Source organism: Oxyura jamaicensis, chromosome 4 (genome assembly GCF_011077185.1).
Source record: "Oxyura jamaicensis isolate SHBP4307 breed ruddy duck chromosome 4, BPBGC_Ojam_1.0, whole genome shotgun sequence".
Lineage (NCBI taxonomy): Eukaryota > Metazoa > Chordata > Aves > Anseriformes > Anatidae > Oxyura > Oxyura jamaicensis.
In genome coordinates, this window is record NC_048896.1 from 13,558,098 (window position 1) to 13,769,890 (window position 211,793).

The window sequence follows — 211,793 nt, forward strand, 5'->3', positions numbered from 1 at the left end:
CGTTGTGGAGTTTTTTCCTTTTTTCTATACCTCAACCCCACCATTTTTGTTTTCCGGGAGATTGGATAATGCTGCTAATTTACATAACACCACTTTTGCCTGAATTTCTTACTGTTGTTATACCAGCTCACATCACAACTAGTAAGATATTTGTCATATTTTACTTTGGTTAACAAGTGCAGATAAATTTATATGGTTTTTACTCCCTGTAGCCAAATATTTTTCAGGTTACAGACAAAGAATCCTTACTCTTTCTTTTCTGTTGTTTTGTTTTGTTCCAAGTGGATGTTGTTGTGTATGTTTCTTTACATGAAAACAAGCAAACAACACACAGACCATCATGTGACAGCAAACTTTGTGGTTTTGCTAGGTCATATTTCAATTTGACAACCCTGAAACATATACTCACAATGACACAGGCACTGTTACAAGCCTGTAGGGTCAGCAATAAATTGTATTTTTGTAAATTGTCACTTTTTAACTATATGTTTATATTTATGAATTGAAAACCAGTTTATTCCTCAGTGGGTGTATAGTTAAGTGTCCCTACTGTTTGTGTCTTTCCAAAGGAAAAATGAAAATGTACATTTTTTGAGGCATTAGTAGCTGAGTACTAACCGTGGGCACTGTTCCAGCCCAAGCGCAGAAGATGGTTTAGGCCATTATTTAAGCTGTGCAGGATGGTGGTTAGTTAGGAGCTGGATGATCCCCTCATCCAGCAGGGATGCACCAGCGTGCAGCCAGAGCACTGTTTGGGGACAGGTTCGTTCATAACCGCTGTCACATCCAGTCAAAGCTTTGAGGGGGGGGTTGGTTGGGCTTTTTATTATTTTGTCTTTGTTGTTTCCCTGGCTCTCTGCACCACCCCAGCAGCTGCACAGCAGTGCTGACCCTGCAGCCTCTGGCACAAGCAGCCCTGGCTTCAGGAAAACAGGGAGCGGGCAAGGTGGTGTACAGGCGGGGGTACAGCTGTACCTGGAGACAGCGGGCGCTGCAGGGCCACCTGCATCTACAGCTCACATGCGAACAAGAGCTGTGAGAGCCCGGCCTTCCATGGGGCCTTGGTTTCTTGGTGCTGGGGGTGGTAGGCGCGTACCCCGGGGATGCCGGCGGTGAAGAATTGGGTGTCGCAGAGCAGGTGGAGGGGAGGCGCAGCCATGGCCTCCAGCAGTGTGAGGACAAAAACACGCACAGAGGCTCACATGTGTGCTAAGGACACACTGCTGTACACATCTGATGGCTCAGTGCCGCTGGTGGAAGGCAAAGGCCATGCATTTCCCTGCCTTGCCCACTAAACCTGCAGCACAGCAGCTGGGCTGCAGTGTGCCAGCCCTGCGCATCAGCGCAGGCGTGGCGGCTGTCAGTGAACCCTTCCTTGGTGGTGGTGGTGCTTGGGGTTGGGGTCTGGGGGGGACAGGGGATTGTTGGCAGGGCTTGCTAGGGAGGAGGCAGGAGCTTGCTGGCTTTCAAAGCAAGTTCAAGGAGCGGTTGGAGGGGGTTGCAGGGCAGTGGGTGTGCCGGACGGGGCTGTGCCACCGCACAGCCCTTCTGATGGCAGCCTCTCAGCAGGGAGTGTAGATTTGCAAGGATGTTTACATGTTCAATTGGCCTTGCTAAGAACAAGAGACCTATAACGCACTTTATCAGAACCTCTCCCCTGCACACGCTTTAGTTCCAGCGCCCACCCCAGCCACTAGCGCAGCTGCTTGTGGTGCCAGGCCCAGGCACCCAGCACAGCAGAGGCATGGGAACTGGCACAGGCAGAACTGGGCTCCCGAGGGCAAAGTCCCCCAGCCCCATGGTGGGGCTGGCTCTGTCCCTGCTCAGCCTGCCTCCAGGCAGGGGCGAGGCTGGCTCAGCACCCCAGACTTTTTGCCTTCTGTCACCACTCACACTCAAAAGATAAATGACTAAATAAATCTCTTTATTCAGGTTGAGTTGTATTTGTTTACCTCGGTACTAGCTACAAGCTGTGTTTTTGGGATCTGTTTGGAATTGAGGGTTGCTGGTGGGTTTGGTTCACCCTCGGGGTACTTACGAGACCCCAAACGTGAGGTGGTCACATTGGCAGGTGGAAACATGACCAGTGCTGCCTGTGCCAGGGGCTGGGCTCCAGCGTCAGTGCTCACTCATGTCCTGAGGCTTTCTAGCACACAAGCACCTATTTACTATCTCTCTCTACATATATAGATACACAGGTATGTTTTTAACATGCATATATATGTATATCTATATATATATAGGCCACACCATTCCAGACCTCTGAAACACAGGCAGCTTTAATTAATAAAGTCTTGCACTTTTAGCATATTTGTACATATAAGCTAAAGCCTGGTGGGTACTATCAGGCTGGTTTGACAAACCCAGTGAAAAGTTATTGTACATATTGTAAGATAGTCCCTGTAAAAAAAAAAAAAAAAGAGGAAGAAAAAAATATGAAAAATCTTAGAACTGACTATAAATCTTGGTTTATTTTATATGATGTCAAATATAGATATGTTTATAAATGTTACTATTCTTTAAAGTATTTTGTAATGGGAAAAGGAAGTGTCTTATGAAGATGAAAAGTAAAGATTTTATTCTCGTCTTGAATCTATGTCCCTGCACAGCTCCATTGGATGGCAGCCTGTGCATTTTGACAAGCTTTAAAGAGATTGTACATAGTATTTTCAAAAAAAAAAAAAAAGAAAAAGAAAAACAAAAAAGAAAAAGAAGAAATAAAAGCATACTTGCAAGACCTCTTACACAACTTGTGCTGTTGTTATTCCCTTAGTGGTGTGGGTCAGGCAGATGATCAGACCGCTCCTTGCTCTCTAGGCGGTGCAAGAGCTGCAGCCATGGCACACACATACACATGTAGAAACAGCTGAACAGAGGGAGCTCAAGAGACTGGGATTTTCATGACCAGTGCCAGAAGCAGTAAGGGCAACAGGTGAATTTGAAAGAACAAGGTATCAGTGTCGTGTATCTGCACACAGTAAGTGTTTTAATGTGGATGCAAAAACAAATGCTGCTGCTCTTCCTGGCTTTACTCACCAGCCAGCCATCTCAGCCCTGAAGCAAGCACAGGCTTCATGCATTGCTAAACTAGACCCAGCCTTCAAAACTGCCTTCAAAACCTGGGTCTCCTCTCTCATTCACTTTTGGAGGGTCTGGAGTTCTAGTGTGGTTCAATCCTTGCTTCAGAATGGACTGATTAAAAATGGTTTTAACGTGACTGATGTTTTTGAACAAACTTCAGGCGCAGCTCATCGTTAGAAAGAATAGTGCCTCAAACTTTTTTTTTTTTTTTAAGTGAAACATTTTTTATTTAACACCCCATTTGTCTTACAGTATTCTTCATACAATATATAATATAAAAAGCCAACCTGCCAACACCAACGTGTTGCCTTCTTGGTAAAGTGACAAAGCTATAGCAAAAAGACAAAATAGCCTATGTTTCTGGAGACAAATTAGAGTATTTCACTTTTTAGTTCAGGTAGTAACTGCAATCACAATCAAGAACCCTGTATAGTAGAACTGGATGAGAAATCTCTAATAGAATCAACACACAGCTATTTCTTAGTTGTTATATTAGCAAACTCTTCTAAAAAATATATTACTATATAGCCATTAGAGTGAGGAACAAGTGGCTTGTCTTAGGAATGGACTGAAACAGAGTGCTTATTCTGAATCACATAGCAGTGACCATTTCTAAGTCCCTGGAAATGCCCCTGTTCTAGTTATAAAGGGAAAGGGCTCATATTTTTATTACCATCAGTGGAGCTATTCCCTCACCTCATGTGTTCAAGCCCTTTGGGGTGACTGTGCAGAGACAGTGCCACACTTGTACACAAAGGGGTTGAGCAGTCACGGAGCAGCATGCGCCGTATTGAAAGGCTGAGGGAACACTACAGCTCTGCTGGCCATCCCCATGGGCAGGTGATTGCATTTGACAAAAGGCATTTTATGTGCATTATCAACAATAACAATGGCCCAGCCAAAAGAAAGGGCTGTGCAGTGCACACCAACAGCCTCTGAGAATGTTTCAGGACAAATAACCGTGGCATAGCTGCCAGGTCCCGCTGGTGACACTGCAGAAGGTAGTGCAATTTAAGGACTGTATAAACAGCATCACTAGTGTTAGCGATCTATATGTGAGCTACAATCATCTACTTTGCACTGAATGTTGTACATTCATTTATTTCCTATGACAGAACCAAAAATAAAAAATAATCAGATTAACTTACTGAAAACTGTGACAGATAAAAAATAAAACAGACGTGACGTGACGTATCCGTACTCATTTAACCACACCGCTTCCTATTGATGAGTAAGCTGCTTAAAAACACTTCTAAAAACTTCCAAGTTGCAATTTGAATGGAAAGTCCCCCCACTGGGAAGTAGCTGAGTAGTGCTGGGTCAGACACTGTGCAACCAGCAGGCTCCCTGCTAGCGCTTCTGCTTAACTCCCGGCTACATGTCGCAGCTGACCTCTTGCAACAGAAATGTGCTCACCCACTGAGTCCTAACGCAATACGATGTGAAACAGCATTCATCTTTGCAACACCAAATATATTTTAAATATATATTTTTTTAAATTGTATGCTGGTAATCTCGCTTTATACATAGATACGATATAGCTGACAAGGATTACTACATCACTGGTTAATGGCTCTATGGTTTCTTGGACTGACACCAATAGAAACTGGTATTTCAAAAAAGGTGCTCAGTTTTGCATAACCAAACCGTGTAATAACATGAGGCCATTCTTATTTTGCAGGTTTCTTCCATACAGTCTTTTGTACTTCAATTTTAACTTGCATTTTTTTTTCTTTTTTTTCTTTTTTTTTTTTTAAATATATATATATATTGGCTCTCCAACTGAAAATGTCTGAGTTTCAAGAATTTCATGTCACTATGCTATGTTGCTTAGCAAACAGTTTATAGCTTTGACTACCTATTGAAATTGGGAATATCCATCACGGACCTACAAAAGTTTTTTGTCTGGGTAGCTGTCTCTCTTTTCATGGGGCTACGTTAACTTCAGCACAGCTGCTTGCGTAAGAATTACTCACTGAGCAAAGCTTATCTGAGTACGTCCTGGACTAGAACATCAGTATCATCTGCTTTATATTTCTAAAACAACATTAGGAAAACAGTGAGCAAAGACATTTACTAACACAGTGTTGCCCTACTTTGCCTCAGAAACATGCATATGAATAAATTAGTTTGTATGTTTTATGCATAAATATACAAATCAGATTTATATTGTGTCAACTATGACTACTTTATGAAGGCTTCTAAAACAAGCTTCCCCATTTTTCGCAAATATATTTTTTTTGGAGTTACTTTTCATTCAGTAAAACTTTACATTAATACCTGAGAGTGCAGAGAAGAGGAGAGGAAATAATACGTACATTCATTGCTCCTGATCAAAACTGTATTCTTTAAAAGCAGCATGGAAACTTTAACCCCAATTGCAATTATGGCATTTCAGCAAATCCTCGTAACACAAGTCAAAATTTCATGTTATTCCCACCAACAGTGAATGGTTCCATCCCCATTCTGCTTCTTTACAAAAAACATGCACAGTATAAAATAATGCTGCCCTGAAGAAAATGTTTGTCATACAGGCTTTAAAAGCAGCCATTTTTAACCAGTTTAACAAATCCCCAGTTTACTTTGTTGTTGTTGTTAAAATACAGGCTCTTCCCCTCCTTCTCTAAACCCATTCTAACACAAGCTACCTAAGGTTCAAGGTCAACATCCATGAGCATAAACGCTGGCAGAGCTTACCTCCCCAAAATCTTTATTTATTTATTAAAAACTCCAATTGGATTCTAGAGGGTTTGCTGTTGCCATCAGTCCTGGCAGATGGAAAATAATTACAACAGCAATAATCCGAAGAGCCATAAAAAAAGAAATAATAATCACTAGTTTAAGGTGTGGACTCAGGGTAGACAAAGGCGCAACTGCAATCTGTCTGTAGCGGTTCCACAGTCACATTCAGCTAACTAGGAAGCAGCTAAGGATGGTCTGTCCTTGGGCATTCCAAACACAAACAAAACTATACATTTCATCAACGTGCTCCTAAAATGTCAACAATGGTTCCTCTTGGAAGATGAATGACAACCACCACATGGTCAGGCAGATTTAGCCACTGTTCTCCCTCAACGTCAAGGACCTATACTAGGCTTTGGATTGCATCCTGGATGACCAAGAATCTTACATCCTTTCATCTGTATTGATGGACGATTGACAGGAGAATGGGGAAGAAATCTCAAATACAGGCTGAGCTAGGAAATCAGTTTTAAGAGCCACACTGCAAAAACTGAGACAAGGGCTATGAGAATGCTGTCTGAAAACTGGCAATGAGGGACTGGAATCTGCAACAGTCAGGACCATAACTGACACCAAAGCAGGGGAACGGTAAGCAGGACAACTTTATTTCCTAACCTCAGGCTCTTGTGCCCACCACAGCTACCAGTTCACACCTCTGTTCTTAGTCTTCACCCTGCTTTTGATCCCAGTCCACATGCAGATTTGGAAATTACTCAACCAGCCTGGAAGTCAATCTCTTAGCTGTTGATAACTCATATTAAGTGGAAAATGTCTGGAAGTCATTGCATTTATCCCAGTAATAGAAATGAACCTGCAGAGCACGCACTGTAACAGCTGTCATTCAGAAAGTTTTGTCATAGGTCACGCCTAGTGTTTTCTAGCAATGTTGCATATTTTCATAACATGGTAAAGACAGTTTATCCTTCAGCCCCTGCTTGGGCTGAAACTTATGAACAATGCAAGAAAGTGATTGTGCTTCAACTATTTTTATTTACATCAAAGCATACCAGTAATCTGATATTTAAAGCTAAATCTTCAGACCCCGTTCCCTATGTAAACACCGTACTCAATTTCCATAGAAACAACCTTCATTTGCAAGTGCTTTATGTGGTTAGTTCAGAGTCAAAGATAAAGCGAATTACACTCTGGTTCTTGCTTTAAGTTGCAAATGTTTAGCACTCTCTATTTTAGCTTTTATCTCATGAGGTTTCTCAAAAAATCTCACAAAGGCTGGCTCATTTAATAAGGATGCCAGAATCTGTTCAAAGGCGAAAGACCATTCATGGTTCCCTTTCAAACTCTGTGCCCTACCGCCTTCAGTCTGCTCAGAGCTGCCTTCCTCAGTCCCTTTTTGGAGGCCTTCAGCAGAAACTTCTGTAATGGCAACTGGACTTTTGACTGGTGACATGGGACCTTGCAGTCTTCTCCCAACTTCTTCCATCTTCAGCAGGAGGCTGGTAACCACTGCTATAGCCCGGTACAACAGCTCCTCCTCAGGATCCCCGTGGAATAGATTGTAAAGGGTTTTTGAGAACTGGATGAACTGAGACTACACAGATAACAGAGACTATTTAGAGAACAGCACACTCATTCCTCACACCACATTGTGATCTCAATCCAGCACTTGCTGCTGCTAGGCACCCGATAATAACTGCTCTACTAACAGTACGGGCCTGGACCAGCCCTGATAAAACTGTGTGTGTCTGGAAGCCCCTCTCTTACAGCTTACAGTAAGCTTACGTTACAGTAGTTTAGAAAAACACAGTCTAATGATTAACGTGAAGGCCTGAAATTTAAGGGATCCCAAGAAAAATACTAACAGAACTTAAAGAGATACAGCAATCAAAACCAGACGTCTGTAATTCTCTTGACATAGATTGTTTTACCTGGTTCATTCTTGGCAGATCCTTGATGTTTTCTTCTTTTTTAAGAAGTTCATCTTGCCATTGCTTCAGATATGCCTGAATATCAACCTTCCCCTTCCCTATTTGACAAAAGGGAAAAGAAGAAAAGAGTGAGCAAACAAGAATTAAGACCTTAAAGGAGGGATGAAGAGCAAAACAACCGTATCCTTCATGTCATTTTTTCCTCAACAGAGCAGCAGGGCCAAGAACTAAACAGGGTCAGGGTTTACGTTATGCCTCCCTCACCCCCAGGACTACACTTTAAAAAGTGGATATAACATTAGCACTATGCTAAGATCAGTATACTTTGTCAGTAAACACTTTCTCAGCTATGCTCCCACTTTATCAGGTTATTAGCAAGTGTCTCCAGGATTCTCTACCTTTTTCCAGGCTGCTCTTCAAAGCATTACTTTCAAGATCATCCCCAGCTGATGAAACTAGAGTTTCAGATAAGAAAAGAAAAGTTACTGCTTCGAGAAAGGCGGACCAATGTTTCACTTCCTTTTATAAAAAAAAAAAATCTTTCTTTAAGGAGCAAGACCCCCAAAAGACCACCCATGTTTTCAACACAGATTAGGCCAAAAAAGCACATGGTAAGATATGCATACTTTCTAAAAAATAAAAATAAAAGACACCATGAGATTGGAGATCACAGAAAAGCTAAAACCAGCTGTATCAAGTGGATAATATTTTGTGGTCCATCTCTTGAACAATAGTGAGAACAGTGCCACCATACTACATATAAAGTACTTTTAGATAGTTTCTAAAAACCAGAAAGGATCTCTCCTCCAAAGATGTAAAAACAAACAGCTTTCCAAATGTAGTATTTTGTTAACTCCATAAATTTAAACCCCACAATTAAAAAACAAACACCACCACAATTAAAAAAAAAACAACAAAAAACACACACACCTTAGTGGATTTAATATGACAGCAAAAGATTTTGAAACCCTTAAGTGCCTCAAAATAATTGAGGACATGGATATTACATTAATAAATTTCTTGAGGCATGAAATATACCTTTTTGCCTTGAATACAAAACTGCAATGGTCATCATTTTAATAACTATTGCAACAGAAAGGCTGCCTACTATGCTGAGAAATGCTGACCAAATATACTCCTCTATTTCCATGTAAACATTTGGGGCCTTTGAGTTCAATCATCAGACCTAAACAATTCAGGGCAGGGAACATCTCTGTTCTTTATATGGCTGCCAGTGAAATGGCCTGTTACTGATGCCTGGATGCACTACCACACACAGCTGGTTGTGATAATTAACCCACGTGCTGCTACAGAAAAAAACTGCTGTGAAGAAAGATGGCTATCCTCAAATTCTACACTGCTTCATATGGCAATGTAACTGTCTCCAGAAGATCTTCAAAGAGGATTCTTGTTAACAAGGACATGATTTGCCAGAATTCAAAGCAGCTTTTGGAGAAAGCTTTCAGAAGAAAGATCCCCATTATCCACTACAGGAAAATTAATAGAGTCCTTCCCAAATTCTGCAGGCAAAGCCACACATTCTGATGCTTACCACTGAGTTGACTGAAGTGGATCAGTTCTTCTTTTGAAAGATCACCACCTTTGGAAGGGCTTAGAGATTCTACTTCAGTAAAAGCTGAAATAAATGAATGAAGTGTTTTTGGGGCTCCCAAGCATTAACAAAGCAGGGAGAAAAAGCAAAAGCTTTGTACACATTGTACCTATGGACAAACAGAAAGTGTGTTTGAGCATATTTAGTCCTTCCCAAAGAATGTATCACTCTGGAAAAAATACACATCTGTATTACAGCTATGGGACTGTACTGTAACCAGAACTAGTGAGAACAGGAAGGAAAGTGAAGCTTAAATTAAAATCATGCAAAGATGACAAAAGCCAGGAACTCCCCAAATCCTACCATCTCTCACTCACCTGGAGGAATGTGCAACTTAAAAAGAAACTTGAGTTTGTCTGTGAAACTTCCATTGTACATGGTATCTATTGGAGGAAAGAGGCAAGCTAGATTATTCAACCGGACCCAGCTTTAGAATACCCTCTTAACCTAAAGAATTACAACCCAAGGATGTTGGAACAGGACATGTATTCTGTCTTACATGGAGTATGATTAGAGATGACGCTTAAGGAAGTATAGGCTACAGCTAAGCCTGAGGTTTGCCTACACTGAGGCAAGAACTCCAAGACATTTTAGCACACTATCCCACATACTGAGGCCCTGCTTCACAGGACATGTCTGAACATCACTCATTGATAGGAAGTAAAGAATAATTGTATTTTTTCCCTCTTTGCTTCCTCACAGAATTTGCTTGTTTTTACCTTCTTTCTTTTCCCCTTAAATTATCCTCACCTCAGCCTCTGAGCCTTTTTATTTCCATCATATTTTCTTCTCCCCCCTCTTCTTTTGAGGAGGCGGAGTGAGAGAGCTGTTGTGGTGAACTTTAGCTGCCCAGCACAGTAAAAACACCACGTAAAAAACAGCACTTTAAAAAACAAGATGAAAGGAATAAAGCACTAACTCCAGAAAACTTTCAGTTCCCCAGGGACATAAGGCACTGGTTATCTTACATGATCTGTGTATGAGAAGGCTTACAGTGTGAGGAAGCATTTATCATCAACCAAAAAGATTGGGCAATGAGGTCATGCCCTCTCCTAATTTTCTGTTATCTTGCTGGTAAAGCTATATTTAAATTTCATCTCAAACAGGAGATTACTCTCCATGGGATTAACATTTCAGAGAAGTTACTAACTTGTAAAGCTTTGTGTTAGCTATTTCACAGTGAAATACAGACAAGAAAATGAGCGCACAGTTCTGCAATTTAAAGCCTTTTTTCATTCGTCTAAAGAACGTAGCTCCCACTCTCAGTTTATAAATGTACTTTGAGCATTTGACTTGCCATTTCATGCCTTTGCATTTAATGCCACACGATAAAGGCAAGACAATTTGACCCTACATTAAGAGGCTAGTCTCCTTAGGCTCCTTATCTTGTGTATGGAAGACGATAAGACCAAGGACTATTTCCAAGATGGAGTTCCCTTGTGAACGTGCCACATATGTATTATTCTCTTACCAAGAACACAGGCAAATTGCTTGAAGTTTATAAGGCCATCGGAGCTCTCATCCATCAGTCTGAACGTCCACAATGCAAGTGAGTCTCTGTTTGCACAGTGTGACCAGGGGCTTAAAAGATGACAGAGAACCCTGAACTGCTGGCAATCAATTCGATACTGTTCAAGATAAGGTAGGCTGGCATCATGGTGTCGCAAAACAGGACTATTTACATTCCAGTAACAGGAAAGAAAGTGCTCCTTCTGCAAAGGAAAGGTAAAAACATTAAACTGGATGAAACAACAACTATTTCTCTGGGTAAAAGATGTGGGGAGTTAGCTACTTAATTTGCTTTAAAACTGACGTGTAAGAAATATGCTGAATCTATCTTTCTCCTCAATTTGTTAAAACTGTTTCACAGCCATCATACAGTTCACTGTTAACATATATGTTTGTATGGCACACTAGGAAGGTGGCACACTACCTTGAATAAGTCGTAAAGCTCATCAAGATCACTAGGACTGAATTTTACATCCTGGGACACAACACGTAGCTGAAACAAAATAAAGAAAATTAATTGAGTCTTTTATTTTTCGAATAAACCCGTATAATATCCACAAGACTTAACCTTACATTAAAAAATACAGTTTGAATATTCCAGGTTTTGGCATGTAACCAATTAGGAGTAAGAATAGCATTATTTCTTAAAAACAATCAGAAGATGATTGGAAGGAGATGACTGGAAGAAACTATTTCTCTTTGAAAAGGGACCTTGAAGCTACTCAATTCATTTGCATATATTGAGCCTGCACTATGAAACTCATGGGATAAAACCTGAATATAATAAAGATATAATTATATCCTCAAGTAACATTGACCTTCTGTTACAATGGACAAATGCACATTCAACCCTTACCAGTGAAGCTGAATCCCCATTTTTTTTAAAGGAAGAAAACAAAATCAGCATTTTCAAACAAAACCTATATCCATCTTCACAAGATGTATGTTTTGTAAAATGAAATACAACAGCTATCATCTTAGCTCAATAAACAGCACTTAGTATCAGTTGGTACAAGCCACCTCTACTAGAGAAAAAAGCACTGCTTGTTTAAGTAGACTAGTCTTATCACCAGCTATTGCAAATATGCCACTGAAGAAAACAAAACAGGCAAACAAAGGAAGCACCCTGCAACCTCTACCTTCATTCAAGGCTCTGTGCTGAAAGGATGACTTCACTTAACAGATACCCTTCAGACCAGAGGGATTTCAGCCTACAAAATGATTTATTTGGCCTTAAAAAGTGTAGCTTTTTTCAAAATTTTCCAAGAGAGAAGGAATTTTAGCAGAGGTTTAGTTCTTTAAGTCACTCACCACATTCTGCTTAGTTGTAGCTTCTAACGTCTGGATCACATAAAGCCTGTTTCTGCAGCGCATACTCTCAACGTCCTCATATCGAATATCGCCATATCTCTATGAAGAAAAGTATAGTTCTATGAAATCAACCGTTGCTAGACAAATCTAAGCAGTTATTTTTGTCTTTTCTGCATCTAAATAGAATACAGGTAGGGACACAAAGACTGCAGGAGCCCTGAGCAAAGAATCATTTATCGCACCAAGATTCTCCCCGAACAGTGTAACTTTCAAAAGGGCAGGTGTTTAAAAGAGTGATGAGGAAAGAAGAAGCTGTGGCTTAGTTCACTGTAAGGGAAGACACAGGAAAGGATTTTACTGTGTGTTGGCTCTATATCCAACTTTGTTATCACATGGTGACTAGCAGTGCAGGGTATAAAAGAAAAATACGTGTATGTCGTCAGGCTTGAAGTAATTTCTGAACTATACCTAGCTAACTCTGCAATGTCTAAAGGACAGGGAAGGTGTCTAAGAACTGGAGTAGAATAAATACATTTACCTTTAAAAAGGGTAGGAAAGTAAGCAAAAACTAGAATTCTAAAAAAAAAACTAGCAAATTCCCAGAGAAATCCTAGAACAAATTATCAAACAATTAAAATCTAAAGAGAAACAGATAAGATAATCAAAATTGGCCAATACTCTTAACAAAAATCACATCAAATCAATTTTTTCTCCTATGAGAAAATTCAGCTTAGTATGTAGAACTGAAACAGCAGGTATGATGCATCTTTACTTCTGTAAGGTTTTTGACACTCTTCAGCAACACATGGAGCCAGGAAGACATAGCCTAACCATGATCACCAGGAACCAACTGGTTCTAAGACCAGACTTGGAGAACAAATCATTGATAAACTACCAAACTGGGCAGGACTTTCAGAAGTTTGGCCAGTGTTTTACTGCCATTTTTGGCAGTGCACTTTAAACAAGGTATGAAAGACTTCAGCAGTCATAAAAAGAATCTGAGTGCATGCACTTTGAGGAAAGGTTGAAGGAACTGTTTATGTTGAATCTAGAAAAATAAGAAACCAGAGTTGAAGTGGTAAGAGATGAATAACAACAACCTAATAGCAATGAGCACTTGCAGAGAAAGATGCAATTGATTTTCCTCAATAGCTCTTTATGAGCACCCAAGATGAATTATAATGGATTTTAGGATATTTTGCGGTTAAAGGTACAGAAAAACTACAATGGGCTGAAGTTGTTGCAGGTTTTCTTTTGTCAATGAGTTTTAGCATTAGACATTTTTCAAGGATGATCTGGGTGTACCCTGGAGAGGAAGCTGAACTGGATGAACTCTGCAGTTCTTTTCCAGAACTGTAGTTCTGTATGTGAAGACCACTAGCAGCATATTTCTGTTGTGAAAACAAAAGGGAAACAGAGGAATTGTATCTGAGTCATAATGCATTCACTAGTCTGACATCCAGACACTGACATTGTGCAATAGCCTCACTAAGAATATAAACAAGATGTATAATTTAACTCTGGATTAGTGTGATAAATTCACACTTCCATTCACCAGTTAAGCATGACTTCTTCATACCTGATTAGACTGGAAAAGAATAAATCTTGTGTTTGTACCTGAGTCATAATGGCATAAAGCTGAACATAATTTTAAGATTCGACTCCATATCTTTCCATTTAGTCTCATCTGTTTCTGAATACCTATGTGAAGCAACAGTACCACAAAGAACATCTCTGGTCACTTATTCACGACTAGTAACTAGACCTGTCTGCAGAGGGACAACTCTCTGTTGCAGCAATCTTCCCATTTCAAAATTTGTTCAATGTTAATTCAACGTATATGAAAATAAAACCCTACACCAGAACTGAATGAACTGTGTTGAAATGAACTGTCTGGTCTAAAAGGGAAGTGAGAAATTGACTCTCACTTTGTATCAGCAATTCTCAGACAAAGGGTTACGACACTTACCAGCACTGACAAAATTCAGTTTCATCTGAAGATCCAGATTTACAGACAAAAAGGGGCCATGAGATAAAAACAGGGATAAAGGCCTAGGAGCAGGACTGTCAGCTTGGAACCGGGAGATTCACATTCAAGCATCTGCCCAAACCAATTTTCAAAAGCCATACCAAATCAAGACACTACTACCATTTTGGTCCAGCCACCTGACTAAAGCAGCACGAGAAAAAGAAAGCAAGTTCCTTTTGCTTTCTCTGTCAGTAATGACTCTCTCACCATGAAAACTTCAGCTTACACTTCAGAACCTAACATCCAGCACTTCATTATTTACCATGTCTATTCTTTATTCTGCAAGTATTCATGCTCATACTATGAGACCTCAGCATGGCAAGAAAGACCTGTAATAGTTTGCACTACTTCTTATAAGAGTCTTGAAGTGATTCTTCATATAACAGTCTTGTTAAACAACAGTGACAGCAGAAACACTGACATTTTGTATGATTACCCTAATGCTATAAAGACACTCCAAGAGATCTTGAATTTCTGATTCTTGGCTTTGTTCACCCCACTAAAAGCAAAGCCCTTTTCTCAGTTAAAAAAAAAAAAAAAAAAAAAAGAGAGAGAGAGAGACTGTTCCTTAATTATAGAAATAATGGCTAGCTAATCGTTTTGAGTGAATGCTACAACATTTTTCCGAAAGAGATGCACTGTGGCTCTTTCACTGGAAACATATGAATTAGAGTCAGAAAAATAAAAAAGGAACATACAGATAAAAGAAGCCAGCTAATAAAAAAAAAAAAAAATCTAACCATGAAAACCTCTTCTCTCAGCTTGCTTTTCATTTTGCATTGGCTAAGGAGAAACCTATCTACAATGGATTAATGCCCTGATCTAAATCATGCCAAGGAAGGAACTGCCTGATGAAAATCTGAGGACAAAATACAAATGAGAAGCTACTTCCTCCCCATTAGAGAACTGGGAAGCTAGAACACTGCAGAAATCAAAACTGGCAAACTCGAAGTGCTAAAAGATCAATTTGTCTTCCTCACCCAACACAACTCAAAACACGGTTTCACCAGTACAATAAACTACCCAAGCACACCGTTTCCTGCACTGGCCATTATGACAAATGTTACCACCATCTGCAATGTAAAGTAACCAGTCTCAAATCAGCAAATGCAAGGGTTGTTTCTCCCATGCTCTCTTTGTCGTTTACCTGACAGAGTGGACAGCAATATGTGCCCTATGATGAAACCAGGGAACTCCACTCAGGACAGCCTAGCAAACACACTCCAGACAGTTAAATAAATAAATAAATAAAAACCTATCCCATAACCTACAAGGTTTTCAGTGAGACTCAGGAAAACACAGAGCCTCTGGAGAGGTTTTGTACTGTGGTTTGTACAATGTAACCCACCCAATTAATTATGTAAACACTGCAAGGGATGCAAAACCTTACCCACAAAAACACATACTTCATTTGACTCTCGGATCAAATCAGTAATGTCCACTTTTGGGTGGTCACTCTTTGTATCGCTGATGTTGGCGCCCTGCTGCACAGCTGGAGGCAAAGGACTGTCTTTGTTGGTGACACTGTCAAAAAACCTGCGTGAAGCAAACACATGAAATATCAGCAGGAAGCAGATTATCACAACACAAGGATAACATCAGCATCTACTGAAGAAAAAGCAAGCAGAGAGTGGGAAATAGCAAAGAGTATCAGCATGAATAGCACAAATATGCTGTAACAGTAGCACAGATATACAAACACAGGAACTGGCTACCCAAAGAAGGTTGCAGAGCCTCTAGCCTTGGAGCTTTTAAGACCCAGCTAGGCAGTAACATGGCTGACATGACCTAGTGCTAGCAGTAGTCTTTTCTGGGGTGAGAAGTTAGACTAGAGACTTCCCGAGCTCCCTTTCACTTGGCTTTCCCCTGGTTCTATAATCCAACTAGCAGCAATGTACTGCATAACCGGGAGAGAGGAATGGAGGCTTATGCTGAACTGCAACTGAGGCAATTTTAATTCCCTCAGATACATAAACCAGGACGTGCCTGATCTGCACTATTCATCGCACCTACAAAACCAGACTGAACAGTCCCATCACAGAGGTTAGCTGGTTCCTTTGCCAACACTGAGAAAACAGAGAAAAACATCTATGGAGTGATAGCTTCTTTTTTCTTGAGGCAAGGCAAACCACCGTCATCATTTTTTACAACTACCAGAATGCTGCAGGCTGGATTTACTGTACAATGGAAGTGTTGCAGCCGGATAAAGTGTTGAAAGCCAGAGTTCACAAGGAGTTCACAATAATCATCAAAAGCTTGAGTGTCAAGTGGAAGTAGCAGCTTGTTTGGTTCAAGTGAAAATTAAAATTTCACTCCTATTTTAAATGTTAATAAATTAGAAACTGGCTGAATGTGCTCTTATTGCTATTAAGTGCTAAAAATTTTAATGAGTACAGTTAGGTTTTACAATAAATACCAAGCTGCATGGCATCTTAAAGTAAAAATTACATTTTCTTCATGAATTCCCATTAATTCCTCATTTTCCTCATTAGTTCCTACCCCATTCAAACATGCAACATATGAAAAACAAAAAGGGAAGACGGGATTTTCAGAGGAAATGACATATCTGTTTGAAATTACAGCAGCTGCTACACTGCCTGTAAGAACAGCGGTTACACCAATACCTGTTGAGCACAGTCACTGCTTCTGCATCATCCTTACAAGTCAGCAACTTCTCCATGTTGTATTCCAGCACTGCGAGACCCAGCTGCAAGATTGCCTTTATTCCATCATAGAAGAAACAGTCCACCACATTGACTGCACTTTCAATAGGCAGCACACTGATAAAAAGGGTAAGGAACCAGGAGAGAGAGACCGAGGAGAAAAAAGTCATGTCCGTCATGTGGTCTGTCAACTGAGGCAGATGAACCCTGATGAGCTCCTCAAACACTGCCTGATCTACCAAGGCACCTGCAGGGAGAGGATAACAAAACCACCACCCAAATCTTAGTACACAGAAGCATTGTTTTCTCAGAGCACTGGCCAGAAACCTAGCCCCTATCCTACTGCGACTTGTTGTAAAAGCGAGCACAGACCCAGCTGCATGGCACCACTGACTCTGCTCCCTGTGCTGGAAGCTATGCACTCTGTACCTGGATCCAGAGGCTTGCATGTTGTAAAGTACATTAGCACCTTTGTGGGTGCATGTTTACTGCAAGTGATTCTCCTGTCAGTCGAAACACTCTCTCTGCAATGATGGAGAAACTTTACATGCAATTTTCTTCTAGCATTTAGAGCTGCACACATTGAGTGCCAGATCAAAGACTAAGTCTGCTCCTGAAGTAACTCTATTCCTTTTATTTAAGCTGGGTAAATTCCAATAAGTAGTATGAACTGCAGTTACAATTCCAAAAGAACTAAGTGACTACTTCCTGAGTAGTTATCCCTAGAATAATGACAATATTTGAAAATCACATCCACACTCTCTTAAGGAGGATCTTGGGATGTTCTGTGTTACTTCCATTTTTTACTTTACAGTACTGAACCAAATACCACAGTTTCTCTGCACTGTTCAGGCTTCAGCTCATTCCTTAGACTTGTTCTCACAGAATGATCGCTTATATTCACTTCTAGACAGACCAAAAGATAGACTGATGTTACCAATGATTCGACGATTGAAATAATCGGGTAGCATCCTTTCACACACGGCAACCAACAGCCAGAATGCTTCTTCCTCTTTAGCATACAGCAGAAGTACTGATGTCAAAATGTTCATTGCCTGCAAATTTTAACAGGGAAGGAAACATTCACGTGGCAAAATCCTAAAAACACAACTCTTCTATCATTTGTTGAAGTTTATACTTCTGATGACATTTTACAGCATGCATTTAGAGTGTTGCGATAATCTACAGCCTTATCAAGTGTAAGATTTTTACCTCCACGTTATCAAATACAGAGCATAGTATTTAAACTACATAAAAATATTGTTAAGTTTTAAAAGTCTAGTAGAAATTCAGGCATAAACGCAATGGACATGACAACATTTAACAACAAATTAAAGCACAGCATAAAAGCTCATGTCACACAGTGGGATGAAATAAGCAATGCAGGTGAACTACTGAGAAGGAAACCTTTACATGTTCCTGTGATTTATTTTATGAGGTGTCACGATACTGATACGGTTAACGAATGTTCAGACAACCAATATTAAGATTCTCAAAACTGCTGTACCTGACAATATCCAATTTGGGGATTCCTGTAGGCATAAGCTGTCAGAACTCTCCTGAGTGCAGAAATTCCTGTGTCGCTTTGAAAAGCAGGATGTTCAGGCAAGGAACGACGTAAATCTCGTTCGATTTCATCAGTAGCTAACGTGCATGTTCCTAAGGACTTTTCCACCAACTCAGTGTAATAACCAGGGTTGGATGCCATATCATTTACAGCACCTGCCAATAAATGTTATTGCACAGCATTAGAGGGTAACAATAAAGTATGTAGATAATTCTCTGCAATTTGTACAAACATTTTTGATGACTACTAAGGTATCTCCAGCTGCTATTACAGTGATGTAACAGAGTAATTCTACTGATATTAACACAATCACTCTGAAATAAATACAGAAAAGCAAAATAAAATAAGACTTGGAAGAAATCTCTTTCCATATTCCAGTCACTATCCATTATAAAGTCGATTTTGACTTGTTTTTTTTCCTGTTTCATTGTGGGGGAAAAAGAAGCTTCCTTTCACCTACAATTTTGCTTAAGTTTTCAGGCAAACACTTTTTCTTTTGTAGAACTGGCAACAGAATAGAAAAAACTTGGCAACGGATTGATATTTACCTAATTCATTCCATAACTTTTATGTCAACACAATCCAAGATAGAGATATCTGGTAACAGAAGCATAAATGTCTACATAAACACTCAAAGAAAACTAGCAAAGAAATCCACATTCACATGTCCTCAAAAACAACTACCATACAGCAGTAGGCTGAATGAATAGGTTAAAACATATTTGTTAAAAAAAATAGACTCTCTAGAACAGCAGAATGCTCTGCCCAGGGGAACACCATGAGTACAGGTAGTGGGTAAGGTCCCGGGTGTCTCCTCAGAACCTGCAGCTTATTTTCTGAATCTACACAGCCTACCTGTAAGACTCTGATCAAGTCAGTGGCTACCACTTTTGTAAGTGTTTAAGTGAATGGGAATCAAAAGTGCACAGAGGTGCCTTTTAAGCACCTTTTAAAGCAATGCCTTAATTCCCCAGGCCTCCACTTCCTCACGTTAAGTGCTCCAACACAGGTGTGTTCTACGGCAGAAAGCCACAAAAGTATACTTAGAGTTTTGGCAAGAGATCCCATATGTGTATCAAAGTCCACAATTCCTGTACAATTCTCACTCTGAACCAAGCAACAGTGTATAACAAAGAACTAACGATACTAGAGACAAATTCCCTGCCAGAAAACATTTTTTTTTTGTCTAGGAACACTATCATCTCAGAAAGCTTAAACCAAAACAATTGAAAAATGGTCCCGCAAACTTGCTTTTCTTTTTAGCAAGTAAAGAGACACTGCTGAAACTGATTGTCCCCTTGAACTTTAAGAATACAGCACATTCTTACTATTTTTAGTTGAGTTTATTCTGAATCAATGCAGAACAGAATAACTTTGACTATTCTTTTGAAGTCTTTTGAAACCTTTCTTCAGAAAGATTTAGATAAGTTGCCACAGGAAAGAAGTTTTTTGTGTGTTTTTTTTTTTTGTTTGTTTGTTTGGTTGGTTGTTTGGTTTTTTGGCAGACTATGGTCAGTAAGTAACTAGAACATCTATACAGCAGAGTCTACAAAATGACTCAATTATACTTGCTAGGCAATACCTGAGAACAGTAGCCAGAGCTCTCCTCTTAAGGCCTCTGGAATCCCTCTTACCACCAAGTCTCGAGTCTTCTTTGTTCGAAACATACTGACACCGTGTCCCCGTTCAACAAAGAGGATGTTCCAGGACTGTTCTTTCATTTTTTCTTTCAACTGTGAAAAGCAAAAAAAAAAAGAAGACTATTAAGTAAACTGGAAGATTCTCTCATGTTTCAGACAAAAGAACTATTTTGCTCCTAGTTATATTCACGTAAACTAAAAGCGGCAGCACTGGTATTGGTGTTGATATCTGAAATGAAGGCTGATGCAGATCAGAGCAAAAATGTAACCTGTGCATAGTTTAAGTCTGAGATACAATAGGATTTCCTACATAACCATTTTTTAAAGTATTCTCACAAAAGTATTTTACATTCTTAATTCTTACAAGAATTTCTATACCAGACTGGACAAAAGGTAAATCTAATCCAGTACCCATCTGACAAGAACCAACAATGAGTGCCAAAGGACAGCGAAGTCAAGCAAAGTATCTGCAAAATCCTCCTCCATTCTGCAACAAACTGAAGTAGAGGCACCTCCTCAGCACAGACACTATCTCTGAAATTAACAACACAAAAACACACAGTAGTTTTTATCCCTGCAAATTGCTTTCTGAACTCAGACATATCTGTTGTCTTCTAACTTCAATTGAGGACTCCCTGCTAAACTGATTTTTTTTTTTTTTTTTTTTTTTTTAAATCAACGGGTAGGCAGTGCTATTTGTTACCTTGGGTTGAACCATTCGCAGCTTTGACACCACATCAACAAAAAATACAGAATTATCAAAGGACCATGAAGTATTTTATGGGAGTCAGTGAACAGTGATAAACCAGTAAGACAGCTAACCAGTGTATGGTGCAAATGTGCAGACAAATTCTGCCATCATAGTTCTCCTGATGCATTCCAAAAACAGATTGCCAGCATAACAAATAAGCAAATTTAATGGCAGAAAAACAGAGGTACTTGTAAGATCCTTTGTCAGCTCTTTACATATAAATATAGATATGTTCATATGATATACAAACACACACACCAATCTGATTATAACTTGGGCCAATTTTTAAATACCCTTATACTCCATTTTTTATTCCTGCTTTGTCATAAACAGCATAAAATTTTCTTGGTAAAGAGCAAATTGATAGAATAAGGACAAAAAGACGGAACAGAGAAAGCAGTAGAAAAGACAACCAAGAAAAATAGGGAGAAGGTTCAGATCATTTGTGTGGTTCCCATTTTCTCTGTGCTAATTTGTGAGCTCTAACAAACAAGCTATGAGAAAAGCATCTGGCCATGATGGCACAAGGTAGTTAAGCATATTATTATTTTCAAGATGAAAACATACTGCCACAGATACCTGCTTAGTTATTCAGATAAAGTAACATACCGTGGCTTCAATGTGTCTATGAATTGTTCTTGCTAACAGCAATAAAAATGCAGTAACACTGACACAGATGAGATAACATGCCATAGAAACTCAACAGGCAAAACAGGTTACTCTCCTTTTGTCTGATTCATCATGCTTTGTTGCATTACATCAGTTAACAGATTTGGAACAGAGTGCATACAAATGGTGGAAAGCAGAGAGGGATTACATGGCATCAGTGTCATTGTTTTACCACAGTTTCTAAATCTCTCCTCAGTCTATCTACATGAACTCCACATAGCAATGGAAGAGAATCAGTGATCAGGGAAAACTGCAGGAGAATGAAGTCTAGTTGGATTAAGGAGGGGAACTAATAGCTGAAAACACTTAAGCCCCTATCAGTTTAACATTTAATCAGATATTTATCAACTACAGAGAACATTTTACAAAATAGCAATTACTGTCAAAATACAAAACAACTGTGTATGCATCTGAACTTCAGTAGGACCAGCCACGTATGTAAAACCTGCTTCAGAGGGAAAACTATTCAAACATAACTGAAGTAAGAGGCTTTTACCTGCAGAGTACAGGGAGGTGGGAGGAGTGGCTGGCAGCAGTGAAATAGGTCCTTTGTGAGGTATAAGACTTCTAATAAACTATTGATTATGCACCTAAAAAGCAATTCAATTTCTCTGAAGTAAAGCAACTGACAATCTGGTGTTGCATCTCACGAGAGGCTCCAGTCCTGAGACAGGGTGAACACTGCCACTACATTTTCTACACATGCAGCAGTAAGATTTAATATTGTTAAAGCAATTCAAGGTGATCTGCAGAAAGGTAAAGTAGATTTTTCCCACTTCTGTTCATTGTGCTATAAAAATCAGAACTTAAAAACCTGTTTTGCTTTCATTCCTGCCAAAGGGGCTTTTATTTTCTGGTATCATACATTCCATACCTGAATTTACCCTATTTTGCTGAAAGACTAATTTTAAAATAAAAATTGTGTCTTACTGCACACATTTTGGAGAATCAAAATGAGTACAACTTACTGAAAAAAATAATAATTAAAAATATATATCCAAAGCATAACTTTGTTACAATGAAGTACAAAAAGAATGAAGCAATGAAGAAATGAAGTCAATTTCCTGATACCATTCTCCTTGTTCCCCAAGCATCTGTAGTGACTTTCTACCTTGACAATTCAGATAGATATGAAATATGTTAGCTATCACAAAACAAACAGCCAACCCTTCCCTGAGGGGCTGGAAGAGCAAGAGGAATTAGCTCCATGAAGATAAGGCGTATCATTATTAAACAAGACGAGCAGAAAATTGAATGGAGCCATGAAGAAGCACCCTGTGGACTCAAAATACAGAACATGCAGATGAAAGAAGATTGGCAAAGCCCCAGAGGAAATCAGAAGCCTTGCTGGAATACATTTGGAATATACTTAACTCCTTTCCAATTAGATTCCAAAGCCTGTTGGCCATTTTTATCCCTTACCATTTTAGAGTCTAGATTCTCAGCATCCTGAGGATGGTAGACAGTCATTAGGGCTTCTGTACTGACGGTTTTGCTGTTATCTCTCTGACCCATCTTTGCTGGTAACTTATCAAAATCCTTTGGACTGTCAGAGGCAGAACTAGTTGCAACCTTCATAAATAAATAAAAATTAACAAATGGTAGTTTATAAATGCCAAACAATCCTTCAAGAAGCAGCACTGATAGCAGAAACTGTTTTTGTTTCAAGACTACCCTTGTTTATGATATTAATTTACCAGTACCAGATACAGTATTAAAATTTAGACTTGCATACAATTCATATATGCATGAACAAACTTCCAAAATAAATGAAAACCAGCAGTCCCTGTTCTGCACAGCCAGGCTATCAGGAGGCTGCACTTGAAAAATCCACCTCTACAGCCAAGAACTTAATTATAAAAGGCCAAAACTCATTATGAAAATTATAATAGACAGGGAGGCCAGACCATCAATCACAGAAGTAAAAAAATAATAATAATAATAATTTAAATGGAGCCATACAGAACTATACAGAAATGCTAAGAGCATTTCAGAAACAGCAATAGAACCTGGATTGCTTTTCAAAACCTAATAGAAAGTAAAGCCAAAGAATCCAAAACATAATGCATTCAACAGTAACGTTATTATTCAAAACATTCACATGGGCATTAACTGAGTTATTTATTTTTCCACACCTTAAAACCAAAGCAATACAATTTATCACACTATGCCAAAGCAATGCAGATATTACCCAAAAGAAGGTGATCTGAAGGGGAACGCCCTTGAGAAGCAGACCTTACCACTCAGGTTTCTCAAGGTTGTGCTGTTGTACCCTTACTAGCTGAACATTCCTGCTGCTATCAAGCTATTTTGCTTTTATTACTCCACTTGCACCTAGTAACTCTTAAGAAGCAAAATCTCAATGTAGAGACTTTGCTGAGACGCTGATTATTTTCTTACAGCTGTCATTTTAGAGACTACTCCAGCTGATTACATTTTTCAAGAGAAAACCTTCATGGAAGAGATACAGAAACTGTAATGAGTAATGCTTGCTAGGGCTGTTTTGTCATTTTCTTATTTCTTATGCGTGAAACTACACACAGCTTTCTTCACATCCAGAAGCACGCTTACAATTATTCCATCATCTTTCTGACTCAACGAGTCAGCTGACAAAAACACAGTTAAACATGTTTTTATATCACTCTGTATGTCAGACTTTTTTTTTTATATCAGACTTTAATGTGAACGGTCTGAAGGCAAGAAATGGGAATATTATTTTAAAAAAACAGAAAAAGACATAACCTGTAATATAGAGGTGAAGCAGACATTGTTGTTCCTTTTGTGTCTAGATTCAGACTAAAAATGTATGGCATTACACTGCAAAACACTGACAACAATATGTAAACTATTTGTAAGACTGGAAAACCTAATTCCTAGGAACAGGTAATAAGAAATTAGAATTAGCTGAACAGTTACCTCTGTACTTATGATATGTTGTGGATTTGAAGTTGCATTGCATTTGATTTGGAGCTTTGTGACAAGCTGTTCGAAATCTTTAACCTCAGTGAAACGAAAAGCTCTTTTTCCTTTGGTACTAATGCTGACTCCTCTGTTGGCTGGATCAGCCTTATCCACCCCTATGACCTACGGAGGCAAGGATATATTAATTATGCATCTCATCTCAACAAATTGCTTCTAAAAGAAAAAAATTAAAAACATAGACATACATGAAACAGTTGTATGAAAACAGTAGCACCACACAAACAGAATTAGTCATGCAAGTAACTTACTGCTTTACAGCTCAGTGGTTTAGAGCTATTTTAATACAAGGCAATAGGATTTGTGATAGTTTTTCTACAGAGTACCCAAAAAAAATTTTGAAAAGGTTTTCTCAGCTCCAAGTATGCAAATCTGAATATCTTTCCTCCTTCTATCTGCTGGAGCTGTTATTTTTTTTTTTACCATCCAAAAACAGACAAAACCTGGCTCTTGAGTAATCAAACGAATCAAGTTTCACAAGAATGAATTTCCACTGAGAATACCATTTCAATGACAGCTGTCATAACATGACAGTTAGAGCTGCTTTTAATTGCCACGATGGAACAGTTACAGATTAGAGCAGTTAATACACTTTAATAATGCACATTCTTACAAGACAATAGTGAATAGCTGGAGTGGCTGTCATTGCTGATGCTTTTACATTCTTGAAAGCAAAGAATGAAAGACTGCTGAAACAAAACAACTCTGCAGTACCTGACAGTCTGCATGAGAGCATTTAGAGTCAGCTCCTTTAACACAGTCTCTTCTGTTTTTTCACAGCTTATAGAAATCAGTATTGTTTGCAAGACTATTTACAGAAGATCAAATGAAGTCCCTTGTCTGGGGGGGAACACCAAATGCACTGCTGAAATCAGCTCAGTTCACTGCACTGTCAGGTGTCTTACATTGGCAGTATGTACAGAGTATACAGAGCAATTACAGAGCCTGGTTAATTTTTAAGCTATTGTATTACAAGTCCAGGTGCTGCTGAAAAGCTTCTAACACCGAAAGACTGAAATGTGGCAATCACATGAAATGTCCCAGATCACATGAAGTTAGCACAGGAATGAAGAAGGTTTTTTTTCTCCCAGATTTTATTTCAGTCTAGCTACAGTACTCTACATAACTTTGTGCCCTTGGCAATATGGTCCTTATTCAGTCTGCCAAGACTACCAGCTGTAATGGCATTGATATTTGCTCGCTGAAGACTGTCAATGGATTTTCCTATAGACGAATGAATAGATGGCACTGCTCAACTACTGCAAAGAGATGAATGGCACAACGGAGCTAAGAAAGTAACATGGCAGAACAATTGTCTTCAAGATCCTCTACCCTCTACAATTCTTTACTTTTTATCTTCACAATCTCCCCTTAACTCAACCTCAAGAATTAAGCATGAGCTTTTATTTTACAAAAAAAAAAAGTATTTAAAAATTCGGATTCTGTATCCTGCTACAGAAATCATAGTAATAAGGCAAAAAAGACACAAGGGACAAAGCTGGGACATGAAAGCAGTTCTGTAACCAGTATTAGTACATGCACTACCCAAGGAAAGGAGAAATTATGACATCACATAAACTAAACAGATTCTAACGAAAATCTGCTAAATTGGCATTAAACTATGCAAATGCAAATTGTCTGGTAAAGCAGGCTCTGACTGTAGTTTCCATTACCTCTCTTAATGGAATGATTACACTGCACAGGCTGCCATCCTGGCTAGCAAAGCAGATGTAGTTTTCTGAAATGCACATTTTCCCATGGGTGTTGTAATGAGTGAAAGGAACCCATAAGAAGCATTCATGAACTTCCTTCAAAGTTTCTTCTTTGGGTAGCCTGAAGAATGCACTAAACTGCTCACTGTGGGCTCGGCTCTCTAGGCCTCTAGATTACAAAGAAAACAAACAAAAAAAAAGAGGAAAAAAAAAGAAATATATTTAAATGACCTTACAAATAAGAAAGTTAAAATACCTTGGGAAAAGGCTATGTAAGCATCATGCTCTCCCATAATCTGCGGTGTCCATCTGGAGGGCTAAGCGTTTTGCCTAAAGAGGCAACAGAGTGTAGGACCAAACCTGTATACACCCACTTAACAAAATACTTAAATGCTTCACTAAATAGGAATAGATTCAAGCATGCTCTTACACAGTGAAGCACTTTGCTGAATCAGGGCCTAAAGATGGTAGAGAAAATGAAAGAAAACAACGTATTATTAGCCTAATCCTGCTCTGTTTCCCAACCCATCAAAATAATCTATTTAAACCTAAAACAAGTTTTTGCTTGACAGAGGGCCAATTAGCTAGAAATGTAGCACATGTTGTAGACATCTGCCATGGAAAAATTCTTCACAGATAACTGCAACCACAATCAACGTTTTGGTGACAGAGCACTCTCTCTCTCCAGCATTGCTACCAAATTGAGGTATCAATTACCCAGGAAATACAACCAAGAACAGGTTTTATTTACTATACAATTACTATACAAAGACTTGGCTTTTTTTCATTTCCCTTTTACATCACAGTTGCAAGGGGTTTTAACTAGGAACATGTAAAATAGAGTTACTGGAAATCAGGTTAAGACTGAAATTTATTAGAAAAATGCTTTATCATATTTTCTATAGATAATATCATATTTTGTATAGATAATATTTTCAAAGTCCCCTTATGTGAATTTAAATTACATAACAATAGACTTGCTTATCCTGGTTGCTTTTCACAGTAACTAGCAGATCAACACTTCAACATCTGAGTGAGAATATGAATTGAGGAGAAGACAACATTTGCATCTACAGAAGCTAGAACTCAAATCTTACAACATGAAATAACCACACATCTTCTTCAAGAAGGAAGGACTCTAACCATCTGGTTATTGACATACGCATCTTTTCCGTTGCCTAAAACACTGCCATAAACAAGTAAAGCTATATACCCATCTGTAACTCATTGATTTTATCACCTATATCCTGTAGCAGAAAAGCCATGCAGTTATTATCTGCATAAGTGCATTTAATCATTTATTCTCCACCTTTTCCTTCCTCGTCAGGATTCTTGGTAGAAAATCAAGAATGGAACTGCAGTGTCTATTTCTAGATGCTGTTAAAATACCTTTTAAAAACATCAACTACTGTAAACCATATAGAAGGAGCCCATTTCTGAAGGTTTGATCAGTTCCTGCCTTCACATAGACTTTTGATACTGCAAAGTAATAAGTTACAATGCCTCACATTACTTTGATGCCAATTTTTAACAAGACACTTAAGAGCTTCGCCGAAATTTACTTATTTCCCTGAGGCAAGGATTCTCCTCCCGTTTGTCTTAAAAAGCACTGGGCCCCGAGCAGACAGGCTACAAGCAATTACGCTACCTCTTGGTGATCTGCAGGGGGTCATGAAGGACGAGGTCATTTTCAAATGTCTCTTTGTCAAAAAGTCTCCTAACAGCATAGTTTGCCAGCTGCTCCATGAGAAGGAATGTTTCATTAATGTGCAAAAACATGGAAAAATAGTGATCTTCCCCACGGGAGCAGACATGAATACTCTCTGTCAGGATAACATTGGAAGTCTTCTCAAGCTTTGATATTTCATCCCAGGAGATAATAAGTTTTACTGAAAATACAAATATAGGCAGATCTGAGTAACTTCTCTTTAGCTCCTATCTTTCTATTAAACAAAGAAAAGTGGTAGTCAACAGCACTAATAAAGTATAATTAAGCAACACAGTTAAATCATAACCTATTTAGAAAGAGCTACAAATTCATAAGGCCAAAAAATAAAGATTCCCTTCACAATTCCTATAAAACAATATAACTAGGAAGACTTTCACAGAAATAAAAACATTAAAGACACACCACTCTTTGGTGTGAACCATTCTTTGGTGCCTTCTTTCTGAATCTAACAGAGGGGAGGAAAAAAGGCATCTTAAAGTATGTTTCATAAATGTATTTATTTCCCTACAGTATTTAGGTTTGTGGTTTTTTATTTTGTGATGACATCTACTCACATTGCAAAACAGTTCACTCAGAATATAAGAAAGATTACTCCAAATCTGAAAGATATACAGCAAAACATAAAGGGACTAAGCGTAGCATCCAAGCTTACTTACTTTCTGCTCCCAGCAAAAATGAGTAAAAACTAAGGAAGTTGGTACTAAGATAAAGCCATCCTTGACAAGGCACTCTGCCCTTCCAGTAGCTGCATGAGTAATAGGTAACCAACTTCTCCTGCTCTGGTAATCCAAAACACCTTTCAAACTTCATAAGACCCTCACGAAACTTCTCAGGATCTTCTTCTTTTACAAAAGAACCTTTTCCCTCTTCAGCAATCAAGCCCTAAAACAAAAGAACCAGTTACTTTATATGTGTCCACATGGGTGAGTGTCATATGTGCACCTGCATACATACAATGGAGCATTCTCTCATTATACTAAATTTAAGAACTGCAAAAACAGTCTGAGTCAAAACACAGGTTATAAATCAAATGTGCTATTTCAGACATATGCAATGGGTTTTTCCACACAACTTAGGTACAACATACACAATCTGAAAAAAATGTGTTTTCTTTAATCACAAGAATTCCTGAGCTAAACATTTAGTATATGCAAGGTGAAGCACTGCACCTTCTCAAAACAAACCACCCATATACTTCCTAGGCATTATGAAAATTATTGTGAAATAATGTATCATCAGTTTCAGACCACTATCTAAAGGCATATATCATTTACCAAAAAGAAATAATCTAAGTCCAATAACTCTTAACTGTGGGGCAGATAAACAGTAACAAAGGAGCATGTTGCAGTTAACAGCCACATACTTCCCACTCAGAAGTATGCAACATTATGGTGCTGTCCTTTGACATTTTATAGGGAACATATTATTTGTGTACATTTAGAGGAAAAAAATACTTAGCCTTTCCCAATCGTGGTGTGTGCCTGTTACTTACTCTTATCTTTCCCTGGACAAAGCTTGTAATATCTTCATTTGAATCAAATACTGATAAAGTGTTCATAACATTGTTTTCTAACCAGTCCCAGTGTTCTGTTATCTCTTCTCTGCTGGCTCCTGAAAATTAGTATTAACAAAAATTAGAAGAGACTTTAATAAGTTTATTCACAATAATAATCAACAGAATACTCAGTGTATTCCAGGTTCACGGAGTAATGCAGATAAGAGTTCAAATCCTAAATTACAGACCTATAGCTGAACTCTTTTGTACAGCAAAAATGTATATGGTGTACATTAAAAATGCACAGACATGTTTTTATTTTTCAAGCTCTTTATACAGCTATACTTCTAGCCTTGACATCCCGAGGCATCTCAGCTTTGTCAACATTTTGTGGCTCTGTGCTGAAGCCTTACTTGGACTGAGAGTTCCCTCAGCTCGGCAGTACCTCTGAGCATCATTAGCAGACTCCCAGTTCAGTAAGGACACTCCCCTAGAAGGTGGGAAACACGAGACCAAATTCATGAGAAAATAAAAATGTGAGCCTCAGCTTCAATCATGAAGCCACACCGGTTCCCAGAGAACTTCAAGACTTGGTCTTACTGTGGTGCAAAAACCCTTCTGACACATGTGAGGATGTAAAGCCTATAGCACTGTGACCAGGATGGTAGCAGAGATTTCTCTTTGGATACATGAAACAACCATTTAAGCTGCCTACCACAAACAATTACTAGTTAGTTGTTCTCAGTTGTTCTCACGGTTTTATCTCATTCTCTATCAAGTCACATTTTAATTATATTTCTATCACACTAAAATATAAGCAACCATCATTCAGAAAACACTTGTCATTCTATCTACAGCAAAGTTCTACTTGTGTTGTAATTCCAAATAATGTGACGTTTTCATGCAGTTAAAGGGTTCTACAAGAGGACAGAAGCACAGATACATCCCAGATGGAAGATCCTGTATCAGGAAGCAGGAAAAAAAAAAAAAAGACTCATCAATTCATACAAGCTGAATAATCCTTGAAATGTTTTTTTGCACCTCCAAAATTAGCAGTGTTTTTCTTCTGAACCCTCTGTGACTCCAACACACAGGAATAAGGAATGTTTTCTTCCTTGTCATTACATACATGCAAGGGGAGCAGTATCATAAAAAATCTGTCATCACTAACCATAAGGAATGTACAAACCACAGCCAAGATAAAATTCAGTGTTCCAAGAATATAAATACCGCGTTATCAAACATCTTAGAGAGAAGCCAACTTTATTACGTTACTTTATTCACTTTACAGTGCTTTTAATCTAGGTTTCAGATAGCAATCGCTTACCATATGTCACTGCAATTTCATAGCAAAGAAAACCTATCTCACCCGAACTTCCCAGAAATAGATTAGTGGTTTGCTTCAAATACAAAAGGAAACTCTTACCTACCAGATACTTTTATGATCTGTGAAATATTTATGATAATTCATCTTACTCTTTTCATTTACTCAGATACAAGGTATGGAAGTGGTAACAGGCAATAAAGCAGAGCTTATACTAGTGAAACAATATTTGAGGTCCTGCAAATTCAACACTGTGTCAATTCTTTAGAGACAGGAGACTCTTTCCACCCCATCAGATGGTGGGAGACAGGGAGAAGAACAGGGACGGAAAGAATTTATATAGGATTGAATAAAGGGACTCTAGCATATAAGTTAGTTGGCTGTTTTATCCTTCACAGGAATGCTCACAAATAAAGCCAGTAAAATCTCACACTATCAATACCCCTAAGTAAGAAGACAGAATTAAGTATTTCTATTTTCACAATTTACTGTGTAAAGACTAATTGAACAATTTTCAGTGGACTCCACAGAATTAAGGCTGCTACGGGAATGAACAGAAATTGTTCTAAATACATTTAATAGACTGTGCTACATATGCTGGATTTGCAATCACAAAGAAATGATATAAAGAGTAATTAACACAGCAATGAATTCAAAAGCTAATTCTTTTTTCTCAGACTACACATGTGGAGCAATTATTTGAGTATGAACAAGAATCAGAGGAACAGATGTGCCACAATAAAGATTTTTTTAATAAACATTTAAATGCTTTAGGAGCACTATTTCATACCCTTTACATGTAAAAGCAGAAAAGAAATGTAATCTCTTCAACTTACTTCACAGAAGGAATAACCTGCTTTCTAACACAAAGTACAATTACATTATGTAGCCTTTTGTTCTAAAGTATACTTATGTAATATAGAATTTATATAAATTCAGTCCTAAAGCGAAGGCTACACTTAATATTTTCCCAGGGGCTTACATGATGCTGTTAGAATTCCCCACGGTATATTTCCAATGTGCTTATCAAAGTAGTTTTCTTAACAGCCTGTCACCATTAGTTCTGACTTCAGAGGAAGTAGACCTAAAATTTTATTTACAATTCACAAACTTTAAAATGCTGTCCCTTTTAAGTGACATGTAACAAATGATATGAAATTGTTATTAAGCAGTTCTTTCGCCAACTACTGCCCTTCAGAGAAGTCTTTGCAGAACATGAACAAGAACAGATTAGCATTACAGTATGAAGTGTGCAAACTATTTGGCTAAACATCTAAAAGGAGAAACCTGTATTTTGAAAGTAGATAACTTTATCAAAAAGATAGGAAAAGGCACAGTTTCTCATTTAAGGTGAAGCAATGAAGATTTATAATAAAATGATAGCAGCAAAATCCCATGTGAAAATAGCTTTGCACTTACTAGTAGAATTATATATGCATGTATGTGTTTGCAGAATGGCACCTCTAATCTTTCACCACAGGCAACTAGAAGAAAGGCCTGGAGACCACTGAAGTCGAGATGGAGACTTGTTTTTTTAAAGAACACAACTAACTAAAAAAATGAAAACTAAAAATGAACTAAAATATATACATATAATAACTCTATATATTTTTTCAGAGTTTTTATAAGCCTAAGAAATAGATTAATTCCACTACAGTGACATTTAACATTAGATCATATGACTGTCTTACTTTCAATGTAAAGACAAGGCCGTGCTGAGGAAGAAAAAACAATGATGCATGCAAAGAATTAGAGTCCTCTCAGCTTCTGGAATGAAAGTTTGTCTGAACGCTCACTACTTAAGCAGCATGTATAAAGAATTAAGACTTTATTCTCAAGGGAAGCTGCAATATTAAAATAAAAAATACACACACTAGCAATAAGGATGCTTTATGAAAAATCACATGCTCCGCACTCAAGGTCAATTTTCTTTTCCGTTTCCTACTGCTTAACAATATAACATAAAGAGGAAGAACCTCTTGCACTGAGAGCAGCAGATATGAGGAAGAATTCAGCTGCTACCATGACTGGGAACCCAGTTCATTTTTACAAACAAAGATAAAGTAGAAAAAAAGTCCAGATAAGCTATTCCTGTTATTCATACCTACAGCACACTTTGTACTCCCAAGCGTCAACTTATCCATATCATCCTGAACTGTGCCAAGTTACAGAGCTCCATCGCAGCTTACAAGCTAAAAGATTGTGCCTCTGTTATTCTAAGAGAGCACCAAAGCAGTTTCTCTGTACTTCACGGACTGCTGCAGAAAATAGGCAATCTGACATTATAATACGAAGACACATTCTGAAAAACTGGAACCCTAAACTGCTGCCAATCTCTCGTTTCCAATCTCCTGAGCAACACTCTATCATTAACAAATACTTTTAAACCATTTAGATGCCCTTGGAATTAATAATAATGTGAGGGAATTAACCCAACACAAAAATTGAGACCATTCTTTGTACCTTGATTTTTCACTTTATAAACTCACTTCTAAATAATAATACATACCACATGCAATGGACCAGTAGACTTGCGAGTCTGGTGTCTGATGCAGGATGCGAAACGGGGCCACTTTTGATGTAGAATCCAGCACTGCATCTAGCGTTCCCACAAGAAGACCTGAAACATTTAACAAAACATATACAGCCTGGTGAAACTAGGACTTGAAATGCACACTCACCTTCCGTCTCCTTTCTTAGTGAATAGCAGTGCTACTCAAATGAAGAGTTATTCCCTAATAAACGCTGAGAAATTAAGAAACACAAATGAGTTAAGCCAAAGTGCTCCTAAAAGAACCTCGTTGAGAAGTGGTAATACTTTCATCTAGCAAAAGCCATTATAAACACGACCTGAGGATGAAGAAGATCTTGAGATGACACCCATAGAAGTAATAGCCATGCAGTATGGTAAACCAGAGAGTAACCTGAAAAGGAACGTGGTAGTTTCTAACCTTTAATAAGCACAGGCAGTAATTGAACTACCTCATAATTAGTCATTTATTGTTGTTCTGGTTTACAGAGAAAGGAAACAGTTCTCAGGAAACCGCAATTCCATTTTGTCTAATTTATAAAAATCCCATCCATTGTTTTTACACGAGAAAAACCTATCACACTTTCTGTACCTACAGAGGTTTTGCTGCTCATTCCATACTCTAAGTACTGCACTATAAAATGCCTGCCGTTCTTTATCAACACTCTGTCAGAGGACTCCTACACTCAGTACAGAACACTAAGATTTCATCCTACCATCCCATGCATGAGTATATTTCATAAGGTACATTATTCCATTATACATTATAATGACAGATATAATGGCCATGTCACCTCCTTTCCACTAGAGACTGAATTAGCTCTCATTAAGCCCAGTTCAGATCAAAATATAGTAATTCCATTAATGAGACACACTTCAACTCTCACAACAAATGAGATACTCTCTTTCAAAAAAATTCCTGCGAAAATGAGTATGCATTTTAGCTTGGCAGCCAGTATCATTCTTTCTGCACAGTAATATAATTAGGCAGCTCAGAGACCTTAAAAGTTGATTTTAAATCTAAGGATCAGAGAATTCTAAGAGGAGAAAAAAATCCATACAGAAAAAATATAAGCTTTTGGATCCTTATGCTCAAGTAAACCTCTTTTTATGAAAATACAGGTGACAAAAAGACAGACAACATAATCTTGTGCTTCCTTCCTGTATTTTCCATGCTTGGCAGGCATCCTTCTAGCATCGCCGCCTAAATGGAAGGTTCAAATAAAGCAATGCTGCCAAAGCAATCACACACAGCCTTTAATCTCCTGCAGAAAAACTGAAACATAAGGCCTGCAAGTGAGGCAGCTACCCAAAGAGATGCTGTAAAGTACATCATGGATGCAGAACCTTTCATCAAGAGTTGCTATTAGGGTAGAGAGCTTGTATGCAAAGTTAGTACATCCCTTTATGGTTCCTCTAGGTACCCTTCCATGGGAACTGAAAGTTGTCTTTTGATTCAGGCTTTAATATGCTATGGAAGCATTAGATTTATATTATTTCAACTGTATCTCTCTAAAGTTATTTCAGAATTTTTAGGCTGGCTTCTCGTACCTTTCATTCCACTTTCCTGTCACTAATCCCGTCTCAAGTCATGGGGAGGGTATTAAGGTATATAAGGGAGGGAGGGTATATAAGGTATTAACTGTGGGAATACAAGGAAGCAAAGTAAGACAAAATTGAGAAATCTAGGTGGTCATCCTCAGAACATGTTTCCTAAGGAAGCACTTTCAGCACAGAGCCTGTGACCTATCTCACTGTGGCTGTTCAAGTTTCAGAATGATTTTCCTTCTCTTAAAAAAAAAAAAAAAAGTGAGTAATAATAAAAGGCACAAAGAAAACCCAAAAGCGTGTAAATTTCATCAAAAATACCCCCTTGTACTTTCTGCAGTTCATAGCCTGTAACTTACTGTTCAAAAGAGCATTTTTTTGTAGTTTCAAACTGAAGTCAGACGTTGAATAGATAACATTCAGATCTGTATAAAGAGGTCTGGCTTTCTGAATGAGTCAGAACACTGAGCTCATCTCAAAGACGGCGGTGCTTTAGCAGCTATTTTATCATCTTTTACAATTTCCCTCATTTAATTTTTGTACCAGGACATTAGTCACCATTTATAAGGTCGATGCAAGTGCTGAGCTTGAGTGAATGCTTGACAGCACCCGACCAGTTCCCGTCTGTTGGAAGGAAGGTCATTAGATTTGGACACAAACAGCTGCACCAGGCTGGGACGGGTCATTTCAACAGGTACGCTAGTCAATGCTGTTTTGCCCATGATACAGACCACAGGTTTGTGCTTCAGCTGATAACTACTTGGTACATTATGAGCTAATTTCACAGCTATGGTCACTGGCATAAATGCAAGGCATTGGCAGTTCCATCTTCTTACCCTAGCCCTGAATGTGTTCTAAGAGCTTTGAACTTCTCTGAATACTGTATTGTCAGTCAGGGTTTCCATAACTGCAAGTTGTTGGGTAGTAAGCATCATAGGAAGCATTCTCTTTGCTATTTCCCATGGGAAATCAGGAACCATGTCCACACAGGCAAGCATGACCAATGCTGAGAGGTTTGCTGGCACTCTGCTGACCCCATTCTCACCAGCTTGCTGAAAAATGATTCATTTCCAGGGTTGCAGACAAGGAAAGATTTAAAAGTCACCTGTACAACGACAAGGATATTAATTGTAACATAAAGGAACAGAGAACAACAGAATCAGCAACTGCTCAGACCTGATACTAGCATCATCTCCATGAGGGATGCAAGGGGAAAAATCAGGCCCTATTAGCCAATTCCTTGCTAATGAAATGCAACACACATTGTTTTCAAATGGTTTAAGGGACAACCTTCAGAAGGTCATCTACTCCCACCTCTGCTCTAAGCTAGACCCACAGTGTCCACTGGTGATTTCACTCAAATCATCCCGTAGCCTCACGCAGGGAATGACGTCAGCTATAGATATTAGAGGTGATGCACATTCACAAGGAGAAAAGGTTCTGCTTTCAGAAAACATTTTCAATTTCAAAGTTACTTGTATAAAGCCATTACGAAATACCCTGGATACTTAAATAAATGGGGTAAAACACCCTACAAAATAATAAAAAAGGGCAAAGAGAATAGAATAGCTTTGAAATATGGAAGTATTCCTTTCAAAAGTTTCTCTAAGACTCAGTTGACACCATAAGAACATTAGCTGATAGAATATCAGCAAATAGAAAGAGTCTCGGTACTCCAAAGCAAACCTTCAGAGCTGAGTGCAGATGGTTCAGTGGTACAATGAAGCATCGTACCAGAGCAGCAGCTCATGCAGCCTGCTTCCTATTATTTTCCTGCAGAGACATGCACCAAAACATATTAGCAATGAATTCTGCTCTCAGTTGTACCAATTTATGGCAATAAAGCTGATATACATGAGAATAACTGGCTGGCATTTTGCAGTCTGGGAACAACACTGTCTTGTTCTTCTGTATTTATTCCACCAAGTACATCAAGAGAGTACTACTGCTTGCTTTTCCTAAAAAGAGTGCTATTGTTCTGAAGCAAAGTTAGCACAAGCCTGTTTTCTCCTCTGCTGCCTAACAGCACCTCTGAGGTCAATAATTAATGATATTAAAAGTGGATCAGCCTGTCTCCTGATTTACTACATTACTAGTGTTACTGGACATAAAATATTTATATGAGCAGGAGCTCCTTACAGAGATACTCTGTTAGCACATGGCCAGCCCCATATCCCTAAGGACTTGGAACAGCAGACACTTCCACCTACTGCCAAGTACTCACTCTTAGTTTATTTACATCAACATAGAAAGGAGAAATGCTAGAAGTTGAGGAGGATATCTGTATGATTCTGAGGTACCCAAACAGACTTGGTAGATCCCTGCAAGGGCACCTCATGGCAAGGAAGCCTGGAGCAACCTTAGCAGGGTTTTAAACAGCCATCTCCTGAAAACTAAAATCTGTGTGTTTGGAAGAAATACAAACACAAATAAAAATCAATGAACTTTACAGGATTTTTTATGTTGTTTTGGTATCACAAAGTCAACCTGTTAATAACCTGTGAATTAAATAGGAAAATAAAACTTGAAGGCAATGCAATACCTAGACACAGCTGCAAGAAGTAGTATCAACAGGAAATATACAAAGTATGTGAAATATACAGATTTACTACGAAACTGATATCCACTGACCAAATAGGTGGCGATGAATTCAAGTATGCCAACTACAATTTTAGTGGACTATATTCTTCAAGAAATCCCTCTTAAAAAACAGAAAGTGCAGGTCTGTAGAAACCAAAGCTTTCACAGCAGCACAGCACACCTTCTGGAAAACTGCCAGGGAGAGTATGGGGGAGAAATACACATCAGGAGTGAGCTATTGCCAAATCACAGCACAGGAGACCCAAACTACAAAGCCCTACTACTAGGGCCCTACTAAACTATTTGTTTACAAAAGAAGGATGAAGCTTCATTCCAGGGTGGCAAATAGAGGACTTTGGCTCAGAAAATAGATAAGTAAAGGCCCAGCTTTCGCTAAACAAACTACGACACAAATATAAGCCATGAAAAGCCATTGGCTTGATATATTTGATTTAAAACACATGAATGCCAACTTGATAGTAAGGCCCTCTTTCCCATTTCTTCAAATTAAGCACAGAATTCTCTTTTTTTATTTTATTTCCCAAAGGAACTTGGTCTCATGACCAAGAAACCTCATCTTAATGCAATACTGAGCATGGGCTGAGATACAAATATTCTTAGGTAATTGAGATGTAAAACAGGTTAGTTTAAGCCTGCAGTGAAAAAGATTTCATCCCTGTTTACAAAAACTCACGTATATTATGGTCAGTGGATGGCTCAGGTAAGACAATGGTAACTCATTAAACTAAGGTGTGTATTCAAGATCATATGTGAAAGTACTTGTGGCAATGGATGTCCCTGAGAGCAGGGAAACTAGAAGCACAACTCCAATAAAAGTAAGCATCAGTCTCCTTGCAGGGTACAGAGAAAAGCCTGACAGATACCACCGCTCCTCTTCTTTGCTTCTGTACAGCTAAAAAGCTGGATAACATGGATATTAATACAATACACAACCAGAGCTAAATACAGAGCTGAGAAATTCTCCTGCAATGTTCAAGCAGCGCAGCACAGTCTGCAGGGGCCTAGCAGAGGAGATGAACTTCAGCAACAGCCCTTTCCTCTTGGGCCCAGTGGGGAGCACCAGTTTTGCCCCTCCAGGCTCAGAGCCAACCCCTCCTGCAGCAAGCCACAGCACCTCCCGTAATTGCTGGTAGTCTGACTTGACACTTCCAAGGGTGTTTACTCCTGTGGCCCCAGGGTGCACTTGCTCCTCTAATTTGGAAAGTGAAAGTATTCAGGAAGTGACCAGAGTAGGTGCTGATCATTTTGCCACCTGCCATCCCCAGATGTAAAAATGCTTCATGACAGAGTGGTATTATTTGTCTTGCAAAATATACGCACTGAAAAATAATCATTGCTACAGCTGCTGAAAGAAAAACGCAGCATAGATCATTCCAGATCTTTATTCATCTAGCAAGTTTTCCTTTCAATTCCTATCAGAGTGGAAAACCCACAGCAAGCTAAACCAAAAGCTCCAGTCTGCTAAAACACCAGCAGGTATAAATGATTTCTACCATTTATTCTACTACTGTATACTTAGTGATTCCACAGCACAGAGCTTCAAGTTCTGAAAAGCAAACACCTTTGCCGCAGACCAAGTCTGCTTACAGTGCAAGTTTCCTCTCCCATCCTGCTGGTATTTCTGAAATGAATTTCTGTAAGATCACCAAGCACTTTTTTTCATTTGTCCAAGAGGAAATTCTGCTGGAGACGAGGTCCTTGCCACTAATACCTACTACTCGTAACACTTTCACGTAACTCCTTTTGACAGATACCAGATAATTTCCCCAGAACACATACACAAGTCTAGCTCTGTCTCCCCTTTCTCCAAACTCCTACACCTGCAAATTAGCTAGCAATGATGCAGACAACAAACTACATCCTTTAAAAAGCAAGAATATCAGCAGGGTCATTCTACAGATTCAGGATGGCAATAAGTGTTCCAGGAAAACTAGGATTCGAAGAGTCAGGACCTTTTCCCACACTTGGGATCCCCCTTTCTTCAAGCACAGCACAAACAGCAAGCAGGGAAGATCAGTTCCAGACACGTACTTTATTGACAGGTGTCTTCCCTTTCACAGCTGTGTTTTACTCTGAAGCAGAAAGAGGAAAGTTAAAACAATGTAAGCAGAAAACAAATCATTTGTTTCCTGACATTTCAGTGAAAGATCAGTACTTTGTGACATCAAGTACCCATTTATATAATTCCTCCAGGAATGCCTGTCTTCTAATTAAGGTCCTGTTTAAGCTATAACCAAAATAATGTCTTTATGACCAACATGGTTAATCTCTCTAGACTTTGCATACTGCATGTGCATTCACAACACGATTTTTTTTTTTTCTCTTAACTGTGCTTCAGCACACAAACCATTTTGTCTAACTGCATTCTTTCCAATACACTCCAGCAAACCTGAGCAGATCTCCCATGGAGGCTCTGCAGAAAACAGAAGGAGCAGAGGACAAGGCCACTCGGCTGCGCTGCCAGACACACAGCAACAGATTTCGTGACAGTCTGCAGGCTGAGCTATCAGGAAATAGAACCAGCCAAACAGGTTACAATATCTGTATCCTTAGGTGAGGCCTATGAAAGAAAAGAGAATGAAATGGAAAACTGGGCAGGTGCATAACAGCAGAGAGACAAGGCTAAGAAAAAGCAGCACAAAGCACTTGCATTCATTTCTATCCACGCTAGTCCACTAGTAACTATGTTGTGTGTAGAGACGAGCCTCAGAGCTCTGTCACCAAGGGATTACAAATTGGCCCTGCTGTCAGTGCGGAAGGGTCATACAAAAACATCCACGTCTGGTTTCCTTTATAAACCTAGGCCAGCACAGCAAATCCCAGCCTTCCTTCAGGTGTCTCTGCTGCTGTCTTTCTCTGTTTTGTCAGCACCTGCTTTTGGTTGCTTCCTCGATACTCACTCCTTCCCTCCTCAAAGCCCTCCCCACCAAGCATACTCCTGTATCGCTGGGAACCCTTTCAGCTGCCTCCTCAGCCAGTCTCATTACTGCTGCTCAAACCTTGCAGCAGGTCTCACCTTTCTTCCCACCCCAGGGTTCAGGCACTGCCCCTCCACTCCTGAAAGACTTCTACCTGCACTGCCGCTGCCTCCTTCACTGGGAACCCCCTGCCCCTCCTGCTGCTGGGCACCTCCACTCTTCCATCACACCTGCTGGAAAACGCTGCTTGGGAGAGCCAGAAAAAGGCTTCACTTGGCACATCTGAGATGATCTCATGAGATAATAGCTGTTCATTGGTGTTTTCCTGCTAAAGCAAGTGCTAGTTTTCTTGAGTAACATACAGCAGTATAAAATTAAAACCTGACATAGCAAGTTGTGCTAGTTTATACCTAGAAGGCTTGAATATTTTTATACCTGCAAACACAAATCTAGCTACGTTGTTTTCCAGTTCTCTTGTTAGTCTTTCTTATTTATAAATTTTAATTCAGTAACATCTTTGTTTTTGTCCACTGAAAAAAACGTGTACAGATGAAATCTGAATGAACCTCAAAAAAATGAGAAGAGTTATAGAAATACAACGTGCAACACCACATAGGAAGGCACCCTACAGGAACTCTCATTCAAGCGTTTTTCCATGCCGTCAAATGCCATCAAGGACAGAAAATAAGCAGAAGTCTCACCTTCAACAAAAGTAGAAGGGCAATAGGAGGCCCCAGCTGTTTGCCAGCTGCAAGTCTACAAGGATGCTTTTAAATGAACACCTGATTCTAGGTCTCACTTCATTTCCATCAGTTCTTACATGAATTTTACCACGCAGCCAGATAACCTTTGTACTGACTCAGCTGGCTTTGGTTTCCAGACACCAGGACAGAGAATGGCCGATCTAGCCTGATGACCACAAGTCTTCCAAGGCTGAAAATAAATGACCCCTAGTTCTAAGTTGAAGCCCGACGTTATCTAGAACATCCTGATATCCCTAGAAGGGAACCTGGGATTTTGCAGTGATTTCTTTTTACATTTTCCCTGTTCCCTGCAAGCGGTTCAGATGCCAACAAGGAATGCCCTTCCTCCAGCCAGTAGTGCTATTTCTACATAGGAAATTCCATCAGCCAGACAATCTGATGTTGTTTTTTTTTTTTTTCTGTTGGGCAGAATAAACAAATGTTTCAACAAGACAGCTATGCCTCATGTGTAAAGCACCTTACACTATGAGGACACAGTTAGAGAGAGCCTAGAAAACCCAGAGATGCAACTCACGCAAAACATTCAAGAACCATACCCAGACTTTACCCTGCTCCCTGGGGCATTTCTCCTTGAAGGGGCGATGACCGACGCCACCAGACTAGGCAGGAGTCAGTTCTAGCCTGAACAGCTCCCTCACAGCAGGGGGCTCAGTGACGGCCGGGGTCCCTGCAACACCTTGAGCCACACGGATGGATGATAATTAAAAACAGAAACTCTAGTCCATACCTTCAGTTCTCATGAAATAAAGTTTATTACACTGGGGCCAGCGCCCTGTCAGTTTCTGGATCAGCTGCTCCTGAGCCGTTCCATCACGTTGCACGCTTATTTAAAAAAAAAAAAATGTTTTAAATGCGAGCTCAGAAGCACCCAAGCAGGAGCTTGCTTCCAGCAGCCCCAGAGGCGGATCTATCGGCCCCTCTGCAAAGCTGCCAGCACAGGGGGCACCCAGCAGGCCCCACACCGAGCCCCAGGCACCTCGCCCCCACTTCCCTTCCCTTTTTCCCCTTCCCCTCCCCACAGGACGCCCCCCAGCCGCCCCCCGTTGCAGGGCAGTACCTGCCAGCCCGCCGCCGCCCTCCTCGCCGTAGCCCCGCCGCCTCTGCAGCACGAAGTACTGGTTGGAGCGCTCCAGCACCCACAGCTTGAGGGCGTTTTTCAGCAGCACCTCCTCGGGCTTCAACCACATCTCGGCGGCCCCTCACTGCAACCCCCCGTCGCCGCCGCCGCCCATGCCCGCCGCCGCCCCGGCCTCCCGCTCCCACGTCCACAGCCCGGCTGCCAAGTGCCGCCGCCGCGCCCGAGGCATGCTGGGAGTTGTAGTCCTCGCGGAAGCCCCGCCGCGGAGAGCCGGAGGCTAAGGGACTACAACTCCCGTCGGGCCTTGCGTGGCCGCCCTCCTCCTCGGCTGCTGTGGCGGCAGCCTGACGGGCCGTTAGGGAGGGCGGCGGCGACTCGCCTCGGGGGACCGGGGCTCGTCCCCTTGCGGTCTTCACAAGGGGATTTTTCTTTTTATTTCCCTTACACCACCCAAAGACGCCCATTTGAAATGTTGGCCAAACATTCATCACCAAAGAACATGGGTTTTTATTTTTTTATTTTTTTTGAACGTAAGCTTGTTTTCCAGTCAGCACCACAAGGAAGGCACGGCCAGCCTGCCATGCAGCCCTGACCCCTGCCCTCCACACGCCCTGTCACACCACCCACAGGTGTCACCTCCCAGCTGGCGTGTCACGCCAGCCACAGACATACGGCCAATGTTGCCTATTTAAATACCACGTTATAAAAAAAAAAGGACGGTCTGCCTCCTTGCTTCTATCACCCAACAAGATTAAGAGCTGATGTGGAACGGTGTTGACGTTTTGGTTGCCTTAACAACAGTTTGACTCAGGTTTTGTATTTTTGTGATTTGTCTGAAACAACTTTATCATTCATTCTCGTGGAGTAGTTCTTCAGGTCATCTGTACACTGACTTTACCCATTGTTCTGGGCTAGAATAAATCAATCTAGCCTGTTAGCGAGTGAAACAACAGCTTTCATACTCTTACAGACTGCAGTTGACTACCTGCTCATATTACTGCTCATATATATATATTGTGCTGCTGTCTCCCTGATTTAAGGAGCACATCTCTCACAGGCAGCTTTCCAGTGGGAAAGCTAGTAAGAGCAAAATTAGAAAAATCATGTTCTGGAACTATTCTACTCTCTGTACGTGAGAGCTGAGGTTATCCCAAGGCTGTGGGATGAGCACAGGACTTGTTTCCAGCGAGCACTGGTCAACATAACATGACTCCCAGCTCCCCAGGAAGCCACGATCACAGCTACTCAAGTCCTCTCGTTAGTTAGCTCTCTCTCTTGGTATTTCTTCACCAGTCTCTTTGCAACCTTGTCAGAAGCACCATAGCTCTTTCCCTGTGGCATTACACGTGATAACACTCTGCTTCCTAAATGGTATCTTCTGGTGCTGGCCATAAACAATGTTTAGGGGAGTGGAAGGCTGTTGCCTCTGCTCCAGGTTGCTGGTGCTGAGAAATTTTCAGAGGCTTCTGCTAAAGATAACTCAAAGTGTGAAAGATTCACTCCTGCTCTTTATTCCTGACAGATTCTATCACTCAGTGCAAAGTAGGTCGTTCCTGTTTCCCAGAAACTTCTCTGCAGTTTGCTGCCCTGTCAGATCCTTCCTTTAGCACTCGTTCTAGCATTATTGACCTTCCTAAGATTTTCCAAGAGTAGTGCTTTATTGATTCTGTATCATGTGAAACATCCAGTATGTATTTGTTTAAACTCAACCTCTACTTTGAACTCTTCTAAAAAAAGAAATTATGCACATCATGCACTAACAACAGATTTCAGACGTGGCACTTCTCTTTATCCTTTGTTTCCTTCAGCCTCTTCAGCAGCCCCAAATGTACTCTATGTCCCATAGAGCTTCTGCTAGCCCACTGGTCTATCTGTGAGCACAGGCAGAGCAAGATTTTGCCAAGTGCTCACAGAAAGATGTTTCGCAATGCCTGGCCACTTTCAAACAGATAAGGAATTACTGAGCCAGCAGCACCAAGGTGAAAGCAGCACCAAGCATGCAGTCACAATTAATTCACTATAAGTTTTCAAAACTGGATGAATTGCACTGGTATAAGACTTTTCTTCCAATCACTCATTACACCATAGCAAACCAACTCCAGCGTTAAGCAGATTTACCTTTGGGACTGAATATAGATTGAACTAATACTACTATATTATCTTACCTATTTTTATAATAGAGTAGGAAGCAACAAATTTCTGCTGCTCTACATTTACTACACTGGAAAAATGAATTAAAAGTCATCAGCCAACATGTGGTAACTAATGTAGATAAAACATTAATGAAACAAGGCAAAAAACTAAGATATACCAGCATATTGTTCTCCGTGAGGCAGACTCCTAAATCCCCCCATCTGAAGTAACAGACATGAGTGGGTTCCTGTGGGTGAGCTGTTGCTGTGGCAGCTCCTGGAGATTTACCAAAACTGACAGCGATTCCTACACAGATGCTGCTTTTCTAAGAGCATTCCCTGAGGGATTATTTACCATTTAATTTTCCCCAATTAGCCAAGCCCTTGGATAGGAAATACTTATTTAGAATCTGACACAGGTCTTCTAATGCTGATGCTAATTTTAAGGGGAGAAGCCCTTGGCGTTTCCTACCTAGAACTTGGCTGTTGGCATCCTGCATAGGCTAGACATGTTAGGACATATGCTGCTTTCTTAAGTAAAATTCAAACTTTTTATTCAGATTAAAAAGTTAACAATAAAGCTGCTGCTTGGAAAACGCTTTGTTTTCCTCTCCATTGGTTCAAGGTCCTGAATATCTTCCTTTTTTTCAATTCCCACAGGCACTGGATTCTTAACCAAATACTATTAAGATGCAAAGAGTGATGAATTTATTTATAGACACTTAAATTCTGTCTTAATCAGTGCACAATCATCCTACAGTCTAATCAATGCATTCCACAGCAAGAGAGATCCATTTAGTGCTGCGGAATTTTTCTTTCACTGCATTAAAGACCTCCTGAAAATGGCAAATGATTTCCCTTCAGTAACTGCAGCCAAGAGTATATAAATAGATAAATAGCTACATAAATAGATTTTGGCTTCACTTTGTATAACCACCAGTTTAACAAACAGTGTAGAGAACTACATAGCTGTTAATTCACTGTGGGTGAACTTCGCTATTTGGTTTCAAGTTTCCCTTAGAGCCAAAATGAAATTGCCAAAACCAAAAAAAAATCCTTTCATCTACTCCAAAATGCTGACCATTACAACTCTGAAAGAGTTCAACGCTATCCAGATCTACACAGGAAAGACGTTGATCTTGGGTGAAAAGGCAGGACTAGCTTCTGACCTGGTATAGATTAAACACTGAATAAAATTTCATTAAATCAAACAGCCAAGGTAGATGCATGTATTTGTTCTGTCCAACTGTTAAGACAAGCACAAATCTCTCAATTTTGGGAAACTGAAATTATGGGAAATCCAACCGCTCTCTTGACTCACATTGAATGTATATACCTCTTGTCCCTCAACACAAGGCCTTCTTTTCCCTTAAGCAAAAACTCACTTAGAACTACATTTCTATAGCGACATCTGATTTTTTTTTTCCGTGATATGAGAAAATTCTTTAAAATTTTGTATTTACAATAAAATCCCACTGTTGTGAAGTCTGGTTTACAAGAAAGCATGGTAATACAGCATCTGGTGACAAGACTTTCTCTCCTACAGGGATGAGAAATATTGCCCAATCTCGCTTTAAGAACCTGAGACATTTATGTGTCTAGATCAGAGCCTTCCTGGGGGAGAAAGATAAGTGACAGCAGTGAGTAAACACGCTAGATGATGCTTGAACCTGTTCTGCTTTCTCTTTGGGGACAGAACAATTGAGATGTCTGTGACTCAATGGAAACAGAGTCAAAAGAGGCATTCACTTTAACAACTGTTACCCCTTGTGGGCACATCATTTTTAGCATTGTACATGCAAACGTTAGTATGTGGAGCAAAACATCAAAACTACTGCAGAATAACAACAAGCTTACATTGCTTTTCAGGAACAACCCTACTCTCAGGCGCACTCCTGTTTGCGTCTTGCTTAAAGAAGTCTATTATGTCTCGACACACATATATATACGTACACAGAACCAAACAAGCCCATAGCATCACAAAAAAATAAGTGTGTTGCACGGTGCTCTAAGCAAAGCCAAAGACAGGTCCTATCTGTAGAAACTTGAAAATACAAAGTGCAACTTCAGAATTTCTTTCAAGCAGCAATAACTGTAGCAACATTCTCAAGGGGAAAACCTTTGCAGAATTGAGTGAAATAAGAAAAAGTTTTCCCAAAATGAGACAGCAACAGACCTGAGCTCACTATAATGGAGTGCACAGTTTGCACACTTCTATTTTAAAACAAACTCTTGCATGGAGAATATTTACAAACAGAATCTGTATATTGCAGGCTCTCAAGGTTAAGATGCAAAACCAGAAAAGCATTTAATTCTTTTGCCTAGCAGCTCAAATACTGTCTAGCTACACATGCTGCTCTTACTCCCTTGCTGGTACTTCACATTTGATACAACTATCTTCAAAATTTTTCTAAAAAGTAGCGTAGATGCCTTCAGCTCTGAGTAAATTCGCATCTTTACAGAATACGTTTACAGCATCTGACCCTATCTGAGCCTGAGCTGAGTTCACTGGTGTTCTTCTGCTGCATCCCTCCTTACTCTACTAGTGCCCTCCTTGAGCAAATGATGTGCATCCACCTTACCCTTGGATTTACCATTAGAAACACCAGGACTGGAAGAAATGCAGGTTTATTGCTTTACAGACAGCAAATAGAAAAGCTGGAATTCTACCAGAAAAGCAACCCATATGCATAGGATCAATAGGATCCGAACAACAACAACAACAACAACAACAAGCCAAAGCACCTCTCAACAAGTTGAGTTGCTCTGAATTCCCTTCCTCACCTTTTTGATAGCGATGGTTTGTTTGAAGGTTGAATCTTGTTCCCATTAAACCCAAGACTGGCAGATGATTTCATAACAGCTTATTATCATGAGACTATTACAGCTTACACACCATAAATTTATAAAAGCTTTTTGAAATGAAAATGAAATTAAGCATTCAGGGGGTGTATTCACATCTTGCCAGCTCCCTTCTCTGTCCTACATTTCAGAGGCAGAATAGGAAGATCACCATAGCTATCAGCAAGATACAGTTTCAGCATGAAGTCAGATTATACTGAGGCTTACTGTTCGAGTCCATAACCAGTCAATGCTTCCACTTGATGTGGAAGTCTGCAAAATAGAGTGGTGGTCAACTTGGTTGGGCAGCATTTCAGTACTTATGTGTAGTCACACCATTACCTTAACCCTGAACTGAGAAGTACTATGCTGTACCTACTACTAAATTAGACAGGGAAATTGACAAATATTTACTACATCTGGCTTCCTAGTACAGAACAAAGGGCACTTTATTTCTAAAATGCTTTGTAAGAGAAAGAGTGATAACTTAAGGGTGGGAATGCTGATCAACCAGACAGGAAAGTGCGATGCAAGTGATCTGAAGAATTTGAGTAAGACTGCCTTGTGCTGATCTGCGCACAAACAAGTAGCTCAGAACTACATCAAGCAGCTCAGCAAACAGATCTGTGGCATGCATATGGAGCCTCTAATATAAGAAGAGGATAGAATTTGAGACAACATGCCCTTAGTGTCACTCCCACCCCGCCAGGACACCCACCTCCTGGCTATTTAACTTCAAGAGCCTGTCCTAACATGCTTGTTTCTCTTGTATACAGAGTACAGCTATTGGGCTTGAGCAAAACTTCAATCCACATAATGGAAGCATCCTGCACATAATTAGCACTCCTTATTTCAATTAGTTTGAGCAAGCATTGGTGCTTTTTGGCCTTGCAACAGCAAGTGAGTTTCAGGGTTGTGGGATGGGGTAGAACTGAGAATAGCATCTGCTTCCACACGAGCTGGTAAGCACCATTCAGTGTCAGACAAAGAGGTCATCAGAATATAGTTTTATTTACATTTTCATATTCAAATTCAATACAAATCATGAAATATTTACAACATTCTTAATTATACTATAGATAAGAAAAGGCATTGCTTTTCCCCTGCAGATTTAATAGTACCTTATTGCGGGCTTTAAGACAAAGCTCTGCTAACATTAGAAACAAACCATAGTTACAGAGATAAAAAAATAAAGTGCATCTGTAAGATGTCCTCAGTTACCTTTGATGGGCAAGGCCCTAATCTTAATATTGAAGTATCCAGTGTTCCTCCCCAACCCCCATTCAACTCCCCACAGATGGCAGAAAACTTTTCCAATCATGTTACACTCACAGGACATCAGCATTAGCACACATGCAAGCCACCACAGAGCAACAGTCCACCATTTTTCAGAGACTGGGTTCTTTCCTAGGTGTCACCTGAACAAGACATAGCAGATCCTTTGAGGAGGATCTACCGTTTCATCTTTAGTTCAAGTCTTCCAGAAGTCATCCCAGACTTCCATAAAGCCAGGACTCTTGCATATTGCTGCTGCTAGAGATGGTTATAACTCCAAAAGTCATATAGGATCTTTCAGACACATATCAACAGGTTTGAAAAGTTCCTGCATTTGTTCCCTTTACAGTATTGTGCAAGTCAGATTTGGCCCGTCAGCCTGAAGCCCTCTTTTTCCCTTTAGGAAATGTGTGGTAGGTGGATTGGAGTGGAGAGGTCAAGAGTCAATCTCTTTACCAGATAACCAAAGACACTGTGGGAAAAATCCGGTTTGACAGACATTACTTTGTACTTTCTCCTACCAAATTAGTGCACTGAAATATTAAATACAGTGTTGTTTTAAACTGAAAAACTGTCTGGTAAATAAGAATTAGACCAGATCAAAATCTATTTGTTTACAATGAGAATCCACTTGAATTAAAAACAACAAACAACAAAAAACAAGTCAAAACAATTACCAGTAGACAGCTACTACAATAAAGAATCTTCTCCTTATAAAAGCAACTCAAATGCTGAAGAGAAGCTTTGCTGAAGATGGAACTTCTGTTTTAGTGTTATAATCTGATGTTTTCTTTATGTTTAATACAGCTTTATCTGAAGAGTGCTAAAACTAAATTCCACATGGGAGATGCAGTTTTAAGAATTGCAAACCATATAATCATGATTTAAATCTATTTGATCTCAGCATTTCCAAGGCAACATCGCTGCTACAGTCATCCACTGGATTCTTACAATGTTTGGTATATACGTGATGGCAGTAGGCAGCTCCTTGCAGAAGGCTTACACCATGTTGCTGGGCATGTTCTTAGGACTTGACTTCATGAACTTGCGTTTCATCTGCCTCAAAACTTGGGTTGTCAAGGGGTGGAACATTCACAGCTGAAGGTTGGGATTCATTATTTACAAGATGTGTGTTATCATCTATCCAGAACAAAAACAGGAAAAGACAAGTTAAAAAGCATTATAGGCGAGCTTCACTAACTTGAAGCAAAATATGCTTGCTTTATTTCCACAAGCTCACTGCAGTTGTCTTTTCTAGGCTTTGGAGTTCAGTTCTCACTAGTGTTGAGCAAGCATAGGTTGTGTGTGCAAGTGCCAGAAGGCAGCAACGACAAAAAAAAACAAAACAAAACAAAACAAACAAACAAACAAAAAAAAACCACAGAAAATAAGGAGACAGGCATCAGGAGTGACTCCAAGATACTTGGTTGAGGATAAACAGTGGAAGACATGGCAATTCAGAGAGGATGGCCTCCCTACACGGTATTTTTGTTAGGCTGACATTAGTATTTGTCCTTGCCACTCAAGGTGAGAATACACGAAGGCCTGAGCTATCTAGCTAGTACAGCACCACTTCATTTTCTTATAGGGATGCAATTTCAGCCTCTGATGTTTAGCTTATAGGAAGTGCCCTTTGTTCAGCTGGGGTGCCTGAACGGGGCACTTCCATTCACACTTCACTTGCTGGGGCATGATGTCCTACAGGTGGCAGCAAATCCCACACTTTCCTATTGTATCAGCTAGGCATCCAGCAGGAGAGCTACTCAGCCACATCCCTTTCACCTCTGAAAGCCTCCACACTTATTCTTCTCTCCAAGGCAATTCCACAATCCAGGATAATTACACTAATTTGTATATCTGGAATCTCCTTCAATTAAAACAAGAAACCAGAAGCACTCAGAGTGTTGGCAGAGTTGAGTATTAAAAGGCATTTTCAATACATATGCTCTTGTTCAAAAAGATAAGAAAAGATGCTAAAATATTAGCATTTGGAAATGCTAATCATCTTTTGCAATTAAAACTCTCTGAAAAGTGTTCAAGGATGACTCAGCCTTGGCAAAATCTGAAATTCAACAGGAAGCATGTCATTTCTGGTTTTGCATCATTTATGCTAAAGCTGGACAGACTTCCTAAAGATTTTCTGAGTATTTAATTAAAGTGGACAGATGCGGTGGCAAAGCAATGCTCACTCATCCAAAATGTAATCTCCAAAGAGACAACAAGAGAAGGAACATCTTCAGAAATTCCCTTTGGCCTGCAAGTATTAAGCCTGTGATTTTCAACTACTCTTTTCCTAAGCTTCTGTTTTTAAATCAAGTTTAGATTGTATCTCATTTGAAAAAAGTGTCAGAGTCAAGTGCTGAAACAACAGTGAAGATGAACACCTTGTTTTGCAGACAAGTCTTAAAGCACTGCTCTGTTATAAAGGCAAAAACACCCTAATTCATAGCACAATCAATGGAACGGCACTGCAATCCAGTAAAACAGATGAAGCAATATACTTACTTTCTGATGGCGCATGTTCCTCCAGAACAGATTCATCTGCTCCTTGTACAGAAGCATATCCAGATGACGCAGTTTCACTACGACTATCCTCTTCATTAATTGAAGTGACATTTGATGTCCCACTGGATACTGTAGCTTGCACAGACTCTGTCCCATCTTCTACATCCACCTTTGCAAAAAAGAGAAAATGCTTAAGTTACAGCTTTGAAGGAGTATACATCTTTCCAGAAAAACAGTGTCCGCAGGGAATGAAGTCTTGAGGGCTTCTACTCTAAGATTTCAAATAAATAAAAAGCTTTGCTGTTAACCTTCAGCATCATCAGTGAAAGCCAACTACTGCCTATTTAGAGTGGGAAGTTCAGATGCAGCTTCCGCATTCTTCAACTAGCTCTTCCCTTTTATTGCCCAGCATTAGGAAAATAGATTTTTCTTCCACTCAGTGCAGGTGTCTACCCCCCAGGCAAACTCTGACGTACATTTTAGCTGCTCCAGGCAGCGTCAGGTACTGGCAACAGCATCTTCCTCTGGCATTTGCCCAGATCAGAGGCAGAACACATGAGCAATTTATGTATCCTAGCATAATAGCAATAGTGGCATCCACCACCAGGAAAGACTGACTTACCTCAACACCCAGAACTTTGAGTATGTCACACTTGCACATTGGGCATGTCCTGTGCTCCAGAAGCCAGGGGTCAATACAGTTCTTGTGGAAGAGATGGCTGGTGGAAGAAGGTAACCAACAAGCTACGTTTCACATCAGTAAAGATGTTTACGTAGCAGCAACGAGACTTATTTACAAATACTGAAAGCTCATTCATTCTAGAATTAATTGCCTTATTTTGCCAGAAGTTGCAGTTGAAAGTTACAGCTAGCTGGTTAGTCTCTCAACCTATAGCTGTTTCATGGTTATTGGTTTCTCTACCCAGCTTGCTAAAATTCAGTATTATCTCTGCTACATCAGTCTTACGCTTTTTTTTTTTAATCATTGTACAATGGATTCCCAGCTGATACGTTAATGCAAATATTGACACCAACATTAGTTTCAAGGTCAACTTTTGTCATGCAGATGCATGACTAAATAGCACTTCTGTTAACTACATAGTAAAAAACTCACCAGGTTACGTCCTCAACATAAACTATACTCCCACACATTTACTTTGCCTATACAGTCATTGTGTATTCCAAGTGGATATTTGTCAGGCTGCATACACAATAAATTAAATATAGTTCAGCCATTACAGATGCAAATGTTTGCTTCTATGAAGATATTCAGTTCCACAATGGGTCTGAATTGGGACACAGATTCAGACAGACTACTCAAAATCCTGTAATTTGCCCATTCCTTCTGCCTGAATAGAAACAGTAAGGCAGACAGACACTGTTCAATGTTAATCAGGTCTCTATTATGAAAGAAGTGAAGAGTTCACCACATTTGGTGTTTATTGGTGTTTAGTGTCCTGCACCTAAGCATGATACAAAATTCTCCAATTCAGCTTACATAAATATCACTTCCTTCCACCCATACCAACGTAATGTCTGTAGTACAGCCTAAAACTTCCTTGATGCGTGACAGTTTTGGTAACTTGTGCTTAGGTCTGGTGTACCTCTCCTGCTATAAATGCCTACAGTTTGACTATCTGGACAAGAATGCCTTCTGCAAACACATACGCCCCAGATACTCAGATACCACTGATGTGACTCACAGGAGCATTCAATTGCTTGTTTTGCTTGTTTCATTTATAGATACAGTTAAATGCTTTTAACAAGGAGGGTCTCATCACTGTGGCTGACCACTAACATCAAGTACGTTCTTGCAGTAAATATCAGTTTATAGAGAGTTTAATATGGTTGATATTGGCAGAGATCATCAAGCAAACATGGTCATCTTAAGCTAGTCTCATTTAGAGCCACACTTGGGCCAAAGAGGAATGAAACACATATTTAAAAGCAGCCTCAGAGCAAAACACGGTATAACAATTTCATCTATAAACAATAGATTTGAAAGAAGTCACTCTCCTCTTAAGTCATGCTTTCTTTTACAAATTCATATCAAGATCAGGAGGCTTTATAGGGAACTAACATGACAGGCTTTAGATACTTAGAACTGACTTCTCTAAATGCCTCTGTGCTTACAGCACTTCATTGATTACTACACAGGACTACGCACTAGCACAAATGTGACAAGACAACCTAATAACCATTAAGACATTCCTGAAAGCTTATTCAGTTTTGTTTTATTCTAAACTACTATGCATTACATCAAGGAAGTTTGTTGATAACACCTTACCAGCCCAGCCCCTGGATATCAAACCAACTGAGAAATCCTATTACTTGTAAACAGAGAGATTTTAGAAGCTCTGATTTTAGAAGCTTTGATTTTAGAAGCTTTGCCACAGCAGTCCCATTCAGCAGGCACACAGAGAACTCACACAGAACAAACTTCCTTAGACCTTGAAAAGGCTTCATTACTGATCTTAGGAACTATCAAATTAAAACAGTAGTATACCAGCCTTTCACAGGAGCACAATGAGATACAATAATAGAAAATTCTAGAAGAATAAACTGCTATAGCTCTATTTTGGCCTTTATTTCAGAAGAGGCATGCAAGAATCAAGAAGTGTTTTCTTCTAAACTATACAAGTTAGCATGGTTTAACAAGTTTAGGTTACCAGACTGATATCCATGACCCTCTCAGTAAACAGGAAGTTGAGTGACAAGAAATGAGCATAGTTTCACCAGTTATCTCCAATTTAGAGTTATCATTTTCATACACCAGTGTGGTGGTTTACTCAGCTGGGCAGCTGAGTTTCACCATAACCGCTCTCACTCCCTTTCCTCAAAGGGAAAGAGGGAGAAAATATGATTAAAAGGGCTCGAGGGTTGGATATTAGGAAGAACTTCTTTACTGAATGGGTTGTTAGTCACTGGAATAGGCTGCCCAGGGAAGTGGTTGAGTCACCATCCCTGGAGGTCTTTAAAAGACGTTTAGATGTAGAGCTTAGGGATATGGTTTAGTGGAGGACTTGTTAGTGTTAGATCAGAGGTTGGACTCGGTGATCTTGGAGGTCTCTTCCAACCTAGACTATTCTGTGATTCTGTGATAAGGACAGGGAGATCATTCTACAGTTATTGTCATGGGCAAAACAGACTCAGAGTAGGAAGATTAATAAAATTTATTACTTATTACTAACAAGCTAGAGCAGTGAGGAATGTAAAACAAACTAAGAACACCCCCCCCACCCCCAATCCACCCTCTTCTACGTAGTCCTCCCCCTGAGCAGTGCAGAGGAATGGAGGCTGCAGTCAGTCAGTGTCGCTTTGTCTCTGCTGCTCCTTCACGGTCACTCTCTGCCCCTGCTCCATGCGGGGTCCCTCCCACGGGATGCCATCCTTCCCAAACTGATCCAGCATGGTCTTCCCACAGGCAGCAGCTCTTCAAGAACTGTTCCCACATGGCTCAATACCACAGGGTCCATCCACCAGGAGCAAACTGCTCCAGCATGGGTCTCCCACAGGTGGCAGCTCCCCACGGAGCCCCTCCTCCTGCGTGGGCTCCTCTCCACAGGCTGCAGCTCCAGCCCGGGGCCTGCTCCTGCGGGGGCTCTCCATGGGCCGCAGCCTCCTCCAGGCCACGTCCACCTGCTCCACCAGGGGCTCCTCCACAGGCTGCAGCATGGAGATCTGCTCCATGCAGGACCCATGGGCTGCAGGGGGACAGCCTGCTCCACCAGGGGCCTCTCCACAGGCCACAGGGGAACTTCTGCTCTTTGCCTGGAGCATCTCCTGCCCTCCTTCTGTGCTGACCTTCATCTCTGCAGGGCTGGTTCTCAACCCTCGCTCTCCCAGCTGCTGTTATGCTGTAATTTTTCTTTCCCCTTTCTTAAATCTGCTCTCAGAGGCACAAACAACATCATTTATTAGCTTGGCTCTGGGCAAAAGTAGGTCCCTTTGGAGCCAGCTAAAAGTGGCCATTATCTAACAGCAACTTCTGGAATCTTCTCACAGAAGCCACCAACCACCGCAGCCTCCCACGACCAAAACCTTGCCACATAAACCCAATACAATCAGCAGAGGAAGAAATCTTTAAAAAGCCATAGAATCTTTTGGAGAAGCAATGTGTTCATCCAAGCTGTACAATGGAAGGTAGTGTGCCCCTACAACCTGCCTTCATTCAACTGTGCAGTTACATAGTTCCTGTAATTTGAAACACTTTGACAGATTTAAAAATTCATGCTCTGCAACAGCTTGATTGAAGCTTGATCAGCTTTGTTAACACTGCAGAAGGAACAACCAGTAGAGGCACGTTTCATTATTTTGGATTAAGGGCCAGTTTGGAAGACGACTTACTTGCAAGTCAGGATACGCACTACTTCATTTGGCTTGTACGGCTCAATGCACACAGCACAGCTATCTCCATCAGGACCCGTTTCCTAAAGCGGCAAAATGAATTTACAGCATTAATCAACTGTGAAAGCTTCTGAACTAGTCAGATTTACTGTGGACAGAGGGGTCTAACTAAAGTAATCTAAAATAGCTTCCATATGTAATCTTATATAAACACATTTTAATGGATTACTCATAGTAAAGCTGATGTTTGAACAGAAGCATTCAAAGTTTAATCCCATGGTTTAGAAATACAGCTGCAAACCATCACTGGGTTATTTCAGGCACTACTGCAGAGGTTTGGAAATTACTACCACCAATGTTAACCACAACAAGAATAGCCAGTGAAGCTGGGGAGAGGTACTAGTTTACCTTTAAGCATCCATGCCACAAAGTTAGGAACTCTCAACTCAACAAGAATACAAGCAAGCAGCTAAAAAAATTATTAGAAAGTGCAGATTTGGAAGTCTTGCACCCCGAAAAGGACTTGGTCTGAAAGAGGAACCACCTCTGCAACACACAGTTACAGGTTCCAAGAGGCTTCTGCACTCTTTTCCAGTGTGAAGGACCAGGCTTTACATTCTGTGCAAAGCATGCACCAGAAGGCTCAGGAGATGGCAGATGAGTTATACCTTGTCTCCTTGCTTCAGGGTGCGCAGCTGTAACTGTCCAATGGCCTTCTTAGCTTCGGCCTTCAGTTGTCGCTGTAACAGAAAGCAGTCCTCATTAAACATGGTTATTTTTCTCGTAAGTGATGGTTACTAATACTTACTGGTGCTTACTTGCATTTAACATCTAGGTTATAAAACCAAGGTGTTTTCGAAACAAGCTAAGTAAGCATGAACACGCTATTTAGACAAAACATGAAACAAGCTTCAGGACATACTCATATGGTTATTGTCTCTGGATGACACACCAAAGCATTTGCACATGCTTTGTTTTTACCTAACCTTCTCATAAGGCACAGGAATTTCAAAGGTTTCTTCTTTTAGAAGATGTAAGATAACACCTTGATCAGATTAGACCTAACCAAAATAAATAGAAACCTTCAAATTAACTTGGAACAGAAGACTGAACACCAAGTCCAACAATCAATAATTTTAACTACTTGCTTTATGACATCCTGGCAGAGACTCACACCACGATGAAAGGTGAGGCTCTTTGCCCATCAGCTCAGTAACTGCATACCCTGAACTACTCCACTGCCATGACTGTTTCACAGAGCACAGGTTGCTTAGCAGCCTCCTAGCACCAGCCACACCTGTCAGGTGGAAGAATGCAGTTTTATCTCAGTTTTGGTTCAAAGTAACACAGACAAAAAAAAATTTTCCCCTACTATTTTTCCCCTACTAACACCACCTTGTGAAATAAATCAAATGACTAGCCCCAGGTGGTTTACGAGGCAGCTTTAATGAAAGCAGAGGAGGAAGCTGAATTGCATTCCCCTCCACACCATTTGCTTGGTGCTGTCAGGACACCCGAGCAGAGACGAGCAGGAGCAGAAGCCCAGCTTGCCTGGCAACTGTTGCTGTCCAGCTGTCACTGCAAAGCATTTAATTAGCACAGGAGCCAACATCTCTGTTTAAAGGTCACAAGTTGGTGCTGTTCCACCACCATCAAGAATTGACTGTCCTCTCCCTCCCAATGCTCTTATTGCCTCAGGACACGGGGGTGGATCAAGCAGCTCTGGCACTGCTGCCCCAGTCAAAACTCCTTTTCTAGATTCAGCTGCTCCACGCAGGAACACTGTACTGTTAACTTTCCAGCTTTACTTCCCCAAACAAATTTTATTTATTTTACAAGAATCTTTTTTGGGATGAAGGTGCAGGGCTGTTAGCAGAAGCAGAGAGGGAACAAGTTGGTGATGAGCTCCTGATGACACCTAAAACTCAGCAAAGCTTGGTAATTCAAGACTGCATAAAGTTTCCTGTGCTGAAGCAGTTAATGGCAAACAAGTTAATTTATACGGTCTGCTGCGATCCTATCACATAGCTTTGGTGAAGCCAAACTTACTGGTATACTATGTTGTTTTGGGCTTCTAGCATATGGCATCAATGTGCATCCTTTCAGAAGCTTCACAGTTAATATCTATAGCAATTATCAAGAAAGATATGCACACAATCCTAAGGTGAAGGATGCAAGCAGGTTTTCAGGTGTATTTTTACCTATTAGCAACAAGAAATGGTCAAATTTTCTTCAGAGCTTATAAGGATCTGTTGAAGACACCGGTGTAAGTTTCTGTATGCCACTTTAGAATCATGTTCCCCTTGTCAATGTTTCAGACAGAAGCCACAGCGAAGTAGCCACATACTTGTGTCAGAAAAACTGAGCAGCCCCTAGGAGTTTCAGTAGCAAATGTAGCTTCATCAACAGACCAGGAATGCAGCAATATTAGTACCTGTGTTACAGCTACTTGTTATAAATCGAGAACTAAACTACCTAGGAGCGTACTCCCCCCTACAGTACCTAATCTACACATCTAATGTCAGGCCAAACATATTGACAGGACCCAACTGGCTGCAGAAACTGTTGGCAAACAGCAAAGTTTAAGTGTACTCAAATGGCTGTATGATTAATAATTTACTGAAACGATATTTTAGGTTTTGCCTGGGCACAAGTTTAATTGCTGTTCTTGAAATGCACCGATGGCAAAGTCACCTTTAACATTGATTTTGGTAAGTACAGCAGAACGCACTTCCAGGGGGATGGCAAAAGGCTGCAAGAGGAAGCTTTTATTGAGTAGCCTACCAGGAGATCCAGGATACTCAAGCCTGGAATGTCAAAGCATTTTGTGAAGCCAGGTTTTTGGAGCAACCATTCGGTGTTAATGACTTTAAAAGCCTTAACCCAGCAGCTCTGGAAAAAACAAAACGCTGACTAGGCCAAGGCAAGAAAAAAGAATCAAGATATTGTAAGACAGGTCAGGGCCTGGCTGCTATCCATGCTGCAGCATGTTGAAGTAGATAGGCTCCTAATGGGAAAGGTGGGTTTGCTGTCATATTTGCTGTACCTCATTACCAACTTAATCTCCAGCCCATTCTGTACAAGGGTGCCTTCTGGGCCTCCTGCAAGTACAGTCACAGCAATGCACACCAGCAAGCTCTAAGGAGGTGAGGAACTCCTGCCACAAAAATATCTCTGAATTGCAGCAAGGTGAGCGACTCACCTCCTTCAAAGCCATTAATTAGGTCAGTGCTTAGCTGCAACACCTAATTCTTATGAAATCACTGGAAGTGAAGACTTGAGCACAAATCAGAAACCAGGCCACAGATTAACATCCCTGGCCATTCTATGTTAAGAAAAGCTAATATTTTGAAGAACTGAATTTGTCATTTCACTGACTAGAAAGGTAGAAAGGCATATCTTACTTCCCTTCCCATTTTTTCACCTTTTCACCCAGAGACCTCACTAACAGACTGCAGAGGTGGACACTTGAATTTCAAGCCCAGAAAAAAAAAACCACAGATAAATAGCTGGTTGTAAACAGCTTAACTAGTTGGTTCATGAGGAAAATACAACTCCATTTCAATTCACAATTAGGATAGATGTATTATTTAACTCACTTGGACTTCAAGATAACATGACTCCTCAGTAGTCACTCAGCATTAAATAAGGTTTGCACAGTTTAACATTCCTGACTTGTATACAATTCCTGCTCAAGCTGAGTGAGAGAGCTGCTGCCTTCAAGAAAATTCTGCAGCAAAGAACGCATTCAGACCTTATGTGGGTTATATGTGATCAAACCAAGGTGAAAGAGTTCCTTCACCAGAAAATGCAGATAGTTGTACCAAAAAGTACAGAAACTGTTGGTAAATGGTGAAGATTAAATGTACTCAACAGCCTGACTATATATAAAACAAGAGATTGCTTCTGACTTTTGAAAGCACTGCAGTCTGAAGACTTCTCCCAAGTCAAAGAAAATGGAAAGCATACTGCTAATACGGTAAATACCTTGAGACCATGCAGTTCAAACAGGGGTTACCCCTGTTTCTGCTCTGACCCCTAGCAAGCAAGTGGGATTCAAGAATCAGAAGATACTAGATACAGGCCATAGAGCATTATCATCATTTATCATAAGCTTATCACAGCATTCTGTAAAGCAATCAGGAAGTGTTTCTTTTGGTTCGAGCAATATACAGACATTTTAAAAAGACTAATGCTCGGTTGTACTATCAGACTTCACGGAATAGCAATATAATCCCACAGGGAAGGTAAAAAGTGCACAGATGCTATAAAAGATTATAGCACTGGTAAAGGGATACATTCAGATACTTGAAAAATTGTATTAATTACTATGAGAACACAACTGTTTCTTAAAGATACTTCCCAGAAGACTGTATAACCCTTAGACAACTGTGTGATGGAGGAGAAAATACTCCACCAAATAACAGACTAAAGTCCAGACAGTCAGAGTCTCTAAAGGGCTGAATGATGACAGGCAAGTTCCACATGTAGCATGCACACTGATAAGTTGATTGACTAATATTCAGTGTTTCAAAGTCTGTTTTGAGACTTTGGAAATACTCTGAAAATCCAGTCAGCTAATTAACAGAGAACACTGTGGAGCCACCTTTTTACTAGTTCACCTTCACTAACAAGAACTTTTGTTATTCTTTGCTTATCTTATCCCTGTGAGGTCAATTTTTAGATGCCTTGGTACAAAAACAATTGAAAAAACAATTCTGGATTGTCTTGGGTTTCACTTCTACAAAGCAGTAGATTTTTTTTCATGATGGCAGAGCAGCTTTCTTCGATTCTTGTACTTTATAAAGCACTTTAAGGCTCCTTAATTTCAGTTTGGCTGAAATCATGTGGAACTGGCACGTCATTTGTCAATGTTATTTTTCAATCTAAAGTAAACTCTTTGTGCACACGGAGCCCAAGATAGAAACAGTTTGTGAAGTTGCAAGCCAAGGCAACTGGATTTTCCCAGTACCATCTACCAAAGGCATTAATAACACCTGTAGCTCTTTGAAAGCCTGAAAGATCAGAAAAGAGCAGAACTTCAACTATTCTGTTAAATACCTTTGCAGGAGGAAAGATTTTTGTATGATTTCATTAAAAGTATCTTTTTCAGACCAGCTTCTAGGGCACCCAAGCCTGTTTAGCGTTGGAACTGAGTTCTCACTATGGGGTAGTTCACACAGAATGAAAGAGGAAATTCAACAGCAGGAGACAGTATGCTTCCCTGTCCACAGACATTAGCAAATGGACAGCATCAGGATACAGGATGCCATCCCTCATGAAAGGTACTACAGAGACAACCCAGCACAACTTCCAGGAGTGGCAGTGCTACATCTCTCAGTCAGATGAGGCCTTCCAATACTGCTTTTCCTGCTATTCCCTTATTGTATTCTCATGTCACTTCCAGGTGTTGCATAACATCAGAACACAGTCTAAAATGAAGCACTAAAAGGATGCCTAGTCCCCAAGATGTGGCAGACAGCTTAGACAAGGCACAAATAGAGGTTTCAGTCCACTGTTAAATGTCTAGCCTGTAAACATATTGCCAGCTGACTGTTCCTCATCCACAACATTACACTTAAACAACAGGATTCCAGAACATCAACTCGACTGAGTTAGGAGCTGTTGTTATGAGCAAGAACCCGGCATTCAGCTCTGGCCAAGTTCCCTGTGAACATTGCTGTCATTCACCCCAGTCTCTTCCTGCCAAGGACAATGATTCTACAAGTTAGCATTTTAGAGAAGGCAGTCCCAAAATGTTACAGATGCCCAAAACTGGCCTAAATTACAACACCTGTGTCCAATTTCTAGCTTCAGATTAGTTCAGGAAGATCTTACTCAAGGGGCCTGAAATCTCCACAACAACACAGAAACTCATCAGGGCACATGTTCCTTAAAGGCAGAATGTCTCTAAGTATCTAACCCGACCCTGACATAATTCCCAAACCAAGCTAGAGTAAGATGCTTATGCTACTTTATGCTACTACCACCTGTAGGAGAGGACTCTAGTAACAACTCTGAAGGAAGAGTTCAGGTACCTCCTGCAAGAAGCTTGCAAAGAAGCACTGCAAATACCCATAGTCTTTGCAACACAGCTGCAAGGGAAGTTCTTGTATCCAAACCACTCAAATCCTGTTCCTCCTGTTGCCCATCACCTTTGACAGATGCCACACTAGTACTTAATTCTCACCTTTAAGGCTTTTGCTCAAGCCCTGAAGTAGCAGGTGTAAGGTGGGTCTGATCAGACTGAAGACAAAGCTGTGTGCATTAGTTGTATCAGCTGATCAGATAATTGCACAGAGGAGAGTTACTTGGAAACTTAACTCATTAACAATTGCCTGCCTGGGGGTTAAAAAGAACACAGTGCCTTTTTTCACTTCCTAATTGAGGCTGTCACTGCAACTCTGAGAAAGCTTTCAGTTAGAAAGAAGCTTTCAACAAGAGGCAGTTTCCTAACTTGTGGTCTACAAAATATGACAGGAGTCATGCACCATTTTGCAGACACATTTGTAGTCGTGTCTCACGTTGCAGCTAGCACATAGGCAGCGCTATGTGGGAAGTGTGAGGGTCAGCTAAAAGCAGGTTAGCTCTCTCACCTCCTCCTATACATCAGCATTATGTCTGCACCATAGTGCAGGGAGTAAAATAATAGGAAAAAGTTAGCAAAGCATCATCAGCTGCACTCTCTAGATACAATTAGATAGGTAACATTTAGCCATTTCTTTGAGAAGGAAGATTTTAGCTGTTCACACATATCTCCCTTAGTTTAAAGACTACACACTCTCCTTCCTGTGGAAGGAAGTAATTCAGTGATTTTAGTGCTCAGGCACTATTTCAGCCTTAAGATCCACAGCACAGTGGCTCAGGGAGGGATAATAAGTGATAGCACACACAGAGACAACACACTCACCTGTTTCCTGGACTGGGCCCTCGTGATCCTGAATCTCCGAGCAGAATAAAAAATAAAGTAACCCACAGTTGCTGCTGTGACAATGAAAAATGACACCGAGACAAAGAAGATGGAGTAGTGATTCATCCAAGGACCGTGCTTCTTCCCCACTTCAATAACCATTGTCACTTTCATGCCACTCTCAATCCGGCGCAAGATCTCCATGCCTTTCAGGTTGCCAATCATAATTGCAACAATGTTTCCTGCACCTGAAAAAGAGAAGAGAAATCCATGCTCAGTTCCCAGGTGCTGCATTACAGTCATCATCTTAGAGGCTCTGGTTCAAGTGCCAAAGAACACAGTAGAGAGTTTCTAAGTGGCATTAACAGATTTAATACAACTGGAGAAATAAGCGTCATCTCCTTGTACTTTTTCAGCTCAACAGTATAGCAAGCCATATTTAGAATTCATTCCTCTCCATAAAGCTCCTCACTCCCATATGGGACACTCATCATCATTATTTTCGACAACACTTTGGCAATTTATATTTTAACATGCCTTCGAGCTGCATGAAATTAAGAAGAAATCCTACAGACACAGCAAGGTCACTAGGGATTGAGCTCCTGGAGATAGCACCCAGATGCCAGGCACAGAGCTGGTGGCTTAGGGATGCTTCCTGTAACGTATCTGCCTCCCTCCCTGCTCTGCTGCTAGTTCTTAACTAAATTTAACAGCACTGTTGAGTACTTTATCCAGACACCGAACGATCAAAGCCTAGATCAGGCTTTGCGCCTGCACTTTCAGAAGGAACTGAAAGACATTTGAGCGAAATTTGGTGCTGACCATAGATGCTGCAGGTTTCTAAGGCAAGTTCAGAGGGATGCCAATATTGAAGTGTGCTTGGCTTTAAAACTATCAGTGACAGACTAAGCCCCATCCAGATTTTAACATCAGGGTTCATTTCCTTTCTTATACATCATGGAAAAATGTCAGAGGCTGGAAGAAACTTCGAGCAACTCTGGTCACCAAATACTGACTTGAACAAAGCTGTTTTCATTTCAAGTGGCAAGTGCTGAGGACCCTTCATACTATTTGTAGGAACTTTAGACAGTCCCAATACTGCAAAGTTCTTAAAGGAAAAAAAGGAGAAAGGAAGATGTGTAAGCAGTCCCTGGTCTCTCTAAACCAAATACAAGATTCAAAGACTAGCCAATAAGGAGTCCCACTGAATGAAATCATCAGCTGCACAACATTCATAATATATTACATGACGAAGGAATAAAAGCTGTTACAGAAGTGCTATTTTTAGCTAACCTCCCAGCCAAACCAGTTTTATTGGTGAGACCATTTTTTGTTCCTCCATTAAGAGAAACCTCATCCAACTTTCAGCTATCAAAACTAGAAGTGGTGTTAAACCACAAAGGTTCTCATTTTAAAAAGCGCTTATTAATTTTCCTTGCCTGCTCATATAATGCCTTTGATCCGAGATGTCTAAGCATGATGTCTAGCAATTCTCCCCAGTGAGAACTCATCTTTTATTCAGAAAGCTCCCTGTAATGAGAAGTACATCTCAGAGCAAGGAGGGGGTAGGGAAATAAGTCAGACTGCACCTACCATCCTTTATGATGAGCTAGGATTTATAAGCCAGTTATAAAATGAGCTGGAAGGAGGTGGTAGGAACAAGCAAAGAATTAAGCATGGGTCAGGTCAGGAGCTGAGACCTTTTACTTTCATAAGTGTAGAGAAAAAGCGTGGGAGAACAGGTTGTGACAACAAGAAAATAAAAAGCTTGCCAAAAGGCTTGTTCTGCCTTATTCCCCTCCACTTCTACATGTCTCACCAGTCAAATATAGCTTGTGGTTGAGTGCAATACAACATACAGTAAAGGCATTTGTGTTAATGAAATGTCACCAACAACGTGCAAAACCATTTTGACTACTATGCTGGCCATTGTGATGAAGTTTTACACCCTTGAAAAAAATAATCTTAATTCCATTGAAGTTTCAGGCTAATCAGTTCACCAGGATGTTATTAGAAGACATTAAGTTCTGTCCTGGTACCTTTCACACACCCCCAGAGATTTCTCACAACTTCAGCTGCTTCGGATCTAAACACGTGCGCTCATCCGGTCGGATTAGAATCACTAACTGCAGCTATTGAAGAAAGGAAGTTCAGGTGGGTGTTTTCTGCTCCTCCTCCTCATTCAAGCACCCTCACAGGGAGCCACAAGCTGCTGGCCCGTTTTCCTCCTGTCCCTGAAACACTTTAATGCATACTCACACCCATTGGGAGGGCGGAGGAGGGAAGACATTGTTTCTTGAAGGAGCAGACTGGTGGTGTGTTGGGGTCAGGCTTTAGGCATGGCCAGCTTGGCAATAATTAGAATTTTTTCACCAGCAATGAAAAAACCACAGCTTTTAAGAGCTTTGACACTGCAGGAACTAGAGCAGAATTGAGAGGGTGGTCACGTCCATCAGCATCTGCATTGCTGCCCCTCAGAACAAGCCCCTGCTGACATACATCAGCACCCATCTTCAACATTCTGTACTGCAGGTACAAGCTTTTAGGACCAACAATTCATTTCTAAAGGCACTCACAGGTGAGCTAACCTGACAGCACATAGTTAACCAAACACCTCGTGCCAGCAGTCAGTGCTGTTCCTGGATTCCTTTCCCATTTTTCAGAGCATGGTTGACCTGGGCCACTAGTAGCACAGGCATTTGGTCACTTTAGAAGCTCCTTTTGGACAAAACAAGGCTCTAGCACCAATATAGAGGGACTGTCAGGGGAGTGCCTGAAGCTCCTTTTGGCAGGTGGAGGCCTTATATGACCCTGTGTTGGCCTGAAGCTAAGCTAGAAGCCCAGAAGCTGTGTTTAGGCACGCTGCTGTGCTGCTCAAATGAAAACAGCTAGGCCAACTCCTACTCAGTGCTTCCTGAGCTGCTGGAAGGATCCCATCACGGCAAGTACTGAAACATGCCTGTGGCCAGGAAGCCACCAACGTGGACAGAGGCTTCTGGCAGTGCTTGGGCATCTCAGTAGAAGTGAGCTATTTGAGGGGACACATTAAGAGGTGTCTCAAACAGCTGCTGCCCTGAACTGTCAGCAGCTCTAGACTAGAGATCAAAGTTTTACTCTTCCTGTATCAGGTTTACTTAGATGCAGAGTGGAGTTTCATCTATTTATACCAATATAAATATCTATATTAAACCCTGCCCTGCAAAGGCCCTCCTTGTTCTGCCATTACACTTCTGCTTCACGCTACTCTGTTAATTTTTAGCCCGTTTCCAGTGAGTAGCCACTGGCTCTCACTTCATGAGAACATCAGACCAAGCACAGGGTTCCACCAAAACTTGTCCCATTGCTGCTGTCACAACAACCATCCCTTCCAAGACAGCTTTGGTAAGCAAACCTTCCCCTTCAGAGAAGGGGATGCTATTACAGCAATGTGTTCTCCAGGGTAAAACCCTGCCTCCTGGACGCTCTGGTACAGGCTCCTACAAGTTTAAACCACTCCACACACAGCAGCTCAAGAGGAGGAAATGCCTTTTTTGCATGCCATTCCTCCTCACGGAGCCACAGCAAGGTTGAAGTCAAACTTTGTTATTGCACTTTCAGATCTTTGCTTTTTCTTCCAGACCATAAGGGAAGAAAAGAGAACCTTGCTGTCCTTGTGTTACTCAATCTAGCTTTTGCCTTGTGCAGTTAATAGAAGTGAAGCACAACATGGGATGGGGAGGAAAGAGACTCTGGTAATTTAAATCTTTGCTGTGTTATCAAGACCCTTCTAATTAAGGCCATATTTAAGCTCCCAGCTAATCAACTGCCTGAAAACAAATTCACTTTTAAAGAAAAATTTTTAAGCACTGAAATTTAAGGAACCTCTGTTTCATTCCCACATTTTCTCATTCACCACTTGAGTTCCATAACCAAGAAAACAGAACTGGCGACACCTGCTTTATGACTGTACGCTCCTTTTGGGTACGGCACGTTTTAACATCTAGCATGCCAGTCACTAACAAAACATCACATGGCTCTGAATCTTTGGTAAGAGCTTCAGTTATGAAAGCTGCCATCATTACACATCTACTCTACAACTGACTTTAACACACAGGTGCTGTTACTCTCCAGTACCTAATGCCATAGAGAACACAATTCAGTCTAATGTTTTCACTGCACAATACTCCAGGTAACATTGACAAATGCAGACTTAAGAGACCCTGACAAAGCTTATTGAAGTGAATAATTAGCTTCCAGTTTATGACAGGTTTGCATATCAGAGCTAACTCAGGAACTCTGACTCTGCCCTAGCTCTTCTAGTCTCACTTAAAATTGGTTTCTCAGCTTGTTCAGTTAAAACTAGGCATTGGAACTGGTCTGCATTGTTTAAACTTGCTCTAAATTCAGTTCAGGTCAACTTATGAAAGCCCCTTTCATTTGAGTTTGAAAGCATATTAATAATCTGGGGTAAATTCAATAGATCTTTAAGTGCAGCTTTTCCTGGACAGCAAAGGCCTAACCCCTGCCATGCCTCTGGCGGCACTCGCTACAAACAGGCCATAAGACAGCCTGAGGGGAGCCCTTCCCCTCTGGGAGCAAACCTAGCTACATCATCATTTGGCAAAAGCATTTGAAGGCAATAGTTTTGTAGCCATTCTGAAGAAACAGAATTAGGAAAGTTACTTCAGAAAAGTAACTTCAGAAAAAGGAAAAAAAAGCTAGGATACCACACACACGAACAACAAAATTTCAGATTCAGTCCCATTTCCCCCCCTTGACAAATGTCTGAAGTTTTGCATCATGCTTGAGGGCAGTGAAATTAAATGTCAATGCTTTCGACAGTATTACTTCACTCTGTCCAGAGAGCGCCTTGTGCAACCAACAAACCCCCGCAGCACCGCTTCAGCTTCCTCACACCCAGAAGCAGCCCCACGCACCCCACAGCCAGCAACCCACACCAGCCCGCGCTTGCAGTGTGGGTGATATCAACAATATTTAACCCAGGACTCAACCAATGCTATGTTTTCCTCACCATTTGACTTTTTTAATATTCAAGGGAAAACATTTCATGGAAGTGACTGAAGGAGAATGAAAGCAAGCAGTGCAGTACAGCTATCTGAAAGTTAAACATTATCCTCCCCTGTGTAGAAAGCTTTCTGACAGGCTAACTGCAAGTTGTTTAATATTGCAATGGCAGAGCGAGTCTAGATGAATTAAGAATTTAAAAATATAAGAATAAAAATGGAGTATCCCATTTTTGTCTAACAAAGAAATTAAGCAGCAGTTCAGTATAGCAATGAACTGTTTTCTCTCATTGCGTTAGGAGGACTGAGAAATGAAGATGCAATTATTAACGGATTAAAGGCTGCAGGCATTCTGCTACAGCTGAGTAAGTTCTGCCGGAGAACTCCTCGAGGATGAAAGATTTCATTTTTAAAGAGCGTGCATGATCTTGCAGAGAAGTCTTCAGAGAATGCAGTCACACAAGAACTGTTCGAAGCACCATGGCAATAACCCATCACCCCCTTCCCCAGCGCTATAAAAACCCCAGCTGAACACCACGTAAGCCACATGCTCGGAAAAAGCAGAATGGAAAAAATTCATTTTTCATTTCACTTGCTTCACATACAAAAAAAAAAAAAAAAGAGCGGTTAAAAAAGCAGACTTCTGAGTTTAATTTCTCAAGGAAAGGAAAGGCTCTGCTTCACCAAAGCAGAATCGCTATCTGGAGACTAAGGAGATGAAATACAAATCCTAGTTTTGGTCAGGTGGTGGCTAGATCTTTGCTTTTATCTACGTGATATGGTGCCTGCAACACAGAAGATCAGAACTGACTGTGCCTTCAGCCTCAGAGGAGCTAGCACTCCCCAGGCTTTCTTGAGCCACCCAGACATCCCTCACACCCACATGATCAAAAAGGCATTAGGCAATGAAGCCATCTCCTGCACTGTAACATGAAAGGCAGTGTCAGTTGACTCTCCAAGCAGCTTCCTACCACCTCAGCACACCTGCCTGTTCAGGCAGGTGAGAAGAGTGTTTATTACTCTGCCTTTCAGGTTTTAGAAGTGTAACATTTTGCATACTGCTTACCTCATTGTATTGAAATAGTAAGAAACAGGGGATTTCTGGCAGTTGTCAAACAAGCTGGTACAAGTTCACCATTATATTATAGCAGAAGGGAACATTAACAGTGTAAGCACACTGAGCCCATATTCTGGACATGATGTAATTCCCCTTGGGTGTAAGATCAGCACTGCACACAAAACCTATTGTGTCCAGCATCATATCATGCTATGGGCATGAGCTTCATACCTCGCCCCAGACAAGCACAGTGAAGCCACGAAGCCTGCATCCAAGCTCTTTGCTAATAAATGGTACAAGGCTTACAAAGAAATATTGCTTTCCACCACATGCACAAATCCAAGTCTTTATCAGGAATGCCGATCTGACCAAACACCACCTGTCCCAGCACTTATCTTCATTTGTAGATACTCTTAGAGGAAATTTCATCTTCACAGCTTTATTGCAATGTGATAAGCTCTCCCCTTTGCAGGAGGGAAGGATGACTGAACTCTTTCCAGGAGCAATTTAAGCCTGGATAAACTGACACATACATAGTCCTATCCCTGCCCTTCCACTCCTCCTTTGCTCTCTCCACCCCAAACATTACCTGGTCCAAGATAAAAGAATCGCTCACTTCCAGGCTACTTCTCAGTTATTTAAAGCAACAGCCCCTTATGTCTCCCCCTTTTTGACTGGGGTCTTACTCACACTATCACATAAGCTTAATGAAATCCACTTGCAGCTTGCTTTACTTGGCAGCTGGCACTACTCTGGATCTCTTTCTCAAAGTCTTTCAAACTACACAGGTAAACCCAAAAGAGCAAGACACTCAAAGTTGCAAAAAAATAAATCAGCCAGAGTAGGCAGCAATAGCCAGAGGTTTAAGAAGAGTAAGTTAGGGAGCAGGAGCAACACGGAGAAATTTAAAGCTGAGGAAGAACCTTAGAAGATCCTGAGCATGGTGAGGACAAAAGTGGGGAGAAGAGAAACCCCTGCTCACTGGTGGTTGTGCCCACAGCACAGGCTTGGCATGGAAGCACAGGTCTCGTTTGGCCTGAGCAGCTTATGGTCCTCATGGATGCTACATTTACTTGTGGGACCACACTGCTTGGGAAGAGCCATCCATGTTTGCCCTTGGAGGCTGTTCGGTGAGGCTGGCCTCCAAACTAGACACAACCGTTACCGTGGATAAGGAAGAAGATTTCCACACTAGGAAGTGTGGAAACATTTAACCAAACAGGCTGAGTGTCTAAAAGGAACACACGCAGACCAAACAGTTTTAAATAACATGAGTTTCCAGAGCTTCCCAATGGGTACTGGAGCTGGAAACCAGCATGCACCCTATTTGGCTTAAATAGTGTTAAATGTGATAATTTGCCAAGTGAATCTGATCACCAGCCTTCCTTCCACCCCTTCTGAGCCTTTAAGACTTGTATAAATGCTGCCAGGCCCTAAATCTTAGAACATGAAATCATCCTTTAAAGCAGCAGCCAAGACAGTACACTTGTTAAGGGCACCGCAATGTGAGGAGAGCTGTCATGCAGATCTCATTCATGCCTTTTGGTCTGTGGCACTGACAAGATTGAAATATCACCTCTCAATCCCACAAACAGCGTTTAAAGCCCTCTGAAGAAACAGCAATCAACACTCCTTAGTGAGAATTCTTCAGCAACTATATTCAGCAACGTTCAGCAGTTTTGATTTAGTAAATACATTGTTCCTCCTACTCAAATGAATCACAGAAGGGTTTGGGATGGAAGGGACCTTAAAGTCCATCTGGTTCCATCCCCCTGCCATGGGCAGGGACACTTCCCACCAGCCCAGGTTGCCCACAACCCCATTCAGCCTGGCCTTGAACACTTCCATGGATGGGGCATCCACAGCTTCTCTGGGCAGCCCATTCAGTGCCTCACCACTCTCTGAGCAAAGGATTTCTTCCTTATATCTAATCTAAGCCTACTCATTGCTTCTTGTCCTCTTCACTACACTCCCTGATAAAAAGTCCCTCCTCAGCCTGCTGCTAACATCCCCTGCTTTATCGTACTTGTAGCAGGTAAGTACCACTGGAAATCAGCAAGTTTGAGGCAGCTGACGATAACATAAATCAGCACAACGTAAGCCAGAAGGCATCTGTCTGCAGAAAGACAGGGCACATTTGATACAGTTGAAAAAAGCACTGAGCCCGACCGCTGTTTGCTCAGTGGCATATTCAGGGCTGGAGGCAAACAAGCAGCGTCATTGTTTCAGGGCCGCGTGCCCCACACAATGAAGCCTCTGCTGCCACAGTTGTCACTTAGGATTTTAATTCATCCTTGCACATTTCAGCAGCCCAGGAAACCCAAAGAGCAAGGGTACTTAACAGACCTGTTCAAGGCTATTTAAGGAGTTGGTGCCTACCTGGTATATTTTTCTGTGGTACAAAGGTACCTAAATCGGATGAGAGAGAGCAAGGTCAGAGTGAGAAGCTGTCAGCAGCAGCAGACAACCTGCTCTCAGATCCTCTCCCAGTTGCTCACAGACCTCTGCCCCACGGGAAACCCTAACTATCGCACCCCACATACCCCGCAGATGTGAGATTAGGCCCATCAGCCCAACCCAGCAAACCATGTTCAGTTATCTGAATGCCCCTATAGCTGCAATATTAATATACTCTGAACCAGGTAGCCAGAAGAACTAAACTGAGCCTGCAAAGACAAAATTGCAGTACATACACATTGAACAGCTATTCTTAGATTCAGAGCTGTGAACTCCAGGCACTGCAGTCTGCAAACACCACCTCAGATGTGCTCAGTGCAAACCCCCACTCACTGCAAAGGAGAGCTGAGCTATTTGTTTAGACAACATTTACAAAACCTCAGCACTGCCTTGGGATTACCATTCTGCCTCAACCCTTTGCTTCAGCAGGACCAGTTTTACAGGTCGCATCAGCCTTTCAATATTGTGGCAAAGTTTTAGTTTCTTTCTAAAGATCATGCTTCATACAGAGTTCCACCAGAGCACAACTGTTTTTTTTTTTTTTTTTTTCCCCTGTATGCTATTTCCTCTACACATATGGTTGATAGCCTTAATCTTTGCTGAATTCCTGCAGAGCAAGTCAAGTGGCAGTGCTATGTATATGACCTTCCCTTCCCCTTTCACCCATGGACGCAAGTTTAGACTTGAACCAGATCTCATCAGCCTGCAGCACGCTGTTACTGCTTCAGCCAGAATTATTTAGTGGTGTTCTCCCTGAATAAGCCCTCTGCAGATCAGGTGATGTGCTCCTCAAGGCTAGAGCTACAGGACAGAGAAACCAAAGTTATCCCAATAGCTTTCTGACCAGCAGACAGTTCTTCTTCACCAAGCGCAGGGACATACCACCCAAAAACACTTTCGTCCTTCCTAACGTACCCTGATACCCAAACCACCCAACAGCCCACTTCTATCTTAAGTCAAGGTCCACCTTTAAAACAAACCAACTCTTACCACGCACTTTTTTCCCCCCTCGCATGCTGTGTTTTTTCCTCCAATCAAATGTCTTTTTCAGAAGGTCAATATAGATTACAGAGAGGTGCAATTATAAGCACACAGAACTGTACTTTGAAACCCTGCTCAGCCTGCCACTGAGAGGTACCATCTTCTTAAAATGAGCACAATTAAAACTCAAGTTTGCTAATTGATAAGGTTCTCTGCTTATAAAAGTCCAAAGTAAATATTACTTTGGACTCCGTTAAATCCTTAGCATTCTACGTGTTGGAGAGTATTAAGCAGGATTTGATCATATCTGATCTGGCCATTTATTGTGTTCTGCTGTTTTTATTGGCAGTTTTGTTTTGTTTTTTAACTAAGTTGGCATACCAGCAAGTTTCCACACAGAGCACTGATATAAGCAATAAAGAATTCCTCAGCCTAAACATGTTGGTTATAAAAAAGAAGTCTCTCAGAGCAGGATGATAAGGTCACTGCAATCAAGTACAGGCAGAATGAAGTCTCTGAAGGGGGAAGTTGCTGCAAAAACCCAGTTTGTCAGCCACAGAAGGCAGCACACTGTACTTTTTGGTAAGCTTTACTAACAAATTGGTGCTCTGCTGCTACAGAAACCCTGAAAGAGAATTTGTGCTGCACAGTTCAAAGCACACCCACAGGGCAATTCCCTCCTGGTGAGGAAGAGGAGAGCCCCCACATCTCACTGCAGCACATGCAGGAGATATCACCCCAGACAAACCCTATGGCTGGGACCCCATCCCAGTGAAGCTGCCTGAGCTACTTCCCGCTGCCTCGGCTGGAGGAAGTGCTTGCCCTCATTTAGTTTCACTGGATAGCATACGATGACAGCAAAAGCAGAAATGAAGGCAATTAGGAAACCCAGGCTGTGAATTCACCATTAGCACAGCTACGGCCGTTACAGAAATGGCAGGAGTCATAGTTGCACAAAAACTGTTCCTTAACTAGCAGGCTACCATCACCTCTACTTCCAGAGGATCATACAGAGCCACCACAGGAGGCCAGAAGGAAACAGAGCCCAAAACAGGGTTCGAATGGCAATGCGACCAGCTCGTCTCCTGTTTGAGCCCAGACTGTAGCACCGGTCAGAACAAGACAAGGAATACCCAATACTTTGCAACACCACCAAAGTCAACTACTAGCAGGTCGCTCCCTTTGGGCCATGCCATGCTGAGAGCCTGCAATGCTGGTCAGGTGAGCGTGGGGCTGCTGGCACTCCTGTGCCCAGGCGGAGGCAAAGCCCCACAGGGACAGGAATGAGAGAATGGACTGGCAGCCAACTGAGACAATAAAGAAAGATCTCAAGTGCAAATAGAAAAAGAGAGGGTGTAACAGGAGAGAAAGTAAGGGGCTAAAACAAAGGGCAAGGAGTAAAGGCAACAGCAGCAACAAGCTCAGCCCTGTAATTGTGCTAGAACACGTCGAGGAGTCACACAGCTGCAACAAGCAGCCCAACAAAAGCTGTCTTCTCCAGAATGCCACTGTCCTGGTTGTCAACCGTTTGGCTGGGAAGTTTCAACATGCCCTGGGGCCCGTAACCTGTCATATGGGATAATGAGGACAGCGAGAGCCACTCCAACATAAATCCCTCAGCAGAAAGCTGAGGGCAGCATGAAATGGAGGGAGCTCCTCTTGGAGCAGATGGCTTGTTTCAGGAGGCAGCTGCCAGTGGCATTAAGATCCTGTAGGGCTCCCAGCAGCCATGGTGGTGGAAGGGACAGGGGCACAGGGACCTTCCCTTCAGGAACAGCTCCAACAGTGCAAGAGGAGTTCCTCAGAGTTTCTGGGTTACACAAGCATGTAGCAAGCAGTGTTCAGGGCAGGGATGCTGCTGTCAGGTCAGCGGGAGAAACTTGCCCAGCAGTAGCCAGATCCCGACAGCATTTGTCAGCAGATGATTTCATTACACCAGAAAGCTCTGCCTCAGAGGCCAAAGCCCATCCACATTCTGGGTTTTAAATTCTTGAAGGGGAGCACGGAGTCACACAGCTCATTAAGACTGCACACAATGAGCCTCCAGAGGCAGCCGCCGATTCCTCATCTCACCACTCACCTCCACTGCTAACTGACAGAAACCCTCCCCACCCCTTGTAAGAGGTGCAGCTGCATGTACACTATTGTTTTCCCAGCCAGCCTTAGCTCTAATACTCGCTATTCATTTTCACTGCTGTGTTTCTCTCAAGATGGGGCTGCTCAAAGCGCTACCACCTGGCAGAGGACAAGCACAGTGGTGAGGCATCGTACGTGGATCCGAAAGCTTGAGGTACAGCAACCAGAGAATGCTCACCCCTAGCCCTTGCGGACACGGCAGCTGTTCTCGCTGCTGCCAGAAGCCAGACAGCCCAGGGCTGTGTCTCAGGAAACAGTGGCTTGAAATACAGCCAAAACTCATTCTTCATTTGAAAGATGGGCAGCCCGGGGAGGGAACACGCTGCTGGCAAGCAGGAGGCTCTCTACAAGCAGGAGGGAGGCTCTGCCACTAGCCTCTGCAAAATGGAAACGACCTTTAACAGGGCTTTAGCCTAACAGCATTTTGCTGGTGAAAAACGGAAAATCAGCCCCGTCTCGGGCTTGCCGGCTTCAGAGCCGGTCAGCACGCAGCATATGGGATGAAAACAGGGAAAAGAGCCCAAATCCGCTCCGCGGGCAAAGCCGGGAGGCGGTAGCCCCGGTCCCCGCCCGGCGCCCACCCCGGCGACCCTCAGCGACCCGCGTCGCCCCCGGCCGGCTCTCACCGACGTGGGACATGGGCAGCACGTCGTTGCCGGTGCCTCGGTAGTTGTAGATGACAGCGGCGGCGGCGCCGCGCTGCGTGGCCACGCGGATCTTATCGGCGAAGCTGCAGCCGCCCCCTCGCTGGATCAGGGCGAGCCAGCCGGGGCCAGACCCGCCGGCCGGGGGAGCCCCGCTGAAGTTGGTGAGGGCGCTGCAAGCGTTGAAGCCGTCGTGGCCGTCGGGCAACACCAGCAGCCCCGCGGCCGCCTGCAGCGGCGAGTCCTGCCCGTACAGGCCGCCCTCGCCTGCCTCCCAGCCGCTCCGGTTGCCGGCCGTGCCGTCCTCCCACGACACGTTGAGCCACGCCGTCCACACCGCCGCCACCCCCCAGGCCCCCGGCGCGGCGCCCAGCAGCGCGCCCAGCACCAGCAGCGCGGCCCCCGCCGCCATCTCCCGGCACAGCCCGGCCCGGCCCGGCCCCGCCGCCTAAATCGGCGCGGCCCCGCCGCCGCCTCCGCCCACGGGGGAGGAGCGGGGCCGCCCCGCCGAGAGGTCCCCGGGCGGCCGGGCCGTGAGGGGAGGTTCGAGATCCTCTTCTCTTCAGAGCCGCTTGCGAGGTTGAGAGGGTCCGCTCCTACGGGCTGCTGTGTAGGGATTGCCCCCAGAACCAGGAGCCACTCTCCAAATGGCCTCGTGTCACTCGACGCAGGCTGGGTCTCTGGGGAAGCCTATTGTTTAGAAAGGATTATTTCTTGTGCAGTGACAGGACCTGCTGCTGCCTCTGCAGTCATGACCAAAGTTCACAGAATCACAGAGTGTTAGGGGTTGGAAGGGACCTTGAAAGATCACCCAGTCCAAAATTGTAAGCACAGAGTCAAACCCTTTGTGGTACAAGCTGGCACCGCTTGGTTTTTCACACACAGCCTTCTGGCTGATCCCAAACCCATGCGGCTGATAACCAGTAACTCAGCACAGATCTACGGCACCCATTTTCCTTCACTTACACCTGTGCTGAATGCAGGACAACCAGTGTTTGGCAACCAAGCCCAGCCCTGGGGACACCACGAGAGTTGGGCCAGGTGTGAATAACAATTGGGGGCAAGGGACTCAAATCCAGTCCCCACACCAGTGACTATCCTGCTGAGTATGCTGCTTGCCAGCACAGCACCTAGCAAGGCTTTTGTAGCTCCGGAGCACAGGGAGATCAAAGTTTGGTTTTCCTGCTGAAATAGAAGCGCAGAGCGAGTAGATGAAGCAATTTGCTAAAGATCAATATTGCTAAATATGCAGAGCTCACTGAGCTCTGTCCAAGCCTAAACAAGCCTCTCATTTTCTCATTCCACATGTAAGCAGACAACTTATTGCAACAGTATCTCTAGCTATGATAAGAAATATATCTTTAAGATATCAAGTATATGTTTTTGTTTTGAAATCTGCTCCATATAGGCACAGGGAACAATTTAACAACACCCCAAAAGCATAGCCAAGCTTTATAGGATGGACAGGAGCCAAAACACTCCGCTTCCAATGCCTTTAGAGCTTTAGGGATGTTTAGCTCTGGCATTTTCACCAAGACAAAATTGGACCAAAGACAAAAACTGGAATCTCCTCAGAATACAAAGCTTGCTACTATCCCGGGGATTTTAAGTGTGAGGCTTTGGCTCAGCAGCAGCGTCTTCTCCATACATTTTGTAGCAGTATCATAATAAAGTGACATCAGGACAGATGTGAGGGCTGCAGCCTCATGTGTGGAAGTGTGTTTTTTTGCAGTGGGAAGGATGCAGGGAGCAGCCCTGGAGGGTATCGCAGCAGTGCTGGGGGACAGCTTCTTGTCCACTCCAGGCTTTGGCTGGTAATAAATAACTTCCCTGCTCTCTGGCAGCTGTTGTGCAACACGCACGCTATCCAGGCTAGCGTCTGATGGCAAAATATCCTCAACATACTTGGTTAATCTCACCAAAATGAACACAGAGACTAAACTTGAACTTCTTACCATGCAGTGCAGTGTAGTAACAAGCAACAAGCCCTCTAAATGTGATAGCAGATGCTGCCATGGCATTATTTCATTGCCAAGTTTCTGACTCCTTGCTCAGGCAATGCTTCCACTTGCTTGAAAATAACCAAGTGAGCAAACAGCTGGCACAAACACCGAGGTTGTTCACTGTGTTTGGGGAATTTCTCAAGTTAGAAAAGCAAAGGAAGTCAAATGTTTGTACTGGGAAAAGAAGTAGATGCTTGTGTTGATTACGTTCAGTCCTTCAGAGTAAACACTGGTAGCTCAGGCCTACTTCACTGAGCAGAGACCACCTGCAGCTGGTCAGTGGCAATCAAGCATCCCAGCATAGTTAGTGTCTGCTCCCTGCCCACACAGCCAAGAAGAGCTGGGCGACAGCACTGGTATTGTGTCAGAGCACGCAGGGTCACACTAGCAGCAACCTGAAGGGAGAATATTTTAAAAACAGCAGGCAAATGATATGCATTTTAAGCTACGTGTCTAACATTACCAACTTTCTGGGCTGTCATTGTTAATTAAATCTTCTTCCAGGATGGTAATTAATAAACAGGTCTGCAGACTCACTGAAGTGTATCCTTTACTCATGTTCAAAAAATATAGTTTGTCTGAAGGCTTTCAGTTCAGTTGCTCATAATTCCCAAGGGAAAAGGGGCATATAGAATAGCATGCAACAACAATAACTGTCACTAGAAATCCTGGTGGGATCAGGCAAGAGGAGGCTTGATAGTTTGTTGTTGTTGCTGTTGTTGGTTGGTTGGTTGTTTTGCCCTGGATTTTTTTCCTTGACATAAAAATCTGAAATTTTGTAGTTTGGAGAAAACACATTTTGTGCTGGAGAAAGAGGCCAGACTTTGCAGCGGCTGTGACAAGTCATATAACACATTTTCAAGTTGTACAATATACCTCTGCTGCACTTGTTTGCTAGAGCTTTCTAAAAGTTTCTGAAAATAAAGCAGCATAGCCCATGATGACCTAGCTCAAAATGATAAGAAACACTAATGAGCTCCCACAAAATTAGAAGCAAAATTACATCTAAGATAGGTTCAGCATGAAGGGATTTCTAGCACAGATCTGATTTTGTTTAACCTTAGAAGGTTTTATTGTTTAAAAACTTAGGCTGCTGCCTAATTTTGCTTACAAATATATATTTTTTTCCCATGGCTACTATAGAGGAGTCTCTGAGTTCAAAAAATAGGGCAGCACTTTCAGACATAGTGAAAAGTTGAGAATGCTTTCCTTGACTTCTATGGGTCTGGACCCTATCATCACCTGGAGCTTTATCTTACTTGAATAAATATTTAAGCATCTTTTCTTTTTTTCCGGAGGTTAAAAAAAAAAAAAAAAAAGTATGCTAAATATTGCTTTTTAACGTCAAGCCAGATCATTCAGGTCATATTGCTGATGAAAGACCTGTATGGTCATGACCTTCAAAACTAAATTTGTTTCTCATTCAAATACCCAGCAACATGTCTTTGGAGGAAAGCTCACAAGGACACAAGAATTCTCTTCTGAGGCTAAGTGTTACAGCAGTTGGCACCAAATGCTCCAGGCACTGTGTATGGAACTGAAAGCATCTCTGAGCTTTGTCCACTGAATAACCAAGTGGAAAGGAGAAGCATTTGCAAAAATGGAAAAAAAAAAAAAAAAAAGGAAAAAGAAAACACCCTAAAATGTAAACAAGGACTCAATGACATGGGACATAAATCCATGAACAAACGTTACCCTGAATCACAAGTTAAAGGCAAGAGATGTTGCATTTCCTTACCCCAAACCAGCTGATGACCACAGCCAGCAATGGAAGGGACTTGGGTAGGTGATTTGCTCCAGAGTAGGGAACTGTGTGGGTAAAGCACCCCAAGTTTTTAACCCAAATAAAAATAAATAAAAAAAAAAAGTGTAGGAATGGAGCTTGTGGTCCTTTGTCCCTTTACAGAGAGGGCAGGCTTGGGCTGGAGGAGGTGTAGAGGCTGGAAACCTGTCCACTTCCGACCTGTAGGCTTTAGGGGATTTCAGAAGGATCTGTGGTTATTCTTCTAACTGGCTATGGAAGACACAGCTTGCCAGCTCCAGTTAAGTTTCACTATGAATCTAGGAGCTTTTTTGGCTCTAACACAGCTTGGAAACTCCAGTGTACACCTCTCCATTCACTGCAAGTGGGGAAAAAAATGTTCATCACATTGCCCTGTTTGCTGGAACTGAAGTCATCCACTTGGCTAGTGAGATGTGCACAAGAGTCTCCCGTGCCAGAGAAGCAAATATTGTTTTTCAATAGTTCTTGCAGAGTGGGACCAATTGTTGTGACAGTGCTACATGTGCCCTCCACTACCCTAGGGAATATGGGTAAAACATTGTCTACAGAGGCAGAAGATACGTAAGACAGATTCTCACGCAGTGACCAAAGCTTACATGCGTTCTTTCTACCATGAAATAAACTCATGATTTCATGAAATTACATTTTCCACCTATCATTTCAATGGAAATTGGTTGATAAATAGAAATAAGCAATACCTGGGAAATGCCAGAAAATTAAACTGAAGATAAAGACATTCCCCAGAGCTGACTACAAGGAGCCTTGAGCAAGCAAAGCATCTAGAATTCCTCTGACAAATTAAAACAAACAAACAAACAAAAATTCAAGAAAGGCAGAACTTGCTTTCATTCTGTTTCAGTTTCAGATGGAGCTAAGCATGACGAGACTCAGGCCTGTTGATTCAATGGTGGTCTTTATTCAGCGATGGTGGAGTTTCCAAGCAGGGGGCTGAATCAGTGGTTCCCTTCCCCAAAGGCACATTGGGTAACCTCCATCCAGCCTGGGGACCAAGATTTTCCATACCATGCACATAATGCAGTTGACCAAATGAGAAGCATCAGATGACTGGAAGGCTGAACACATCCACAAGAACACGTTAAACACGTTGACATTTGGCCCTCTGAGGAAGATAACAGTACAATTTAAAATATTTGCCCTTCCTGGGTTGGTTTGTGCTTTGATGCACAGACTGTTAGGCCACAGGTTGCAGCTACTCACAGGAATCAGTGGCACATCCCTGAGGAGCTTTGGCATCCAAGGCCAACCTGTGGCTGACTTCAGTTCTGACTTCACCTTCATCAAACCTCCATAGACCTCTGAAAAGCCTTCACAAAGTCCTACAGGGAAAGGTTAGCAGTGACTCCAGCTAGTCCTGAATCCTTGTTTACGGGACAGAGCCAAACACAGGAATGCTCTGAATGGGAGCTTTTAAGATCACACAACTGCAGAAGCTCATCTGTCAGCATAATTAGGACAGAAGTTGTGACACACTTCAGTGACCACAGCAATGGCAGTGGGGACTTTTCCAACAGCTTCAACAGGCCAGGGATGTGCCAGGCTCACTCATGCCTTCCATCTACCCCCAAAGTTGCTGACAAGATGCCAGGGTGCATACCACCCACCAGAAACCACCCCCAGAGAGAGACCTGGGAAGAGAAAACAGCATTAAAATGGAAAAAAAAAAAAAAAAAATGAGGAAGGAGAAAACCATCCCTGTCAGGGTGCATAAGATTCAGGCTGCCAGTGCTTTGAGCTGGCTCCAGCTCAGGGCTTTGGGCCTTCTCTGAGAAGGCTGTGGCATCGTCTAAACCAAAGACTGGCTCCACACTAAATGATTTGTGCCTGTACATTTTTTTGTATTATTATTTTATTATTATTATTATTATTTTTCCTGAGGTTTATTCTGGCTTGTGACTTCAAAACATGACAGGCCTGAACCGCATCTGGCGCTAGAGGCAGTGCTCCTTTCAGCCTGAGAGAGGGGAGGCCTCGCACCTGGGTTTAGGCTCAATGATGCCTCCCAGTGTGTGCTTCTTTCAACATCTCCTCCTTTAGATGGAAGAAACTGTAAGCCACGGGTATTTTTTTGTCTGTGCCTTTTTGCACCTTTGTTTAGACAAGTTCTGAGTTGAACCAGCCCAGCTGCAGCTTGAGAGAATGCTACAGGGTGAAGGCCAAGTGTGAACACAGCGTGTGTATAAAGGTACCAGAAATTGTATTTCAGTTGTATATATGTCATAATTATGTACAAATAAGGCTTGTATTTTGTGTTTTTCTCACTCTTTGTGGAATGCATGTGGTACTGCACTTTCACCTAGGTGAATTTTTATGGCTGTATCAACCCAGCTGGAGATCTTCACTGAAAACAGCAGCAGATTTTCACTGAAAACAGTGGTTGCTACAAACAAATTGATGGGCCAAGTAGCCTGAGAACACCTGACAATATTTAGGATTAATTTTAAAATGAGGTAGTAATAAAAACATCTACAAAAAAATGGTGCACCTTATCACACCCTTGCTGACCCAGAGTTTCCATGTGCAAATGGCATAGTCTACAGTCCACCAGAATCAACAGAAATACTTCTACCAGTTTTGTAAGGCTTAAGATTCTTTTTCCTCTGTAAAACCCTGTATAAATCCTTAGTTAGATAGTCAGATGGACTAGAATATAGGCAGGCAGGGCAGTAAATTTCAGTAGGAATTTTAAAAGAAAGAAGGCTGGTCTCAAAAGAGATTTAGTGAAATTTGGGCCCAAAATGTGTTCTAAAAACCCCTGATCAGCTGCTGCTTAGATCAGCTCCAAAATTTGCCAGCGATTCTTCTTTTTTTTTTTTTTTTTTTTTTTTCCCCAAAGGAGTCATGCTTGTCAATTGTATAGTTTTCCTTTCTTTGCTTATCCTTCTTCCCCTCAGACAACTTCCCTGCTTGTCTACACTAACAACCAATTTCAGAAAAATTGAGCTAAAAGCTTGGCAAATTCAAGAAGTTTCCCACAAGGTTTTTTTTACCTCAGCAGCTGGTGAGAAGACAGAATGCCTAGCTGGCTCCCACAGATAGAGGCTGAAAACCCAGGTTTAGCAACCACACATAGCCTTTGGAGAGCCAGCTCCTTGCTGCCTCTGCCCAGTGAGAGGCCCACTTATGAGAAAGTTAGTTTTATTGTTTCAAGGAACAAGGAAGCAAAAAGGACTCCTCAGCTTGTGCTGGGAACAGAAGTGAAGTCATAAGGATGGGAAAGGGGAAAAGCGGAAAGCTTTACCCATGTGGAGTCAGGGTACAGGGACGCAGGGGACTGTTGTTAGGACAAAACCACACTTTGTTAGTTGTGTTACTCACATCACAATTTATTTGCTTCAAGCTCCCACTGTCCTGCTTCTAGATGTGCTTGCCCCTACCCAGATGGATGCAATTGACTGCTTTCCTGCAGTACCACAGACACAAGAGGAGCATTGCACACCAGCACAGTTTGGAGCTTGGGGGTTTTCAAGGAAGCAAGAAAATATATTTGAATTGTCTCAGCTGATAAAAGGAACCAAGTCCAACTCTTCTGTAGTGTGAGTCAGTGCACTGAGCACCTGGATAAAAAGGTCTCAGTGCTTCACCAGGAGGGATTGTCCTACAGCATGCTGAGAGAAAATGTATGAAATGCTTAAATCCAGGCTCTGAGTCTTAGCCTGACCAAGGCCCCCAAACCACAGGAGCCTTAAGAGGAGATCAAAATTTAAACTAAATCTGCCTTGATCAGTTTCCGCTTAGCTGGTGATGCCCGGCTTCTTGCTCAGGCAGTTACACTCAGGCAATTAACAGCCTCGATGCCTTTTATTGATTCTTCTAAGGTGTTTCCACTCTGGAGAAGAGGTACCAGGAGCTGACTCTCACCGGTGTACTGACTCACACTACAGAAGAGCTGGGCTTGGTTTCTTTTATTAGCTGAGACAATTCAACTCTCACCCGGCAATGTCCCTAAGGGATGGTGACTACCAGGTTTGCATCATTATGGTTTTTTGGAGCTGTAACAACTTACCCAACTTCAACCGCAATGGCACGACTGATAAGAGGTTACACAGATAAGTGGCTAATGAGAGCTGCATATGTTCTATAATATACTAAATGCTTGTAATTAGACACGAGAGTGATTAACTTGATTATATGCAAATACATCTTTTGGTGTTTCTGTCAGATTATTGTGCATCATGAAACAGAGGATGACAACTTTCATTTTTTAGGGGAAACAGCCAGTAGGTTGGTTTCTTTTGGTGGTTGTGGCAGTTAAGGTTTTTCAAAACTTTTCATGAGCTTTGCCAGCAGAGGAAGCCCACTAGAGAGCCATGCTGTGGTACCAGTACAAACCTTCCTTTTTCTAAAAAGCAGAATTTGGGCTCCCTGTATGTATTTATCATCAAGTCAAACAAGTACACAATATGTCGTCAGCTGAAATAAACCCAGTGCTCATCACATTGATTATCTTGGAAGCTAAAGGAACAGCAATAAATACCAATGAGGTGAGGGACTGGGCTTTGTTGGCTACAAGTCATGGGAGACCTGGAAAATCCAGACCTGAATGCAGCTTGCTGGCAGCATGTGCTCTGTGGAGGTGGGCACAGCCTGCATGGATTTTCCTGGTTGCCTGGAGAGAAATAGGGAGTCCTTCTGGAAGGAAAAGGCTGGCCACTCTGGAAATTGACCAGTCCAACCCTGCTCTGAGCAGGTGCAGCTAGAGACAGATGCCCAGGGCTCTGTCCCATCAGGTTTTGAGTATCTCCAAGGATGGAGACTCCACAGTCTCCCTGTGTTCAGCCACCCTCACAGTGAAAAAGTGTTTTTCTTGTATGGCAGTTTCTGCCTGTTGCCTCTTGTTCTTTCACTGGGAATTACTGAGAGTCTGTCTCTGTCATTCCTTGGCCCATCAGGAATTTGTTCACATGGATAAAGTCTCCCTGAGCCATCTCTTCTCCACACTGACCAGCCTGGGGCTCTCAGTCTCTTTGTATTGACTGGTTCAGCTGGTGAAGGACCAGATACTTCTACTTCCCAGCCACTGCACTCACTGCAGAGAAGCATAGAGTTACTGAGACAATTTTCCCTGGCAATAACAGATGGAGGAATTTAGTCCACACAACGAGTACACTGACTTCATGGAGGCACTTGGGCTGCTGTTAGCAGAGCCATTTACTTTAGAAGGACTTAATGAAAAGGGAAGTACATGGCATCTGCTCTGTGGCAGTTCATTTGTTTTCACCTGCAGGTCCCACAGGCTGCTCCGAGCTTGGACAGAGTACATGGCTTTTTCTATACCAAACAGAGGGGATCACTGAAAATGTGTTGTAAAACAGAGATTACTCTAAAGTTCAAATTAGCAATGATATTTTAGAGAGTTAAGATGTGGAATCTGAGCAGGATTTTATACCAGTTTTCAAAACAAAAGCTAAAACCAAATTCCATTTTCAGGCATTTATCCCACAAGTTTTTGATAGCTATTGCATCAGTAGCTAGTAAGATCCTATCTCAAAGTACTTCTGAGATAAGAAAAGTAATATCTGGAGTCTATAGAACATCCTGGAAAGAAGTTGGAAGGAAGTACAGATCCACAACAACTCTTTTCAGTTAGCGTATTATTCAGAATTGCCAATTACGTCTGGTGTATGAATAAGCTGATATATCTACTTTGTCCTGTTATACAACGGTTCTGCCAGGTTAATGATCTTCATGAGGCTTTAACCAGCAGATTTCCCTTTCACCAAGTCTTATCAAAACCAATGGAGAAAACACGTCAGAACTCAGCTGATATTGTAGCTTAGTTGCTATATGGGAATAGCATCCACGTGTCAGCAGTAATGATATATATACATATATTCTGTACCCCTGTATCCTGCCTCCTATCTTCTCTTGTAAATGAACAGGGAAAAAAATGTTATAAGACCATACAGCCCTCTACCGACCCATGCCAGTACTGCTTAAAGACAGGGACCAAACTAGCTGTTCAGTGACTTTGCAGAACACAGCTACTCTGCTCCCATCCGTGGTCTGATACTTCTTATTAAAAAAGAAGCTCCAAAATATTTTGTTTATATTTGATTATGGCTTAAAAAAGTTGATAATTCCTTTAATTAAGGAATTACAACTTAAATGTTGAAGCACTGCGCTGGAAAAATGCTGTTCCAGGTTCATATTCCATTGCCTTTCCAGAGAAAATCATACAAGTGCTGGAACTCCTAAAAAGAGATATTTTAATTGTTTATGTTTGTGTGTTTTCCTAGCAAGAGCTTAGTCTCTGTATCATTGAATCAACCTAACTTTATGCAAATAAGACACAACCACCTACAGAAAAATCTTCTAGATTAAACAAGAGCATTTTCCCATCAATGATTCGTGTAATCAGCGAGGGAACAGGAAGGATGTTACCAACATCTTGACCTCTGAAATTTTCTAGTAAAAGCTAGTACTGTATCAGTTTTATCTTACATAAAGATATGTATAATGATAAACCAATACCCACAATCATGTCAAACTGACAGCAGGCAGAAAGAATTGCCAGAAACGATGAGGAAGGAGTCACCAAGAATGGATTTTTTTTTTTTCCTCTTTGTCCCTTCCCAGCAACTTGAAATTACTAACATTTCCTGGACACCCACACTTTGCCCAGAACTAACTAGTTAATTGCTGTAAAACTGAGCAGGTGTTTTTTGATGTGAAATAAATACGTAACATTGTACTGTTGTAATGGAAAGCAAGGCTGGTTAGAAAGCTCTATTGATTTCATGTTAGTCAGAAGGAAGGAGGAAGAAAAAGTGAAGGAGAAACTGTGACCAAGGCCCAGAGTCCTAACAAATAACCTAGGTGTCAGAATTCCTGTAGACTTATTTACCTGTTACTATATTCCTGTATAGATGCATGGTTGGCAATGTCAGGGCTGGCCCAAGCGAGAGCTGAGCAATGATACTGCTGTTCCTTTTTTAATCAGGAGCTCAGATCACGGGCAGCAGCAGGGTAGATTTTCTCTCACTGCCCTGCCAACAGGGCATTTTACCTCTAAAGGCTCCAACCCAAGGAAGAGAGAGCATTCATCACTGAGCCCCATAGATCTCTCTGTAGGATGCCATCATTGGCAGATTCCATCCATATGCCACATTTCCTTCCCCAGCTCTGAGAACAATTCTACTACAGAAAGATAAATCACTTCTAAGCACACTCTTGTTCCAAGTGCTGCACAGCAATGATCACTCCTCTCCCAGGCATTTTCTGTTTGACCCAAAACGTACAGCTCCACATTTTGCAGGCAGGGAAACAAACACAGGGAGAAGGTGCACCTCTATTTATTAGACAAAGTCAAGAACTCATCTCACTGAAGTAATTTACCCTCACTGGGTTTAACACGTGAGTACTGCACTGGTTTAATAACTTTCTTTGACATGAAGTAGATCCTAATATTAGATTTTGAAGGAAGGGGATATATCTTACCATAAAAACCCTATAAAAGTCACTAGTCTTTGAGAAAACTAAATTAATTTAGGGACTTATCATATTATAATATGAAGTTAATTAATATTAAGGGACTACATGTCTCATGAAATACACTTTTGGGTATGTGATACTTCTGTTGCTTTCAAGATTTTTATTTTTTTTTTAAAGAAATGCATCAGCAATGTTAGGATCTGCTTTCAGAGCCCATTCTAAACAAGCACCTTGTTGCTGGAGCCTAGTCTAACCACCCCGGTTGTGACACCCGAGGGAACCTCAGTGTCCAGGCAAGGCTCCCACCCGCTCCCTTCATGGTACCCTACAGAGACCCTTGTGCAGGGCACCGGGTGGTGTGGGGCCGCCCTGCTCCTGGACAGCTCCAGTCCCCAGGCCTGGCAGGTACCCATTGTGCAGCCCTGGGAAGCCAGTACGTTCCTTTTTGTTTGTACAGCAATAGTGTGAGCTGACAAGCTCCACAAGCAACCCCCCAGAAATCAAGGTAATTCAAATCGTTCTGTGCTGGCCACTAAAAGCTAAATTGCTTTCTCCAGTTAGAACAAAATATTTGGTTTATTGGCCACGACACATTTAAACTCCATTTGCAAACACTAGCTCAGCTCTATCATGATATCTGATAATAGATATCAGCCAGTTGACTGGGCATTACAACAAGGCACGGCACTTTCAGTGCCATACAGCGTGTGCGTTGTGCAATCTCTTGCTTAGAATGCATTTTGCTGGAGCTGGACTCCTACACCTCACATGATGGTTAGGCTTGTAACACACCTGCTACAGCATGGGAGGTGCTCACTGAGACTCTGAACCAGCCTGCTTGAAAGCCATGTTGGCTGAATCCTGCAAACCGCACAGCTGTGGGCATCATACCTAGAAACCTCCTCAAGAGGCAACCCAAAACAGCACCGGAGAGGTGATAAAATGCTGGACCACCTCCGCATGTAAAGCTTCTCAGTTTGTTCACAAAACCAGCCAAACTTCGACTTCAGCCAAAGGATTCCTAGTGCAGCAGCACCGAAGTGTATTTCAGGGAAGCAGCTACGTATATATATGTTTTTCACTAAAATTTTTACTATGCAGCTTGACCTAGAGAAGCACAGAAATAAAAGCTAAGCAATACAGTGTCACAGTTGGCTTCTTTTCCCTTGTGATAGATTCATAGGTACTAGGGCCAGAAGGTGTGATTAGAATAATTTTGTCTAACCTTTGGTTAAGGAATCTCAGAAGAGGCTGAGATCAGCTACTATTCAGGAAGGATTAAAAAAAAAGATTAGGGAAAAAAAAAAAAAAGCAAGCTCTTCAAAGCATGTGCCTGTGCTGCAGATACTTGTAGGCTCATTTGTTTGTATGCTCCAACCCTGAAACATAAACTATTGCCTTCACGGCAGACACTACATGCTTCTCTACATTACTGTCCAAAACAATTTATGTGCTGTGAAAGTATAAAATGGGTATATAATAATATAATAATAATGTAAGTACATAATCATAACTCCAGAGTCACGGTTGGGCTACGCCTTCCCAAGCTCACAACATAACAAAAGAGTATTTCTCAACGAGTCAGGTCTCAGATTTCATAATGCATTCTTTTTCCCATTGAATATCTCAATTAAAGCAAGAATCACCCACAAACACCAATGCTTCCCTACAGTCCCACTGTGCGGTCCTGGACCAAACGTAAGAGAAACGATCACGTCCCGGTGCTTTACACGGCGGTACTCACCGATATGCGACATCGGAATGGGGTAACTGCCTTTGTCCGGTGCATTGTAGATCACAGCTGCTGTCGCACCCCTTTTGGCAGCCACCTTGATTTTTTCAGCAAAAGTGCAATTGCCTCTTTCAATCAGCGCTATCCACGGCGGTTCCGTGATGGTGAACTGAGTGTTTGAGTCACAGGCTTGAAGGTTAGCAGCTCTAGGAATTGCCACAGACCCCTGAGCGCTGAGCAGGGGGGAGCTTAACCCGTACAGGCCACATTCACACTGCTCAGACACAGACCTGTTACTGGTGCTGTTGAAATAGAACAAACTTACAAAGGCGTTCACAGGAACTGTCTCTGCAGGCTTGAATAAAATACTAATAATCACCAGGAGGCAGGAAGAACTGAACTTACTCTCCTGCCTCATTGCTTATTCATATAAGAGTAAAATTTAGATGCCTACAGATATTTTCAGCTAGCAGTGGCCATTGTCAGCCCTCACCCTGCCGATCAGTTTGAAATTTCAGTTCCACCAGGAACCTGACACCACCTACATAAGTCCTTGATGCGTCAGCCTGCTTATCTGGAGTGGGGGCTGGGAGGGAACCCAAGCGACACACCTGTGTACTGTTAGGCAGACGTGCAGAAAAAAAGGAACCTCTAAGGAACTTTTGGCTCTAACTTTCTGCTCCTCCACTGCCAGATGCCATTCCCTCCCTAGCCCCCCCCCCCCATTTCTGGCCAAATTCTGGCCTTATGCTGTTTCCTAAGCCCCCTGCCCCAGGAAGTCTCCAGTTTCAACCTGAATGTCACTCCTGAAGGACCAGATCATCTTTCGTTCAGTGATGCAAGCTCTTGCTTCACAATACCATCTGGGATGCAGATGACCTTGTAAAAAAAGGTCAAAAGTAGAGGGAAATATTATTAAAAACAAACAAAACAAACCTCAGCTTACACACTGAAACAACCAAGTAATTTTTCCTCCTCTTCTTCTTCCTGATCCTTTCAGTCACCTACTCTGTCAGATCCAGCTTATTCTGGTGTTTGTAAGTAACCAATTTTAACGTTGATTCATACCAATGCAAGAGATATAGAATCACATAAACTGATCAAAGAAGCAAATGACCTCTTTCAGCCTTTTTTTTCCTACCTTAGCTCACTTTTAAGATTCTTGCTGAGATGTCTGAATGACACTCACACTCCATTTTGGACGTAAACTCTATAGATGCTTTCCCTAATTTCAGAACCATATTCCGTAGCAATTAGTAGTATCAACTCCTATCTTTCTATGTAAGTTAGGTTTTCATTTTTTTTTTCTATTGCAGTGTCACAGTTCTGTAGGTCAGAATGAAAATTAAAGACAAATCAAAAACTCAAGGCCTTTTTTCAGTTTCTCTGCAAGTCATGCTGAGTGGTGTTGAAAGCCACGAGCAGCTACAATAGGTTGCACGTATTTTGACGGAAGCTTGACCTAATTCTCCTGTAAAGATTCTTTGAAAGTGCAAACAAGACTCTAGAGGGGATTCTTGGAATACGGAAACAGCTTTCAGAAGGAAAATTGCAAGTTTGAAAGAAAGAATCCAAGACATTTACAGATATTAACTTATTTATTTATATTCTCCAGTTTTCAGCATTACACTATTTCTACATCACATTAAGTTGAAACTGATCTTACCTCTAAGATCTATAACTTACAAACTTTTATACATACAAAAGTACCATTAATTTCACGCTCAGTTTACTTTCCTTTGTTTTACTTTGATATTAATGCTGGAAACATATGAAACATGGAAATACAGGATTTCAGAATACGGTTCTTTGGTTGAACATGCATTTTACAGTTCAGGAATGTGATTTTATTAAATGTTGCTCTCAGCAGAGACAATACACAGCAGCAAGAAAGATGATTCCTATGACATAATTTGCAGGAGTAAAGATGCTATGTCGGTTTCACATGGCAAAATTAACACAATTTGACAGACTCAGGAACAAAAATACTTTGGTTTAATGTTGTGTCAATAAACCCCAAATAAAACAGCCAGTAGTTTTTTTCAGACTGGACTTTCTCCTCAGTTACACAGTGCTCTTTTGACACTGAGACAGACTGGTAGAATCATGTAACAACACAAAAAATACTTCAAAACCTGAAGTTGGCATGCCAAGTTCAATGTAACATGAGGATGGGGTAGGTTTCCTCCTAAGAATTACCCTGAGTATTCAAATTCCAAGTCTACTATAGGCACTGAATATTCTCTACTTATACAAAGATAGCGTAAGCTTCTAACGTTGGCACTTCATTCTACGGGAGCAAATGTCTCCATCTCTGGTTTTGCCATGAAAAATTTCAACCGCTATTTCTGTAAAATGAAGGTAGGCACTTGAGACTTAAGTGCATATTACAAATAGTCTACATCATTCTGATACGTTTTGTAGAGTTAGGAAACCTCCTAACATGGAGGATCAAATGATTAATGCTACATATTTAAAGTATAGTAAGCAGTGCAATGCAGCAAACAATCTTTGCTGGATTTTTATTGCAGGGGATGGATTAAGTGGCTAGAACAACCGAATACAGTGACTCTGTTCGCCACATCAGTTCTTTCATACAAAGATAACTATTTAAAAAATGCTTTTAGAATACTTTTATTAAAATTAGACTTCGACCTGAAGTATATCTAAATTTAAAAAATGCTGACACAGTCAGCATGGCTCAGTTTGGTACATGAAGTGCTGGTACTAATTTCCTCACTCTAAAGCAATGGCTTCTATCTTCATATACCCATGAGCAACAAAATTACACAAGTAATTGCAAGTAACACCCTGCTCTTCTGGGGTTGTCCTGTGTTCATTTTGCCTTCTGTGGCAAGGTTACAAAGTACTCTGAAAGCCATGGGTTGACAAACATTGCTCTAGAGTTAATACTATTATGATCCATATAAAATATAAACATAAACAACACAAAGTCACATTTTATTCACTTTTAGTCTGTGCAATTTAAGTTAAACTTTTCTCATTAATACATGTTTAAATTGTAAACTATGGCAGAAACTCTGAATAATTATAACCTTTTTATTCCTAAACATTAGACATTTACTTTTTATATGAAGTTGCATTGAAACTCTACTGTAATAAAGAGCTTTCTCCTTCAATTACCATTAACTGAAGTTAGGATAGAGAGCTGAAGGACCTGAAGACAAAGTCCACTGTCCCCAGAGCAAACAAGTAAGCCACTACTTGAAAAAGATCCTCCCTAATTAGCAACAGGCAGCTAAAGGAAACCTAGAAAGTTTTTCAAAAAAGAACAAATCTGTTCCTATAAATTAATTCTGTGGGCTTTAGTCAATAATGGTACAATTTAGGTGGCAAGCTTCCACAATGCAATCATTTCTTCTCAAACAACTGAAATGAGACCAGCGTTGCACGTGGACAAGTTGTCAAGCAGCAATGTGTTTTAGGATCCTGCTTGAGAATAATTTCCCAAAGATCCAGTTGCGTAAGTGATTTGAGGCCAACGGGAGGAAAAATCAGGACTTGGTTCGGAACTCAGCAGGAGTCAGCAGCTACTAGCTTGTATAGACTTAAGATGTTGACAGTATTCTTGAGCCTTTTGCTCTCCTGGAAGCAGCAGCTTCTTGGAGCTGCTGAGTTTCCTCATGCATTTGGATTACAGCTATCATCAAAAAGAAAAAAAGATAGTGCTAGTGGTGACCAACAGGAAAGAAAAAGTAATGGTATGACAAACTATATCCAGCCATGCTAAATGTTACTTAGAAATATTTTTTTCTCTTGCAAAGCTAGAAAAAAGTTTCACTAACTTCCTTTTTTTAATATTTTGTTTTCTAAATTAATAAATAAAACATGTTATAAGTCGTAGGTGCTATACTCATTATCCAACACTATATATACAAAAGCAGACATACGGAAACATAGCAATTGACCTTGGTCAAGTAAAAAGAACTGAAAGTGACTTCTTGGATCACTGAGTCCAGCCCCCAGTACTAAGGCACCACAATATGTAATCCCTTTCACAAACACAGTAAGGTTCAAGCCTAAAGAGGCTGTCTATAGTACCTCCCACTGACAGATCACTTTGGGACATAATAGTTCACATCCTCAAAATGAATTTAATTTTCAGCCTAAATTATTTTCAGTTAATTCTTCTGCAAACACTGCCTTTAATATTGGAAAAGCCTGCCTCTTTTCAGTTATCACCCTGATGCATACTTTTCCTCTGTATGCACACAGGCAGAGAAAGAGATCACAGTTGTACCCGTTGGTTTCCTATCAAAAGAATCTCACTGCATTGCCTGTTCACCTTTCTTGAACATAAGTGACCAAGACATCATGTAAAAAATTGTTCCCAGGTTGCCAAAAATAAAGGTAACAATTGTCCTTCACATTCATGTGAATGACAATTGCTCTGCTATAAGAGTCATAATTTTTGTCTGCTAGTTCTAGAAAAGTGCAGTGTAGAGGGTGTATTCAAATTACAGCAAATTTATTTCCCTCCTTTTCAACACTAGATGAGTTTCAAAAATAAGTTATTAAATTACACTAGGTCCAGCACATCTGGTTCCACCGTCTTGTAGATTTTGCTCAGAAAGACTTCCACCTTATCATCACCCAAGTGACAGATGTCCAAGATACAGACAACATGCTTGCCGTCTAGATCCATCGCTGCTTTTACAGTTTCATCTAGAAATTAAGAAAACTAGTTTTAATATATGTACAGTAAAAATGTAAAGCAAATTGATGTTATTTTCCACAAATTTGTGTGTGTATGTTCAAGTTTCTTTCATTGAAAAATATGCTTGAACTATTATGTGCCGGTCTACTATGAATCAATTTTTTCTAGGGGGGGTGGTGGGGTGTAGAATCTCATTACTAAATTCATCCACCAGAAATGACAGCATCAGAAACAGAAATACTGAAATACGCACTTCTTAAACATTAGTAATTCTCAGATTCCATAATATTAATCAAGGAAAAGTAAACGCATTTGAATAAAATCAGATCTGTCTGTACAAACATGCAGGAAAACACTATGTCTACATAGCACTTTGCAGCACGACATGCATTAATAGCATTCAGCACAAGTGCTGTAAGGTGCCAGTAACTAGAAGTGTAATAGGCAAATACTTCAGTTTATAGGCACTGTAGGTTGCATTAAAGCTGCTGTTCCAAGTGACATCAGCAAAATGAGTTGATTGACTGTTATTCCACTCTATTTCAAAGCAAATCAAGGCAAATATCCACATGCTCAGGCACAAGTACTGACTCCTATGTCAGTATATTATTGCAAATAACTGCAAATACTATCTAGGTCACTTAGGAGTTCGTATTTTGGATATTAAAATATTATCTTCAGAGTACAAAACAGCTCCAATAAAAACTGCCTTGAAAATTCAGTATTATATCTATTAAAGGTAGCCACGCAAAATTCACGTATGTGTCACGGAAGAAGTGAGCAATGCCTGATCTACAACATTAATTTCTACAGAGGATTATCTCTTGTACTGGGATACAGAATAAGAAAAGATAAATGAGTAATGCCAGTGAAAGTCAGTCTCACTTGAAAGTGGAAAGGTGTCATGAAGAGTTCCATAGCTGGTGGTCTTCTGCTGACAAGCAGAGATGCAACTCATGCAAGACAATAATGTATCATTTTCAATGTCCTCTATTTGAAGTAAGTGTGGGTCTTCAGGACAGAACAGTGGGAGAAATGCGACATCTACTGCTACATCGTGGTTTATACCTGTTGAAAAGATATTTATTAGCAGAAATCTTCATCTCCAGCCCATTTGCAACTTCACGTTGCATTTCTTCATTAAGAAAAATCAGACTATTGCAGGCTGAACACTGATATATATATAACCAGAAAATTTTTACATACTTGCTCTTTGTTCATTAATTAATAACTGATGTCTAGAACTACATTTCAATAGAAATCTACATAAGTATACACACACATTGGAATTGATAGTTACAATGCTATTATGATTTAAGGTCATCAATGCTATTAGCTCAGAAAATACTGAATCAATACTGGAAGCCATTTCACACTCCTTTTTAATTTCATCACTGCTATGAGGGCAAAAAAAACCATTTTACATCCACTGTATCTATGCAGCATGTGGTACAGTACTTGTGCTACCTTTGTCTTGAACATTTTATTGCATGTTCCAGGATTCTTATGACTGTATATGTTTAAACACCTCCTCTGAAAATCTCCCTTAGCAAATAATGGAAACTTTAAAATTAATTACCTAAACTTAACATGAGCACTGTTAATCTAGTCAATTTCCTTCTCCTTTTAATGGGAGAATAAACCAAACATTAATATCCCAAAGTAATGCTAATAAATAGATCTTGTTGCATATTTGTCATCACCTTGCATATTTATATTTTAACAAATAAAGGTCAATCAATTGATGTTTTGTGGTAACCAGAAGCAGCAGAGAACGGTTGATGAGTATGGCTAAAATACAAGCCCTTCATTTTCTAGTATGGAAGAAAGGCACTTTATGAGCAACAGTACCGAGAACAACACAAATAAGATAATACAAAAAAGATTTAAAAACAAAAAACAAGAACAACAAAAAAGAAAAACAACTCAGTGAGGACAAAGCTCAAAGGAAGCATTTCAAAGTTTCCTTTTCCCTTAAGAACACTACCTTGCTCCTGATGGGTACCACTCAAACAGAAAGATCAGCTGACAATAAAGTGCAATTGATTAATTTACCTAATTATGTCAGACTGGTTCACTTACTGAACCAAACCTCTCTCTCTAAATGTAATAACGAATAGCTTAAGGACTATACACAACTTTCTAATAATACACATACTCCTATACACAAAATTGCAATTATATGGAAAGTGACAATAGAAATAAGATATTCAGTTATCTCAATTAATGACATGATGATAATTTTAAAAGTATTACTACTTTCTGGTTAAATATTCTAATTCCTTCTTCTAATAGAGATCTGAAATGTCTTTAAAATGTCTTTTTTTTAAAAAAAAAAAAAAAAAAAAAAAAAAAAAAACATCCAAATTTGAATGCCTAAGCCAAAGAAATCTGTTCAGCTTCTGGCTAACCTTAAGTCATTCCCAGCATAGCTAACAGCCAAGCTACCAAATACTTACCCAGAACTGTCACTTCATAATACCCAAGGCTACTAGCGCTTTTAAACTCATTGATATTTTTATCTGTTCTGTTTTTTTTTGGCTGGTACACAGCTGCCTGAAGGTTGTACTTTTGCATAAGTAAGTCTTTGTGTACATAATCAAATTTACGTGGGATGCTTTCTGGGAAAACTGTGCTGTGATGCAAATATGTCAGCAGCTTGTCTTTTACTTGTGCCCACAGGTCACTCTGCCACGAATCACAAGCTCCTCCAGTCTCTTCAGTTTCAGGTATACCACTTACTCCTTCTTGGTCTAGTATGAACATAGCAAAAAGTTAGTTGCTTATGTACTAACAGAATCCTGTCACTTCGTTGCTAGATGAGAAGTATTTTCACTAGAACATCTCAGTTAAGAAAACAACAGAATGCTCAAAACAAAGAAACTAGAGCTGGAATGGGAATATATGACTAACCTTAGAGGCTAGACTTGTAGTTAAACCACTTATTTCAAAACACTAAGTTGAACATTGTGGCTTGTTTTTTGGAGAGGATATAATTTGCCTAATGAACATCCAGAAACCATGAAAGCAAATTTAAAATATGTACAAGAAATTTTTCATTAAAAAAAAAATTAAACCATCCTAATTGAAACCACACACATACATTTATTTTAAGGTATCTACATGACATCCCAGCAATTCCAGAGACAATAAGAGCACAGCACAATAAACACTACTGCTCCCAGGAATTCCTGTAAAAAAATAATTTCAGGAGAGAACACCCAATCTGATTTCTCATTTTTAAAAGTCACGAGAAATTTCACCGTAGACTAAGAACCAATTAACTCATTAATTATCAAATTTACTTATGGATATGTTTTCTTAATTTTGAAGAACAGATCTCTACATAATACCTAATGCTGTTCTTTCACTTGAAAAAAAATATCACTTTAAACAGCTACTGTATAAATTTTATTCCAATTTAAAACTTTACTCAAAATTTCAATCTACAATATATTAATCATTTGGGAAAGTTCACTGTAAATTCTATTGTTTTAAAGAAACACAATGGAGTAGATAATCATCAGTAGACTAGAAGCAAACCATCATTTTAAAATTAAGATGAACTGCAGCATTTCTAAATAAAAGGATGGACAACACTATCCATTCTACAGCTATATGTGGAAGTAAATTGACAAATGTTGATGTTGGGACAGATGCAAGCAGAAGACTTTCAGATAAAATTATATTACATCTAGACAGCTTTGAAAAGAGGAAAATGTGACAAAATATTTGCACAAAATAAAAAACAGACTAAGCTACACAAAATGATGACTGATAAATTAAGACTTCTTCCTTCATCCAAAAATAGATATCAAGAAAGTAACAACTTAAAATATGAGTTTATATTTCAATCGCAAAGGAAGAAAGAAATATTTAATAATATTAAATGATAAAAAATCCAAAACCCAACCATCACTCTCATTACTGGCCTGTATATTGCATCCATTTCCTCCCACAGTTGTATTTTTCTTTTTAATTAGGTATTCATGTAGCTTTGGAGCTATCTTCCCGGAGATGGACAGTTTTATTACATGTAGATCAGTATAGTAAGAAAACCATCAAAAAAAGATACGAAGGCTTCTGCTACTAAGCCTACTGCACTACACTCCTGAGGTACAAAACTGACCTGCAGTTTGTATAAACACTGAGAATTTATTTCTTGTACTGGCAAACAGCCTAATAGAGTCCTTTCAGCTATCCTTTATAACACATCAGGGACATGATGGAGCACAATGACTTTAACAAATTCATACATTGGCTCCCTAGAGGCTGATACAGCCAGATGCATAGAAAAGCTGTCTTGACGAACAATGGTTTTAAGGGTATCTTTGTTGCCTGTTTTGTACCTGAAGGGTAGAAGCAGGTTTAAACTTAACATTACAACCGCTTGAGACATACCTGGGTAGTACTGTGAACTGTCTGATGCAGGCTGCTCATTTTTGTCTTGAACAAAATCTTCATGTTGAAATTTGTCCAAGCTATAAAAGGAAGGTTAGAGTGTGTGTATATGTATATATTTATATATTAAAATCTGTTTAATCTCAAACACTATGCAGCAAAAGTTCAAATCTTGACAAATGAAACAAGCTTGAACGACTGAGCATTGGTAGCTAGTTTCACATCACAGGATGTGAAATTCACATACAGCAGCTTGACATAATGAGACCTACTATGCTCTGTAAATCAATTTTTCAAGAGCTCAAGATAAGAACTGCTTTATTTCATTGCTTTATGGAGTAGATAGGGAAGTATTTTATACTCAAAAGCCAGGGTTTGTTGCCCTCTACTGAGCACCTACTGGAAACAGCATGCATGACACTAAAAGCTGAGTATCTCAGACTATCAACAGGTTTATGACTTAATTCTAAAAGAAAATACTGCACAGCATGCTACTGTGATTTCATATTAGCACGCTTCAGCAGTCAAACACAAAGCAAGAATACAGCTGACTCATCATTCCAAATGATAAATTCCAAATATTTATTTTCTTTTGCACATACTACCCTGTCATAACAATCAGGTAAATCAAGCAAACCAGATTTTTAAATTTTAGAAATTTTATTTAAAATAAAAATATTTAAATAAAAATTAAAATAAAATAAAAACTAAAATAAAATCTAAAATAAAAGAGTAAATAAGTAAAATTAGAAAGTTATACTTTTATTTTTAATCATGAATTCTTTAATGGTTAGCAACTATTCTCTACAATCTCTAATCAATTATCTTGGACATTATGTTGGAGAAAAACACACTCTTCAGCCACAACAGAGAAAGATATGCTCTTAAGCTCATTTATTCCTTTCTTATTTGCTATATTCCTCTTATAATAAACTTTCCAAGAGGTGCGAATAGACTCAAGAAAAAGACTATTTTGCATCACAAACTACTGAGACACAGGCAAGACTTTGTTCAGGTACCACTGAAATTCTGGCCTACCAAAGTAGTTACTAATAAAGTATTATAACTGCAAATACACAGAAACAGTACACAGACAGTGAAAAAGGACATGAAGCAGTGTATGCTGTTTAGTGGGATATTTTGTATTTCAGTTGTAATTATTGTAGTTTTTTTCCAAATTTTCCCTATTTCATATTATGGATAAATACTGAAAATTCTTTCTCGGTGTTTCATAACAAATGGAAAATATCTAAGATGAAGTGATACTGTGAAAAGATAAAAGGAAATACACTGTGGTTTTTTTGAGTATGAAAGTACATTCTACGAAATGCACTATTATTGTTGTGTGAGCTAAGTACTGGAGTGACTATCTTGTGATCTCTACCTCTAGGCACAACATAATCCTTGTTCAAACAGCACAAACTACACCAATAAGGTTTCAGCTACTAAATTTTGAAACCAAAAGCTGCCATAGAGAAGCATGACCCCACTTGCTCCCCAAAACCCAACCAGGCTTCAGAGCAGAGCTGTGCTAAACATAAGAGTAAATAGAAAGTCGGATGTGCTTCAATGCCACTGTAGGGTATAAGATGTTTTTCAAATTTTGAGGTCCATTGCAACCTCAGAAAGATACATTCAATATATCTAATTTAATGCAGTGCTATTTGTATATCTTCTGATGCAATGTAGCAGGAAAGTTTTTATCTTTCTAAGAATAATTCAGTAATTACATCATGACTCCTATGGTATTATTTTGAGATAAAACAATGTTTCATTTTATGAAGAATTAATTCCTTTTACCTTAACTAACCTGGAAAGCAGTTACTGTGTATGCATAGTAATAAACTAAATATTTACGTATCAGCCATATTAACGGATTTTCAAGTCACTAAAGACATTATCAAAAGCTATTAACAAAACATGTCTAATTAAAAATGAATGCCCACAAAACTTAATTCTCAGTTTCAAGACTTTCTCAACAACAGACATGGTATGCTGTGGCTGTTTTAAACCAAAACATCCACGTTCCTATTTTGCCCATGCCAGCTTTATGAAAACTTGTGCCATGACAAATTTGCTGTTCCCAACCTGCAGTCTGCAGACTCTCCTGTCCATTAGTTCTCATTGGAAGGGATAGAAAATGGAGAAAATGAGAAAAGGGATAAGTTACACTAAACATTTAGAAGTGAAACTGCAAGGACAGAAACATACAAACAAGGTACTTTTAAGCAGTCTGGAATGTGAACATGTAATACACCAGCAACTCTGTGGTACCTGCAGTGCTAAGCTTCTAGAGATTAAAAAGTTAAGAAAGCTATTGTGGTTTTTTTTGTTTGTTTGTTTTCCATTTCTGTTGAAAAAATAAGCTTGTCTAAAATTCCTGATCTTTCCCCCTTCATAAAAAAAATACCAATTGAACTACTTTACATTAAAAGCTTAAAAGTACATTTCTGTTAAATGTCTCCACTAGCAAGGATATAAATATTAATGGTAGTGTTAAATTAATCGGTTTCCTCTTACCTCGTTCTTTCTGAAACCCTTAATAATCATACCATTTCACATGCATTCTGCTAATACTACGTGACATCCTACACGAGTTACCTCAGAAATGTAGGAACTGAGGCCGTCAAATAAAGAGCCTAAAATAAGCTATTACTATCTAAAAACATAAAGCCTTCAACAACGCAACCAGATTCTGAAATATTGCACAAAATACTCAACACAAAATAATCTAAGCTATAATGCATACTTCAAAATATCTACCGTTATTTCATAAATGCATTAAAATATTCCAGTGAGAGATGCTATTCTGCTACTTTGAAGCAACAGAACAGAAAACAATGCAAGCTTAAAGTACTTCAGGCTAACCTTCTGTTTTTCTCCTGTAATTAGGAGAATTCAGAACAACTGTATATGTAATTACAGAAATACACGAGTTACCTTTTAATTATATAGAGTGAAACAGCTTCCCATAATCCAACACAGATTTTCTCCTCCTTTACTAATGGCATAGAGTACAGGACACACAGGTAGCGAGGACAGTAGTAGATTGAGAAAAGCAAAGAACAAAGAAAACATGCCTTAACTTTTTCCCCACTTTCAAGAAACGGGGAGAATACATTCTTTCCCATCCTCCCCCCACCCCTGAAGAAATTGAGTATTTCTCAGCAAGCAAAAGAAAAAAAGTGATTCCTCCCATTCAAAAAACCATCCTGATTTTCTAATGTATTCATGCCACACGTTCCTGCAAACTCCTGCACCACAATACCCCCAAACTCATCCTTACACCTGCTGGCTATACAGCCTCTTGTCCCTGAAGGCAGCAAGTGCCAAGTCCAGCTGAAAGATGTGTCTGCTGACTCTCCAGGTAAGTTGGGTGCTGTTAAACAGAAACCCTAGCAGCTGAGGTCTGCCCAGGTTCCCCCCAGGGCTATGTAACTTGCTGTTTGCAGGTGCATGATATTAAAGCCAGGTGTCAGGCTAAGTGAGTGAGTTGCAGAGCCAGACAACCATTTCCCCTAGAAAACGCAGTGTCTACCAAAAGGATCAGAATAAACAGACACGGGGGCTCAGAAGAACCTAGTTTGTCCAACAAAAAAGCTTTTTCCAATTAGCTTCCAAGAACTGGTTTTCATGAGAACAGGTATGCTTATAAGGCAGTAACACTGGAAGAATGGTCAGTAACTTGTATAACCTCCATCACTATAATTGTCACTACATCCCTAGCACCATCGATTCTTTTTAGTGAGGAGTGAAGAGGTGCTGAAAGTAAACTAAGAAGGCAGGCAAGGGCACAGAGAATCACAGAACGATTAATGTTGGCAGGGACCTCTGGAAGCCATCTGGTCCAACGTCCTGCTTAAGCAGGGACACCCAGAGCTGGCTGCCCAGGACGATGTTGAGACACCCTTTGAACATCTCCAAGGAGGGAGACTCCACAGCTTCTCTTGGCAACCTGTGCCAGTGCTCAGTCACCCTGACAGCACAAAAAGTGCTTCCTGATGTTCAGACAGAACCTCCAGTGTTTAAGTTTGCTCTCACTCCCTCTTGTCCTAACCCTGGGCATCAAAGAAAAGAGCCTGGTACCATTCTCTTTGCATGATCCCTTCACATATTTATATACATTGATATAAATGTATCAACGTTTAAACATATCAAACATATACACCCCTGAGCCTTTACTTCTCTAGACTGAACAGTCCCAACTGTCTCAGCCTTTCCTCATATGCTAGTTGCTTCAGTCCCTTCATCATCTTAATGGACCTCACTGTACACACATATCATGTACTCATGATACAAACCCCGGTTGCCATCACCAAAACACCAGACATTCGAAATTACTGTCATCACAGAGTTCATAAATTCAAGTTACTCAAGCTTTGTTTGAAACAAATGACAAGAATTTACAACCCTTAAACAAAATTGCATGAAGGACGGAAGTTTTCTAACCCAGACTAGCAAATAACATTCATTCTGCTTTCTTAATAATTTCCCACGTGTAGTCATCTCTCTAGGTTCCAGTTTTGTCAGAGCTATGGATCTGAAACTTCTACCTGGATTTTTTTTTTATCGTTTTCTGGATCCAAAGCAATAAAGATTGAGTTTTGGGCAGTGGAAGGAGTAAAGCGACTTCTCAGAGACAACTACAGCTCTGTGAGCTTGCACCTCTGTAGCACCAGGGATGATTTATATAGCTTAATTACCACTAGCTAATCCATTAATGCAATCACATTGTTCGCTCTGCTTGCTAATTAAGCATTCCTCCTACCTTTGACTCTCCTATTTAAACTATAATCTCTCTGAAACAAAAACTACATATATTGCTCTATTTATCATGATGGACCCCTGTATTCCTTAAGTAGCACATGTAGCACTATAAAATTTGTTTAATAACATACTCAAGATTTTGTTTCAGAATAAAATAATCCAATATATTTGACCTAGAATCAATGTGGAGGAAATTAATAGAAAATATTAAATTCCACTCTGTTGTGTTCTTTCACTTCCATGCAGATTCTTGACCTATAAGAGTTTAATTTCAAACCTATAAGAATTTCATTTCAAGTGTCTTTGCTTCATCATTGCAATTATTTAACATAATTAACTTCACATGACTTACCTTAATTTCTTTCTTGCAGACCGTGTGAAATAGTGGTAAGATGGTACAGGAATAACAGATGTGCTTCCCCTTAAGATAGGAAATTCACCATTATTTTACATTGGCATTTTTCTTATAGAATGGAAAGCCGCTAACATGCTTGCTGTAACATTACCAACATAGAACTTTTATTCCCCACTTCTTTGTTGTAAGCTTTTGTTCAATCCTAATTATATTTCACTTCATTTCCCTGCAAAATATTTGAAACACCTGCACTCTTCCCACTGTTATGACTTCTGGATGTGAAAAGTCAGGAAAAAACAAATATAGCTTTTCTAGCATAAGAAATCCACTAAAACACAAAACGTGACTTCCTAGATTTTTGCAACATTAAATCTCTCAGTATACAAATGAGACTTGTAAGACTTGGTACAATTACATCAGAACTTGCACAAGCATTACAATAAAGGATATACTTATACAAGCAAATATTTTACTCTTAAAACTAAAAAAGTTGTACCAGTTTTTTTCTTATCCCATTTTCTTACATTGGAAAGATATCCTTTGTCTGTGTCTAACTAGGTTACCTTTATTGAAAATCCCTGAGAATAACAAAGTAGCATAAATTTTAAAAAGAAGAGAGCATTATCAATCAGATGCCTCTGTTTTAATCAATCCTCCATTAGCCTGAATGGTGTAACTGTCATCACCTGATGCTAGGAAAAGCACATAAATACCTTTTAAACATTAAACTACATATCCTTTTAAAGCCTTCTTATGTGCTTTTCTATGACCTAGCTTTGGAATTATTTGAGAAGATACACTACATACTTATGAAAAGAGCTTACTGTTCTGCTTCTGTCTTTCTCTTGACTCTGCTCTTTTTCGATCGTAGCATTTGATGCCCTTGTTGTTCCCCAGGAGCACACTGTGGCCCCAGAGAAGACGTGAACTCTTTAGTTTGAAGGTTTTCCTTCTGAACACCATCATCTTTGGACACAGTACAACTTGCAAGAGACTGAGAAGTATCTTTCTGCAACAACAATTAATTAAGAGTTTCAAAGCACCCAGAACTACTTCTTCCAACTCAAAACCCTGGAAGTATTAAAGTACATTTTAGAGCAAGTAAGATAAATTCTGTCTAGAAAGTGACAATGCGCAAATTGCAGTAGTCAGCTCTCCCACATTCTAATTTACATTAATTAAATTATCTAGCTAGTTAAATTAGTAGCTTCTAAACAGATACGCAGTTTTACAGAGGACTGCTACAATGAACTCAGAGAAACACTGAATCACTGCTTTTTAAAATTTTAAACTATGATTTGCAAAACTATTTTGTTCTCAAAACAGCAAGTACAGTTACTCAAGAGACAATGTAGCCAAGTTGTGGATTCAAATGCAATATTCTTCATTCTAATTATGATCATAGCTGCTTAAGTGCTATAGCATTAATTTTCAAGCTCTGTACCTGAACAGGTTCTACTCCTGAGGGATCTTCAGCTACATTGCTACAGTTGATGTACCTTACGGCGCTAATTATTCCTTGAATAGCAATGCGCTTGCGTTCCCTGTAGTGCAAATCTTCAATTTCTTTCCCCATTTCACCTATGGCTTTCAAAACTGATTCAACTGCAAAAGAGTAATTCCCATAAACAAGTTTTAAAGAAATGCACTATCAAAAAGTCTGAATGCAAGGCTCAAAGAAAATGGGAAAAAATGTTACTAAGTATTAAATTGATTTTAAGATAAGTTTTTGAAGGATTTTAAATCCTCTTGTTTACATCACATGAAAAAAATTAATATGCCCTTTTCCTCCTCTTAAGCATTATCAGGTATCACAATTTGTGTTTTCAGGTGAAATTTCTAACTAATTATATTCTTCCAAATAACTGTCTTTAATGCTGATTTACTAGAGCAGTCAGAGTAAAACTTCTGGGAAGACTTGCAGCTCATGTAAGTTGCTACAGTTCTCCTGCAACTACACGCACAAAGCGCAAAATCTGACTTTCTGTAAGATGAGGATTTGGCCTATGATACATTATGAGTCATGAAAGGGATTTTTTCTTAGAAGACATTACACATCTGCATAATCACTATTAATAACTGTATTACTTTTTAGCTAATGTTTCAATGCTTGGAGTAAGACTGAACTGAAAAAGGCTACAGATCTTGAAGATACTTGACAATACGATACCTTTATTACTTTTACAATACTTCAGAAAGCTACTTGGAGGTCGTGGAAGAGGATAATAGCCACCAATGACAGTTTTCTTCATTTGATCAGCTTCACTCTGTGTTTTAGTCCAGTGAATGAAGTTTTTCACTTTTGTATCTCTGGTGTATGGCTGACCCTTGTGACACCCTTTTAAAACAAAAATAATCAGGTATCAAAAATAAAGCAGGTTATAGTCACTAGCTTTTATTTTGAAATGAGTATTTTGAATTCCTCAGCTAACACTTGCATCTGATACTGAAAGTTAGCTGAATGTTAAATAATAAAACAATTGGCAATACTACTGGAACACTTTTTCACATGAGCATATGCAACAATAAAACGATCAGAAATCATTTCATTACATTGCCTTTGCTGAAGTCCTACACATTCTACATTCTTCTGTAACCTCAGGAAAGACCAGGTAGATCCTCTTCACAGGGTTCAGCAAATATCTGGACAGTTAATTGGTAAGGTACGTATTCACTGGTGTCTGGCTTAAAACCAACATACTGACTAAATCCCAGTTATATCAAATTGTCTACTTGAAATAAACAGGTCTACTTCTAAGCTATGAATTGAAATAGATCTCATCCAATGGTTTGTCATCTCCAGCTGTAGTTCTCATTTAGGAGGCAAACAGACATAAAATGAAGTAAAACTAGTCTGAAGAAAAGCTTGAGAGAAACATTTAATTAGAAAACTAAGCACAAAATATATTGAAGGAAAACAAGTAAAAAAAGACTCACAAACCTTTCGTTTAGGTGTAATATAAATCACCTGTTAAGAAAAAAGACTAGCTTATTTTGCTAGACCAATTAAGCACAAAACTCCCTACCCAGCTTGTTATAAGAGACCACGTGTGTATATATGACTACGTTCAGATAATTCTTTTTCACATATTACTCCGTATTCCTCCTTGTCAGCAGCAAGATTCAGGCCGGGTGAGTTAGTTGTATGTTAGGAAATCTTAATAAACACAGGAAAAGAGGCATCTACTTTATTTCCTACTCGCTTGCAATTAGTCCATTACACCACTCATCTACAACGCTGTGCTGTATCTGCCTCCTGATCAAAAAGCACAAGTACTACAACGAGCTATGCCTGATCCTGGCTGTGACATGCTGACTGATGCTATCTAGTGCACAGTATCGCAGAGCCATAACGAGGATTGTACTGCAGATCCGAGTTTGAAAACTAAGACTTTCTATTTTGAAAATAAGACTTTCTAGAAGGAATGCTCCTTCAGTGAAACCCAGTACAACAAAGCTTTCCAGGCCACATGTTCTGCACAAGGGCCTCTGTGTTGGGAAATATGGAACATAACAGCTCTCTAGTATTTGTGAAAATATTAACTAAGATAAATTTACCATACTGATATTTTTTTTATCGTGATAAGGAAATTTGTAACCCAGAAAAGCTGCAAATAATATTTCATTTTTAAAGAAATTGGCAATATTCACTGCAACACTATCTAATAATAAAAACAATCCAAAAGATTTCGTAAACATATGGCTTAACCTAATACTTGTACTTTTCATAAGATACATCAATTAGTGCCTCACCTGAATGCATTATTTTGCCTTCTTTTTGTAATAGTCCAACCAATTACAATTAGAACCACATAGAGCTAAAACTACTTTAAGTTACCTGTAATGAATATTTGACTTTCATTCGAAGTCGTAAGATAAATTGTGCTGGAAGAATTGTCAGTGAGGTCCCGTACCACTCTCATCTGTGTACACACCAAGTATGTCACTAGAAAAACAAACAAACTTTTTTTCTGGGTATTTAGTTGATTTTAGAATTTCAAGACTGACTCACAGTGGATTAATTTTAACTAAGTGGTCTAAACACGTTATTTTAATTCTCGACCGTTAGCATGTATTGAACCTTTGTTATAAATTAGAATATGGAGGTGTCATTAGATTTTCAACTTAAGAAATGTGCAAGAAAATTTCAGCATACCTATTAGCACTGAAACATATGACAATGTATCAGGTAGGATGTCAATAAAATAAATAATAAGTGTTAAAAGAAGGGTGAGTAGCTTGGAGGAAAAGAAAGAGAAGGCAAGGAGAAATATTTAAAGCCCTTTAAAAAATCTGTGAGAATTCCCCAGTTTGAAATGTAACATTACAAACTCACAGAAAATAACTAACACAGCTCACAGATGATTTATATATTGCCAAAAATTTTTTTTTCAAAGAAACAAAGCTTTTCCACATTCACCTCTCCCTTCGTCCAATCATCTTACATTATTCCTGTCTATAAAAAAATATTTATTTATGGACAAAGAGAGTAAGAGATTTAAAGAGCTGCCTTCTTTCTTCAGTTGCTTCTGATGAAAGAGATGTTGCCATGGGTGCTTCGCTAAATTTTCCGTTTGAAATTAACCACATCAGATGAACCCCAGGTCGTGCTGCCTCTATCTGCCTAGATTAACTGGCAGGTTGCAGTATGACAAGAATTTCAAATACTTGAACTATTTTTATTTTTTTATTTTTTTTTTAGTTTTTAATTCCTGATCAGCTATTTTCTGTTTGAGTAGATAAACCGAGGCACGTTAAAAAAATTCAATGGCAATTATATTCAGAATTTGAAATTAGCGACCAACTAGAAAAACATTATAAAGTTATTAATAAGTACTGTAAAGAGATAAATACTTGGATGTATACGCTCAAACACATCCGGCTGAGAAGTTGCAAATATTTCCAGTATAAATGGTTGCTTTGAGGTCCCATCAATGGCATGTGCCCAACGATAGAGCCAGAAGTCTTCACTGCGTTCTATATAAACAAATATTCAAAAAAACACATGTAATTGTTTCTTCAAAAGTCAAAAAAAGGTTTGATAAATTCTGAAAGCTGTATTCATAGAAAAACCTCTCTTTCTTGCTCGTTCAATCCTTCCTACAAACGTCACAAGACCAATAACATCACAGGAATGATTGTTTGGCAAGTTATCCAGCTCTGACCTAAAAACAGAACAGAACAAAAATGTTGGTATTAATGAATGACAAAACGTAAAGCTTTCTTAAGAGATTTCTTAAATCACATTTCCAATTAACAGTCAGTGTAATTTAATGAAATTTGAGTTCCAGCTTGACAAACAACTAATTTCCATTTTACCTTGTGATAAAGCGGTATTTAACTTCAGGTAATCCCCACTCTGGCTTAACCATTTCTTCTGGAATTATACTTATTTTGGTAGGTGGGTCACGTACATTAAGGCTGATTTCTGACAAGCAAAAAAAAAGACAGGAGCGTGTAAAGCATGAAAACAAATTGAAGAAAACACTTTTCAAATAAAAACAAAACTTGAAACAAAACTGGGCAAAGTTTCATAAAAGATGCATTTCAACCATATCTCACTGCTTGTGAAATCATCCATGAAGTCCTCTAACTCTGTATTTCTATTGAGATACAGAAATGCAGGTACAGCATTCCACAATGCAACTTTTGAATATGAGCAATGCTAAACTTTCCAATGCTCTCCATGAGCCAATTAGTCTGTTCCAGATAGGTATTAAAAAAAAAATAACAGCAAAAGAAATTAATACGATACTGCTTAGCTATGAAATATTTGTTTATCTTTGTTCTCAAGTGTCACTACAATCTAAAATTGATTTGCAGACAACGAAGAAAGAAGACAGAACCAGCAGATGAGAACTTCCATGTATGACACCAGTTCAGGCAGTTATAAATAAGATAGGAACGATGATGTGGCCATGCAAGAAGACAGAAAGTCTGCATTTCTGTATCATAACTCTTGAAAAATTTAATTTATTAAGCAAAGTGTTTAGATGCTAAATAACAAACATGGTAGAGCACTGGGGGGCAGGGGGTTGCAGTCAGCTAAGAATACAGAAGGAATGGCTTCAGCATATAGAATACTCTATTTATTACTCTGTTTATAGTGGTACTCTATTGTCTCTCTCACAACAGGACAAAACTTGCTGTTATGAAACAGACTGTTCTGATCCAGTTTTTACAAGATACTTGGGCTCAGGTAAGGGATTATTTGAATAACGCACTCAGAAAAGTAATTGCTAAGACTAAATAACCTATACATTTGTTTACCTATCAGCCCTTTCCCCCTCGCGGCGACACCAGGAAGGCGTTACACGTAAAACCAGACCTGCCTAAAAATTTTCTTCAGGCTGCTACTTGCTAGAAATGTACTTAGAGGACTACTGTGGTTTTGCATGTGGTGTTTTCAGGCAGTATTTTCAAGAAAAATTCTGAAAGCAAACCACTCCTTTCTATCCATCAAAACTATTCATCAAATTTTAAAAATTTTTGGTCATTTTGAGATTAGATGAAAGCCATATACTCAGGCAAAGATTATACACTGGGATTACTCAGAACTGAAAGTCAGTCCGGGCTATTTGAAACAGCTGTCTTCATCAGTACTACATAAATTCAGTGATGTGTGAGATATACACATTGCCCAGAGGTGGAATTTAAGATGATGGTACTAAGTATTTAAGCTTTAGGAGTTTTAGGTTATAGAAGAACTTCTTCGCATGTCGTACAATGCTGCAAATGAAACAAGTTGGCGACACAGAACTTGCTTCGCAGAAAATCAGGCGTATGCCAGAATCATACACTCATAGAATATCCCGAGTTGGAAGGGACCCAGAAGGATCATCAAATCCAACTCCTGGCACCGCACAGGTCTACCCAAAATTTTAGACCATGTGACTAATTGCACAGTCCAATTGCTTCTTAAATTCAGACAAGCTTGGTGCAGTGACTACAAAGCATGGTGTAGTCATACCAGAAGCATGCCATCTTGTAGAACTCTTAATTTTCAAAGCCCCTTCCTTTGTAGACTAACAAACTCTAGCTTTGTTAACCCCCTAGATACATTTTAAAACATTTACAGGTGAATGGTCATAAGGAACACTGGAAAGGTGGTATGTGATCAAATTACAAATTGGAACTGATTATGAAAACAAAGTACTTGTTACTTCAGCAATCCAGTGTAACTAAATCCTTTAACTAGCTATCTGAAGAATTTTTGAATGCCCATGCTTTAAAAATTGAAATACAAAGATTTTTATGTTGAGTAGTTAGTGAGGCACTACATTTCACCTAGGCTGACATCTGAACAACAGAAGATCACACTCCTAGAGCTGCATAAAATCAACTGTAACTGCTCTAGGAAATTTTCTAGATGTTATTCTTTTCAGACTCTCCTCTTGTAGGATATATGGACTCAAGATCTACCACCACATGGCTCAATATGCTTTTTAAGTGCCTATTGAGACAAAATTCTGAGCTTTGAGCTAAGAAATAAGATACTGCACATACATGTTACTATGAACCAAAGATTTATCTGTGGTCTGAAAGTACTCTGTGGCACTTTACTACAGACTGATTGTTTTAAGTTTCCCATTAGATACTATCATTTATGGCCCATTGGTCTCATTTTCTATTTTGATCTCTCCATCAACATTTCTACACCACTAATACTTGCAGAAATCCGTAGTGTGGTGTGAATGAAGCCATTAGGATTGAAATCGTTTGCCCATACGGAAAGTCACCTGAGGGCATATCTTACTCTGTTCTCTTCCCATAGAAAGGTTTTGCAGCAAATTATGATTGCCTGAGGGCTTGTTTATAAACATCATCAGCTGCCCTCCCAAACTTCCCTTCCCAGCTAAATGTTTCTCTCTCCTGTCAACTCATCACAAACACTCCAAACATTAAGATCTGATTTTAAGGTGAAGATATATTAGACAGAGAATACACTGCTTCTAGCAGTGAAAATATTGTTTATTTTCATGAACTGTAGCAACTGCATTAGGAAACTGTCATTGTTAATAAGTTATACATACATCTTCCATCACAAACACATATTTGCTTGTTTCAAGGCAGTTGTTTGTATTTTCTGAATGTTGGCTGTTGTTTTGTTCTGCGTATAAGCACAGAAGGGGAAAAAATTCACGTTCAGTGAAGTAGGAGAGAAAAAAAAAAAACACCTGTAGACCAAATCTAGTTTGAAAAGGCTATTACTGTTATATTCCACCACTTGTATTTCTGTGGCACAGCTACCTTTAATATCTGTCAAACAACAGCAAGTAAGAAAATGCTTTCTCACAGTCAAGGAATATTCTTCAAATACGAACTCCCATGGTGCTCCTGTTTCAGTACAGACAGCAGTCACCAACGCAAGTTTTTACTCAGTGGAGTTTTGCAGATACGCCAGGGCCTGACCACACTGAAGCCTACAGTCAGAGCAGGTCACTGTGTGTTTCAATGACCTGGAAGTATGTGCAAACAGTGCACAAAGGGTATCTGTTTTACTTATCAGGAAGAAGCAGAATCAGATTAAAATTCAGTACCAGAGGCCCAGCATTATGAACTCAATACTTGAAATCAGGGATTTTTATCTTTATTTTTTTTTTTAAATAAAGGTTTTATCTAATTGTGGCAAAAAACTTCATAAATGTGATTCAAATATAAACAGGGAAGAATAAGTTATTACAGATATATATCACATCAATCAGTCTTGGCAATGGATCACTTGCTGTTTTACTTTCTATTTCCCATTTTTACAGCTCTATTTCACTGAATCAAAACAGATTTCTGCAATACTTAACCAATTGTAGCAAATCTCTTCATCTGTGAATCTCCTGGGGTCGGCTGTGTTTTAAATGGATAACTGTTTTTGATAGCATACTGTTCAAGTAGTAGTACCGTGCCAACTTTCATACTGTTATACCATTCAGGACATAATGAATTCCACAAAACCATCGACATCATGCCCGAGCTATCAGCAACTTCGAAGTAAGCCTAAAGAAAAAGAGACAAAAATACATTCATCTTTTATCACCATCATTTTATTTATTTTTTTAATAACGCATCAGCTACTTGACTCCTGAATGACTTCACTTATTACAAATGGATCCAGAGTATGTTCCAAAACTTGCACTGAATACTGGCGTTGAGGAAATCCCCAGTTTCCAGAGAAAAATTCATCCACAACTACGGCAGCCCAAAGTACTATCTTTCCAGTGCTCAGTAGCAGTAGGTGATGCCAGTTTCACTCTATGCTTTTCTGGAGGCGGTTTGGAAAATATTGTGCAAAAGAATCAACAGAGAAAGATTCTTCAGTATTTAGAATAATGTCTCCATGGATAAGAAAATGGATTTTCAAAGTTGAGAAGTTGCAGTATCATTGGGTAAACGTTCTTGACAAAAACATGATACAAGACTATTTTCAAGCTGAAAAAATACACAAAGATCTGCATTGCAAACCACCATCTTTTCACTGAAATTGTGCTTATGACAAAGACTTCTACCTACTTTTCTTAAATGGGAAAGCTTTGAATCCGTAACAGATCACTGAGCTGTAAGAAGTTGTTTTTTTTTTTTTTAAACTGTCTGATAATGAACAGTCTTACAAGGTAGAAATCCACTAAAACAAATATCAGTCAGTAGACTGTCTACTAAAAATCATCTCCAGTAAAAGACCCAGATTCATCTTTGTGTGAAAGGGAATGGAAACGTGGAACAAGAGGTGAACACGGCCTTTCGTTAACAAGTTCCATACAGCTCTGTCCTCATGGAAAAAACAGGAGTTATCTGACCTGTTTGTGAGGTGTCGCTCTCCAGTAAGCGGTCTGACTGGGATGGAGTTGATCTTCTTCAGAGCAGCCTGCATGGTGCTGTGTTTTAGGTCTGTGACTAAAACAGCGCTGATAACACACTAGTGTTTCAGCTACTGCTGGCCTTTCTGCGTTTCCCTCTGCCCGTACAGCAAGTAAGCAAGGGGTGGCCAGAAGGCCGGCAGGTGGTACCACCAAGACAGTTGACCTGGTCTGACCTTCAGGATGTTCCACGCCACGTAATATCATGCTCAGCAGTGAAACTGGGGACAGTCTTTCCCAAGTACCTGCTGCTCTGAGACTGGTCAGACATCAGTCTGCCTTAGCATCACTTTTTTGGTTTTCCCCCTTCTTCCCTTCACTTTTAATTAAACTGTTTTTATCTCAACACACGAGTTTTTCCTTGCTTTTGCTCTTGCAATTTTCTCCACAACACCCCTCTAAGGGCAGAAGAAATAAGTGAGCAGCTGATGGATGCAGCTGTGGACAATTGAGCACACCTGCAGCATCCATTTCCAAGAAGCACTACATAAAATATTGCAAGAAGCTCAATGTATTAGGAAGACCAGCAAGAGTTTTACAAAAAAAAAAAAAAAAAAAAAAAAAAAAAAAAAAAAAAAGACTTATCCAGAAGTCATCTGGTGCAAGAATTAAGGTACAAAAAATTAATATTATTATTTTTTGGGGGGTACAAGACAGACTAACTCCAACTTCCAAAGCATACAGACCAGAAAACAGTCTTTTAAGCAAATATTCTGTCTTTTCATAGAGAAATCTTAACTGGACTATAGTAACTGAAACAGATCTACTGAAGTTTGTACATACTACCAGCAACTCCACCATTCCCATACTTGGAAGGGCCTAGCATTTTTATGAAGCGTTTTTAATATAATGGTATCCACAACATGAGCATTAATGTTATATGTTTGCTATGTGGGAACAGTAACTTCCAAATATCCTATAACAATTGTTCAAGAGCACTAACTTACATCCTTACACCTCCTTACCTGATACGGCACATCCGTTTTTTTCTCCGGCTTCCCGTAGTACCTTAGCCTAGACTTGTGCAGCACTCTGACAAGCAGCGGATGGAAGTGAACTCGGCTTCTCCACGTCATTTCCAGCTGACCAAGAGAAGTCAGCTTAGAGACTGACGTTGAAGAGGAAAGAAAGGAAGAGCGTTCACGACTGGGCATTTCAAGGGTTTTCAATAGTGTAGTGCACAAAGTAAGATTTCACACATTTCACAAGGCTTATTTGCTAATGTCATGAAACCCAGTCCTGAGCCACCTGTGTGTAACTGGGTCATCGATATGTAACTGTAAGGAGAGGCACACGTGCAGGACGACGCGGAGCGCTGTCCGTCAGCCGGAAACCCACCTCGAGAGCGGCTGGCGCTCCGGGGGCACCCCCCTGAGGGGCAGGCCCCTCAAATCCCCCACCCGACCGCACACCCCCTCAGCACCCCACCCAGAGGAGCTCCGCACCCACCACCCCGTCCCCCCCGTCGCCCATTTACCGTCAACGTCCACCTTCTCCGGCGGCTTCTCGGCCTCCCAGGCGTCCCCGTAGGGATCCTCGTTGTTCCAGAGCGGCAGGTAGTGCTTCCTCTCGCCGCGCAGGGGCGGGAGGCGCGGCGCTGAGGCGACGGGCACGGGGTCGGCGGGCGGCTCCCCGGCCAGCCGCTCGACGCCCTCCAGGCAGGGGAAGCCGTAGCGGAGGCGCCGCTCGTCGTAGAGGTAGGAGCAGCGCGTGAGGCGCAGGCGGTCGCCGGCTCGCAGGTGGCCGCGCTGCACCAGGCCGTTGAGGCTCGGCGCCAGGTGGCAGCGCTCCTGCCGGGAGTCGTCCGCCAGGGTCACGTCGTACCAGTACTGCGGGGGCACGGCGGCGGGGCACGGAGGCGACGGGGGGGACGGCGGAGCCTCGGCCAGGTACCGCTCCACCGCCACCACCGTCAGCGGCGGCGTCTCGGCGGGCGAGGCGCTGAGGAGGGAGGCGCCCCGCGCCGCCTCGAAAACCCTGAGCAGCCACGAAACCTCCCCGCCGCCGCCTGGGGAGGTGGGAGCGCTGTTGTCGTTAGGGTCGGGCGGATCCGGGCCGGGTTCCTGCATGACAGCTTCCTCGCGGCTCCTCCCGCCGGGGAGAGCGGCGGGAGGAGGCGGCGAAGGCGGCGGTAAAGGACGGCGGCGATGGCGGGCGGCCTCCTCCTGCTGCTGCTGTCAGGGGCTGAGCCGCGGCGCCGCCATGGCGCGGCCGGGGGCGGGGCTGCTGCGCGCGCGCGTTCCAGTCAGAGCGCCCAACGGTCGCGGTAACGGGGGGGGGGGGGGGACGGTGACAGGAAGGCGGCCCGTCCGGACCCGCCCGGACCCGCGGGGCTGTCCCCCCGGCTCCTGCAGCCTCCCCCCGGTGACAAACGGGGTGGCTGCTCGGCCCCGGCACGCCGAGGGGGCTCCCTGAGGCACCTGCTCCTCCGCCCGGTATTTCTTTGAGGGTTTGACCGCGCGCCTAACGGTGCCCCCGTGCCCTCAGGGCGATAACCCCGGAATGGTATTTGTCTTCTTGGTCGTTGTGGCGTGTTGGCAGTCATAGCCCCCGATGCTTTAAGCTGCTCGTATCTGCCTCCTCTGCTGTTCCCAGCAGCGGTGGATGAGTTAACATCCAGCTGGAGGAGCTGCTCCTGGTGGTCCCCAAACATGAACTTTTTATTACTGACTTTCATCCCTCTGCCACCATCAAGGAGATTCTATTCCCCTTTATGATCCCATGATCACTTCAAATATTAATTGAACTTCTGGGGCTAAGGATTTTGTATTTAAAACTTTATTAAATTACTATTATTATATTACTTTATAAATTAGCACTTGCTAATATATAAATACATATAGCAATATATATATATTAGCACTTGAACCTATTATATTAGAACCTATATATTATAACCTAACAGGCTATAAAGCCTACATAAAGCTGAGCTCCCCTGCTCAGCAGGACAGAGCAGGAAGGCAAGGTAAGTAAGGATAAAAGGGCCAGAAGAGAATCACAGAATCGTTAAGGTTGGAAAAGCCCTCCAAGATCATCTGGTCCAACCGTCCCCCTTCCACCACCGTCACCCACTAAAAGAGAAGCCGTGCCCAGTACTTACCGTGGCACCAGTCCAGGTTACTTTTAGAAATCCAGAAGACCAAAGTGGGGCTACAGCCTAGGCCAAATGCTGGGCCAAAAGCATTTCTCGGTGAAGGACTGTATTCTCAGGCTGCTGCCTTTGCAGCTGGAGCTTTGGCCATAGGGAAACTGGAAAAGCTGTTGCTTGAACCATTTAAAACAGACTAAAATTCAGACATTGGGGTATAAAATCTTTACTGGCCTTTGTACTACCCTAGTAGTTGGATGAATTTATGGATTTTATGTAATAGTGCACTCCTTATTGAGGAAAATTGATATTAGTCATTCTTGCTGTCTATGTTGAAGCCAGAGTATTGACTAAAACTTTAACGGTTGTTGTTTTTTTGTTTCATTTTCCACCATAAACACACATTCTTTGTGTGGACTGATAAAGTGGCGTTTGTGATTTAAGAAGTGAACGCAACCCAAACACCTTTTTAGTGAGATCACACAGGATATGATTTCACATCACATGCAAACCGTACCCAGGGAGCCAATGGTGTAGAATTTTTCGACTGTTAAGTGAGTCACTAGGCAGTATGAGGGAAACCTGTGGACTGTTCCCAGCTGCTCTGCACTGTGCTTGTGCTGTAATTTGCAGAAGAAATGTATTTTATTTAGAGCAGTACTAATTGGTATGTGTACCACCACCGTCTTCAGGATTTATTATTGTGAGTCACTGGGCTTTGACTCAGGAAAACGATGAAGCTGTAGCTTTTATGGAGTGATAAGGGACTAATATGGATGGATAGCAGAGTTAATACTTTATAAATTTTTGATAAATTTGTATGCATTGGAGTTTCAGATACAAGATAGCTCCTTTCCCAGAGACTTGGTCCTGCTGCCTTCTTTCTCACCAGCAGGTGTCTAGCTAACATACCAATTTAGAAACTGAAGCAGGGCAAATCTCTCTCTGACTGCACGTCAACAGTGGGCTTCAATGACCAGTTACATCTTTAGTTCCTCTAGATGTCACCCTGCCATACCTGACCAGTGGGATGGGATGGATGGAGTCTGAGATTGTATTAGAAACCAGGAAAGTTCAGAAAGACTTGGAGAAACAGTAAGGAATGGTGACAAGCCGTCAAATGGCCGCATCAGAATTTAAAAAGTTAAGAGCCAAGGATCTCAGTTATGGACAACACACCTTCAGAAAACCAGCAGTCAGCCTCTATAGCAGTGAGGAGCAGGCTATGCTGAATAGGAGAACCGTACTACATTCTGTAAAATACTGTTTCATACATATTAGCAAAATGAAAAGCATAAAAGTATACGATGTGATGCTGTAGATTTAAAAAGAAATGCGTTACCGTGCAAGATCATAAAGCAGTTGTTTGCCACAAGGTGTTCTGAGGACAAAAAATAAAATAGCCTTCCCAGTACGTTTCATCCTCATCTCTTAGGTGCTTTTGTTAACTCAACCTTGAAAATAACAGGATATGATTAAATAAATCTAAAATAACATTTGAGGTGCCTGCCCAGACAACATGCTCTTGCCCTTTAATCAGCTCTCTGCATTCTGAAGAACAGTTTAAGAAAGCAATGGGCTATCAGCAGGAGGATCTCTTACACTTTTGTTCTGTGGTGTTGGAGTCTACGAGAAAACCTTGAATACAGATTGCAGTTTGCCCGTGTTTCATTTAACTTAAATGCAGCTGTCTAAAAAGGGCGCTGAAGTTGTAAGATAGCTTTTATGATGGTCTTTGGAGAACCAATTTAATTCCAGAGCAATTCGGTACCATGGAACAAACCACTTTTTAATATAAAACAACGATAAAATTAAAATGTCACTTCATTCGAGCTCCAGCAGCAGTAGGTAATACAGAACTACTTACAGTTTGTTTGATATACTCTGTAGCTTGCATTGTGGGCATGCGTATAGCTGTATCTTGCTGCCTACCTGTACTCTTTTACAAATTACATTATTTGTAATACTTGGCGCTTTTTTTTTAGCAAATATTTGGCAAATTACAAAGTATACAAAGATATTTTAGTTTCAGGTATGATAGGAGATAACCCCAAAACCACAGACTTGCATTGCTTTCTTTGCAGAAGTGTATTTTTGTCATAGAGACAATAGAAATTTTTGTTTATGCCGTTAGGTGCAGCACGGATACAACTTAGAACAGGGCAGTTCTAATGAGTCACAGTAGGTTTGAAGGGCTCTTAAGGTAGGGTGGTTTTTTTCCAGGGAGAGAGGAATTTTTATGTCTCTTATTAGTGCCTGCTAATGCCTTCCCTTCCTGGCTATTTTTAGCAGCCCTATAGGTTCTCAATAAACAGTTGTTTAATTACGTTGGATAGAATCTAACAACCATCTCACTGCTGCTTTTTGGCACTGACGTGCTTCTTTTGTGCAGCACATTACAGAACATACGGCATAAAAAAAATGCAAGTGTGTAGGGCTAGAATGAAGTGTGTGTGTGGAGGAGGACTAGGCAAGTCACGTATTAGTGTGACTGTGGCTGCTGCCTTAAGAAGGGTCATGGAGAGGCCTGGTCTTACTTGTTGATGTCATAAAGCTGTCCCGGAGTCCAGTGTGCACCTCTTCCGTGATTTGCGTTTATGCCAGCAGCTGTAGCACATGAACCAGTGCAACGGCACATGGATGGAGCCTGGAACTTGCTCCTGCATGTCCAAGTGCATTCACTTTCTAGCAATTTGCAACTTTCTGTTTTCATAATAGCATTTCAGTTGAACAGCTCGGGATGGGAGCAGGAGAGGATCATGAACAAGGATGAGCAGAGAAAGACTAGTTCTATTTTGTTGCTAGACAGTTGAATTTTACTTACCGGTTATGCAAACAAGTGCCTTAGTTGAGCCAGTTTGCTTTTTGTTTAGTCATTATTTGCCACATCATCTTACTACAGTGAAGGGTAGGATGAGAACACAGAATCACAGAGCAGCTCGGGGTGGAAGGGCCCTCAAAGCCCACCCAGTTCCACCCCCTGCCATGGGCAGGGACACCTCCCACCAGCACAGGCTGCCCAAAGCCCCATCCAGCCTGGCCTTGAACACCTCCAGGGATGGGGCATCCACAGCTTCTCTGGACACCCTGTTCAGTGCCTCACCACCCTCTGAGTGAAGAATTTATTCCTAACATCTAATCTAAATCTCCCCTTTTTTAGTTTAAAACCATTCCCCCTTGTCTCCCCGAGCAGAATGTTGCTCTCTATCTTTTTTATAAGCTTTCCTTCATATTAAGTTGCCTTCTTATGACCATGCCGTTCAGGCTGGAGCAAAACACCTGCTGGGACTTTGGGAGATAGGCTTTTGCAGGAGATTATACTGAGCACACGTGAACGTTTATTTTTCTATCTATAACTTGGCCAAAAATGGAGAAGCATTACTGGGAATGGCAAATGGGTTTCTATTTTCACAGGAGTACACCTTTTGTAAAAGGTACAAAGGTGGGTTTGCTGGTTACTTTCTAAGTTCTGCTTCCTGAAACTTTTGTAGAGAAAAGCCTGCCAGTTTGTTTATCTGTCTGGTTTTTATGAAGGGAGAAATTTGCTTCTGTCTTTTTGTAAAAACAAACATGGACAAATATTTGCCTTAGATTTTTTCCTGGCAACAGCAGAACCATCTTAGTGGAGTTAAAAAAATAAAAAAATAAAAAAAAATGATGGGGAAGATGGAACCCATAGCCACGCCTCTGAAAAATCTGACAGTATTAAAAGCAAAGAGAAAAATAGGGCTTAAGAAGACTGGGACTTCTCACTGCGTGTTACCAACCTTTGCCAAGGTAACACTTACCTACAGTCAGAAAACAAAGGGTCACCTCAAGAGAGTAAACCCTGGGGTCCTCACCTGCAAGTCTTGACCCATAGCTGGAGCTGGGTACAAGGTATTTCACTCTGGTTCTAGAAAACATACTCTTTATTTCAATATATATTTTTTAAATTAAAAAAAAATCATCATATATGTATATTTTTTAAAAGTATCCTTTCCAACTCCAGTACTGGCATAAATGACAAATTTCCTAATTCTCACCCTTAAATGCTACAGCTACAACGCGCCATCACTTCTCACATCAGGTAAATTTCATATGCAGCAACAAAGGTGACATGAGCATACCTGAGAAGAAGCGAATGGGCTACACTGGCATTCAGGTTGATATTCATAAAACCAGTTCTTGCTGTGTCAGTGCCTGCAAGCTGTTGCTTCTCTCCAGGTCCACTGGGGGTGTGTGCAAGGAAAAGGCGGACGCACGGAAACTCGGGTGTAAAGCTCGTTAGCAGCACAGCACACACAGCGCAGCGCTGGCTGTCACCGTTACGTGCATTCTGTGGAGCCTGAACTCTTGCTGTCACCTCAACATCTTTATCCGCTGCAGGGAAATACGTTATTTCATCTCTGCAGGCAGAAAGAGCCAGGCATTTCCGTAGGTGTGCTGACTGGGTTTCGAAAAGAAACAAAGCTTTATACGACTTTTACAATAGTTTATGCCAAGACAACAAAATTTTACAAGGACAGCATTAATTTTCATTTTCAGGGTTTTTTTATTAGTTTCAGTTGTACAAGTTGAACATTAGGGAACGATAAAAAAACACATACATGACGTACAGTACACAGCTTGCATCGTTCCCTGGTTTTGGAGACACGCGTCAAGGGTCAGGCTGCAGAATAGAGTTCACCTGTTCTTAAATGAAAGCAGGCACATAAAAAGCGATCTCGCTGCAGTGTTAGTGCACACTTGGTCAGGCAAATGCAATGTTAGGAGCACCACCTGCCGTTAGGCAACTGCATGTACCAAAGGAACAGGGGTGTGGAACCGTAACGTTCTGCCCTGCTGCCCCTATCGCGTTTGTTCGCATCAAAGTGAAATGAGAGGAAAACCAAACTGCTCGGCAGTTCACCCCGTGGTCCTAAGAGTTAGAGAGAGGGTACATACAGCCAGAGAAACTCCTCACAGAATGAAACCACAGAGCTGATACACATTTTGCATAGTTAAATTTATGTTAGGAAAACCTCGGGTCTCCATTTTTTTTTTCTTCCAGCCTTTGAGCTTTTGCTTTAATAACCATTGAGAACACCCTCACTCAGAGTACTGACCACCCAGTCACTCCAGATACCTTTCTATCTCTTTGGTTACTTTCCTTAATGTTTCTTAACTTTTATTTTTTATTATTCCTCGTACAGCAATACACCCGTTCCAGACATCCACTGCCTCCCTTTGGCTACTCTTGTTTATTTTCTTCAGCTTTCCCCTCCTTTTCAGTTACTTCTACTCTCTTCAATTACTCTTCTCAACATCTCTGCGCTCTTTCTCATCTTCACCCCTTCTGATTTTCTCCTGATAGAGAGAAAATGACACATTCTTCTCCTTGTTACACCTCATTGCCTTACTATTTGGAATACCACTTCTAAATCCTTTAAAAGCTTTCACCTCCAAGGTCCTGATTCTTTCCATATTTACACACGGATGTTAATCCCAATAATTCCAATGGTTTACATGCAAAGTGAAAATCCAATCACTGACTTGAATCATAGCTCAATAGAAAAGAGAACTAATAGAAGGAAGCAGAACGAGAGTTTAACATCTTAATGCAGTAGCACACATCCCCTCTCTCAAACCCAATTTGTTTTTCTTGGTAGAGAGCTAAACATCTTTACGGAGCGTCAATTTACTGTCAAACTTCTCTGTTGCAGTAATATTAAACAAGTTTGATGACATTTTGCTTTAATCTCTTGGCATGCGCTGATCTGAATATCCACTGTACTCTGTTAAATCCGTTTAAACTAGTGTCTAGCATCAGGAAAAACCTGCCTCCTACCTGTCGTTGCCAAAATGGGAGAAGGGAAAATTTCACCTGCTGTCCATGTTATGCAGAGGCTGCTGTGATAAGCACATTAAAAATACTGTAGAGCAGCCTGGGTCACTGATTGCTTATAGTAAGAGCGGTTTTGCAAGCAAGTTTTGCACACCCACTGGGTACAAAATGAAAGGTGTTCTTTCTTCACAGCCTCTTAGACTTTTATTTGAAGTAAAAGCAAGTAAATTGTAATTCTGATTGTAATTTCTTTTGCTTGTAGTTTTAACATCTCTGTTTTTGTTGTTTTTTGTTTGTTTTTGGTGACAGATGAACAAAATAAGCCCAGTGCTCAGTGGCACAGGGAGCCAAGCCAGGCTAAAACATGTTTGTTTTGCTCATTTGTCCCAGCCCTAGCATGGACAACAGGTAGGAACATTACTACAAATAGCTGGAGACCTGATTTCACACAGCTCTGCCCGAGCAGTACACACCACTCGGATTCTAAAATTTTACACACAAGCTGATCACTTGCATACATTTAAATTTACTTTGAGTATGTAACTGCATATCTTTTTTAGTATGGCTTAGGCTTATTTTTTTTCCTGTAAGTTTAACCATTTAAGAGGAAAATACTTCATAAAAAACACTATACATTTTGAGATAAGCTAGTGCTCATGAAAAGTGCTAGGTTAATATCTTTGGAAAGTGCAGTCCTCCACATAGCCAAAGAACACAGAGAAACAGTGTTGGCATCTCTATCTTCCTGCAGCAGTTGAGGTGCCACCATGGGGAAGAGGCAATTAGTCCCTAGTTTGATTCTCTGCTGATATTATATGGAAAAATACCAATTCTGGAGCTGATGGTTGCAGGCAGAGCACCCATCAGTCACAAAATGATGGCTAACACTACCTTAATTTGACATGCTGTACAAAACAGCTACCAGTTTTAACAGCTTTATTTCTCCTCTTCTTAGCAAATTTTGAATCATCATCCTTGAGGTAGACAACCAGATATTCCAATACACTTTCCCTGCACCTTCCAGTATCACATATTTCAAGTAAAAACAAAACCATTTTCAAACACTGTAGCTATCAATTTCACTTTTGCCTACAGTGTCATCCATACTATATCATGTCTGGAATAAGCTCTTTTGTGTTACACTTGATGCTTTACATTTTCAAAGCACATCTAAATATCAGCTAAATGCCGACTGCATTAAACCCTACAATTTAGTCACAGAATGTCTGTTTAATTTTATGGCCAAGTTACATGCCCCTGAGAACAGAGTTTATGCAGAAACACTGGCACCAATAACACTAGTAGATGCAGCTTTATTTAGATGCAGTTAGCATAGAAAGCACCTGAAATTATTTATATTTTCTTATTTATAATAGAATAACTCTGGATATTTTCATAACTATATTAAGAATACATTTGTTAATACCCATTTTGGAAAGATTATATTTACACACAAATACATGAAGACTTGTTGCTGAAAGAGCAAGAAGGAGAGAAAAGAAGGTGCCTGATCCTGTGCCCTTATATACATGGGTAGTGCCATTAAATCAACTCACATGAGTATAGGTCCCTTGTTTGAGTGAAAATTACAGGTTCAGGTCCCTAACACTTTATGCATACATGATTTTGACAAACTACTATTTAAACTGTTTTTACAAATACATTCTACAGTAACTGTGTCTATGGGCTCAGGCGTCCGGCCCTGAGAGAAACACCAAGTCTGTCCCCTGCATTTTGTAAAACCTACCACGTGGGGCATGTCCCGAAGTAGCTGCTTTTACAGCTCTGCAGTGAAATGCGCACATTCTCCCTACCGCAGGACACGATCCCTCAGCGTCTGCGTCTGAGGTAGGCCCCTTTGTGAAAAGTCACTCTTCCACCGATTGTAAGACTCACACTAGTGAGTCCTGTTGCAACAGTAAAACTTGCTCAAAATAAAATAAAAAACAACCAAAACCCAAAATAGATTCCAATTTGCCATCCAACTTGTTTGTTTTTATATCTACCTATAGATGTTGCTGTCCAAAAAAAGAAAGAGACTTCAGTTCAAGGTGACAATATTACATTGTCTGTAAAAAAGGAAATTGTAAACTCTTCTGAGTACAGGGACTTTACATTCTTCATTAAAGTTGCTCTAACACTGTGAATACAGTCTTGGTTTGCAACATGTTTGAGAAGACAAACTAAACATGTTTGCAGTAATTTGATAGGAAAATTGAATTCTTTCCTAACAGAAAGAATATGAATTCTATATGACAATATTTTTGTAGGTAAAAAGTGCAAATTTGCATATATTACCTCCAAGCATTTTACACTGCTAACTACAGGGAATTTCAAAGCATCCTTCATTCTGATGTGATTTACCAGTTAAATAGTACATTTTGACCAAGAGTCATAAAGTAAATTTGACTGCTGCCTCCTGACTGTACAGATGCAAAGAACACCTAGAAAGGGGGAGAAAGAAAAAGAAAAAGAAAACATAAATTACTGTCAGTGTACATTTATGAGAATATTTTTATACATGAAATACGAGAGAACATTACAGTCCAAAGTACAAGGATATATAAATCACACCTCAATTTTGATTCCATAAGAAACTTTTTAAAGGGAAACAGTGCTTGTACTACAACTGGGGTGTATTTTTTGGTATCTGTATTTTTCTATTTAGAAATTCACATGAACATACTTTAAAATAATTAATCTAAACAGTTTAGGGGACCCAGTTTTCTAAATAAATCAGTGGGACTAAACAGGTTTCAGAGAACATTTATGCAGCACTGCTGGGCCATATGCAAGAAATCATACTTGATTATCCATTCTCCAGGTGCCTTCAGTATGTGAAATCTTAGTGCCTTTTTTTTTTTCTTGTTTGTTTTGACCTTGATGGCTGCTCTGAATTACATGTAATTTTGGCAGCCCAGGAGAAGCAGTCCTGTATTCAGGCATTATCAGAGCTGGCTCACCAGTCCTCCCCACTGCATGTGCTGTGCTGGAGTCTGCCCAGTCATCAATATCTGTATTTTTTATCACCACTGAAATCAGTTAGGGCTAGGTGGAATAGGAGTTGTAACATCACTGGGTAAAGTAGGGCTGTGTCAAGGTGTGGAATATCCACTGCTTTGTGGGTTCACTGACAACATTTGCTTTGGTGGGGAAAATTATACTAAGGTAAGAAAAAAACAGTGTAAATACATAGTTAAAGAAATTAAATGGTCTTAGTCTTGTAGATGAAAATTACTTGGTTTTGCTCAATCAACACACTGTACTCATCTCCGTACCTTGTCATTTCTTTCACATAGAAATTTTAGCTTCTGCGCTTTCTTGTGCATAAATACTCCTTCCAGATTTCCTGTTTCCACAGAGCGCAATTCAATTGCCTTCTCTCCCCAGCCCATGACCTGATTAGATTGAAGGTAAGCTAAAAGAAGAAGAAAAAAAAAAGATCTAAGTTAAAAAACGCCACCAGTACACTTGCCTGTTACTATTTGTACACAAGTAATTAATCTCATGCAAGAATGTTTTACAGAACTGAGCCCCACATGCAGGTACAGGCAGTCATTTGGGGGAGTCCAATATATAGCTGGAATACAGTGCTAGTTTCAAAAAAAGGGATTCACACACAAAACCTTTGCTGATACATTTTTAAAGGCTTAATTCTTAGCTTCTTATGCAGAGTTTGAAAAAAGAGACCATGTAGAGACAATTTTAAAGCAAAAAAGAGAGTGTTGAGAGTGTTTTATGTTTCTAAGCATTTTTTTCCTATTTTTCTTTAATTCTGTTCCTTACTATTTCTAGTGACTCCATTCTAGTTGCACTATTGTTTTAACTCCTCTATAGAAGAATGAGGGTAACCAGAACAAGATTCATTCACCTCTTCTTTAGTTCACTCAAGAGCCTGGGACCTTTCTTTCTTTGTTTTTCCTATAATAGTTAGTATTTTTTGTTGTATGGATATAGGCTGTGAAAATTAGCCGTGTGGGCTGCTGCTATTTAACAGCTGAAAGATTGATTCTTGCCTTATGTCAACACAGACTGAAGCATTTCTGTTTGATAACAACGTATTCTGAATGACTCAAGTTTACACAAGAAGTCTTGGGAACAGAAACTGAATTTCAGTTTCTCACTTATTTTGGACTCCACACTTACCTAAAGTACGCTATCAAATGTGCAACTTGTGCCTGTTTGGTGTCTCATCCTTTGTTCACTCTATGTGTCCAAGAAAAATCTTGACTGTCTTCTCCATAGCCATCTATTAGGAAGTTAGGTATGTATTTGCTGCTAAGTTTGAGTTAGTCTGAAACCTAAATGCTTTGGAATCTGAGACTAAGGCATGATTAATTTGCTGTCCTTAGCTATTGTCTTCCCATAATTTGTTTTTGGATATAAGCAAAGAAGACAGGTCTTTTCCAACCTGAATGATTCTAAGATACTCCAGCACTGTGGAAGCCTGCTGTGTTACTCCCTTCAAATCTGGCAACCAGATGAGAAGTCAGGATAGTGATGAAGGAGTTAACACCACAGACTTCAAATTAGGCACAGTTTCAATGAAAATCCTCTGATTACTGTATGTATTGGCTTCCAAGGTAAAAAACACATTATTTATGCTCTAGATAGCCAATGCTCAGAAATTATTATTCTTGCTCAACTATGAGTTGCTTTTTCATTAGTCCGAGAACTGTGGTGCTCTGAAATATTCTAGAGGAAACATGTGCGTTTGACTGGTTTTTAGCTTCAGAGGACAGTGCTTGCCTGTCCTACTTTTTAATGCAAACTTCTGTTCCTTAAAACCTTCCACGTTGATTCAGATTTTGTCTAAAAACTAAGCTTTCAATACACACTGATAACACAAAGCAAAAGCCTGTGATCCCACTTTACAAGGACAGGAGAAAATAAAGGAAATATGTTCCAGTGGCTGTATATTCTTCTTGTAGCAGTTGTTGATTTAATATTAACTTGGAATCCTTGTTTTATAATCCTTGTTCAGATGTGTGAAAACTATACCTCCTTGGAAACATGTCTGCTTTGGGTACAGCGCTGACATTTTAGTCTCCCCCAAAGTCTATTAACTTTCCCCAAATCTGCTTAAGTAGGCTTCTCTTGCAGTTATTCTTTACACACCGAAGGCTTCCCTGCCACTAGAGCTGAAAGCAAGAAAATCACTTCCCAGTGTCCCAGTCACATGGAAAGAGGAATAAACCACTCTACGAAGAGCAAAACAGCATTGAGGAGCTGAGGATAAGTGAGAGAAGAGGGTGGAGAGCAGGGGGGATATTTTTTGAAATCAAACACCTGAAATCGGTATTTTTTAATTCTTATTCTTTATGCTTAATTTCCTAGCCTGTATGACAGACTGCTGTAGGCAGCAAGGAAGGCTCATTCTGGCTTGCTGCATGATGAGCATCAGGGCAGCACCCATCCAACATGCAGTCACCTAATAAAGCAGGCCTAGACCACACAAAGTAAAGCTAAAGATATGATACTCAGACATCTGCTAATTTGGTAACATCTGACACCACATTAACATTTGCAAACACACCAGACACGCAGGTAGGCTACGATTCTGGGGGGTGGGACAGCAAGGCAGGTGTGTGTACGTAAACGATAGAATGATGACATTCTGTGGCTACAGTTTAGTATAGGGCATGTAGGTCCACCATCAAACACCCAATCCACTCAAATTCTTCTTATCTTTTCCACTTTGTGAAATGTACTCTCAAGTTGTCAATACCCTATGTCTGTATCGGCTGTATCCATGTCTTTGGCAGATTTCAATTTGATAGCATCCTTGCAGGTCCTTGCATCCTTGAAAGCCCTGGATGACTGAGCTACTACTGCAATGTTCAGATGAGAACTGATCTCCCAAGCAGTATTACAATCGGAACGTAATAAAACAGATATTCCAACTTCAGCCACTGATGTTCTGCCGGCTGGCAAAATATACTGAGAACTCGTCAACTGACAGTGGCAAATGTCAGAGTACAACTAGCACAAAACTCATTCCTGCAGCAGAATCAAGAAGTTTTTTCTCTATCTGAAGATGTACATGCTAACAGAAAGACCCCATTATACCATTTGTGGGGTTGTCCACACATAACAATTTATACATGGAAATTAATTTGGAGGGTAGCAGGCTGTGAATTCAAAGTCCAGTACTGAGTTTTTATAACCTTCCTGTGAGAACACTTACTCTAGAATACAAATGTGCCATGTACAGTGAACTACAAGTGGATTAGATACTCAATAAATTCTACTCACTCTGGAACAAAAGCTCCTACACTATGTGCAATTTAGGAATAGTTCATTTGAGCCCACTTTTCACTTCATAAAGCTTTAGATAAAAATATTCCATGCTTCCAGCTGGCAACACTTAAGTATGTTTATATTACAATGCAAGATTGTACTGGTTTCTAGCAATCCTAGACACAGAGAGCTAGCTGCTCTCGTCTTTGGACAGCAGCTCAGCAGAAAAAACATATTGGCTCAGACTGATGTGCCAAAATTGCTTAAAGTTCTGGAGCGAAGTCATTCAGAGTTACCTGAGGCTCCTCTGCCTCACCTAGACTACCAGGTATTTAGAAGATGTACAGCTGTGCACGAGCTGTGGTTTTTGTTACACCAATTATACCAGCTGTATGCCCTGGAGATTACAGAATACACACCATAAACTCAGTAGAGGGAAGTGGGATCAAAATCAGCGTCTTAACATCATGAAAGCATTAGGAACGCTCTAAAATTGGGTCGAGACCACCTACTTGGTGTTTCCTGTTCACAGCGTGTATTAGCATCAGGTTGAGGAGAGCCCCCATTCACAGAACTGACTGCTTCAAGGGGAAATGGTTGAGAGGCAGAAAAGGTGAAAGAAATTACTGAGCCATACTGAAACCATTAGCTTTCTATGAAGTGCCACTGACATGAGCTAATGATCTCTTAGTCTCACATCAGTAGCATACTCAGTCTGAGAGAAGTGCACTTGGTGTCACAGAGCCCAGGTACCACTACAGTCTCACTTCCCTTCTTCAGTTTTCTTTTTGTCTTTAAATTCTTTCTCTTCAAAAATGCCTTTTCTGATCTCGTGTGCTGCATTTGGCTCATTGCCCTAAGCAGTTATTCCCAACTTATCTCTACATGAAAGCAGAATCAGATCAGCTTTTTGCGAAATAACATAAAATCAGGCTTTTCTGATTAGTGTTACAGAAGTAGGGCAGGACAGGACCTTAATGCACCTTCTCCTCCATCCGTATCTCTGTGCCACACCAGTATCACTTCTGACAGTTGTTCGTCTAATCTGACCTTAAAGGCCTCTAGCCCTTGAGACTCCGGAAATTCCCCGGGGCAACTGATTCCATGCAAACCAAGAGGCTGAAACGACCAAACCAAACATGAATTAAAAGATTCTGACCCACTTTTGCATGCGTGAGTCATGATACCAGACTCCATTTTATGAGGAACAAGGGAGCGTACACTGCTTTACTGAATTCCTTTTAGGAGAGGGTGAAATTCAACACAAAAATAAGTACTAAATTTTGCTTTTCTGGACACGTTTGAGAAAACTGCCTCAGGCCAGTACGCAGCTGGGCAAGAACTTTAAAAGAATAGCCAGTGACTTTACTGGCAGTAAAAGATAGCAACTATGAGAGACCATACAGATCTTAAAACTGACTACACTTCTACTGGACCCTTCTTTGGCCCTTCAGTCCAACCCAGGTGCTCTATGAAATCATGACTTCTATTGATTCCTGCCCTCTTTGGGAAAAGCATGTGGTGGTTTTTTTTCTACTTTTTATTTTGGGCAGAGCAAGATAACATTTTTTGTTGGTTTTAGACAAGTGAAAGGGAGATGTGTGTGTTGAGGGCTTGAATGAAGATAACCCACAGAGATACCAACAGCAGTCTGTGATGTTGCAAAGCTCAAACCCTGCCTCAAGCTCTCCCGTGATGCTGCTGACCTCTGATTCAGGACTGATTAGCTACTTGCGTGTACTTCTGTCTGCTGCCCATGCTTCAGAAGTCACTGCCCAGAGGTTAAACAATTTGGGGGAGGAAGACGGGAAGGAGACAGAAATTTCTCTTGTGCAATTCCATTAAATTGTTTTACTGCTATTACTTACATTACTTGAATATAAGTTTTCCTTTTTTATTTATTTCCCCCCGGACAAAGACCTAACACATACAGTTCCCTAACCACCCAAAGAAGAGCTACGACTAAATTTTTTGACTAGGAATCTTATTGTTTACTAAATACATCTTTATATGCATTTTTGTTCCAAAGCACGCCTGCTCTCAGCTGTTGCTTGCTCACTTCTGCAATTACTATTCCAGTGTAACTAATAACCTAAGTGAGAATTGTGTTTAGGGTGAGAGGTGGCTTGTTTGTTTGCTGGGGAAAACACTGCACAGGAGATCTGACCAACAAGAATCATTCAGATATAAGCAGGAGTTTCCTGTACATGAGTTGGCCAGCTAGTAACCCACTGGTAAGTGCATTGAAAGAGCACCACTGCAGGAATACAACCAGCTTTTGGTAACCCTATCTGTTTTTCCACATATCATGTTGATTTTAATACGTACACAGCAAAGGAAATCAGGACTTTTATTGGTTCCCTACTCTTTGGGAATATCCAGTTTTGTGCCAACTCTCCAAGCAGACATACTGTAAATAATTCATTACTCGCACAAAAGGGCAAAAGTGCTCTCAAATTGTATTAACTTGATGTTTCTTAAACCCTTTTTAAATCTTGTTTTATAGAAAGAAAACATAACAGCTCTATTTATATTTAGCCTTACATATATGAAATATCTTCCAGATTAAACAGGGATAGAGTACTTCAGCAATTTTAATTTCCCATTGGATTTGAGTTTCCTCTCTCCAATTTCTTATTAACAGATAGGTCACAGAGGTTCCAATTTAGAGACTGGGAGAGTAAGCTATATTTAGTTTCCCTGCCCTAAATCTATCAATTATCAGGCACTTTTTTTTTTTTTTTTTTTTAAGTCAAGAAACTCTTTATCAACTACAAGTTTTCTTTCAAAATAATTATTTAAAGAAACTAAGAACTGGGCAAAAGGTGGCTAGAGAGCACCCTGAGGTTAATACAAGACCCTCCTGTCTGAAGCACAGAGTGAAAAGTTTTGAGATAAACTCAGGCAGACTCCTGTCAGACCTTGTGAAGTCTGGAAATTCCAGAACAGGATCTCCTGTGAAACTTGCAAGTTCTCCCTACATTTGGCCACATAAATAACACAGTCGGACTTCTCTCCTAAGAGCTCATGTTTCTGTCTGGAGACTAGAATCTCAGAGGAACAAGAAGATGAATAGGAGCTGGTGGGAAACAAAATAACAGCTAACAGAACTGTTTAAAATTTGAGTTGTGTGTTGAGTAATAGGTTGGGTTAATTTGTTTTTAGCTGTAATGTGAATGTCAAATTGATCTTGTACCACACCACAACGACTGAAAATTTCTGTTTCAAAGAAATCCAGCTCTGAGACCTCAGTGCTGTGGCAGCAGTGATAATGCAAGAGTTCTCCAGTTAACATATTGGAAAATTTTCAGATGACAACTGAGAGGGGGTGTTTGAAGACTGCCTCCCTTCAGCTTTGGAATCTGCAGAATTATGAACAATGAAAGAGTGACACCTTTCCTTCCAGAGAAAACCTACGGTCTTGCTTTTTGAGCACTTGGGGAAGCTTTGCAAAGCTTTCTTAAGCTTACCATCATACAAATTTCATCTCACTCACTCTCTGCTACCTCAGTAGCATGCTTCATTGGACCTGCCTTAGCTACCTGTCCCCAAATGGGATGCCTCCCCTCTGGTGGTGCCCATCTCTCTAAATTGACCACAGAGAAAATCCCACAATTCACACGGACAAGACTGCTGTACAGTAAAATTCTTTAGACAGGATACCACCCTCAGAGGTGTGTCTGACTGCTTCCTATCTACCTGCCCTAAAACACTAACAAAAATGCCTAGGTCATTTTGTGCTGATGGCTTTCCATGCAAATCATTATCGTGGTTGCATACTGAAGAACAAGAGGAATGGCTATGTGAGCATGTGGAAAGGAGAATGTCCAAATGGCATTCTTTCTATTAAGATGTAATCAACCTTGAGAATTGAGAATATCACATCTAACCAGATGTAGGCAGAAAGAGGTTTTAAATGAGAGTAATTAGCTGGCACAGAGGATTGTATACTCAGCTGGCCCAAAGTGGTGAAGCTTTATTCACTTCAGTGCCAGCAGGGTATATGCAAGGAAATTTTTACTGAAGTTAAGGAATTATGATTCCCAGGCACAAGAACGCTTTACAAACCTATCTCACGTTTCTGTAGGTTTGATGATTCAGTACTTTCAGCAAGGTTAGGAAAAAGGACTTAAGCTCCCTCTGGTACACTTCAGAGGCATTCCTGCAAACTCTGTCCAGATGAAGTGAAAAAAGCTTTGAGGGCAATCAGGACCCAGTGTCACAAACTGCACATTTCCAAGCAGCAGTCATAAATATATGCAATCATTCTTGCCATAGCTCCCTTTATAAAGTGAGATGTAATAAAGCCTTTTGTTCCTTATGTATCAACGTTTGAAACACACAGTCTAATTATCTAATATCAGTGAATCTCTAGGCCATAGCATACAGTAAAAGCAGTATAACTAGAAAAGCCTGTAATAGCTACAAATAACATATATGCTTTAGCAAGTATTAAACATGAGATTAACCCCAATCTCAAGCAGGACAGTTACATAAATGCAGCTCATTTTAAAATTCTGTCTCTTCCCAAGGCAGGAAAAGGAATTCTAACCCACAAAGTACATGTGAAAAAAAAAAAAGTTTAAATATTTATGAAAATCCGATATCATATATGCACACAAGGTGTATAAGACATGACAGTTTTTTAAAAAAATGGTTCATGTTAAATAAGCTTGCTGCGTTTTTTAAGGCCTAAGGAAGTACTTCCCATAATGAAATGGGTCTTGAAAGCTGTCTCCTTGAGATAACATTCTTCAGTGCAGCTTCCAATTACATTCAGTGCTTCTTGTTAGAACTCTTCCTACCCTTCCCGAGTAATTGCTCTTTGATTATTGATTATTTCTTAGAGCATTTCTAACATTAATTCAGAGGGGATATAAAATTTCAACATATGAAGGATTATTAGATTTTCATATGAAAAACGGAGAATTGACTTGATAGATATTAATTGCGCCCTGCAGCTCTGAGCAGGGGCTGAAAAGCAGGGACAGGTGTATTTAGTGGAGGGAAGGAAATACTACACAGTCGGGTTATAACCTCACACCTGATTCTTGGAACTGAAGTACTTCTGTTGCTGAATTTTATAGTAACAGTGCAAAAAATACAAGTTCCCTTATAGCAATGTGTGTTCCAGAGGTGGGTTTCTTGCTCTCAGTACTTTTGAAAACCCTCTACAAACGATAGACTTGGTATTTCCTCAAGGGTGTTACTCTACTGATTTTAATGGACTTTTCCTAAAGCTACCCAACTAGAAGTGCAAGGAGAAAGGCGAACATGCTTCATTTTTCACTGTGGCATCCAGTTTCTGCCAAGCTAATAATTTGCTTTTGCACTATCTAAATGTCTTGGGCTTTTGCTGTTTGTTTGTATGTTTTAAGATCTGGAAGAACAGGAGTGAGACAAAAAAGAAATTAAAAGCAACTAATAATAAAAACAAAAATCTGCCTGTTATGTTCTTGGTTTTCCCCACACTTAACATGAAGCCCTCTGAGAAGGTGAAACAAGCAGATGTCCTGTGCAATACAATGAGAATCTCCTCCTACAAACCCACTGCAAACATGGAGAGACTGAGAATGTTGGAAATACCCTGTATTGTGAATTTGAAGTGATAAAATTAAGGGGCCATTTGACAGCAGTTACAGACCTTTTCAATAACCTGCCTTGCTATAGTTGTGAATTTTTACATAAAAATGCTATGGGCTATGAACAATCAAAGCAGAAAACAGGCACCTTTGTGTCTCTAATTCATGTAATTGTCTCTGTGAAAACTCTCTGGAGGCTGCACCCCCAGGGAAGCTTGGCTGTATAGTAAGGGAATGATGCAATAAACGGTACGACAAGAATACAAACCCCGTGATCCAAACTTGAAGACCCTGTTGCAATCGTTGGCTGTTTTCACATAAACATACGTAAATCTCTTTACTCGCCAGATATCTGTTTTGCTCAGAAGTTGCTTTATGTGCCATACAACCACTTTCACATAGATACAAACCTCATAAAGATGTCAGGTTTCATGCAGCAGAACCTTACATTTAATAAAACGCAGTTTTTCATACATACCTACAGATGCTGGCATTTCTCCCCACTGTAAAACAGTTTCCTTTGTGAAATGCCCATATATATCAATGTAGATGCCTTCATCTTCGTAGGCGAGTAACAGTTCCATTCCGCTGGTGTTTGGGAGGATGATAATGGCATGTGGGCGAATAGTTCCTTGGATCTAGAATCATATTTTGCTAAGATTTATATCAGAAAATGGACTGCAATTTTAGTGACGACATCAATCTAACTAGCTTGACAGAGCAATAAAAAGAACTAGCTCATGGAAAGTGAAAGAAACGCCTGTTTTCAGAAAAGCTGTACAGTTAGCCCCTGAAATGGGTTTTCTCCTCTCCTCTCCCCTTTAGATGTTACAGTAGGTTTGCAAACAAGGCAATGTTCAGTATTTCACTTTCTATTTGCTAGTATTAACGGGTGTCAAGAAGCCACGGAGCCACTGAGACACAATAATACTGACTTATTTATGAAACACCTGCATTATATAAATAGAAGACAGGTGAAATAAATTTGGATTCACAGTTATTTCAGAAGATGGAGGAAGAACAAAAGCTTCCACCTTCCAGGAAACCAGTGCTTTCACTTTCCATGGTATTTCCCTATCCCCACGCAAGCCAAAAACCCTGTAAATTTAACAGTATTTACAGCAAGCTGAACGTTGTACCTGGACCTTTCAAACACAAGCCACTCTATGTCCTTCCCTTCCCACATTCTTCCCTACAAATAGTTCCCCTTCTCAATGTTGCTCAGCATATGTCTTCTGCATGCCACAAGAAACAGTGCATTTCACTCACAGTAATTATTTTAACAGCTGGTCGATGCACTAGAATCTCTCCCGGAAGCCAACACATGTCCCAAGTGGAAAAAAAAGTCAAAGTATACAACTATGGAGGTGGGGTTTTATGAAAGCACTTGTGAACGAAAACAAGGAAAGCCTTAAAATCATTAAGAAAGTATTTCTTTTAGTTTTGTTTGTTAAAAGCACTACTCAAAACAGGATAACGAAACAGTCAATTAAACCACTACAATAAATCTTTCTAGGAAGCACAGGACTGGAGGTTCTGCATCACTTTCACAAGCCAGCAACACACAGATCTCTTTTCTTCAAGCACATACATTACACATGCCGGAAGGGCAGAATGAACAGTTAAAGAAGCACTGAAGCTGTACTTGCCCAACTGAATACACCCAGGCCAACCACTTGACTCCATGCCTCCGCAACAACTATCCGTAACACTAGAACGGGTATCCAGAGCCGCAGAGCAATTTTAATGCGTTGCCTTGGTACTCGCATGAGCGATCGAAGCAGGTAAGAGATGGAGAAAGAGGTGGGGAACCAGGAAAAGAGGCTACCAGAAAGCAAGAGTAGCTAAAGTCAGCCTGTTGAAGTCTGCTCTGTTGTCACTACAAAGCTCCTTGAGAAAATCATCCAGTCTATCAGATGCTCTTTGAAATAATAAAACGCTGAAAAAGACAGAGCTACTGTAGTGGCAGATTTATTTCAGGTCTAAAACTCTGAAGGGAAAATATATTTTTAGTACATGCTAACTTTTGGTTGAAGAGCACACGCAAATGGAGCCAGTCTTAAAGGTGCCCCACATCTTCAGGACAATCACCTGGGAAATCTCTCTCATCATGTGCATAATTATATCCGCAGCCCGTTGGAGAACTGCAGCCGCTCAGAAGGCTCCCCTTTTCCTCTGCCTTTCACATCTCGGGCAATTATGCTGATGATCTTTGTGACAAGTCATTATTCACCTCGCTTAGCAACCAACTTCCAGGGATGGCACGCAGGCATCACGCTTACATTTGTCAACTGATGTGAATTTTCCATAGCTGCATAGTTAAAGCTACTAATTGTTGGATTAAATATAAGCCATCTAACAACACAAACATTAAGGCCCTTAAACAACAAACAACGAAAAAAACAGCTCAGGTTTGTAGCAGGTGATTCAGCAGCCTGTTCTGAACACCCAGAGCAGTTAGTTTGCAATTAAGAGAGGTTTATAAACCATCATCCTTAAACAGTGTGGCCATCAGAAAACACAGGTGTGGCAGAATTTGAAGGCTGTCACTCGTCAGGGTGGCAGGCATGATCAAGTGGCTTGCCACAGGGCATGGGTTTTCATCTCGTTTGAAAACACCAGGCTGAGAGAGGGGGAAAAAATAAATAAAAAAGTTACAGGGTCTTGGACCAGGCTGCAACACGCAGATGTGGGATGAGATCCCTCCAAACCTCGAGTGTTACTGGAAGTCCCATCCCTTGGCACACATGGAAGCAGTGGCACCCATCAGCTAATGCTCTGCCTGTGTGGAGCTCTGCTGACTTCAGGGAGGGTTTTTCCAAGTGAGCATAGAAGTTCCCCTGCTGGGAGCCCCCCAGATGACTGGGGCCATGGGTACCCACTAGCTTTTTGGACTTAATCCCTTAAATTTCTGTGGCTTTTGGGACCCACAACTTTGAAATGAATTATCTAGAACAGCTAAGAAATAACAACAGAAGAAAAAAAGAAAGAAAAAAAAAGAACACAGACTTCATACTGGACAGCCCCATACCAGTCTTTTACTTTTGCAGAGGAAATACTTTGCTTTTAACTCGATTTAAGCTGTTTTTAGCAGTCAACATCATCTCAGCAAACAGGTACACCATGCAACATGTACGCATCAACCTGAAATCAACATCTTCATGCCACCTTCTGCTTGAAAACCTAAACAGAAAATCCTGAATTCTTCTGAATGTACGGACTGATTTCATGGGCAACTGAGCAGTAAGAAAATCGGCAAATTTATTTGGCCTGGAAGCTGGGTTTCTGCAGGGTCATGACTAAAAGGCAAATCACATTTTACACACTGAGCTCATGTAAGTCTTGTAAAATGAATGCAAGTTTTCTCCCCAGTGAAGAAATTAGGATTATTATTATGGGGTCACCTGCATACCCATGTGAATGCATATTTGGACTCAGTTTATATATAGCTCCTCTAGCTACAGGTACTCTTTGATGCAAAGATAACATGCATCAAAGCAGATCAAAATTTAAACACGTTGCACATCTTTTTAAACCAGGCCAAATTTCAGCTCAATTCAGTGGTCAAGATGGAAAAAAACATTGGCAGATTGTGAAAGTCACCTAAACACAATATTGAATTTCGCATGCTTTAAAAAAGTCTTAGATTTCCAGGATAAATCAATTAAAAATAGTACTGTCCATACAATAGGCTTTCTGACATTAAACCATTAAAACTGATACTCTAAATCTGAAAAAAAAAAAAACTTTTTAGCATAACTTCACTATTACAAAAGCATGTGAGAAGTCATTTTCTATTAGCTGTTATACAATAATTATTCTCGTACCCTCTGTTTTGAAATACAGCACACCGCTTAACCTGATTATCACCAATATACAGCCCAAATAACAAAGGCGTTCATGTAACTTTTTGGAGTGTCTTACGTGTGTTGGAAGGTAGAGGTCATACACAGATCCAGAGTCCACATCAATAGCGTGAAAGCCAACCAGAGAGCCATAGATCACTTTTAATCTTTGTCCATTTTCAACAGTCAGGTCAACTGAGAGCGGTTTGTGATGAAGTGAGGTAAAGGACTGCAAAAAGAAAAATGCACTATAGAACACAATAATGCTCTTGGTTTACAGATCAACATACATATTTTTCCTTAATAATTTTCAGAACTGAACAGTTACCTGTTTTTGCTCTACCAGCACGTTACATTTAAGGAGCTAAGTATCCATCAACCTTTGGGCCACAAAGAGAGTTGGATAGTTCACTTGTGTTTTGAAAAAATCCAGATTATAGAAATGGACTAGGCAAAAATTAGGCTAAGTACCATTCATGTTAAATTTCCTCTTCCTCTGAGGGAAATCAGCATCAGCTTCATGAATTTAAATGTACATCTTGGCACAGCACTGAAACAAGTTGTTCACATCTAACAGAATCATGACTGTGACAGTTTCAGGCCTGCCACCTCCAATGTATGTCAAATGAGCTACATTTTCTTTAAAGGAATATTCATTTCATCTTTAACTAGAAAAAAATGTTATAAAAAACAACAAAAAGCAAAAGCAAGGAGTAGATGAGAGACAGTGGTGTGTCTGAAGCAAAGAAGTTTCACTTACCTTAAAAGCCATGAATTTGTGGTAAGGCTTCGGAGCCCAAGCATAAACCTCCACTGAGTTTTTCAAAGCAATTACAAGGAATTTGATTCTCTCATATTTTACTGTAATACAAGAAGAACAACTCCTTAGGTATCAGACAGACGCTTAAATCAAAGACCATCTCATTACATGAAGTAATTTCAATGGATTATTTGTAGAGGAAGACACTATCCACCAAGGAGATTAATGCATTCTGGACATCAGTGGTTAACATCACCAGTGCCAAAACCCTGACTGCAAACATGTAGTCCCTTTATTCTCGGATAGCAACATTTATGTATTGATTTGCATATATCTATTTCTCTTACTAGTCAGAGAAAAAGGCTTGACCTACAGCTAACTCAGTCTCATTTATTTTTCAAGTATGAACCCACACCAATGCTGCTGGGTGTGACTAAGCTGCTTTTGGAGGCTGTTGGCTGAATGATTCTCTTACACTCCACATGCTGAATTTTCATTTTACCATTCATGTGTGGGGTTAAATCTCCATGTGCTAGTGTGGGCGAAGGACTCCCATGTTTCTGAGATGAGTAAGTGTTTAGGAGAAATGAGCCATTTCTCCAAGTTGATTAAGCTCATGTTGGGTCCATTGAGAATAAACAAAGAAACATGCATGGAAAATTAAGGCTTCTTTCACTCTGCCAGAGGCAAGCATTTGGTTTGGAAACAGAACACTAGGGCATCACATCTCAGTGCATTGTCCCTACATTTTATATTCAGTGTCTGCTTGGAAGGGACTTTTAGAAAATGCAGGTGCTGTGCTAACTGAGCTAAGGTTTGTTGCTGCTTGCAACAGGAGCAGTTCACACTGACCCAAACACAGAGCAGAAGCATTAAGAGTATATAAGGGTGGATACCGATCAGGGAAATCTTACAAAGGCTGAGAAAGGGAAAGACAAAAATCAAACAAAACCTACCAAAACACAAAACAACACATCCTTTTCTTTTGCTAGCTGGAAAAATGACTGTAAGAATAAAGGTCAAGATACAAGAAGATTCACCAACAGGTAAACAACAGCAGCTGCTTTGTCAAAGAAGTAAACTTGGTTTGTCATATGTGAACACGGAAGAGCACCAAATGTTTGCCTAATTTTTAGAATAACTTAAAAAAAAAAAAAAAAAGGCATACCAAAACCAAAAATGAGCAACTGAAGTGGAATATGTGGTGCTTAGCTATAATCACAAAGAAAATGGCACACATCTGTTGCACATTTCTTTTTGGATTTAACCCGTAACATTTGAAGCAGCGAGATCTAAATGCAAAGAAATGTCAAGCAAAGCGTTTATGAGAGCCAGCCACCTCACTGTCTCCTGCACTTGTCTATATCATTTCTCTATTTGACTTAAGGAAAAAAACACCGCCACTTTCATATACCATCTTTCAATAAAGCAAAACTTACGCTATACATTACACCCCCTCAGACAGTTAAATGACAGAAGCTATCACAATACTGATGTTCACCTTCACAAACGAAATACCTGAAAGCCAAAGAAATGCAAGATGGTATTTAAACTGCTACGGTACATACCGTTGCCAGTGTGTAAATTTAAACAGGTATATTTAGGTCTTTTATGATCAAGACACAGCAAAAAGCTCATCCAATCTCATCTACCTACAGACATCCTACAAACATGATTTCCTAGTACTGTACCAGTCCAGTTCAGCAGCAGTTACTCAGGGCCAGGAGACAAGCTGGTAGTCTGGGGGTGGAAAACATCACTCTAATTGAAGTCTTAAGTAAATACAGAATTTCTAAACCCCTGACTGAGCAACAGAACAGGGCTGGCACTCCCTTCTTCCAGCCCTCACAGGACATAGCCATAACATCATGTGCAAGAGAAGGTGCAATCTGGAATGACAAGGACCAAAGCATCCATCACATCAAGCAAGCAGGTTTGAAAGCAGTCAGAGTATTATGCCCAATACAATTTTGAAACACAGCTGAAGAAAAATGCTGGTGTCATGAGATGACAAAGTACAATTAAGCAGCTCTCTAAGAGGGAAAAAAAAAAAAAAAAAAAAGGACAAAAGGACCTTACCAACTTTGTAGTGTACACAGCCTTCCAGGTCACCCACAGACACCCAGCCTTGCCGCTTCTCCACCTCTGGATCATTGCGCAAAATCTTATTTCTCAGCCACGATAAGTAATAGACCCTCAACTTATTCTTCTTCCCTGGGATTTGCAAAGGGGAAGAAAAAAAGAGAAGACATAATTAACTTATTGAAGCACAAAATCTCTCCCATGCTGGAGTTCCGTGACCCTGAGTACAGCAGGTCTTTGTGCTTGTCAAGGTGTCAGAAGAATCCATCAGCACAAAAGAAAAGCCTGGGCTGATGATGACCCCCGGGGGGAACTGAAATATGAATAACCCTATGACATTTGGCACATGTGCTCTTGTGACTTAAGCTTCATGTCAGATTTTAATGTCCGACTACAATTCTTTCCTCGTGTCAAAGAAGAGGTCTCTATAGATGCATGTATCATCAGAGATAATCACATTGCCTGGTATTTGCTCTCTGATGTGAAGGAAGAAATACAGATATAACCTACCATGGGTATTTTGAGCAAGTGACTTTTTTAGTTCTAATTAACTGACAATCTTCATTATAGGTAACTGTTTTCTTTTGGATGCCTTTCAGGGTGAGAATTACTTTGTCACCTTTAAATCAGTCAGTCTTTCTATTGCTTTGGTTTGTAAATAAGATCAACAGCACATCAGTCTAAGGAGGACCATGTCAAAAGCAGCTGAAACTGGCAATGTGGGACAAACAGCTCTCACCATCACCTACTACAGCGAGTCTGGAGTGTAGAAAAATGGCAGTCATTTCTTGTTGGACCTCCATTTCTGATGTACTACCTTGAGGCCACTCTCATCTGTGGATAATAAGGGCCTCAGGACCTCGAAGGGCAGAGTCCAAGCTCTTTGTCAGAAAAGGCTGAAGGTGCTACTCCATTTAGCGTTACCAGTGCTTTCACAGTACATATCACTCTTCTGTGACTGTTCATACATCTCATTGACCATGGAATGGGGTTATTTAATGATATTCAAACAGAATTGCACTTAGATAGATGCTCACCCATCGCAGAAACATGAAAACAGACTGACAAACTCTAACTTGCTGGGAAACCCTCCATTTTAAAAATATGAAACACTTCATATCCTCTCACAAACCATTTTATGTTTTAAAAAGATAATGAAATATCCCAGAGCCCCATCTGAATCTGAAATGAGAATCTAAGTGTTAAAAATTCAAGAGAGTTTTCCTATTAACAAGAATAACTATCCTGTGATTTTCTGTAAGAGGAAATTTCTCAACCTAGTTTATAACCTAGTTCTTCTCTAATTGCTTCCAACCCCAGTGCAGGTCAGATACATTTAGACACTGAACTAACCTGATATAGTAATTAGCACATTGAGTCCTTCCAGAACATCCATTTGCTGGAATCGTCTCCTTGTAATCAGTGAATAAACTCTTCCCTGCCCACTTCTGTCCAGTAGCCACAATCCATTCTCCGTTCCCACCAGTAAATTTACTCCTGTTGATACAGAGAAAAAAAACCTGCATACATCACCCAATGATTCAGAAGCCCAGTGGTAATTATTTTTTAGAATCAATTTTTATTTAGTCTTCTTAATGGTACCTGATAATTTCTCCGTTGCTCTGTGGATGACCTCCCAGAAAAATGGAAGGAAAAAAACAATCCCAACGTTACAATTTTTACCCAGCAGAACACTTATATGCCTATGTAACCTGAAGCATGAGTAGGTCCACTGAAGTCAATATTGATTAAAAAAAAGAAGAATACTCTGCGAACTTGAACTTCTCAGGTGACTTGTGTGCTTTTAAGCACTGTAAAAGCCTCAGTTTAGCATCACTCCTCTGTCAACACAGGAGATCTAACTAAAGGATATAAGGGTCTCTTTCAATTTTTAAAGAATATAATTCCTCTTTCCCCCAAATGCAACACTCAAATTGCAGGAAGAATACCAAAGTTGTTGGAAGAAAGGCTACTGATAAAAGGAAACGGAGTATTTATTTGAAAACTGGTTTTTGGAAGTGCTTTCAAATGCTGAATTAAAGGAATGAATCCATCTGAAATCCAATTGTTCCCCAGGAAGTGAAAGCTTCAGTGAGTTGCTGACACCAGAGGATGCACCCTGTACAAAAATAGCGTTTGGCTGGCATGATGGCTACATTTCCTAATCAGCAGGTTCTAAAGAAATGACATAAGATTTCCTGCTGTAACAAGCAAACTTCTCTACTGGCTTTGTTCTGATGAGTACCTGGTGCTCTTCAACCTCAACACAAAGTTAATTTACAGACTTCGCTCCATAGCTCTGTTCCTAATTTAAAAACTTGGACTCCTGCAAACAGACATTACACAAAACCTGCAAAACTATAAAAACTAGAAATCTACATTTCTGTTGGATAACGTTTCACCTACTTCATTCATTTTCCATTCCACACTCAGAAAGTGATGACAAGTAAATGGCTGGGCGAGTCCCATAGATTGCATCTGTTCTTCACAGGTAGACAGATGGTTAGAAGAACTCAAGAGCTTAGCTACAGTGAGACTGGGACTACGTCAACAGTGGTTGAAAACTGGTCTGACTACACTGATCTTTTTTTTTTTTTTTTTTTTTTTTAATGCCATGTGAAGCTGACCCTACAAAAATGGTGATCCAGCAAGGTTCTGAGTCCTGACAGTGGAAATTATGGAAGTCAGGCTCTTGGAAAGATTGAAGCCTGACCTGCTTCAGTCTGTGGTGGCTAAAATTCTGAAAGGTTCTTGGAACCTCTGGTTTGGATAATTTCCATTGGGTCAGGGTTATGCATGATTAGCTATACTGATATGCAGCTAAGACAGAGTATCATGAACCTTTTTTGCTTCACATTACTAAAACATTTGCAACTTTTGGCTCTTCCAGCAAGTGCAGTTTCAATTTGGTGCTTGATCAAAATGTTTTCTCATTCTGATGCACAAAATCCCTTGCAACTGTAACTCATCTGTTTGCCATCTTCCATCAGGAAGGCAATATCATGCGAGTGACACATAGGTATGTTCTCAGGATTTTCTGACAGGAGAGGTGTGATACAACTGCGAAATCTAACTGCCATACACTGCCAACCTCTCCTGCTGGCTGCTGCCTTCTCTCTAAACACACACCCAAGCACTTCTGAGCTTACCCCACAAAGCAGCACAAAGGACCTCCGAGTTGAATTTCTTCTTGTATTTACGAATTTCTGGACTGTCGCTCTGCGGGCGGATATTTGTTGGGTTAACATTGACAACAGAGCCCTTCCTTGCATTTTCTCTCCTGACGGGCTCGGGTTTTGCACTAGATGCTGAAAAAGAAGATACATGCAGTAAAAAATAAATAAAAATTCAAGTGTTTTGCTACATCTCACGTTTGACTGGTTTGTGGCAGAATGAAACAAACTCCAGAGAGGGGAGAAAACACTTTGAGAGCATCACATAGCCAAATAAAACCACACATCTGGAAAACTCCTCCAACATTCCTGAGCAAGCACTGTGGTGACACAGTGGCAGAGCTAGCCACATCTGGAAGAAGCACAGTGGCTGTGCAATGAAATCTATGGCGATGTGGAGTTTAAGTTTCTGGAGGTGTTACTGACAGTTTCAATTGCCAAGTGATAAGCTTCCCTCTTCCCTCCATCCCCACTCAGAACAGCAACAACAACAAAAAACAGGAATGAGATTTTATGAAGGGTAAAGCATACTCACAAGAACTACAGGGAGGTCCAACTGGACTGGTGGGAGGGGTGATTGGCAGAAGTCTGGGATCTATGAATGAAGTAAACGATGTTGTAGATGATGTACTGCTCTTTGAAGGTGTACTTTCAGTGGACGGGGTCTACAATGAAACACAAGAGCTGCTTCAGGAAGACGACACCAGGGAGCAGACAGCACAGAGCAATGTGGGTGTCTCTGAGGTTCAGGTGAAACAGCATGTTGCATAATTAGGTGTAATGAACATGCTTAGAGCAGTAGATAGATGGTACAAATTGAATGACAAGAGGAAGCCTGAGCTAGGATTCTTGACCAGACACTGCACTGCAATGAAGTAACTGGTCCCCAGAAGAATCTCCCTACATGTTTCTCATTCCCTACTATTTCATCTGCAACAGGTCCATGCCTTGTGCACTGTCACCTGACGCTGGGAGGGAAAGCAATCCAAAGATGATCATTAAAGGCAGATGGGCATGCTGTGTTGCTGATGTTACAGGCAGAGGAGCAGAGGGCACAAGCCCTTCTAGCTTATGTGACGTGGAGAGAGAGGGACAAAAACATGGAACACCGAAGACAGGTAAGGGAGCTCAAGATTTCTTGTTAGTCCCCCAAAATATATCTTCTAGATAAAAGAAGGGATGTGGTGAAAAATCTCTCCTTTATAAGAAACATGATAGATGAATTTAAATGACACTCAATCTCAGGCTCCCATGGGCTGGAGAAAAGTGGTGGTACAATTCATTCAGTCTATAAACTGATCTCATACCTTATTCACAGATTTGTTCTGAGGTTCCTGACTAGTCAGTGGCACTTTTGGTGAGTTCACGGAGGAATCTGAAATTTGGCTCTGCTGAAGAAGATCTGGCAGGAGATAGTTTTGGTTGTTTATGCTCCAGAGGCCTTCTTGGGTGCTAGAAATTTGTTTCCCTAAAATCTGCTCCTGCACATGAAAAAACATGGTTAAAGTCCACATTTAATATAATTCCAATGCACTGTGCACCCCCTGTTAATTAGGGCAATAAATAATGAGGGTATGAGTAGGGGTGCTCTACATGAAATATTGTATAAAGACAAACTCCACAGAAAGATTAAAAAAATAGGAAAATACAAAAGCATGTGGCAAACACCTGGGACATGAACCTTGGCTTCCTGCTCATCTACTGTATCCCAAACCATAGGTACAGAAGTAGCTTCATCCTCGGAAACACTTGACAGAAAATCAAATGATTTGTCTTAACATTGCAGATTTGACCTCTACCGTGGTCAGAAGTAGGTACTTCTCAACTCAAGACCTGCATATATTTTAAAGCCCCTTACCATTCATTTCATTGCTACTTCCTACTCACTGAATTAGGAAACCTTATTCTAGAGAAATCACATTCAGTAGCATCCAGTATCAGCATTTGCTGAATTTGCTGATACAATTAGGTTTGGTACTGTGGCCCTCCTTGTAGGATCCTACTAGCAATACTATGCAAGCTGTGAGGCACCAGACAAACTCTCTCCCCTGACAGACTAAAATACTGACTCACTCGGACACTGGAAGTTTCTGGGAAAATTCTGAGAAAACATGGCTAGAAACTTTGAGGGGAAGAAAGAGGGGATTTGTAAAGCAGATGGGGAGGGCAATGCAGAGGAGCCTACCCCTGGCCAAGAAAGGTCTGGTTACCCAAATACTATCAGCACTGGAACACAAGGCGTCAGGAGCCAAGTGCTACCCAACAGTATTCCTCCTGAATTATACCAAAGCAAAAAGCAGCAGCAAACTCAAACAGCTTCTGGCTGGTTGAATTCAAGGCACGTCTGTCTATACATTGCACTGACTCTGATAAACAACCTACTGAAATCAGCCCAGCTTTTTTGAATGCTGGTCAATATATCCAAAATATAGCAGATAACTCTGAATGAAAGACATTTGCCTTTTAAAAGCCAAGCAATTAACCAGGAATAAAATTGATGCTGTAGGCATTTTACATTTTTAATTCTGGTATTTTAAAAAGCAACAATAAAATGCATGTCAGTATTCAAGTTCATGGAAGCAAACCCGCATGGCACTTTTTTGTTTAGTTTTGAGTCAGATTCGGTTGAACTGAGCCAAACTCCCATTTGCATCATTTGAGCAGCTTGGTATATCCTAACTACTTCAAAATGGGACAGGAAATGGGATTTTGGAAGAATTCAGGGAGTGGAATCTTATGGTGGCTGTGGGTGGTGACACAGAGGTGGAAGGAAGGGACAGGATTCTCCCTGAGAAAAAGGGAAAACACTAGAAGACATCAGAGAGATTGGTTAGAAGAGGTGAGAATCACCTATCTCATCTTTCCTGGGTCATTTTCCTCAAACCCAACAGAAAATGTGACATCCACTCTTCTCCTTCCTCTTCCACCTTCATTCTGAGTCTCAAAGACCCCATAATTTCTCCTTACCCTCAAGCAGCCTATGTCCAGCACCCAGATATCAAGGGAAGGAGAAAGTGCTGGGCTGTTTCTGCTGTGAGAAGGAAATGAGCAGGCTCAAGCTGGAGTGCCAGGAAAGAGCTCTTGCACTGGGCAAGGGAAGTGGAAAGGGCCTGGAGCTGCTATTGTTTTTTCCTTCACCCCTCACAGACAGAGATGGAGGGATCTGAAAGTAAAATTATTAAATGCAGTACAACCTTTTCTGTCAAGCTGTTGCTCTGAAATGGTAACCAGGAATATTCTTTCATTTCTGGTACAGAACAAGGAGCTTTAAAATAACACGTTAGGACTCAGTGCAGGTTTGAGGAAGATGAACAGCATGAGCTGCTGAGATCATGGCTCAGTCTGGTGCCCCTTGTATCAAAGCAGGGTCTTTTCTCCTTAAGGATGGTGGGAGACAGGCAAAGTGGGACTCCTTTGCCAGCCTGGTCAGATTTCTCTCTGGTCTGAAGCTTACAAAATACACCAGAGGCAAAGGAAACTGCTTTTTCTTCCTAGCTCTGTCAGAGCTTACACAAGAAGCTCTGGGGAAAACGCCAGTTTCGTGGCAATTTGTTTTCCCTATCTGCGAAACAAGAATACAGTCAGTAACATGTGAGAAATGCTCTGAGGTTGAGAGCAAGTCTTATTACTGTAATTTTTTTTGTTTTCAACCACAAAGATCATTGTTCTGCTTTCTCTGTTTTAATCTTTTCTGCACTAATATTTATCACAGGGGAAAATCCACACAACTTGAAGTCTCTGCTACAAACTATAGATGGGAAAGAACCACAAGATGACACACAAGGGAACGTGTGTTTTTGCTAAGCCCATGGGGAGGGATGAAGTACTTTTCCCGTCTTTCGGTAACATTTTAAGAAGAGGTACTTCTCTTTAAACTGGAATAAAGAAGGTCAACGTTTTTAAAAATAGCAACCATGCACGCTGACTATAATCAACAGGATTGCTTTTTGCAACCTGCCTAGCGCCTTCATGCAGTAAGTTGGCATCAGCCACTGCTGCCGGGTCAGTAATAAGGACAAAGAGGTGCAATTCTGAACCTAGATGTAAGCCTGTTTGTAGGAAGCACAAAACCTGAAACAGTACACACTTTTTTAAAGCTTATAGCTGTAATTTGAAATGACAGAGCAGGACTTCAGAGTGAAAATGCTGCTGAGAAGGGGTGGATACAGAGCTTATCACGTACGTTAACAATTTGACTCTCCCCACACTGTACCCAAGCCCTTACAAATGGCCAAATTACCTTCTGTTCTGCAGCGGTGCTTTGGGGTTTCAGTTCAATCCCATCTGGTACTTTCGTCCTTGAGAAATCTGCCACTCTGCTGCTCAGCAGTTGCCTGGTAACAAACTCCAATTAATGAACAGAACTCCTTCAGGGGGAAAAAATACAACAACTGCCCAAAAAAATACAAAACCCTACACGAAAACCCATAAAACCCCTCTGTATACACAAGTTCAACTGAGTGCAATTAACATTCATTAGTTACATGTAAAGGCTCCTGTACAAAAGTCAGTTGATTAGGATGTGCCTGGATGAACTGGTGCCTGAGGACTGCTCCTGGTAGGAAGCTCTCCCCACCTCAGTGGAGGCTTCCCTTCCTTCACCCATCATTGTGACAGATACTCAAGGCAAGCAACAGCAGGTCCATCGAGCAGCCTACTTTAAAACTTCTCCTGCCTCCCCTTGTACACTACCCTGAGGGGTGAAATATTGGCCACTCTGCTCCCAAAAATCCAGCATCAGCTGCGCTTGGGGAGAGCTGCTGTTCCTCCAAGGTGAGCATCTCTTGTGATATACCCTGCACAAGTGGTATCTGGGTTTTAAAACAGTGTGAATGAGTGTGAAGGAGTAAAAGGGTTCTTTTTTCCTCTATGGGAGCTGTAAATATTTGAATGCTAAACTTAGGATGAATGGCAACACATGGAGCAGGATCACTGATGAGTGCAAGGTCCTGATCTTGAATGACAGCAACCTCCCATTTACTGGGGGGAGTAAGTACTTACCAGCCAAGAACACACCTGCAGCCACCTAATTTAAACTTGGTAATGAACAGCATACAAAGAACAGAGAGAAGAAACTCAACTATACAAAACGAGCCACAGGAAACGTGTTTTTTTTTGTTTGTTTTTTTTGGGGGGGGATTGTGAATGCTGCAGGTATCAGAGAAGGAAGCAGCCTTGGTAGAGTGAGAGAGATGAGCATTAATGGAATACATATGCTACAGAAGCAGTTAGGGTGATGGCTTGTGTTCACTGATATCCCTCCTTAAAACAAAAAACGGGTGTGTGCTATTTAGTTGGTGGCAATAAGGATGTATTTCCCAAAGTATCCATCTTTCAATATCAGTGATGCTCAGCTGAGGTGAAGGGACTTCGTTAAGCCTGCACTTTCAGTTTCCATGAGGTTCTCACAGGGGCTGTGTGTGCAGAAGGCCAGCCTAACAGGGATCAGCCTGCTGACCCCATTTCTCCAAAGGACCGGTGTGTCTCACACACAGGAGATGCAAACACCACATGCAGATTTCCAAAGGCAGTGAGACAACTTCAAATCATCACAGCATAGAGGGATGTAACGACCTAACACTTATGTAGCAAAGTCATTGCTGCAGGGCAAATCCGTATTTTTATGTGTAGTCTTTCTGAGGTCTAGGTTGGATTCTATGACCAAGAACAAATAAAACTTTACAGAACAAAAGGATGTGGTTCGGAGAGGAACAGTAAGAAATTAAGGCATAACAGCAAAAAGACATCTTTTTCAGGTGAATAAACTACAGTATTTTTCCTAACATTATCCCTCCTTATCCCTCAGCTTTGAAAATGAACTTCAGAAATGCAAATCGGGAACACGTGCAGGTACAAAAACCTTATTCAGAGGAGCACAGTGGAAAGGACTGGTATCAGGCCAATGCTAGAGCTTGCCAACAGCGTTACAAATCTGTGCAACTCCGTCTGAGGACTGACAAAACCGCATGTGCGATTATGTCAGAAGAGCAAAAGCCCCATCCTAGAGAGCTCTGTACTGCTGAGATGCGCTTTCAAGTAAATACTGGAACTGAAATAAACTGAAGTTCTCTTTGCAAGAAAATTAGAAGTTCTGTTCATCAATACTGAAAACCCATTTTGTTTCTTGTTCCAAGCAGCAGGGCTGACTGACTGATCCCCTCTTTCACTTGGACAAGCAAGGGATTCATGCTCCATTATTTCACAGCAGAATACACATTCTGCATGACAGGTAAAACACCACAAGATGTCAGTCGCTAAATCACCAAGAGAAACTGGAAAGCTAAAGAGAAACAGTTCACGTGAGATCAGCTTGGTAGAAGCTACAATGTACAATCTCGTAACTGCAGCAATAGTGCAAAATAACAATACTAAAAATACAGCAAATTCTACAAAACCAAATCCTGCTTACACCTCCCCCCTTTATAAGCAACCCAGGTGAAATAATCAGCTTTTCAGCGGTAATTATTTCCACTAGAGTGAACAGACCATCTGAACACAAGTGCTATTTTTGCCTTGCTTTTTGCACTGCAATCTGCATTCACCACGAAGATATACAGTTCTCCTTTTTTCTTTTAAAAATTCCATTTCAACGTAGATCAATGTGAAGTAATCTCTGAAGAAGCACTACCTATTGATGTTCAGTTAAAACGAGACATTTCCTCATTGTCCCAAGGCAGCAGGTCATCAAAGCTTATTACATTGCACACATCTGATGGAGCAAACATTTACCCCCAGGAGTTCATTATAGTGAGATTAAACTGCTTAATTACAGCTGACATAAATGACTGATAGCAACTTCAGAGGGGAGGCATTTATGTATGCCAACTTTTTCCAGATATTTATAAGCGTGTAATAAAAAGAGAAAATAAATCAAGCCAACCTCATGTGGTTCATGTCATCTTCATCACTGCTGCCGACTTCATCGCTTGACGAGGAGTAGTCTGCTGCTTTCCAGAACGAACTGGTGCTGTCCTTCCCCTTGGCAAAGGAGCCTGGGCTCTGAATAGAAAAAAACCTCAGTTTTTCCTCAAGGAAGAACCCATTGCTAAATAGCATGGGCAAGATTTTACTGTCCCAGCAAAGGGCCTTCAGACACCCCAGGGGTTCAGGTATGTGCTCCCCTGTTACTAGCAGTATCCTGCACATGACTTCAAACCTTCAGCCCAGCCTCCTGCACAGCCTCTCGGATGGACTGACTACCTAGCTAGCTCAAGCACCAACAGAGGAGCTGTCTGCACAGGTGTGCCCTCAATGAAAACCATGAATAAATCAGAAATAGTGGTGGATATGGAAGAACCTACCTCAACCTGGCCTGGATGAGACACTTTTTCAGGCTTCTTGTGCAGCTGCAGGTGGTTCTGGGCCAAAGCATTCTCTCCCTTGGCTGTTCCTGGGTTCCCTGTAAAAGAATTTCCTTTGAGCCACTTCTCAGCTCCCACTTCCACTTGGCCCTGGAGGGAAGTGGGTAGCGAGGGCCAGCACCCACGTGGCACCTTGGGGTGCTGCCCGAGGTCAGGCACCGGTGACAGGGAAGCTGTGGCCCCACACTTCCCTCCCAGGTGCTGGGCTGGGGACCCACAGGGCTACTTAACACCGAAGCAATCAAGACCAGAGGAGCTGAGGCCACCCAGACGTGATGATGCCATCTTAGGAGGGATGCCTCCAAGAGATCAAGTGAATTTTCCTTTTCATTAACCCCCATAAAGCTAAAAGAGCCAAAGCAGCCCTGGAGAGAGGCTGTCTCCTGCACACAATTCCTGATACGAGTGAAGGGAGGGAAGGCAGACGTACCCATACTCTGCCAGCAGGGCACACAGCTACCTCATTCAGCAGTTTATTCCATGACTGTCCCACTGCTACCAACAGGACTCCTCGCAAGATAACATGGGGAGAATTCAAGCTCACGCAAATTAAGATTTGTATTTGGCAATTTAGCTAGTTTTATCACAATGGCTTCAGGTACTCATGAATTTTGCAAGGCTTTTAAAATACAAAATTCCTTATTGGTCAACGAGTACCTAAGCAACTCAGCAACAGTATTAAAGTATTTATAGCCCTTTCCTGCCCAATTCACTATCCCTGTGGGTTTGGGAAAGCAACAAACTCTGGAACACCATATGCCAGAACTAGCTGTAATTTAATGACACTTAAGAACGCAAGGAGACAGTTTAAACCACAGGGGAGGTTTTCTATTCTTTCCATGGCTGGTGAGGTTTTCATTTCCCCATGCCAAAATAGCACAGGAGTTACACATCATGCAGATATTGCAAAGTCGAACTGGGCTGTTGTGTGCTGCTCATCATTATGCTATTATTCAAACATAAAATGACATAAAAGCAAAAAGAAACAAACCCCAAGCAGTTTTAACCGTGCTCTCGTTTTCTCTTGAAGCAAAGCTTCCTACTCTGTATGGTTAGTGAAAGCAAAATTGGCTTGGTTGTGTAAATGTAATAAATAAGCAATTTGTTCTTCATTTATCAAGGGTTTTCAAATTAACAATGAGAGCCTCAGTTTAAAAATAAATGACCTCAGCAGCTCACTCCTGCGGTTTCCGAACATTTTTAGCATCCACCCTGCCTTGACTTGGGCGTGATTCCCCATGTCACCCATCTGCATCAACCTGGATGTAAAGCACTGTAAAACACCTGTGCTTTGCAAAGAGCTACGCAAGAAACTGCCCCACAGGACAGGTACTAAGGAACAGCCAATACAGGAACAAACCCCTCCTCTTCTGCTCTGTGTCCCCTTCTGCCTGAGTCTCAGTTCATGTCTCAGGAACCAGAGTTTGTATTGCAAAGAAGTCTGCATAACCATGAGCAAGCCCACTGCAATCTTTCATCGCTATCAGAGACATCAAGGTCCCTTAAAACTTGCACTGTGCTTTCACTGGATGAGGCTATCTCCACATTTAACTTCCTTTCCCCTTTTCTCAGTTCCACTATCTTTCTGCAAGTAGGAGTGGAGGAAGAATGTTTCACAAGCTGCTGCATGGAGACTCTTATGTACTTCCCTATGCTTCTTTCAGCCAGCACAGTATTAGAGTGCAGAAATATTAGCGTACAGCAACTGCTCATCTGTATCATCTTATTAGTGGGCAATGCAAAAAAGCAGCATATGGTTATGCAGAAAATGCCAATGGGTAAACATTAGCATTGAATTAGATCTGTGTATGTAATGTTGGCTCCGCTGAGTTTCAGTGGTGTCACTAAGTGCAACAGAACTGATTTTTTCACTTCTTAATTGACGTAATTACATTTTTCTGTGTGGAAATACATTCACAGTCTTTTTTTTTTTGACTCAAAAAGGGAAGTGTTTATATTTTAGGAACATGGAACCATAAAACCAAGAGGGCTATCAAAAGCCTATCACCAGAAGACATCATTTAAAAACAACAACAACAAACACAAAAACATTTACAATGCAACACTTGACACCCTACAGAAGTCCATTTCATGTGCTAGGAATTCTGGACATTGTGACTTGGGAATCACCTGAGGTCGGTCGGCTGCTCGGATAAGATCCCATCTCCCATTGCTTGCTGCCAGGAGTGCTGCTGCTGTTTAGCTTCAGAGCATGGCCCCCGGGGGACAACTGATGACTGTTACTAAACAGAAAGACAAAAAGCACATCACGCAATTTGTGTTTAGGAACACAGCCTGGAATGCACCTCCTAGGCCACTGAACTAAGCACCCTGCTGTCAGTGTATGATATAATACTCTTAATAAACAAAAACTTGGTATTCCTTGGTGCTCCAGGCAGGGCCACCCAACAGCTAGAGAAGACAGAGGGGACAATTTCCTCTGGGAATTCATTCCAGGAAAATGCAGAGTCTCAAGTCACCACAAATACCCTACTCAATTCTCCCTTGGCCTCTTCAGACCGGTCTCACTCCTGGTTCCAAAATCTCATGACATTTACAAACAATGAAATCTGCTCTCCTCTAAGATACATCATCACCCACTTACCAGTGGAAAAAGGAACATATAAGACAGTAAAACAAGCTGCCAAGATTGCAAAGCAAAACTGAGTCTCACTCAGTAATCCCAGGCTAAGAAGCCCCTCACTTTTAACACTGTGGTTTGCCTTCATGCTTCTTTTCTGCTTTGTCTCCTTTAATTCTTATGTAGAGAGCATTTAGGGTTTGACTTCACTTGAAAGTTGTTTGAGATGATGTTTCTGACTTTGGTTCAACAGAAGTAACCCTTCCGAAGTGCTGCACATCATTCTGTTAGGTCAGCTAAAACTACTTCCCTTTCAAATCTCTCCAACCCCAGCTCCTCACTGCATTATGTTCCCTGATTAGACGTCCTGTGGGGGCTACCCTTCACCACCGAGCTCTCTGCATCCTTGGTCTTTTCTTCTGGGATGCCAAGTACACTCGCCTTAAGGGCAGACTGCTGGAATACTGCCAAATACAGCATATTTGTCTGTTCAAGCTACTATCAGGCAAAACAAAGTTGCAGCCACAAGCTTCACATAGTATAATTAAAGTGCCTAGACAGGGAGTTGAGGCTAAGGCCCCAGTCACTGAAGTATCCAGGCAAAGAATTCCTCTTTGAAACAATGATGTAGGCACTAATGTGCCACAACAAAGCATCTCCATGAGCACCCTGCCCAAGTCACTAGCACCACCTGCCATCCTCAGGTGTCAACAGGCTGGGATCTCCAGCAACCTGCACCTTCAGCAGTCACTTGCTCTGACCTGAAGGGATGGTAAAGCAGTACTGTTAAATTACTGCACTACATAATTGGGAAACCAATGAAGAACTTGCATGGAAACTGCTCAGGCAAGCCAAGCAGACTGAAACAAATGAAACAACTCATTGCAGGAATTACTACAAGTGGAACAGCCTTTATATATTAAAAATATGGCTTTCCACTAGAATACAGAACTACCTTTTATGAAAAGGAGGCAATCTACAATAGGTTTGTTTGTATTTAAATCATGTACATTAGTCATTAAAAAGAAGCTAGCTTAGATGCTTCCTTCAGGTTTAAGATCAAGAAATGTTGTTTGTTATTTATTGGATGAGCTGACACAAAACACAAAATAAGTGTAACTGCCATTAAATGAGGTATGAACAGTTTTAGTGTTACTAAAACAGTTTCAGCATCACTGAGGTTATGGCTTTGTTTTTAACTAAATTGGATTCAGTTCTCCCATTGGCAATAAATCAGCATTAGTATAAGCATAAAACACTTAGGAGCTTACCTTGAATGGCATCTCTGATGGCCAGGTTGATCCCTGCTGTAAAATTTAGAGGTTGTCCTTTCTGGAACCTTAAGGATTTAATCAAATATTTTTGATTTGCTACTGACAGACTCAGTTAATAAACCTAATGCTTACCCTGTATCAATGCAAAAAGGAGACTAACCAACATAAAAGAACAATGCTTCAGTGGGACCTGTGGAGCTGTCTTTCATGACATCAACACTGGAAGCTACGAGTCAGCTGCAGGTATTTCCATTTTGCTCTGAGCCTTTGCAATCTATCAGGGTGCAGTCTGTGAGTGGTTTGCACCTTTCCCTGGAGTCAGCATTATTCTTGGTCAATATTTAAAGCAGACGGAGAAAAACATCTGCAGTCATTAATGCAGCTTTACCTAGGTGGTGGATTGCCTTATGTTGCTATCAAAGTGTGCATATTCAAGGGGAAGGGAGGAAGGTGGGGAGAAAAAAGGACAGACACGCACATCCCACCTGCAAAGTAATAAAATGAATGCACGCATGCACACGCATGCCCATACATACACACATCCCCACACAAGTGTTCTGCCCTTTTTCTTAGAAGTTCTGTTAAAAGAATAAGTACACCATTGCCTGAATTATACAAACTAAGGAGCTTTTCTGCAACAAACCAGACTGTGCACAGAAAGGGAAGCTACAAATATTTGGTCTAACAAATGGGCATCTGCATTCATTCATCCCACAGATACCATACACATACACTGAGAGCATTGACCTGCTTAATCAGTACAAATTAGTATCTCCATAGTCTTCTTTCTAGATTAGTGAGACACAGTTACTGTGCTTCAGCTCATGAAGTCAAGGGGGTGGATACTACACAGAGCACGGAACCAGGCACAGACAGTGCCAAACACCCCGTGTTTCACATACCTTTGGGGGTTGTTCTTCGTTTTGAATCTCACTCCAGAACACGTCATCTTGTCCAGGGCTGACTGGTATAGTCACCATATCTGACAGCGAGCTGCTGTGGTATGCATCTTTACTTGCCCGGAAATTGTCACACTTGAAACAAATTAAATACAGAGTGAATTGTACCTCCCTGCCTCTACGTGTCCCAGTGCCAACAGATACCAACGGTTCTGTCTGAGAGATCAAATTTGTAGTCAATGTGTAACGAGCATTGTGTTTCGATATAGACTTACTCACCTTGTTCACTGTAAAATTATTGATTTCCAGCATCTTAAGCACAAATATTTCAAGCTGAATGGCACAATATAAAGAAATAGTAAAAACATCTATGCTATAGATACATCTCCCATCCTTACGTCTGTGGAGAAGCTAGCAGGTCACTAGCAATGCACAGAGAACTGCTGAATTGGGTGACAAAAATTACTGCCAAGTATATTTCCTACAGACCTGACCAATGACCCATTTCAGAACTGAGGCAGTACACTAACTGGGGGAATCCCACTCCCCTACATAAGATGTTCCCTTCCAAGCTAGTCTTTGCAAGCCCACCATCAACCTACAGCCAATCCAGGCAACCTGCCACCTGGAAGTGCTTCTAACTCTTCAACAGAGTGCCCTGGCCCTCTTCTGCAATAGAGATTTACAGGTGCTTTAAAAAAAATAAAATTTGAGCCTGCTGTAAGCAATTAGAAACTATGCCCACACTACACCTCATGCACAGTCATGTCCAGGTGCTCCCATTGAGATCACCTGTGTTTCAAAGCTATCAGCTATCTCTGAGGGCATCACGTTAGGGCACTAGGACAGCAAATGCCCTAAATGGGGTGAGAGGAGAGGGGGAATACAGTGTTCGTTCCAATGGAATAACATGTTAGCAGTGTACAACTCGATCTAAAATACTCAAGATTTGTTCTTCTAATTCTCTCTGTATTAAAAAATAAAAAATAAAAGGAAAGGTCCTTTAAATTATGTGCATTAATAATCTATCACACTCGAGTCTTCCAAAGGGGAAGAAAGGAACAGAGCTAAAAATGTCAACCGAATGTACTGATCCTCCCTGAAATGAGAAATCCTCTTGGACACAAGATTGAGACTGAATACATGGAAATGCTGTGTGAGCTGGGCCCATCTTGAGGGATTCCTATGCCAGAACCAATTTAATGTTACAGAAATAGAAAAATAGTAGAGAAGTGCCTGAAGCTATACCACTTTGTGCTTTCTCTTCTCATGCAAAACAAGACCGGGGCTCCCTGGGGACACCCGCAGCCAGCAGGAACATGATGAAATGCCTGCCAGCTGCTGTCCTTCCCCAGCCCGGACTGAGCTTTTGTACATTACCACTGGGAAGCACCTCTTATCTCAAGCGGACTGCAAAACAACACTCTGACCACTTCCAGTACTAAGAAAGAGGCTGGTAATTTTTGTCTGAGTCAAAGTTTTAATGTTTGCGTCCCGATCAAATTACTACAGCTCAGCTCAGAGGCAGCTGCAGTTCAGTTTCCCCAAAGAATGACTCAGACAAATATTTTATTGATTTATCAGCTAAGCGTATTGGAATTTTCACCAGTTCCCTCGAACGAGAGACATTATGAATGCACGGCAATATTATTTACCTACTATGCAATTCATTTTTAAGTGAAGTAACCTATATTAAAAAGTAACACACAGTAACTGAGAACAGCACACAGGTTTTCAATAACGTAAGTATGAACTTCCTATAACTCCAAAGATCATTCAAATATCTCTAAGCAGTAATTCTAAAACTATTTAAAAATGCCAAGCACCCATTCCATTATCCCACCACCCCCTCCAAGTCCAGCTAGGGGAAGTCAACTGCAGGAAACCAGTCCTGACGAGTTCACCTGGTTAAATATCCAGGTGCTTTTCCTGCCTTTTGGGGAGAACATGTTCTGTTCACTCTCTGTAAAGAAAATAGCTTTTTCAGCAGTTGGAACATCTCATAATCCGTGTCCTTTCATTTTGTCAAAATGACTTTTTTTGTCCAACGTGATTGTCACTAATAATAGTTTTCAGTTAACCAGAATTATTTTAACAGCAAAGTGTTCCCCTGAAGTGACTCATCTTGGGGATAGGAACAGGCTTTACAGCAAGGGTATTATTATCAGAATATAGGAAGATGTTCGTCCTTGCCAGTTTTTCAACGAGATGCTTAACTTTCTCCCTAAATTTCAGCTTTCGAGTCCTGCAGAGTACCAGAAAACTACTTGTGCTTAAAAGAAGGGGTGAGCTTTGCTGAATCACAATATAAGTGACTGAGAAACTCCCAACTCCACACACCCTCTGCAGATGGTACCCATGTACATTCTTTGGCAGGGACAGACCAGTACTCTGGTTTCATGTAAAGCCAGGAAGTGATGCCTGTTTCTGGGATGATTTCTGTAGGACCGACAAAACCTTGTGATTCCACAGCAAACCCAAAACGTTTCAGATAACTCCCAAATCATAGTGTTTGGCCACATTACTCCAGACAGAAGAGCAGATCTAGACAGCAATTCCTACAGGAGAACCACAGAATCAAATAAACAATAATAATAATAATAATAATAATAATAAAAAGGAGTTCATTTCAGATGTGGGTTAAATCCCTCCTCTACTCAGACCCTGGGAGACACCGGGCAGAGAAGCAGACCCAGTGGCTTTACTTACAAGTCTCTGTGAAATCCTGCAGGTAACCCAGTACAGCCCACCCCACAATACTGCAGCCAGAGAGCCTGATCTTCTGCTGTGCTGCAGCTCACCAAAGGCAAAGCAGATACAAAGCAGGTGGAAATGACAGGCTCTGATCTGGGACTATCTCACATTTCCCGCACCAGACAGATAGGGTACAAAACACCAAGAAATCCTACTCCCTGCTCCTCGGGAGCTGCATTAAGATTTCCAGGGAAATCGTTTTGACAGAGTCAGGCAATAAAGAGGTGCCACACAATCTCACAGAATAGAATTGCTTAAAATAAGAAGTCTTCTTAGTCTGAGCAGAGCAGTGATGACAGATGATCCCTCTCTGACAAAGCTGTCTGGAAGTTCTTCAGCACAGACATCTGTGATGGATTCACCTTGCATTTTAACTCCACCGTTGACTTTTATTTTAAATCAACAAGGCACCAATGTACTGAACTCTCTGAGTATATTGCTGTGAGTCTTTTAGTCTCCAGGTGACTAACTGGCCCATCACTCATTTTGCCTTACCACTTTATAAAGTTAATATATGCAACATTGCCAAACGCACGGCTATTAGCAAAAACAGCTGCTGCCAATGAGCAAAAGGAAACACAACCCTTAAGAAGATTTATAAATTACCCCTTGAAGTTCATCGGGTTTCCATGCTAACACAGCAGGTGAGACCACAGATCGGCTTTTCCCTGTCCATATTGTCTCCACCTGCCAGAGCACTGACTTATGCACGGGTAACAGGGCAGCTGCCAGCAGGGAGTGAAATCACACTAACAACCATGTATCGTGTGCTGCTGTTAGCCTTAAGTAACACAACCCCTTTACGTAGCATTAAAATTTTATAGTGTAGTTTCTAGGAAGGAATGTGAAAGAGGGTGATAATACTGTTTTATTCCTCGCCACTCCCCAAAGCAGTAGAGAAGCACTACCAAGTAGAGAAGCACCAACAAGGTGCAAAAGGGTGAAGTGACTTGTCCTCAATCTGGGTCACAGCCAGGCAAGGATGTAGCTCTGTTCATCCATGGAGCAGCACTTTTACAGGACAGAACTCTCCTCTGTAAACCCACTGTGCTCTTGCAGAACCCCAGATGACCTGCAATATTCTACAGGCCTTCCCACTCCTACTACAGGGCCAAAATATTCAGCTCCAGGCAGCTGTTAGCCTCTGCCCAAGGCTAAGATACAAACATCCTTCTTGCAGATGCTGCACCAGCTCTCCAGTGAGTCAATGCTATGAGCCAAGCCATCAATTTAGCCCAGTCACAAAACTCATGACTTAAAATGACAAATGGGCTATGGAAAAAAAAAGGATGTGAGAAGATACACCAGTATTTTCCCAGGGAAAAGCTATCGGGGCCCTTCTTTTCCCAGCAGATGTCTGTGTTGATTTTTCCATCACCACCAGACAGCAGCAACCTGAACAAGAAAAGCACAGCAGGCTTGGGCTTAAAGAGACCAGCTATTACCTGCCTCACACAGACTCACTCTCAGGCATACATGGAAGCAGGACAGGGGAGCACTGGGCCATGTAGCCTGCCCTGTGAGCACCCAGGCTCTGGGGAAAGGAATGGGAAGACAGATTTTTTTCTCACACTTCAAGAAATACAGTGTGAGAAGGCAAAACATCAGCAGTGCTGCAAGAAGGGCTGAGCTGGGACATGCTGAGCTCAACACAGTCAGTATGCAGAGATGCTAACAAAGGGCATGACTTTTCAGGCACATCCGTGTCTTTCATGCAGGACATCAATTTACAAGAAGCTCATGACAAGCAAGATTTCAGTGGCTAGCAATGAGCATAAAAGCTTGGAACAGCACCTCATAGTAATGACTGACAATTGCAAGTAGCCTCAAAGAAGTCAGTGGGCCCGCCCTGCTGCTAGGGCCCAGCAGCAAGGCAGCGTGAGATGCTCCCAAAGCAGCTGAGTTGAAACCATTAACCCAGGCACCTTTCCTCAGTCTCAAATCCCTGCTTTGGCTCTGGGATCCAACTGGCAGGGAAGCGAGGCCACCAGATGCCATAGGCAGCAGTGAGAAGCCTAAATCTGCTCTCCCAGAGCTGGTAGAAATAGCAGGAGTTAAAACACTGTGAAAAGGATTCTGATGCAGAACTTTCTCAGTGTTCTCACTGTATACATAGAGTGACCTGTTTAGGTACGACTTCTAACCTCTAATCCTGAATTTTATATATACTTTGGTATAATGCCTAAGATTCACGGATCTTACATCTGTAGTTGAAACCAATGGCTTCTTCAGTAAGAGGGTGAAGTGCTGATGAAGCACCAAGACTAGAAATGGGACTTAACAAACCATCCGGGCTGTATCCGCAGGCAACACCTGACTCTGCATTGGCAACTAGTCCTCATTCCGTCTCTATATATGTTTAGATGATTTTGTAAGATCCCTAACAATCTTGCTTGTGTAGATGGTCTTCAGGGATAAAGATCTTGGCTTTAGACTTGTTTTGTGAAGTGCCACATATATTTATGGCGCCATATAAATAATACATCATCCAGGGACTGTAACAGAACAGCCTTTCAGGCTTTTTGTGAAACATCTAACAGTAATATCATAGAATCAGCACAGTCAGACATCAAGTGTATAAAAATAACTGTTATCTAAACCCAAGCTGCATTGCCCAAGTCTAATTCCACTTGTAACTTAGCAGCACACAGTGGCACTAAAAATCCGAGGCAGATTGCTGGAGGCCTCAGTCATTTTTGCCAGGAGCAAAGGGAAACATGTCTCTGATGTGCTGTTCTGCTTAGGTACAACCAGTGCTTTCTCCTCCCTGTCCAGGCAGCAATACCATACCTGCACTAAAACAGCTCTCTGCAGGGCAGGGGTGCAGGGGCTGGAGCTGCTGCCGGAGCCCACCCTCGCCTGCGGCGCGATTTCGTGCCCCAGCACCACGGGCCACTGGAGGGAGGGCTGGGTGGTGTCACTCCTCTTTCTTCGGTCCTCAGCCTGCAAAGAAGAGAAAAGGCATGACGTGCCAGAGCTGCAATTGGCTTTACTCTAGGCCATTCCGTTTGCTACAGGCTAGGATTTTAGCTGGGGAGGAATCATCTCTCTGTATTTACTTACCTTTGACAGCACGCAACATGTTTTGTTGTGCATTTATTACCCCCTCTTACAATGTTGACATTCCTGTAAGTGGCTTTCTATGTTAAAACACTTTTAATGCTCTATTGTTTGGTATTTTAACTGCCCTATGGAAAAGACTGCAGAACACGATCTAGGAGAACAAAGGTCCTTCTATTTCCTGAGGGCACTGCTCATTATGAAATCTCCGTCCTATGGTTTTGACCCCATGGCTCTTTGCAGTTTTATTCAACGTGACTGATTTCCATTCTGTAGCATAAATCTTTATTATATCCTCTGATTTAGCAGCCTAGGAACAGTTCTACATCACAAGCAAGAGTAATGACATCTCAGACCCAGCTGTCTCTGTCTGGGTGGACATTCCTAATGGTCTCACTCTATCTGGATGTTTGTGCCTAAGTCAGGATGCTAAGCATAGTCTGAACACAGTCTAGGAACCTGCGGAGGAGAGGGAAAATGATTCTCATAGATCTTGATGGGAGGTGGGGGGAAGCAAGCAAAAAAGGTATTAAGACAAGCAACAACAGCCAACACCAAGAAATTCTAGCCCCAGTGAACCTCACTGTTACACTGCTCCTGAGGCCAGATTTTCATTATTTGCAACTACTAAGAATGAAAAGCAAATTTTACCACAAACAAGAAATAGAAAGTAAAAATTAGAGTGGTTTCACTAAGCTAGAAATAATAATTTAACTACCACCTTTGCTCTCAAACAGCATTGGCATGCAATATATTGCAACCCAGATGCAAAGTTAAGCAGCCAACACTTTGGATTCCTAGAACTGACTCCAGCCCTGGCGCAGGCACTGAACTGGTGCAGCACCAAGCCCAAGCTCAGAGTCCTCTCCTTGCAGCTCATTAGTTGCTGGGATCAGACACAGAACAGGAGTGAGCTCACATCTGCACACATCAGGGAAAACCTGCTCTGACCTGCCTACCATAGGAAGAGCTCAAAGACAAAGAGGATGAATTCCCCAAAAAGGGCTTTGTGGTGCCAAACATTAAACTTGAGGTTTTGGAGGGCTATAAGGTATTTTTAAAATTACTTTTATTGTTCTTAATGTCTCAACAATAATTCCAGAGAGATTTCTTATATCAATAACTGGTCCTTCAAATGCCACTGAACCCTAAAACTTATGGAAAAAAAGAACTTACTCTAGAGTAGGCTACATCTATCCCTGTGCAGATCTCTCCCAGTGCAGAAACTCGCATCTTTTCAGCTAATGAACTGGGAAAGATCAGTATTAGCAAGAAGGAATTCATTTAATTATTACTGTTAAAAATAGTCAAAACTTTAAAGCATTTTTGAATTGTCACAGTTATGAGCGCTGACATCATTATAAAGTCTCAAATTCCAACCAAAAAAAATGCAATCCTATTGCACTAATTAGGATTTTAGTGGAAAGTGTCTTCCAAGAGGTTTGTGATTAAGTAAGTAATATTGTAAAAGAATTTGCCCTCAAAACCAGACTATATTATAGCAGCCATGATGACAAACAACAGCATCGTGCTGTGAACCCAAAAGGCAGGCAAATCTATGGGCATGATTTCCCTTTTGTTTCCACAGAGTTTGCTTCTGTATGTGCTTAACTTACCTGCAACTAGTAACATTTTATTTCACGACTAAATTAAAAGTTAACGGTGACTGCCTACACTGAACTCCATAATATTTTTCATTCTGCTACGAAGGGTTCATTTACAAAACGTGTGCCAAAACTAAAGAGTATTTGAGCTGACATTTTGGAGTTTTTTCACTTCTAGCTACAGTGAAGTAGAAAAGAAAGTTAAAAGAAATAAAACAGAGTTGCATATTCTCTCCACCCACCCAAAGCCTAACAAAGGCAAAGCATTTCTATGACTTTGCTGATGTGTATTTAGCAAAAGCAGCTTACTTCTCTGTCCACACCCAACTTATTCCCCAGCCAGAATAAGACCCAGCCTTCTACCACCAACTAAATACCGATTTCCAAAAGAGCTCATTCAAAGTTCAGTAATGTTTTGTTTAACCCATCAATGCAATAAAGCCTCTAGATCAAGGGCATTTTTTGACAGTTAAGTTTTACTTCAAACAGAACCAGACATTCTCTTGTTTTCACAAACTGCTGCTCTAACAAGGGCCTTAATATCTTTTATTTTATTGATTTCATGTTGCTGCTTAGCTGTTTGCAGACTCTGTCCAGTTATTGTTACTCACCATTTCAACAATCCTAGCAGAAGAGTTTCGTTTAACTGCTTATCAATGTAGAAAATTTCACTTACGGGAGCCAGCTGCAGCACGTGCACACACACAGAGCTGACATCAGAGTGGGCACTTGCTCAAGGACTGCAGCAAGGTGTAACTAAGCAGCGCTCTTCATTCCTCCTATACGTGCATGCACAAGCTCTCCTCATGGTTTGTTTGTATTTAGGGAAGATGCCTTGTCAGGAATACACAGACTACCACACCTAATATTCTACTTGCACACAGCCGCCCAAGAGGAGGCGCCTGAAAGCTGCTGAGATTTGTGACTCTGACCCAGCCAGGTGATGTGACAATCACATCAGCTGTAGAACTGGGCTCACACAGGGGGGGTATATCAAAAAGAAAAATGAGCATGCTAGGAATAGTGAGATAACATAGGTAAAACGGACTTGTAGCTTTTATCCTTATACCAGTAAACAGAAAGAGTTGGATGGCAGAAAGAATTTCAGAGTTAACAAAAGAGTGAAATGGACAAGAACTCTTAATCAAGGACTTTACACGGTTACCCCTCATCCATCAAATCCAATAACCTGAAATCCCAGGAGACAAAGAACAAGAAAAGGCATCACTACCTGACATCAGGGGCAGAGAGACCCACGCTTGAAATGCATGACAGTGTTCTGTGTCTGAGTCAATTCTGTGAACCCTAACATCAGGCGAAGGCATCTGTTAAAACCTCAGACGATGCTACCTTAATTCATTCCTCTTTGGGAGACAAGGGAATGACAGCTAGTCGACCAGAGGGATTATGATTCCCAGTTCACCTCAATCACACCTTTCTTTGAACTTGACTGGAAGTGACAGAGACTAACCCCTCCTTTTCCTTATCCTCTACATTAATGGAGATCAAAGGCTTTTCTGCAGCAAAGTGTGTAGAAAGACACAGGTCAGGCTGCAGATTTAGATTTAAAGATCATCTCGTTCTCTGCTTTAGGATCACCACAGCGTTATAAACTTCAACTGCACCAAAATGCTACATTGGCTGAGTTGGTACCTCTTTGCCTGTGTTGCTTGGTGGAGGATATGCTGCTGAATTTGAACTCTTGGAAGGCTCCTTCTTCTTCTGCTTGTGGTCATGTTGGAGAGACAGCAACTGCGTCTGATCTTTGGGCAGGGTTCGATGCACCCTCTTGTTGTGCTGCACGTCTTCTACTTTTTTCTGAAAGCAAAGAGTGGTGAACCTCAGAGAGAACAATGCCTTAGAGGACAATTGAGCTGACTGCTGGAAATACTGGCTTTTCAAAAGAACCAAGTGAGTGCAATTGCTGCAGGGCTGACAGAAGAGACACAAACCTGAGGAACAGAAAGCATAAAATGATCCCAAACACTCTATGTTTGGCTTTTGGAAGAACACAACAAAAAATCACATTTTTTCCTTTCACTTTTCCAAAAACAGAGGCCTTTGATCAAACACTCCATGCTCGATTATGAATCAGGTCACTAGCTGCAACATTAGGAAAACATTGTGGCCAAGGCGCCAGACTTGACAATGTGACTTCCGCGTTAAAAATAACCTCCATTTTTATTTGTGAAAAAGAGATTGTCCTTTGCACAATCTGAAGAGAGACTGGGGACTCTGAAGATTTAAGCTTAAGTTGAGCTCATGCTGGAAGCTTTCAGGGTAAAGATATCTTAAATCAGATTAAAGTGACTGAAGACAACTTCAGCGAGGAGAAGCAGCAGGGACAGAAGTGCCATGCTCAAGGGAGCGGAAGTGTCATTGCTATAGATAAGGAAGGTGACTCAGTAACATGCCAGTTAACTCCACAGAAGGTTGCATGTGAGACCAAGAGGCAGTAAATACATTTAAAAAGTCCCTCTCTGGTCTGTGACTCAGAGGATGGCAACACCCTCAAGGGAACTGAGAAAGACACCAACTACAGGAACAGGGAGCTGTGAATTGCTGCCAGTAAACCCCCCTTTCATACCTGCTTCTTTTCTGATTTCCTCTGCCCGTCTACTATGAACCGTTCATCATCTTCCATAGCTCTTTTGTCTTCCTTACACCTCTCCTCTTTCTTCTGAACATCCTTAGCCTCTGGCCACCTCTGCTCACACTCCTGCTGCCTTCGGAGCTCTTGCTCTCGCCTCTGATGCTGGAAGAAAGCCAGGGAATAACATTGGTTGTTTTGTTTTCCTTTTGTACCTGCCAATTATTTATGCCAGTATTCATTAATCACAAGGCCTGTTTCCTGATGTGCAGTCAGTAATAGGGGATACCTGACACACAGCCCAGCAGGAGCAGACAGCCACAAATTACCACTGCAATGACTATCAAACTTGAAGTGAAACCTTTGCCCTTTTGGCAGCCAAGGGCAGATTTGCCACTCATTTAAAGCAGGCATGCAAGCTCTCTGTGGTGGCTGGCAGCTAATCTAATGACAAATGTCTTCCTGTCATTTTGAGAACAAAGGTTTTTTCCAGAGTCCCCCAGTTTTGCTGGAACAGCACTATGCTTTGCCAGTTTGGGGTTGTTTGCACAATGCTTGAATTTCATCAGATGCTCCTGAGAAGAGACACGTTGGTTAATTAGCAATCCTGCAACATCACAGTGCGACAGACAGCTGAAAAGGCAGCTAACTTGTAACATCTTAAAAAGAAGCAAGGGCAGTACCCTGGATCAGGAAGACAGACTCAGAACTGGGCAATGCATGTGAGAAAGATACCAGGACCTCTTAGCCCATCTGCATGGGCTTCCACCACCAGACTCAAGCAAACGCCCTGTGCCTGCTACTCCCAAAGCTCAGGGCAGGTTGTCAGCAAGAAAAGGACAGAGCCCTCTTAAAATCATTTAATATCATTGTGTTCAGAAGTGACAGTTCTCCCAAGGTTAAAGACTACAAGATGGGTTGTGCTGACAATTTAACACAGCTTTCTTGCCTTTCAAAGACTATTCTCCAAAGGCACGTTTTTTATTTGTGATGGGATGTGGAACAATACAAGCCAGTCCTTACATCCTCCAGCCTCCTCCTCTGCTCCTTCTGCTGCTCAATGCGCTTCTGCCGCTCTGTCAGCAGCTGCTTCTTGTATTTCTCCTGGTCCTTCAGCTGCTGCTGCTGGCGATGAGGGTCAGAACGGTTTTTGTTTTCCTGTTGCAGCCTCAGAAACTCACGACGGAGAGTTGACTCCCCTGGGAGATTAACTATGGAGCTGAAACAAAAGGCAAGTTGCTCTATGACTAAACATAACATTAAAGCAGAGAGAATTCGAGGTGTATTGGGAATTGCTCATTGTCCTGTGTTAGCAAATGAAAATGTTTCAATAAATCTCTGCCATATTAGCTATGCATCTGCATTTACTGTGCTACAAGGCAGCCTGAAGCTGATTATTGGCTCCTTCATTTGAGATTTTCCTCCCTATTGCTGGGGAACAAAGCAGCAGCTTATTACAGATATCTTACACTCGGAATTTGTATTCGATAGCTAGAAAACAGTTAAAGCTGCCAGAGGGGATACAGGAGATAAGGGATTTAGAGGAAGTTAAGGAAGTCAATCTGTCTGAGGAGAGCTGTCTTCAACAAGAACAGCTTGGCCAATCAAATTTTATATTCATGTCATAAAATTAACCTTGGTTCTCCTTCATCTTCATTCAGCTCATCATCTTCCTCCTCACTTCCACTGTAATCATAGTCTGTTTCTTCTATTAAAAAAAAAAAAAAAAAAAAAAAAAGAGAGAGAACAATAAATGCCAGTGGAGGATGACGTTATTTAAGATGTTATCTCAAACTTTCCTTCTGAGTGCTCAATCTGAACTACATGCAGCTCACCAGGAATGTAAAAGCCTCAGGCTGCATGCTCTAGGAGGCTGAGGGGATGCAGCAGAAGAAATCCAGGTATGTGACTCAAAGCCTAGTTCAGACCACAGGTCAGTGGGCAGCCTCTTTACAGGCTTCTACTTTTTCCCTTGACGGGCTACACTGGTTTTGCAAAACTAACCTGTTTCCACAACCTGCGATACGCTATGCTAAGCCCACAGAGATATCCAACCCCATAACAACATTAGCAGTGGGGTTATTTCAGAAATAAATCCAGATAGGGCATAAAAGACTTATGCTGCCCTTCTCTGCTATCGTATGCCTTCTGCAAGGCTAAGCTGAGGCCTTCAGTAAATGTGTTTCCTTTTGTACTAAAATGAATAATTAAAATAAGAGAACCAGGGATAATCATGCAATGCTGGTTTTAACACAGCCATTCAGGAGAAGGTGGCCCATATTTTTAAAGTTTTCTTCAAGAATATCACGGAGGCATCTTTTAAGGGAGAATTCCAAATTAGCATGCCATACAGCCAACAGTACAGAGCAGGACCAAAGTAGGACCTAACTTTTTTTGACATCACTAATTTGAAGTGTATAGTCTGTCAGTTTCACACTGTTCTCCCTTTCAGGGGAGCTCTGATAAAAAAATAACACCTTCCAGGTCTAAATAAAACTATCTGTCAACATCTGACTGTTATCACCACATCTTTACCCCCTCATGTGTTTTGTGAAAACCTTTAACTGGCTGTCTTTGCGTTCAACTGTGCTTTGAGATCCATGGCTGAAAGAGGTGGTAGAATTTATGTTGACTATTGGAGTCAATAAATTTACACTGCAACAGCAATTCCAATTTAGGCACAAATATTCTCATCAAATCAATACTCAAGAGTTTGTAAGTCATTTTACAACTTAACACAGTTTGCCCTCATAGCCACTCATCTTCACAGTACACCTGCCATTATAAAATATACAAGAGAAGGAGGGGAGAGAGGGCAGGGGAAATCATGGGGTGGCAGGCTATGGCTCTCTACGTGGCATGTCAACATGCCAGTTCAACACTGCTTCTTCCAGGTTTTGCTCTGACTAACAAGGCTAGCATTTGGAACCACCTCAGCTTCTCTCTTTTTCCTTCATGCATCCTGGGCAGTAGAGGACTATACCTGTGTGTGTGACTGGATCTTAGAGGCCTTCTCAAGGACTTCTGTGCACTCCAGTGCAAAATGCTCTTTAGAGAGCACTTCTGACCCCAAAGAAGTCGCAAGCTATACTTATAATGAGATGCAAACAGTAAATTAAATGGATCAGGAACTAACAGATGAACTGAAAAACTAGGGAAGGCTCACGCAGTACAGATTAGATACTCCAGAAAGCAGAGGCCTAGATGTTACTTAGACTCTTTGGTCACAGTAACACTTGGGTTGCATGCCATGAATCAGTGTCAGACAGAACCCAAAGACTTCAGACTTAAACACCATTAAGAGTCTGGGCTTTGGCAAAGAGATTCTCCAAACGGTCCCACTGCTATCAGGAACTAAGCTTTCTCACACCTTTTGTGGTACCAGTATTTCAGGTGCACCTGCCTTGTACTCTGCTGCCAAAAATCAGAAGAGGACCCTACTATCTGCAACGCCTTTTATTTTGTTTTTTTGCCACATTACCTCTTTCTCCTTTTTTCTTCCTGGTCCTATCCAGGTGGTCTTTCAGCATGATGCGCACTTGCCGTTCATTCTGCATGTCTCGGATAAAGGAGTGCTTAAGCAAGGTTTCGGTGGATGGACGATGCAAATAATTTTTTACAAGGCAGCTTTCAACAAAGTTAAGGAATTTTTTTGACCTGAAAAACACAGAATAGCAGGGTAAAGTAATAAGCCTTTTCAGTGTGTGCCAAACACTACCACAGAGTGATGGAAAGCACTAAATTGGCAAGGCTTCCTTTTGCACTGGGACTGTGAAACAGAACTGGAGTTCTGCCATCAGCCCAGCGCTGAGGATGAGCGAGGAGGGAACTCCATCCCAGACTGCTCTCTCAGTGGAGTTATCCTGAATTTACATCAGTATCAACAAAGCCACTATCTGGCCAACACAGCTTTAAAAAAAAATGTACTTATCCTTTTGATATGGAGAGGATTTTCTTTATAAACTTCATTTATATGACAAATTCTCTGTAAGCCACAAGGACTGCCACTAGTCCCACAATGTTCATGCAATTGTCTGACAAAATACCAACCCAAACAGCCTATCTGAACCGAAATTCCAGCCACCCATGCCCCAATCTTTAGTGACTGGGATGACTGCTGTAGCTTAACCAGAGTTCAAAATAAAGGGGCTGCTTCCCAAAGGTAAACTACATCTGCACCTGTGGCTTTCCCCAGCACTACAGTGGAGGAAAGACCACAGATGTGAAGGAAAGACCTAACAAATCATTGCAGGATCTGACAAGGTCACAGTCTCTGGACAAGAGAACTCAAAATCCTCCCAAGTCCAATGCTGCAAAGATACAGTTTGCACATATCTCCTTACCATTTTCTGGATTTCAGCTTTGGGGGTGGGTTCCGTGGGATGAGGAAGAGCGCTCTCATGGGGTGCATGTCACACAGGGCTGCAAAGGAGATCACACAGTTAAGGGCACATGTCCCCCCCCATCCCAACCACAGCCAACCACCACCACCCAGGCAGACCCCACTTGCTTCTCCCAGCACAGCACCCGTCACAGAACCTTGCCATCAGTCAGTGAAATTCACGCTACAGACAAGAAATGAAGTCTCAGAGTACAAAGAAAGCTTTCACAACAATACATTATTATTGCCAGATAACTGAGGTTTATTTGAAAGAAACCTCAACAATAGCAACAATGATTGCAGCTTTCTTCACTTTTTTTATATATATAAGGCTTCAGAAGGACATTAAAAAAGCTCCCATCTCTAATATACCAAATGGGTGCTTTTGCATAAACAGAAGTTAAATATTTTTTTTATGGTTCAGATAAATGATAAGCTAAGATATATTGCTCATGACATAAGAGAAAAAAGTAGGATGAAGAAAACCTGATGCGAACCAGACAGCCCATAAACTGTGTCACTTGAGCAGAGTGTAATGGCTGAGCACATATTTCATCTATTCTGTGTTTTGGGAGCATGAGCACCGTTAATAGACAATCTGTAAGAAATCCTCCCCATGCATTCAGATGCTGGTTTCTCTCCAGCCCAATGTACTTCTGTTTAGTGTTACTGTTGTGGAAAGTTAAAACTACAAAGAACTTTGAAAAAAGTGAATACCATCATCTCTCCTATACCCCAGACATTTTGTCTGGAATTATGAACATGCCCCCATCCGTCACGGAGAAATATCGAGGGTCAGAGGTTTTCCTTCACACAGCAGAGCTGCTCAATGACTATTGATAGGATCTATACGGAGGCTGCTTTCTCATGATATGCAGGTGTTCAGCAGCGATTCTCTTAAAATGAATAGATTTACAGCATTACAGAACTAGTAAAAGTGAGAAGGCTGTGGTCTGGTGAAGCCTTTACTGCCTTCTGTTTTCTTTGCCTGTAGCTGCCTGCCATTGTTTCTCACATCTGGGTAGTCTTTTTGTCTTTTTGCTTTGTATTTTCAGTAGCTTGTGGTACAGTGGGGACGGCAGGCAGAAGTCTCGTTTCTAGCTATGGGTCCCAGAATCTGTTGTAGCACAAGTAAAAAAAAACAACACAATGCAACAGAATATAATCTATTACAATGCCCTGCCAAAACTAGTGAAAACATAAAATACAAGTGGAATGAGGAATTAGCATGTGAAGCTATAAAGGCTCTCTCCAAGGAGACTCCCTGCGGACTCACGTCTCGGGACTAAGCTTCAGCTAGGCGGGAGCACTGTGTCTGAAAGCACTCCTGAGCTCCAGCTGGCTCCTGAGCGCTGCTAAAAACCAAGTCTGACAGGAAAACAGCCAAGAGTGTTTTTAAAACACAGCCTACGTGCTCTCAAGCTCAGGCCAGAGTATAATCTAGTTCATCTCCTGTGCTCTCAGCAGTCACCAGAAACACCCTCGCATCACAGCTGCTCCGTGGGTGCAAGGGTGAAACAAGGGGTCCTCCATGGAAACAGAAGATGGACGAGGTCCTTGTGTCCACCATGCAGCTGCCAATTCCTGCTTGACGGCTATGAGACACTAACCGGAGGAGTGAGTGGGATAGCCAGGGACAGCGAGGGTCTCCCTGCACACTCATGCTGCAGGGGGTCATGGACTGAAGCCACGGTATGAGCTAATACAGTATTCTCCCCCAAAACCAGGGAGAAATCAGGTCAGGCCCTGAGCAAAAAACCTTTAAGCCTAGCTTTGTCCACTGCCATTTTTTTTTTCCAATAGTGACCTAAAACCAAAACCACTCATCAACGTAGCATGTCCGTCACTTCTGCTTAGCTGTATCCACAGGCAATAAGGGAAGTAATGCTCATAAAAGCTCTAAGAAAAATGTTGTGTTTCCCTAGCAAGTGAAGGCAAGGAATGAAACCAGGGACTTAGGGGAAAAAGAGAGCAAAATAACCCAAATGAGAAAAAAATCACAGATTATTTGTAAAAATTCACCCAGAACCATGAGTTATGTTAACGCAGAACATATTCACAAAGCATAGAGCCCCCTTTCCCCATACCAAATCACTTACGAGGAGCTCCTTCAGCCATTTCAATAGCAGTGATTCCCAGAGACCAGAGGTCACTCTGTAGGAAAAGAAACATTGCATGTTGCAACTTGAAGCACTCACGCCTTTTTTTTTTTCTTTTGTTGTTTTTTACAGTTTCCCTAGAATTCTCTCAGACCAGGTCATGTTAATGCAACTGTGACATACCTTCTGCTCCCTCCCATTCCCTCCTGAGCTTTTAGGAAACGTGCTAATATCCAGAAGCTTCCTACTTCCCGTGCAGCTCTGAGTAGCTGATTCATCATTTAAGCAGCCAGCCCCAAAATGCAAACCTTTTGCATTCAAAAAAAACTAACCAGAAGAGCCAGAATACACCAGGCACCATTTAAATACGTATTTTAAGTCTCTTAGCTGCTGTCACGAGGCAGTGAGACACAACAGTGCCAAAAAAATTATTGGTCTTAATGCTTGTATCAATAGTCATTGCTGAGTTTCTGCACTGATAGAACAAAAATTACAGCCAGGCCCTGGGGTCTGACTTTTTCTGTCTACAAAGTCTCCAGTCACATGTTTTTGGGCACACAAAAGGAGGTTTAGTCACAGTCAGATTTATGCTGTAGTGTATGTTCAGCTCAGTTAATTTAGACTAGAGTTTCCTTTGTCAGCTTATCTGGATGCTAAAGGCCAGGTTTTGACCATAGAAGGTAAACTGGGAACACAACCAGAGCCTCTAAAAACTTCACAGGCTTCCACCTGATTGATCACATAGATTATTTTACTATTTTTTGTGTCTAAACGTAGTCAGATGAGAGGCATGTGACAAAACAAACTTGCGGGGGGTTCTCTCAAATTATCTTTTAACAGGGAGCAACAGAAGACAAACCTTCGAAGATCAGCCGCAATATGCCATTACGTGAATGGCAGCTCAGACCCAACCCGGCAACCTAACTAAATTTGCCTTTACCAACAGAGCCTTCTCAGTCCAGCTGCTCTGAGCTGCTTTATGCAAACCAGTTCGTGTTATAGTTTGTAGAAGGATCTGAGAAAAAAACTGGTGGGACCCTGATTTGTTGTTAAATAAATGACTGAAAATTAGAAAAATCTTCTAGAGGCAGTATTGCAGGCTCTAGGGAGAATGGGAGAAACAACCAAGCTAAAAAAAGATTTGGTTTCATGTTTCAAGGTTTGAGAAGCAGACAGGTAAAAGGGAAAATGATACCAGTGTCTGTAAAGGCCTGTGTGATAATAGATGTATTGATGTATACATATTTTCACTCATTTGTTATCATTTCTGTCAAATTTTCAACAGAGCTGGACCAACAAGAAGTTACAGACGCCACAGAATGGCTTCCTTCTACTTTCCTCAGATCAGCCATAAATCTCTGCAGGAAAGACCGGCCCTGTGCCACCTTCTGAGTCATAGCACCGTCTGTGTAATGCATCCAAACCCCTCCACTGACCAGTTTTAAACAACCATCTGCAGAATCTATTCCGAGGTAGACACAAAGGCAAGCAGATGAACTTTGTTTATTATTGAAGGCAAAGAAACCTCAAGAAGTAGGGGTGTGTAAAGAAAATCAACTGGTGACAGGAAACAAAGACAAGAGATTCATTTATTGAGGTTTCAGGATGAGATTTACATGGTATGAAAAATAAAACCAAGGACGTTCTTTGGTCATGACTTCCACTCACACAATGTGACTTCACGCTGCCAGTGCAGCACTGAAGATCTCAACAAGAATCATAGCCTCTGAAACAAGAGAAAGTGGAGGTACTAACAGGCTCTTCTAGTAGAATTTCTGAAGCCACAGTTAGAATGAGAGGTGCAAAGTGGCAACCAGGAGAACACCTGGAGCAAGAAAGTCACCAGAGGCAAGGGCTGCTGAGAAAGCCTTTCCTGGTAAACATCCTGCAGGGCAAGTGTAGACATGCAAATAACAACACTGCTGGAAACAGGCCAAGGGACAAAGGATAAGATTTGTAAGTCTCTTCAGAACAGCACTGGTACATTATAATAGTTGGAAGGAGAACTAGAAAAAGTGTTTGATAGCTGTTGCTGGTATCCAAAATGCATAGCACGCAGCTCATCTCAAAAGATAAAACAAATTTTTGTTTCTTTGACATCAATGAAGAGGGTATCAGTATGTGCTTGTACAGGAGCAAAAATGACGGCAGGGACCATGTAAACCAGTGCATATGACAAGAACAGGTAAGGCCCATGTATTCACTCAGCCTTTTCTGCTTGAGAGATTGGTTGTGAAGAATCAGCTAGGATGAGAGCTGCCAGTGGGTGAGGAGAGGTGACAATTCCCACCTGCTCAGCGCTGGCGAGGCAGTATCTGGAGGGCTGTGACCAAGTCTGGGCTCCCCAGTATGAAGCATAGTGGGGTAGGTGCAGCAGTGGGCCACAAAGATGATTAAGGGCTTGGAGCTGGGAGGCTCCAGGCTGAGAGGTACAGAGAAGAGCAATACCTTGTCATATTACCACTACACTCAATACACTGTTTCTCAAGCCTTTCTCTCAAATTTACCTTTTCCTTTCTTTCCCATCCTGACCTGCAACCTCCATATATCAGTATCTCACTGCACAGAATAGTTCACTGCACACGAATGTGTATCTCTCATGAGCAATTCACAAAAAATACTCATAGTGAAACTCCACTCTTAAAAAATTAGCCACCACCCACATACTGCAAATACTTCTATTTGTACAGTTTAAATATTATTGTGGTTTAAAAGGAGGGAAGTTTGAACTTTTCACGTGCAGTACTTGAGTGTTTTGCTACCTTAGGCAGAGTTGTAACACTTACTCTGTAATCATACGTAGAGTCAGGGTTCTCCTCACAAGCAATGACTTCAGGTGCCATCCAATACGGTGTTCCAATAAATGTGTTTCTTCTCCCAATAGTTCTATCCAGTTGGGCGCTTACACCGAAATCCACTAAAAATCCAAGTGGGGTAAAGAAATTAATGAAGGGTTGCATCCATGTGGCATAGTGCTTAATTACTTTCATATGGTTTAGATACCAAAGCTTTGGGCTACAATGTGTATCAAATCTGAGTTTTCACAGTACATCTTGTCCAATAATTGAAATTAGACTGCATCTTGCCCTTTTTAAAGAATGATCCAATAAACTGCATGTTAAATCTGGGGGGCAGGTTACAACAGACATGGACTGGTCTAGGAAGACATTACAGAATAACTGATGTTTAATCTAGATGATACACTGAATAGAACCTGAGATCTTTAACTAGTATTGGAAAGGAAAAATAGTACCTATGGACAAGGCAAATTTGGATGTGCCTAATAAAGCCACTTCTGAAAGCTGGAAATCATAATAAAAAATCACTAAATAATAAAATGGTTTTGAACCATTTTAAACAACTCCTTCCCTGCATTCAAACAACAGCTTAGAACAGGCTGGAGAGTATATGGGTTTATTCTGATCTTATCCTCATTATAGCTAGAGTTGCATGGTGCTCTTTGTACTGAAAGGATGTTACTTTCATCAGGACTGTATAGCAAAATGGTTTGGCTCAGATATGAAGAAAGGCCTACACAACTGACAATTATGTGATTGTATTTTTCTTTGAATGAACTGCTCAGATGCACTAATTGGAACCATTGAGCACAGCACCTAAGTGTTATTTGCAGAGAAGACAAAAAAACAGGGAAAAGAAATGACTGGAAAAAGACAGCCCTATTGCAACCATCAAGGAGCAGATTTTCTCACCCATGTTTCCTCACTGCAGACCATCTGCATACCATGGTAATTTATACTACTATTGCTTCATGTCCCTGTTCAGCAAACCATTTTCAATAGGAAGTTGGACCTGACTTTTGGGATCATTGTACCTTCTGTGCAATTGATGGGAAATGAGAAATGAATTTTTACAAATCATGCTTACACTGAAGGAGAATTAAACAGGACTGAGGACCTCTTGGTTTTCCAGCTTCTCTGCTTTAAGAGCTAAATCTCTCCGGAAACACTTTTATTTATTTATTTTTTAACACTTATTTTGACTTGCTCCAGCCAAGCATCCTACCCCATATTCATAGGCTATGTCTATTCTTCTTCTCCAACTCTACAGTTATTTCTTTCAGATGAGGAAACGAGATGGAGAATAAAGGACCATCCCAAATAAAAGAAATGTCCTCCTTGAGCCTGCTCCTTTAAATTACTGCCATGCATCCTCTGTGATGCCTTCCAAAAGCATGAAGGACATCCCCTCTTCCAGAGAGATAATGTAGTTCAATTTAGTCTTAGGAAGTTAGAAGTGTCAGCATTGATAGGTCACAGCTAGAAAAGGAAATGAGTAAACTCTCAGACATTCTTGAGAGATGACAATTAGTAAGAGCTAATCCTCAGTAGTAGCCCTCACACAAGTAATTTCACCTATCATCAGATTTATGAAAATCTCTAAGACCACTTGCCATAGACAAATAGATTAGAATAATGTATTCTCCAAACTTTTTTTTATTTATTTTCTGGAATGTTTTGTACACCGGGAATCTGCTGTGAAGGCCTGGTGGTGCTGTGACTTGCTACACAGGTTTTGTGTTGACTGCCCAGAAGTAGCTGTATTTCTCCTATAGGCTGTGAGTGACAATTCTTGCAGAATACATCCCATTTTGACCTCTTTCTACATGACAGTCACCGTATAACCCAGGTAAGATGGAAATTGTAAATTTTTTACAAACAGATTTCTAGCACACATTTAAGGAAACTTACCCAGTTTTACTTCTGCATTTTCTGTGAGAAGAACATTTTGTCCTTTAATATCTCGATGGATGACATGATGAGCATGAAGATGTGCCAAGCCCTTAAAAAAAAAAAAAAAAGAGAGACTTTCCTTATTCTCATTATCATGAGCTTGGCATTGTTGCATTTATACACTATTATCCTTCTCAGAATTCATTCATGGGAAAGCCCTTTACATGAGATTAATAACATGAAGACCCCAATTGGCGAGGAGAGAAGGCAGCAAGCAGAAGGCCTGACAGTAGCTGAGCACCTCTGAAGTCAAGTGTGAAGAGAAAGCTACCAATATTTTTCTACTTCTATCTCAGAATCAAGGGACATCTTTTTATATCACTCATTAAAAGCAAACAGAAGAGGTGAAAAGCAGTGCAGAGCGCTGTCTGTGAGGTACAGAGACAGCAGCTGGCTGGCCACAGTGGGTTATTCTGCATTCAGCAAAACAACAAAACTCTGCATTCAACAGTAAACGGGCCACATACAGTTCAAAATACCATCTCAGATCATTTTTGAATGTGGCAAACATTGTTTTCATTCAGCTAATATTTGCAATATTCTGGCTCCTCCTTCCTTCCCAAGTTATCCGTGTAACATTACGATAGCACAGACATAATGGAACACACCAAAATAATACGCTGTAGTGAGCCAAGGGGTACTTCACTCCAAATGCTTAGCCTCTGCAATATAATATTCATGCCTTCAAACAGAGCTTCCTCCCAACCCCTAAATTTTCCAGACGGAGGCATTTTCAATCCAGATGCAACAAGTTATTCCCTGTTTTCAAATGAAGATCGTTCAATCCAGCTGCTTGTTTTATGCAAGCATGCTGCTATTGCTTTCAGTTGCAAGAGCGTAAACCAGAGGTTTTAACACCAACTGCTTTAGGAGAGACTTTATAGCCACACAGACAGAAGAACAGCAACCTAACCGCACCATTAGGATTTTTTTTTTTTTCCACAAAAGAGCTCTCCCCACAATCTCCAGCTATAGTTATTACAACGTGCAGTCTAATGCCAAATCCAGGTGAGATGGCTGATGTTCTCCACTGAGCATGTTTCCCAATTCTGCTGTTTCTGAAGCAAAAATTTGCCCCTGTTCAAGCATTACTTTGGCAGGCTATTTGAATTCTGGCTCCCAGAATTTGCATTTATTGTACTGTTATTTGGAAAAGAAGTAAAACTCCATTGGAAGGAAGATGGATCAGTAGCTCTGTGATGGGTTTTGAATTTAGAATGACAGATTCCAACATTTTATTTATTTATTTATTTGCCAGGCTAGTTCATTAGGTAACATTTAGGAACTGTTTTATCCTCTATACTTTCCAGGAACAAGAAGTAGCCGTAAGCTGACACAGAATGAAATACAGTTGCAAGAATTATCTTGGGGAGTACCGCCCCAGCAGGACCACCTTTAAGATTCTGGAATGCTATCTAGCCAACATTGCTTTTAATAGCGTGGGAATAAGGCCCCCGAGTGTGTGCAGGTAAAGGAATTCCGAGCAGAAAAACTTTGCACAGCATGAAAAAGCCAAAGCAATGAGCAGTAAGATCTCAAGATGTGCAGGCAGATGGCTATTTGCCACAAAAAAAAAAAACATAACCCATGTGTTCTTCATAGAGAAAATGGGATTAATGAGGGTACTATGGGCTGATGAACATCTTGACTCCTCTGAACTCAAGAACCAGAGCCCACACGCTCCATGGATCAGAATCTTAAAATAGCACTGGTCATTACTACCCTACATGAGTGACCAAAGGCTGGGAAAGGCCTTTTTGTTGCAAATGACCAACAAGGCTCCGGTGGCACAACTCACCCTGAGAACCTCTCTGCAGATGTACGCTATCCAGTCTTCCTTAAAGCAGTTCCCTTTTGTCTTCTTCACCAGATCAGTGACAGAGCCAGCACCACAGTACTCCATCACCAGCTGCAGAGAGACAAATGCAATGCACCCTTACCACAGCACTGGCAGGGCACTGGTACAGATACCATGTGTGACACCCACTGCCCCCATCAACAAGGTGTTGTGAATTACATGCCACCTTCCTGGGTGCCAAACAATGTAGAATCTCATTTCCTGAGCAAAGAACATTACTGAAAAATAAATAAATATATATATATATAACTCAGGAGTGCTCCTCTTTTACTACAGGTTACAGGGAATTCTTTTCATTCTAGAAAAAACATAAATCAGAAAAAAAAAAAAAGGAGTAAAAAGAGCACTGACAAATGCGGGACTTTTTTCAAAATTTAGAATTTCTCATTTTGCTGCAGATCTCCAAAAATCTTACAGAAATAAACAAATAAATGGTTCATTTTTCTTTGCTTCATTGCCAATTCCACTGTTTGCTTTTTTATTTTTCAACTGCAAAAATGTGTAGAAAGTGACAAGAAAAAGGAGAGGAGATGAGAGGTCAAGCTCTCTTTCATCTTTATTAAAAAGGGCAGAAACATTTAATTTGTGGGGAATATAAACTGTAACAACAAATATGATCAACAACCCAAGTCACAATTATCGTAATGTACTTTACACTCATTCTCAAAGGAAATCAGAGGGGAGGATGGAAGATGTGTAGGGAGGAGGGATGTTCCTTTTTTATAAGTTACTTCTCAGGACAACAGCCTCAGAGTTTCACCTAGACAGGGTCCAGGCCAAGTATCCTGGAGCTCTAAAGGAAGGAGCTGGAAATCTGATGGACACAAGGAACGCTGAACACTTACCCAGAGCTGATCATCTTGGCCTGCAGGGCTTTTCTTTACAAACGCACCATAATAGGTCGCAATATTCCGATGATGGGAATATTTTTTTAGCATATTTATCTCCAGCTTGATCTCCTCTTCTTCATTCTGCAGCAGAAGAGAGCAGAAGGCTCTTTAGGTGACCAGAGATGAGCTCTGGGGTACTCACAGCAGCTGTGCAACCTCCATCCCTGGAGGCTTTCAAGACCCAACTGGAAGTTGTCCTGAGCACCCTGGTGGGATCCCAAGGCTGGCCCTGCTTTAAGACCTCCTGAGGACCCCTCCAAGCTGAATCATTCTGTGAGCCTGAGAGTGCAATTGAAGGACAGGCTCTAAAACCAAGGACTGAATCGCCCTGATCCTTTGACCTAAAACAACCAAATGCTAGATTTGGGCTGAAGAATCCCAAAACGTCCCCCCATGGGTAAAACAAACTCCTATCACCTCCTCATAGGGCTCAGGGAGGACCAATAGCTCCCCTGCTTGCGGTTCTGCAGGCAGTAACTTAGTCTGGAGCAATTAACCGGATTTAAAATGAAATAAAAGCATTCCTAACACCCCATTACTCAAACACTTGGGACAGCACTGCGCACACCGCAGCCAATTCGGCTTCCCCGTCCCACGGAAGTCCTGCCGAGAGGAATCCAGAGCCAGGCAGGAGGTGCCCGGCCGCCAGCCCGAGCAGGGCAGGGGCTGCTCTGTCTTCCAGCTGTGCCCCCAGCCTGCTGCCACCTGAAGAGGTCTTTTCAGACCTAGCCTGTTTGTTTTCTTGCCACCAAGAGAACCGGAGCACCACCCCCAGAGAAATGCCTGCAGGTTTTGCTGTCTCGTTTGCTTTAATAGGGAACACGTAGTGCTGCAAGGTATCTGTGTGTCAGTGAAAAGGAGAAAGACAACGCTGGAAATTAATTTACCTTGCTGCAGCACTCGGTAGCTGAAGGGGAAAAAAGGAAGCACGCAAGAATAGCTCAGACCCACAGGACATTTTTCTGCCCTTTTTCACTATTTTCCAGCAGCTTTGCCATTGAAGCATTCCTTCAGCCATCACAACAACAGACTGCTTACAAAACCAGCTGCCCTGTCCTCTCCACCTGTATCAAAACATGAAACCCTGGCAGGCTGAAGCCAAATTCCCTCAAACTCTCATTCATATGATATGCCTTATTGAATCCAACCCCAAAAAAACGTTCCCAAGAGAAGTGGCCAAGAACTTCCCCAGTAACTTCAATCCACAGGAGACATGCTGCCAGACCAAAGCTTATTTGTCTTAAGCTTTAGGAAAAGGGAATGGAAAATAACTCCACGTGAAGCAACAGCAGCTATCTCAGGTTTCAGAACAGCCCCTCTGTTGAACACAGGCTCTCAAGCTGCTGGCATTACAACAGGTATTTCATTTGTTTGCAATTAGGGAGAAAGGAGGACCCTTAAATTTGGCTTGACAGGTCCCTGAATGTCATACGGCTTCAGGAGGGAAAGGAGGAGCCCTTTGTAGCATCTGGAGTCTCCGAGAGAAATCGGAGCTGCGCCCCAGACAGCGTGCAGGAAATCCTCCAGGAGCAAGGTCGCATTCTTCTCTGCACATGGCCAGGGCAAGATGAAAGGGAGCTGAGAGCTTGTGCTGATGCCTTCTGGAGGGGAAACGAGGCTCTGCTCCCTCTGGGACTCACAGCAGTGCGTGTGAAAGGGTGGGAACGAGCAGGTGAGAGGAAGGGAGGTGAGGCAGGGAATAACAATGTTGGAGTCGCCATCCTGGACGTGGCTGTGTTTGTCTGGTTTAACTCTGTCCATCTGCATGAACTTTGCACTGGTGGAGCCCGGCTGCACAGCTTCCCTGCTTTCACAGAGTTCCTCTTGGGGAGCTGGCAGACCTCAGCCGCTTCCTCACAGCTCGTGCCTCTTCCTCCTTTGCCCAGTTAACCACGCAGGAACAGCTCTCGCCTGAGTATTTCTCCACAATCTTGCCTGGGTGCTTTTAAAACAGCACAAGTAAGTGTGTGTGTGTGTGTGTGTTCCTGTTGGTGAGCACAGCTGGAACACCACGTAGGCTCTGCCACACTCGCTGGCAAGAGCAAAGAGCAGTTGTACACGTGTGTAATGCTTCTTTCCCTTTGCCAGCAAGACAATCCTTGTCTTACCATGTGTCCTTACCTATTCACCCAGCAAGCTGGGACCACTCTGCACAGCCCTCTTCTTCCCCTGTCCATCCGTGCCCCAGAGGCAGCTACCACTGCTCGGGTACAGGATGGGTGCGGTGAGCTTTCCTACAGAGCCCTGCTGCTGCTGAGCAGAAACCCTCGGAGCTAAACTGTCTTGTCCTCCAGAGGCAGATGTGACTTCAAAATAAAACAGGCTGTAAGGTGCCAGCAGGTGAGCATTTCACAGACACCAAGTACTCTGTCCTACTGTATCTTCAGTGACCTTTGAAAGAATTGCTCTGTTTCAGATGGAGAAACCAAAGCAGAAGAGGAAGGATGAGCAATTCTGCTCCATGGCCCATGCCTGAGGCTCAGCCAGGAGCTGAATCTGCGCTTGCCAAGCCTCAGCTCCATGCATCCTGCAAGCAAGGAGCCTGGAGACACCCTCAACTCTTCAGTGGGCGAAGGAGCTCAGGATTTCCACTTTCCACCACTCCTCCATTAGCATTGCCATCAGCCGCATCTCCTAGGGGCCTGGAAAGCTGCTCACAAATCATGCTGCTCGGGAGAAGGAAGCAAGCTCACAGATGTGCAGGTGCAAAAAGCTGTTTGCTTTCACAAACCAGCGCGGTTCTGGGTACAGATGGCTGCATGTACAAAGATGACAGGTTCATGATCAAAGACTATTTTTGAAGATGTGGGCTTATCCGCAATGACATTAGGAAGCAAAGAACTAGAAAGCACACGCCTCTGACCTCAAACAGAAACAAGATCACCAGCTGATAAGAGCTCCACCTAAAGAGCCCTCAGTACTGGGGCATAACTAATGACGGGTTTCTCACTTCAGTGTTATTTCGCTACCTGAAAAGCCTGAAAGCAATGACAAACAGGGAATGGCCCGCTGCAGAAGAGCTCCCTGACCACCTGCACCCACACCGAAGAGATGAGCAGCAAGGATCTGATCCTTCTGCAAGCACTTTGTGTGCTTGGCACCGCCACGCAGGAAGCACAGCCTGTGCGGAGAGGCCCCGTGAGTGCACGTTGCCATCAGCTCCACTTCAACAATTTCAAAGGGCTCCCCCCGCTCCCCCCCCCAACGTGACACTGCAGCATTTCCTGACAGATGTCCAGAGGATCCCGCAGTGACCACAGCATCCTGCTGCTGCTCTTCAGAAAGCAGCCCGGGGCTGCAGCTCGCGGCGGCGCAGGGCAGATTTGCTCAGCTCCTGGTGTGCCTCAGATCTCAGAGCTGAGCAATCACAGCTGGAGCTGGTCAGGAGCTTGCTGATGAAACGATTTCTTGCTGGAAAAAAAATATGTAGATTTGGTGAAACAGTCTTTTGGCAGAAATGTATTAGTTGTGATGAAGCGTTAGCTGGAAGACTTCTTAGGTTGGACGTTGTAGTGAAAACAGGATGCTGGGGGAGAGCAGCGCACTGCAGAGTATCCAGGAGGCGTGGAGGTAGCTCAGAACCCCTAGGTATGAGGTATCCTCGTCCAAACCCTTCTCTCCCATGTCAGACAACACTGACCTTATTACTGAGCAGCACCATGGACTAGTGACCCAGCTACCACCGGCATACAGTGGCACAGGGCTCCGTCAGACTCAGTCCCTGCCACTGAGTGAGATTTCTCCTGGAGGCTGCACCCGGAGAGCCTCCAAGCAGGCATCCAAATCACGAGGCCATGCCAGGCATTCCGCTCTTCTCCACTTTTTTGGACACAGGTGAAGGAAAAAAAGACTGCATTTGCCCTGGTTTCTCCTCTTTTTTTCTTTTTTTTTTTTTTTTCCTTTTAAAAACATCTTCCTGTTTTCTACCACACGAAGTTTTCTCTCCCTAAGAAAAGCACTCCCTGTGCAGCACTGATCAGATCCAATAACCACCCCAAGATGAAGATGACCACAGGGGCTGGGAGCCTCCCATCTCACTCGAGCAGGTTTACTGTGACGGCTTCCATTTCTCACAAGCCAAACTCCCTGTGGGATGTTGCTCTCAGGTGCAATTTATATGCAGGACGTTGAAGACAGGGATTTCAATATTTTAAAGATTTTATTTAATGCCTCAAGCCAGCTTTTCAAGCCCGAAGGAACAGAAAATAACTGAAACTTGAGCAGACTGACAACGCAGGAGAAGTACCGAATCCTTGGCAGGCTGAATTTATGACACTAAATTTCTGGAGATTGAAAGGATTGCTGCGTTATGGTTTGCACACGCTAATGCTGAGAGAGGCTTCAGTACCCACATGCTGTGAAGGTTTTTGCTATTTTACAGGTGGAGGGCTGAGGTTCAGAGATGCCTTGGACACATCCAGCACCAGCCTCAGCCTTACCCAGCTCCCACCTCGTGCAGCAGCAGCACAGACGAAGCAGAGGACTGGATTCGGTCTCCCAGCCTGTGCCTCAGCAGCAGGAACGCAGCCAGCCCATGTTCCAGAAGTGGAAGTAACAGCAGAAAGCCTCGCACTCACCCTGCACTGAGGTCAGAGAGCAGAAACGGTCATGTCCAGCTAAAATAGCTTAGAGCATGGGGAAGAACACCAGGGAAACCCCCCAGGTGGCTGCACCAGCACGCTCACTGTTAAACTCTGAAACCATCACAACTGCTTTCGTGTTAAGTGACTCAATGTGAAAACAGCACGAGCTGTTGCTGCTCAGCCCCTCGGGAGAGGGGACAGATTCCCCAGGATGGTGCTGGCTCTCCAGCCTGCAAAGCAGCAGCAAATGAGACCTGAGCAGCTCTGCTTTGGCTCCAGAACAATGCAAGTCCATCACTGGGGATTCCTCAAGCTGAAGCACAAGGCTGTCTTCCATCTAACTTTTGTTTCCAAGCAAGCAGACATTACTGGATGCTGTGTTTTGTTACTTACATACAAAGGAGACTGTGTTATATATAGCAAAAGGGAAGGAAATCTTTCCAAGGTTCCCTTCCTGCAGTTTTTGCTTCAATTGTTTCATCAAGGAAGGGACTGTCACTTATGTTAACATGACAGTCCCCACAAGTGACATCTCTGGCCAGCCCTCAAGCACTGCTGGCAGGCCCAGCAAAGCATGAACACATTCTGTAGAGCAGCTTTGGAGCACTTCTGAGTCCCAGACAGGATCTCTCCTGTAAATTCCTTTCTCCAAAAAGAGCACAGAGGTGCTCTGACCCCAGGAATCTGTCTGCAACTCAAACCCTACTTCTTCTCACTCTCAAAATCCAGCAGCCTCACGTTTGGTGATTGCTATGTCTCTTTGAGGCAAAGCACATGATGATGTATGTAACTACAGAGCTATAAGCTAAAATTCCATCCAGTTAATGTAGCACTGACTTAAATAATCTACCCTCCTCTATCCACAGACAAGAACAACACTTGGAATTCAACTAGGCATGCTCATTTTACAAGGTAGCAGCCACAGCCAGACCAGGCTGCTTTGTAAAGCACTGCAGCAGCAGCAAAGTTCAGCAAAGCAGTGTGACATTCAGAGCAGTCGCTGCTCAGGGCTGGATTCCTACACCATCAGCAGAGACAGCTGGCCTGGACCCGTTCTAGGTGACAATGCCCACGCAGATGCTAACTCGCTCCACTGTCTTCCAAGACAAGCAGAAGACACAAACACGCAGCCAGAGCTTGCTTGTGATCGGCCAAAATGTTCCATTTAGCTGTAGCACTGGCAGACTTGGTCCAGAGGACCTGTTTCTTATTTTAGGCTATGACCCACAGCATCCCAAGAAGGCTCTAACATTGTCTTGGTGTTTTACGCACCACATCCATGCTGCCAGAGTGAGAGAACAAGGAGCTGTCTGTCCGTGAGAACAGGTGCATCCGACCAAACCACATGCTTTCTGTATGCTTGAGGACACAGGCACATCTCAGCCCTTCCGGGGCTCAGGCTCATATGGTGTCAAGGAGGCAAGCTGCTTCGCTACAGGCGGCTCTCCGAAACAAAAATCAATGTTGACTACTTTGTTGACACCCTGTTCCAGCACCGATACCTCCTCATAAATGTGAGCAGTGACAGTGCCAATTAAACCGGTCTCCTTCTCTCATCTGTCAAATAGCAATAAAAAAGTGCTACATTTGCATTTTTTAACATGTTCCTGCTTGCTAGCTGTCAGGGTAGATACACTGAGGAATGGCTGGCAAGGAGAGGATGTGCTGAAACAGAAGGGGCAGCACAGAGCTACAGGAAATCTTTTACTTGCTATCTCTGCAAAAAGATAATCAACTTGAAATAAGCAGGAAGAGAGTTCTCTTCATTATTTCAGAGCATCAAAATATAGAGACGTGCATTCCCTTATTGTTGCCACTGGACAGGCACTATTGAAAATCTGGTTGTATTAAGGCCTCTCAGTACTCCGAAAACCATAATCCACTGCTCAGCTACCATAATTTATACCTGTGGTTCATCTTATAAGCTACCCACGTTCTCACAATCTGATTCTTTGTTTTCCCTCACGTTGATAACAGCTTTTTATTATTTTGGGGTTTGTACTCACCTCAGTAACATTCATCACTTTGATTGCTGCGAGCTGCCCAGTCTTAACATGGCGACCCTGTTAGGAAAACAGAGCACTGTCAGTAAAACATGCATGCAAACTATGTACGTGGTAGCAAATATGCATTTAACTCGTCTGTCAGAGCACGACATGGAATGAGCTTATGGGTCTCCATGCATCTCCCATGGAGGAGGCGTAGCCCACGTGACAGGTAACTGGTAATACTAGATTAAGCAGTTAGTTTTTCAAGACAAAGTTAGGAAAAAGGAGGCAACAGGGAATAAAGCTACTAAAAGAGCAAACTCACTGCTAAGACTGACAAACTATGGTTCAGAAGAATGTGTTTCAGAAAAGCAACCAGGAATCTCACTGGAAAATTGCACAGTTTCTTGGCTCGGTTAGATCAAGTTGCTCAACAGATGCAAAGCACAGTGTTCTCTGACAATACCCAACACTAATCTCAAGGATTGTATCAAAAGATTTGTATGAACTGTGGGTTGGCTGCACTTCCTAACTCTTCCCTTCCATCAAAGGTTCAGAAATGGGTTCGAAGCTTTAAGACTGTAATTTTGTTCCTGAAATAGTAGTGCCTGAGAAGCTGGATATTGAAATAACTAACTGACATCAGTTAAGTACGCCACAGGAAATCGGGAAATCAAACATGAAATGCTGTGGTTTGCAGACAAAATGATTTGCAGGTGCAATTTACACCTGCAAAATTAAAAGCTAGGTTGATGGCATTTTAAAACCCAGGTCCTATCGTACAAAATTGCAGACAAGCGTTATTTCAACGACTAAGCAGTTCTGCATCAAAGAAAAACGATGCCTCGTTCTCAGGCAATGTGTCACAGTCATGTTTTCTTTTACAGAAAACTAAATCCTGCTGAGATTTTGTGTATTTATAAGTGCCCTCCTTCCCTGAAGCACCCCAGGGACTGCAAAGCTTTTTCTCATGAACTAGAGCGCTCAGATTTCTGTATGGTCACAGATGTCAGAGGAAGACGAAGCAGACAAACCCCCCAAGCCCACACCGTGCAGCACCGTGGTGCTGTGCTCCGGCAGGACAGGGACATCAACATCCATCTCTCCCTGGCTGGCCACCTTCCCCAAGCAGCCACGGCCCTGCTGCTGGAGGGCATTGTTTGTGAAGGCTTCCAGGCATTGAATGGCTTGGCAATAGAGCAAGAGAGGGCCTTCCACAAGGCACAGCAATGCCAGACAGGCTGGCACCCTGGTTTAACTCTGGCTCGCACTGCACAGAGCAGCAGAACAACCCACCACACTGGTGGGACACCCTCAGGTGTTCTGCATCATGGATTTACTCTGATTTTTGTAACTACAGCGAAGTATGGGATGTGTTTCTTTTCTTTACTAAAAATAAATCAGTAGTAGGCTAGCATCGCACTCAGCACTGAATATTTCAGTAGAGAGAAATGGGAAAGGCTTGGTGTTCAGTTTTGATTTCAGTGTGAGACCTGGTCAAATTGTCCCTCTGCACAAAAGCTGAGTTGTTTTGCAGCCACAGTTGTTCCCACTGCACGCAAACCTGCTGTTCTCACTCACTTTTGCCTTTATAAATGAGAATGCTGAATCCCAGAAAAAAAAAAAAAGGGTTGGAAAATCAGCATTTATGGGAAAGAAAACAGCATGCCCTTTTGTTTTGTGGGTCACAAGGCATCTCTGCATGGGATGCACCACTCGACCCTGTTCCCCTCTCCTAAAAGCTCCCAGGTCTGCAGCCCTGCCGAGGGCTGGGTGAGAGTAGCTCAGCTTGTGCAGAGGGCAGGATCGTGCCCTGCACCTTGTCTCAGGCACACATCTGCCTCACATCCAAATTTGTTTTCCCGAGCAAAACCCATGGGCCCACATCCCACTGTTCACCTGAGATAAACAGCCGCCGACTGGCTAAAGCAGCCTTGACATGGACTCGCAGCACTTTACCTGCACACAATTTCCACCCTTATCTTCTTCTGGACGCCTTTATTATCCCAGAACAAAACAGAGAGAGGGGCAATACACAAGAGAATCCAAACCTTTTTTTGAGAGGACAAAAGAAAACAATCAGAAGGTAAAGGGGCAGCAAAAACTCAGTGGTTTGCGCCAATTCTCAGCTGGCAACAATTTATTCTCAACAAGTGTTATCAAACCTACTGAAAAGAGCTTTCCGCGGTTCTTGGTTGTACTAAGCTGGACAACCTCATCTTCTCTGCCCCAGAAGCTTGGGCAGGGTCTGCAGCTAAGTATTTATCTATAGGTAATATGTCTACATTTTAATATAATTTTAAGATAATTTTACTGCCATTTTGGCACATTTAATGTTGACTGCAGTTGTGCATATTCCTCAAGTATTCAATGTTACTGTAGAGCAACAGATCTTCTCCAGTGTCCGAACCTGCTAGCATATGCCCCAACCGGCATGCCAGAACTGCCCAGCACAGACCGTCATTTCCACTTACCTCTCACACCACCCTAACATGCACAAATAAGAGGACACCTATGTATGTTCACACAGAGAACCACTAAATCTTGTGTCATTGACTGGGCGACAGGCTGCACGTTGAGTTGCTTTAAGGCAGAGACCACGGCCATCCTGGCAGTCAGAGTGAAAATCTCAGGTCTCTCTCCTTTATGTTGCTTCCTCGAACTCTTTCAGATTCATTTGTCTCAACGTTTCTAAAAGCAGTAAACATCCTGAGCCCAGCCCCGGGGTTCTTGCTAACAAACTAGAGGCTACGTAAGGAAAGGTTTCAGCGCCTGGCCCCTCATTTTTTCGTTTATCAATAAATCTCAGAGGTTAGGCAGAGTTCATGGGAACTTTTACACACTTGTACTTCAGCTGAAGCCACAAGTTTGAGCATGTTTGAATTGAAAGGTGGTGCTCTGATTTTTTTTTTGTGTGTGTGTGTAAGGCTCCCAGCAGCAACTGGCTGCTTTAACTGTTGCCCAACTGAACGAGATCTACAGATGCACTTACTCCCAGGGACCAGACATAAATGTGTGTCTTTTTTGATTTACTCCAGACCATAAGGAAGAACAAGGGGCACAGCACTCCCAGTCCTCTGAGCAACCTGCAGCAGCTCATCCTGTGCAGACCATCACCAGGCACCAGCCTGCTGTGGTTCAAGACCCAGTGCTGTTTATTTCCAGAAACTTAGTGCCCAGAAACTGGGCTGAGGGCAGCGGTGCTCTGTGGGCCCCTGTTTCACTACTACAAGGTTTCATCTTTCCCCCAGACGCGCAGTTTGGGAGCATGCTTTGACTCCTGAGAATGCAGCCAAAGCATCCAACAGCCATCTGCAAGCCACCCCCGCTCCCACCCAAAGCACAGCGTTAAATGCTATCCATCGCACACAGAACTCAGACTGGAACGATTCAGAAGTTCAGCAACTTTCTAAAGCTGAAGTTCCTGCCTACATTTTGGTGAGGTAGCCAAGTTGGAAGGAATCCTCCCATTAGCTCCGAGTCCAGTGAAATTCCTCTTCTCCCCCAGAAAATATTTCCACATAACGTCGGCTGCGATTGCCAGTGAGTCGCTGCAGTAACGTGCTGCAAACCTGGGGCCAGCAGACACGTTTCAGAATCTGCATGCTGGTCATCGCAGCCACATTTGCAGCAGATGCTCGTGCCAAAGATCTGTTTCTGATGAGCTCCAACTGCACGTTGTCTCTGCAGGGAGATCTGTGCGGAATGGGATGGATCGCTTGGTGTTATTCTGAGTGAAAATGCATTTATCTTCTTACTTCAGATAGATAAAGGCATCATTTATCTATGCCCTCTACCGAGGGTCAAGACAAACATTACGCAATTTAGAGCAAACAAGAGTATCAGCGTTAGCAGTCAAGCTATTAGCTGATAAGGGGGCTTTACTTGAATTAAGTGTATTTACATAAAATTTCATTATGTACAGCATCTTTTCCTCTTGGGTCCAAACAAAAAAAAAAGTTTGGGAGTCCCTGGCTTGGGCCAATATTACAGGTAGAGCCCCGAGGTCCCAGCTCTCGGTGACACAGACCTGAGACCGCCAGGCTGTGGTCACGCAGAGCACCAGGTTTGAGAGCTCCCCTCCCGGACCTACCTTGCTGTGTGCCTGCTTACAAGGTGCCCGTGCTCAGGGTGAGGGCAATATCACACCGAACACCCTCTGCCATCACATGTGTGTGTGTGCATCACTTCTGCTGTTGGTCAAAACACCCGCAGGAGACTCCAGGGTCACTGGAGTTACACTGCCTGCCTGCGAACCCAGCAAGCTAGCCGACAGCACAAACTTAACCCTTAGGGCCATCTCTGTGACTTCCAGGTTTGTTCTTGAAACCAAGGCTGTCTGTCTGAGGTGGAAGACTTCGAGGCTGGAGGACTTCCTCACCCAAAGGCACTGACTACAGGATAACCTCTGCAGCCTGCTGCCAGCTGCTCTGGATGAGCAGGGTAAAGGCTCAGCTGTTCAGCTGCAGGCTCCTCCTGAAAGCACACTTTGGCAGGCAGGTTTCCTGTTGAAAACCCACTTAATGAACTCTGAAACCCGAGCCCAGGGTTCAAACCAGCACGAGGCCCTGCGGTTGCTGGGAGGCTGCCAGCTCGGCTTTTTGCACCCCAGAGAACTGGTCCCCACCCTTCTGCCCCTCTCCCCTCCACCCCTTCCATCCTGGTGGGGCAAGGAGAGCCTTTATGAGACTACGTGGCAAACAATGCTCTGCACGGGGAGCCAGGAAACACCGTGCCCTATTGCAAGTGACCCCAACAAAGTCACAGTCCTTACGAGGTACCTGCAGGTACGCTGCCCTGTCCAGGCACAGCCGCCGTCCGGCAGTGCACGGCTGCTCACACCAGACATCCTGCTGTCCTGGGGTCTTGGCTGGTGTGAACAAGCAGGCAGGGTTTGTATGTTTGGGGCTGGTTTTGTTAGTTAATGGTCGGAGGTAGAGCTCAGGGCAGTCAGGGTGCTGAACACTAGCACTGGATTCCAAAAATGATCCATTTCATCTTAAGCACGAACATGTAACCCACAGCAATTCGTGAGCTGAGTTTTAAAAACAAGAAGCACACAGCAGTCTGTGGCAGGTAATTCCCGGTTTCAGAAAACCTTTTTGTTAACCCCCAGGAAGAAGCCAGGGCAGCAGCCAGGTGGGAACATGGCTGTGGCTTTGATCACAGCTTCAATCTTTTAATCGTGCAGCCCAGGCTGCAGAAAGCCTACCCTAACCAACACCATAAAGCTTCGGGGGCACTTCTATCGCAAGGTCTCCGGCGTCTTCTGGGGACGTAGACCAGAGAAGTGGAGAGCAACATAAATATTAATATACTGTTAAGAGTTGAGACGTGCTCTTCAAGGTTTCTCTCCCCACCATAAGCTAGCTCCCACTCTTCTTGCTGCGCCACCGTGTTCCAAGGAGCCAGGTAAGATTTATACTTTCAGTATAGGACATCCTACGGAGCTGGACACTGTCCACCATGCCCCAGAACTCAGGTTGTAAACCATTAACAGTAAAATCTAACATGTTAGCTGGTAGACAGATAAAGAATACAAGTTAATTAATAACACTCAGTGCACTTTAAGGCAAAGCATGTTAAATTAATAAATATGAGATACATAGTACGTGCATGGAAATAAAAACATTCAAAAAACGAAAATGTAACACTGCATTCCAGACTAAAAAGGGTATTTTTGCAAGAGTCAGCATATACAGCAAAAATGACCTGAGTTTTCAGTGAAAAGCACGTTCCTTTACCAGCAAACACCACTGCCCTGTTTCTGTGCAGGTCATTCTGCTCCTTCCATTGCTTCCCTCCCTCCCTCCCCAGTTTTATCCCATCCCAGAAGTAGGTAAGTATTTTGCACACTCACCCAAACTGAAGAATACTGGTTTGATAATTTCTGTATTTTTAAGTTTATAAGTTTCAGGGGTAAGACTAAAATAAATAAATACATAAATAAACACACAAAACCCAACAAAACCCAGGAGTTCCTCCCAGTGCTCCTATCTATGTCACACACTTAGAGAAACAAGAAATAAAACAACATCACTGGGACTGAGTTCACTGTAGAAGACAACTAAGCCAGCAGTGGTACAGGACTTCCCATAAACTAAAATAGCAACCCGTGAGCCAGAGATCAGAACGTAGGATTTTTATCAATCGCTTGAAATTCTGCCCAAGCCACACTGGCTGGAGGGGAGGGATGGACAAGAGTCATTTCAATGGTACAACAGCCTTGAGGAAAAGGACATTATTTTACTCCTAATGCAAACAACTGTACCCCTGCCTTCATGACCCAAGAGCAACCAGAAGCAGTTTTTCTGTCCATTTTTTTTTTAAACCTGTGCAGTTCCCGTTTCCTCCCATTGTACAAGTGGCAATGCAGATTGTTTGCTTTCCCTGGCGTTTGTCTGTGTTTGACTGCGGAGCAGTGGGAAAACAAAGTGAAACAAAGGAGGGAATTCCAGCCCTTTCGCAAACACGTATTTGAGTGTCTACGCTCCTGCAGTATCAGTAGGTTACTCACTCCATCAGATTACTGGCCTTATGCAAAACACGAACCACCCAAGGCTACTGTGTGCTTGTGTAAGATCGTACCAGAGATGGATCTCTCGGGATTTTGAAATCTGCCCTCAAAGAGGTCATTCATGTTGAGATTAGCAAGATCAAGCCAAACACTCATCACTTTAGAAAATACCATGCTACTCAAACACAACAGGAGTCTTGTCCATGGCTTATTTGAAACTGGAGGGCAGCAGTCATCTGTCATCTCCTGCTCCTCCGTGCCAGGTAGAGGAATCTGGAAGGGACCCTCGCCTGCCGCAGGGTTTGTTATTCAGTTAAAAACACAGACATGATGGCGTAGAAATCCTACTGCCGCCTGAGGTTTCCAAACAACATGAAAGGCACAGAGAACTGGGGCAGGGGTGATCCTTCACTGCTCTGAAATCTCTGCAACCCGCCGACACACTGCCACAACGGCAGGTGGGAAGAGCAGGAGCACTCCTTCCCAGGTCAGCAGCTGCTGCTGACTTTACGGTCCCCAAATGTCAGTGGATATTCACCACCCTCCCCAAGTCCCAAAGCAAAGCGGGCACTTGGCCAAGTATCCTGAGCAGCCATCCAGCCTGGCCGACTGCAGCCCCACAGCCACGAAGCCCTGGCCAGGAGCCCGTCCCATGCAGCACCTGCAGTGCCCAGCAAGGATCTGGGGATCTGTGACAGCAAAGATCTGCTGTGCCGAAAATCTGTGCATCCAGCAAAATAAACACTTTGGGGAAAAAAAAAAAAAAAAAAAAAAAAAAAAAGGTTTCATTTTGTAGACCAAGGCCTGTTGAGAAGCTAAGTGTAGGGAGGGGTACAAATCCCTCCACCCCAGTGACTCACGTCCATCTGCTTACAGAAATACAGGGCACTAGAGAAAAGCCACACGCAGCACATCTCTGCTGGATGAAGTCACGAGCGGTCGGATGCGCCTCACCGGCCCCAGCCCTCTGGAAGGAAGTCGGGGCCGGACTTGGGGTCAGCTGATGGGTGGCCAGGCTTTCGGAGCAGGCATCCAAAGAGGGAATTCTGGCTCGCTGCCACTGCGAAGCTCTGAAGGTTGAGCTGCACAAAGCAATTACAAACCTCATGCGATCGGATTCGTGTTTTAACCTTGTAAGTAACGCAGCCTTCCCAGGCACGTGCCAATAGACAAGGCTTTATTGGCCTTCTATCCCACTTAACTATAAGTTTGCAGGCACGTTAACTTCTCGGCAATTACATCACTAAGTTTTTGAAAAACATGATTAAAAAAACCTTTAGCATTCTCCTGAGCAATAAATGTAATTCAGTTGAATTTTCATTTGCATATAATGCACAGCAAGAATAAGGTTCTGCATGAGATAAAACTGTGCTGTTGTTGTTTTTGTTATATTCTTTGTTTAAAATGACAGTAAGGGAGCACAGCTCAGACAGTTCCAGCACCATCTCCAAAGAGAAATAGGGAGTTAGTAGTCTGTAAGAAAATATATTAGTTGCCAGACTTCTGAATGCAAGAGATGAAGTGCATGGCACTGATCTTGCAAGAGGTCAGTTCCTGTTCCTTCTAAAATCCTACTGGCCAGGTGGTCCACAACAGGCGAGGGAATAGGAGTTAAAACTTTGGAAAGATTTTCCATGTCAAGTTGGTCTCAAAAATGAAACCTGACTACCTAATTATTCTTAAAAGCAAAATAAACTTTGCTTCTGTAATTAAGAAAGAGGAGAGCTTCCAAGTCCACTTTCTTAAGGAAAACTCTGACTTTGAGAAGAGCCTTGGTGTTCCTTTTTCTGACCTGACCTGATCAGCCTCAGGCAGCAGCAGCAGGCAGCAGAGGCCCTGCTCAGGCACACCGTGGGTCAGACGGGCAGCACTACCTCCTCACCAGCTCCAAGCGGTTCCTTTCCAATGCCCTTCCTTCCTACCTTCTGCAGGGATCGAAGTCAATCACAGCAGAGAGAAACAAACGGCGAGCTCTTGAGTGGAAAAACAAGCAAACACAAAACCACCCCTGCAGAAGAATTTCACCAAAATAGCTGAACACATCACAGCTGAAGAACCGCAGAACCCTAAGCAATGCAGACTGGCAATTGCCAGCACGTACAGAACACAAGCAGCAGCTAACCGTTTGAAGAGTCGGTCACCAAAGGGACCGAGAGTTTCCTGTATTAACCGCTGAAGAGCTTTACCAGATTTCTGAACTCTGGTCTCGTTGCCTTGCCCTGTGTAAACCTGCCCGGTTTACTTAGCTCAGCACAGTTCAAAGCTGTCCACTGAGCACCTCGAGCTCTCAGGCGTGCTCCTGCCTCACTCAAGCCAGCAGGATGGGAACACCACGTGCAATCCTCACTGACTACAGACATGCACACATTCACTGGCATATGCGTTCGATCCCTTTCCTCTCACTCACGTATGTCCTATCAAACTCTCCCAGGCAGGAATAGCTTCTCTGCAAACCTGTACAACACCAAACACTATGGGGTCCAATGCAGCATGGACAAACGTGTGCATGCACACACTGATTTTCAAAACTAAGATCGAAATCCACTGGCTCAGCCCAGGAAACCACAAGTGTCAGTGAAGCTGCACCAGAACCCTTCTTGTGATTCAGTCTCCAGCCCAGCTCTCCTTTTTCCAGCTCCGAACCCTATCTGCTCACTTGCAATAGCCTGTCCAGCCAGCTGCGGCCCATCACAAAGCAGCTGTCAAGAAAGGAAAAAAAAAACAGAACAGCAAAACAACCTAAACGTTCCATGAAGCATCCAGTTAATGCAGTAAGCTGGCTGGAGAAATGTTGAATAGCATATTTATAACCTGCTTTACGTGTATAATACAAGCTTAAAAAACTGGCACCGCTGCTTTAACATCTTCTTCTAATTGTGTTCACATTAAATCTGACTCTGAAAGTTTAACCATCCACCAGTTTCAAAATAACTTCCTTTTGCAGCTTCCTCGCATATTCTGTCATCCACATCCAGATGCCAAAATACACCACCAACAGCTCATTGCTCCTCAGGATAAATCTGGTAATAAGCACAGGAGAAAAAAATTGCAGGGCCAGTAAAACCCTGCAGCACTGCCAATGCACATATTTAAATATCACAAATGCTGGGCAAACCCATCTCCTGAGTGTTTTGTATTGCCTTCTGGTTTCTGAACCTTTGGGTGCAGGGAGGGACATGAAATTACAGAGAGCTGCAAGCTCTCCTCCAGTATCAAAGAGCTTAGCCTGGTCTCTTGAGAAAGCTGGGCTTAGACAATTGTGCTGCCTTTGCATCCACCCATGTTTTCTCCTGCCAGCCCACGTCAACCAAAACTGACAGGCAGAAGTCACAGAGATGATTAAAATCCTAAGTGCTTTTGAAAGCGGAGACACACCTGACACCCACAGGAGAGGAGGGTGGCAGAGAAGGCTCGGTGCTGCCTGCCAGACGCTTGTAGCCAGCCCCAGCGTGGCAGCAGAGGTGGTGGCCATGGGCACACGCTAGCAGAGACCCTAAAGGACACAGCGAAGGAATTGGGACTGCTGAGGTTCAGAGACAGAGAACAGGATAAGAAAGGACAAACTTCCAAGCAACTCCACTTCATTAGTTTTACAATGTTGTCTCTCCTCAAAACCTGGGAGGTTTTAAAGACTTCGGAATTCACCTTAGTGTAAAAACCCTTATACGATCGGTGCTGGCAAGCTACTTTCGTTTGGTCTTAGCATTAGCACAGCAAGAGTGCTTTCTAGTTTGCACCACTTAAACTTAGAGAAAATACATATTTTTGACATCAGTTTGCACAAGAAAATAACGATATTCAATAATAGAAAGGTTACAGAAACCCAAATACCAAATGGGAAGGTGTTTTGAAATCAGAGAGCTCCCTTTAGGGACGGGCTCCCCAGCACTGATTATTTGCCACTTTGCAAGCGAACAAGAACAAGGTGAGCGCTATCACGCTGCTGTTAGCACTTTACATCCACTTTGAAGAGGTAAAACAAATGACACCGGGGGCAAAAGACTGGAAAAAAAAAAAAAAAAAGTTCCAAATAATTATTTTTAGAGAGCTGGTTGGCATACATGGTTGCCCCAGTTAAATTGGAAGTGTATTTCCAGCCCAGCTTCATCAAGCGTGGACACGCTCGCTGGCCTGCTTTGCTTTTGCTCACCACTTCCCTCTCACTGATCTGGCCGTACTGGACATGGTTTCCCAAAGCGCTCATCTTTCACATAACTTTGTCCCTGCAGCTTCACAGGGGCTTTAAAAAATAAAGAGACTAACGATGAGTTCTTTGGAAATTCCCCTTTATTTTGGTTACCAGCTTTTTCTGTCCCTCCTCCCTCCCGGGGGGGGCCAGACCCCCCCAAAAAAAAAAAAAAATTAAGAAAGCCAGCAATCAGCACTGATTAGAAGGCTGAGTGGTGTAAGGTTAATAACATCCATGTCTCGTGATCAATGAGAGCAGGGTTTTGGTTGCTAGCTGGGACAGCAAACGTCAGCCACACTTAGGGCTGGGTCCGGCTGGTGGTTTTGCCCTTGCAGCAGCCGTACGTGAGAACATGTTTCTGTGGCAAGGCAGCAACCTCCTACCTGCTAAAGCTTCCTTTTGTTTTTGCCAAGAAAAAAAAGTCAAGAGTAATAACGTAAGAAACTATTTTCTGCCAAACCTCAAGAGTGCTGTTGTTCTGCTTCATCACCAGCTCCACACACACACCCAGTTACGTAAAAGCACCAGCACCCATGCAAAGCAGCCCCGAGCGAGCGGGTTGGAAATACCAAGCCTCAGAAGCCCATCTGCAGAAATGAATGGCTACACTGATGGTAAACAGAGATAAAGTGAATAGAATAATGGGGAAAACAAAATACATCCAGAGGCAAAGCTCTCCGTCATCTCGCGTCTTTCAAACCCTGCTTGCTCATAAGGCTTCCTTCAGTGGGTGCTGATGCACAAACACAGACGTCCTCCTGTCCTCCTCCTCTCCTCCTCATCCTCGGCAGCCAGGCCACGAGCCAGACCCGGCTTATCAGATCGCAGCCCTCTGCAAACACCTAGGGAAGAGCTCAGACAGCAGCAGCCTGCCCCAGCGGGGTGAAAAATGCAGAAGCAGCAGCTTCCCCATTTCTCTTCCTGGTCTTGCCCAGGTTTGCAGGAGATCCCGGGGAGTGAACGTGCATCATGCGATCCTGGGGACTTCTCATATCGCACAATGACTACAACAAGCAAACACTGTAGATAACAGGGCACTGTATAATGACATTCACGTTGCTTGCTTGGCAGTAAAGGAAGCCAGAAAGGAAGGAAAACCCACTGCTGGCACACAAGCACCAGGAATTGGAAAGAACCACCCCTCTGGAAGTCCGGGCAGTGTTTACACACAACAGGACTCGACCGGCTGCGCTCCCCATTAATAATCACTGCGCCGTCCCCAAACCAAACCCCAGTGGCGCCTACAGTCCCCATTCGGCCCCAGTCCCATGGGAGAGCTCAGCGCTGCCTTCGCCAAGCCTGTCGGAGTCAGCCTAGAAGCCCAGCTTTGCAACACAAAGGATTTCTTCAATACTAATCACATGAAAAGAGACAGACCAGCCAGGACTCCGTAATGCAAGCAGCGCAGGGTGCTGCAGCTCCCACAGCTCAGAAAGCCAAGCTGCCTTCCCTCACTCTGACACTCAAAACCCATCTGCAGGGCAGACAGGACAAGTGCCACGTGGGCTCTGACATTCACCCTGGGCTGACAGGACTTTTTCTTTCATTCTTGGCCAGAGATCTGCGAGTTTGGAAGAAGAAGTCACACATTACATGAACTAACAAGGAATTTGTTGCGATTCTGAGCAACCTCACAAATGCATTTTAGGGGCTCTGCAAACCTACAAAGAGCTCAGCCCCCACCAGACACACGTGTCTGCAGGTGCAGATCCCTGTGCCAACATGGGAGTACTCTCATTTCAACACGCAAGCCATGAACACAGACCGTGCAAGGTCTTTTACCAGGTGGGTACCTAAAGTCTAACACGTTACAAAGAAAGGAAGACAGTGAGATAGGAAAGGGTGAATCCTAAATCCTCTCTCTCTAACCTTTATTCTCCGGCCCGCAGGATCAGAGACCTGAGTTTCCAGCCTTTGTTTTGCAACTTCCTTTATTCAAAACATTTCTGAGTAAAGTCTTTCAAGTGTCCAAGAGACGGGCAGGTTGGTGCATCTCTTTATTCCTTCGTCCTTTCTCCACATTCAGGGAGAGCAGGCTACAATACATGTAGTTTCTCCAGGTCCAACCTCTTTTTCTGCCAAGGAAACTGTCCCGGTTGGGCATCCAGAAATCTGTGTCCTGTGCAAGCCTCCTAACCACCACGTGAGCAGGAGCTTAATGCATTTGGGAAACGCCAGGCCTCTTTAGGCTGAGCTGCACATGCACAAGAAGCCCAGTGTCTCCTGAACACGGTATGTCCCTGGCACACACCACCCGTGATGCCCGAGCAGCCCAGGGCTCGGCAGCTGCCGGCTCCCCGGGCGCAGCGCAGGCAGCGAGTGTTGGCACGGCTGCTGTCCCACAGAAGGCTGGCTGCCTTCCACCGGGAGAGATGACAAAACCTGGGCTTCTGGAAACTCACCCTTCATCAAGAAGGAGTCACAGAGGAGGAAGGGAGCAGTGCACCCGAGCCACGTGTCGGTGCTGCCCGTCCTCTTCTGCAGGGCAAACAGCACAGCCGGGCTCAGCTCCCCCAGCAGCAAGTGGTGCACAGCTGGGGTCCTGCACCTTGGCAAAGGGACCAAAGGTCCACAGCACCTAACTCTGCCTCCGATACCAATAAAGGGAAACCAGGTGTCTGCTGATGTTATTTGGCTGCTGGGCGCAAAGAAGCCTCTCGCGATAAATATTTAATCTTAGACTGCAAAAAGCGAATATTAAAGCAAAGAAATTTTCTCCCGGCTCTTCTCTTTTTTCCATGTTACAAGACAACATCATGGACAATCTGTTTAAATAATACATTACAGAGTCCATTATCTAAACCATAGGCATATTTATTTTATACTGGTTTTGTTGCATACTAAAATATGCAACAAAGTATAATTGTTCACAGGTTTAAAGGGAAGAATAAAACAAGAGAAGACAAATCTGCCACAGCAGAATAAATGAGTAAATTGGTAATTCTTTTGCTATTATTTTTAAATACCGAGGAAAAAAAAAAATCCATGCCAAAATTTAGTATAATAAACAAGAAAGCTAGAAAGTTCCTCAAGTTCAGTAACGTTTATATTTTCAGAAGGCAACCACACATCTCATTTATGCCCTTTTCCTCAAAATATTTACATAAAAATACAAGAAAAAAATGACATCAAAACTGCTGGAAACAAATGTAGCAAGTAACTGTACAGCCAGAAAATGGAATTCAGACAATTCCAGTATTCAGTCAAACTCCACAAAATGCCTGTATTTTGCCAACCGTTCTCGCTTTCAGCTGTAAACATTCCTTACAAGATGGAAATTCGGAACTATAAGAGTTCATTAATATTTACGTATTTATTCTGGCGATGCCAAATTACTTTGGTATGACAGCGCCTTCCTTTAGAACGCGCAGCACTAAGGACAATCCATGAAATTTTAAATATCCAGCTAAATTAAAGTGTATGCTCAGAAGAATGAAGCAAACAAAGTGCCGTGTTTTGATGTTTCTGAAGCAAGGTTTCCAAACGAAAGGCAACCCATTTCTTAAAATTTAGCGACCATTTCTGTTGAGCTCAAGGGGTTTTGGTTGGGATGGAACTGTTTCCGAACGGCACGATGGCACTTCTCCCCAGTCAGCTGGATAAGCACGCTAATTCCTTTCAACAAGAATCCCAAACACTGCACAAAAATAAGGACTGAATCTGGGGGCATTCAAGGAGAGGTTGGACCTGGTGCTTTAGGACATGGTTTAGTGGGTGACCTTGGTGGTAGGGGGATGGTTGGAGCAGATGGTCTTGGAGGGCTTTTCCAACCTTAATGATTCTATGGATTCACGTGTTTTTGAGAAAACAGAGTTTCAAGGCAGCTCAGAGCCTTGGCTGACCCTATTAACGCCTGGATAAGAAACAGAACAGGAGGAATTGCTCTATGCAGTCTTTGCCTCCAAAGCCTGGCTCTTCCATAGGGGTAGAAGGCAGCAGTGCTCCTCAAAAGATACCGCCCATACAGACTAAGTAGCAGAAAATAACAGGCTGGAGCAAGACGAAAAACTAGATCTCCTGAACAGCAGCTGCCCACGTCAACCTCTCTCTTACCTTTATGAGAAATTCTTCTTACACGATGGGAGCACCTAACAGCACAGGCACAGACCACGTGCTGGCCTTACATCTTGGCTCATACGATCACTTGTGTAGGGGACTGAGAAGGCCACAAAGTTTGCCACAAAGGATGTCTTCTGGCTTATTTTTTCCTTAAAAACTCAGAAGTTTCTAAGGTTTATGCTTTGTAGGGGAAAAAGAAAGGAATGAGACAGGCCTTTGAAAAGGTGCTTCTAAAACAGATCTTAAAAGCCTTTCAGGAATCTCACGACGTTGGTAGGTTACGTGAGCAGGATGAGAACACACAGAGGCTTTAAAAATAAAAAAGCATACTACCAACAGCTGAGAAGTAGTTTCTTCTTCAGTTTTATTCTCAAGACCCATATTCACAGTTCTGCACAGGCCAGGAAAATTAGCACTGGCCAGCAGCCTGAGAACAGCTGAACACCAGACAGGAGAAGGATTTGACCACGTTTATGGACATTACAATGTAAAATCACTTACTGGAAACTGCTTTACAACAGGACGAGGGGCTGACCTGCGCCTGTGTCTACTGACTGGGCAAGCTGTCCAACCTGAGCTCCCAATGAAAGCCAGCTTTTCAGCTCCACTTCCTCACAAATGCCTCGGAAGGGCAGGATTACCAACTGTCCCACCAGGGTTTGCTGCTGTCCATCCATCCATCCAGGCAGCTGCAGCCTCAATAGCTGTGCTGCGGCCAGACGCTGCCCTGCTTGGCCCCGAGCCCTGCAGGAAGACCCTGGCTGTGCCCAGCACTGAGTTGGGTGGTGCACCAGAGCTGTGGCACCCCAAAATGCCCCCAGCAGCGTCCCTGCATTTGGGGAGCGAGGCAGAGAAGCTGCAGGGATCGGTGGCCATGTGCTGAAGCATCACCCCGAGTGCAAGAACCGACTGCATACAAAACCTTCCCGGCACAGACATCCAAGTGCTTTCAATTGCTGCTGGGTGGCCATCGGAGGGCAAAATTATACCTCGACAGCTACAGGTACTAGCTGGCATCACTAGTGCTTCTTACAGTGTTATTTCATGACTGCTCTACACGAGGACAGGGGCTCACCAGGGGGAGTGAGTGTGAGCGCAGCCCTGCTGCGACGGCATTTCGCTGGGGCAGAACAAACAGCGCACATTTTGCAGCTCAGACTGAGATCTGTTCCATAGGCCTGCGGCTCATTCAGAAACAAGGAACGTTACTAAAGCTAGCCTGAAACAGGACTCAAAATCTAGAAACCACACACTAGATTTTGTGCTGTTTTAAACCAAGGGGCATTGTTTCCCACATTCCCCCCAATAGCTCATTACATGCCCAGAGAGGCTTTTTGGGCTGCACAAAGACTATTTCTCCTAAGTTTTCCCTTAATTCCGCTAATTCTTTCTACGGAAGAGATAACACAGACAATAAACGTTTCAGGGTAGGTGAGGCATGGTAAAACTCCAGCACGCAAAGTGCTGGTCCCTCTGATCCATATCTTCGTGTGGGCATTAATCCAGGAGCTGCCGAGCAGTTGGAGGGACTGAAACCTCAGTCACCAGCGATGTGCTGGAGCGGGGAAATTAAGAGGCTGAACTTCCTATTTCGTACCGCGCTTGTGCTGTCACCAGCGCATTTTTAGCACGTTCCCTCACCTTCAAAATAGCATGCCCCAGTGCCAACATCTGAGCTCAAAACGCTACCAGATTATGACAAAAATGCACTGTGATCTCCCAGGTGGACATTCAAGTCAAAAACATGGAGGAGATGGAAGCAGCAGGCCTGACAACAAATTATTTGCAAGGGTTTTACTATTCTCCAATGGCTGATATGGCACATCTAATTATTGTGCATTGCTCTGCTCAGTCAAAGAGCCTTTATTGTATTAGAAGCACTTCACAGCTGAGAGGATTTTTCACATCCTTGCTCTTCTATTTTTGATAAACTAGCCCTACATTTAAGAATCTTAATTGAATTCCTCTAAAATATTCACTAACCAGAAACCATGACTTTATGACTTGCTAATTAATTTCACATGTGTGATCCATTATTTTAAATTCCAGGGCTGAATAAAGCACGTGGACATCGACGTGAAGGTACCCAGGAGCTGCAGGCAACTGAGAAAGGAGGGACAAACACATCCAGTAGGTATTTCACAGGTGTTATAACAAATCAGAGGGACAAGTTAAATATCAAAACACCCAACCGTGCCTCCCTAGCGTATTTAATGGTATTACATCCATTAGGTAGTAGGCTTTCAAGGCAACCTGTTTGTAAGCACGACAGCATTTCAGATCTCAAGACAACAGCATGAGCACATACTAAGCTCAGACCTAATCCTGCAGGAAACCCCGTTGCCAGGATTAGCAGCTCACCTCCTTTAGTTGCTCGCACTGCTGAACCAAGGATGCACGCAATGACTTGATGACGCCCCAAAACCACAGCAGTACTTTTTTTAGACACCCCTACCTACAATTAACTAGTTTTTCAGGGGGACAAACTAATCAGCTATGCTATTACAAAGCAAACAAAGCAAATGAATAGACAACCACGCGCTTGTACCAACTGCTGGTGGAACAGAAAGCAGCATTCTATCATTTCTATGAAGAACAAGCAGTTTCCCCACTCGACTTACCAAAACCTCAGTGCCCTGAAGGCTATGATTGCCTTTAAAACCATAACTGACCACAAACGATAACAAAACACCCTAAGACGATATGGCATTTTAATGTCTCTGTTTGCAGCCGTCTGGAGACTCTGAGATTGTGTTTCAGCCCTGAGCAACATTCCTCAGAAGGTGGCCGCTTCTGACCACCCCCAGAAGAGATGCTTTGAAGTTTTCAGCTTACTCAAAACCTTCTTGATTGCACTGGACATAACGGAGACATCTCTTATATTTAGCTTTCCATTAAGTGCCTGAGGCATTGCCATCGATTAAGGTTTTGAATGCAGTCCACAGAGTTTCACACTTCGTAATTTGGCATGGTCTGGTGATTCTTTGCATGGAGCACCAAACCTTCCTTAATAAAAAAAACACGTTGCTTTCCCCCTCCCCTTGCTCTCAACTACTTCAGCCAATGACTCAATGAAATGAACTATGAAGGAGACTCAGCAGACTTCCAAATTGTTTAAGATAAACAGAAAAGTCATATTTGTGCTTCACTACCCCCCTGCCACTGTACATCAACAGTGGAGTAACTCATAACTCATGTCAACAATTGAAGCACAGTTCAGTGCCAAGAAGCAGTTGTATTACAAACCAGAAGAGGCACTTCCTCGCTCAGACCTGCTTCCTCTGTGTATCCGAGGTCTTAGGTGACTACACAGAAATAAGGATATTGGCTGTGCAGCAACTACGGAAGGGCTGTATTGCTTCCACTCTCCACTAAGCCTCAGCAACAGCACTGCTTCATCAGCTGCATTACTGGGAGTCCACATCTTCCCTTTCAAACCCCACGGTCCCAAAACAGAGCACTCCTCCCAGGCTCTGTGTCCTCAGACTCTTTATAGGTACAACCATTCCACTCACTGAACAGCTGCAAATGTTTCATGGTTCATCATCATGCCTGCAAGATCATGCTCCAAAAAACGTCACCCCCTGGAACATGCCAAAGCCACCGGCCTCTCACTCGCTGGGCCACCCAAAAATGCTGGCCCTGGAAGAGGGATAATCCACACCGTTAGGACAGAGGAAGTCAGAAGCCCTCAACAGGTGCCCCTCAACATCAGCACACAAGCTCACTGCACAGATGCTGCTGCTGACCTCATTTAGCCCATGAAAACTTTCTTTGAAGGCTGAGGGGTGTCAGTGCACAGCTGAACTTGTAGGACGAGGAGCAATTTCTCTTTGTCTTGCTAACTAAAAACCCTAAGAATCGATAAACTAAGAGTCCTGAAGTCTCTCCCAGAGTAGGACGAGGCATTCCAGAGCAGGATTCTGACCCAGACACTTCAACAGCGGCACCCAGTTCAGGTTGCCGCTTCTCTCCCTAGCCACCCATTAGAAAACTGACCCTGCAATTAAAGCAGAGCACGGAAAATTAAAGGACAGAAAGCACATTAACAGGCTGCTACTGAGGCCACACCCATCATTGAATAGGAATGTAAGAAACCAAGTGAAGTCCTTGCAACAAACGTTATTTCACCCACATGAACATACAGGTTAGTTACTACTGCGTGCATGAGCACAGACAGAACTACAGCTGAGGCTGCTCCTCGTCGGGGTGACACATGATGGCTATGCAGCTCTTCACAGCGACAACGTACAGCTGTGGAAGGAGGACACCGAAGCATCCCTATAATTAAACTTCTGGCGGTAATGGGAGTAGGCAAAGAACTATTCAGCCAACAACGTGGTCAGGTCTCTGCTGCAAGGTGCAGCCTCACGCTCCCCAAGACCGATCCCACAGCCACTGACTCCACGATGCTTACAAAGGTACCACCTCTAGCAGCGCACCACGGCGTAAGGATAATACGGTGACTACTAGTAAACCAAAGAGGTGGCAGCTCCTAAACCTACCAGGTCTTCTGCAGCTTTACTGCCACCCCAGAGGACAGCTGATGGCGCTCCCCCAGGCTGCTGTGGAAGGAGACACAAGGCAAGGGGCCTGCAGCTCAGTGGGGAAGCGAAACCCAAGAGCTTGCGGGTGACACCTTCAGCAATCTCACTTCCTCTCAGACAACACAGCAGTTGGGCGATGTAAATCGTCGCTGACCCGGCCAAAGGTCCTTGCTGATCAGCAGCTCCCCAAGAACGCCATCGCCCTTTGGAGAGCTGCCACTTGCCCCTCACAGTCTCTGCGCGGCCTCGTGGGGCAGACAGAGGGGCCCAAGCAAAGAGCGATACAGGGGACGGGATGCTCCCAAACTCCTCCTTCCCCTTTTTAATATCTAATTCATACTTTTCAAAAGGCTGAAGTTGCCATTACTGGCATGTTTACATCCTGCTACTTCGTAAATTGTCAAAAAATCTGCTAGCTTTCAAGCACTTATGATATGCAAATCCCAACTTTATAATGTTTCTAGACAGCTCGAGCACGATCACGGGTACAATTTATACCCCTTCCGTGTCATTTCAAAGGACATAACCTGGAACCAGTCTAGAATGATTCACTACGAACAATATCCTCCTTCTATAAATCTGTTAAACATTGTTTTCTAAATCTAATGATGAATCCTCTAAGTTTTATTTTCATTTTTATGGAGCTGCATACATTAAAACACATAGCCTTATGAGTCATCATCAGAGCCAACCGAGCAATTTAGTAATTCTGAACACTGTTTATTTAGCCTGAAATAAGCTTTACTTTGATTATGTGTACTACTCTGTGGATCTATTTCTGAATATATGGAAGATTCTGATGCCTCTGAAGAATAAAAACATGTGCTAATGACCTGACTGTCTATGCAGACATCATGGAATACCAAATAACTTCAATATTTATGATCTCAAGTCCATACTTGACCTAGACAAACTACAGAATGATTCGAGCATTCCCCAATACGCTCCATCACTCCTAACATTGCATAGATCAAAGGACATACTATACAGCAGTGAAAAAGCGAAGTGAACACCATAGCCTAACTTTTTATGGTCCCTTCAGAAGCTGTTGTTTTGCTGCAGCTGCCCCCCTTCAAAGAAAACAGACATTTCTTCTGGCTGCAAGGCCAGCACCAGAGAGGTGCTTCCTGAGTACATTCAGTTGGGATTCAGCATCTCCTGCAGAGATGTTTCCAAACACTCTGGAGCTTTGGACCGTGCAGAAGCTGTTGGCAACACAGACCAAGCTGGCTGCAGTCTGAAGCGTGCTCTTTGAGCCTGTCCTCACCTGTGCTGGTCTGCTGCACAGCATGCACTCCTCCTCCTGCACAGAGCAGCTCCATGCCCTCACCAGGCCCCAGTAAAAGACCCTGCATTCCTGGATCCCACATCTATATGAGCAAAGCCCTCGTTCTGGGCGAGGGGCTGCACGCAGGCCCTCCCTCTCCACCACATGCACGGACCTCCCCACGGTGCCCTCGCATGCCCCCAGCCCCACAAGAGGCTGGCTCCCCGCGCCCAGCAGTGGTGTTGCAGCTGCTCCGAGATCCAAAGCGCTCTTTACCCAGAGCTGCCAGACCCTGGTCTCGTGTGCTCAGCGGGGAGTAGCCTTTGGGTACGATTTTTAATTTTGTCAATATTTCTTAAGCGTTTTGGCAGCTGACATTCAAGTGAACCACGGGATCGCTTGGAGCATTTTCTTTTGTGGCAGAGAAGCAAGCTTTGCTGCTCCTTCCCAGTGCTGATTCTCTCTCAACACCCCTGAAACATGACTACATTGAATTTTTTCTCTCCCAATATAAAATAAATCCAGACATGAAAAGAAAGGGAACTCTTTCAGAGGTTGTTTGGGAATTTTAGGATCTTCTACAGGCAAAAATGTCTATGATTTCACCAACTACAGCATCCCTAAATGTTTCCTGGCTTCTGAACTGCCCGTATGAACCCCTAAATCTCTGTTTTCAATTTAATAATACTGACCTCAGTATATGAATGATAATGTCAGAAACAACGCAGGCTTAACCACAGCAACAGACAAAAAGTTATATGAGAAAGATTCTGCTTCTGACATGAAAATAACATAAAAATGTATAGGGGGAAGCAGAAACTCCTCAGAAGTGCTTCTGAAGAGGATTTTCCTGAATCTTTGAGAAAGCACCTGCAGTTTCAAAATGCAGTCACAGCAAAACTGACACCGGAGGATGGACTCTGAAGCGTAAGGTGTGTCCAATGCACTGCAATCAGAGAAATACAGAGTCCTCCTGCATTTCTCCGTGTTAGGGAACCAGTACAGGAAGAGCTGGCATCGAGGCAAAGGCTCGTGATGCAGGAGCTTGCCGGCAGTGGGGTTTGAGGGAGAAGCAACGCCACACAGCTTCCTCCAGTGCCGTCACTCTTCCCTTCTACCTCCAGCGGTCCAGCAGCATGGCCTTTTCCTTCCTCTGTCTTATTTCTCCAAATCGGAGCAAAGCAGGCTCATTTCCCTGTTTTGTCCCCTCTTGTATCACTCTTGGGAAAGGCTTCACAATCAAAGAAAACTTCTCTAGCCTTAGTCCTATACCTCAATGAAAACAAACATTATGGCAGGCAAGGTTTAATTGCTGTAGTTTGCTGGTAGGCCTGCTCTGATATCACAGTGATAAAGGTAATAATGGAAACCAAAAATCTGGTAGCCTGCCCGCAGAGCAGGGGCAATTCATGCCTGTCTTGAAGAGCTCTGCTGTTTTAGCCTGTGCTGAGCTCACCACACAATCCAAGCCAAATTCAGCCATGACTGATGTTAATTTGTGCCAGCCGCCTATAAAATAATTTTGAAGAAGAGAAAAATAAGCACAGGACAGAAAAAGCAGGGCAGAGGGAAGTCAGTACGAGAGCCAAGGCAGTTATCTGTCCTGCAGCAGAGATGTGAAAGCGGGTCAGGAGAAGGGGCACAGTTTCAAAGCTGACACCATTTTGCACCATGCAGAAGAGACAGCAAGACAAAGCAGGCTATTACTAGAACAAAACTGTCCGGTTCCTAACAGATGCTCATTTTGGCTTTAGGAAAAAACAGCTTTATCAACAACGGCATCACAAAATAAAGAGCTGTCCACACCTTATAGACTTGTCCATAAGTCCCGTTTCCAACGACCTGCACCAGTTCAAATATTCCCGCAGGGTCCTGCAAAAAGCAGAAAAAAATAACATCATTTGCAGCAGAGCAAACACTTCATAATGGAGTGTAACTGTTCACAATCAGAAAGTCTGTGCCACGTCTCCTAATGGCCTGTGTTACGCACTAAAGGGGAAATAACCAAAGAGCAGTGTAAGAAATACATTTATATTAAAGTTTCCAGTAAAGTTGCTCAAAATAACTCAGAGAAGATTTGTAGCACAGCAATACGGCAGGTAGAACAAATAAATGGAGATGTGTGAAGAATATGGTAATTCAATTGATTCAGTTTAGCAGTAGAATAAGGAATAAACCCCACATTTGTAACGCTTTAGAACACCAAGCTAGCCTGCAGGCTCAGCTGCTGTCCTCTGCTATGAAACACTTGGCGTTAGCAGCATAACAACAGAAAGAACCTCAACGACAGAACTAGAAGATGCTCTACAAAGCATCTGTCCCTGGCTGCCTCGCAAAAAGGAAACCTATCATCCCAAAGAGCCTTAACACCAAACACGGGCTGAGAATGCTCAACTTGGCCTGTTCTGCAAACACAACCTGGTGAATTTGACCGATGTCCTGAAGTCTTGGCTTTGAACCCAAGCCAGGCTGCTGTTAATTTACATGAAAGATTCACGTGTTGGGTGATCAGTGTACACATGTCCTACTGGGTTAGCATCAGTTACCCTAAAACCAGCCACCGCAGCACGTGTCCTTCTCCAGTAATGAGATCTCGCAGCCCTTCGTTATCGGGAGAACATCCTGTCGCAAGGCATGGGCAAGGGATTGTTCGCTCCTGCATGAGTGAGCGCATTAAGGAATCTGTAGCTTCGGTTAAAACTCACTTGAGAGATTTATATAAAAACATTACGAACTCAAGAGACCAGTTTCCTGGTTTCTGGCTGAGCCATTTATCAGTCCTGCTCATTTCTTGGGATGATATCATCGAGAGATTTATATAAAATATTATTAGTTCCATGTGTCAGTTTTACCACATCTGTTTCAGCAATCTGTCATGTCAGTTGATGCCTGTTGGTACTGCTGAGGGATGCGATACAGAAAAACAGCCTTTATCTCAGAACTCCAATTTCTGTGACCCTGGATGGAAACCTTTTTTTTTTTTTTTTTTTTTTTAAATGGTACCAAGCTACATCTCCACTCCACTTGTATGTTATTCTTTTAATACAAATACTGCTTTCTTCGTATCTCATCTGGAAGTTTTTACTTAGGCAGAGTCCCATTGGAAATACACAGACTCTTTTCTGAGTGGATTCTGCCTTTGCTGGCACGACTGTCATGATAAATGGCAATAGCTTTCGCTGTCAGAGCAACACAACAGAGCCTTCCACAGCTCTCACAACTGAAGGAAATACTGAGTTCATTTGGTTTGGTCTTTAAGTTAAATGAGGTTTAATCTTACACTTCCTGGACTGTCAGCCTCACAAAACTTATTCTTTATTTTTTAAGCCTAATTAGCAATGCATAAATGAGATCAAACCACTTTTGACCTGCCCATTGAGCTGTACACGGGGCAGTGCAGCCAAACACACGGTGTCTCCTGGGACATCTCCCGGACATGGGCAATTCCCTGGGGCACACCATCACACTGCTCCCTCGGGAAGCGCGGGTGGCGCGCTGCTCCCACACCTCATCTGCAGAAAGCAGCGCTGCTGAACTAAGAGCCGCGCACGGGGCACGAAGCCCAGAGGAAGCTCCACTGCATTTTTTCAGCTCCAAGCATGCCACTGTCCTGTCCCTCTCGCTTATTGACTGCTCTGTCCTCCCTCTTTTCCTCTACACTTACTTATTATGCAAATATAATCATTTTATGTGCCTTAAAATCAGTTTCTCTCTCTCCCTCCAATCAATTTCTTTCTGATTCAGCATCCTAATAGCTCACTTCTAAGATCTCTCAGATGCTCCAGGAAAAAAAAAAAAAAAAAGGCAAAACCCAAACAATTATCTAAATAAATGTCAGCTTCAACTTTAATATAGCTAAAATCCTACCTCCTCTCCTTGCTAGCCAATTGAGCATTAACCTCACAAGTCTCCACAGTTCCAAGCACAGCCAAGATACTTGGCCATCTCTCTTTTAATCAGGACGCAGCAGAGAGCTGAGCCTTGTTGAGAGTCATAAAGGATATTAATCTGGGCTCTGACTTTGGTCCTTGGACTGCCCTTGTTTGCCTGGCTATCAGCACTGCATCTTCCACTAGCAAAGTCTTCATAAGCAGCCAACTTCTTAATTGTCTGGGAGAGGGGCATCGCTGTTGATGTAAAGCTTCCGCCCAGCTAACGTTTAAGCCCTGTGGTCTGTCCAACCCTTCACCAGCCGGCCCCTGCCAAATTGCTGCGTTCACTTTGACAGATGCCAAAACGCCATCCTGAACATCCATCACTTTAAGGTTAATTACTGTAAGGCACCGTGCCATATGGCGGGCTACTTGCTTTCTCCTGCAAGTCACCTGCAGAGCACAGCGAGCCTGCTGACCCTGAGGCACCCAGGCCACGTCCACATCCACCTCCACGCACAACACAGAGGCACGCGTGCAGCTGGAGCCCGACTGAAATGCACAGCTCACAACCTCTGCAGCTGAACAACAGGAAGGTGCCTGAAGCTCAGGTTCTTCTATCGGGCACCTTGGCACACAACGCGGAGACTTTCCAGCCACCTGATGGCCCTGAAGAACCTGTGCTCAGAAAGCCAATAACTGCCCTTGCTTCTGCCACCTGAGCACCCAGGAAGCCCAGGGAAGGAGGGCTGCAACGGGATGCTGCAGCAACACCTGCAAACCGTGGCCCAAAGCAGCTCTCTCCAGGCAAAGGGGAAGGCCACCGCAAGCACTCCTCAGGATTGCCAAGGGCAGCGGGCACAGCTGGACAGCGACACACTGCAGCCGCTGCCTGCCTCCCACCAGACCCCCCGGGGGCACCCACCGGCCCCAGGAACCCCAAAGACGAGGTCAGGGGCAAAAGGCTGTCTTTGCTCAACTTCTGCAGGGCCCAGCCTCGCCCAACGCCCCTCACACCGCTAAGCACAAACCCTGAACAGAGCACCCAAAGGGACACCCCAAAGGGACACCTCCATCCTTCCCCCTGCCAAGGCCAGGACTCCCAGTGCTTTTTTTTTTTTTTTTTTTGCATGCTTCTTTTGACACAGAGTCTGCCTGCTGGCTTGAACCACTGCTCTTTTCCAAGCTTATGCTTGTTTCTCTTCATGTATCTGAAGAGAGAAGGTTCACCTGCTAAGCTCAAAGCGAAAACTCGCGTTATTTTGTCTTGCTCCGCTGACCAGAGCCAGGTTAAATGCCTGTTTGCCCGGCCAGGAGCCTGCTGCCATCCTCACAAACTTTCCTGACCCTGCTGCCTTTCTTCTCCCTGCCTGCTTTGGAACACCCTCCTCACCACGCGATTTTGTGCAAAGGCTCTTCCCAGCCCTCTTCTGATATTTTTAGCAAGAAACTTGCTTTGCTTTCTCTGTCTGGGGCTGAGTGTGTTTTACCACAGCTGAACTCTTCTCTCTTCTGCGGAGAGTGCCCCAGAAGAAAAAAAAAAAAAAAAAAAAAAAAAAGACAAACCAAACCAAACAGCTTTGGTGGGACAGGGCTGGTGAGCGGTCAGCTGCCGAGCGAGGGAGCGCCGAGGCGCTGAGGGGCGTCCTTCGCTACCCGTGCCGTGACACGCCAGCGGGGTGGCTTTAACTTGGACAGCGTTAAAAAGAACGGGAGAACACCACAGGATTTCGCTAAAAATGCAAAGGAGGTGACTGCAGGCTTAGCTCTCCAAAACCCAACACCGAACAGCCCCCGTGCACGCGTTTCCCCCCGACTCCCCCGCAGTTTTTTGGTCCCGCTGCCCCGAGCCCCCTCTGAGGGACGGGGCCGCCCGGTGCCAGCCCCCCGGTGCCGGCAGCCCCTTCCCCGCCGCCCCGCTCCCTCCCGGGGCCGCCCCCTTACCCTCAGCGCCGCCAGGTCGGTGCCGTCCAGGCTGCGGGCGGCGCAGTCCCGGGCCATGGCTGTCCCCGGGCTCGCACCGAGCTAACTAACGGTGCTCCTCAGCCCCGAGCCCCGCGGCGGCCCGGCCGTGCCCCGGCGAGGCGGGGAGGCGGGCATGGCGGCCGCGCCGGAAAGCCCTCCCCAGTCAGCGGCGGCGGAGGAGGGAGCCCCCGGGCCGGTCGGCCGCGGGCAACTTCTGCGGAGACATTTCCTCGGGAGAACTTGGCGAGGAAGTGACGCGCCCTGACAGGACGGGACGGGGCGAGGAGGGCGGCTGAGGGGCTCCGCCACGCGTGGGCACCCCGCGGGCACGGCTCGGTGATGGCGCCCGGCCCCAGGCGAAGCCCACCCGCCTCGCCCCGAGCGGGGGCTGCGTGTGAGGGGGCTCGGCGCTGCTGCTGTACGAGGTGCTGGTTTGTGAGAGGGATGATTTATCCTCCTGCCTTCCAGCTCATCCTGCTCTCAGTCAAACTAAAAGCCGCACCGACACCAGCTTTCCTGCTGCTGAAGGCTGGCACTGCAACTGACCCAGCAAGGTCTTTTTTTTTTTTTTTCTTCATTTAAAATCAATAATCTCAGCCAGGAACATGTATTCTTGTATCACAACTCTTTGGGGCAGCCCCACTGCAGGCTTGTTTGCTCCCCAGCCACACGGCTCAGGACCA

The 211,793-nt window shown here is 42.1% G+C and overlaps 4 protein-coding genes and 1 long non-coding RNA gene across 10 annotated transcripts; 1 reads left to right on the forward strand and 4 right to left on the reverse strand.

Moving 5' to 3' along the window:
* Window positions 1–3,287: 3,287 nt before the first annotated feature.
* On the reverse strand, window positions 3,288–42,362 carry TBC1D8B (TBC1 domain family member 8B). Of its 3 annotated transcripts, XM_035324067.1 has the most exons (21): window positions 42,118–42,361; window positions 33,209–33,319; window positions 29,373–29,491; window positions 28,537–28,762; window positions 27,800–28,040; window positions 26,113–26,320; window positions 24,377–24,544; window positions 22,883–23,032; window positions 19,983–20,133; window positions 18,341–18,555; window positions 17,771–17,888; window positions 16,795–17,080; window positions 15,577–15,706; window positions 12,142–12,240; window positions 11,255–11,323; window positions 10,793–11,033; window positions 9,639–9,704; window positions 9,262–9,345; window positions 8,108–8,164; window positions 7,710–7,807; window positions 3,288–7,372 (listed from the first exon to the last, which is right to left on the reverse strand). In XM_035324067.1, exons 1-21 carry the CDS (start codon window positions 42,245–42,247, stop codon window positions 6,962–6,964), a joined length of 3,378 nt encoding a protein of 1,125 aa, XP_035179958.1. In that variant the 5' UTR covers window positions 42,248–42,361; the 3' UTR covers window positions 3,288–6,961. The 3 variants fall into 3 exon arrangements, 2 of the variants coding, with proteins under 2 accessions (XP_035179958.1, XP_035179959.1); XM_035324068.1 differs by lacking the exon at window positions 42,118–42,361 and having other exon boundaries at window positions 33,189–33,316; XR_004750247.1 differs by lacking the exons at window positions 3,288–7,372; window positions 7,710–7,807; window positions 8,108–8,164; ... (1 more) ...; window positions 9,639–9,704; window positions 10,793–11,033 and having other exon boundaries at window positions 15,561–15,706; window positions 42,118–42,362.
* A 5,728-nt stretch (window positions 42,363–48,090) lies between these two features.
* On the reverse strand, window positions 48,091–87,832 carry RNF128 (ring finger protein 128). 2 transcript variants are annotated; one of them, XM_035326550.1, is made up of 7 exons: window positions 87,409–87,832; window positions 62,149–62,396; window positions 55,907–55,978; window positions 55,239–55,321; window positions 51,514–51,610; window positions 50,892–51,060; window positions 48,091–49,526 (listed from the first exon to the last, which is right to left on the reverse strand). In XM_035326550.1, exons 1-7 carry the CDS (start codon window positions 87,812–87,814, stop codon window positions 49,411–49,413), a joined length of 1,191 nt encoding a protein of 396 aa, XP_035182441.1. In that variant the 5' UTR covers window positions 87,815–87,832; the 3' UTR covers window positions 48,091–49,410. The 2 variants fall into 2 exon arrangements, with proteins under 2 accessions (XP_035182441.1, XP_035182440.1); XM_035326549.1 differs by lacking the exon at window positions 87,409–87,832 and adding an exon at window positions 74,409–74,877.
* Window positions 87,833–90,726: 2,894 nt separating this feature from the next.
* On the reverse strand, window positions 90,727–113,529 carry RADX (RPA1 related single stranded DNA binding protein, X-linked). The gene is made up of 16 exons (XM_035326548.1): window positions 112,923–113,529; window positions 112,411–112,553; window positions 110,396–110,588; window positions 106,917–107,025; window positions 106,671–106,762; window positions 106,452–106,574; window positions 105,436–105,543; window positions 103,768–103,935; window positions 103,042–103,202; window positions 102,422–102,606; window positions 101,595–101,663; window positions 96,476–96,555; window positions 94,534–94,827; window positions 92,960–93,142; window positions 91,941–92,082; window positions 90,727–91,057 (listed from the first exon to the last, which is right to left on the reverse strand). Exons 1-16 carry the CDS (start codon window positions 113,512–113,514, stop codon window positions 91,039–91,041), a joined length of 2,661 nt encoding a protein of 886 aa, XP_035182439.1. The 5' UTR covers window positions 113,515–113,529; the 3' UTR covers window positions 90,727–91,038.
* On the forward strand, window positions 107,713–133,507 carry LOC118167266. The gene is made up of 3 exons (XR_004751064.1): window positions 107,713–107,906; window positions 116,183–116,188; window positions 133,496–133,507. It is a non-coding gene; the product is annotated as an uncharacterized LOC118167266 (long non-coding RNA).
* NRK (Nik related kinase) lies at window positions 119,559–211,365 on the reverse strand. Of its 3 annotated transcripts, XM_035326545.1 has the most exons (33): window positions 211,090–211,365; window positions 207,080–207,145; window positions 184,713–184,769; window positions 179,019–179,030; window positions 178,706–178,715; window positions 178,079–178,215; window positions 177,174–177,284; window positions 175,334–175,424; window positions 173,411–173,541; window positions 170,625–170,679; window positions 168,488–168,566; window positions 167,626–167,801; window positions 165,780–165,852; window positions 165,168–165,363; window positions 164,142–164,309; window positions 163,208–163,372; window positions 159,681–159,833; window positions 154,140–154,271; window positions 153,235–153,302; window positions 151,513–151,625; window positions 149,323–149,420; window positions 148,902–149,020; window positions 146,262–146,355; window positions 143,329–143,502; window positions 142,557–142,686; window positions 141,998–142,156; window positions 140,202–140,345; window positions 138,846–138,980; window positions 136,767–136,867; window positions 136,086–136,235; window positions 132,640–132,799; window positions 123,618–123,757; window positions 119,559–122,783 (listed from the first exon to the last, which is right to left on the reverse strand). In XM_035326545.1, exons 1-33 carry the CDS (start codon window positions 211,144–211,146, stop codon window positions 122,700–122,702), a joined length of 3,738 nt encoding a protein of 1,245 aa, XP_035182436.1. In that variant the 5' UTR covers window positions 211,147–211,365; the 3' UTR covers window positions 119,559–122,699. The 3 variants fall into 3 exon arrangements, with proteins under 3 accessions (XP_035182436.1, XP_035182437.1, XP_035182438.1); XM_035326546.1 differs by lacking the exons at window positions 178,706–178,715; window positions 179,019–179,030 and adding an exon at window positions 147,023–147,037 and having other exon boundaries at window positions 178,079–178,204; XM_035326547.1 differs by lacking the exons at window positions 178,706–178,715; window positions 179,019–179,030 and having other exon boundaries at window positions 178,079–178,204; window positions 211,090–211,364.
* Between the last annotated feature and the right edge of the window lie 428 nt (window positions 211,366–211,793).

Excerpts from the sequence above, each read along its gene's own strand:
- TBC1D8B (XM_035324067.1), bottom strand. The coding sequence starts at position 42,247 with ATGTGGTTGAAGCCCGAGGAGGTGCTGCTGAAAAACGCCCTCAAGCTG. Across the intron at positions 24,545-26,112 it reads TAATCATTCCATTAAGAGAG|GTCATAGGGGTGGATAAGGC; the intron begins GTAATGGAAACT and ends TTGCCTCCGTAG. Across the intron at positions 17,889-18,340 it reads CCCAAATTGGATATTGTCAG|GCAATGAACATTTTGACATC; the intron begins GTACAGCAGTTT and ends TAAAATTTGCAG.
- RNF128 (XM_035326549.1), bottom strand. The coding sequence starts at position 74,838 with ATGGCGGCGGGGGCCGCGCTGCTGGTGCTGGGCGCGCTGCTGGGCGCC. Across the intron at positions 62,397-74,408 it reads GCTGCCCATGTCCCACGTCG|GTGCAGGAAACATTGTTGCA; the intron begins GTGAGAGCCGGC and ends TCTCTTTTTCAG. Across the intron at positions 55,979-62,148 it reads GGGCCCAGTCCAGGAAACAG|CGACAACTGAAGGCCGAAGC; the intron begins GTGAGTGTGTTG and ends TTTCTGTTACAG.
- RADX (XM_035326548.1), bottom strand. The coding sequence starts at position 113,514 with ATGCAGGAACCCGGCCCGGATCCGCCCGACCCTAACGACAACAGCGCT. Across the intron at positions 110,589-112,410 it reads AAACGGATGTGCCGTATCAG|GCTTACTTCGAAGTTGCTGA; the intron begins GTAAGGAGGTGT and ends CTTTTTCTTTAG. Across the intron at positions 96,556-101,594 it reads TCTGCAAGAAAGAAATTAAG|CTTGGACAAATTTCAACATG; the intron begins GTAAGTCATGTG and ends TTCCTTTTATAG.
- NRK (XM_035326545.1), bottom strand. The coding sequence starts at position 211,146 with ATGGCCCGGGACTGCGCCGCCCGCAGCCTGGACGGCACCGACCTGGCG. Across the intron at positions 151,626-153,234 it reads CATCAGAGATGCCATTCAAG|TAACAGTCATCAGTTGTCCC; the intron begins GTAAGCTCCTAA and ends CTTTCTGTTTAG. Across the intron at positions 142,157-142,556 it reads TGGACCTCCCTGTAGTTCTT|CATCTAGTGCAAAACCCGAG; the intron begins GTGAGTATGCTT and ends CTTCTTTTTCAG.